Source organism: Notothenia rossii (assembly GCF_949606895.1).
Source record: "Notothenia rossii genome assembly, chromosome: 4".
Lineage (NCBI taxonomy): Eukaryota > Metazoa > Chordata > Actinopteri > Perciformes > Nototheniidae > Notothenia > Notothenia rossii.
Window position 1 is genome coordinate 53,025,857 of NC_136902.1, and position 274,166 is coordinate 53,300,022.

Below are 274,166 nucleotides of genomic sequence, written 5' to 3' on the forward strand. Positions count from 1 at the left end.
TCTGATTTAAGAGAAATCACCTTAACTTTAAAAAGTGGCTTTTCTTTGTGCTTCCAATTTAATAAAGATATTTGATTTGTTTCTTTGTGGATAAGAAAGGAACATTCAGCATTTCCGTTTCCTTCTCTGCATGTTTGACCCTGCACTACTGCAGCCTTCAAGTCAATCTGCCTGCTTTCAATTCTGACTGGTGTGGTGTTGAAAGTGATACAGAAATGTTTCCATTGTGACCTTTAACGTTAAAGGAGTCAGGGTGCTTACTAGGACACGATAGGATGGCAATCCAACATGTTGCTAAGCAACATGTTGGATTGCCACCAGAGGCCTGTACGACGAAGCCGGTTCAACCGAACCTGGATATGTTTGAGTTAGTCGGTTGGCCTAATCCAAAACATACGCGCTCTCGCTAAACTGTCCTACGACGCGGGTTATCAAGTGGATCGCTCAAGCCATCCGTGCCCTATCTAGTTAGGTGCGCGTTCACATGAAAGGGGTGGTATCTGGAGCATTCGACCAATCACAAACATGGATAAGCATACTGACAGCGCAGCGTCATACTTCCTGAATGAAAAGTGAACTATAATATTAGACATATGAAGAAGTTAAACTTTAAAAATCCATGACTTAAACACTTTACCCAGGATAAAAGCCACATAGTTTCACCTGCAAGGTGAATACAGCTGGTAAAAGAAAAAGTGTTTGAATGCGTACATTAACAGGTTTATGATATCACTGCCTGTCTAAGACACGAGTGGATCTGACTTTAATTACATTTGACTCAAGTGTTTCGTCAACTTAATGTGTTGCTTAAAATAATACTTCTGCATACAGTATGTGACACTGTGAGTGTTGCACGGACAGATACAGCTCAGCTCACTCAGATAAGGAGATATATGATACATTATGATGTGATATAATCCGCACACTGAGCTCTGATTGGTCAGCATGCGGTGCTTTCACCGAGATGATCTCTTAGCCTGCAACCTAACCTGCTCCGAACCAGGGGGGTATACTACGAAGCAGGATTTTCGTTTAGCAAGATAACTTCTGGGATTTCCGGTACTACGAAGCTGGTTCACTTTTTAGCGGGCTAGATCTCCATGGTGACTTACCCTGGAACCTAGTCTGTGCTCCGAAGCAGGATATGTTCCAGGATAAGAGATCAACTGTGCGGAGTTCTTCTTCTTCTTCTTTGCTTTAATGGCGAATCGCTTCCACTTGGAGCATATCGCCACTATACTGTTGATTTATTTAATGTATAAACTGCCCATATTGTTCATGTAGAACAGTGTTCACGTAAGCCTGCACATTGATTTTATTTTTCATTGAATGTAACCGTTTCAATTAGGATAAATCTATTACAGGTTGAGGTAGAAACCATGGTGGAACAGCTGATAACAACATTGTGCAGAGTTTAAAGCGATCAAGTCATATTAAAGGATAAAGGAAATACAGTTTAAACTGCCCCCTTGCAGTTCAAATCACCGACTGTGTGAACGGTAAAATGAATAGAATATCACCTCCCATCTTCAGAGCAATCTGACTATTATAACATTAGCATTAAGAAAGCTTACTTAAATATCTGCCACAACATAAGTAACCGGATCAAAGTAACATTACGTAGCCTACAGTCCGCGGCACTGTGAGTGCAGATGTCGATGTGTCCCATTATCATTCATATCACATCATATCACATCATAATAATAATAATAATAAATGATATTTATATAGCGCCTTTCAAGGGACCCAAGGTCGCTGTACATGGTGGACAAACAAAACAAACAGACAATCAACGGGCAAACCAAAGAAATAAATAAAGGAAGCCGGGGGACCAGAAAAGGGCTAGGGCCCGAAGGCCAGGGTGAACAGGTGTGTTTTCAGTATTGATTTGAAGATGTCCAGGGAGGCAGCATTACGGATCTCGGCAGGAAGTGCATTCCGGATGGTGGGGGCCGCAACACTGAACGCCCTGTCTCCAACAGTTCGGAGGCGAGAACGGGGGATGGAAAGCAGGCCCATGTCTGAGGACCGCAGACTCCGAGAAGGGGTGTAGGGATGGAGGAGGTCCGATAAGTACTGGGGGGCGAGGGAATGGAGGGACTTGTACGTGAGGATGAGTGTTTAATGTATCATATATCTCCTTATCTGAGTCAGCTGAGCCGTATCTGGCCGTGCAACACTCACAGTGTCACATACTGTATGCAGAAGTATTATTTTAAGCAACACATTAAGTTGATGAAACACTCGAGTCAAATGTAATTAAAGTCAGATCGTGTCGGGGCAGTGATATCATAAACCTGTTAATGTACGCATTCAAACACTTTTTCTTTTACCAGCTGTATTCACCTTGTAGGTGCAACTATGTGGCTTTTATCGTGGGTAAAGTGTTTAAGTCATGGATGTTTAAAGTTTAACTTCTTCATATTTGACTAATATTATAGTTGACTTTTCATTCAGGAAGTATGACGCTGCGCTGTCAGTACGCTTCTCCATGTTTGTGATTGGTCGAATGCTCCAGATACCACCCCTTTTATGTGAACGCGCACCTAACTGGCTTGAGCGAACGAGGTTGATAGCCAGCGTTGTAGGACAGTTTAGCGAGAGCGGCTTTGTTTTGGATTAAGTCAACCGGATAACTCAAAACATATCCAGGATAGGTTGAACTAGATTCGTAGTATACCCCCCAGGTTAGCCGTTCAGCATAAGTTACCATGGGGATCTAGCCAGCGTCGTAGGACCGGAAACCCAGAGTTTTCCTTGAAGTTAGCCCGCTAAGCGAAAGTCCGGCTTCGTCGTACAGGCCTCAGGTTAACATAAAGGATTGCATGTCTTGAAGGAACTTCCCGATAACAAGTGCACACACACACACGCGCGCGCGCGCACACACACACACACACACACACACACACACACACACACACACACACACACACACACACACACACACACACACACACACACACACACACACACACACACACACACACACACACACACACACACACACACACACACACACACACACACACACACACACACACACACACACACACACACACACACACACACACACACACACACACACACACACACACACACACACACACACACACACACACACACACACACACACACACAACTTACAGCCTGTGCTTGTTTTATGAAGTCTAGGATGTCCTCTTTAAGAGCTTGATGGATTTTAGCTGGTCCTTTATCATCCCATAGACACACCGCATGGACATCTCTGGGGAACAAGAAGGAAATGGCACATCAATAAAGTTTATTTGAAGTGGGTTAGTCAAACTCTGAACCTTAATCTCTGGGACACTTTTGTTAGCCTTTACTCAACATGTTACAAACACAATTCATATATATTTTCAGAAATATCTCCTGACATAATATATGTCATATTAAACTCTACTTGTTCCTGTGCCCTCTCCTCCAGAGAAATCATCCACTTCCTCTTTTTGAACCCTTAAACTCTCCACACTGCCCACTCTGTTGTTTTGATGAAACAGGAAGTCAGGTGATTCTTTGTCATAGCCCATAGCCTGTGCTTATACTATGCCCCTTCCCCCCAAACAAGGGGAACACTTAGCCCAAGTATACAGCTCTGTAGGTTGTTGTAAAGGTTGAATATTAACAACAATCATTTTATCTTCCTCTCACCTGCAACATAATGAAATCATTTGTTTTACATCAAGTAATAGCAGTTGAAGGGATTTGATGGAAATCTTGAAAAAAAAATGTGTACATCATATTGCTATTATCGACAGTATGGCATCTAGGTGTTTGCTACATTTAGATATGTTCTCTGCTTCCTCTTGAAAGTAATTTATATCTAGATATTCATATTTTTTTAAAGGTCCCATGTCATGCTTTTCCGGTTATTAACCGTCCCCTTGTGCGTTATGAAGGTTTTTATGCATGTAAACGGTCTGCAGAGTCAAAACCCTCAAAGTACACCCTGTAGCGAGTAAAACTCTAACACAGAAAATACCTCACCAAAACGCCTTGTTGAAGATACGTCACTGTCCATTGATTCTTCCGGGTAACTCATGATGTCATGCGTTACCCGGAACCAAATGGACCAATCCGTGGAGCCGTTACGTTACGTTTTAGGAGGCTAAATGCTCCTGTCTGCTTCTTCAAACTTGGGCATGCCAAAGCCTTTACATTATACAATCCCCCTACACAAACCCCAACTATCCCTTTCAGCTTTGTAAAGAAGACTCTATGCCATCCCAGGTTATAATTGGGAAACAATCCAACAAGGACAACTGGGTGTCATTGTGCGCGGATTACTTAAGAACAGCAACTAAACCTATCTATAGCACGTGTGTGTCTGCTTAATGCACTCAAATATTTGGCTGTCATTTGTGAGCGGTCTTCAGGATCTGAGATTCTGATCCTGCACTGGAACCCTTTGAGGTAAAACAGAGGAAAGTAAGGAACAGGTGAACAGAGTGCTTCACTTACGAGAACAGGTCGAACCACTGTTGCTTGGTGACGGCTTCCTGTCTGAGTAGCTTGAGAACGATGGGCCGCATCAGATCCCACTTGTCCTCAAACTGCAGGGACCCCTTGTTCTGGAGGTGAGATATGGGATGGGTGGAGAGGGAGGAAGAAGAGGAAGGATGAAAACCAGCAAACACAAAGGAGGTGTTGGGTGAGAGAAGGAAAGAGAAGACAGAGATGCACAAAGACATGCATAAAGACTGAAGACACATCAAGGGTTGGGATCAAGTATAGGCCGGTTAGATTTTCAAATGTTACTGCAATAGAATGGCTCAAATCCACTTCACATCCACTAAGCCAACTTTTTCTCTCAATATCTATTATTAAGCTGTAGACTCTAAGTCCATAGTAAGTCTTGGTCACTGGCCAAGTTGAAGACTGCCCAAGTGGGAGCATCACTGACTGGAGGGGTTTAACCAGGAAAACATATTCATGACAATTCAAAATAGTAGTTAGAAAAACCTATATTTCAAATTCTCATTTAAGCCATCCTGAAACGTATTTTCACATAAATATCAAGATCCGAGTTGTCCAACAAAAACATTCCAAAACTCGAAAAAAAGGAAATATTCCGTTTTTGAATGACATCACAGAGAAGCAGCAAATCCTCACAGAAGACAGGCCAACAACATTTTCATTTTCATAAAAACCTGCTTCATTTATTATTACTGCCAATGCCTATGTATCTTTGGTAATACTAATCGCTTATATTTATTTTATCTTTGGAAAATAGTGCTTTAAATGCCTATCATTTATCATAACAAAAAGCTCAACATGTTAAACATTTGTTAGCTTTATAGAATACCAAGATTAGCTTATATTTCTGTTGATTTAGGCTGCTGCTGATGCTCTAACTAGGTTACAAAAAACGTTTGGTTTGTCTCATAATGATGTTCAGGAAAATTGTCTCAAGTTAGGGACACAAAAAAAAATCTGAGAAAAGATAAGGCTGAGTGAGTGTGTGAGAGGAGCTCCCGGGTTGGTCCATTTGGACCTGGGTATTGTTACGTCACTATACTCAGGAAGAAAAAAATTGAAAAATAAAAATCTCCAACGAGGCGTTCTGGGGCAGCATAGACGGGTCTTTTCTGTGTTAGAGTTTTACTCGCTACAGGGTGTACTTTGAGGGTTTGTGACTTTGCAGTCCGTTTACATGCAGAAAAAGCTACATAACACACAAGGGGACGGGTAATAACCAGAAAAGCATGACATGGGACCTTTAAAAGAGCAACACATTTAAGAAATGCGTTCAGACATGGTTCAGACGTGTTGGTTTTTTCCACTGGAACTCATTTGTTGTTACAAAGAGGGCACCGATGGAAACCAGTACCGACCACCAGGTACCAGTTCAAAAGTGACGGAAGCCGCGGCTCCTGGAACGCTCCCTGGGGGTTCTTCAACAGGTCTATCTGTCGAAGGACACCCGGGAGGCCAGCTAGCGGCCCGGGGGCGGGCTGTGTCGGTCATGGTGTGAACACACAGCGCAGGGAACAGCAGAGAGGCTGCTGGGAGCTGCTGTATCTCTGGGCCTGGTGGACACTATGGATAATTATTCTGTCTTGAGACAAGCTTGATTCATTAGCTCGTCGAAATAAAAGCGCTAGCCTGTTAGCAACATTTCACGCAAGTGAAGCTGCTTGTTATCTTGTGTCCAAGTCTATGTCCCCTTCGAGCCCCCTGCTCCCCGGTGTTGGGTTCAGGTCTTCTTACGGTTCTTGTGAGGATACGGTTGTTTGTCGCCGGGATGCATTATTAGAGAACCCGTAGCCTACGGTTCGGTTTTGGTTAAAGACGGAGACATATTGGGTTTTTTTCGAAGCATGTGGGTGCAATTTGTGTCTCCGACACAACACAGGACTTTAAAAACGACAACGGTAACAAATGTGACTTCAGTCGCGCCTATTTGTGCGCTTATTTAATATATTTACACTATTGGTGCATACACGTTTATGCCACAATAGGTACTACACAATTATATACACTTATAGTTCAAACATACAAAAACGAATAGTTCAAATCTGTTCGCAAATATGGGGAATAACATATATTCAAGTGCTTCTTACCTTTAACAAATTAGACGACGCCATGTTTCTTCAACTTATCGCCTCGCGGAATCTCGCGAGACAGGTGCTACAGCTGGCTCAGGATGAGGTCATGGGAACCCTCACAGCGCATACTCATACTGACAGGGGGATATACACTGATCCTTTACTGCAGTAACAGTTCTGTTATCACACTGTGGAAATAGTATCTATACTGTGTATGGGAAATATTACACTTCTCTTTATCCAAGTCTCTAGTATTTGACTGGTTCACTATTGTTTTCCCTGGACGAATTGTATACCTGTAAAGTAACTAAAGCTGTCAGACAAATGTGGACACGTATATGCCATTGATATGTCATGGAGTAAAAGTAAATCTACACTTAAAATAAAAAGGAAATATGCAATAACATAAATGTACATAAAATAAAAACAGCCTTATGTACTCGTTTAAACATTGAAAATCATGCAGGTAACATTCCACAATAAATTAATCAACACTTTATTCGGCAAATATTACCTATATTGAGACACCATTTTACAAATTCTATGTTGTTCACAGATCTACTCTCTCTGACAATTCACTCCACTACCTCATGAAGGATGTGTACCACTGGACTTATTTTCACATTTATTTACACATTTCTTAAAATGTGTTCAGTTCTTTTATTCCATGGAGATAGTTTCCCATCTGATTCCCATCTTGTGTGAAGATCATTACTACTCTTTCTGAGGTACAGTTACATATCTTTGACAATGCTGCCTCCTCCTGGTTTCATTGTACACCACATGGCATCAAAGTAACCTCCCTGTACATTACATGATTTATATTATCAACAACTTGGTTGGCTTTCATTTGAGAAAAAGTCAAACTAAAAAGTGACAGCATTAAATACTCAAAGAACAGAGCAGAAAGGTACTCTGAATTGCCCTTTTCAGAAAACATGATATTTTCGGATTATAAATATTGATGCAGTCATGTGTTCATCACGTTGATGTCACAACCAGTAGGGCTTTTGGTTCATTTGAGATACTTTATAGCCCTATAATAATTTAATATATAATAATAAATCATAATTGTTTAGTTGGTTAATATTGTTGTATTCATAATGTAAAAGCAATCAAATACATATATTGGAGTCAAAGCACATTTGTGCCACTAAATCTAGTCTAGTTTAAAGCTTATAATGTAAATCCTACACCAGTCATAATCTCATCAGCAGAGAGTAGGTGAGAGTAAATTACCAGAGGAAGCTAAGTCATTTGTGTCTCTCATCTTCAATGCTTGTCTTCAAGTGCTGCAGGCTGCCTTTAACACATTAGAGATACATTAACGAGAGAAAGTAATCTTTGCCCTCTGCAGCCGTTAATCATTCAGTGACAGTCAAGGAGTTAAAAGCTAGTAACAGTTCAACTCAGAGACAATTCCTCCATCTCCGGTGTGGCAACATGGCTACTGATCAGTCTGAGGATGTCTACAAGGACCTGAGAAGCGGCAGCCAAAGCAGTGGCCTCATGGAGAGGATCAGGACGTTCAGCCCCAAGGGGGTCTTCACCTGGTGAGTGAGAGCAGGAGGAGCATGTTAGCAGCACATCGTGTTCACTTTGAGTAGTAAAGACAAGCTGTTTCCATGTTTTCAGTCAGACTGTCAAACTTTCCCATTGATTAAAATCACCAGTGGTCCAGTGGTCCAGGAAGTATTTAGATGTTTTACTTAAGTAAAAGTACTAATACCACAATGTATAATACTACACTACGAGCTGCTTTCAGAACCTTGGTAAAAGTATTTCATCAGCAAAATGAAATTAAAGTAGGGATTAAAAAAGTAAAAGTATTCATTGTACAGCAAAGGTTCCCTACGTTTTACTATTATAATGATGATTAACATTACCGCTGCATTAATTTATATGTTGCATATAACTGCTCTAATTGTTTAACGTTTTGCTTTTTGTAACTCCTTTGTTGGGTGGTTTAATCTACAGCAGGTTGTTGAACTTCTACTTGTGTTACAAAAGTCCTGCATCAAAATGTTACTTAAGTAAATGTAGTAAAGTATTAGCATCAAAATATAGTTTAATGTACCAAAGTAAAAGTAGTCATTGTGCAGATTGGTCCATTTCAGAATAATATATATGGTATGTTTTATAATGATTGATCATGAAAGTGTTCTCAAAGCTGGTAAAGGTGCAGCTAGTTTGAATGACTTTGTATACTACAGGGTAGCTTGTGGATTTAGTCCAGGTGGAACTAAAGTCTGATTTAACACTTGATTATATTTCACATCATTCATCCACATCTGTGAAGTAACTAAAGGTATTAAAAAGATGTAGTGGAGTAAAAGTACATGATTTAACTCTGATTAGCAGTGGAGAATAAGTACAAAGTATAGCAAACGAATAAAATACTCAAGTAAAGTACTAGTATCTAAAAATTGTACTTAAGTAGAGTACTTGAGTAAATCTACTTTACATCACTGGTAACTAAAGATGCCAAATTAATGAAGTGGAGTCAAATTAAAATATTAGCTTCCAGAATGTAATGGAGTAGAAGCAGTAAGTACCATATAATAAGTAAATGTATAAATGCTGACGTGGAGCCCTCTGTCTCTCAGGCAGTTGGCCAGGACGCTGGCCATGGGTCAGGGCCTGGCGGGGCTCATCTGTGGGACGGCCATCTCCTCCCAGTACCTGGCCTCCAGCTTCCATGTGAACACTCCCATGATGCAAAGCTTCCTGCACTACACCCTGCTGTGTCTCACCTACACCACCATGCTGCTCTGTAGAACAGGTAACACAATCACAGGGACTAAACACACAAGATAATGTGTGTAATTCAAATGACAGTATATGCTATCTCTGGCCCAAAACTGAAGTGACAGTGTAACAAAAACAGGTGTCAGGGGTGAAATGCAACAAAGTAAATTCACTCATTGTAAATGTGGGGGGAACTTCTGAAGCAATTGGAGTCAGGACTCAGAGAGACACGAGGAGAGCTGGAGATTTGATGGCAAACACTGATGGTTTATTTGGAGCTTCGGCCGGAGAATTCACAAGACATGTCACGGGCCACGGTTTGACCACACGGTTGAGATGCCACAATCAATTCTGAAGATCTCCACCCCAGACCCATGTATTTAGCTAGTTCTGAGAGAATAATCAACATTGTGCATAACAAGATAGAAGCATAACACCTCTATCAGCTGACGCCAACAGGCAGGAACAGGGACACAGAACACTGAGAGCACAGCAGCCAAGGTTACAGGTGCGTGTGCTCAGTCAGGACAGTATGAACTGCTACACTGGGTCAAAGTTATGGGCCTTGGAAAATATTTCCCCAACAATAAATGTATTTCATTCTACTCCACTGTAAGACAGCAGTGGTGAAAGAAGAGCTCTGATGCTTTACTCAATTAAAAAGGGGAAATACCAGTCCATAAATACTCTATCAGAAGTACAAGTTCTGAGTTCAAAATAGTACTTTAGTAAAAGTACAGACTTATTCAAAATGTAAAAGTTATTTTCATGCAGAATGGCTCCTTTCAGGGTGTCATATTCCTAAAGATATGATATTATACTGTTTATCACCGACAAATACATCCAAGACAATTATACAGTAAACGTAGAAAGTAGAATAAAAGAAATAAACTCAATGGTTCGATTTTTTAATGTACTTAAATACATCCCACAACTGCACTCAGAGGGGAAACGTTGTTCTACTTATTACTCCACTAACTTTTCTAAAAAGACTTTAAAAGAATATAATGGATTCTTATAAATAATAAATAAATACATTCCTAACAGTTATAGTTGCACCCTCACCAACTACAACAGCAACATACTAACACATCAATGCATCAGCAATAATATTCACATGTATCCATTTCATGTATGACATTACATTTCAGTTTGTTGGTTAAATGGGAAAATGATTGTGCAAATGTTGTAATAATGAAAGAAGTAAAGATGGCCTGCAACAGGGGAGCAGCAATGATTCAGTGTCTAACCGTTCTGAGGCTTGGTGATGAAACATAAATGTTGAAACTGAAGTTCAGTTTGCTCCCCTTTAAAATGTAGGGGATGGCAATATTTTACAGATCCTGAGGAAGCGCTGGTGGAAGTACCTCCTGCTGGGGCTGGTGGACGTGGAGGCCAACTATGCTGTGGTTAAAGCGTACCAGTACACCACCCTCACCAGTGTACAGGTGGGTGCAGGCTGTGTTTTGTGTGGCTGAAGCTTTTGTTGTGAAAAGGGATCATATTTATTTAAAAATGTTACCCTTGTGATTCCCTCAAAGTGATAAAACATCTCTTTTGAATCTAAATCTTCAGTTCTGATAAATTACCAAATATGAATTCATTTGAAAACGTTTCTTACTGTTTTCAGTAAATATGTCAATTATTAATATTATCATAGATTTCGATGCATTGCATCAAACACTATAGCAGCAAGGCCCCTTGTAGAAACCAGGGAAATAGCATCTGCCCCATATGGCAAACGTGAGAAAAGGGATCAATCTTTTCTAAATGAATGTATGTTCAATTCTGTGAACAGGGATCTAGATGGAAAGTCTAATTTAACAAAATGCGTGATTATATGGTGCAAAAGTTGTGGGATCAGACATCGTAGTAAGCTAATAAAACCAATATATTTACAATAACTCAATGCAAGAAGTTTTAATTACATTGCTTTGGGACGTTTTACATGCAGGCTCCGTATTTTAGTTTGTGTCAGTAAAGCACAGATGTTTATCAATCCATTTGAAATGCTTGAGATTCCTCTTTCCAAAGAGTTAGAACTGTTATTGGAACTTGTGTATGTAATTGATCTGTATTTATTGATATTTGTGTTTCTATTTAAATCTCCAGCTGCTGGACTGCTTCGTGATCCCTGTCCTGATGCTCCTGTCCTGGTGGGTTTTAAAGGCTCGCTACAGGCCGATCCACTACGTCGCCGTCTGCATCTGTCTCATGGGGGTGGGGGCCATGGTGGGGGCCGACCTGCTGGCGGGAAGAGACCAGGGCTCCAGTAAGAATTTCCCTCAAGGACTGGCTCACTCTCTCATAGAGTAAATCAACACCCGATGAACTTAGCCGATAACGCTTTGATCAGGGCCTGCTTTTATTCATCTGTGACCTTTAATATTTAAACTGAAACTGTCTAACACATGACAGAAACACTCTAAGATGTGTCCCTTGTGGTGTCCTCAGCCTCCAACATCCTGTTAGGGGACGGTCTGGTCCTGATCAGTGCCTCGCTGTACGCCGTGTCTAACGTGTGTCAGGAGTACACGGTGAAGAACCTCAGCAGGGTGGAGTTCCTGGGCATGGTCGGCCTGTTTGGCACCATCATCAGCACCATACAGATGTATGTGCAGCCTATGAGGGGACCACCCACTGGCCCTTGCCCCCAGAGGCTTATCGGCGTCAGACCCACAGCAGATGGGTTCTGAGATTGACATTCTGTTTAATCTGTTGTTATTTCTTCTCTTTACCCAGGGTGATCCTGGAACGTAAAGAAATTCCTGCAATCCAGTGGAGTTGGCAAATTGGTCAGTTCTCCTCTGAACAGAAACACTTTCAAAACAAAACATCAACAATAATGCCAATGACCAGCTATTTCCCTAGTGGTAAAAAACTGAGTTGAACATGAAGAGGCTAAATGTAATCTATGGCTCCATATTTACTATATGTTGATGACCTGCACAAGCAAAGCAAACATTGTTCAATGTGTGACCTTTATATCACAGCATCAGTTTAACCAAAGCATTCATTTTTTATAAAGTCAATGTCTTCGTCTCTTAACAGCTGTGCTCCCCCCTCAGGGCTCTTGTTCGCTGCCTATGCACTGTGTATGTACACTCTGTACAGCTGTATGCCCATAGTGGTGAAGCTGAGCAGCGCCACCGCCGTCAACCTCTCCCTGCTCACTGCAGACCTTTTCAGCCTCTTCTGTGGGGTCTTCCTCTTTCAGTACAGTGTGAGCACACACACACACACACACACACACACACACACACACACACACACACACACACACACACACACACACACACACACACACACACACACACACACACACACACACACACACATAATAGCAATACAGCAGCATCAATGAATAACAATAATTGTTAAAGTGCAATCTTGTGTCAAGTGTTTTTGCACAGCTGGATGCATATGTGCTTGAATTTGCCTGCAAAAAGAATATTTAATCTGAAAAAGTCACTAATGCAAATTTACCATTTTCTTCTGCTTCCCCGACTAGCACTGCTAACTGAAACAGCCATTAATTTCTACTCTAGTGAGGTAGCGTACTTGTAGAAACCTTCAATTATTTTTACTATAAGATTATCTGCTCTACTTTATTGGCAGATTTAAGATCCTCTCCTGACATATAAAATAATATACTTTGAATTATAATTTGTGCCTGTTGTGATGGTTTCTACATTAAGTTAATTTACCGGGTTAAACTTTTTATTTTTACATCTCCTCTTTATTCCTAATTGAAAAATCTATTCAAAGGTTTAACATCTCAGAAAAGATAAAATAAGATAAAGTAGGACTTTATTTATCCCGAAGGAAGTTGTTGTGCCAGAGTTACAATACACAAGATCTCTTCTATTTTACTCCCTTTTTAGTCAATTCTCATGTGCTACAGCTTTCAAGTTTCTACATCACATTTTTGTAAGTGGCATGCTGGACAATGATTGGCTCCAGACTAGTTGTGATGTCATAATCCCAAACAGATGAAAACGGAGATTGTATTGATGTACCCTTACTTTGCTCCTGTCATTACATCTCTATATAACCCCCCTCCTCTCCCCCTCAGTTCTCCGGGCTCTACCTGGTCTCGCTGGTGATCATCCTCATTGGCTTCATCACCTTCAACGCTGTGCCAACACCCACGGACCACACAAACCCCGCCACCGCTTCTTTCCCCGTCTGTGAGGACGGTTACTATCGTTACCCTGTGGCCTATCAGAATGACATTATCAAGCAGGAGGTGGCTGTGAGGATCAGCACTGAAGGGGAGGGGGAGACAGAGGAGTGGAGGAACGACAAGGAGAAGAGGAGATCAGGGAGATTTAAGGAGAATGTTGGACTCAGCACTAAAATGTGACATACATATGCCTTTTTTTTTTTTAAAACATTCATTTATTTATAAAATGTTGCTTAAAGGAATGCACAATACAGACAAAATGAGAAGATAAAAGAGCACATACAGTGGTACCTTACACTTAATTGTTCTTGCTTCTGATGTCTTTGTGGTCATCCAAGTTGAGTTGTAAATCTATTTGATATGTTCATTGTTAGCAATAAAAAGTCAGCTACCTGACTGTCCTTTCGCCCACCGACACACAACCTGTTTTGCTCAAAAGACGGGAACAAGATTTACACAAATACGACTACCCTCACTCTACGCGCTACAGACAAAGAGGATTTGCCTCATTGGGTGTTCCTGACACTATGTCTTTTTGATCACTAAGCAGTGGTGTAATATTACTATACACAGCTTTATTGACCTTAAGTACAATTTTGAAGTACTCGTACTTTAGTTGAACGTTTACCTTTTATGTATACATCGCAGAGCTATGTATTGTTTATATCTTTATCTGACAGCTTTATTTACTTTAGATTCAGATTATTAATACAAAAATATAAATCATCTAATACATTCTGATTTGAGTTGTTATTATAGCTACAAAAGTATATTCAGTTATTTAAAGTACCACCATCTTTAGTAGCTGCAGAAATAAAGTGATAAATACTTGAACGCTTTAATAATATATATAATATAATATAAAAGGATGATATCTTAATTTTTGAATTCTGCATAATAACTACTTACTTTTTTCCGTTTTGATAATAGGTTTTAAATGCATTACAAATATGTGTAACTAAATATTTTTTAAACTGTCAAATTGCTATTCTTACTGACGTAGAACATGTGAATAAAGTATTGCTATATCTGATTACTTCTGTAACTGAAGAAAAGATACAAAATCCTCTTGACAAGTAAAATACATCATTAACAGTGATGGAATAGTAGTACTAGTAGTATTAATAGTAGTATTAATAGCAGTAGTAGTAGTAGTAGTAGTAGTAGTAGTAGTAGTAGTGTAAGAAGATACACAGGGTTGGCACCAAGTCCTTGACCCCCGTCCCTCAACGACGCCCACCACAATCACCGAAGCAGAGACGCGCACCATCTCCCCCGTCTTCATCACCATGCCTACCACAATCATCCGAACCAAAACATCCACCACCTCCCCCCTCTTCAAGACAGCATCTGCTGTCTCCGAAGCCTGATAAGGATGTGTGTGTACAAAACGCAGCAAACTCTAACTGATATGTGCTGGGTCCAGGCTCAAGGGCGCATGGCACTCTCAACCCTTTCCAGGACATGCCGGGGGCCTGCCTGCCAGTAGTTTGACTGATATCTGTGTTGATAGGTAATAGATTAAGAGTGATGAATCAGCTTAGAAACAGGAAGCGCTCAAACGTGTGAGTTTATCAAATTTAGAAGTGATTCCATGTCAGCCACAGCTTGTCACAAAAAATCTGACTGATAGTGTATTTAACGAACTTAAACTAGCTTTATTAAATGTCAGGTCTTTGGCAGGAAAAACATTTTTAATCAATGATTTTATCACTGAGCACAATCTCGATTTTATGTTTTTAACGGAAACATGGATTGAACAAAATAACAGTGCAGCTGTTCTTATCAAATCAACACCTCCCAACTTCAGTTTTATGAGTCAGGAAAGAATGCATAAGAAAGGGGGTGGAGTTGCTATTTTGTTCAATGATTCCCTTCAATGCAGGAAGACATCTTAAGGGAACTTTGCTTCTTTTGAATATGTGGCCCTTCAGCTGAAATGCCGCTCTCAACTTCTGTTCCTAAATATCTATAGACCACCCAAATACTGTGCAAGCTTTTTTGATGACTTTACTGAACTGCTGTCTATAGTGTGTATTGACTTTGACCGTCTAGTCATTGTTGGTGATTTTAACATCCATGTTGACAACCCCCAAGACAGAGGGGCTAAAGAACTGTTTTGTGTTCTTGATAGCTATGGACTGACTCAGCATGTGATGGAGCCCACGCACAATAAGGGGCACACTCTGGACTTAATGATCTCAAAGGGTCTGAATATCTTTAAGGTTGTTGGTGACTGATGTTGCAATCTCTGATCATTCCTGTGTTTTCTTTGAGAGCTCTATTTCTTTTCACAAAGATGTTCAAAAAGAGGTAACCACAAAGCCATATTTAACTGACAATACTAGGGAAATGTTTTTCTTCCACACTTGGCCCTGCTAACATCTCAGTAAATGAGCTACTGGATCATTGTAATTCAAAAATAAAAAATGTTATAGATGCCATTGCTCCAACTAAGGTAAAGGAAGTGACTGGCAAAAAAATATCTCCATGGAGAAAGGCCATGAGCGCAAAAACAGAAAAAAGAGTGTTGAAAAGCTGAACGCAGGTGGCGAAGAACAAATCTCCAGGTTAATTTTGAAATCTATAAAGAGAGACTTGGCTTTTAGAATTTGGAATTGAAACATGCACGACAGTCTTTCTTCTTTGAAATCATTGCCAAAAACAAAAATAACGCACGTGCCTTATTTGCTACTGTCGACAGACTAAAGGCCCTGACACACCAGGCCGAAATCGGCCGTTTTCGTTAGCCGGACGACGAAGCATGCCCTGTCACCCAAACTCAATTTGGTGTGTCCCGCTCCGTCGGCCGTGACACGCCTTATTTGGCCTTTCATGGCCGTGCGTCGGCCACAGGCAGTCTGACAAATAAATCACTCTGATTGGTTGTTCAGCTAGCGAATCAGTGCATGAGAAGCGAAACGGTTGCTTCAGAATGTCTTCCACAAACAACACTCCAATGGCTGATAGCTCCAGTACCGCACGAAACATGTTTTCGATGGACGAGAGTGAAAATGGAACGCACACGCTATTTGTTGTTTGTTTAGATCAGTGGTTCTCAAAGTTTTTCATACCAAGGACCACTTAACCAATAAAAAAACACTCGCGGACCACCTAGCTCCACAAATATAAAAAAACACATCGTTTTTCTAGAACAGATTACAAATCTGAAAAAAGTGGCAACATGTGTGATGAAGGTGTTGCGCTGGGCTATATCATGCAATCGAAAGTGAAACTTTATGTGACTGTTGCGGAGATATTCCCGCGAGAGTGCGGAAAACTGAAATGTATTTATTTATTTCAAATGTTACCAATATGCTCACGGACCACTTGGGGGCGCTCACGGACCACCAGTGGTCCGCGGACCACACTTTGAGAAGCACTGGTTTAGATCACGCAGTCTGTTCTTCTTCTCTGTCTTCCGGTTGTTGCCTCTTTTGAATGACGAATACATACTACCGCCGCCTGCTGGTAAGGAGAGTTATTGCCACTCACGAATGCGCAGTTCGTACATGCTTGGCTGAAGTCTTTGCGGTGTGTTCCAGTCATGGTTCCAGTGCGACACATGGCCAAGACGCTGGAGAACACGGCGACGCAACAGTCGGCGTCGGCGAGTTCTCTGGTGACTGCCTGGTGTGTCAGGGCCTTAAAGAGCATCTTGCAGGTTTTTATTTTTTCGACATTTATGCTTAAACTTGCTTGGAAATTACAGTTAAAAAAGCGAATGCAGGATTTGATATGTTTGACGAGACATAAGGGCAGGAATTCAGAGGGAAAGGAGCAATTTTGAGCTCTGCTCTTAAAAACTGCTTTTTTTTAAGGTCATACGTCAAATGCGTCATATTACATCACACAGGGTACACATCTCCGCTCTCTGACCGCGGGTATAGTGGAGTTGCGTTGAGTAGAGCGGTTGTGTTTTAAGGAGCTGGTATTTTTCGGTAGTTTTACATTGTATTTCACCATTTGTAATCGTGGTGCAGGTTGCACAAATACCAGCCTGTCAGGACATCGAGTCCACAGTAAAAAGGACCGGAGCAAGCGTTCGTTCCTGGGTGCGTTGTGCATCCACCTCCCTGCAACACATACTCTCCACAGCTTTATCAGGAAACCTTATTACTTCTCTCTCCCCCCCCCCCTTCGCTGCTCTCTCTCTCTCCCCTCCGGTACACGGCTCAACCTCCACTCACCTGCTGCAATCAGCTGTGCACCCTCCCCGACTACACACCTGCTTTCCATCAAGCCATTTACAACGACATATCAACGGAGGCTCCACAACCTTTCTCCGCCAGATCGTCAAGTATCAGCCGTATCTCGCGTCTCTCCTCCGGTACACAGCACCGTAGTGTAGAGTTATATTAGGTAACGCGAGATACAGCTGATACTTGCGCATTAGTTTCTGTTATGGATCAGTATCAACAGTCCTGCCAGTAACGTTACTATATTATCAATGCTACTTTAGTTATAGCCTGATATATGATAGCTAACTTTACAATGTTGTGATGTGACGTTAGCTAACATTCTGTAGCGAACGCCGGTCACTCACCAAGATAGCTGCCCAGTTCTCCACTGGTTCTCCTCACACCACAGCTCAATTTCTCTCCGATGGCCGTTATTTCTTCTAATCCTGGCTGCTCCTGGTCTCTTGGACGCCTAGCAGGCTCATAATTATAAGGTTGTGGTCCGTCATATGCATTCGAATATTCATGTTCGTCACGTGGCTGAATGTTTACGTTTGGGATGGCGAGAAACTAAACTATATTAAGTATGTAAATACTTGTTAGCGGTCTTGCTGTTGAAAGAAGAATGACAAAACTGTAGATCAGCAACACTATGGTTTATTTTGTATTCACAGGCAAGTCAACGTTGTTGCAGTAAAAGTCCCAAGATAGCTCCTGGTGCAATAAAATGTATGTTGCATGTTACTGCTGTAGATGTGTTTACCTTTATATCCCGTTGGGTAGTTTAATCTGCAGCAATGCATCATATTCTATAATATCATCATATATGTGTAGCTTTGTCTCTGTCGTATCTTTCAAAAGTAAAGTGAAACAGCTGTTTTCAGCTTTGTGATGATGCATTTTCCAGCTGATCCAAGAGGCTTTTTAAACACCTTACTTGGCTTAAGAGGGAGGGGAATTTTCTCAACACATAAAGGAACACTTTATCCTTCAGTTTATCACAAACATTACATCAACACATTTGGAGATCCTAATTTGAATCCAGTCTGTAATTTGATATTAAGGTTTTAATAATGAAATGAGGTCATGAATCGAGTTCAAGGTTAAGATCATCTTTATTATCCTATGTACAAAAATTAACATACAACATTAATATAACAGTAACCAATAAAACAAAATAACATTATGCAACTCGGATCTTCTTGCTGCTGTTTGCTCTGCTTTCAACTTCTCTTTCAACTCTGCTCTTTACTCTGCTTTCCCTGTTTCCTCTGTTCTCCTCTCCTCATCTTCTCCTCAGACTATCCTCCTTTTGCTGTATCCTCTCCTCTCCTGTTCTCCTCTCCTCATACTCTCCTCCTTTTGCTGTCTCCTCTCCTCTGTTCTCCTCATCTCCTCTCCTCCTCAGACTCTCCTCCTTTTGCTGTTAGATATTTAGACTGTAATGACAGCTTATGATATACTTTTTATAACTACATCAATCACATGCAATGGATTAAAAACGTTGTTTTACTTACCACCTCTTTACAGCTCCATTCATCTCCAAGCTTCCAACATTCACCTGGCGGTGGTGCCTTGGATGAAAACAACTTTTGATATCATACAATACAACAACAATAGTTAACACCTATACACAATGAGAAGACTAATGGTCTCTTTTATACCAATTTCTATTGGAGTGAAATTAACTGTGCCATGTCACATAGGATTGGAATGGATGATTGGCTGTGTTTTGTGAATATAGAGGAGATGGCAAAAGTAAATATACTTTGTTCTTACCTAAAGCATCTATCCTCCTCTTCGTACCCCTGCCTGCTCCTCCCGCATTAGACTCTGGGGACTTAGCTTTTAAAATCTTGTTCAAGCTGTCCACTCTGTAGTTGGATCTCATGACCTCAGCTTTATGACCCACCCGGCCTGAAAAAGGGTGTTTACGATGGCTGGTACTGAGAGGTGTTATGGTCCTCTTCTGCCTTTTGTGTTTGGGGGGCGTGAAGGTGAGAGGAAGACTACTGTCATGTGGGGTGTGTTGCTTTACGTCCTCCAAAAGATCATTTAGTCTTGATATCACTGTACACATGAACGTTTCATCCTGTAGGTGGTATGTGTGCTCAGTAATTTCCCGCAATAAGGTCCCACACTGCTGTCGTTTCCTATCTCTTGAGGACTTTGAGTGGTTACCACTGCTCTGATTGCAACGAGAGTTAGAACGACGTCTCTTCTCGATCTTCCCGCGATCTTCCCGCGTCCCGCCCACCCCGACCCTTTCCGATTACAGCCGAGCCGCTCCGATTACAACGAGAGTTAGAACGAGAACGTGACGTCATATTTACATTAGATGGATCCTTTCTAGCCATAACCCTCTCCCCCTTGTGTCCCCCGTGTTACGTCACACGCGGGAGGTCACGTGCCGAGACTTTTTTATGCGAAAGTGAACATTTCTTACAAAAACGACGCCAGATGTCACTGTAGTGTATATTTCTGTATATCTTTTGGAAAATCTAATGTATTCATCATTTTCCTACACATTTATTCACAGGTGTCTTTAACCTGGAAGTTGCTCTTTAATAAAAACCCAGCAATGTGGAGCGGCATCTCACCACTTCATAAGGAGTTTAACCATGAAACTTTTCGAAATCCCGTTTGTGTCCCCCCACTTTAGAAATAGGCCTATGTTTATTATTATTTTTTAACGCAAGCCATCATCGCCACGGAGGAGCACACAGCCTCTGTGAGCGAGCGAGACAGAGAGAGCTAGAGAGAGCACACCTTTATCTATTTAATATAGTCTCGTTGTAAAAAATTAAGTAAGAAATCATTCCAATGTGTACTATAGGACAGTAAAAAAAAAAACAGTTTAAAAGGGGAGTGATTAGTAAACTATGCATAAATAAAAAGAAAGAATGCTAACTAGGTAACATAAGATAAGAATAAACAAGTTTAAATGATTTTTTATTGGTTGTGATCATATTCTAAAGATGTTTGGATTATTGAAAAGTATACAGCTCCCTTTCATCTGAGTGTTGAGAGCTGTATCCATAAATTCATTTTGTGCTCAAAGTGCACCGGATTGATGCATTTCACTTCAACATTTAAAAAAAAATCTTTCTGGGGGTGCAAGCCCCCGGACCCCCTAGAGGATGTGAGGTCCACCCCCAAATAAAGCAGGTTAAAATAATTAAATTGAATACATTTGATTTTAGTAAACACTGAAAAGGATTTAAAGGTTAAAGGTAAGCATATAATAATGTTAAAATGTGCTAAATATATACACTGCAAAAAACTAAAAAAGAGGAGTAAAAGTAGCTCACGACTTGTTTTATTTTGTGAAAGTAGAACTCATACTAAAAAAGGTTGGAGACCCTTGTTATAGAACGATACATTTGACCATTTTAAGCTTGGCCTTCCATTTAATTGGAGCGACGAGGAACAGTTGGGGCTTGAAAAGGCCAACCTGTTCAAAGTGGAGAATGAGAGAAAAAGTTTGAGAACCCCTGGATTAATGATAAAGACCTAGACGATATTATACAACATCTGAAATCCTCCTCCTGTTGCCTTGATATTATACCAACAGGATTCTTCAAAAATGTTTTTCATTGCATGGCCTCAGATTTATTTCATATAGTAAACAAGTTTCTTCACTCAGGTGTTTTTCCACAGGCCCTGAAAACTGCAGTCATTAAACCGCTCTTAAAAAATAATAATCTAGATGCTTCAGTAATGAACAATTACAGGCCCATATCAAACCTGCCATTTCTAGGTAAAATCATTGAAAAAGTAGTTTTTCAACAGTTGAGTAATTTCTTGCCTTTAAATAACTGTTTGGATGTGTTCCAGTCAGGATTTCGTCCAAACCACAGCACCGAGACTGCTCTTGTAAAGGTCTTCAATGACATCCACTTAAACACAGACAGTGGCAGAACTTCAGTGTTAGTATTATTAGATCTCAGTGCTGCGTTTGACACTGTTGACCACAACTTATTACTAGACCGACTGGAAAAGTGGGTGGGACTTTCCACAACAATTCTAAATTGGTTTGAATCCTACTTAAAGGACAGAAACAACTTTGTTTCTATAGGTAAATACACATCTGAGTTGACAAATATGACATGTAGGGTACCTCAAGGCTCCATCTCGGGGCCTCTTCTCTTTAACATCTACTAGCTAGCACTGGCTCAGATAGGGCCGGCCCTGACCAATTTGCCACCCTAGGCAAGATTTTAGCTGGCGCCCCCCCCCCCCTCCCAAAATGCAGACACTCACTATGATTTGCGTATGTATGCACGGTTGTGGCATCACCAAAACCGAAAGATATGGACACAAACTGTGTGCAAATGTATTTAGTATCCTATCCATTTGAGCATGATTTAAGTGGGGGGTGGACCTCACTTCCTCTAGGGGTGTCCGGGGGCATGCTCCCCCAGGAAGATTTTTTTTTTAAATATTGAAGTTAAAAGCATCAATCTGCTGCACTTTGAGAGCAACATTAAGAGATCTATGGATACATCTCTCAACACCCATATGAAACAGAACTGGAAGCAGATTTTCTTTTTCTTTATGGATATTTTACAAATCACTCCCCTTTTAAACTGTATTCTTGTTTATTAATAACAACTTTATTTTACTGTCATATAGTATTTTATACTATAAGAGAATAGATGAAAATCTATTCTCTTATTTTTTTATAGCTATAATGATCATATAAAGGTGTGCCTTTACCTCACTGAGCTGAGGTTATCAGAGCCTCTCAGTCTTTCAGGAGAGAGCTCTCTAAAGCTCTCCCCCCCGCGGCTGCTTACACAGTAAATTCCAATGTTAATAAAAGCTGTATACGTTTTTTGGGAGTTTGATTTATTTTAAATTACCACAAATACAACATTGTAAACCTATAATTGCACACTAAAACCATTATTTCAAAAAAGAAGTATTTCACATAAACCTCTGGTTTTTACTGGGGCCGGGGCAATTCAACTTGATTTGGGGGGGGGGGGGTGTGCGCCATAGTTTATAGGTGCTGTACGCAATATAGGCGTAGTTCTGTGAGTATAAGATAATAAGATGTACTTTGTTGATCCAAAATCGGGAAATTGTGTGGTTATGAAAAAAAAAAAAAATGTAAAAAAAATTCTAACTATTTTTTTATTTATTTTTATTTTTGGCGCCCCCCATTGATTGATGCGCCCTTAGCATTCGCCTATACTGCCTATGCCAAGGGCCGGCCCTGGGCTCAGATAATGAAAAACAACAAAATAAGTTACCATAGCTATGCAGATGACACACACATTTACATAACCATTTCACCAGGAGACTATGCTCCAACTCAAACACTGAGTATGTGCATTGAATAAATCAATGACTGGATCTGTCTTTCTCCAATTAAACAAAGATAAAACTGAGGTAATGGTTTTTGGAGCCAAGGCAGAATGTATAAAAGTTGTCCATGCTTGTATCTTCAGTAGACTTGACTACTGTAATGGTGTCTTTGCAGGTCTCACTAAAATATCTATTAGAAAGCTGCAGCTGATTCAGAACGCCGCTGCTCGAGTCCTCACTGACACTAAGAAAGTGAATTACATCACTCCAGTTCTGAAGTCTTTACACTGGCTTCCTGTGTGTCAAAGAATAGATTTCAAAAATACTGCTGCTAGTTTATAAAGCATTGAATGGTTTAGGCCCAAAATAAATTTCTGACCTATTGCTAAATTATGAACCATCCAGAACTCTCAGGTCTTCAGGGACTGGTCAGCTTTCTGTCGCCAGAGTCAGAACTAAACATGGAGAAGTTCAGTTATTATGATCCAAATATCTGGAACAAACTCCCAGAAACCTGCAGGTCCGCTGCAACTGTGACTACTTTTAAATCCAGGCTGAAGACTTTTCTTTTTGCCGCTGCTTTTAAATGTAACTATTCACATCTTAAACTGCACTGTAACTTGTATTCATGTATTTTTTCTTTTAATGTTTATTTTATTAGGGCCTGAGCACGAAGTGTGCGAAGACATATTGTAATGCTTAGAATTATTAGGGCCTAAGCACGAAGTGTGCGAAGAACTATTGTTATTCGCAGATTTCATGTTAGTATATTATGCGCTAATCTTCAAACCTGTTTTTGCGGCGTTTACCACGGCGTTTATGCAGCGAAATTTTGCAGGGACGTCAGGACCGTTGAAAAATTTGACATTCTGGAGTCGACGGGTTAAAAATGTCCCACATGCTCGCTAGCGTCACCTATATGTAAAGCGTTTTTGAAAAATGTACATAGCCGCAACGTAACTCAGATGGACCTGACATTTTGCACACTTATCCGGGTTGACCTGCTCTACATAAAGTCCTCTTGAACCCCTAAGCTCCGCCTGCTTTTTTTTAATTTGAATTAGCATAATGTTAAAAACAGTGCAATATTATCCCAAATTTCTATTGTTTGTTTATCAACACCAATCTTAGTATACCGCATCGGTGGAGGGTCACACACATTACAGTAGGAAATGAGCATGTTCAGTTCATAAATATTGCCGCCATTAATGAAAACATATTAGCAAAAAGGTGTGGTTTAGAGAGAAATGCTCATAACTCATCAACAATGTATCCATTCACCATGGATTGTTGTTGTGTTGGGGAATAGGCACACCAAGGCATTGTCATTTTGGTCTATAGGGGGCGCCAAAAACACCACCAATTTATAAGTCAAGAAGGGATGGACGAAATAAAACAATCTTTTTGTAGACATACTCTGGGGGGTGACTATGAACTGAGACGTAAAGTGTCGCAACGATACTTTTTTTTAAAAATTGCGGTAGCGTAAAATGAGCTACGGACGCGAAACTTGGGACACACGTCACAGCCCACGACTTTTTCGAGAATGTAAAAAACAAACGTAATTTAAAAAAAAGACTGCTCACTAGCGCCCCCTATTGTGCGGCAGTCACATATAGTTTCTCCGAACTACCCGAAACTTGGCACAGACATTCCTCATGGAATTACAGACATATTTCAAAATGGCTTCCGTTATCCCCGCTCCCCATAAAGTCGGCCGTTTTGAAAATGTTGCGTTTGAAGCGCGTTTTCGCACACTTCTCCTAGGGAAATTATCAGAAAAATTCCAAACCAGGATAAGATCAGCCCATATCTAATGTGATGCTAAATTGCGAATGAATAGTTGACTGCTCAAACGGGGAGCTCGTAAGCTAATGGAGAATGTAACATTTTTGAGGATTTAAATGTCACAAAATCGCTAAAATTTGCTTCGGACGCAAAACTTGGAACACACGTCACAGCCCACGACTTTTTCCAGACTGTACAAAAAAATCGTACGTTTATGTAAACCAGCTCAGTGGCGCCCCCTATTGTGCGATATTCACATATAGTTTCTCCAAACTACCCGAATCTTGCCACAGACATTCCTCATGGAATTGCGGACATATTTTATAATGGCTTCTATTAGCCCCGCCCCCCAGAAAGTTGGCCATTTTGAAAGATCGGCGTTATTCATGCATGTTAAGCGCATTTTCCCAAACACCTCCAAGGGAAAAGATCGGAACATTTCCAGTCCAGGACAAGTTCAGCCCATATCCAATATCATGCTAAATTGTCAATAAAATAGTTGCTAGCTCAATCGGGGCGGACGTAAGCTAACGATTTACCTTTCGCAAATGACTCTAAAGTACTCGCATATAGTTTTCCCGATATTCACGAAACGTTGTATACACATTGCTCTTATGATTGCGGACATCTTTCAAATTGCCTTCCATTTGGCCCGGCCCTCAGAAAGTCGGCCATTTTCAAACATATGCAGTTTCCATGCCTTTTCTGCACGTTTTTGCAAAGGCCTCCTAGGGAAATGGCCGGAAAATATCCATTCCAGGACAAGTTCAGCCCATATCCAATGCGATGCTACATTGCGAAGGAATAGTAAGTCGCTCGAACGGGGAGCTCACAGGCTAGAATGTACCATTTTCCAACATTTACATGTCGGATAAGCCTGCCTGCCTGCCTGCCTGCCTTCCTGCCTGCCTGCCTGCCTTCCTGCCTGCTTGAATGTTAGTCCAGCAGCTCCCTCTGCTGGCGGCACATGCAATTACAACAGACACATATACACTCCATAACACACGCGCCTTCTTTCCAGTTAGGCCGAGCTCGTGCATCAGATCCTCTGTACAAAACACTGCTGTACTTCCTGGGTCCAAGAAAGCATAGGTGGTGACAATCTTGCTGCCTTCCGTTGACTTGACTTGCACTGGAACTATGGGAAGTTTGCAATTGTCATCACCAGCCCCTTTAAGGCCACTTGAAACCAGTGCGCTGTGCTCTGATGTATTCTTGGCTTGAGCAGGATTGTGTCTTGCTTCATTGGGAGGGATGTGAAGTATGGTTTGATGTTTGAAGCCACATTTTGAACAGGAAATTAGTTTATTGCAATTTCTGCTAATGTGCCCCACACACAAGCAGCCGAAACAGACACCTTTCTCCATCAGGAAGCCTATCTTCTCTTTGTGTGTTCCTTTTTGAAACTGATGGCACGAGTCCAAGGTGTGACATCCTCCGCAGCACAGACATGTCCTCCATCTTGTCAGAATGTATTCCTTCCATTCAGTATCTGTCTGGGTTTCATTTTCTACAAGAGCTACAGTGGTGGCAAAGCTAGTTCCTACGAAATTTGAGCGAGGCTGTGATCTGTTTAAAGCAGTATTTGTTGTTATGAAGGGAGCATCTTGAACGTTTCCAAACACTGGGTCGGTTAAGATTTTAACTTGTCTCTCAATGAAGTGTGTGATGTCAAAGAATGTTGCTCTGCGGCTGTTCCTCTCCTGCAGCTCACAGGCTAAAGTTCTCCACTTGTCTCTGAATTGGTAAGGTAACCTTTCTTATTATGATCATCATATTTGCAGCCAAGTCAAGCTCATGCAAATACTGCACCTCTTCCATTGCGTTTGCACACGCTCTAAGGAAGAAACTGTAGTCTTGTAGAGCCTTAACATCTTCTGTTCTTATAGGAGGCCATGAAAGAGCCTTTTGCAAATATGCAGATGCACTGTAAAAACGCAAACTTAAAATTCTTAGCCTGAAAATAATTTCTTTGTAAAGTGAACAAAAAATATTCAATTGAGTTGCTTACTACATTAAAGTAGTTCTCTCGACTATCTTTATTATGTTGCTTGTTTAAAGTGGGCGTCATTTAATAAATTCAGTTGGTCAAAACTTAAAAATCCAAGGTTAGAGTTCAAACTAAGTTCTTTGTGTATGCTTCGAGCTATGCACGGGGTCTCCAACAGAAATCTGCAGGGGGTTTTCTACAGTATTTGCCTTAAAGAGTAACTTCCAGGTTAAAGACACCTGTGAATAAATGTGTAGGAAAATGATGAATACACTAGATTTTCAAAAAGATATATACAGAAATATACACTACAGTGACATCTGGCGTCGTTTTTGTAAGAAATGTTCAGTTCCGCATAAAAAAGCCTCGGCACGTGACCTCCCTTGTGTGACGTAACACGGGGGACACAAGGAAGAGAGCGGCCGGTGTAACGTATTAAAAAACATGGATCCCAATGCTAGTTTCGACACAGAAGACACAGAAGAAGTTGAACATGAATATTCAAATGCATATGACGGACCACAACCTTATAATTATGAGCCTGCTAGGCGTCCAAGAGACCAGGAGCAGCCAAGGATTAGAAGAAATAACGGCCATCGGAGAGAAATTGACCGGCGTTAGCTACAGAATGTTAGCAAACGTCACATCACAACATTGTAAAGTTAGCGATCATATATCAGGCTATAACTAAAGTAGCATTGATAATATAGTAACGTTACTGGCAGGACTGTTGATACTGATCCATAACAGAAACTAATGCGCAAGTATCAGCCGTATCTCGCGTTACCTAATGCAACTCCACACTACAGTGCTGTGTACCGGAGGAGAGACGCGAGATACGGCTGATACTTGACGATCTGGCGGAGAAAGGTTGTGGAGCTTCTGTTGATATGTCGTTGTAAATGGCTTGATGGAAAGCAGGTGTGTAGTCGGGGAGGGTGCACAGCTGATTGCAGCAGGTGAGTGGAGGTTGAGCCGGGAGCCAGGAGTGACAGCCACCACGCACACACAAACAACACAGACAGGGGGAAACAAACAAACACAAAGGAGAAGGCTGGAGCAGTACAGCCACCACAGCGTTACCTAATGCAACTCCACGCTATGTCTTACGGTGCCGTGTACCGGAGGGGAGAGAGAGAGAGCAGCGAAGGGGGGGGGGGAGAGAGAGAAGTAATAAGGTTTCCTGATAAAGCTGTGGAGAGTATGTGCTGCAGGGAGGTGGATGCACAACGCACCCAGGAACGAATGCTAGCTCCGGTCATTTTTACTGTGGACTCGATGTCCTGACAGGCTGGTATTTGTGCAACCTGCACAAACACAATACTGCACCATGATTACAAATGGTGAAATACAATGTAAAACTACCGAAAAATACCAGCTCCTTAAAACACAACCGCTCTACTCAACGCAACTCCACTATACCCGTGGTCAGAGAGCGGAGATGTGTCCCCTGTGTGATGTAATATGACGCATTTGACGTATGACCTTAAAAAAAAGCCGTTTTTAAGAGCAGAGCTCAAAATTGCTCCTTTCCCTCTTAATTCCTGCCCTTATGTCTCGTAAAACATATCAAATCCTGCATTCACTTTTTTAATTGTAATTTTCAAGCAAGTTTAAGCATAAATGTAGAAAAAATAAAAACCTGCAAGATGCTCTTTAAAGGCCCAGATACACCGGCCCGAAATCGGCAGTAAATGGGAGTCGGGCCGAACATGAGCGTGGGCACGCCCTATTCGGAGTGGTGTGCGCCGCAGCGTCGGGTCTTTTCTGCCGACTTGACGCCTTTTCTTGCCGATTCAACATCAGGAACACCACCGGAAGTCGGACAAAGGGATAACAATGATTGGCTGTTCAGCTAGCGAATGAGTGCATGAGAAGCGTTAACGGAAGTGAGGGAGGTAAACAAATGATTTAAAATGGAAGATGGAACACACACGGACGGCTATTTCACCTCATCTGTTTATAGAGCTCCTGTTCGTTCATGTTTTCAATGGACGAGAGTGAAAATGGAAAGAAAAACGCTATTTGTTGTTTGTTTATATCACGGAGTCTGTTCTTCTTCTCTGTCTTCCGGTTGTTCCGGTCTTTTGAATGATGAATACACACTCCCGCCGCCTGCTGGTAAGGAGAGTTATTGCCACTCACGCATGCACAGTTCATACGTGATCGGCTCGGATTTGCGGTGTGTTCCAGTGCGCGAAGTCGACAAATACGCAGGAGAGTCCGGCGACGCAACAGTCGGTGTCGGCGACTTCTCAGGTGACTGGCCGGTGTATCTGGGCCTTTACGTGTTCGGCAGTGGCACTCTGTTGTTCTCAATGGGACTGATCATCCTCAAGATGAGCACTTTGTTTGAATGTTGTGTTGAAATTATTAATATAGAAAATGTCTGATTTAAAGTGTAACATTAATTGATTGCAAATTATTTAGTTGATTGTCCGTGAATTATCAGTTAATGCGGCACTAGATTTTTGTTTGTGTTACATTAGCCGAGTTTAACATTAGCTAACTAACGCTTCTCTGAAAGAGGAAAAATGTTTTAGAAACTTTTATCATGTCTGGCCCTAGACTTCTAAGGTATGCTACGATGGACAAGTGTAGCCAGAAAGGTGGTCGGCTGTTAGCTTAGCACATAAGATTGATATCAGTGGCAGAAAAATATAACTATGAATGGGGGTTTTAGCAATATTCTGGCAACCCGTCTGTCGGCCAGCATTGAGGACATGCGGGTTCTTATTATACATCCATGCATGCGGGTCTGTCAGGTCGAGCCTGGCGTGAGGGAAGAAACACAACGTTAAACTGTTTTATGGCCAGAATATATGGTAAAAGACGGACTGCATAATTAAGGGAGGATTACCGTGAGTTAACGATCAACTAGAATGTAATGTGTGCGAGGGAATCAACCGTTTAAGAGCACGATGTGGACATCAGCAAACATGTTTTCACCGTAGCTCCAACGATATTATTTCCGGCAATTAAGTACGTTAAACAACATTTACGATTAAACGTGTTACAGCTCCATAGATCGACATGTCTGATAGGTGGTAACAGTCATTTCTCTGTCCCCGTCAGTGCAGCAGACCAACGGAGACGAGATGACGGAGTGTGTTGAAGCGGCCTATGAACAACTACAATCCACGGTTCAGGTGGCGACTGGCGCGCTAACGGACCTCCAGGAGGGAAAACCTTTGCGACGCTGAGGTTCTGCTGATTTGCAAAGGTATGCTAACATGGACATGTGTTGTCTGCCACATGGTCGGCTTTTAACTTGAAAAATATACGATGGTGCATATTAGCCGATCTCCATTTAGAAAACATACATTTTAAAAGGTTTTTCGCCTGCCGTCTTGTCTGCTTACTGATCAAAGCATTAATTCATGGTTTTTACTAACCGGTATCAGTATTTTGTTATTTCGTCATCATTTTGAAACGTGTATTACAATTAAATCACGGTCAAATATGTTCATTTTGTTGTAGTGGTAGCCCCCTTGCCAGCGATGCTCTCTAGTTTAGCATACTCAGCCCGACTCAGCCTGGTTGCTGGCCCGCTAATAACCTCAATGTTATGGGGCCAGAAAAACTGTTACCGCTAGCCGGTACTACGCCAAGTGGAAACGCAACCACAAACGGGCCGCGCACGGCACGCTTAAACCGCGCTGTAGTGGAAATGCGCCATTATTGTAAATCACCTCCGGACCCGCCTCTCCCCTGGGCATGTAGACATGCCTATTTTCTTAAAATAGCTGCTTCCTGTTACATATTGTGATCTCTGTACCTTTGTAATAATCTATCCTATACAACACATCCATTTTAGTTGCCTTTAAGAACGAGCCATTATAGCAGTAGGGCCTGGCTCATTTCGTGGCATCTGCAGGCAGTGGCAAGTACTTCCGGCATCTGCCACAGAGGCCGCTACTCCGTGGTATCTGTGGCAAGTATATGCCACAGATGCCACAACTTGCCGTGGCAAGTATATGCCACAACTTGCCGTGGCAAGTAAATGCCACAAGTTAAGAGAAGGTTTATGGTAGCTGCCACTCGCCTTCCGTGGCAAATGCTGATATTTAAACCCAAATTAAGTTAAAGAGATAAACAAGATAAAAACAACAAAATGAGTGCGGGACCGAGGAAAAAGCTAAAATCATACCACTTCCATCCAGAATGGGAGGAAGAATATTTTTTTGTGATGTCACATTCAAAGGTTATTTGCCTTATTTGTAAAGCAAGTGTCGCTCTGCCAAAGAAAGCTAACGTGGAGAGGCATTATCGGAGTGTTCACAAGGCATATGACAGCGACTTCCCTCCGAGTAGCGAGTTAAGAAAGAGAAAGGTGAGGGAACTTAAATCACAATTAGCTGGACAGCAGTCACTTTTCTTAAAGCCGACATCCACCGCAAAGGCAGCCACTGAAGCATCTCTACGAGTGAGTCACGCTATAATCAAACACAAAAAATCGTGACGTGAGCGATACAGCGCAATTGTGCGTTTTTATCCGGATGGTGTTCACAGACATGACGGCGAAAGAGGAATTGCTGACAATTCTGCCAATGAAGGAACACACTCGGGGCGAGGACATTTTTCGGACATTTAAAAACTTTGTTGACAACACTAAACTCCCCATGTCTAAGTTGAGTTCCATCACAACGGATGGTGCGCCTGCGATGGTGGGCCGTTGTAATGACTTCATCGCAAAATGCGGAGAGGATGACACATTCCTTGACTTTCTGTCATGTCCAAAAAACTTATTGTGAAAGTTTATTCTTTATGTTAGAGTTGTCATGTCCCTTTGTCTTGTGCTTTATGTCTATACCCTTAATTATTTCTTCCTCTCATTTCAGGCCTCCACGCTCCCCGCCCCTTTTCTGTCTCCTGCGTCCTTGATTATTTTCCCCGCCCTGATTGTTTCCAACTGTGTCCCCTTTACCTGTGTATATATTGTGTTAGCTCCCTCCTGTTAATTGTCAGTTCGTTGTCTCACGAAGACCACGTATCGGCTTACCTCACGGACCTTTTCACGGACCTTTCACGGACCTATGCTATAGATCGCATTACAGTTTTCCTCGAAAGAGTGGTTTTGTTTTCCTTGTTTTATTACTGTGCAAATTCCAGTAAAGTCTTTATTTTGAAACGCTATCTGAGTCTGAGTTTTGAGTCGTGCAATTGAGTTCATGCCTCAGTGTTCTCCCCTTGACACTTTCTGAATTATCACTGCATCATACACCAGCACGCACTTTGTGCAAAAATGCTGAACATGAAAGAGGTCATGGATGTGTCACTTAAAGTGGCCTGTTCTATTCGGGCAAGACCTCTTCAAAGACGGCTGTTTCGTGCATATCTGGAGGATGCCGACTGTGTTCACACTGACCTCTTACTACACACCGACGTAAGATGGCTGAGCAGGGGCAATTTTCTCCAGAGATTTCGAGTGCTTCTACCGGAGATAAAGGAATTTCTCCATGGCATCAAGCTCGCGGAGTACGCACGTCTAGATGACGAGGAGTGGCTGTTAGATCTGGCGTTTTTAACAGACATTACACACATGTTAAATGAGCTGAACTTGGAGCTACAAGGGAAAGAGAGAACTGTGGTTGACATGATCAGCTCAGTTAATGCCTTCAAACGAAGACTGCATCTGCTGTGTTCAAAGCTGCATCGCAAAGATTTGGCCAACTTCAAAAACATCGCCTCTGAGCTGGAGAAGCAAGGGAAGGACAGCGCGCTCCTTGACAGTGTGCGCTACACAGAGCAAGTCAATAACATTACATCTGACTTCGCGAAACGTTTCCGAGACTTCGCTTTGCTCGAGCCAATCGCCACATTCATGTGCTATCCATTTAGTGAAGACCATGATATTGATTCGCTGGCCCAAAACATCGGAGAAGTGTTTCATCTGAACCCGTCTGCGCTGGAGGATGAGATGTTGTCGCTGCAGGCCGACATTCAGTTAAAGGCGCGTGCCCATGCCGGACAGTTTTGGAACTTATTCAGGGTTGAAAAGTATCCAAACGTCAGAAAATGTGCCACCTCACTGACCTCACTCTTCGGCTCAACTTATTTATGCGAGTCAGCCTTCTCCCAAATGAAGATAGTGAAGTCGAAATACCGTTCCCAATTAACTGATAAACATTTAGAGGCCTGTCTGAGACTAGCCATCAGCAGTTACTGTCCTGATTATGCAACATTGACGGACTCCATTCAGTGCAAGTCATCAGAATATGGTAGGGACCCACCTAAATATATTGAATTGTGTTTTGCAGCATTATATCAGGACCATGGGGAGAGGTTTCTTACCCTGCTTGTTTTTATGTGTTTCTTAACAGGGAAATGAAGGGACAGTCAGCAAGAGAAGGAGAGAGAGAGAGAGAGAGAGAGAGAGGGAGAGAGAGAGAGACAATTGGAGAGATAGAGATAGAGAATTAGAGAGAGAAGAGAGAGAAATAGAGAGAGAGATAGAGAAATAGAGAGAGAGAAATAGAGAAATAGAGAGAGAGAGACAAATAGAGAGATAGAGAAATAGAGAGAGAGATAGAGAAATAGAGAGAGAGAGAGAGAGAGAGGTTAACATGCCTTTTTGTTTTATGTATTCATGTATTTGTTTCTGTTCAAGAACCCAAATAGAGTTGTTGTAGTTATCCCAAGTATAAATAAAACGTGTTATTCAGCCCCTTGCAATTTGGGATTTTATTTTTGGTTGGTAGACCTCCGTGAGCTGGTCATTTCCAAAGTAGCTCACCGGCCAAAAAAGTGTGGGCACCCCTGCCCTAGTGGATTAAGCTGGAAATTAAAATAGCGCACTCTGGTGGTAGTACAGAATTATTACACAAATAGAAGAAACACCATAACATTGTGAAGTATAATTTTAAGTGTTATAAATAAACACATGCTTGATCGCCAAGATAGAATTGCAAGTGGTTTCTAATTATAAGAGAAGAAACTTTACATAATACTTTTTCAAACACCAATTTATTGAACCTAACACAAGTAGTGACATTAGCATAATTTCATACATTTCGGTATGCACTGTACACAGGAGATTTGGATTTGAACCATATTCATATTTCAAAGTCAAAACCATACACGGTACAACTTTATTTTAACATTTCATATTTTAATTTTGCATATTTTTTATACATTAATTAACTTTATTAACATTTTACCTAAAACTTACAACAACAAAAAAATCTATAATAATAAAAAAAAATAAAAAAAATAAAACTTTGAGCAATTTAAAAAAAAAAAAAAAAAAAAAAGATTTAAAGTTCGGACGAACAGCAACGAAGGTGCTAGTCAGACGATTAGTGCTTCATCTTTGATAAGTTAATAAATAATTAAGAGAACATGTCACCAAAACAAACTAAGTTAAGACTAGACGCAGAGCCAGGCTCAACAGCAGATATCAAGGGAAGGATAAAATCAGATCAGATACTATAACAGTTCCAAATCTTAGACAAAAGACATGGAACCACATGGAGAAACTGTTGGAACAGTGGCAAACGAGAGGACTGTTTACAGCAGATGATCAGCCTAGACCAACGAAAGCCCATAGAAAAGCTGTAGTTGAACATGAGAATGCTGAATACCTACAACAGGAAAAAGCATGGATCAAAGCCGGACAACCCTCTTGGTATGGACCTGAAAACATTGCTATGAACAGAGCTGAAAAAAGAAAATCTAGAGTTACAAGTCTGGTACTCCATCTAAAATATGTCAGCCAAGAATCAACGAACAGCATGTATGTGGCTCAAGGAGCAGAGCTCACAGCAAAGGAACCATAAGAAAGAAAAGACAGAAGAAGCTCCAGTAATCCAACCTTCAAAGCTCCTTCCAAGCCTGACAGATGCGCCTCCTCCCTACATGACAGAAGAATACAGTTTCTTTCAACCCCCAATACAAGCTCCAACTCTAGGTGTTTTAGGAGGAGTATTGGAGTTGGACGGTCTCCCCACAGCTACACGTGTCAAAGACTTGGAGTATGAGGTAAGACTCCTATCTGGTGAGCTCAACAGAAGATTGGAAGAACTAGGCATAAGAATGGAAGAGGAGCTCAACAGAAAGATGGAAGAGGAGCTCAACAGAAAGATGGAAGACCTCAGCAAAAGTATGGAAGCACAACTCCAGAGAAGACGAAGGTTCTCCAGACACAACAACAGTAACTGAAGCTGGAAGACTCAACAACTGCTCAACACTCATGCTATCGCTGATAGCGACTGGAGAAGGAGGATTGAAATACCAATCATGGACTCACAGAGACATGGAAGCATTAGCGGCAAAACTACCTCCACTTACACAAGGAGGTCAGAAGTGGGTGAATGATCTGGAGAAATACACAGTCCAAGACCACCTGTGCTTGGGAGACATGAGGACACTGCTTGGACGGATAGAAGGAAGACTAGAGGCAAGAGCAGTGGATTCCAAGGCCAAATGCACCAACTCTCCAGATTACATTTTCTTCAACAAAGTCAGGTCGAGGTATTGGGCTGCCATTCGTCAAATCTACCCAACAACACGGAGTTTACATGCCCTCAACAGCATGAGAAAAGAACCGGGGGAAGACATGTATGCCTTCCTGAAGAGATGTGAAGGAGTGTGGGAGGACTGCACTGGAGAACGACATGACGTTTCACCGTCTGTCGTAATGCTGTGGAAGAACGCGGTCATTAACGCCCTTCCCCAATCAGTGCAGGCAAGCCTGGGAGATGTGGTGGCATTAGACGCTATACCCATTGAAGAATGGAGACAACATCTCATTTACCACGATATGAAATACCAAGCAACCCAGAGGGAAAAAGACGAAGAAATTAAAACATTACAACTAAGACTCTTGAAGATACAAATGGCTGAGAAAGATACCGAAGCTAATAACAACAAGAAAGCGGCAAGGCAAATGGCAGCTACATCAGAGAAGGCAGGGCAGATTCCTCCAACAATTCAAGCTCAGGAAGAACCAGAGAATGCAGGGCAGACATCTCAAACAGTTGAATCTCAGATAGTGCCAGAGAATCAGATGGAGAACCAAGAACCAGGAGGTTTCCTAGGAGGCAGAGGCAGAGGAAAAGTTCTCCGGTTCGAGGGATGCTACATATGCAATCAGCTGGGCCATTGGGCTAGAGATTGTCCACAACAACTAATGAAATACCCACCACATGCACCAAACAACGGCCCACCATGCAGTTTCCATGATGACGACGGAGGCAGGGGGTCCCAGAGATGTCAAAGATGTACAGGATTTCCAAACATGAACCAAATGCCACTGACAGCCTGGTATCAACCACAACAATGAGGAAGCTTAGAGGACCAGACCATCAGGTGATGCATCTTCAGCACTAGAGTATTTTGAAATCCAGCTACATAGAGCCACATATGTCACCACAGGAGGGAGAGGTTGAATGTTATTTAAAAGATAGTGAGTAGAATATTGCATTTACACAGAGCATCCACAGATTAGAAGTAGCAGAGTAGAACATTTAGCAGACTATTTTTGTAATTATGAGAAGGAAAATACATTACGAGTGATGTTGTTCCCCCACACAGAAAACTATTGTGTCCACACAACTAGTGAGGTCAAGAAGACGGGCTTCCACCCAAAATATGCAAGGGGCGGCGATATACCTGAAGTCTGGCTACAAAGGGAGGTGTTCCAATAGGGTCGCTTGTCTCAAACCAGTGAAGAAGTCAACAAGAACCCAGCAGAACTAGAGAGTGACTGTTAGCGGGAGAACAGTGACGGAGCGACAGAGACTGGCCCAACATTTTCCAGCCAGTACATATATAGACCCCGTCAGAAGACCGGGGCTGTGTTTAAAGGGGAACTTCATTTATTGTTAGCCAGAAGTGCAGTTTTTAATCAAACAATTATGTGATTTATGGAGTCAGATTACATTTTTCTCATAAACACAATTTTATAATCGGTCTGAAGTATCTGTTTTAAGGCATGAGCCGCAGATTAAATAACATAACACTGATTAAGAGCTTGGATGAAGAAGTTGTAGGGTTTTTACAACAGTTTCAAGAATCAGTCTTTATTTATTTATTCTTGAGTAACTTTACTGATTTATAGTGTAGTGCGTAAGGCAATATCTCATTTTGAGTGAGGGGCACCAGCCCTTCATGCAGGTCACTCTCTGTGAGAATAGTTCATATTTTCCCTCCAGTTTGGAGAAATATTATTTTATCATATGTTAGTTCAGCAGTGTTCAACCAATCCTCTAATCCTAGAATTATTGAGACGCATTAGCAACACCAGGGGTATTGTTTTTCGCAGCAACGATGATGCATAATACCATGACAAAAGCCATTATTGAAACAAGTAAACTATTAGAAGTGCTAATGGAAAATGTTTTGTGAATATGCATTTATGCCATCAGAAAGCCATACATCATATGATATTTTTGTACCCCTTGTGGGTACACGGAGAAGTTATATTTATTTAATGCAACGTTATGGGTTTTACATGTCCTGTTCATAATACGCTAATCATTGCAATATTAATTAAGCATTTTATGCTCAAAGGAGGGAGTGTCATGATTATACAGATGTTGATTTCAGTGACGTTGTAGTTAATAAATAATAAAATGTAGTCAACAATAGGTCTCATAACAACAAGAGGTATGCCGAAGCTTGGGCCTTCTCCAAGGAGGGAGTGGTCCAGTTTTAGATATTAGACAAATAAAAGTGGATGAATATGTCAGAACTCTGAGTAATATTATGCAAGTTTTGTCTACACAGCAGGCTAGGAAAACTACAGAGATACCAGACGAGACACCAGAAGAGACTCCTGTTCGGCCAGGTGATTGGGTGAGGGTGAAAGTTCACAAAAGACAGTGGGCTCATCCCCGGTGGACGGAAGTGTGAAAAGTTGTAACAAACTTCACACGCGCTCCGGTTTAAAGGTAAAGAAAAAGGAGCAAATTGACACCACCTCACACATTGTCACCCTTCACCGGCAACTTCCAGAACATTATTGGGAGTTAGGACTGATTTGGCAGAGCTGGAACAAAACAATAAATAGAAATAAGATAAAAATAGAAACAGCTCAAAAGACAATTTGTCTATAGATTTTTATAGATTGTACATTAATGTGGAAACCTATTTTTTGTTTTACATCTGAAAAAGAGTCCAATTTTTTTATGTTATTTTTGTACTCATTATTTAAATTCTGTAACGGACACAACCAGGGATAAAATAGAGATGATGACAAGAAAAAAGCCAAACCAATTGTGGGGTCCCCTAGGGATAAGAGTCAGAATAGCATTGTTGATTGTGCTCATTACACTTGGCACCTTTCTGGTTGGAAGGGGAGTACAATATCAAGTAAAACATGGAACCATTAGTTCACTCATAAAGAATGCCCACATCACTAACAAGACTCCAGCTGTGTTTCACAGACTTTCACTTATCCCCAGAGCCAAAAGATCAGCTGAGCAACAAGAGGAGGAGTTAGAAATACTCGGTCCCAAACAAGAGGCGGTTATAATCAAGATGATTCCCCCCCCTATATGCAGTTCTTGTATCAAATGATGAGATGGGTTTAAGTGATCGGGATATGTAAGTGATGGGGATTTACAGATTAGGGGAATCTCTAAATACACTGAATCCATGTTTTAGTCCGTACCAGAAACACCCCCTGTTAAGCTATGAACAACCGATCGGTGACCTGAGCACAATTATTGAAAATGATTGTTAGACACAGGCTACTAACCCACAAGTACAGCTTTGTATGTACAAACTCTATGAACAAGATTCCCCAGCAGATAGTGGTGACATTGCAGATATGTCCAGTCACAAAAGTTACTACGGTTCTAGATAACAGTGAGATTTAAAGTGATGGAGAAAATATGGAGACGTTCTTTTATAGTGTGTGAAATATGTGGTGCTTGAAACATGTAGGTATTTAAATTTATAGAAGAAAATGGTTTCCTGAAAGAGTTAATTGGAGTAAACATGTTACAGTGGGTGAAAGCAATGTTTAGGGATATGGTAAAATTATTAGTAGACATGAATTGTGTTTAGATGACATTTAACAACTAAGATAGATAGTATGATTAGGAAAATAGAGTGGAAAGGTTGGATTTATTTTACCTCAAGTGTGTTAGAATTAACTATAGATAATGCGTCCCGTGATCTCTCTCTCTCTCTATCTATCCCCAACTTCCAAGCAGACAAAAGACCTCACCACGGAAGACTCCTCCTTCTCCATCGAACAGACAGAGAAGTAGAGCTGAACCATCTCCACCTGAGGAATCCAGAACTACAGGTGACATAAAAAGGCACACTCTCATCGGTCCCCCACAGGACATGAAGTTCCAAGCTGAGCCACAAGATTTGGGCACAAGAGCAGAGTGTGGGACATGAGAGCGGAATACGCCCTCCATGCAACCAGTAGAGACTGTAAAGGAGGAGAAGAAATGCAAAGCAGTTGGGCCACTCAAAAGAGTTACAGCGGAAGGATCTAAGAGCGGATGGACTGAGGAGAAGGTGGACGGAGAAGAGGACAGGACGGAGGAGTTGGCATGGTACGGCAGAACCTGAGGTGGTCGTGGCTTGACAACCAGAGGGGGAGAGAAGGAAAACGGGAGTGAGTGAGTTTACACATAAACACACTTATTCACCAACGAGAAATACGTAAAGAAAAATATTTATTAGCCATGAATTAATCAATTGGTGAATTTATAAAGAAAGAAAGAGGAAACTATTAAATAACCCTAAAAACACACTGAGGGTAGAACATATTATTTAATCTTTTCATCATATGAACAAATTATTCTTTAAGAGTTTTTTTATTCATGTGTGAATTTGGGGAAGATTGAATTTGTTACAGTATAGACCTACATTTTAAAGGGATGGTTTTAGTAACCACTCTATAAAAGCAGACAAATCTTTATTTGTATGGAAAATGTTAAAGGTAGAGCTAGTACCAAGCCAAAGATAGTATTCCAATCTAGAGTATTGATTTCTCCATTGTAGCATGGTTATTACCTCAGGAGGGAAGATTAAGGTGGAAATAACATTTGTTTTTCGTCCAAGATGTAGAGTTTTAAAAAGACACTGGGCAAAGAGCGATAGCAAAGTTTAATTTAAAAACTAATGTAGTTGGGAGCAATACATGCAGGGCCTTAGAGCACTCATTGTGATGGTGCATATTTGTTACAACAAACATCGTTCAGGGAGAAGGGGTCGCTCAACCCACCCTGCAGATGTTTTAAATCTTACTTGCAGCTTCACAGGGAGCGCACGGCACCAGAGTATGAGTTTTAAAAGACAAGCGCCACGACCTCCTAATGGTCATCCATTCACCAGATGACCTGACATTTAGAGATGTTATTTAAAGGAGAAACATATCTGCCATAAGTGTAAATTCCGGAATTGAACTACAAACCATTAAATAAAATGACTTCTGCTTTAAAGTCCTTGTTAAAGGAGGGAGTAATTATCACATGCTCGGGCACCCAAGGTTCCACACACTGTAAAAGGGGTTACCATAGCTATTTAAGTAGACCATAATTGAAAATAAATTAGTATAATGCGTTATTGATATTCCACCGGTTCTCACACCATTTCAGGGACTTTATCACTGCATTAGAACAGACCACCCAAAGTTACTGAGTAGGAACTTTTAAGTGATGAAATTCTACAACTGTTGTAACTGACCAAAATCTTCTCCCAGAAATGACTGTCTAGAAAGCCGTACCCCAGAGTAGAACGCACAACGGCCCCTTCTAGAGAACATATTACTTTCATACCTTAAATGGTATGAAAGGAGGGAGGGTAAATTTCTCATGAGGAGACAGTTACAAATACTAGTAGAACAAGACGACCCACCCCCGTATACAGATGTTGATGACAATGATGAGTTAGTTTAAATGATATGGATGTTCGGAGATGAGATTGATCAATGAATGTCCAGCCGATGTGATTCTTTAAATGATATCATGTGAAGAAGTGAGCAAAATTAAAATGGAGTGAATCCATTTCTACACGGACCACTATTGCGGTAAGCATGTTGTAACTTCCGGTTGTTGTTGTTGTCATCTCCGGGTATCCCGTGTGCCTGTTCTGTTGCTGATAGCTTATTATCTTAACTTAATCGATCGTTTTAAAACTCTTGATCACGGCAACTGCCTGACGTTGTAATCACACGTTACTACAGCTTAAGCACTCACAAACTCTCCTTCTCTTAGCGACTGTAACTCCACAGTTGCCTACACTCTTTTCGGGTTTGCTAACGGTAGCTACTTTAGCTTGATAGCTAGCCATGGCTCTTTCCCCACCCTCGGGTGCTATTTCCTGCTCTAACTGTCTCATGTTTGGTTACTCCCCTACCTCCTTTACTGGTACCGATACATGTGTTAAATGTAGTATAGTTGTTAGGTTGGAGGCGGGAATCATAGCCATAGAAGCCCGGCTCCGCATCTTAGAAAATAACTCAGCTACAGTAACGCCCATGTTAGCCGGTGCGGACCGGCAAAAGGTAGCTCCTCTTAGCCGTCCCCCGGCAACTCCCGAGCAGCAGGGAGAATGGGTGACTGTTCAGAAGGGGCATAACGCGAAACCCGCAGGTCCCCACCAACCCGTTCACGTATCTAACAGATATTCCCCACTCAGCGAGACACCCGCTGAGAAGCCAACTCTGGTTATTGGTAGCTCTATTATGAGACACGTGAATTTAGAGACCGAAGCGTCCACAGTCACATGCATTCCGGGGGCCAGAGCGGGCGACGTTGAGGCGCATCTTAGACTGCTGGCTAAAAATAAACGTAAATACAGTAGGATTGTTATTCACGTCGGTGGTAATGATGTTCGTTTACGCCAATCAGAATGCACCAAACTTAATGTGGCGTCGGTGTGTAGTTATGCTAAAACAATGTCGGACACTGTAATCTTCTCTGGTCCCCTCCCCAATCTGATCAATGATGACATGTATAGCCGCATGTCATAATTTCAGCGCTGGTTGTCTTGGTGGTGCCCAGCAAACAATGTGGGCTTCGTGAATAATTGGACAGCCTTCTGGGGAAAACCTGGTCTGATTAAGAGAGACGGCATTCATCCTACTTTGGAAGGTGCAAATCTCATTTCGGCAAACATTTCAGGGCTCTGTGGACTTAATCCATGACAAACTGGAGTTGAGACCAGGAGGCAGAGTCGCAGTCTTACACGCTTCTCTGCGCTCTCTCCTAGGCAGTCATCCATAGGAATCCCGACCCCAATAAAATACCCAATATTAACGGTGTGTGTGTCTGCCCAAGGACAATTTAAGGTAAAACCTAATAGAGGTGTCATACATAATAACCTAATAAAAGTAAATGTAACAACTACTACAGTGCAACAAAACAGGAAGATTAAATGTGGTCTCTTAAACATAAGATCTCTAGCATCTAAAGCAATACTGGTAAATGATTTAATATCAGATTATAATATTGATATATGCTGTCTCACTGAAACTTGGTTGAGACATGAAGAATATGTCAGCATAAATGAGGCCACTCCACCCAGCCATATCAATACTCATATTGCCCGAGGCACGGGCCGAGGAGGTGGAGTTGCAGCAATCTTTGACTCAAGTTTACTTATCAATACTAAACAAAAATTTAATTATACCTCCTTTGAAAGCCTCATTTTCAGTCTTACGCATCCGACCTGGAAAACTTTGCAGCCAATTTTATTTGTTACAGTGTACCGTGCACCAGGTCCTTATTCAGAATTCTTATCAGAATTCTCTGAGTTTTTATCAGCTTTGGTTCTTAAAACAGATAAAGTAATTATCGTAGGTGACTTTAATATTCATGTTGACGATGATAAAAATAGCCTTACTGTTGCATTTAACTCTATATTAGATTCTGTTGGTTTCTTTCAGAGTGTAAATAAACCAACCCACTGCTATAATCACACTCTTGACCTTGTTCTGACTTATGGTATTGAAATTGAGCAACTATTAGTCGAACCGCATAATCCTGCTTTATCCGACCATTTCTTAGTAACTTTTGAAGTACTGTTACTAGACTACAAAGCATTAGCCAAAAGCTCCTGCAGCAGAAACTTATCTGTTAGTGCTATAGCCATTTTTAAGGAAGAGATTCCACCAATACTTAACTCGATAGCATGTCTGCATGTAGGGGAGGAAACTTATACAAAATGTACACCACCCCAAATTGATCATGTTGTTGATAGTGCTACAGATGCGCTGCGAATAAAATTAGACTCTGTTGCTCCTTTGAAAAAGAAGAAAATAAAACAACATAGATTAGCTCCATGGCATAATGCCGAAACCCGCAAAATAAAGCAAAAGTCGAGACAACTTGAAAGGATATGGCGTTCCACTAAACTTGAAGAATCTCGTTTAATTTGGCATATTACTCTCAATGAATATAAGAAAGCACTGCGTAAAGCGAGAGCAGCATACTACTCTTCATTAATAGATGAGAATAAGAATAATGCAAGATTTCTTTTCAGCACTGTAGCCAGGCTGACAGAGAGCCACAGCTCGACTGAGCCTTCTATTCCCATAGCACTCAGTAGTAATGATTTTATGTGCTTTTTTAACGATAAAATTGTTACTCTTAGAAACAAAATCAATGACCTCTTGCCTTTGACCAGTATAGTGTTATCAACAGCTCCCGGAAACGTAAGTTCTAATATTACACTAGATAGTAAACTAGAATGCTTTTCAGCCATAAACCTTGAACAATTAAATTCAATGATTCTCTCTTCTAAACCATCAACGTGTATCTTAGACCCGATTCCAACTAAGCTGTTAAAATAAGTTTTTCCATTAATTAGCACTTCTTTATTAAATATTATGAATATGTCTTTATTATCAGGCTATGTTCCACAATCATTCAAAGTAGCAGTGATAAAACCGCTTCTTAAAAAGCACAACCTCGATCCAGAGGTTTTAGCCAACTATAGACCTATTTCTAATCTTCCGTTCCTCTCAAAAATTCTTGAGAAAGCAGTTGCAAAACAGCTGTGTGATTACTTAAAAAACTATGATTTATTTGAAGATTTTCAGTCTGGCTTTAGAACACAACATAGCACAGAGACAGCTCTGGTTAAAGTCACAAATGACATTCTAATAGCCTCTGACAAGGGACTTGTCTCTATTCTTGTCTTGCTCGATCTTAGTGCTGCATTTGATACTATCGACCATGATATCCTATTGCAAAGACTAGAGCACTTAGTTGGCATACAGGGAACTGCTTTAGGCTGGTTTAGGTCCTATCTATCTGAACGCTCTCAGTTTGTACGTGTCAACGATGAATCTTCCATGCAAACCAAAGTTAGCCATGGAGTGCCACAGGGCTCAGTGCTTGGACCTATTTTGTTCACCCTATATATGCTTCCGTTAGCCAATATTATAAGGAATCATTCTGTAAACTTTCATTGTTATGCGGATGATACTCAACTATATTTATCAATCAAGCCTGATGAAATTAATCATCTAAATAAAATTCAAGACTGCCTCAAGGACTTAAAAACTTGGATGACCTTAAATTTTTTGATGTTAAACACGACCAAAACTGAAGTTATTGTACTTGGCCCGAAGAATCTACGAAACAAATTATCTAAAGATATATTAACTATGGATGGCATTAATTTGGCCTCCAGTGAGACTGTAAGGAATCTTGGTGTTATATTTGATCAGGATTTATCCTTTAACACCCACATAAAATCAATTTCAAGGACCGCCTACTTCCATCTACGTAACATTGCAAAAATCAGGCATATCTTGCCTCAAAACGATGCAGAGAAACTAGTCCATGCATTTGTTACTTCAAGGCTGGATTATTGTAACTCCTTATTATCAGGGTGTACCAAGAAGTCAATCAAGTCGCTTCAGCTGATTCAAAATGCTGCAGCTCGTGTACTAACCAGAGTTAGGAAAAGGGACCACATTACTCCTGTTCTGGCTGCCTTACACTGGCTCCCTATAGAACACAGGATAGAATTTAAAATTATTCTTGTCGCCTACAAAGCCCTTAATGGGCAGGCGCCATCTTACCTTAAAGAACTCATTATACCCTATTGTCCTACTAGGGCATTGCGTTCCAAGAATGCAGGGTTGTTGGTTGTTCCTAGAGTCTCTAAAAGTACAATGGGAGCCAGAGCCTTTTCTTATCAAGCTCCACTTTTGTGGAATCAGCTTCCAGTTTGTGTTCGGACGGCAGACACCCTATCCGTTTTTAAGAGTGCGCTTAAGACCTTCCTTTTTGATAAAGCTTATAGTTAGGGCTGATTAGATTCAGCCCCTAGTTTTGCTGATATAGGCTTAGTTTGTCGGGGGACATCTTACTTCTTCCTTCTCTCTGTCTATACCTGTGTACTCTCATGTTCCGATTAACCCAGCTTCCCCAAATTTCTTTCTTTTTGGTGTCTATATACGCCGGGATCCGGAGTCATGGATGATCCTGCGGTCCTGTGTCATGGATTGCGAGTCCTGGATCTTGAGTCGTGGCTGTGGTCCTGGATCATAAGTCCTGGATGGATATCCTCGTGGATTCATCTTCTTATTATACACACATGCATTTCCAAACATTTGGACTACCTATGTTGCAAATGTATTATCTTTTCAATTTATACACGGCATCTATTGCACGTCTGTCCGTCCTGGGAGAGGGATCCCTCCTCTGTTGCTCTCCCTGAGGTTTCTCCCATTTTTCCCTTTAAACTGTGGGGTTTTCTCTGGAAGTTTTTCCTTGTACGATGTGAGGGTCTAAGGACAGAGGGTGTCGTATTGTCATACTGATATTCTGTACAAACTGTGAAGTCCACTGAGACAAATGTAACATTTGTGATATTGGGCTATATAAATAAACATTGATTGATTGATTGATTGATTGATTTCAATTTACTTCATACTTTTCCAAGATAGTATATTTGTATTATTCCAATTAATTTTACACTATTCTAAGATAGTCCATTTTATTTGACTTTATTATTTTACACTATTCTAATATGGTAGATTTCATGTTGTATAAATCATTGCTATTCCAAAATGGTTTGTTTCTTTTCACTTTGTAAAAACAAGTGCCTTAACACTGAGCGTGGTATGAGAACGGTTTCTGTGAAAGGAGGGAGGAAGAAATGTTCTGATACCAAGCCATTGCTGCTATTTTGAAGAATGATATTGAATGCAAACACTAGAAGTTATACACAAGGGACAACTTTTAGGTTTGAACAAGGCAAATAATTTATTTTGTATTTTTGTAAAATTAAGCCTTTTGAACCATTCCATTTAGATTGTATGTTTGTAATATGAGATATGTACTATGCGAAGTTCAGATGAAGAACTCATTGATTTCAGTATTATACACACCTTTTAGGTGTGTAAGGAGGGACTGTTAGCAATTAAAATCAATGTTTTGATGGTATAATGTAGCTTAAACATACCGTCAGTTTAAACGCTCTTTTATACTGAAAAACCAGAATTCTTGTTCACAAGCAGTTAAGCTTTTATTCTGAAAATCCTTCATCTACGGTTAGCATTTAGCATGTGGCTAATATACGATTTCCTAAAGAGGTGAATTGAGTAGCGAAATGACATGGAGTGGTGCAAACCGAAACCTACTGATTTAACACTACAACTATAGATGTCGAGATACTACCATGCTGAATATTAAATGAAAGTAGAGTTTATTTGAATACATTATTGTTTACAGACGAGAGTAGCATGTGACAACATCCGGAAACCAAACCAGCCGTGAAGTATTTTCTGTATGTTTTAGAGCAGGGGTCGGCAACCTTTTTCATATGAAGTGCCATTTAAAAAAAAAAATGTTATCAGCGTGCCAACGATCGAGAATTATCAACAGGGGGGGGTGGGGTGAGGAGCTTGACGCTCGTCAACTATCAGCCTCGCTGCGGGGAAGCAGTGTGTGGACATGTCAGCGCAACTTACATGATGCCGAATTTAACAAACACATTTAAACAATTGGTTTAAACGGCATAATAATAAGGGCGATCGTCCGTTCTGTGATTGTCTAGAGCACACATGTTCTGATATTAGATTCATGCAGAGTGAGATGAGGTCGCTGTCCCTTTAAGAGAGAGAGAGAGGGGGGGGGGGGTGGCTTGTGCATGTGTGTTTGTGGATGGTAGAGCGACAGTGAGGGAACGTGTATGTTTCTGGAAGTGAAACGAGGCAGCAGAAAAACAGAGGTCTGTGATGTATTTTGTGAAACAGAAGAACAGCTAAATAAATGCAACGGCCTCCCAAGAAGAGCTCGCCTCTCTCCAGTCATTTCAGCTAAAGTTGGTTATTGAACCTGAAGCTTGTTGCTTCTGCCCTCCTCGACTACGGTCTGGGGGCCGAAAGGAAAGTTCAACACACAGTTGGCCAATCCGCCCCTTTGTAGCATATTATTTCGATGAGAAATGAGCAGATCGCTACTGGGCTTTCAACTAAATACACAGCCACGCAAAAACTGCGGCATTTGTAGAGCTCCTTATGGGTACTGCAATTAGTGAAGTGCTTTCCTCCGTGGTGAAACGATCAGCACTGCACCACAGAGGAAAGCGGCAGAAAGTCACCTGGAGTTAAAGAGAGCAGGGCTGCGTTACGTGCATGGCTTCCTTCTGCAGGTAACGGGGAGACGCGCTCTGGCGGCGGTCTCGTTCAGGATCTGAAAATACAATTTAAATATTTTTGCACACTTATTCCACTTATTCCTAGTGTGCCACTGGTTACGGTGCCGCGTGCCAATGCTGGCACGCGTGCCAGGGGTTGCCGACCCCTGTTTTAGAGTATTGATCACAGCGTTTAGAATGTGTTACATGAAAAGTGATGAAAGAGAATATGAGGAGAAAAGGCGTGTTAATCATATGTTGAAGGTGAAAAGTACCAATCCTCTGTTTAAATGCAACAACGGACATTAGAGGCGAGGCGAGCCAGCTGGCGGGGAGGAGCCAGCAGAGGATATATAACGGCACCGAACGGGGGATGGGGTTTCTCTTCTTGCTCAGGAGAGCCAGATCACAGCTGTTTTCTGCCGGAACAATATTCTGTCTGTAACACTACCGCGCCTTTTTTAATTAAAGTATCCCATTTGAATCTTTTCAGAGACTCCATTTAGTATCATTTTAAAGCTTCTCTCCTGGACGCGAGAATAAAGAACATATTTAACAGTAGCGGCCTCCGTGGCAGATGCCGGAAGTACTTGCCACTGCCCGCAGATGCCACGTAATGCGCTTGCTGTCTCTCCATTATAGGTCAGCGTTATGTCGGCTCATATAGGCCGTTTTTTTATTGATTTTAATTTTATAAAAGATACGTCAATTCGATTAATCTTCTTTTTTTTGGGATCGAATATAAATATCCCTTCAAATTCCCATCCATAGTGCATTTCACTGCCAGGAATATTCAACTATATGAATGTGTTCAACCCCTTTGGCAGCATCATTTTGGACCCATTTTATATCCCTCATGCCAGGTCGTGGAAAAACCAAATAAATCTTGATTTGATATCTGCCGTTGCTACAGCAAGGTTATTTCGGCTAAAAAGTGTGTTTTAAAAAACAAATAAGATATAATGTGTTACAGCTCCATAGACAGTGCTTGAATTGGGCCGGTACTCACCGGTACGCAGTACAGGCACTTCTGATTTTTACCCATGTGGTACCGGCACTTCTTACTGAGTAGGCCTACCGGCAAGGTGCCGGTACTCAGTAAAATGCCGGTACTCAGCCGCCGGCAATATACTTATATATTGTAAACGCAACGCAGCGCAAATGTGGGTCTGACTCTGCTTCACAGAGGGTGACTGGCTGTCTACATGACGTGGCCTGCCGACATTGCCACTTTCATACAGATCATACTAATAGAGAGGCGAAGTCCCGCCCATCTACTTCCGACCGATGGGACCCCGGAAGCGGAAAATTATACATTGACGTCAATGGAGAGAGAAAAGTCATCTTTCGATCCCGTTTGAATTGTGCCACGAATGACACATATGATGTTTGTCAAATTAAAAGAACATTTTGCAACTCAAAAAAATAAAAATGTGACGTAAAACTGTGAAGTTACAATTTTTTTTGTGTGATACCGCTCAGTGAACTACAGGTCTCTGGTCTCGCACAATACGCGTCACCATCACAAAGATGGCTGTCACGTTAGTAAATTTCACCTGTTTCTTTCAGAATGAGGCGAAAAAGTATAAAACGAGGTGAAAATCACTACAAGTCTGGGCATGTTGAGAGCTGTACATACACGAAAGGGAGCGGTTCTGTAAGAGCCAGCATGCGGGACCGGCTTTACAAGGTTTCAGTGAGTAATATGAGTGCAATTTTTAAGGTTAATGTCAGCTAGCTAACAAGGTACACTAACGTGTTTTGTTTTAGCAACTAGTTTTCTCCTTAAGAACTTTGTGGTGTCTGTGTATGCTGTGGATAACATTAGTGTTCACAAGAACAAGATACACTCCCGTGTTTTGTTTTAGTTGCTCTTCAGATTGAAGCGGCCAGTTCTATATCAACTATATGTGTGATCTCCTTTTTACATCAGCGTGCCAACGATCGAGAATTATCAACAAGGGGGGGTGGGGTGAGGAGCTTGACGCTCGTCAACTATCAGCCTCGCTGCGGGGAAGCAGTGTGTGGACATGTCAGCGCAACTTACATGATGCCGAATTTAACAAACACATTTAAACAATTGGTTTAAACGGCATAATAATAAGGGCGATCGTCCGTTCTGTGATTGTCTCTAGAGCACACATGTTCTGATATTAGATTCATGCAGAGTGAGATGAGGTCGCTGTCCCTTTAAGAGAGAGAGAGAGAGAGAGGGGGGGGGGGGTGGCTTGTGCATGTGTGTTTGTGGATGGTAGAGCGACAGTGAGGGAACGTGTTTCTGGAAGTGAAACGAGGCAGCAGAAAAACAGAGGTCTGTGATGTATTTTGTGAAACAGAAGAACAGCTAAATAAATGCAACGGCCTCCCAAGAAGAGCTCGCCTCTCTCCAGTCATTTCAGCTAAAGTTGGTTATTGAACCTGAAGCTTGTTGCTTCTGCCCTCCTCGACTACGGTCTGGGGGCCGAAAGGAAAGTTAACATTAGTGTTCACAAGAACAAGATACACTCCCGTGTTTTGTTTTAGTTGCTCTTCAGATTGAAGCGGCCAGTTCTATATCAACTATATGTGTGATCTCCTTTTTACATCTCGTTGTGTCATTTGAGTTTATTTGCTGTGTGTAGATTCAAGGATTTTGGTTATCTTGTCCAGGGATGCAAACTTGTCACCTTTCGGCGAAATTCTCCGTTTTGAATCCAAAATAGGTCGTTTTTGTGATTCCTGTAGATCTGCAATAAAAATATTTTTGGGGTATGGGAGGGGGTCTGGGACCCGGATTAATGTGCGGCCGCGAGCTTTTTTTAATATATTATAATGAAGCTCGAGTCTTCCTGCCTGTCGGCTCTGCTCATGATGTATAATAAGCCTCTGCTGCTCGGCGATGATGGTCTAGCTTCAGCAGCTACATTACCTACGGTGCGTTCGTTAATATTAACTGTGCGTCCGGAGTCACTGTGGCACAGACTGGACAGCTGTTAGAACGGGCCGTTCAGGTGTTCACAGTAGAGCTCCCTGTCGGAGCGGCAGAGCGTGATGTGCACTGAAAAGTTTTTTTTCCCCGTTGCAATATTATCGTTGAGCTAGCCAACTAGCATACATTGTCACTATCTGCTAACGTTAGCTTTAGCCTTCGTTTTCTAATCGTTTTTTTCATAGGCTATAAACAGAGGTGGTATAAGTATATATCTTGTAATTGATTAAAAGTAGAAGTACTCAGTTCTTGTACTTGAGTAAAAGTAGAAGTACCAGAGTGTAGGAATACTCTGTTACAGTAAAAGTCCTGCATTCCAAATGTTCCTCAAGTAAAAGTAGAAAAGTATTATTATCAAAATATAGTGAAAGTAGCGACAGTAAAAGTAGTCATTTTGCAGATTGGTCCATTTCAGAATAATATATGTTTTATAATGACTGATCATTAAAGTGTTATCAAAGCTGGTAAAGGTGCAGCTAGTTTGAATGACTTTGTATACTGCAGGCAGGGTAGCTTTTGGATTTACTCCAGGTGGAACTAAAGTCTGATTTAACACTTGATTATATTTCACATCATTCATCCACATCTGTAAAGTAACTAAAGGTATTACATACATGTAGTGGAGTAAAAGTACACCATTTACCTCTGAACTGTAGTGGAGTAGAAGTACAAAGTAGCAAAACATTGAAATACTTAAGTAAAGTACAAGTATCTCAAAATTGTGCCCAAGTATAGTACTTGTTGAGTTTATGAACTTAGTTACTTTACACCAGTGGCTATAAAGATAGAAAGACTAAGCCTTGCACAGAGGCATGAAAATACATTTTCAAAATGCTCAACAGTGCTGCCAAAATTATAAACTGACTGCTACACAATTAAAATAAATGCTTTTTATATATTTCTATTAGATGTGACTCTATGGCGTTTCTGTTAATATTAACACTGCTGCTTTAGTTGTTCTGACTGCTAAAATTCTCTGTTATTCCTCATTTTAAAGCCATATTCTGTGGGGTCAGGGGGCTCGGATCCTTGTCACCTTTTTCATACCTGATGAGTTTGCATCCCTGTTGTCAATTTGTTTGGTTATCTAGGCACAGCTGTGTGTGACTCCCTCTGGTACACTGGTATGTGTTTTCCTAATGTAGAGAGCATTGATTAATTAATAAACTACACACTGACTCTAGATCCTGACCAAATCCTTATTTTTTGATCAAATGTTTTTCAAAAAAATGTATTGTATATTATATAACAGCTGCACATCACAGACCGGAGTCTCTGCTACTGTGGACCACGAAGGAGGGGATCATCATCCCCATCCCCAAAGACCCTGCATGGCATGGAAATCTCCTCCTCCTGGAACAATTCTACACCCAGCATATGCTCCCTGTGTTGGCCAGTAGAGAGGAGGACATTTAAATAAACATACTCTTAACACCCTCGGACTCTGCGTTGTGTTTCGTATGTGTGATGGGGTGTTATGCAGAGCGGAGGAAAACAGGACACAGCAGATTGGGATTGTGGTGGAGATGCTGAGCAGTTATTTAATTGTTGCGTGTAATTATTATTATACTGCGTGCTTCTTAGTTATTCCATCTTTTGCTGTAACATGGATCTGTATGTAACTCTATATTTACTTGTTATCTACCACACTTCCTTCTACATCATACACCATCATTATACATGATGGTGTATATAGGATATATATTTATTTGTATACATATCTGTAAATTGTATAATTTTATTTTTCGTATTTGGGATTTCTCTTTTGTCCACTCAAATACACTTGGCCCTTTCTCTTTTCCATGTGGAAAATGGCAGCTGCATATTCTGCTTTTCTCATCTGCTCCCTGTCTGCTCATCTACGATGAGAAAATTATATAATTAATTACTAATAATCATTTAAACCTGTTATTACCAATATTTCACAAATTCTTCATGTAAACTTAAGAGTACAGCTGTATGTTGAGTATGTCAACTTTGCTTGGTTCATCTTACTGGGGGGCAGCTACATGGATGTCGGTGCAGTCCACAATAATTTTGCAGCTGAAGGCAGAATGAATGTATTATTGACTCAGAATGAAGCACAACTTCATGTCATACAATACATTGACTTTATTTGTAATTGTGTAAAAAAATATGAATATTGATTGGCAAGCAGGACCTGCAGGAACAGAGAATGGTGATGGATGGAGCTGGGAAGAAAGAAGAATAAAGAAAACAGATCAACTTTATTATCGGATATTAAAAATTCAATTTCAAAACAAGTTGCCGCTCCTACAGTTTTCTAGTATGTAAAGATGATTTCACATGACCAATGCAATATATCACACTCAATACATGTGTGTCTCTGGGGGGTGCATTGTGCCTTTGATGTATATAAATAATATACCATAACCAAATACTATTACGTACAGTGGAAATCAGGTTGCCAGAGCAGGTCAGACCAGTGTGCATGTTCCTCAGGGTCTCAGCAGTTACAGGTGAGGTAAAGAAAATAAAAGAGAAAAAGGTCAGTAACAACACTTTAAAGTAACAACACTGAATAATTATCTCTTTTAATAATTTTCTCTCAGTAATCACTCAACTACTGTCTTTCCAACAAACAGATTGACTCACCCTCACTGTCATCACAATGACACATGTCCAGAAGAATGTCATACAAAGCTCCCTGCATGCCTGCCTTCCTTCGACTCTCCCTGAACTGCCTGATCTTTTAATGGTCAATGTTAACCATTTGTGCAGATAGCATTAAGTAGAAAAGATCGCTGATACTAATGTGGCGTTAGCCTACCTCCCGCCCCCTTAGCACCTGGTGGAGGGGGCGATAGGCTACTCTTCAAATGTTTCACAAAATACTTACCATCATGACTACTCTTACTGTTTAACATTTTGGTTTACTTCATGTTAAGGCTAATACAAATGACAAGGCTAAGTAATGTAATATAATGCTAACTAACATGCTCGCTACTAGCTAGGTAGCTAACTTGACTATGTTCCATGCAAAACATGTATATTACCTGATATGTTTGGTCCGACGACTCCTGGTCCTTTCATCAGACGGGAAGCGATAGAACGAGCAAGTGGTATGATCTCTTTTGTGATTACAACCTCGTACAAAGCACACAGGCATCTTGTAAAAGTGAATTTATTGGAGCAATCTCTTATATTTATTGGAGGGAATAAATCAGTCTTCTTCTTCCTCTTTGCTTTGCGAGTCACAACCAGTCTTGGAGCATTATCGCCTATGACATCACTTACGCGACCCAGAATGCATTTGGGATTTGTAGTCTTTCTAGTTGCGTATTATTCATAGTCTTATATTTCATCATTTTTACGACAAACTGTGACTTTTTTTGCATGGAAATGATTGTTTAAGATTGACAAACATCATATGTGTCATTCGTGGCACAATTCAAACGGGATCAAAAGATAACTTTTCTCTCTCCATTGACTTCAATGTATAATTTTCCGCCTCCGGGGTCCCATGGAGGCTCCCGGAAGGGGAGGGACTTCGCCTCTCTATAGAGAGGCGAAGTCCCGCCCATCTACTTCCGACCCATGGGACCCCGGAAGCGGAAAATTATACATTCACGTCAATGGAGAGAGAAAAGTCATCTTTCGATCCCGTTTGAATTGTGCCACGAATGACACATATGATGTTTGTCAAATTAAAAGAACATTTTGCAAGTCAAAAAAATAAAAATGTGTTGTAAAACTGTGAAGTTACAATTTTTTTTGTGTGAAACCGCTCAGTGAACTACAGGTCTCTGGTCTCGCACAATACTCGTCACCATCACAAAGATGGCTGTCACGTTAGTAAATTTCACCTGTTTCTTTCAGAATGAGGCGAAAAAGTATAAAACGAGGTGAAAATCACTACAAGTCTGGGCATGTTGAGAGCTGTACATACACGAAAGGGAGCGGTTCTGTAAGAGCCAGCATGCGGGACCGGCTTTACAAGGTTTCAGTGAGTAATATGAGTGCAATGTTTAAGGTTAATGTCAGCTAGCTAACAAGGTACACTAACGTGTTTTGTTTTAGCAACTAGTTTTCTCCTTAAGAACTTTGTGGTGTCTGTGTATGCTGTGGATAACATTAGTGTTCACAAGAACAAGATACACTCCCGTGTTTTGTTTTAGTTGCTCTTCAGATTGAAGCGGCCAGTTCTATATCGACTATATGTGTGATCTCCTTTTTACATCTCGTTGTGTCATTTGAGTTTATTTGCTGTGTGTAGATTCAAGGATTTTGGTTATCTTGTCCAGGGATGCAAACTTGTCACCTTTCGGCGAAATTCTCCGTTTTGAATCCAAAATAGGTCGTTTTTGTGATTCCTGTAGATCTGCAATAAAAATATTTTTGGGGTATGGGAGGGGGTCTGGGACCCGGATTAATGTGCGGCCGCGAGCTTTTTTTTATATATTATAATGAAGCGCGAGCTGTGTGCTCGAGTCTTCCTGCCTGTCGGCTCTGCTCATGATGTATAATAAGCCTCTGCTGCTCGGCGATGATGGTCTAGCTTCAGCAGCTACATTACCTACGGTGCGTTCGTTAATATTAACTGTGCGTCCGGAGTCACTGTGGCACAGACTGGACCGCTGGTGAACAGCTGTTAGAACGGGCCGTTCAGGTGTTCACAGTAGAGCTCCCTGTCGGAGCGGCAGAGCGTGATGTGCACTGAAAAGTTTTTTTTTCCCGTCGCAATATTATCGTTGAGCTAGCCAACTAGCATACATTGTCACTATCTGCTAACGTTAGCTTTAGCCTTCGTTTTCTAATCGTTTTTTTCATAGGCTATAAACAGAGGTGGTATAAGTATATATCTTGTAATTGATTAAAAGTAGAAGTACTCAGTTCTTGTACTTGAGTAAAAGTAGAAGTACCAGAGTGTAGGAATACTCTGTTACAGTAAAAGTCCTGCATTCCAAATGTTCCTCAAGTAAAAGTAGAAAAGTATTATTATCAAAATATAGTGAAAGTAGCGACAGTAAAAGTAGTCATTTTGCAGATTGGTCCATTTCAGAATAATATGATATGTTTTATAATGACTGATCATTAAAGTGTTATCAAAGCTGGTAAAGGTGCAGCTAGTCTGAATGACTTTGTATACTGCAGGCAGGGTAGCTTTTGGATTTACTCCAGGTGGAACTAAAGTCTGATTTGACACTTGATTATATTTCACATCATTCATCCACATCTGTAAAGTAACTAAAGGTATTACATACATGTAGTGGAGTAAAAGTAGACCATTTACCTCTGAACTGTAGTGGAGTAGAAGTACAAAGTAGCAAAACATTGAAATACTTAAGTAAAGTACAAGTATCTCAAAATTGTGCCCAAGTATAGTACTTGTTGAGTTTATGAACTTAGTTACTTTACACCAGTGGCTATAAAGATAGAAAGACTAAGCCTTGCACAGAGGCATGAAAATACATTTTCAAAATGCTCAACAGTGCTGCCAAAATTATAAACTGACTGCTACACAATTAAAATAAATGTTTTTTATATATTTCTATTAGATGTGACTCTATGGCGTTTCTGTTAATATTAACACTGCTACTTTAGTTGTTCTGACTGCTAAAATCCTCTGTTATTCCTCATTTTAAAGCCGATATTCTGTGGGGTCAGGGGGCTCGGATCCTTGTCACCTTTTTCATACCTGATGAGTTTGCATCCCTGTTGTCAATTTGTTTGGTTATCTAGGCACAGCTGTGTGTGACTCCCTCTGGTACACTGGTATGTGTTTTCATAATGTAGAGAGCATTGATTAATTAATAAACTACACACTGACTCTAGATCCTGACCAAATCCTTATTTTTTGATCAAATGTTTTTCAAAAAAATGTATTGTATATTATATAACAGCTGCACATCACAGACCGGAGTCTCTGCTACTGTGGACCACGAAGGAGGGGATCATCATCCCCATCCCCAAAGACCCTGCATGGCATGGAAATCTCCTCCTCCTGGAACAATTCTACACCCAGCATATGCTCCCTGTGTTGGCCAGTAGAGAGGAGGACATTTAAATAAACATACTCTTAACACCCTCGGACTCTGCGTTGTGTTTCGTATGTGTGATGGGGTGTTATGCAGAGGGGAGGAAAACAGGACACAGCAGATTGGGACTGTGGTGGAGATGCTGAGCAGTTATTTAATTGTTGCGTGTAATTATTATTATACTGCGTGCTTCTTAGTTATTCCATCTTTTGCTGTAACATGGATCTGTATGTAACTATATTTACTTGTTATCTACCACACTTCCTTCTACATCATACACCATCATTATACATGATGGTGTATATAGGATATATATTTATTTGTATACATATCTTTAATTGTATAATTTAATTTTTCGTATTTGGGATTTCTCTTTTGTCCACTCAAATACACTTGGCCCTTTCTCTTTTCCATGTGGAAAATGGCAGCTGCATATTCTGCTTTTCTCATCTGCTCCCTGTCTGCTCATCTACGATGAGAAAATTATATAATGAATTACTAATAATCATTTAAACCTGCTATTACCAATATTTCACAAATTCTTCATGTAAACTTAAGAGTACAGCTGTATGTTGAGTATGTCAACTTTGCTTGGTTCATCTTACTGGGGGGCAGCTACATGGATGTCGGTGCAGTCCACAATAATTTTGCAGCTGAAGGCAGAATGAATTTATTATTGACTCAGAATGAAGCACAACTTCATGTCATACAATACATTGACTTTATTTGTAATTGTGTAAAAAAATATGAATATTGATTAGCAAGCAGGACCTGCAGGAACAGAGAATGGTGATGGATGGAGCTGGGAAGAGAGAAGAATAAAGAAAACAGATCAACTTTATCGGATATTAAAAATTCAATTTCAAAACAAGTTGCCGCTCCTACAGTTTTCTAGTATGTAAAGATGATTTCACATGACCTATGCAAAATATCACACTCAATACATGTGTGTCTCTGAGGGGTGCATTGTGCCTTTGAATGTATATAAATAATATACCATAACCAAATACTATTACGTACAGTGGAAATCAGGTTGCCAGAGCAGGTCAGACCAGTGTGCATGTTCCTCAGGGTCTCAGCAGTTACAGGTGAGGTAAAGAAAATAAAAGAGAAAAAGGTCAGTAACAACACTTTAAAGTAACAACACTGAATAATTATCTCTTTTAATAATTTTCTCTCAGTAATCACTCAACTACTGTCTTTCCAACAAACAGATTGACTCACCCTCACTATCATCACAATGAAACACGTCCAGAAGAATGTCATGCAAAGCTGCCTGCCTTCCTTCCTTCGACTCTCCCTGAACTGCCTGATCTTTTAATGGTCAATGTTAACCATTTGTGCAGATAGCATTAAGTAGAAAAGATCGCTGATACTAATGTGGCGTTAGCCTACCTCCCGCCCCCTTAGCACCTGGTGGAGGGGGCGATAGGCTACTCTTCGAATGTTTCACAAAATACTTACCATCATGACTACTCTTACTGTTTAACATTTTGGTTTACTTCATGTTAAGGCTAATACAAATGACAAGGCTAAGTAATGTAATATAATGCTAACTAACATGCTCGCTACTAGCTAGGTAGCTAACTTGACTATGTTCCATGCAAAACATGTATATTACCTGATATGTTTGGTCCGACGACTCCTGGTCCTTTCATCAGACGGGAAGCGATAGAACGAGCAAGTGGTATGATCTCTTTTGTGATTACAACCTCGTACAAAGCACACAGGCATCTTGTAAAAGTGAATTTATTGGAGCAATCTCTTATATTTATTGGAGGGAATAAATCAGTCTTCTTCTTCCTCTTTGCTTTGCGAGTCACAACCAGTCTTGGAGCATTATCGCCTATGACATCACTTACGCGACCCAGAATGCATTTGGGATTTGTAGTCTTTCTAGTTCCGTATTATTCATAGTCTTATATTTCAGCATTTTTACGACAAACTGTGACTTTTTTTGCATGGAAATGATTGTTTAAGACTGACAAACATCATATGTGTCATTCGTGGCACAATTCAAACGGGATCAAAAGATAACTTTTCTCTCTCCATTGACTTCAATGTATAATTTTCCGCTTCCGGGGTCCCATGGAGGCTCCCGGAAGGGGAGGGACTTCGCCTCTCTATGCCCTCCATTGGTCTCTGTGTGTCATTCAAGCTCGGGAGGGTGTGTGTTGGTGTATGTGTGGCGCGAGCGAGCGAGAAAGCGCGCGCACCGGTTACGTGTATTGTTGTTAGCATCTGGTGCTAGCTAGCTGCGCTAACGGATATAAGGAGCTGTTTCAACAACAAGGTGGAGGGAAAGTCCTTTGCTGTCAGACTGAGAGGCTGATAACTACAGCTCTGGTGAGGTAAATTACTCTCTGAGTCTTTAGATAGTTAACTTAGTTTAAGTTATCTCAGTGGGTCTCAAACGGTTCGGTCACCATTTATGTAAACACATATTTCCATTTGAGGGGGTAGTGATTCGTAAAATATGCATGAATAATACAAACAAAATGTTAACTAGGTGAAAAAAGGTAAGATAAACTTGTTGAGAGCTAAAACTAGTCTTTGCTGTTGCCTCAAAGAGGAGCAGGGGGGAGAGGAGGGAGACAGGAGAGGCCGATTCAGGAGCCCAGACACACTCACAACTATAAATGAACCAAAAACAAATAAATAAACAAGTTTCAATGTTTTTTCATATTGGATATTGTATGTTATTGGTTATGGCCATGTACTTATGATTATTTAAATATATACATTTTTGTTTCATATGGGTGTAGTTTCTTTATTTCCCCCTCAAAATGCACCAGATTGATGCATTTAAGTCCAACATTTAAAAAAAAATCTTACCGGGGGAGCATGCCCCCGGAGCCCCCTATAGGATTTGAGGCCCGGCCCCATTGTTCCCAAATAGATTTGCAATTTTTTTTAAATAGTAACCCATCTTCATATGTTTCTTTTTGGGTAGTAGATTTAAACTAGAGGGCTATCACTTTGTGCAGCAACGCTATTGACAAATAAATCCAGCAAAATGGCACAAAAAACTGGTAGTGGCCTCAGGGACGAGGAGTCATTTAACCAGCCAGTAGGAGTCAAGCTTTACTTTCTTTTATATCCATAAAGAAAAAGTAAATCTGTTTACAGTTGTTTCATTATGGATGTTGAGAGGTATCCATATATCTCTTCATTTTGCTCTCAAAGTGCACCAGATTGATGCATCTAACTTCAATATTTAAAAAAAAATAGCACTTTACCACTGCACCCCCTCTAATCTCAGATGCACCCTGAGTCATTTTGTTTAAGTACAGTGAGCCTTTCTAAAATATACAGTAAAGAGACAAACCCACCAGCATTATAGGATATACTATGACTTTGTGCCAAATACTTGTTGCTGATTTAGAGTACTGGCACCTTTTTTATTCCAATTCAAGCACTGTCCATAGAGTGACATGTCTGGTTATTCATAATATTAACAGTTGTCTCTCTCTGAAAAAAAAGAGATCATGATGGCGCAGGAAAACAATTTAAAGACTTAAATAAAGACAAACTGGCTTATTTCTTTTGTTATGCTTTTTACCATATTAGGCTGCAGGTATATGTCAGCTACTTTGTATTTTATTTACATTCCACAAAGAGGAGGCATGAGAATAGATGTTAGTACTGCCTACACATGCCAGGGTATTTTTTCTCCTCAGTTTAGTGTTTTATTTCGTTATAACAAAATAGCAATAAACAACGGTTTCCTTTAATGCCATTCTTAAATAAATGCAACAAGCTGTAGTTTTTGTAGACTGTAAATACACCAATTATATCTTTAGTTTATGATTTGTGTTATCAAATGTGTTCTGCGGCTTCAGATATAACTGTTGAATGGGTTAAGTTTTTTTTAAGATACAGTGATTAACAATATAAAGTAATTGTAGTGGCCATTTCCATTATTCACAGGTGAGTTGTGGGAGTGATCTTACGCAGAGATTACAGTTTAGTTTGACTTTTATTCTCTTGAGTTGTACAGTACCAGTTTTTCAAAATAGTACATTAATCCAAACAAAATCAACTTAAATGCCAACATCAATATAAATGGCTTCTAGTAATTCTGAAAGGACTAAAAACTGTCATTCATTGTATTAATGCTTTTGTCTTTATGCTGCTTTCGTGTACCACAGATTTGCTATGAATTCCTTCGAATCACCACCAACGACCTGTTTGGGACATTTACAGCAGCCTCGGATGAATACTGTCCTCGACTGATAAAACTGTATAGAGCCAGGAAAGGAGCCTTCGGACAAGGGATGGAAAACCGATTGGATTCTCTTGATGAACAGGTAGCTTTTGTCTTTAATGTCGTAATGATAATTTACAATATTCTTAAAGAGAACAAACAGGTGCATCTCAATAAATTAGAATATCGTGGAAAAGTTGAATAATTTCAGTAATTCTATTCGAAGAGTGAAACTTATATTTTATGTAGGTGCATTAGACACAAAATGAATTATTTAAAGCGTTTATTTGTTTTAATCTGGATGACTACAGTTTACACCTTTTTTATAACCCAAAATTCAGTATCACATAATTAGAACATTTCACTAGACACATTTCTAGACAAATTACTAGAAAAATCTTTGATTTTTAATGTCAAATGTGAAGTTTTCTGTTGCCTCAAGCATGCACTTCTCGTAACTCAAGAATAGATGGGAAAGCTATTAAAAAGGTTAAAATCCATTTATATCTAAAAGGGGTGTCCTATCTTGTAAAAGCATCATATTTTGGTACTTACTTCACTTTTACCTCATCTCATCAACAAAGTTTAGATAAGTCCTGTTTAATAATTAATTCTCTCTTCCATCAGGTTCAAACAACTATTGCAAAGTTATTTTGTTCAGAGAAGACTTGCTGTTTTAAATAAATCACAAATGGATCCTGACTTTTTTTTCACTCATTTTAACCATAAATCGTAATGCTCTTTTTTTTCGGATTTACACACATCTGACATTGCACAGCAACGAATGAGAATGTGTCTGGAAGGTCTGCCCTTATTTGTCCGTGACAGTGCCCAGAAGCTTTTCCTGAAATGCCTGGTGTGTACAGTATGGTTGTCCATTAATCATAAGTCTACATTTAATGTCATACAAGTGCAGTTATTAAGTTTTCCTATAATCATAGATAAAAAAGTTTTGAAGATGAAGCCCGATTCTCAGGATAAATACTAGACCTGCTACATAACTACCAGCAGTGCTTGAATTGGGCCGGTACTCACCGGTACGCAGTACCGGCACTTCTGATTTTTACCCATGTGGTACCGGCACTTCTTACTGAGTACCGGCAAGGTGCCGGTACTCAGTAAAATGCCGGTACTCAGCCGCCGGCAATATACGTATATATTGTAAACGCAACGCAGCGCAAATGAGGGTCTGACTCTGCCTCACAGAGGGTGACTGGCTGTCTACATGACGTGGCCTGCCGACATACACGGTTACGTGTATTGTTGTTAGCATCTGGTGCTAGCTAGCTGCGCTAACGGATATAGGGAGCTGTTTCAACAACAAGGTGGAGGGAGAGTCCTTTGCTGTCAGACTGAGAGGCTGAAAACTACAGCTCTGGTGAGGTAAATTACTCTCTGAGTCTTTAGATAGTTAACTTAGTTTAAGTTATCTCAGTAGGTCTCAAACGGTTCGGTCACCATTTATGTAAACACATATTTCCATTTGAGGGGGTAGTGATTAGTAAAATACGCATGAATAATACAAACAAATTGTTAACTAGGTGAAAAAAGGTAAGATAAACTTGTTGAGAGCTAAAACTAGTCTTTGCTGTTGCCTCGAAGAGGAGCAGGGGGGAGAGGAGGGAGACAGGAGAGGCCGATTCAGGAGCCCAGACACACTCACAACTATAAATGAACCAAAAACAAATAAATAAACAAGTTTCAATGTTTTTTCATATTGGATATTGTATGTTATTGGTTATGGCCATGTACTTATGAATTTATGATTATTTAAATGTATACATTTTTGTTTCATATGGGTGTAGTCTCTTTATTTCCCCCTCAAAATGCAACAGATTGATGCATTTAAGTCCAACATTTAAAAAAACATCTTACTGGGAGAGCATGCCCCCGGACCCCCCTATAGGATTTGAGGCCCGGCCCCATTGTTCCCAAATAGATTTGCATTTTTTTTTAAATAGTAACCCATCTCCATATGTTTCTTTTTGGGTAGTAGATTTAAACTAGAGGGCTATCACTTTGTGCAGCAACGCTATTGACAAATAAATCCAGCAAAATGGCACAAAAAACTGGTAGTGGCCTCAGGGACAAGGAGTCATTTAACCAGCCAGTAGGAGTCAAGCTTTACTTTCTTTTATATCCATAAAGAAAAAGTAAATCTGTTTACAGTTGTTTCATTATGGATGTTGAGAGGTATCCATACATCTCTTCATTTTGCTCTCAAAGTGCACCAGATTGATGCATCTAACTTCAATATTTAAAAAAATAAAATCCGGGAGGAGCATGCCCCCGGACCCCCCTAGACTAGAGGGTGTCAGGTCCACTCCCCACTTATAAAAATAGCACTTTACCACTGCACCCCCTCTAATCTCAGATGCACCCTGAGTCATTTTGTTTAAGTACAGTGAGCCTTTCTAAAATATACAGTAAAGAGACAAACCCACCAGCATTATAGGATATACTCTGACTTTGTGCCAAATACTTGTTGCTGATTTAGAGTACTGGCACCTTTTTTATTCCAATTCAAGCACTGACTACGAGTGAACTAGTTGTACAACAGAACAGTTAACATTTTAACAGTAATTATTGTGTCATTGCTGAGCAATCAAACCAGTGTTCTATTTGCAGTTATATATTATCCTTATTTGGTAAATAATAATTGCTTATCTGCTTTCTACATGCAGGACACTGATCCGGAAGAAAAGCAGACTGCTGGTGTCAAGATGGGAGTCCTCACTGTTGTCGTAGATGATGGTGGACCTACCCCGTCTCAAATGGTCCACAGTATTGCTGTTGTTTTGGAAGACACAATTGCACTCTCGGATCTACCAGACATCCCAACTGCATTTGTCTACCTTTTTGGTCTACTCTATGCCCTGAACATTGAGTTTCCAAAAGAACATAAGTACACTTTTCAGACTGTTCAGCACATCTTCATGGGACTTTCCACCAATTGCTCCCAGCGGGTCTGGAGTTTGAAAACAAAGCTCTTAATCTAAGTGAGCATTGGCAAATTGTCTAAACAGATTTACAAGATATCCCCATTTAATTTTCCTGCCTTCACCGCTGTTTGTGACTTGAACATTGAGTTCCCAAAACCTAACTAACTAACTAACCCAACTAACAAACCCAACCTACTAACTAACCCAAATAACCCACATTCTTTATCTTTACAGGTAAAATGTTATCTAGTGACATGAGCATCTTGCAACATTTTCAAAGACATGTTCTCACTCTTAGGGCACAAGCACATTTTTCTAACATTTTCCACATTTTTCTTAAGCTCGCTTGCCTACTCGTCGTTGTAAGATTTCAAGGACTAGTTACTGCCACAATGGTTGTCTTGCAGCTTTTTTAAGGATGGAGCTGTTTTTTTTTGTATAAAGAGCCATATGAGCTTTTACTAGTGGAAGAGTTGGAAGATGTCTTGCAAGATCTTTGGAAGCTTCTGTGATATGTACAAACTTTTAAAAAGATACGTTTTACAGATTGTTCCTTTTACAATATCGTTGTTGTTGTTTGGTAACTGTTAGTGAAGATGGTTTTTTAACTTGGATAACTTTGCCATTTGTTATTCCATAGCTGCTATTGTTTTGAAAGCAGGCTTATTCAAAGGGTGGTTTGCACATTTATGGATTTCATCCACATTTGATATGAACCCTAGCCTAATGGAAGAGTTTTAGTTATGGTGTATTTTCAATGTCTAGCTAATGTTGGACATTAGCATATTCAGTATCATTCAAGTAGTATCGTTTCAATCAGAACATAAAACTTTTGGCAGGAATTTCCAAATAATGTACTTGTACATCTATTTAGAAGTCTCGCAAAGATGACCTCTAAAATTACTTTATCTGAAATATATTTATTAAATATATTATATTTATACATAGTATATAATTATATATTAAATATATGGATTTTCTGTAGTTTCTACAGAATGCAAGCAAATTCAACACTTTCGAACTGGAAATAATTTCAACTTGAATGATGCACAACATAGTTTACAGTTTTAAGAATGTCTAAAATTTGAATAAGAATGTCAACAAACTTAGTATTTGTTTTTTTTTTACAGTATTTTTATAAACAATTTGTTGGCAATTCTAAGTTTGTAATAAAAATCTGAAGTTTGTATACATTTGATACATTTTCTAGACCAAAAATATTAACTTTGCACAACTTTCACTTAATGGAATTGTTAGTATATAGTACTCAAAATAAGAAGTTGTACAACATTTGAATGAGTTATCTCGAAAAAATATAATTAGTTGACTCAATTGAAAAGAGAAACTTACAAATTTGAGTTGGCCTCAAAACTTAAAAATCTTGTGCAGCCTGTTGCCTTGACATTTTTAGTTGTCCTAACTTTTTATTTTATTTTTTACAGTGTGCCACTTTCTGCTCATTTCCAAACTGCTCCTGGATTAGAGGTTTAGCCTTGACGTATCCCCTCTCTGGATCCATATGCTGGCAACTTCAAACAAGTCCTTTGGGATGACCCTGAGGTGTACTGCTCCAGAAAATAGAGTCGGTCACTGTAGCTGTTTGTGTTTTTTTCAACACCATTCTCAAAAGCCTTCATGTGATATTTTAACGGGTCATCATCAAAAACTGGAATCTCTCTCTTTGGCAAGGATGAAAGGCATTGCTGTTGTATTAACAGTGTGGTTATTTCATTTTGTTTTCTCATAATGCCCAGTATGTTGTGTTGATCTTCACTTGCGTTCAAGCTATCTCCATAATTCATTTGTGTTTTCAAAGTGGATTTTTTATAGGACACTGGCTCTGAGGAAAGGAACCAAGGTGAAATGTTCTTATTAGGCCATGTTGTTGGATCCAATAAGTCATTGCTAGTCTCCCTTTGGTTTAGCAACATTCGTGGAGCATTTATATTGTCCTTAGCAGTATAGAGGGCTTGTGGTTTAAGATTTTTGTTCAATGTAAGAGTTCATTCCATCCGAATGCCTTGTTTTTGAACTTTTCCCAGGATGCTCCCTGATTGCAACACATCTAATTTAGCCATGTGTGCTGCAATATTCTCCATCTGAAGTTGCTCCTTTCTCCTCCTTATTCGTTCCTCCTCCTCCTCCAGTTCATGTTTTTCCTTTAATAGTTTATTTCTTGCTATTAAAGCAGCCAAGTCAGCCTCTGTTTTAAGGCATGCAGACGAAGCAGTAGAAGTTGCAGACTTTTTCCCCAAAGCAGAATTTTGTGATCGGGTTGCTCTTATTCCGATTTCCACGTTTGACACACTGTCACTTGGTTGTACATCCTCTTGCATGTCATCTGTTGTTGGAATATCCAGCACAGCAGCAGTTATTGTGGTAAAATCCTCTTGTGGCTCATTTAACCACTGTTTAATGTCCCTCTGAAAGCTTTCACTGTATTCCAAGATACTGGCAAACCATTCCTTTTGTTTCTTCAGTTCATCCTCTGGGAGTAAAGGAATCAACATTTCATGTGAAATAATGGCTTTTTCACCCAGTTGAATTAATCTAAATGAGTTTGCACACGTGAGGCATTTCCCCTTTCTCTCACGTGTCCTTTTATTTCTGGTATGAGTGCTTTTATTTTGTTCACACTGGTTTTACGTTCCCGTTGAAGTTTTTCAAGGTTATTTACCAATGCCTTCGCAGTGAGTGTGCGTTCTCTTTTCCCATAGTCCAGGGGTTTTCAAAGTGTGGGTAGGTGAGCCTCCCCTCAGAGAACATAAGAACAGCCGCGCCCCCCCTCCCAATTATTATTGCTGTTTTTATTATTATTATTATTGTTGCTATAATGCAGGGGTATTCAATTGCATTTCAAAGAGGTCCAGTAAGAGAAAATGTAATTATATGCTCTGTTTTCGCTGTCTACCTTCCGCCATTTGAAATTACTCCGACTGTTTCTCTCCTCTTGTCGTGTCTCTGTGTGTGTTTGAATCTATTGTGCTGACTGCACCGATTGGATTGGCTGAGTAGCGTCACCTCCTTAAAACATTAAACAATAACTTTTTTAAACATTTTTATTTTTATGTTTTAAACATATTGTATAAAACTCCCCCACTACTTGGACTATTCCTTGCACCCCTCTAGAATAAGCCCGAATGGTCTCAACCATATCATCAGTAACGTGTACTTGTTATTATAACAAGATCGCAAGGACGCTGGTAGCGATCAGAAAATTGAGTGTTGTTCAGTTTGTGTGTTGTGGAACATGCGTGTCCGTGCATGAAAATATACCACACACCCAATTACAATTGCATGTTCAATTCACTACCCTGGAAGTTAATACAGTTGTTAAAGTTGGAACAGCCTGACAGCCGTTTTTCCTTGCATGTCAGTCGCCGACACCTTCTTACAGAGGACAGGCACATCTAGCTGCAGCACGACCCGTATATTTCCGCACGCCGTGTCCTCAAGACATATTTTTTTTTAACATTTTCAACATGGTGGATAAATCCTTATATGCTCCCGGTAACACACTGAACGTCAACTTTGCCTCCTTATTACACTCACCCCTACTTTAGTGGGAACAATGAGTCTGCGTCTTTGATGCACAGAGGAATAAACGCAGATCATCCTCTGGCTGCAGCCTTGACCGGTACTTGCTTCTGATCGAAGTCAATGCGGAAAACCTGCACTCACACAGGTAGGTGGAGGTGAAGGGAATGAGCACTTTTACAGCCTTTTTGGCGAGGTGGGGGAACTCGGTCTCCACAGACAGCCACAAGTGGGCAAGTGTCACTTTACTCGTCTTTTTCTCGTTCTTTTGTGTCTCACGCTGCGCCTCCCCTGAAGCTCTCTGGCGCCCCCCAGGGGAGGCGCACCTCACACTTTGAAAACCGCTGCCATAGTCCATTTCAACATCAACACTTATTTGACTCATTTTCTCCGTCAGATTATTCAAGCTTCCTCAGTGCATTCGTTTGATTGCAACACACTCAAAGATCGGAAGACAATTCCTTCAAAGCATCACATTTCCACATCAACAGAGCAGCGCAACTTCCATGCGACAGGGCGGAGTTATACGGAGATACACAGCGGTGAATATGTGCACATTCAGCGGTAAGGCTTACCTGGCTGTGATCCGCGTTGAATGCGGCTTCCAAACTGCAGTCTCTATTAACAGCCAGTGCTTACCTCCGTGAATTATTTCCATATCTCCATTCTCATCCAATAGATCCTTAATCCATGCGCTGTTTGATGATGATCGCCTTACGCCTTTTGTGCTTGTTTTTTTTGTTGACAAAATGTAGCGACAGCAGGAAACAAACTAAGGCGCTGAGAGGCTGAGGCCGGGCCTGTTTGCTGTTGTATGACACGCTAAAAAAGTACTCGCTGAGATCTGAAGCTCTGTTTCGTAGTATGGTAGTTTAATGAAAAAACTTGGTTCTCAGACATATACAGGACTGTCTCAGAAAATTAGAATATTGTGATAAAGTTCTTTATCTTCTGTAATGCAATTAAAAAAACAAAAATGTCATACATTCTGGATTCATTACAAATCAACTGAAATATTGCAAGCCTTTTATTATTTTAATATTGCTGATTATGGCATACAGCTTAAGAAAACTCAAATATCCTATCTCTAAATATTAGAATATCATGAAAAAGTATACTAGTAGGGTGTTCAACGAATCACTTGAATCGTCTAATTAACTCGAAACACCTGCAAGGGTTTCCTGAGCCTTGAAAAACACTCAGCTTGGTTCAGTAAACTAAATCACAAGTATGGGGAAGACTGCTGATCTGACTGCTGTCCAGAGGACCGTCATTGACACCCTCCATCAGGAGGGTAAGACACAAAAAGAAATTTCTCAAAGAGCAAGCTGTTCACAGAGTGCAGTTTCAAAGCACATCCACAAAAAGTCTGTTGGAAGGGGGAAATGTGGCAGGAAACGCTGCACAACCAAGAGAGATGACCGCAGCCTTAACAGCATTGTGAAGAAGAGTCGCTTCCAGAATTTGGGGGAGCTTCAAAGACAGTGGACTGAAGCTGGAGTCCAGGTATCAAAAGTCACTGTTCACAGACGTGTCCGGGAAATGGGCTACAATAGCCGTATTCCCATGGTCAAGCCACTTCTGAACTCAAGACAACGGAAGAGGCGTCTGACTTGGGCTAAGGAAAAGAAGCACTGGACAGTTGCACAGTGGTCCAAAGTCCTCTTTTCAGACGAAAGCAAGTTTTGTATTTCATTTGGAAGTCAAGGCGCCAGAGTCTGGAGAAAGGCTGGAGAGGAGCAAAATCCAAGTTGCTTGAAATCCAGTGTGAAGTTCCCACAGTCAGCGATGGTTTGGGGAGCCATGTCAGCTGCTGGTGTTGGTCCACTGTGTTTCATCAAGCCCAGAGTAAATGCAGCTGTGTACCAAGAGATTTTAGAGCACTACATGCTTCCGTCTGCTGAAAAGCTCTATGGAGATGAGGAATTCATTTTCCAGCATGATCTGGCACCTGCCCACAGTGCCAAAACCACCAGTAACTGGTGTACTGACCATGGCATTACTGTCCTCGATTGGCCTGCAAATTCCCCTGACCTGAACCCCATAGAGAATATGTGGGGTATTGTGAAGAAGAAGCTGAAAGACACCAGACCCAACAATGCTAATGAGCTAAAGGCCGCTATTGAAGCATCCTGGGCATCCATAACACCTCAGCAATGCCACAGGCTGATTGCCTCCATGCCACGCCGCATTGATGCAGTAATCCGTGCAAAAGGATTCCCAACCAAGTACTGAGTGCATTAATGGACATTTTCAAATGTTTGATTGTGTTTTGCTGTTATAAATCTTTTTTTTTTACTTGGTCTGAGGAACTATTCTAATTTTTTGAGATAGGATTTTTGAGTTTTCTTAAGCTGTATGCCATAATCAGCAATATTAAAATAATAAAAGGCTTGCAATATTTCAGTTGATTTGTAATGAATCCAGAATGTATGACATTTTTGTTTTTTTAATTGCATTACAGAAAATAAAGAACTTTATCACAATATTCTAATTTTCTGAGACAGTCCTGTACACTGTTGTAATCAAAGCAATTGTAATCTTGCGGTCAACAAAAAAGTAAAACGACCCCGTGTCACCCTCTCTTCCACACACCCCACACCTCACACAGGTGAACAGGATTATAATGAGTGCCACCCCTACCCATGTGACCCAAGCCAATCAATCAATAGTGATCATGGCTCCTACATTTGTTACGTAGCTTTTTCTGCATGTAAACGGTCTGCAAAATCACAACCCCTGAAAGTATACTCTGTAGCGAGTAAAACTCTAACACAGAAAAGACGTGCCTATACTGCCCCAGTACGCCTCGTTGTAGATTTTTCTTTTTCCACTTTCTTCTTCCGGGGCCTATTGAAGTCACTAATGGCACATTTCCACTACAGCGCGGTTTAAGCGTGCCGTGCCCGGCCCGTTTTGGTTGCGTTTCCACTAGGCGTAGTTCCGTCTAGCAGGTACTTTTTCACAGTTTTCTGGCTCTCCAAAATCGAGGTTCTTTCCGGGCCAACAACCGGGCTGAGTATGCTAAACTAGTGAGAGAATCGCTGTCAACTACAACAAAATGAACATATTTTACCGCAATTTCATTGTAATACGTTTCAAAACGTTTCAAAATGATGCCTACAGGTTAGTAAAAACCATGAATTAATGCTTTGACAAGTCTGCAGACAAGACAGCAGGCGAAAAACCTTTTAAAATGCGTGTTTTCTGAATGGAGATTGGCTAAGCTAACGAAGTATATGCTCTGACCGTCCACACTTACAGAGCCTACACACGGCGGCGTGCGTTGCCGCTTCAACGCTTCTGCCCATTCACTTTGAATGGGGTGACGTCACGATTCGCCGAACTGCATTTTGGGAGCAAAGCGTAGCTTCTCTCACGGTGCTCGCTGCAAAAGTAGAGCAATGTTCTACTTTTGCCGCCTCGACGGAGGCGTCAGCCAATCGAATCATATGCCAGTACAAGCTCTAGCCAATCAAACCGCGTGCTTGTTTGTCTGGGGCGGGAGATTTATTTGATTGGTTGTTGGTCGAGTTTCAGCCCCCCCCCCCCGCCGGCAAGGGACAACGCACGCCGTCGTGTGTAGGAGCCGTCAAAACAACGGCCTACAGACATAAATAAACCAGCCACTGTATTCGCCATGACACAGACAGTCTGTGGTTTGTACTTGTTTAACTTTTGTCCAGTTTCCGAACAGATATGACGAGCTGTGCGCTCTGAGGGCTTACGGTCCCTACACACGGCGGCGTGCGTTGCCGCTTCAACGCTTCTGCCCATTCACTTTGAATGGGGTGACGTCACGATTCGCCGAACTGCATTGTGGGATTAAAGCGTAGCTTCTGTCGCGGTGCTCGCTGCAAAAGTAGAGCAGTGTTCTACTTTTGACGCCTCGACGGAGGCGTCAGCCAATCGAATCATATGCCAGTGCAAGCTCAAGCCAATCAAACCGCGTGCTTGTGTGTCTGGGGCGGGAGACTCATGTGATTGGTTGTTGGTCGAGTTTCAGCACCCCCCCCCCCGCCGACAAGCGACAACTGGCGACAACACACTGCGGCGTGCGTTGTCGCTTGCCGGCGGGTGGGGGGGGGCTGAAAATGAATGAAGTTGACCATCTACTTCAGCTTTGGTAAGTTCATTTTAGCTCATATTTTTTGTTGACCTTCTGTGTTTTGCCTATAGGCTATTGCTCTGCTGGATCGATTGACATTGTGACCTCGGTGATGAGTGTCTGTGTTTTCCTTATCCCTCTCTCTCTATCGGAACCATGGGTAGCCTACAGCTATTTGTTTACACATCAAAGTTGTTCGTGCCCCTCCACTTTTGTACATATAAAAACTATATTTGTATCAAATCAACTTTAAAGTGTATTGACAGGCTCTCGTGCACGGCTCTCCTGTTGACAAACGTGACGTCACTGAGCGGCGTCGTTTAGTGGGGGCCGTGTTGTTGCTGTCATCGTACGGGACGCGAGGAAATATTTTCACACCGTTCAGCCTCGGATTAAAACAACTGTTCATTAAATTCATACCAACATCGCCCTAAAGGACCCGCTGTTTGCACGTTTTTTATTTTTCTCATTTCGAATCAACATGGGGAACTGCTTAACCGTGGGGCCGAACGAAGCTCTGGTGGTCTCTGGTAGGTTCTTCCTCACGGAGCTAAGCTAGCTGCCATTCACATATTAGACTAACGGGCTAGCTACATCGGCGGCTGAATGAAAACGTCAATTATAATCTTGTTTGTAGCCATATAGCTAATCTAAATGCTATTGCCAAATATAATAGGGTGCTTACTGTGTAAAGCAACTCAATTTGTGTTTGTACATTAACGTCAATCACGACAAATGTAAAACCCGTGATGCTAAACTCGTTAGCATCATGGCAGCGACGGTGTGTTATAGCTATTAGCAGGTGATATGCGTCAAATATCAGAAATGCTGTCTTTGAAAGCTCTTCATGCAGGCCCACACTGATGATATAGCTAGGGTGGGGGAGCTGATACCAAGTGCTGTAAATATACTCAAGTACTGTACTTCAGTAACATTTTGAGGTACTTGGTCTTTACAGTATTTCAATTTGTTGCTACTTTGTACTTCTACTCCAATACTATTCAGAGGTAAATTGTGTACTTGTACTCCACTACATTTATTGAATACCTTTAGGTACTTTACAGATCTGGATGAAAGATGTGAAATATAATCAAGTGTTGAATCAGACTTTAGTTCCACCTGGAGTAAATTCACAAGCTACCCTGCAGTATACAAAGTCATTCAAACTAGCTGCAGCTTTACCAGCTTTGAGAACACTTTAATGATCAATCGTTATAACACATATCATATCTATTATTCTGAAATGGACCAATCTGCACTTGACTACTTTTACTGTCGCTACTTTCACTATATTTTGATGATAATACTTTTCTACTTTTACTTGAGTAACAAGTGATTGCAGGACTTTCATTTCATTTCAAACCTTTATTTAACCAGGTGGTCCCATTAAGATCATCAATCTCTTTTTCATGGGAGACCTGCAGCAAGTATGCTACACATGAAGCATAAAACAACAGAAAACAATAAAGGACATCATACATCATATTTACAGGGCTACATTGACATACCTATCGGCATTGACAAGTACCAATAGTATCAAATAGCATTGCACCTATCCGGGCTTTAAAAACATGCAGTGGAACCAAATTGCTCAGTTTCAAATCTTTTTGGAGACTGTTCCAAGCAAGAGGGGCTGCGCACATAAAAGCTTTCGTACCTAAGGCAGTTCTTGCAGTCGGCACATGTAACAAAACCACATCATGTGATCTAAGGCAATAGCTACCTGCAACTCTCTGTGTGATCAGAGAGCAGATGTAAGGTGGGAGTTTACCTAACATGGCTTTATAGATTAACATGTACCAATGACTGAGCCTCCGTACAGTTAGTGAAGGCAGACCTGCCCTGGCATGCAGGGTACATTGATGTGTAAGTGCTTTACAGTTTGTAACAAATGTCAGTGCACTGTGATAGGCGGCATCTAACTTGATCAGGTGATGGGCAGGTGCATTCATATAGATCAAATCACCATAGTCCAGCACAGGTCAAAAGGTCACAGAGCCTTTTCCTGGCCTCAAAAGAGAAACAGGACTTGTTTCTGAAAAAGAAACGTATCCTAACCCTCAGCTTTTTAAGCAAATTATCGACCTGAGGTTTAAAAGTGAGACAATCATCAAGCCAGAGACCAAGGTAATTGCAACAGGCAACCACTTCAAGTACTTTTCCTTGCGCAGTAACAATATCCGAAGTGACTAGTACTACACTCTGGTACTTCTACTTTAACTAAAGTACAAGATCTCAGTACTTTTCTCACCTCTGCCGATACCAAGTAAAGTCAGATGTGTGTCTTTAGTGGAGGGCTCAGGGAATAAAGGAAAAAAAAAGCTCAAGATACAAAACCTAAGGAGTGTTTTTTTATTGTATTTTCAATATACTCATCTGAGGTGTTTTGGCTTAGTTTAACAAAGATACAATGATTTTAATGTGTCACTGTATCGTTTAAATATATCATTGGATAATGTTTTGAAAATGAAACATAACTAAATGCAAACAAACACTTACTGCAAGGATGTCCAACAAGGACAGCGCATTTAAGATTAATGCACATGGATATCGGCATCTCTGTAGAAGTGTGATTGATTGATTGATTGAAAAGTTTATTAACAGCTTGTATATTGGGTACAGTACAGTACAGCTCAAAACATACAATTGTTAAGGGGATGCAGACCAGAGAAAGACTTTTGTCTTGTTTACATCAGGGTCCCCCATTTCCAATTCATCATATGTGTGTCACACAAAATATTTCAGAGTTTCTGGAGGCTGTACTGCAGTGTTTCCAATATTTTTGCTGCTGTGATCCCTAAAACTCCGCACTTCTAGCTGTTGCTTATTTGATATGATGCAGTAATATACTAGTATCCTACCCAGAACTATAACACTTTGGATGGAACCCTACTGTATAATAAGGTTTTTGATTGTTTAATCACAATTCTCTTGACACATCCTTACTTTACTAACATTCTAAATTCAGGATTATATTTATAATTGAGTATTTTTAAACTATGATATATTTACTTTTACCTAAAGGAACTAATTACTTCAACCACCAGTTGCGTATTTGTTTAAAGACAAAGACACATTTTGTTTCCCTGTTTTAAGTGACATTTTACTCACTGCTCATTTAGTGTTTAATGCTTTTAGTAACCCAACCTGCCTTTGACAGACAGAGGGTTTGAAAAGCTTTCAATTTAAGAACATGTATTAATCAGAGAATTGCTCAGTTTATGTTCAATCTGCTCAACATTTCTGTGCTTTGTTTAATGTCACATGTTCCTAATGACTGAATTACTGAAGATTAAGTATTGTCCTAATGCAACTGCCCCCCCTCAGGTGATTGCTGCGGCTCTGACACTAAGACCTATGCTGTGGGGGGCTGGGCCTGGGCGTGGTGGCTCATCTCGGACACCCAAAGGTTGGAATATACAAGCATAAGGTCTATTTATCTCGCAATAGAGTTTGTTTTTTAGAAGCAAATTGAAATTATTTTGTAACAGTAAATGCTACTCATCACAGATACATGGATTTGACTAATTTGTCTGTTCAAACTCATCTTGATAAAACAAACAGACCCCAATTGAAATGAACTTTTGTCACCTGCTAGGTACAAATGTTTCCTGTCAGCTTACACATTGACACTTTTCTAAGAAGAGTACTTGTGTGTTTGAATGTTAAATGTGCCCCATACTTATACTGTATGTGCAGTGTCACAGGAGACAGTGGCATTTCTGGAGTTCATTTTTTACAGCAGTCACTGTCGGCTGGTTGGTCTCTGCTGAGAGATCAATATTTATTCGCAGAAGTTTATATTCCAAAGCGCTGAGCAAAAGTCCTGCAACATGTCACAGATCAAATTGTGAAATATTCCTCAATTCTTGAAAAATGCTCATGTCCAGTACTTGGATTCATGTGGTAGTGGTTAATTAAATTAAACATTAAATCAAAGTGTGTTTATTTACATATGCTATATTACATTTTTGGTTTACGCTTTTATCAACTGCCCCCTGAGTGACTTAGAGGGGATAAGACAAATGTCCTTGATCAGCAGTGTTTAACATCTACAGATTGTATTCCACACCTGGCTCCCCTCACTCCCTCTCTTCAGTGCCCAGTACATGTGCCTTGTTTTTCTGCAGGATCACCCTGGAGATCATGACTCTGAAGCCTCGCTGTGAGGACGTGGAGACAGCAGAGGGGGTGGCCATCACTGTCACAGGGGTGGCTCAGGTACACCAGGGTCCTCTCTCACACACAAAGCTTCACCTGACTTCAACTGTTATCTCTAGGCCTGTGTGAACCTCAATATGTGTACACTCACATCAATGTGTCTTTAAGGCAGAATATCAAATAAGTGCAGAAAGATTTAATCTGATGTCTAGTCAGATTGTTTACTTTTTTGTGTCACATAAAGATGGTTAAATGTTAAACTCCTTTATTTAAATTATGTGTGGATGCTTGTGTCACGACTCATTTACATTTTAGAACTTTTGATGAGCTCATCACAGAGAGTTTGTAACGTTCTTCAGGTGAAGGTGATGACGGAGCAGGACTTACTGGCTGTAGCCTGTGAGCAGTTCCTGGGTAAATCCGTGATTGAAATCAAAGGTGTGGTTCTGCAGACTTTGGAGGGACACCTGCGCTCCATTTTAGGTATGGACATTCATTTAATTTGAGAATTTGTGTTTGTCACCTTAATACCTGTGTAAATAACTTGTGTTGGTCCTCAACTAACGAGGGGTTACGTATGGTAACGTATATATAAGCACAGGCGGAGCCCTCTACTGGATTCTATGGGTACTACCTTATCATGCAAGCCTTCACCTACTGAGACTTCTATAGACGTAGCCGGCCCCGGGGCGGGCCTACCTGAATGCGTGCGCATCTCACCTTTATAAAAGGAGGCCTCGCCTCCTGACCGTCATCCTACACCTCTCTTCAGCCAGCGGCATAGGACAGACAGTGCCCCGAGTAGAGGGCTCCGCCTGTGCTTATATAACAAGGGTTACCATACGTAACCCCTCTACTGGACTCTATGGGTACAGTGGGCGGAGCCCCGATGTATACACGCGCTGTCGTCCAACAACACCGTTCCACCTCACTGCCCCTGACCGGCTTTCTGGTTAGCAGCCACTGCACCTCACTCACCTCTACCTCGGTTGTAACCGTGGAGAAGTCTGGGCTGCGGCTGACAGAGCACACTCTGACACGCTTACCTTGGGAAAAGTGTGCTCGGAAAACAGTGCTGAGGGCTCCCCCCCTCCGCCCATAGGCAGGCGGAGAGAGCCCCCAGCCCCCTATGGGCATGCCTCTCCCGAGTCCCTAAGGAGCCCAGGGAGAGCGCAAGTGCCCCATGTCCCCTACACTCAGACACTGACCCCGTGCAGAGTGTGCGTGGACTATAGTGTGGAGGGCTCTCCAGCCCCGTAAGGGCCCAGTGCGCACCACGTCCCCCGCGACCCTCCAGGGGGCCCGGAAAAAACGTAAGCGCATTACGTCCGGGGAGGGGGTCAGATGCCCACTGACCTGAACGCACTCCTTAGGCTCTTGGGCACAAAGGAGGGGTTCGGTCTGAGTGTCGCCCCGCTCTGGTCACCCCGTATCAACAAGCAACTCGGGTGTACCGACAGAGCGGTTAACTCGGACACTCTCTTGGCTGACGTTAAGGCAAGTAGCAATGCTGTCTTCCACGACAGCGCTTTCAGGGAGGAGAGCTCCAGAGGCTCAAATGGTTCTGAGACCAGAGCCTCGAACACCAGCGGCAGGTCCCACTGCGGGGCGGAGGCGTGCACTACTGGGCGCAGCCTCCTGACCCCCTGTAAAAACCGCGGCATCACTGGCTGAGAAAAGGCTGACCTGCCGTCAAATGTATTTATTTATTTATTTATTTAACAGGGACAGTGCACATTAATGAACATTTCTGTAAATATGCCAGAGTTAGCCAAGAGGCTATTTTTCATCTGTAGTCCCTGGACAGATATGAAAAGTCAACCTAAAACACATTTCATTTTAAACAAGTAAATACAATACATTTAAAACATGCAACAGACATTACTGGGATACTTAAATCAAACAATTTAAAATACAGAACATTAAAGCAAAACAAATAAAACAAAACAAAAGAACATGTTAAAACACAGGCAGTGGGTTGTAAGGAGCAGAAGATTGGGTCGGTGCCGGCAGAGCTGATTCCCCACTAACCATATTTTGAGCTTTGATTTAAATAAAGTGAATGTGGTCTGGTCTCTGATTGGAGGTGGGATTGAGTTCCATTGCTGAGCAGCTTTAACAGAAAATGAAGACTGACTGAAATAACTTTTTCTGAGTGGAAGAATGCAATCTCCTCTCGCTGCACCTCTTGTTACCCTAGTTGCAGTTGTACGTATGTTAATGAACTGTCTAAGAGGAGGTGAGGTAAGGCCGTTGACAAACTTGTAGAAAAGGCAAGCATTTGCATGTTTAATGAGGTTTTCCCAGCTCAACAAGTTGTATTTTTGGAGTATTGGGCAGTGATGCGAAAAAACTGATTTTTTTGTCCAGTATTTTGAGTGTTTGTTTGTACAATGACTCCAGTGGTTTTAATGTTGTTGTACTGGCATGTGACCAGGTAGTTAAACAGTAGGTGATGTGTGAGAGAACCATAGAGTGTGTGTACATCAGAGATGCCTCAATTGACATGTAATCTCTGGTGAACCTAAAATTCGACAGACTGAATTTGACCCTATTACATATTTTTTTAACCTGAGCCTTGAAATTGAGTGTTGAATCAATCATGACTCCAAGGTACTTGTATTGTGACCCCACCTGTAGCCTCTCCCCTGATACAAAAACATCTGGCGCAACACAAGAGGACTTTGTTTTGGTGAAGAAGATGCATACTGTTTTACAAATATTTAGTTAGAAACAGCATTGTTCCAACCAAGTTGTTACATGAACCATGGTGTTTGTGAGTTCATTAGCCACTTGTGTCATATTGCTTCCATGTACATATATTACTGTGTCATTCTGCATACATTTGGATGTTTATACCTTGTGGGACCCCTGTCGAAAGATGAAGGTCAGCAGATTCATGATTTTGAACCCTCACATACTGAGATCGGTTTAACAAATACAAAATTCTAACCGTCTAAGTGTTTATGAAGAAAAGTTGAAACTGGAAAGCTTAGATATGAGTATTTTATGATTAACAGTGTCAAAAGCCTTTTTTAGGTCAAGAAACACAGCTCCTACAACACCACCTTTATCCATTTTTTATTTGATTTGTTCTGTGAAAAAACAGTTGGCGGTCTCTGTTGAGTATGTTGCCCTAAAGCCAAATTGCATTGGATGCAGAGAAAATGTACTACTGTTTAAATGGTCAATGATTTGCTCAGACACAAGTTTCTCAGCAACCTTTGACACTGTAGGAAGGATACTAATTGGCCTGTAGTTACCGGAAGACATGGGGTCTCCACTTTTAAATATTGGGATAACTATAGCCGGCTTCCAAACACTTGGAAACATTCCCTGACTGAAGGAGAGGTTAATCATTTTGGCAATAGGATTAGAAAGTGTTGTGCTGAGATCTTTTAGCATAACCATGTCCATGCCATCCTTTGAGAGAGAGATCCAATCACTTTTATAACTTCAGATTCAGTGATATTTCTTATGCTGAAAGGGTCAATTGTATTAACATGACAAAAATGTGTGCAGTCAGGTGAGAAACACTGTGCAATGGTTGCAACAGAATCAATGAAGTAGTGGTTTAAAACTTCAGCTACGTCAGCTGGATTGTTTATAAACTTTTCATTGACTTTAACAGTGCATGACATTAAGGATTTTGGGAGATGTTCCTGTGGGCCATCTAATGGCGCGTTTCCACCGCAGCGGGTAGCTCGCTTTAATCGTGCCGAGCCGTGCGGGGCCCGTTTTTGGTTGCGCTTCCACTTGGCCTAGTTTTGGCCCGGAGCTACTTTTTCACCTTTTTCGCCCGACTAAATCGTGGTTCTATCGAGGCCAACAAACAGGGCTGAGTTTGCTAAACTAGAGAGAGAATCGCTGTCAAGGGGGCTACAACTACAACAAGATGAACATATTTGACCGTGATTTAATTGTAATACACGTTTCAAAATGATGCCAAAGTAACAACATACTGATACCGGTTAGTAAAAACCATGAATTAATGCTTTGACAAGTCTGCAGACAGACGGCAGGCGAAAAACCTTTTTAAAATGCGTGATCTTCTTATTATAGACACATGCATTTCCAAACATTTGGTCTACCTACGCTGTAAAATGTATTATCTCTTCGATTTACACACGGCATCTATTGCACGTCTGTCCATCCTGGGAGAGGGATCCCTCCTCTGTTGCTCTCCCAGAGGTTTTCTCCCATTTTCCCCTTTAAACTGTGGGTTTTTCTCCGGAGGTTTTTCATTGTACGATGTGAGGGTCTAAGGACAGAAGGTGTCGTTTTCTCATACTGATATTCTGCACAAACTGTGCTGTTCTATTTGCTGTAAAGTGTCTTTACTGTAGGGTATTTTTATTATATGTACAGCACTTTGGCTCGACCAAAAATCGTTTAAAAATGTGCTATATAAATAAAACTTGATTTGATTTGTTGTCTAAATGGAGATCGGCTAAGCTAACGCAATATAGGCTATATGCTCCGACCATCCACACTCACAACGGCCTGTACAGACATAAATAAACCAGCGACTGTATTCGCCATGACACAGACAGTCAGTGGTTTGTACTTGTTTAACTTTTGTCTAGTTTCTGAACAGATATGAGGAGCATGAGTGCAAACAGCCAACAGCTGATGTTATTTTTTCTGGGGTGCTCACGGGTGCTCATTGAAAATGATGTCACGGCTCCGCCTACACTGCGTTACTATAGTTACTGCCCCAACTCCTAAACTGTAATGGAAGCACAGCATTAAAGTGAGCTGGGCCTAATAAGGCCTAACCAAACCGAGCGAGGCCTGCAGTGGAAACACGCCATAAGCTAATATACAGATGGCCCTGATCCCAATAGAGATTGCCCTGAAAAATGCGCACGGACGAAATGGCACGAAGGGTTTGGGGGGCCTCCCCCTAGAAAATGTTGATTGTTGCAGGTCTTAGATGCTGTCTGGTGCATTCTCTCGACTGAATTATAAGATGAACCACCACAATATTATATTGTACAATTTCAATTTTATTCTTCATTTCACTTGTTTGTTTGTTCTTGTTTGTGTTTGCTCGCTTGCATGCTAGCATAGCTATAAGAAATACTTAAGTTGTTGGTCAAGAAACTTTCCATCTGATGAAGGAAAATGCCTTCCCAGATGTAAAAAAGTAGAAAACGTTACATTCAGTTGTAACTGCCAAAACAAACATTATTTACACTGCTAAAAATGTTTGTAATGTTATCTACTGTAAGTTGGTCGAACGAATGCCTCCTCATCCGGAAGCTGACCGAGCAGACCCGAGCAGCAGTCGAGAGGAGCCGAGCGCATCCGCGAAGCATACAAAATGGCGACGTCAGAGTTCCCGTTAGCCGGCAAATCGAAATCTCTTCGGTCAAAATAATTTCCCTTTGGCGCAATACCGCTTCAGTTGCGCCACTTATGTGACAGACAAGAAGAGTATATGACAGACAATAATAGTCAATTCTAATGTCTAACACTTAATGTGGAGAAAGAGATGTCCTGTCTGGGTTGATTGTGCGTTGATCTGTTGGTAATGCCTCTGGGTTCCGGTGGGCATGTAAATAAATGCATAATGCTGCGCTATACTTTCTGGCCTCACCCAGTTGCATAGCGACACTTATTGTTTAGGTGTCTTTTAATAAGCAGGTAGTCATATCATTAGCTAGAACTAGCTGGATCTGATCGATATGGACATAAACGCGAGTGAAGTCTAATCTGACGGGAGAGAGAGATCAGCTGCTGCTGACGAGTCGACACGCAGCTCTGCATGATCACATGCAGCGGTGAGCGGACAAAACACACACTTCAGGTTAGTATATCACAAGTAGCTATTTTAATTACCTCTCAAACTACCTAAACTACACTGAACACAAATATAAACGCAACACTTTTGTTTTGCTCCCATTTTTCATGAGATGAACTCAAAGATCTAAAACAATTTCTATATACACAAAATAACCATTTCTCTCAAATATTGTTCACAAATCTGAAAAAATCTGTGATAGTGAGCACTTCTCCTTTGCCGAGATAATCCATCCCACCTCACAGGTGTGGCATATCAAGATCAGGGTTCAACATTAAGGGCTGCCCGATGGCCCGGGGCCATCTAGTATTTAGCTCGGGCAATGAAGCCTCACCTGCTGGTTGCCCGATCGGGCAATCTATTATGCCAGTATCATGCAGCTTGCGGATCCAGTAATGAGTGACCCGACAGTAAAACTAAACATATCTATAACTAGTTATGGTAGTTTGAGAGGTAATTAAAATAGCTACGTGTAATATTCTAACCTGAGGTGTGTGTTTTGTCCGCTCACCGCTGCATGTGATCATGCAGAACTGCGTGTCGACTCATCAGCAGCAGCTGATCTCTCTCTCCCGTCAGATTAGACTTCACTCGCGTTTATGTCCATATTGATCAGATCTAGCTAGTTCTAGCTAATGATAGGACTACCTGCTTATTAAAAGACACCTAAACAATAAGTGTCGCTATGCAACTGGGTGAGGCCACAAAGTATAGCGCAGCATTATGCATTTGTTTACATGCCCACCGGAACCCCGAGGCATTACCAACAATCAACCCATACAGGACATCTCGTTCTCCACATTAAGTGTTAGACATTAGAATTGACTATTCTTGTCTGTCACATACTCTTCTTGTCTGTCACATAAGTGGCGCAACTGAAGCGGTATTGTGCTAAAGGGAAATTATTGTGAGCGAAGAGATTTAGATTTAGCCGGCCAACGGGAACTCGGTTATGGCTAGAAAGGATCCGTCTTGTGTAAAACTCTCGCGAGAGTTTGGCTGAATGTCACGTGGCTTAATGTTTACGTTTGGCAGGCAGCCTTTCAGTTACGATCGTTAACATCAGTTGGCCACAGCAAATGATGGTGAGAAGCTAAACTATCTATTAATTATGTCAATGACAGGGAGTGTGATTATTGAAATAGGGTGTTAGCAGTCTTGTTGGTGTTCAAAGAAGAATGACAACACTGTAGATCACCAACACTGGTTTATTTTTTATTCACAGGCAAGTCAACGTTGTCGCAGTAAAAGTCCCAAGATAGCTCCTGGTGCAATAAAATGTTCCCTTGCAGTGTTTTACTATTAAGTCTGATGTTTCTCTATTAATATTGCTGCTGCATTAATGTGTATGTTGCATCAACATCTTACTGCTGTAGATGTGTTTCGGAGCCGCTCCGATTACAACGAGAGTTACAACGAGAATGTGACGTCATATTTACACTAGACGGATCCTTTCTAGCCATAACCCGGGAACTCTGACGTTGCCATTTGGTATGCTTCGCGGATGCGCTCGGCTCCTCTCGACTGCTGCTCGGGTCTGCTCGGTCAGCTTCCGGATGAGGAGGCATTCGTTCGACCAACTTACAGTAGATAACATTACAAACATTTTTAACAGGGGCCATAATAGTGTAAATAATGTTTGTTTTGGCAGTTACAACTGAATGTAATGTTTTCTACTTTTTTACAACTGATGAAGGCATTTGCCTTCATCATATGGAAAGTGTCTTGACCAACAACTTAAGTATTTCTTATAGCTATGCAGGGCATGCAAGCGAGCAAACCCAAACAAGAACAAACAAATATGTGAAATGAAGAATAACGTTGAAATTGTACAATATAATATTGTGCTGGTTCATCTTATAATTCAGTCTAGAGAATGCACCAGACAGCATAGATCTAAGACCTGCACAAATCTAAATGCTCTGGGGCAGGGGTCGGCAACCCGCGGCCCTCGAGCCGCATGCGGCCCTTTAAGCCCTCTGCTCTGGCTCCCTTGAGCTTAGACAAAAATAAGAAGGAAATAAAATAAAAGTATTTGTAGGACTATTTATATTTTGTTGCATGGTTGAAAATGTTTCCTATCTTGTATTTTCAGGTGATACTGTGACACATAAATAAAAAACAAAACGGTTTTAATTAGGTCAACTAAAATATGCGTCACATCCTGCTACGGTCCCGCGCCAGTGCCTTTTCCTGCGGGTGAATAACCTGACCCGCGGCTCAATGAGCGAACTATGGATAAATCAAAGAAAAGTACCGGAGGAACACAGGATTTAATTCTGCCTGGACAGAGTTATATGCTTTCACAGCAAACTATGCTGGTTTACCGGTATGTTTGATATGTAGAGAGAAGTGGTCAAAGGTGCTGCAGCCTTTACATATCGAGGAACAACACGGGAGAGGAAGACAGCTGACGATCTTCAGTCATAATTCAATGGGGTATGTAATTTATTTCAGAAAACACTTTTTGTTATATTCCATGGAATGCTCTTAACATCCCGATAGCAATGAATATATTAAATGCTTTGACAATAAATACATACACAAATTAATCTCTGGAAGCCGTAGCGCTGTAAAAACCACGACCAATCATCTGAGCCCGCCCGGCTAAAATAACTGGATGGCCTACCTGCCTGTCAGCCTTCCATCTGTGCACAAACTTATCTCGTGCCCTCATTGGTCATGTGCGCGTTCGTGTGTGTTGGAGGAGGGGCTCTGTAAGGAAGTCTGAAGGAAGAGGCAGATTTTTCCTGGTTGTGTATTTTCAAATTCCAGCGCACTCGAGCTGGTTTCTCCATTCTTACCTACCCTACCTTTAACTATTTTTAGGGTGCAGCTATATGTTTTATTTATTTCAAAGTGGGCACATTTTAATTATATATTTGTTTCCTTCAAATGCGCAGAGGACTCCCCAACTGCTGTGTTTAATTTATTTTAAAGTAGGCCTGGGTATTATTTTTAATTCTCCTTATAGGAGTTCTTTGTTTCTTATTAGAGGTTAACAGTTTTATATAACATAATAAATAGCCTAATACATGCAAACAAACTGTAGTTTTTGTCTAATATAACAATAAATATCTGTATCAGTATCTGGTCTGAGGGTTAGGGTTAGGGTTAGGGTAAGGTTGTGAATCGAGTGGCCTGTGTTCGTCGTCCATAACATACCCCTGCCAATACCATAACCCCACCACCACCATGGGCCACTCGATTCACAACATTACCCTAACCCTAATCCTAACCCTCACACCAGATACTGACTGATTTTCGGACCCCCTCAGACCCCCCCAATAAAGCAAAATGCACGTTTCAGAGTGGCCTTTTATTGTGGCCAGCCTAAGGCACACCTGTCCAATAATCATGCTGTCTAATCAGCATCTTGATATGCCACACCTGTGAGGTGGGATGGATTATCTCAGCAAAGGAGAAGTGCTCACTATCACAGATCATTTCAGATTTGTGAACAATATTTGAGAGAAAGGGTTATTTTGTGTATATAGAAATTGTTTTAGATCTTTGAGTTCATCTCATGAAAAATGGGAGCAAAAACAAAAGTGTTGCGTTTATATTTTTGTTCAGTGTAGTTATAGATATGTTTAGTTTTACTGTCGGGTCACTCATTACTGGATCCGCGAGCTGCTTGATACTGGCATAATAGATTACCCGATCGAGCAACCAGCAGGTGAGGCTTCATTGCCCGAGCTAAATACTAGATGGCCCCGGGCAGTCCTTAATGTCGAGCCCTGGACTTTAAGTTCAAGCTGTTTTCTTTCCTTATATTTATTTCCAGTGAATAATTTTAACTGTTTCCAGATCATTTTAGAATTACCCCCTGCCTTGTCTATTATAGTCAAGAAGAAGTCTACCTTAGCCTTCCGTAACTTCTTAATGACTTTGTTCCTCAGCATAGCAAAGTGATGCCTGTCATGGCTTAATTTAGTTTTGATTGATTTTTTTAGGACTAGATCACGTTCTTTCATCAGTTTTAAAATATCGTCATTTATCCAAGGGACAGTGTTTTTCTTATTTTTCTGCTTGAATTTGCAATTGAAATCTCTGATAGTGCTCTCTAATGTTTTAGAGAACATTTTACTGTCGTCTTCGTGGTCTATTCCCAGCAAAAGATCATCCCATTTAATATGTTGAACAGCATTTATAAAGGTCTTATATTTGTTTTTGGGAATTCCAAAAGAATAATTTTTCCTGAATGAAGGGCTAAATCGCTTCTTGGTTAGGTTCCTGGCGATTAGAGTCATATTGTGGTCAGAGAGACCAGTTAACATATTAAAAGATTTTAAAACTCTCTCTGGTTTGTTTCTAAAAATTAGATCAATGTGTGTCCTGGTGGAATTAGTGGTTCTTGTAGGTCCATTGATCAGTTGCACAAGGTCAAAGTTATCGGTTATCTGTTTAAGATTCTTTCTAACAGATTTATCCTCCCAGTTGATGTTAAAATCGCCCATTATAATAACTTCTTTGTTAAAATTACATTCTCTTAATAATTTCCTAAAATTGATTGTTTGAAGAAGGAGGCCGATAGATAGCTATTACAACAAATGACATTTGTGGTGACAAAGTTATATTGGCACCAACACATTCTAGTTCATTGCAATTAGGCCACTGAATTTCACTACACTGGATGCTATCCTTCACATACACCATAACCCCGCCCCCTTTCGAGCCGCGTCTGTCTCTCCGGTAAATGTTAAAACCGGGCACCTCAAAGGCTGCTGTAGGAGCGGACTCAGTGTTTCCCCTACCATTGTCTTGGCGGGGCGCTGCGCCCTGCCAACGGAGCCCCGCCTGAAATTTGTTGGAGATTTGGAGGATGTTTAAAACCAACCTCGTCTCCGCGTGTCGTTTGGTAAACTGGGTAAATTCGTAAAAAGGAAGGGATTAAGAAACACCAGAATGCAAGTTAAACAATAATCTTGTTTTAATGATAAAAAGTAACAATACAAATACAAATACAAAGGAAGTACTTCCTGCTCTTCCTCCAATCTCACAGATCTGGTCAGTTTGAAGAAAAGAAGAGACTGGTCTAAAGAAAACATAGGCTTATATCCAAAACCCCAGGAGGAGCTATGCGGCTGCCCCCCCCCCCCCCCGAGGGGTCCTCCACTTAGAAAAGACAGCCAATCAGCGCGAGCCAGAGGCGACCCTTACATTCGAGATAACAAACCCCTCCTTGCAAGTTTCACATACTTTTGGCATTTTATAAAGATAGTTTTAAGATATAGTTTTTTATAGTTGGATTATACAAATAACACATGTGAGTTACCTTAACCTCAAACAATAATAACAAGAGGAAAACATCAGCTCTGATCTCAAGCAGTAAAAAAAGTACCGCACACTCATTTAGCCTGCAACTCTTCCAGACACTTGAGCTATTGTTCTTTAAAGTCCATGTAATGTCCAAAATAAACGTTATTCTGTGTTAATAAATCGCTTCATCAATTTCCACTGTTTCATTTGACATATCAACATCAATGATTCTTTCCATAAATACCCCCCAAATAACATGAAATGTGTGCCACTTTCCCGTGTTATTCCGCTCCGGTAGCGAAAAGCTTGCCAGCCATTAACCCAGCTGTGTGACGTCACACGTGGCAAACACCAGCCTCGTCTGGATTGTTTGTTTTGTATCCTTCCGCTATTTTCGCTCAACATATGTGTAACCGGACCTCGCTAAACTTTTTTTATCTAACAATTCATGATGGGGAAGCGATGTGTAGTTGTGAGCTGTGAATGTTTCCTGATTGCTATAAACATTGATCATGGGTGCTGGAAGATTGTGCACAAAACTCGGGTCAGAATTAAGTTACTACAGGTGTTATGCCAGCTTGAGCTAAATGTCACCAGAGTACAGTGAACTTGCCTAGTGACTGAAATATATAAAAGTTGAAGTGAAATAAGTAAGGCCAAAAATGAATTACGTCTGAATATCTTTATTATTTTTACCACTTTTAATTATTTGTGGGCTCGCACATATACCAAAATAGACTAATGTACACTGCAATAAAGATAAAATGTTACAAGTGAAAAATTAACAAAAGAACCCTTTTTTATTTATCAAACAGTAAATTAATACAATCTTACAAATTTGTGATTTGGAAAATGTTGTTATATTTACATGTTTCTTTGGAAAAATAATATTGTAAATGATGTACTTTGTAAATTATTTACATCATGCGAAACCATTTTAACCAGTTCAGCTGCATGATTTATGTCAAATTACAGATTTGGCCATTGAAATCCCTGATAGCGGCCTCCCGGTTCAGGGTAAGTCTTCCGTATCTCGGTTACAGCACATGCAGGCAGCGGGACTCTGATTTTTGGGCCGAGTACACCCCAGCACCAACGTACAAACTGTCGATAAGCTGTATATCGATACTTCCTAATGAAAAAAAAGTATACAGATTATAAATATATTTGGAGAAAAATAAAATGTTATGTAGTACTATTATGTAGCAATGGTTACAAATTGGCTTATAACATGATATTTGTATTTTACTTGTACAAAATAAATATGAGGTTATACATGACTGCTTGACAGAATCATAGACCTCTTATATATTTCCTCACATGTGTAGTTGTTTCTTTTCCCAAGCATACATTGAACTTGCATACACAGAAAAAATAAAAGCCAAGCTGTTTTTGACTGCTTGAAAGAGTTTAATGGTATCTTTAAAAGTGTACCATATCTGTAGCGACTAAAAGTATTATATGAAAGCAAAGCTGCAATAGGCAGTTTGGTCAATCAATATTTACTTACTGGTGTAGTGGGCCATCAACTGCTCTGTGTTGTTGTTTGTATTGAAGATACGCTATTTTCAGTGTCCAAACACTGAGACAGCCTTCTCTAAAGCCTGGGTGGCTAATAATGCACCTTGGTTTCTCGTCGGTGTCTTCTATCTGGCAGAGTCCTGCACGGGTCTGATTTTCAAGACCCGCTCCCGCCCCGCACCCGTGACGTGCAGTACCGAACCCGCCCCGCTACCCGCACATATTGCCAATTAGTTCCGCAACCCGACCCGACCCGCCGGCACATGATCCGCAACCCGACCCGAACCCGCATATATATAAGCAGTGACAACGTGCAATTATTAACACACGCAGTTGCATATTTGGCTCAAAAAGCCTGGGATGTTGTTTATTTTCTCCATCTAGGATGACACCAAAAGCCTCCCATGGATTTCGCTCTTGAGGAAGAGTTATTGAAAATGCTGTATTCTCCGCTATAGAGAGCTTCACCTCAGCCATTCAGAATGTGGTGCGCTCAGCAGCAGATAGATGCACTGCAGAGGTTATGCTCGGTACCGCGGAGGAGAGGTCTGAGGATTTAAACATTAAACTAAATTATTATTGTTTAAATATATTTATTATGCAACACCCGCAACCGGACCCGCATCATCTTTGTTTTACCCAGAAGCGAACCCGGAAAAAAGCGTTTGAAAAAATACCACCCGCAAATCACATTTTTTGCAGGTCACCCGTCGGGTACCCGCGGATACCCGACCCGATGCAGGACTCTGCTATCTGGTCAGTAGGTTGCAAACTGTCTATTTGTTCCATCACCTGCCAGATCTCTCTGCAGCATACACATTCATCTGCAGTGGGCATGCTTTCACAGCATTGACATGTACACCTGAATATTGTACATAACATTAAAAAACAAAACAATATCTGCCGGACGTGTGAGGAACAGATGACAAATTAAGATCGACATTTAGTGCAGGTCAAATTAAATAAAACAGAATTTACCATTCAGTATTGCCGACTCGAGTCTCGCCGGCTGCGGAATCCGCTTCTCTTTCACAAGTTTCTGCCTCGTTGTTCGATTGCTGGGCAGGAGGCTCGTACTGATAAGGCAAGATGCCTTGAAGTGAAAGGCTAGCTGGTTCACTCTACTTCTGTAACTGAATCCAGATAACCCACCGAATCTGAGCTTGAATGATCGCTGTCGCTGTCGCTGTCTGAAGTTATCGCGTTGCTTGCCATTTGGACTGATTTGATCAAATGGCAATGTTTGCCACGTGTGACGTCACCGCTCGTTCGGGAGTGATCGGGGGCGTACTCGGCAAACTTCGGAACCAACATCGGTTTTTAACGTATATGTCATTTAATTATGACGAAACTTTAAACATTTTTTTTTTTTTTTATTCTGGTGATATCTAAACTACATGTTAAAAAACACCTGTGTTAGATGCATTACATGGCCTTTAAGAATATTCCCTGCAGAATCTTTATTTCAAATAAAAGGTTTCAGATTGCATATTTCCAGCTTCCTTTACACATACTGTTATTATTAATACAAAGTAATCAACCACACACATCTATTTAAAACAAGTAGAATTCCCTAATCATTTGACATGCTGAAAATCTCAAGAAGAATGTCCCCTCCCCCAGCTCTCTCGTCCCTGTCATAAAAGCTGCTTCCATTTCATATAGAGTAATAAAACATGTTTAAGCTAATTTCTCCACAATGTTTGTAGCCCTCCAGTACCCACATATGAAAGAATAAAAGCAGAGGAATCAAATAAAATACCAATACAGGAATAGTTGATAAATGATTATACAGTAAGGAATACACACACATATTCTCTATGAAGTGACCCTTGTTAAAGGTCCGAATGTCCTGTCCCCTGAAAGTCATGAGCTTTGGTTGATTAACAGAAGTTTAATTGTTCTTGTGGCTTAATGGCTTCCCTGAACTTCCCTTCACCCCAAAGTCAGCTTACTAGGAATGAATACATTTGATTGATAAGCTCAAAAGGACGTTTATCTTGGTTACTGCTGGGTGACCCAAGTCTCAAGGCCTGCAGGATGTGTAGGAGATAAACATTAATTCTACAAGACTTTAACTACATTATCTGAAAATGTCTCTGGGAATTCCCCTGTTAATTGCAAGGACTATTGATAATTAACAGAGAGATCCTAGGGGCCTCTTCTTGGTATCTGCTAGGCAGAAGTCACTCAATGCAGAAATCACAAGTTTAACACACATTCTATATAAGGTGACATTAAAATGAATATACCAGATTGAACTTTCCTGCCATAACACGTTACTTTAATACTTCAAATAACTAAAATAATACTTCAATTCCCCATGTTGGTCTCGCCTCACGAGACCAACTCACATACGACATTTGAAACACAACTACTGTCATTCCTTGCCACTGTGTCTGCTCCCCAACAGTATACCTTTGTGAACAGAACACAACTTTCAATGTCAGTGAAGGAACTATCAGAGTGCGAACCTGAGTGCCAGAAAGCAGCATCCTTGCGTGTTGTTGAATCCTCAGGCCCCCCCCCCCCCCCCCCCCCTCAGCGGAAAACGCCAACAAGGGCAGCTGATAGGGAGGGGGAGATGCGGCCTTTCCTTCAAAGGTGGAACTGATGAATCTGATCAGAGAGAAGTAGACTCCTCTGCTGCCTCGAGAAGTCCCCCAGCCTGCTGACAGCCGCTTCCGAGTCGTCTGCTGTAGGGATGTCCGCGAGGTCTTTCTCCTCCAGTCCGCCGATGACAGCTTCCGAGTCGTCTGCTGTAGGGATATCCGCGAGGTCCTTCTCCTCCAGTCCGATGATGACAGCTTCTGAGTCGTCTGCTGTAGGGATGTCCTCGTTGACGATAGCCAGGTCCGTCCTGATGTCCTCCATGGTCCTAGCCGATGATTTCCTCGCCGCACACTGGCACCAGTAGTACCAGATGTCCCCCTTTGCTCCTCGGCGGACGGCATGAGATGTCCTCTCGGTCACTCTGTAGAGGCCGGAGAACCTGGGGTTGAGCCACCTTCAGCCAGACGAACTCCGCTGTGTCGGCCTCCTGCTCCTCGGGTCCCCCTTTTGGCGTCAGCAACCTGTGTGGAGAAATCTGATTCCCACCCCTCAAGTCTACGCTCAGGGCTTCTGGGCCCTCAGGTGTTTGACCCACCACTGGTAGGCCGCTTCAGAATTCTAATACTTGGCCTGTGTCAACAAAACAAACCCCAACATCTTCAGGTGAACTAAATAACATATCTCAATAGCTCTGAATTTCTGACAAGCATCTGTGTTATTATAAATGAAATCCTTGAGATCCTATTTAAAATCTAAATATAATATGAGCTGCTAATGTCTCTGGTAAAGAAACACACTAATGTTATGGATTAAAAACAACTAAAATCATGATACTGACAAAGTGAATAATTTCCTGGTGATACTGCTTCTACCTGTCAGTGCTTAAATATCATCAAGCTGAAAAAATGAATACAGAAATCCAACATACTGTCATCAAATGTCTTTCTATTATGAATTTAAATTAAATATACATCCCAATAATGATCTAAACAGTCTATGGCTTTTACTTCTTTACCAGGCTAGTTACAAGATGTTGTCTAAATTAAATTCTATCTCAATACATTACTATGTTTTAACTTAGCTGTAATAGTTTAATACTCAGTTACTTTAATACCTGTTGAAATATTACAAAACTGTTTTCATTATCACAGTTCACCTCCTCATTCTCATTCTGGAATTACCTCTCTCAGTTATAACTCAATCAATATTAGAAACATGTCAACATTAATCAAACAGTATGTTATCCCCGGATATGGAGCAGGTTAAATCTAAAACTGTCAATCAATGGTCAGATTGAACATCTGAGTTGGGGCGGCAGGTTTCTTCCAGTCCCTAAATGAAAAAATTCCACACTCCCCCTTTTTACACATGTACACATGTGTAACAAAATTCTGTATGGGAAGAAAACCTTCAGGTAACCAGTGGTTATAAGAAAATACCAAACATCATTCACAAAAGTACATCCATCATCTTTCACAGTAAACACTCCAGGGAAAATAAGTGTTTATTTCCAGCTGGCAGTCCTAAAAGAAACAGAATCTTTAGATTTTAGTTTGAGTTTTACATTTGCAAACCGCCAACTCCTGTGGGAATTAGAAACGGGTCACATGTGTATTTTTCCAAATGCGTGGAATTGTAGGAAACCTGTGTTTCCCATGGAGCTCCAAAATAATGTATTAGTCCAAAGACATGCTCGGTTAGTTATTGTTTTAGAATCATGCAGTTACACTGATCACATGCAGAAATTCATTCACACCCACACTGTCAGGTTTTAAAGTCAAGTTCGGTCAGCCCCAGAGTCAGTCCTTGATAGTGCTTTTCTCAAGTCACACTGTCAGTCAGGGTCAAAGGTCATTTGGTCTCAATCTTTTTGGCCATGTGTCGTGCTCTGCAGAGACTTTAATATTCTACTAGCTGGAGTTGTACTAGTGACATCATTGTGTTGATGTCAACCAATGCAACAAAGTTTTTCTCGTGTTCGCAGCATCATTTTCTTCAGATGTTTAACAAACAAATTATCAATACACTTTATTAATATACCGCCCCTAGGAAACACAATACCTGACAAATGTTCATGCACGGCATTCTTAAGTGAACCTGCAGAAAACGGCCTTTTGAATTAATATTCCAAATTAATCAATAATAATAATAATCCATTTTATCAATTTGTTTACCCTTAGAAGTGAACATACCTCATAATGTTACATCAGGATGTTAAACTAAGCTTTAGCCAAATCAATCATTATTACTGTTTCAGATCTAACTGGTGGTTGAACAAACACAGCCTTTTTTTGTTTACATCATGCAAACCACTAACATATTTTCCAATTTCAGCATCAGCCTTGTTACTCTCAAATTACATCCGAAATAGGAATATTAGGAATGAAACACATATTTAATCTTCAGAAATGTTCTCAACAAATGGAGAGTAATGCCATCCTTCTATCTAGTGAATAGCCAACATATTTAAAAAAATTCAGATATACAAAAATAAGCCTAAACACTGTTTTACTATCAAAGTCTAAAGCTAGACCTAAGCTGAACAGTTTTTTAATGGACAATTTAATCTAGAAACAAAACAAAACTGGACCTGTGTTCTTATGTGTTCTTCAAAATACATTAGTAAATACCTTGTGAAGTATTCACAATATAACTAATCCTCTCTAGGATATGAAATCCATTCATCTTTAACCAGATACTATTTCCCTATTTATTTTTAGTTCATGATAATAATGGTATAACGTCCACACGTTTACCCATAGCTAGTCACTATGTCAAGATTATCATGTGTGACATAATAATCAGATGTCTTGTTTGACAAACAAGGATATTAAACCTTAACCCTTTCAGCATTCCAGACCATCATTAAACAATCAGCCTCCCTTCCTAAACACTAAGCATATCGTTCTACACCACCTTCTGATAAACTCTTGCACAGTTATGCTGTAAAATCATTGCATGATTTCTTCAGAGTCTGAACAGACTGAGACCAGCCTGTCTCAAGATCTTGTCATATTGAGAACAGTCAATGATTCATTGTCCTCTTCAGCTGTAGTCAGTGGCAGGGACCCCAAAAAGCTAGAACCGGCCCTGGTCAGTGGGCTCCAAGGAAACTCTCTGGCATTGGGATGTCCTGAGGGGGAAGGGACCTCTGGATCAATGTGATACAATCAGCAGACGCACGTTGTCCTCTGTACCGCAGAAATCCCCAAAAACTGCAGTACCTCTTCACACCACGGTTGCCTTGACAACGAGGCACAAGCAAACTGTCAAAACCTCCTTTGAGATGTGTTCTTTGCACAGTTCTTCTGTTTGCAATGAGCAACTTTTCCCCAACACACTGATTCAGAGTACAACCCAAAGGTGGCGCACAACTATCCAATGCTGCTGTAATCACAGCAAATCAGCTACTGAGAAAAACTCAATGTAAATCTCTCCCCCAGTGGGTTACAAAATAAAACAGCTGAGTGTCTATATGGTCAGGAATGCTGAAACATGTGAATGTTAAACCCATTAATGGTAACAGTCTTCCTATTCTTCATTACTTCAGTTCTCAGTTAATAGGCAAAACAAAAAACTTTTCTTAACCACTATAGATTCATCTTTAATCTTCTTGCTTATTCTATTCTTTTCAAATTGTTTATCTAAGTTGTGTGTTACAAGCATGGTTAGATTTGTAACAGAATACAAAACTAACTGTATCCAGCGCTATATATTTAAAACAAGTAATCTGACTACAGTTAATGAATATATTTTTGGAACACTTAAAGGAATTATTACAAAATGTAATCTTCATTATTACTAAAGCTGAAACCTAAATAAATCATCACGGAACATTTTTCTGTCCTTATTACTTAATTGTTTCAATAAAAACTAAAAACATTGTGAAAACTCCCATTTTTTGAGAACATCTCTCAACACTTTTATTCCATCTAAGCACGAATGTTTATGACAAACTCGTCCTATTAATCCCAAACGGTCTTTAATGGTATCTATTGTGAACTTTTCTTAATATTAATTGTAAATGCAACGTATGTTCTCTTTAGAACAAAGACAGGATAGTTGCAGCTGAAACTGGTTAATAGCAATGTTCTGTTAACCTAGATAAGCCTGTTGTTCTTATATCTAGTAAATATATTCTTATTTCATGTTACTCACAAAACAATATGACCTTTTCCCGAATATTAGTAACTCTATATAACCTGTACTCTCTCTATACTTCTTCAAACCATCTGACTTTTTTCTCTCTCTTCCTCACTGCGCCCTGCAGCTGCCGGCCCAAGCTTCTCTCATCAAAACCTCTTTTGTTCTCCAACTGTGTGAGATGGCTTTTAGCCTCGTGCAGCACCTCTGTCTTGCTTAAACATTAACAGATTCCCTCTGACAAACTTACAAAAACCTTCTTTTTACTTTCTACTCCTTCTTCATAAACTAAAAAACACCATTGTGGTGGATCGTTTACGTTTTCAGTTTCCTATCTACTTTAAACAACCATCAACTGAGAGTAACTGTATATGATAACAACTCCTAAATAACCTTACAATATATATTTCTTCCAATGAGTTCGTTATTTCATGTCTAACAAATTCTCCTCTTTCCATGTCGTATTCTAGATGGAAAAAAACACCTATTATATCTAATTTGAATAAAACCTTAACTTTAATGTACTTCATATTCTCAGTAAATCTCTTTTTACTTTCCCCTAAGGTTACTGTATGTAATATAATTTTCCTTGAAGTATAATTAAGTACAATCCTTAGTTAATGACAAATACCATAAAATTCACAACGCAATGCAACGGTATCAATCAGTTCTCAAAGACTATGTTTAAATAGCAGCAAATCATTGTTTCTTATTTATTTCAATATATCTACCACTTCAAATCACACCTTGATCTGTTAATTTTCAATGTATTTCAGTCCAACTTCAGGCATTGGAGAAAAAAGCAAGCAGACACACTCCGGGCTGCTGCTGCTGCTCTCGAGAGGAAAAAAGGGGGGAACTCTCACAGACAAATACTGACACCCCCCTCTCTCTCTCCCGCTGTAGCTCTCAGCCTCTTTAGGAAAAGGGGGGCTTCTTTCAACAATTAACACTTCTGCTATTCTTTTATTCAATTTTTCTGCTTGAACCCACTGTTCTCGTAAGCTCTTAACTCACGCTCCTCTCGTTAAAATTCTCCCTACATTATGACTTCGTATCTATTCATCTGACTTAGGCTGTTTTTGTTACCACTAAATATTCACAGACTTCATATCTATTGATCTGACTTACTGTCCTTGTTACCAGTAAATATTCACAGACTTCATATCTATTGATCTGACTTACTGTCCTTGTTACCAGTAAATATTCACAGAAAAAATTCCCCGTACAGTCTATTCAGCTTTTATTGTCCGATGTTTATTCCAACAAGTTTAGCGAGCCTCTCAGCGCGCTTCAACACCGTCTTTCAACGATGTGACGCTGACATGGAGTCGTAACCCAGGCTTACAGAACTCTTTATCGTGACGTTTGGCTTTATAGATTCAACCCCACAGAACAAAGGATTAATGAGGTCCGGTCACTTCAAAATTGGTTTCTGAAGTTTGCGTTACTCTCCTTTGGATCACTTATAACATAAATAACTCATCTCCAGCCCCGTCGAGCTGTGGATTTGTTACTTTGAGTCAGTCTTCTATGGAGACTTAATACTACCATTTGACTACTCCAGACAGTCTAACTGTGGGGACTCTATACCTCCACTCTTTAAGCCCGGGACTTCAATACCCTTCTGGCTGTAGGAACTCAATATCCTACTTTAACTGTGGGGACTCTATACCTCCACTTTTTAAGCCCGGGACTTCAATACCCTTCTGGCTGTAGGAACTCAATATCCTACTCTACAACTAAAACACGCATTTGCATTGTTACTATAAAAACACTGTAAACTTCGTCTGACAACCCTAAAATTTGGAATATGGTCAAATCACAGATTTCGAATTAAATCGTGTCTGCTCACCTGGTAGCCTATTGTACAGAGCTCTGTTTTTAGTTGTCAGAAGAGGCCGAGATGTTTAGCCCTGGACTATTCCGTCCGCTTGCTGCTGGTGGTCTCTTCCCCGAAAACACCCCACTCAGATCACGTCGGGGTCACCATTTGTTGGAGATTTGGAGGATGTTTAAAACCAACCTCGTCTCCGCGTGTCGTTTGGTAAGCTGGGTAAATTCGTAAAAAGGAAGGGATTAAGAAACACCAGAATGCAAGTTAAACAATAATCTTGTTTTAATGATAAAAAGTAACAATACAAATACAAAGGAAGTACTTCCTGCTCTTCCTCCAATCTCACAGATCTGGTCAGTTTGAAGAAAAGAAGAGACTGGTCTAAAGAAAACATAGGCTTATATCCAAAACCCCAGGAGGAGCTATGCGGCTGCCCCCCCCCCCCCCCCCCCGAGGGGTCCTCCACTTGGAAAAGACAGCCAATCAGCGCGAGCCAGAGGCGACCCTTACATTCGAGATAACAAACCCCTCCTTGCAAGTTTCACATACTTTTGGCATTTTATAAAGATAGTTTTAAGATATAGTTTTTTATAGTTGGATTATACAAATAACACATGTGAGTTACCTTAACCTCAAACAATAATAACAAGAGGAAAACATCAGCTCTGATCTCAAGCAGTAAAAAAGTACCGCACACTCATTTAGCCTGCAACTTTCCAGACACTTGAGCTATTGTTCTTTAAGAATATTCCCTGCAGAATCTTTATTTCAAATAAAAGGTTTCACATTGCATATTTCCAGCTTCCTTTACACATACTGTTATTATTAATACAAAGTAATCAACCACACACATCTATTTAAAACAAGTAGATTTCCCTGATCATTTGACATGCTGAAAATCTCAAGAAGAATGTCCCCTCCCCCAGCTCTCTCGTCCCTGTCATAAAAGCTGCTTCCATTTCATATAGAGTAATAAAACATGTTTAAGCTAATTTCTCCACACTGTTTGTAGCCCTCCAGTACCCACATATGAAAGAATAAAAGCAGAGGAATCAAATAAAATACCAATACAGGAATAGTTGATAAATCATTATACAGGACATCTGATCACAGTAAGGAATACACACACATATTCTCTATGAAGTGACCCTTGTTATAGGTCCGAATGTCCTGTCCCCTGAAAGTCATGAGCTTTGGTTGATTAACAGAAGTTTAATTGTTCTTGTGGCTTAATGGCTTCCCTGAACTTCCCTTCACCCCAAAGTCAGCTTACTAGGAATGAATACATTTGATTGATAAGCTCAAAAGGACGTTTATCTTGGTTACTGCTGGGTGACCCAAGTCTCAAGGCCTGCAGGATGTGTAGGAGATAAACATTAATTCTACAAGACTTTAACTACATTATCTGAAAATGTATCTGGGAATTCCCCTGTTAATTGCAAGGACTATTGATAATTAACAGAGAGACCCTAGGGGCCTCTTCTTGGTATCTGCTAGGCAGAAGTCACTCAATGCAGAAATCACAAGTTTAACACACATTCTATATAAGGTGACATTAAAATGAATATACCAGATTGAACTTTCCTGCCATAACACGTTACTTTAATACTTCAAATAACTAAAATAATACTTCAAATTCAAGGTGTTTTTTTTATTTAAAAAATAAATTTATATAGCACCAAATTGCAACTGAAGTAATCTATCTACGGTCACTTTTCACATTGAACATGTGCTCTTTTATTAAATAAACTAAACGCCTATGTTATTTATCCAATGTATGTGCATGTTTCAGTGTCCACTGCTTTGCGTATTCACATTCTCCCTCCGCTCTGTTTCTGAAGGGCCCCCACACGCACGCACACGCACAAATGCACACACTCACAATCAGAGACAAGAGCGGAGGAAAGGAGGAGAACAACAAAGTGTAAAAAAGTCAAACAAATCTGCATTATTGCTCTGCTGTCTGCCCGTTTCGTTTCCGTTATCCCCCAGTTTCAAATTTGTTTATTATTATTTTTTAACCTCAAGCCGTTATCGTCACGGGAGAAGGACACACAGCCTGCCCAGGTGGACACGCGCGAACGCGACAATGAACGTAGCGTGCGCATTTTAAAAATAGCTCACAGATGGTGAGCAGGTACCACGGTTTTGAAGTACAGTATTGAATTTGACAGAAAACAACAATGAAACACAGCAGAAGAATAGTCTAATGAGTTGGGTGAAAAAATAGACAGGAGATGTGAGTTGGTTTATTCAGTAAATTAGCTCAGGATAATTGGATGTTCTGTCTACACCTGTTGATGTGAGGCTAATGCAGGATTTGCTAGCTTGATGCTACCGGCATTTATCGGCAGTGACTCAACAAATTGCCTCTTAAAATATATCGTCAGCAATGTATAACACGCAGACTGCTTGTTTAATGTTAGACTCACACCAATAGCTCAATATGATCATACACGATTGCTTTCATATCAGAGATCAGATGAGGTGGAGCTGCCTCCAGCAATAGAGGATGAGGCAGCAGCAGCAGCACAGGGTTGCAGCCGGTATGTTATATGCTGTAGTCAGGTGATTTAGCTCCGACACCCGGGGTAGGCCAAACAGCACTCTGTTGGAAATGTGTATTGCGTGTAGCATCCGCCATGATGTTGGCTTCATTCTCTGGTGTAGTTTGGTATGGACCAGGGCACGGATGAATATCTCCAGATAGCAGCAGACAGATGGTCATTACTTTGTTGAAGTAGAAGATGGCAGGACGAGATGGCTGCTGCAAACACTTTCAATGTGGAATGAGCAAGCGCTCTGTCCACCAATAACTGCAAGTAGGATAAAATAGAGCCCAACTCACAAGATAGGGGCTCTATTCTCCGCTCCTCACACCATCGCTGGAATCCCAGCCACTTCGGCCTGTAACAGGCTGTGGTGGATCCAGCCCTAGCTGCCTGGATAGACTGAATAACACTGTCAGACAATCCACCCTGTCTCAGCCTGTCCCTCTCAGGAGCCAAGCCTGGAGAGGTTGGCCCAGAGTGTGTAACGCCCCGATTGCACCTGCCTCTTGAGACATCGCCCCCCAGAACTGGGGAATTGCCCAGGGCTGGCCCACCTTCATCTGTGTCATCTCTGAGAACCACAGCGCCCCGAAGCGATCCGGAGCCACTAGGATGACTGACAGACGTTCTCGCCTCACTCTTCCCAGGAGAGGGACAATGAGACGCAGCGGTGGAAAGGCGTAGAGCAGCTTCCTTGGCCATGGCTCGTGTGCAAACGCACATGTCGGGCAGGTCCGGTGCTGAAGGAGTGGTGAGTCCATGCTTTCTTTCTCTTTCTCTTATTTGCATCTATGCTCAGTGTATCACTTCCGCTCGCTGAAGAGAAAGGGATGACAGTCAGGAGGCGAGGCCTCCTTTTACACGCGCATTCAGGTAGGCCCGGGGCGGGGCGGGGCCGGCTACGTCTATAGAAGTCTCAGTAGGTGAATGCTTGCATGATAAGGTAGTACCCATAGAATCCAGTAGAGGGTGGAGCCTGTGAGAGATATAACGGCCCGTCTACACAGCGGCGTGCGTTGACGCTTCACCATTCACTTTGAATGGGGTGACGTCACTTTTTGCCGAACTCCATTTTGGGAATCGTTGCTGGCGTTGCTGGCTTCAAAAGTTGAGCGATGTTCAACTTTTGGCGCCTCGGCAGATTGTCAGCCAATCAAATCCCGTTTATGCAAATCTGACAGTACAAGCGCTAGCCAATCAAAAAAGCGTGTATGCTGGAAGAGACTACGCAGGTCATTTTCCTCATATTCCAGAAACAAAATGGAGGACAAATTAATTATAGCGGTAGTGAATCACCCGGTGCTGTATGATCAGTCTCTGTTCATCTACCGGGATACAAACCGGAGGAGCCAGGCATGGAGGGAGGTGGCAGAGACAGTGGGTGGAACTGGTAGGTTTTCGCCTGTTTGGGGAGTTTATATTATACTGTATATGATATTCTGAACAAACTGTGCTGTTGTATTAGCTGTAAAGTGTCTCTACTGTAGGCTAGTTTTATTATATGTACAGCACTTTGGCTCGACCAAAAATCGTTTATAAATGTGCTATATAAATAAAACTTGATTTTATTTGATATATCCAGTGTACTTAATTTTAACATTGAATGGACAGCTTGCAGGCATAGACAGTATATTTAGCCAGCATGGAATGTAGCATAAAATAGCACCATAGACATTAATGTCATACATTTTCATAATATAAAGTGTGAATGTAAAACCTTTTATGCAAATGACAGTGATAAAGGGATTTGCTTTTCATTTCTGGATGAATAATTTAGTAAATTCTTCAACAAATTAACTTTATTATTTAATTTCATTAGAGGAAGTGTGCAGGACAAGGTGGAAGTCTCTGAGGGACAGGTTCCGGAAGGAGAAAGCTAGGGAGAAGGAGTCAAAAAGAAGCGGGGCAGGGTCGTCAGGGGGATATAAGCCCTGGCGTTTCACAGCAGTGATGGGTTTTGTTAACCCCATTTCTCATTGACCGTGAGACGTCCAGCAATATCCCCCGGCAAACCCTGCCTCCACCCCCCTGTACTACTCCTGACCCCAGCCAGGTGCCAGAGGATGAGAGCCAAAGCCAGCTAGACAAAAGCCTTGGTGAGACTCAGCCAGCCAGCAGCCAGCAAGCTGAGGCAGGGCAGACAGGACAGGAGGAGGATAATGTTGAGGGCCGGGGAAAAAGGAGAAGGGGAAGGGATCCGCCTTTGAGAAAGGGTTGGTCAGCCATCGCTCCTGTTCTCTCCATGCCACTACCTCAACCTCGTCCAGTGGTGGACGGGGACGAGTTGTATCTCCGGGGCCTCTTGCCTTCATTGCGAAGGATGTCCATTTCAAAGAAGACAAGGCTGAAATTTGCCATTCACAAGGCATTTTTTGAAGCAGAGCAGGAGGAAGACTGATTAATCCCTTTTTTTTGTTGTTATTTACAGCCATACTGATCCACACTACATGTTTTACACTCATCACTGCACTCATCACTGCACACACTTCACTCACAATATTACATATACATTATTATAAATAAAAGTTATTTAAAGTATGTTATGGCTATACTGTGTCTTCACTTGTTCATGTCGTTTGTCAGTTGCAACATACGGAAGATACAGAAGCTTCATTTATGTCGATATATAATGTGCTGTCTTCTGTATAATTGTTCATGTGAAAACCTGTTGAAATCATGAGTGGTTTATCAGTAAAACAGGGCTGAGGAAAAAGGTTGTTAGTCATATCAATTTAAGAAACATGTTAGGAATGTTTGATTTTAAAATGGCTCATTTGGAATATTTGCTTTTTAAAGAAAATATGGGTAGCTCTTAAAAGAGCTTTTGGTTTGGAGGCTCTTAAAAGAGCCATGGTGACCCTACACCACATTCTGCTGCCATGGCACTGCACCCTCCTCATTGAAATAGCTGCAGAAGGTGTCCCGCAGTTGGGTGGATCTGCGTGTGGCATTGTTGGAGCCCATCCTCGGTGCATCATGCAGGGTTGGAGTAGCTGTCGCTGCTCCTTCCAAAGCCTCCAACATCCACTACCCTAAAGAGGTACTGGGCATCCGCGACAGCCAGCAGTACCAAGGAGTGGGTGGACTTATAGTTGAGTACAGGGACCCAGAATTTGCCGGAGCCTGGATCACCACGTGCTTCACATCAATGGCACCAACGCAATTCCAAAAGTTCCAGCGCTCCTGGAACCCAGCAGGGATGGCTCTCCAGTCCTCGGTCTGTGGTACCGGCATGGTCTCCTCAACCAGGGCGATCCAGATGGCACCGGCAACCTCCCTGACTATGACAGCCACTGTTGCATGCCCGACCCGATAGCTGAATGCTATGGTCCTGTATGAGTCACCGGTTGACAGGTACCTGAGAAAAAAATAATATACATGATTTAAAAAAAGTATATGTCCCCACACACACACAGGGCCAGACTGGGACAATAACTCAGGCCGGGAATTATACACCCAGCCAGGCCACTACCAGTTTTCTTTTGTGCCATTTTCCTGGATTTATTTGTCAATATTTACAGCGTTGCTGCCCATAGTGATAGATGTCCATAAATATATGGACATGGGTTACTATTTTTAATCTATCAAATCTATTTAGGAACCTATCCATGTGAAAATATTTTAAGTGGAGGTGGACCTCAAATCCTATAGGGGGGTCCGGGGGCATGCTCCCCGGTAAGATTTTTTTTTTTTTAAATGTTGGACTTTAATGCATCAATCTGGTGCACTTCGAGGGGGAAATAAAGAGACTACACCCATATGAAACAGAACTGTATATATTTAAATAATCATAACATCATTAGAACATGGCCATAACCAATAACATACCATATCCAATGTGAAAAAACATTGAAACTTGTTTATTTATTTGTTTTCTGTTCATTTATAGTTGTGTGTGTGTCTGGGCACCTGAACCAGCCTCACCCGTCTCCCCCTGCTCCTCTTTGAGGCAGCAGCAAAGACTAGTTTTAGCTCTCAACAAGTTTTTAAATTTTATCTTGCCTTTTTTCACCTAGTTAAATTTTTTTAATTTATTATTCACGCATATTTTACTCATCACTCCCCCTTCAAATGGAAATATGTGTTTACATAAATGGTGACCAAACCGTTTTAGATCCACTGAGAACTTAGACTAAGTTAACTATCGAAACACTCAAGAGTCCTTTACCTCACCTGAGCTGTAGTTATCAGTCTCTTAGTCTGACAGGAGAGGACTCTCCTCCACCTTGTTGACAGCTCATTATATCCGTTAGCGCAGCTAGCTGGCACCAAATGTTAACAACACTACACTTAACCGGTGCGCGCGCTTTCTCTCTCGCTCGCTCGCGCCACACATACACACCCTCCCGAGCTTGAATGACACACAGAGACCAATCGAGGGCATTAGTGTATGATCTATGAAAGTGGCCATGTCGGCAGGCCACATCATGTAGACAGCCAGTCACCCTCTATGAGGCAGAGTCAGACCCACATTTGCGAAGCGTTGCGTTCAGATACATACATAAAAAAAAAGATTCCTCAGGCCAGCAGGCCACTTAACAGGCCAGGCCATCGGGAAACCTCCAGGTCCTCCCGATGGCCAATCCGGGCCTACACACACACACACACACACACACACACACACACACACACACACACACACACACACACACACACACACACACACAGACCCCCCACACACACACACAGACCACCCCCCAACACAGACCAGACTCAGACACACACACACAGACCACAGACACACACACACACACAGATCCCCCCCACACACACACACAAACACACACACACACACACAGACACAGACACACATACACAGACCACACACACACACACACACACACACACACACAGATCCCCCCCCCCACACACACACACACACACACACACACACAGAGAGACCCCCCCCACACACACACACACACACATACACAGACCACACACACACACACACACACACAGACCCCACACACACAGACCCCACACACCCCCCCCCCACACACACACACAGACCCCACACACACAGACCACCACCCCAACACACACACAGAGACCCCACACACACGCCATGTACACAGGGGAGCAATACTGTGTTTACCTAGCTATCTTAATTAATGTCACCCATCTGAACTAAATCACAGACTTCATTCATCATTCATCCATGGCATGCATTCTCTCTCTTTCTATACAGAGTCAGATTAAAGAAGTAGAAATACACAAAACGTACCGTAGGCAGATGGCGAGTCGTTCGGCGGGTCCGATTGACAGACGCATATGGGTGTCCGCCTTTGAAATCAGTGGACCCACTTTTCCGAGCAACTCGTCGAACACGTCTTTGCTCATCATGAAGTACTGCTGAAACAGGAGGTCATCCAGACGGAGCTCTTGGACCAGAACGTGGTATTCCCCCCCTTGCAGACGTTTTCTGAGTATCGGATGTACCCAACAGCGACGCACACTACATGGCCTCCTGCGAGACATCGCATAAAGCCACCCTTGCTACTACACTTGCTACCCTTGCTACAAAACCGGCATCCATTTTGGCAATAGTGGAGAAGAACCTGGCTTTTTTGCTTTGTATGCCGGGGGCGGGAGATTCATGTGATTGGTTGTTGGTCTCGTTGCTCGCATAAACTCCCCAAGCTTCAGACACGCCCACCGCCAAGCGTCAACGCACGCCGTTGTGTAGACGGTCCGTAACAGTTGTTTGGTTTTCCTTCAAGCTAAAGATTATTCTGCGTATTAATCGTTTGAATGTCAAAGGAGTCGTCTATACATTTCCCTTCTTTCGTTCAACCTAAAGTATAAAATACGACATACGAAATTCAACAATGTTGCAGATGATTAACATAGTTATCAAACAGCATATTTTCTTAACTCCTGTGCAGTATTTTCTATGCACATTGTTAAACCCTACTGACTGTTACATTCATATCTCAAAGGAAAATATGCTTCTCTGAAGAGTTAAGACTATCCTGATGCTTGCTTTTACATAAATCAAAGACATTTTGAGTAAAAAAATAATTTCAAAAGACTGCTGCTAGTTTTTGAAACTGGCATTTCGAATTGCAAGGCACACATGGACATGTGCTATAGAAATGTTGACAAGGACTGTCTTCTCAGGTACCCTGACTGTAGAGCAGATCTATCAGGACAGAGACCAGTTTGCTCAGCTGGTGAGGGAAGTAGCAGCTCCAGACGTGGGCAGGATGGGCATCGAGATCCTCAGCTTCACCATTAAGGTAAGTTACAGCGCTGTGAGAGGCTTCAGCAACTATACCAGCTGAAAGTACTAATGTAGCAAGCAAAGGATCACAGGTTAAAGTGGAAATTCTCTCCAATACAAAGGCAACAAAGCACGTGTTGACATAGACTAGACCAGTGGTTCCATCCCAAATGTCTTCTGCAGGGCCCCCCTTTTGTAGAGATTATTTTCTTTGCAAAAATTATACCTTCAATCACCACATCTTTTCAGTGACTGGTGTGGGCTTGCTTTGTGCTGCAGATCTTTTTAATTGGGGTTGCAGCTGTGAGACTGCCACTCTTACTTCATTTTCAAAGTCCAGCTTTAAACTGTATTTGTGTTTTTGAGGCCACAGCAGAAAAACATCTCACATAGGTAGGGTGGGGCAAAAGGAAGGAGTGTGGCCATGGCTCTCCTGCCTATAGTGGTTAATCCAAAACGCAACCAGTGTTTGTAATAGTAGGATCATGCAGAGTAAGATTGTTTGCCGTTTAAGAGAGATATGGGGAATACGTGTGTAGTATGTTTCTGGAGGTGAACGGGAGTAGCAGCAGTGATAAGTCTGTCCACAAAGTTAGCTGCATAACAAAGTTGCAAATAAATACACGGGCCTCCCAAGGAACAGCTTGCCTGTCCGTCTAATTGAAGAGTGGGTTATTGAATATTTGGTGAAGATTCATCCTCTGCTTTGCGTTTAGCTGGGAGCCCTGTCACAAACGTGTCCATGTTATGCTAGTAGCGCTCAAGCATGCCTAATAATTTGCCTTGGTGTGGGCCCCCCCCTGCAATAGCTCTGCGCTAAGGGGCTCGTCCCCCACTTTGGGAACCACTGGAATAGCCTGTTCAGCCAATCTTCGCTCTTTCTTAGTTTCTCCTCCTCTCCATAAAGACACATTTTATGATGGTAACTTCCTAGATTAAAGGTGAACTCAATCAATTTCTGAGTCATTGGCCTGAGGACAGAGGAGTGAGGAATCAGAAGTAGCAGAATGGAGAGCACCGTATGCTAGCTGGCTAGTTGTATTTGCTGACATTAAGCTAGTGGATAATTTTACATGACTGAGAGAGAGGAAAGCTTGTTTTTTTGTTGGTTCAGCTATGAAAAACTGAATGCATGAGGTCTAAAGACATAGACAACATGCTGCATACAAAGTTATTTCCATTCAACTCTCCTTAACCCAGCGTTTCTCAAAAGGGCGGGGCGCAGAGATGTGATGGGTGGGTCGCAAATGGACGCGATGAACGGGAGATTTTTTTTTTTTTTAAATAAATGTTTTGGACCTCTGGCCGTAATCAAACCTGGGTTCTCGTGGGCGGTAGTGGACTGTTACAGCCGGAGACTCGCGACGGCGGGTATTTGCGGCGGCGGGTGCGGTACCGGCGCAGCGGTGCTGTGAAAGTCCACGGCCCACCTATGCCAGAGCCAGCGGCCCACCGAAGGCAGCAACCCACCAACGGCAGCGGCCCACCGGGAAATCTCCCGATGGCCAATCCGAGCCTGTTCACACACATGCAACTGAAACCAAGATCATTTACAGACATATGTAAAAATCTTTCATACACACATGTGAAACGCTCTCACACCCACACATGGCCGTATCTACCATTGAGGTCACCGAGGTCCGGACCTCGGTAATATTTTTCGAGCTGTGGATACAAAACATGTGAAATAATTGCACTGAATGGGGTTCTTTGTAGTACTTCCATTTACTGCTGATGGGGGTGCTGCATAACTGCGTAGCCTCGATTAAAGCAAACAGAAGAAGACGACATGTATCAACAAACCACCGCAGCCGAGCAGCCCGGACTTGAACCGGAGCAGCGAAGGAGTGATGAAGTATCTAGAGATCTGAGTCCAGCGGGCTGCTTGTGTTTCTGTTCATCAGGACATCATATGACCAGCAGATCCTTTGTGAACGCTCTACGTTAGTCAGTGGACGTCCGACAACATGCACACTAACTTATATTGCAATTTGCAGCTATACTTTGGTTTAAATTGCGTGAATAAACTAGCTAGAGAGCTAAAGTGAATTACATTCATCCAATGTCAGAAGGATTACCTTCTAAAAAACGTTGTAATGTTTTTCTTTCATTTCAATTTGAGTAAAACAATGGAGATATAACATTGTATTGTTTTATTTTTACACTGACTCAGATATAATGAAAAGACTACGTCAGTCGAAGCTCAGCTTTGGTAAGGAAGAGACAGGACAGGCAGAGAGAAAGAGAGAGAGAGAGAGAGAGAGAGAGAGAAAGTGATGGAAGTCAGGGAGGAACTGCAGGTAGAATCACACAAAAATAATGTAGGCTTAATAACCCCATCTATCTATATATATATATATATAGATATATATATATCTATATATCTATAACAATAGTCTTAATTTACAATTGGCATAATTGTAAAACAACATACATCTATTGCAGTTATGATGTCATAATAACATGCAATTGTATAAAACACAATTTGCTTATATCTTTGTTCTCTTTTGAGAATCAAACAAAACAGATTTAAATGAAAAAAAGAATGCAAACAAACAAGTGAAATGAACTAAATTGCTGAATTGCTTTTGATTCACTGGCAGAAACGACAAGTGAGGAGGAGCAAAAAGTGAACAATGAGGGAGAGATTGAACAAAGAGAAGAGTAGAGGACAGAGAGAGTAATGAACAGGAAGAAGACAGAGAGACTCAAGAAGATGGAAGAGAGGCTGCAGGTTATGGAAAGGAGAGAGACGTGGAAAATGAATGTTGACAATGTGTTGTGATCATTTTAGCCTCTTCTGCATGTCCAGATCATTCATAGTAACAATCAGCTGATTTGTATGCATTACACTTTCAAAAATAATTGATGCTGCAGCCCACTGACATGGTTTGAAATCAATATATTATCCAATGTGTGACCCCCCACAGGACTTAAAAAGCACCTAACTAGATCATGAAAATCCCAAAAATCTCGGGGGGTGTCCCCCGAACCCCCCTAACATATTTGGACCTCGGTATTTAGGAAATCCTGGATACGGCCCTGCACACACGCACGCACGCACGCACGCACACACACACACACATATACACACACACACACACACACACACAACAGCGTTGCAGCCGGGAAGAACAGCAATATGGAGCGGCATCTCACCACTTCATAAGGAGTTTAACCGTGAAACTTTTCGAAATCCCGTTTGTGTCCCCCCACTTTACAAATAGGCCTATGTTTATTATTTTTTAACGCAAGCCGTCATCGCCACGGAGGAGCACACAGTCTCTGTGAGCGAGAGAGAGAGCGAGAGAGAGCACACCTTTTATCTATTTAATATAGCCTAGTTGTAAAAAATTAAGTAAGAAATCATTCCAATGTAGGTCCAACTATTCCAACTATAGGACAGTAAAACAAAAACAGTTTAAAAGGGGAGTGATTAGTAAAATATGCATAAAGAAAAAGAAAGAATGCTAACTATAGGTAACATAAGATAAGAATAAACAAGTTTAAATGGTTTGTCATTGGTTGTGATCATATTCTAAAGATGTTTGGATCATTGAAAAGTATACAGCTCTCTTTCATCTGAGTGTTGAGAGCTGTATCCATACATTCTTGTTGTGCTCAAAGTGCACCAGATTGATGCATTTCACTTCTTTCCAGGGGTGCAAGCCCACGGAACCCCCCTAGAGGATGTGAGGTCCACCCCCAAATAAAGCAGGTTCAAATAATTAAATTGAATACATTTGATTTTAGTAAACACTGAAAACGGGTCCCACAGACCCAAACAGCACACAAAGGTTAAAGGTAAGAATATAATAATGTTCAAATGTGCTAAATATATACACTGCAAAAAACTAAAAAAGAGGATTAAAAGTAGCTCACGACTTGTTTTATTTTTTTAAAGTAGCTCTCATCCTAAAAAAGGTTGGAGACCCCTTTTGTAGAACGATACATTTGACCATTTTAAGCCTGGCCTTCCATTCGATTGGAGCGATGAGGAACAGGTGGGGCTTGAAAAGGCTCACCTGTTCGAAGTGGAGAATGACAGAAAAAGTTTGAGAACCACTGGATTAACCTATATCAATCTGTTGCTCTTCCTTGTTGTTATGTTGTGTAACCAAGTAAATGTTCAGTTTCCTTAGGTCTTTTAAAATGGATGTTGACTGTTCCAGCTCTTATAGTAGATTTTCTGAGTGTTTAATGAATACATAATACTTTACGGTGATATTTGCTCCACTGAATATTAATAATCACGTATTACATTATTTTGAATGAATCTTTGACTGCTTCTGGAGGGATAAATGGTCTTACTGGAACTGATGAGAAGTTTAAAGCTCACTCACTTTCAGCTTAGAACTGCATCTTTAGGATGTATTACTCATGAATTTGCATTAGAGCCTAGCATATGGGATATACAGTGTGTGTGTGTACGGGCTAAGCAGCAAGTAAAAGTCCTACAAACGTGAATCAACACTCACCTCCTCTTGTTTTTAATCTTTCAAATGGGATTTATCTACCGTGGAGGCTGCTGCTCATTAGAGAAGTCATCTCTTATTTTCCATATCTCTAATGATTTACTGGCAGGACGCTCTCTCTTTCTGTACAGTGAGCTGTTGTTGTAAGAACTAATTGCAGTGTGGTGCAGACACAGCAGCTGACCAAAGTGCTTATCTTCAAACCCTAAGAGTTTATTTCTTTCACATCCATTAGTCCGGGCCGAGATGTTTCCTGCGATCATGATCAGATAACTCATTTAATTGAACATATACTGTACATTTTTTTCATCCCAATTCAAAACATGTAAGGCAGGCAAGGCCAGTTTATTAACTTTATTTATTTAGCGCCTTTCAACAAAAGGCTATTCAAAGTGCTTTATAAAAATGAAAAACATTACATTGGTTGATAAGTCTTCAGTCTGGATTTAAAAGTACTGAGAGTTGCAGCGGACCTGCAGATTTCTGGGAGTTTGTTCCAGATATTTGGAGCATAATAACTGAACGCTGCTTTACCATGTTTAGTTCTGACTCTGGGGACAAAAAGCTGACCACTCTCTGAAGACCTGAGAGATCTGGATGGTTCATAATTTAGCAGGAGGTCAGAAATGTATTTTGGTCCTAAACCATTCAGTGCTTTATAAACAGCAGCAGTATTTTGAAATCTATTCTTTGACACACAGGAAGCCAGTGTAAAGACTTCAGAACAGGAGTGATGTGATCCACTTTCTTAGTGTTTGAGAGGACTCTTCTTCTGAATCAGCTGCAGCTTTCTATTCGATCTTTTAGTGAGACCTGTAAAGACACCATTACAGTAGTCAAGTCTATTAGATATGATCCTAAGGTGATAGTATGCTGACTTAGTCATTGTTTTAATTAATGAGGCACTGGCGTGTCGGCAAGTGTTCAGAGCAGGTGTAGAAATCAATAATCTGCTGCTGCGCACAGATGGAGGTTCTATCCTAGTAGAGAACACCAGTCAGTGTTCAGAAAGGAGGATTATGTGTTAACAATGCTCACTACAAAACAAAGACACCTGGCTCCTCAGACCTTCTAAAATACCTCTTCACTTATCTTCAGTCCAGCCTTTTTATGGACATCAAAATATTGAAACATCGTGTTTTTTTCATCACATAATTTAACTGGGAATGAGTTTACTGCCAAATCTGTTACAGCTTCACTTTGTGTTGATGTATGAATCTTGTCATATTCCTGGGTTTCTGTGTGTGTGTGTGTGTGTGTGTGTGTGTGTGTGTGTGTGTGTGTGTGTGTGTGTGTGTGTGTGTGTGTGTGTGTGTGTGTGTGTGTGTGTGTGTGTGTGTGTGTGTGTGTGTGTGTGTGTGTGTGTGTGTGTGTGTGTGTGTGTGTGTGTGTGTGTGTGTGTGTGTGTGTGTGTGTGTGTGTGTGTGTGTGTGTGTGTGTGTGTGTGTGTGTGTGTGTGTGTGTGTGTGTGTGTGTGTGTGTGATGATTTCAAACATGGATCATCTAAATTCTACACAGTGTTTTTGGACTCTTTTTGGTACACTCTCCCATGAGGTAATGCTAAAAGCATTAGAGGAAAGGCCTCTTGTGAATATTGTATCCAATGTGTACCAAGGTTCATTTCTCCAGGTTATCTGTGGGCAGCAGCGCACACAGCCGATTGCACTGAAGGTGGGAATAAAAACTGTCTGTCCCTGGAATGCCGTGAACTTCATCCTAGCACTCAACCAATGGATGAAGTGGATTTACCAGTGCGCTCCTTTGCATGTCAAATCCCCAAATCCTGTTCAGGGATACGCTGACGATGTGCAGGTGTCATCACAACAAGAGGATGTCATTATTAACATGCTGGCACGCACTGATGAGTTCCTCCAATGGTCAGGGCTGGAGGTGAAGCAAGTGTGCCGTACTCCACGAGCGCCGCAGTGGAGGCAACCGCTGGTATAAGGCCAAGCCCCCCTCATTTCTTGTAATGGGCCAACCCATTAAGGTGTATTCCCGTAATGAGACCTACCCATACCTTGGCCACAGGTGTAACATCGCTGGCGAGTGGGGGGAGTAGGTCGAGGAGCTCACTACAGAGTTTCTCCATCGTCTCCACCTGATTGACTTGTCCCCCATCCCTGTCCTCATGAAGTTCCAGGCTGTGAGAGGGGTGGCTTTGGCTAAAATTCAACATCTCTTTGCCAATGTACACATCCCTCTCAAGGCACTGAGAGAAATGACAAACAAAACTGTCCAGCTGGACAGAAAGTGGGTGGGCCTCAACACACACTCCACACGGGGCATCATCTTTCTCCCAGGTGGAGAAGGGGGGCTGGGAGTCCCCAATGTCGAGTGGACCTACATAGCCACCAGGCTAGCCCACCTGCTCCACATGCTTAACAATGATGATGGCACCGTAAGAGAAATGGCCAGGGCCTCTCTCCTGCTGGATCTACAAAGAAGGAAGATCCCCCTGGCCAGCGCAGACCAGAACAACTTCCTCGGCTTCAGGAGGAAAGACTCTGGGAAACTGGACTCTCAGGCCAAGGGCTTCGGGGTCTGGTCTGACTGGCCAGATCTCAATGACCTCCGCAATCGGACTGGAGTCCAGCTGAAATGGACAAGACTCAACACACAGACTGAAGTCCCCGTCTCTGATGAACTGATCACAGACCCCAGTGTGGTTGTGAAGGCCGACATCACAACACCTCAGGAAGAGACTGTGGAACTGCACAGAGACTCTGCAAGGAGGGTTCTGCCCAGCATGAAGCAGTCTGAGATCAGGCAGCGCTGGTGTGGACTCAAATTACAGGGAAAGCTAGCCTGTTTGGGGTTTGCTGACCATTCAGTCTCACACTCAGTGTTTAAGAATGCCGCTGTTGGTGAGGATGTTCTGACATTTACCATCAAAGCAAGACTGCAGGTATTACCCACTAAGTAGAATCTGTCCACCTGGTACCCTCACATTCACACTCCATTCTGTTTAAACCATCAGGATTCACAACAACGCCTAGAATTCATTGCACACATAACAAATGGATGTAATGCATACAAACGCCTGTACATAGCCCGTCATGACAGTATTGTGGACATTGTGTCTGATGCGGTACAAAACATCTTACCATTTAGCGCAGCAATGTACAAACACGCTAGAGTGCTACCAGAATGGTTTGGTTTTTACCAATGATATCTTTGCTAACATCCCAAATACACCTGATGTTGTTTTTGTTGACACCAACCACAGGGAGGTGCTAATATTAGAGGTAGGCTGTGCCTTTGACCTGTACATGGACCAGGCTTTCCAGGACAAGTATATCAAATGCCAACCACTGCTCGATGTGATAACCAGGTACAAGTGTAGATAGAGCATACTTATATTAGGAAGTCTTGGCAGTGTATATAAATGCACCATGATTGGTCTGAGAATAACTGGAATGTCAAAGAGAAAAGCCAAACAAATTGCCAAATATTGCTCTGTTTCAGCTATTATTGGCAGCTTAGTCGTGTGGAGAAGGAGATGCTATGTGTTCCCTTAAAGCTGCAGCTTAGCCGTGTGGAGAGGGAGATGCTATGTGTTCCCCTAAGTGTTCTGTGCTGCTTAGCCCCGATATATTTGATTCCCTGTCTTATGTAGTATCATTTGTGGAACCAAATAAAGTATTTGTGTGTGTGGGGGTGGGTGTGTGTGTAGGATGTGTACGATAAACTGGACTACCTGAGCTCCCTGGGGAAGACGCAGACTGCAGCTGTGCAGAGGGATGCAGACATTGGCGTGGCTGAGGCAGAGAGGGATGCTGGGATACGGGTAAGGAGGCATTAGCAGGTGGGTGATTCAGATAAATTGATTATTTCGTACAGAACCATTAACTGACCACTGCTTTACTTATTTATTGTCACATAGGAAGCAGAATGTAAGAGGGAGATGATGGACGTCAAATTCCAGGCTGACACCAAGATGGCCGACTCCAAACGAGAACTGGAGCTGAATAAAGCATCCTTCAACCAGGAAGTCAACACCAAGGTGGGCACTGTTGAAAGTAGGTTTCAAACATAATGTGTGTTACCTCAGGTGTGTGTGGTGTTCTATTTGCTGGTGTTTTCAGAAAGCAGAGGCCCAGCTGGCGTACGAGCTGCAGGCAGCTAAGGAGCAGCAGAAGATCCGCCTGGAGGAGATTGAGATCCAGGTGGTGCAGAGGAAGAAGCAGATCACCATCGGGGAGAGGGAGATTGAGCGGACAGACAAGGAGCTCATCGCCACAGTGAAGAGGCCCGCTGAGGCCGAGGCCTACAGAATGCAGCAGATTGCTGAAGGGCACAAGTGAGTGGGAACCTTTCCGTAAAGGGGCATTAAATGAGCTGCAATAACCAGGATCAACAATCTGTAGAAAATGCAGGATGACTGAGAGAACTAACACCAGTGTAAAAAAAAACTCCCTCTTCTTGTGCAAAAACTACAGTAGCAATATTCCAGCTTTGGTGTCTTCTTTGAAATAACATCAGCATGTAACCTTCCCAGAGAGTAGCTCAGCACCGGCCCTGTAAAGAAGTTTGGTTTTTCTTAAGGACTTACCAGTGGGCTGTCACACATGCTTGAATGTATATAGCCAACAGCCTCAAAGACTCAATGTTTCACTTTTCAAAGTGTAACAGTCACTCGGCATACATTTTGCTTGTAGTAATTAGTTGCGCTTTGGGTCAAACTTTAGCCAGGCAAATGATCCCAAAATATATGGAAATATGATATGATCATAAGTCAGAAGAAAGCAGGCTATAGTGCGATGTGTTTTTGATAGTTTGAGTTAGTGGTGTTAACCTTTGTGTTTCCCCTTCATCAGGACAAAGGCGGTGCTGTTAGCACAGGCTCAGGCAGAGAGGATCAGAAGGATCGGTGAGGCAGAGGCATGCTCCATCGAAGCAGTGGGCAAGGCGGAGGCGGAGAGGATGAGACTGAAGGCCGAGGCCTACCAGCTGTACGGAGAGGCAGCTAAGACTGCGCTGGTGCTCGAGGCCCTGCCTATGGTAAGAGATTATTGAGTTTAATGATTTATTGCATGCTTATTACTTTTTATAACATGCATGATTCCCACACCAGGAAGAGTCTTTGCTGAAATGAGTACATGAATAGATGTAGTTCTTCTCCAATTGCTTCAGATCTAAAATACAGAGCTACTGCCACAAGACTAGAAATGGGAGAAAAGCTTGTCTGAATGAATCTGCCTATCAGCATCTATAATCTTTTTAATATTTTTTATGTTTTCTTTGTTTAATCCGCTGAGAAAGCAGTAGAATGCTTAAGTTTTAGGAAATTACAATGTATTTTACACTAGTAAATACTAATATATTCTGGACCCAGACCCCAATTCAAACCATAACAAGAAAAATGACAGCTCATGTTTATAATGGGATCACATGACCCCTGAGTCATGAGACTATAAGTACAAAATGTATCACATGATCTATGAGAACTCCATGTGGGAGACTTTGATTGTTTCCTACTTACATTAAACCCATAACCATATGTTTGCAGATTGCTGCTAAGGTGGCAGCGCCATTAGCCAGAACCAATGAGATCGTCATCCTGAGTGGGGAGAGCAGCCGCGTGACGGGCGAGGTCACCCGCCTTCTGGCTGAACTTCCTATGTCTGTCAATGCTCTCACTGGAGTGGACCTGTTAAAGGTGAGCTCGATAATAACACAATAATATAGCATTCATAACAGTTACAATTACAATGTCTGTGTAGTGTTACTAAGACATGAAATGCATGAGGGATCAGCATATTGAACAAGATGCGATGAAATGCTTTTGTGTGTGTGTAGGATTAGAACAAAGGGTATATTTACGTAGCTTTGTTGGATATGACTGAAAGATGTTAAAAAAAAACAGCCTGTTGTTGGTGGATTGTTGTATTTTCCAATCAAGCATTGGTTAACGAGGTACTCCAGTGACTGAATATTGCACCTTCATGAAGTTGGGGTATTAGTGAGAAACATCTGTTTAAATTCAGAATAGCACGTTTATAATCCTGGGAAGACCAGTTCTGACTTGTAAAGGACCTCATCTTTTAAAACTTCATAACGCAGATTATCTGTAAAAGAATAAATGTGGTGTCTCCAAGACCTGATCAGAGATAACTGTGATGACGTCATCGGGGTTTTTATTTTTTTACAACAGTTTCCACAGGCTTAGTTGGACTTCAATGAGTAGTACATGTAATGTGACACTAAGACAGTCAAATAGCACTTTAAGTTTTGCCTTATTATGTCATCATGAGGAAGAGAAAAGGGGAAGAAAAGAAAAGGGATGCCTCTGGTTGCAGTCATTACCATCGAGTCATGTTTAGGAAACATTCTTATATTACAAGATACTTCTATATTGCTGTAAGAAAACACAGAACACTATTCGATTGACATTGAAACTTGTAAAGGTTAAGTAGACTACATTTTAAAAAGTGCTTTTCCAGTCTTTATGACTTATATCAAAGTCAGCATTCAACCATTCACACATGATCTCAGCTTTTGTATCCAATCGGAGCCCGAAAGGAGTTCAAATCAGCCAGTGGAACCTTCAGGAAAAACCTTCAAATAAAACAGTGAATGGAAAAAATGTAGGTCATGAAGGCAATCCAGTTTAGTTCTGGAAGAATGAGTGTTTGTTTCAGAGATGAATGGCAGGTTTGTCCTTTTTCCTCAGATCCCGTTGCTGCAGAAGATGACCGGTGCTCTAGCCTGAGAGCCCCCCCTCCACGACTCCAGTATCTGTTGTATGCACTCTGATGGACTGCCTTTAATACACTTGAAGAATTTAGTTGTTTTATACGTATATACTATATACCAAGTGAATTTTGGAAACCCCTGGTGCCTTACTTTATACAAGGCCAGAATATCTGAATGCCCTGCTGCTCATTCAGAGATGTTTTAATTTATTTAGTTTGCACATGTTGTGATGTGTTTTTTATTTATTTGTTCTATTTCTAATATATATTGGCCTGTTTGCATGAGGTGGGATCAAAGAGGAGAGCTGATATTAGACTGCTGTGATGGTGCTTAGATTTCTATCACCATGTGACGGCTGGTGTTAACATCTTGATCTTTATTATCAGCAACAGAAGGCCTCTGCTCTCACTTTGACATTGTGTATGTTGCAGGCCTCTATGTTCATATAGACCTTTGTCTTTATCGTGAGAAACTTCTGCATTCCCTAGATCTTCTGAATCTTTTCTTGTAAATGGTAGAGCTTTCTTTATTGGTTGTTGAATGTGTCACAGATTGATTTGTACAACGTAACAGGTGCTCATAATCTTAAAGAAGCCCCTTCCATTGTGCAAATGTTGTCTGTTCCCCTGAATAAAGTTTAGATCACCACTGACTGTTCATATCAGGCATAATACAGAAGTGTTTCGTGCCTGATCATCATTTTGTATTTAGGAAAACGGAATCAGAATCTGATCTTGTGCTGACATGGTTAGCTTGTAACGTGTTATTTTAATATTTAGTGTTGGTTTTAATGTCAAGTGTTGCTAGTTTCAGCCATGATTAAGAAAACAAACAGTTGGTGTTTAAAAAATCAAGATGTGTTGAGAAAGTTCAATGTGAATAGATTCTGAGAGGCCAGACGGCAATGACAAATAGAATCGATTATTTTCAACGTTGTTGTATCAGCAGGATATTGTATAGTATATCTGATGTTTCATTTCATACTAAAAGTATCTTTAGATGCTAAGCCATGTTCAACAAACCAAACGTTGACACTTTTCAGAAAAACATGTTCTGTTCTGTGTACGCACAGGTCTACATTGATTAGTTTTTTATAACTGTGACATCCAATATAGAAGGATCTTTAGAAGGGTAGTTAAACATATCATACAATGTTTTATCAATGTCTAGCAGCAATGTTTATTTTTGTAAATAGTCACAATACTTAGTTGTTTTGCGGTCTAATGCATCAAAGTCTAAGCTTTAGTGAAGAAGGAAAAAAGAAGTGAAATGGAAAAGCTTTTGAAATACTGTATATGACTGGGACACCTACACAAACCTGAATTCTCCTGTTTGATGCTCATATCTGAAGCAGGTGAAAAGGACAGTTCTACGTGTGGCTGAAGAAGCAGCCTGCATGAGCATACTGACATCACACAGGACTGTTATTATATTTAGTATGATTGTTGTTGTTAATATTGTTTTTGTGCTCATATTCCGTGAATGTATTTGTGTATCATTTGCTGATATAGCGACTTGACAAATACTGTGACAGTAATAACTTTGTTTAGCTTCAAATGTTATTTACACACGTGCACTGTGTCTCCCACAGCCATGAGTTCCTGTATGCTCTCGCTGCATGCCATCCATCTGTACTGAGAATAATACGTTCACTCTTAGCTACTGTCATTCTAATAAATATACGTACCATACTTTCATTCTTTTTTGCCATTTACTTTTGAGTTAAATTAACTTGTACTTTTTTTTACTGACTCTTGAATCAGTTTCTTAATCTTAGTTCGATATTGGGTGATGAGAGACATAAATATACATTTATAAATATAGTTATAAGTGGTTTCGTAGAAAACAACAGATCTCAGTTAATACTAATTTCCATGCTTTATTACAGTTTGAATTGGTTTGTTTGATTTTATCTCTTTTTTAATGGTTTATAGCAATGATTCAGTCTATTATATAATGTATCATATATTATGGAAAGCCATCATATTGTTCATTTCAATGTATTATTTGTGGGGTTAAATAAAATAAAAGGTTCCCTTCAATTTTTATAAAAACTGCTTTTGTGTTTAGGGACCTCTCCCTTATATCGTTTCCTTCTTTTTCTGAAATCAAACTAAATCAAGGAATTGACTAAATATACTTTAATATTATGCATTACCAAAACGGGTTATATGCTACTTAAATATTTGAGTATTTAGTATTGTGCTGCTGCTCTGAATATTTCTTGCATCGTTGCCTGTTCCCATTGGTGGTGGGAAGGACTTTATGACATTCACTCAAAGACTGTACACAGCAGTATGTAAAGTCATTATATTATATCTTCAACTTTATCAGCTGCAACATTAAAGTGCAGAACACACAATTACAATCCAGTGATATAAAGTAGATTATTATGAGATGGGCCATTCTGCATACCGAGCACTTTTATTTTGAGGTTAGTTCTTTGAATTCAAGACCTTGTATTTCTTTTAACAGTATTTGTCACAGTGGTTCTGCTACCAGATCTGATTACTACCTCTGAGCTTCAGTCGATGGCATTATCGGACAGGAGTTTACCACTGATGCCTAAATGCAGATCCGGGGGTCCTCAGGCTAGCTCTGCGCATTCGCAACAATTGTTGCTGCGGTAGCCAGCTAGCCAGACAGCAGCAGCAGCAGCAGCAGCAGCACGGAGAGCCAAAGCCGGGGATGGTCTCTTCATTTTTTTTTTTTTACAAAACATCAACGTTGCATCTCCACAAAATGAAGTTTACTTACTCATAGATTCACGAGGAGTAAGTATACCGTTCTTTAATTCGGCTCGCTTTGGGGTTTTCCGTCAATGAGAAGCTAAAGTTTGCTAAGCAGCTGGCCTGCTCACAACAAGCACAAAGAAGCTCCTTATTTACTGATTCGAGGTAACCTTAACCTGTTCCACGACGTTATTCTCATCTTTCGAGGAGACGGTATGCTTTCAGTTCGGCCAGTTTGCTTGCTGAAATATTCCATGTACATGTATTAGCTCGGCACTAATGTTAGGTAACAGATTGAGGCTGGATGGCTAGACAGATGGCTAACGTTACCTAGCTACAGACCGGCTGTCTAGAAGTTAACCTGCCTCATTTATTACTCTGTTCTAACTCTGATCCATAACGATCGATACGCCGGTCAATGTAGGCGTTAGCCCCGGGCGATGCCATAGATCCACCCGCTGACCCGAGTCTGTGAAAAAGGTCACATTATCAGTGTGAGAAAAAGTTTTTAGAGAGTACTTGTCCATGGACAAGTGAGTTTGGCAATTTACTTGTCCGAATACATTTTTCACTTGTCCAGAATGGACAAAAATTGGGGCCACTGGAATCTTCTTCGCCATCGTATTTTACATTTTCACACATAGGGTTGGGTATCGTTTGGATTCGAACGATTCCGGTTCTGCTTTTCGATTCTGGTTATTTTCGGTTCTTTGAGAGGGTAAAAATAAGTCCCATGATAAAGTGGGAGAAAAATATATTTATGAAAACATTAAGTCAAATCTGTATTTCTATTTACAAATCACTTCATACTGTTTAATTTATTATGGTTATTGAATATAATTATATAAAAATAATCTCTGCATTGTTTAGTTAGTTCTAAGTGGTGCAGTTTGAGAATGTACAATTGGCCCAGTCTCCTCTGATGTTACACTGCAACCTGCCTGATACCTGCCTATGTAGAAAAGCGCTAGGCCTTAAATATAATGATAATAGGCTAATAATAATAGCTTATAATAATAAGTAATAATTAATTATTCGCTTTTCTACAACTCAAAGACGCTTGCACGCTTACACATGTCCTTATGCATGTGTATTACATGCTGCATCTGCCCAGCTGCTCACTGTTTGTAAAAGTAAATAAATAGTATTTTCATTTAAATAATGTAGTTGCTATACCCTGCTTCATAAACAACACTGACATCCCTGTGCTCCTCTGAGTCTGGGGGTCCGGGGATGTGAGGACAGCGCGAGGACACAGGGAGGCTGCTTCACTTCATAAAGGAAATGGCGGTCAATATTAACAACACATGAGCTAAAACGCTTAATAACCTTCATTACGTGTCAGATAAAGAACATAAGAAAGTTTGAAAAAGATGAGGCTGTTAAACGGGCAGCGGATCCGCTGTGTGTAGAAAGAGAGAGAGACGCTGAGCTGCACCATGCAGCGAACAGCTGATCCGGAGCATAGAGAGAGAGCTGTGGTCCGCGGGGCTCGGCCTCGCCTCCTATCCTCACAACTCTTATTAATCCCGGTACCGGACAATTGTTATTTGTTCCTACTCGGAACAGAGTTTTGCTTCCCAACCCTGCCACTGTGCTACACTTCCAGCGCTGCCCCGCCCAGCCCCCGTCTGTACAGAAAAAGGCGAGATGCATTTCCTTAGGAATCGACAAGCAGAACCGAAACTAACATTTCTAAACGAACAATGGCGGACACTGACAATTTGCGAATGAGTTCTGCCTTTTGTAAACTGAATTTATCAATAAATCAGGGCGAAAAACGTCACTTGTCCGCCGGACAAGTCAATTGAAATATCTACTTGTCCGATATTGTAAATAACACGTCCCGGACGGTGGGACGTGTACTTTTTCGCACACTGATTATGTAGTCTTTAATGCAGATTCTCCCTTCCTCCTGAGGCTCACACAGTTTAAAGGAGTGACGGAATGTAGCTGAGGACATTTAGAAAATACTGTAGGACTTTTAGATACATGGACCAAAGTATTTCCATTTCATCATACTATATACTCCTACTCAACAAAGTATTTTATACAACAGCCTAACCTATTGAGCAAATTAACATAAGTACAAAACAAATACATTATCATATATTATTATTTTAATGAGTTTCATCCTTAACCAGCTGCAACATTCAAGTTATGAAAACAATCATCACATAATTATAATTCAGTAACGTGTAGTCTAAATCCAATCTGCATAATACATCATTTTAGTTTTGGAAATATTGTACATATGTTTTTACTTCTGATTTTTTAATCATTACTTTTACTTGCAACAAAGTATTTTTACTCTGCATTATTGCTCATTTGACTTATCTCTAAGATCTGAGATGATCTAATGGTGAGAAGGTAAACACTGGCCTTTAGCCAGATTCATTTGCATTTAGATCACATCAAAGAGCCAGGGGTTACGCACACACTTCACAAATATCCAAGACGGCAATCCATCTCCCCAGATACATTTCTTCTAATAACCTTTAGAGATCATTAAGTTTGTACCACTATGACAAATCACTCAAGTCTCTGACCAGTGGAAGTGAACTAATGGTGAGTCATAAACTATCTGTGATGAATCTGCAAATAGATGTGTAACCAATCAGAAGAAAGCTCTTCCTCTTCCCTGCCTTCTCTTTTTAGAGTGGCAGGAAGGGGAAATAAAGTCTGCTGTAAGACTGCAACTAACAATTATTTAAGTTTCCAACAATTTGATGGATATTTTCTTGATTGACGGACTGCTCTGCTGTTGTATAAAATGATTTCACACCAGGGCCGTTACCCAATCCATCACTTAGGTCAGAATCAGTTCCGTTACAGCAGATGATTGATGACTGGCACTGGGTATTAGCTAATGGACGCAGTGTTTGATCAACTCTGCTGTATGTCCCATTGTTAACACGGCCTCTTTGTGTGTCATAGATCTGATGCTAACATGTCTCAGCTGGTGACTACAGCAACATGCCACTAAAGCTTAAACAATTCATCAGTTACATTATAGAAAAGATCATCAATCTATCATACATTTGAAACAAAAATACCATTGTATTACATACCATAACATTCCCTTGTTCCAGCTTCTTTAATGTTATGTTGTTATGTAGTAATGGATATTACATTGTTTTTGGCTCTGGGACTGTTGGTCCTACAAAACAAACAGTATGAAGATGTCGTTTTTGGTGCTTAGCTAAAACATGTGAATCATTCCGCCGCAATATTTTGGCATTAAAAAAAAAGATGCATGCCCCTGTTAGCCTACTTAAACTCACATAAATGGCTTCCTCCTTCATTATGTTGCTGAGTCATCATTCATGAGCAGATCATGCATCCACAGTTCAGTACCACTGAAGAATACCTGAAGTGTACTTGTTATAGTGGTACATCCTTAGTGATTACTAAAGTTTTCCAATTGTGTGAAGTCTATGCTATAGTGGCGTCTGGATGTGTTTGTGTACGTACTCCACTTTGCTACACTTAAATGCATTTCAATTCAGGATCCATGTTTCCATTTTGATCCAGTTCAAGCTTTTTATAAAATAGCCTAAAAACATTTCCAGCAAACTGAATGTGTGTGCTGAAGCTGCAACTAAAGATAATGTTTTATTATTGATTAATCTGCAGATCGTTAATGACTTGATTAATAGTTTACTCTATAAATGGGAAAATACCCCAGTTTCTCCAAGTCTAAGGCAAGGACTTGTATATCATTCCAAAACTCAAATATATTGAGTTTAATAGGGAATACATTAAGGAAAAGCAAGAAATCTCCATATGTGAGAGTTAAGGCTGATCATGTCTGCTTTTATGACTGATTACTTTAAAAAAACAATTATTTTTCTGTTGATCAACTAATTGTTGCAACTCAAGCGTTTTTTTAAGTAATACACAAATCTGGTTGTCTGCCATCATGCTATTCCAATGTGCTGTTGTGTTCAATGGAAGAACATGATGTCAGTTTATTGCAAGCTGCCTTGCAAAAGGTCAAAATGTACTGGATGTGAAAATAGGCGATAGCAATGGCGTATCACACCAGCGTCAGTGTCTGTCAGCGGCTCACTCTCCCCTCTGTTCCTCCCCAGTATGGTGAGAGAAGGTGTCCCACGCTGCAGTAGTGGAAGAGTGACATGCTGGCCTGTCTGACAGCATCAGGTGACCCAACCCTCAGAATTCTCTCCCGCACGCAGATGAACACTGGACTTCAGAAATGTAAGTGAGATGTTTCAATTTAAACGTTTGCAATATCATTCAATCATGGTCTTAAAGTAACACGACTTGAAAGTGTGATTACAATTACTGTTATTAATTCCCCATGGAGAAATTCAGTTTTTCACGGTGTTATGTTATCAATAATCACAATAGCCTAAAATTCATAACAAACATACACTTGCTCAAGGGCACCTTGGCAGTGCCCAGGAGTTGGTCTGGCACCTCTTCAGCTCCCAGTCCAAACGTATTTGGTCTGATTGGGACTTGTCCTGGCCACTATTCGGTTCCCAAGCCAAGTCCTTAGACTGAGCTACTGCCATCATTACTGTCATCATGAGAGATACCTAAAACCTTTAAGAGGGTATAATGTTTTTTATACAGTGTTAATAATAGAAATCTCACCGTGTAAACAGTATAAAATGTGATGAACAAACTGGTTTGTAGCTGGACGGTGTACAGGATCCAGTCTGCAAAAATAGGAGTTGGAAAACTTCAGTTGAATAAAGTTATTTTTATTGGATGCTAAAATAAGTTAGGCCTTTAATGATGATGCATGTTCCAAGACATGTTCTAGTTAAGATGTGTGTGTTAATGACTAAATCGCAAACATAGAGTACAAATTGTCACATACTATTTTCAAGCTGCCAACATGTTGTTATGTATTTCTGTATGGCTGACCTTTGACTGACGCATTGCAGGGGAAACTACACAGAAGATGAGATCTGCCAGCTATCCAACCCCAGCAGAGTTGGATGCCTATGCTAAGAAAGTTGCCAACAACCCACTATCCATCCAGATCTTCCCCAACAGTGTCAAAGTACCTCAAAGGAAGCACATTCGCCGTACAGTCAACGGGCTCGACACGTCGTCCAGCCAGCGCCACAGTCCCTACCCCTCTCAGGTCAGTTCCAGTCGGGGTCTGCTGGCTGTCCTGCGTGCGCCCGCCAAAGGCGTCATCAAAGAGTCAGACGGCAGCCGCGCCCGACGGCTTCACAAAGTCGTCATGGACCCTCACAGCGGGCCGTACGCCACCCAAAGCACTTTAAATCTTGCTCAGCCTACCCCTCACCTACAGGGTCAGTCTCAGCCTGCTCCTCACCTACAGGGTCAGTCTCAGCCTGCTCCTAACCTACAGGGTCAGTCTCAGCCTGCAGTCCAGAAGAAAGGCATGGTTCAGCCGCAGGCGCTTCAGCAAAACATGACTCATCCAATGACTTTACAGCAGCCTCAAACGATGCCTCACCCACAGGCTTCACAGCAGAGGAGCATGGCTCATTCACAAGCTATGCAGCGTCAGCAGAGTTTGTCCCAGGTTCAGCCTTCACAGCAAAGGTTGGCTCATCCCCCGGGCCTCCAGAGGCAGCAGAGTGCGCCTCACACACAGGCCCTGCAGCAGCAGCAGCAGCAGCAGCAGCAGCAGAGTGCGCCTCTCACCAAGGTCCTGCAGCAGCACCAGAACCAGTCTGCTCCACCTGCCGCTCAGCAGCATCTTTCTCATCTGCAGACACTGAAGCATCCGACGGCTCCTCCGCAAGCTTTACTTTCACAACACTCACTGACTCAGGACCTGCGCCACATGTCTGATGGGGCTCACCTTCCCAGCCTGCAGCACACGCAGGGGCTGGTTGGCCCACAGCCCCTTCCCCAGGCACAGGGTACAGGAACTCCTACCATGCCTAATAGCCTCCTGCAGCCCCCACCAGGGGCATACGGGCCCCGGAAGCTCCCTGACGCAGACGCCCCACCAAATGTAACTGTATCTACCTCCACCATCCCACTGTCGATGGCATCCAGCCTGCATCAGAACCGGCCCAGTGACCTGAGCAGCATTGTGCAACAAATCAACCAGTTGTGCCAGGCACGGGCGGGTATGGGCGCCACCTCAGTCTGTGAGGGCCAGATCGCAAACCCTAGCCCCATCAGCCGCAACCTGCTGATCAACGCTAGCTCCAGGGTGTCCTGTCACCACCCGGGGCTGGGCTCTGGGCCTAGCTGCCACATGATGGGACCCCTGGACAAAGCTACAGCTCACACTCCCAATGCTGCGCTGCATTCACAGCCCAATACATCTGCCTTTCATGCAGACCCAGAGAAGCTCCAGCTGCAGCAGCAGCACCATCATCTCCATCAGCAGAAACAGCAGCAGCAGCAGTTACAGCAGCACCAACACCTACAAAAGCAGCAGCAGCAGCAGCAGCAGCAGCAGCAGCAGCAGCAGCAGCAGCAGCAGCAGCAGCAGCGCTCCTGGGCGCAGCATCAGATGGCTCACATGCAGCAGCCTCCTGAGGGGGCCCATCCCTGCAAGAACCCAAGGATGGAGCCTCCCACTGAGTGTGCCTTCCCGTCTCGAAACCTAAATTATTCCCACAAGCTCCCCAACACTGCACAGTCCTTTCCTTTAAAACACCCTGCAGAAAAACTCCCACCCTCCTCCCCCGTTAATTTCCCTGTGGGGTCTATGCCTTACATTAATCGCCACTACATGCAGCCACAGTGGGGCAGCATGCCAGCCACAGCATGTAACAATGGATCAGGCCCTCAGGACCTCCCAGTGTCTTTCCAGGGAGGGCAGGCTGCTGCCTCCACAGACCGCATCCCAGGGGCCAAGTACAGGCCAGGGAAGGAGGGGCCCCCTGCTCAGTCCAAGTTGATGCAGAATGTGGATTTCTTAGGAGGAGAGTTCCAGATGCCCAGCTTTCAGGAGCAGAACATGGAGCATGTGCTGGAGAAGATGCACAGGTCAGCGATGAGCCAGGTTCAGGAGCCCAACAATGGTGGGGGTGTTCACGCTCATCACCCAGGCTATCGCTAGGGCGTGCTCCGACCCCCCCTTGGTGTGTTTGGGTTTTTCTCAACAGCTATTTTCAGCTTCTGTGGTTTATTCTTTAAGATCTTGCAAGTGATCAATTAAATGTGAAGCTTTAGAGCTTGATTAGACTCACCAGGTTGTGATCTCTCACAACATCCTCAGGTCTTAAGCCATGTCGTACCTTTGTTGCAGATGATGGGTTTTTGAGATTGTCGTCCACTGTTGAGTAGATTTCCTCTTTTCATCACTGGCATGGATGTGCTGCTCTTTGTTCCTGTATATATATATGGTGTTTTTAAAATATTGATTTGCAGCTGAGAATATGCTTGCCATGATTGTCACAGTGCTTTAGGTTGAATTTTCTTTTAAGCATTTGTGGCCTTAAAACTGCCCAAAGGGAAGATTTAGGATTTCCTTGTGTAATGTTTTTATTTGCAATTATTTGTCCTCGTAACTGGTTTGTGATCCATTTTTTAAAAAAAAGTTAAAAAAAAAGAAAGGTACATGTACATGCAATTAACGAGACTGTTGATAGGATTTTTCTCCCAGGGTTGAGGTGTACACCTGCTTCTATCAGGAATACAACAAGGCTTCTAAACTGCACTGATTGGTTCAGGTAGTTGTTCTTCCATCGCTGATCAGTGTGCGGGAATGACTAACTATCACTAAATATAGATTTTTTTTCTCCTTACCTGTAGTGGTATTTATCATGTAGAATGTTAAGGGACAGCCAATGGGTGTGAGCTCATGCTTCCCTATGCGCTGTGATACTGTTGGTTGATGGACCAAGTTCCAACTAGTTCCATTAGCCACAAACACCAAAACAATCCAGATTAATTCATACTAAAGTGATGAGGAAAATATATTTTTGATTCTTTGGTCAACTTTACCCCATTTCAAACTGAATTAAATTTAAAATAAAACAGTCAGCACTAGCAAAAACGGTAACGTTCTCTAATGAGTTTCTCAAGCTGCTAGTGGTTTCTCTTGCATTTGGAAAGTCTAAAGTACCCTCTTGTGTGTAATAATTTGAGAACTGATTATGAAGTAGTTATTTTATTAGTTTGTTGTTTCTTTAGATGGTCCTACTTGAACTGTAGAAATTACTTTTTAAATGTTATGCCTAACATTTGGCAAAAGGAGCAGAACCTCCATTAGCCCTATTTGTCTTTAGCTAATGTGAAACCCAACGGCATCCCATTTAATGTTAAAATGGTGTGTGTATGTCAGTGTGTGAACGTTAATTGATCACTTGCAAGCATGCAAGTACTTCAAATTCTGCAACACATTTCCTCACCACTTTGCTACTGTAACACAAGTGAACTGATGTGGGGGGGACATTATCTGTGTGGCTTGTGGGGGGCTGTTCATCTACTAATCACTGGCCCCACCCTGTGTTGTATCTGTTACCTATAAAGGAAAAAAAGTGTAACATTTAATGCAGGTTATGTGTTGCTAGATGTGTCTAGCATGAACCAATGGACCCATGTCCTCCAGTCCCCGGCTGGTCTGATGTTGTCAGGGCTAACGTCACTCTGCTAGCCTCAAGCCTTCTGGAAAAGCCTTAAATGTCACAGTAGTTCTTCTCTTCTTTATACAAACGTTAACTGACTTCCTTTGCCATGATCAAAACTTAGTTATGGCTTTATTATGGAATCCTATTTCCGCCAGTAAAAGGAAAATCTAAAATTAGCCTTGTCATGAGAATATTTTGACTATATTTTCCATCACAGACTTATGTCTACTACCTATCTTTTTGTTTGGTTATTTTGAGAACGTTTCTTAGGATATTTTTCCTTTATCACATTGGCAGAAATTGGCTTCCATATATCATTGTAAGAATGAGTAAATATTAGTTTTTGAGCGTTGGTTCATTTGAGATCAGTACTGTTGGATCATCGGGCAGTGTTCATATGATTAGGCTATGGCCTTGATTTGAATTATTAAGGTAATAATGCTACTCATATGTGTTGGTAGATTACCCATCCTACTGTCTGAAATGTTGCCTATCAAGGATTTAAGATGATATAATAGCATTTAGCAGAGTTAATGGTTTGTAGAACAGGGCTGTAGCAGTTACTTTAAAGTATTTGGACTGTGTTTTAGTTGTTAATAAATATCCTGATATAGTTTAATTTATTGTTTTTGGACCACTGCATCCTGAAGCCATAGGTGTTTCCACATTAGGTGCCACATGTTGATGCAGACAGTGAACTGATGTGTCTGCGCTCTGTGGCAAGCAAGGGGTTTGCATCCACGCTTAAATCTGTAGTCTTTCACACTGCAGAGTCTTTTATCCTCTGCACCGTTTGCAGGATACAGTACAGGTCAGAAGGGAGAAGAGATGGCGCGATGATCCGTGATCTCCAGGGCTGAGATGCAGACTGTAGCTTTTCTGGATTTTGGTCTACATACTTGATGGCAGTTTTTTTGTTTTTGTTTCCCAGCTTTCATTTTTGATGTGCCTGCCCCTTAAAGCTGCTATTGACTTTAATCTTAACACACACTAGTATGATTTGTGTGTGCTTGGGAATGAATAGTAATTGATGTATGGGCTGTATTAGTGACAATAAGTTCCTATTTATGGGAAGGGTCAACTCAAATGCTGGTACTTTTTGCTAGTGTTTATCCTTTATTTTAAATGTATAATAACTGACCAGAGTAGCTTTCATCAGTTTGACCCTTCCTTTCTAATGGGACGGTTTGGATGGTTTTAAGAAGAGTTGTATATGGTATTTATGTGTATTACTACCTACAGTAGATGTTGTTCAGCACCCCTCAGTTTGGGGGAAAATACAGGAGTACCAGCTCAGAAGCAGAGCCGTGTACTGCTGTAGAGGGGGGCAGCAAAATGTATTTAAGCCCCTAAAGAAAGGACATTCTAAAAAAAGAATGCATTGGAATACTTTATTAAGAATATTTCCTGCTGTACCTTGCCTTCAAACGCCCTCAGACAGGGAACTGAAGCCCTTATGAAATCCCTCTTCAATGCCACCAGACTCCTGTGATACAAGATATTTCACCCTGAACACAGGAGCTGCTGGTGTACCGCTCGATCGATTAGTTTGTTATATTGTTGTTTTACAGTTTAGTTTGGAATAACCAAAGCCACACAATAACACACAAACTAACTGATCGATGCAGCGGGAGACCAGCATTAGGGAACTACAGACTATGAAAAAGTACCTGACATGACCCCACCTGAAACATCCAAACTATCCTTGTAAATTTAAATCAACACTAAACATTAGACAGTGCTGCCCTGTTTATTTCTGACCCGCCTGGTCACAGCCCGACACCGTCAGGTTCTACAGTTTCTTATGAAGTGCCTCCACTGGGCGTAGTATGGAGAAGTGTGTGAATGGGTGTCTGTATGTTAAGCTTGGGTACTTGCACACTGACTAACGTGCACAAAGTTCATCTGATGGGGGACCAAGCTACTTGGGGTAACTACTGATACTGTGTGGTGGACTGAAGTCCTGAAGTGTGCCACAAGTCCCAGAGGCTTTCGGGACTGTGAACTTGCTGCTGAATCACTGACCAAAGTGACAAGAGTTCCTCTCTGGACCACCGGCCTCCAGCTGGGTTGGGAACTTGTGTTCTGACAGTAATAAGCAAAACCCTGGTGACAAAGGAGAGCTGCACGCCTCCTTTGAACGGTTAAAGAAAACCTTGTGAAGTAAAGTGTGAAGATGTGAATGGAATAAACATTTTTTAGAGTGAGTTGTTTCTGCCTGCACCTTACAGCCCACAAAGCAAGATTCAGATGTTTCCCCTGAACCTTTGATCTTTGGATCTATTTCACAATGAAATTCTCCAGCAGAGACGTGCTCACAGTGCATGTCAGTACTGGAGGAGTCAGCTCATCCTGACTTATGGCAATATTTATCGGGCTGCGGGTATCAAACAACTCTCCAGATTTGTTTCACTCCCATTAGTATGGTTGTCTTTCATCTCAAAGATGTGTCATGTTGTGAACGGTGGTGGAGGGGGGCTTTCTCTACTTTGTGAAAATGTGATTTTCCAGTTTTGCCTAACCTTCAGGTATAAAATGTCTTGCAAAAACATTCCCCCTAACCAAAATAAAGTTTGCAAACACAAAGCTTTTATGAGTGACTGTCTTTATGCACATATACATATGGTTTAGATAATTCAAGTCAATATTGAAGTATACATTTAGTTAACTCTTTCATCAAATACATTAAAAAATAAATCCACAGCCAGGACCTACCTACAAACTACCATTGAAAACAGCCCCTGTGTTTATAGAGGTGTAGTTATAGATGGGATCATCTGTGGTTTATGTTTCTCAACCGTACAAACTATTATTCTTTCTCTGGCTACAAATAAATGCTCAGAAGTACATGATATATGAGTGTTCAGAATGGTAGCCCTGGTTGAAAGGATCTGGAGGTGATGCTCGGCTGCGGCTGGCGCCGTCTGCCACGCAGCCTCTCTAGGAGCGGACTGAGGTTCCACCGGTTCCCTGAAACAACATGGTTCCTCAGAACTGGTGACATTTTAGCAGTACAAACAACGAATACAAGTTGTGTGTAGGGTTTACCAGGGGTCTGCTCGGGGGGCTTTGGCTTCATCATCCTGTCCCCAGGTTCTTCCTCCTGGATATGACCAACATCTGTCCTCCACTGTCTCCAATTAATTTCTTCCACCCTAAAGTCAAAGAAGACTCCATCATCACAAATGACTATCTTCATAAACTGATGATACGTTTCACCCAAGTTCCATAATGAAACTGGAACATTTCCCATTGATTGTAGTCTCTGTTCAAACTTGAACTGATATTTTCCAAGTAAATCCTCCCTATCTACAGGAATATGCATTCACATGAAATCTTTTAATTGGATTAATTTAGCTGCACAGTTTTTCTGTGAACTTTGAAACTATTTTTCTTTGTCAGAGAGTGCCTTTACTGGAGCTATAGTGTTGGAAGGGGAGATTGAAGCGATGGCCTCGGACGTCCAGGTTCCTGGCAGCGACACTATGGGATGCCAGCTCTAACAACTGAGACAACTGACGTGTGTGCACACTGCACAGCACAGAAACATGGAATCATCCACATCCAAACACCACAAGGTAAATGAGCAGTGGAGTAAAGTAACTAGGCACATGTACTCAAGTACTTTACTTCAGTACACATTTGAGATACCTGTACTTTACTTGAGTATTTAAATGTTTTACTTTGTACTTCTACTCCATTACAGTTCAGAGGTAAATCAGGTACTTTTACTCCACTACATGCATGTATTTAATGCCTTTAGTTAGTGCGAATGCTGTGCAACATCATGGGAAACTTTTAACTTTTTCAAAATATTTCATACTTTTTGAAATATTCAGCTTTTTAAACGCTTTTTTTTAACATGGAAGTCAATGGGAGGAACCTTCAAATCCTCTTTTACGTACAACTTGCGCCAAATGTGGAAGGAGTTCCATACTTTACGCTAGAGACTTCATTCCAACTTTAAAGGTCCCATTTCATGGCCATTTCCACTGATCATAATTCCATTGTTGAGGTCTACTAGAATAGATTTATATTGTGCAATTTTCCAAAATCACTTTGGTTTCTCATACAGCATCTCTGTAAACTACTTGTATTCACTGAATTTCACTCTCTGCCTTTAACGGCTCGTTGTAGCTCCAATAGCTCCAGCCCCCACCCTCCCTTTGAGCACAGTGTGCTCTGATTGGTCGGGACGTTGTGAATCACGCTGAGCTCCGTGGAGGTGTGGTTTCCTTGTTTAGCGACAGCGAAACACAGCCAAACTCACCCTCAGCACACACAAAGTCACAGCCGTAGTAAAAGCAATAAGTGTGGCTTGATATTGAGTAAGAAAAAGGTTGATAAACGCTGTGAGAATGGGTCTGCAGAGAGAATTTCGCCGCGATCCCAACTGTCTGTTATCAGCCTGCAGCCGGGGAGGAGAGATCAGCAGAGCTGCCTGCACTGAGTGTGTGTGTGAGGAAGTCCGTGGATTGGTCAATTTGGAACAATCAGCGGGGGCTTAACGTAACGGCTCCACGGATTGGTCCATTTGGTTCCGGGAAACGCATGACATCATGCGGTACCCGGAAGAATCAATGGACAGTGACGTATCTCCAACGAGGCGTTTTGGGGAGGTATTTTCTGTGTTAGAGTTTTACTCGCTACAGGGTGTACTTTGAGGGTTTTGACTCTGCAGACCGTTTACATGCATAAAAACCTTCATAACACAAAAGGGGACGGGTAATAACCGGAAATGCATGACATGGGACCCTTTAAAATGATCACAAGACCTTCAGCTATAACACCTTTTCTTCAGATTTTTCATATCTTTTGCACTTTTTGAGATATTTAACTTAGTTTGGAGCTTTGTAAAGAGGCTTTCTTCAGATTTTAACATGAGTGTGTATTGCGCAGCTCGTTAAGGCTTAGAGTGGGTAATGTCACAGCTAGAGTGGGGGACAGCTTAAAAATCGCTTTACAATTTCTTTTTAAAACGATAGTTACGGCCAGGGGTGAAAGTGGTTTGAATTTCTTGCAGGTACTATAATGCTACCCCGACCTTCATTGGTTCATATTGTTCTCCTCCCGCCCCCAGCTTCATGCATCCCTGAACACAAACTTCAAATTTGTAATGCCTTTATGGGGTAGAAATTAGAAACACTTGACAATATGTATAGTCAATTATTTATTTTCAATTGTGCATACAACTTGTGTCAAAACTTAACAGACCATTAGCAAGGCAGCTTGAGGGAGGTAAACTACACACTTTTCCACATTTTCCACAGAGGGCTGAAGTAGCTCTCCTCTTCTGTGTACCGGCGAGCCATGCAGCTTGTTGAGTGGGCTGCTCTTCTTCCTTTGCCCAGCCAGGTCTTCACATAAGGCAGTGGATCCCACTGTCTGCATGGTGGTCCCACAGAGCTGATGAAGAGGAGATTTGCTGCATTTTTTGCTGTAAGTTTGCTCCTATACTCAGTTATGATGTTGTTCATTGTGCTGAACCCCCGTTCACAGTCAGCATTGCTTGGAGACAGTGTGTCCAAGCAATGCTGACTTGCCATGAGCAACTTCTTCATTTTGTTGGGAATGTTTCTTCCTCCACTGGCCTTGTATTCTGTGAATCCAAGATGGGCCTCTTGTTGGTTCACATGTAGGACATCACACAAAGCCCTCACCTCATTATCTCCAAATCGAGGATTGTCATGGTCCCAGTTGTCAGGGTTGAGGACTGCCATTTGAATGATAAGGCTGTTATAAGCCTCTTTTCGGTTGGCTGCAACACTGGCCTGTGCTCTGTTTGCTGTGGTTGTGAAGAGTCTTTCTTTCATATTGTCTGCCACTGCTCGGATGAACTGAGCAGAGTCAATGATGGGAGACCTGCCAACTCTTAACTCCTCTCCCTTGAATTCCATCACTTCCTCTTCCTGACTGGCATCAACTGCATGTTGTCCTGGGTAGCGATTGAAACTTTCTATGCGTTTGACATACGTCGTCATGATGTCATGGGCCTTTGGGAGTGTGGTCTTCCTGTTCTGAAGAATTTCTGACAAGTTCTTAAGTTCAGTCAGAACATCTGCCATCAGTGCAAGACTTTTCAGGAAGTTGATGGAGCATAACTTAGAAAGCAGACCTTTGAATTTGGCCCTCTCTCTGCTGTCCCTTGTATCATCCTCTGATGCCTCACGGAAATGTTGTGCCAAGGCTGGATAAGACTGCCAAACTGCAGAGACTGCCCTCCATGAAGAAGCTACCCAGCGAACACTGAACACTTTTCTAATCCTCCTGAGGGCGATGTCCAGGTTGTGAGCACATTCACTCAGCTGCCGCATGTTTTTTGGTGACTGGCTATATAATGAATATAGGCTGTCCATGAATGCCTGGAAGTCCTTTGTTCCCCCTGTCACATCCAGTGCCTGGTCAACAGCAAACTCCAGTCTGTGATTAAGGCAGTGCCATAGTATGATCCCTGGGAAGTCATCCTGGAGCAACTTCCCAACACCTGACTTCACTCCCAGCATGACACTGGCCCCATCACTGCAAAATCCAATGAGGATTTCTCTCAACAACTCAACAGTGAAGCCATTTTTAAGCAAGCAACCCATAATCTGTTCCTTGATATGAGCAGCAGACATACTATCCAGCTCAACCAGGTACAACGGAAAGGCAATGGGCTCCATGTCTCCATCAACACTAGCCTTCAGGAACACAATTAGTGTTGATTTGTGCCCAACGCTGGTTGACTCATCAGCCAATACTGTGATTTTGCTCTTGGTCTCTATTATCTTTTTTAGAAGTTCCTTTTTCATCTGTAATGACACATGCTCAATTATGTCAACACAGACAGTTTTGCTATGCAAAACATGCCCTAAATCAGCAGAATTTGCATGCTGCAGGTCAATCAGACTCTCAAAGTCTGTGAAAGGCTTGTTGTTCTTGGCCACATAATAGGCTGTCATGAATACCTTGGCAGTAGACTCAAACACAGACTCCTGACTACTCGCGTTCATTCTCAGAAGAATATCTTTATTTGCTGTCTGAAGAATCTTGACTGCTTCATTATGTGCTGCAGAGTTCTTGTGCTCACTGATTTTTTTGCGCAGTGATGAAAGCTGGACATCCCTTGATTGACCAGCTGGGATTATCTTTCCATCAGCCCACTGAATAGCAATATTAACACCACGGGATGCCATGACACCCAGATCCTTCACATCATGGCATGGGGTACAGCCTAGCCTTCCATTGTGAGCATACATCCATTGATTTTTCTGTTTGAACTGTTCATATTGTTCTTCTTTCCATATAGAAGGGTATGCAGTAGGGCTAGCATCACCTGTGGTGGCTTCTGAGGGACCTGCTGCCACTTCTTCTGGCTGAGTCTCCTCTTCCTCCCTCTCGGCCTCAACTGTTATAAATTAGAATAAAAATGTATAACTAAATTCAGCAGACAGTCAAAAGTGTACAAGTCTCTGTCTTTCTTTGAATTTTCAGAATATTGGTTACATAAATTAAAATACTAATAAAATAAAATATCTCAAAATGTATGCCACAATGTGCAGATTAAAATAGAAGATATCAAAGCAAAAATATTTAATGTTAAAATAGTATGCTGTGTACATGTTGTGTTCTGAGTAAGATAGCCATTGACTATATAGAGCAGGGGTGCCCAACCTTTTTGAACCAAGACGGCGGCGATCGTTGACGGAGGGGGGGGTTATTAACTATAGTTATTTGACCACAATATTTGACCACAATTACAGTTTATTTTATTTTCAACTATATTCTTCTTCTTCTTCATATTACTACTACTATTATTATTATTGTTATTGTATATGTAATATTTTTCACTCCCTTCTCTTTTTCAAATGAGTGTGCATAACATTCAACTGGGACCCTTATGCACCCCCGTAGAACCGGGCCCGGAGGTGGCCAAACTACGGCCCACGGGCCACATGCGGTCCGTTGATCTGTTTAATGCGGCCCGTCCAATATTGGTATAAATGAGCCAGGGTTCCCGCGCTGATCTTAAAAAGCCTTAAAGTCTAAAATCCAACGATCTAATTTTTATTTATGTTATCCCCCACTGTCCACACGCCGCGCGCGCCGCGCAAAGTCCCTTCCTCCCTGGTTGTCACAGCTGCGCGTGGACGTCGCGCCGCGCGCGGGAGAATGAGATTAAAACAACCCTCAGCCCGACATGAATCAAGACGGAACCAAACAATGCCCCCCGGCCCGGCTGTCACATTGATACATCATTGTGGCCCCTGAGCCAAAAAGTTTGGCCACCCCTGTTGTAGGACATTAATGATAAAACAGAATATTGTTGTTCTACTTTTAGACATCTCGCGATCGACTTGGGATCGACTGGTTGGGCACCCCATATAGAGATATACAGTTTGCTAGTTAGCTAACTTATTATATTCATCATGGCCAGGTTCATGTCCATTCTCTGGGCTAAATAAGCATCATCACCTGTGTCATCTGTGGGCGTTGTTTTTCTAATTTTAATCACATTCTGAGTTTCTTCATCTCTCTCCTTTCTCTTAAACATCTGAAGAATCATCGTTTTTGCATCTTTGCTTTAATTACCACGTAGCCTAATTTTCTAGCTGTCATTCAGTCACTCCATTCTTTTCTCCTCCCGCTGTTCTGATAAAGTGGGAAAAAGCAAATATGTGACCCGCTCTATCGAAATCAATCATAAATTCCACGGGTGGAGCTGTCAATTCTTCCTGGTCCTCCGGATCGCCTGGAAATCTCTTACCGGTACTAAGGACCGGGTAGGACCGGCACACTTTCAACACTGGTTACGGCTGTAACTACGGTTCTATGAGTCCCGGATGACCGCCAGAGCCGGTGCTTTAGCACTGGATATGTCCATCGCACGCATGCGCAGCTCGAGTAGCTAATAACAACAAAGTCACCTGTGACCCACGTGACGACGGCTACATAGGCCGGTGTCATTAGCGGATCGGTTCCCAGAATCTTCTCACGAGCACACAAGAATTCTGAGTGACAGGAAACTCTGGCGGTAATCCAGGACTCATAGAACCGTAGTTACAGCCGTAACTATCGTTCTATTTCATCCCTACTGACCGCCAGAGGCGGTGCTTTAACACTGGATGACCTATACCAACCATGTCATGAAGAATCCAAACACTTGCTCACTACTGGAAGCAGCGGAGATCGGCAAAAGGACCATGCCCAAAAAATGGGGAGTGGCGATATTAACCTGATACCAACTGGAGAATGTGCCAGAAGACGCCCACGACGCCGTGGCGCAGATGATCTTCAGGGGCACCACTCTCAGGGCAGCCCAAGATGGCAGGGGGCGGCCACTGGCCCCATAGGCATGTGAGATGGTATCGACAACCCAGTGGGGCAGCCACTGGTTAGAGGGCACAACCTCCTTTAGTGCCGCCATGGCAAAATCAAGAGTTGCTCCTACTGCCGTATACAGGCAGTAGCCTCGATATGCGCCCTTTGGGCAACCACAGGGCACAGTAACTTCGACGTGCCGCTCTTCTGAATGTCAAAGCGTGCAAGCTGGGCAGGCTGATTGAAGTGAGTTTGTGGAAGCACCCTGGGCAGGGAAGCCACATTTGCCCAAAGACTACTGAAATGTCAGTAGGCCTACCTATAAGGAGCCGTACACATGCTGCAGTTTGTGCGTGGCTGTGTCTTTAGTTGAAAGCCCAGTGGCGATCTGTTCATCTGAGAGACATGCACCTATGGTGATGGTCTGCTGGCGGGATGGGATGGCGCCCATGGGCACGCCCATCAGGAGATAGGCCCTGCCCCTCCAGCGTGACAGACAGTGGAGGCAACGTTGCGACACCCTGACTTTCCTGTGCCTGTGCCACTTGGTGTCCAAGTGAAGGCTGTTCAGCCACATCTGCATGGGGCGCCACGACAGCGGGCCTAAGGGCCCAACGGCCGAGGCAGCCGTCAGTCTGCCCAAGGGCCGGAGGAACTGAATATAAGGCACCATCTTGCCCGGCCCACGTGGAAGTAGGCATCCCTCAAGTCCACGGCCGGCCCCGGGACTTCAGGGCCGAGCCCCCTGGCCCCTGGAGCTCCTTGGGGGGCGCCGGTAAGGCTCTGAGGCACAAGGCCGCCTGGAAGGCGGGCAACCTGGGGCACGAAAGTAATTGGGAGGCGGTTGAGTGGACCGCTGGGACCTCTGCAGACCACCCCTGTAATCCGGTGGCTGAGTGCGGCTGCTAGAGCGGCCCTTGGGCCTGCTGGGAGTGGGCACAGGTCTGCGAAGACCCAAGAGCCGCTGCCTGGTCTGCCTAGCTTGGGCAGCACGCTCCAGTGCCTCCAGGGCAGCTGACCCAAACAGCTCCCCTGGCTCGACTGGCACGCTACGGAGGACTCTCCTACATGCCTCCGTTAGTGGTGACTGGGCCAGCCAAACCTGGTGACGAGTCTGTACCAGAAAGGACATAACTCGTCCCAATTCCCTAGCCATTAGGGCAAAGGCCTGCAGTGATGCATCACTGAGGCCCAGCAAAGAAGGCTCGGTCGGAGCCTGCTGCAGAGAGGTGGAGACAGCCAGCATTAGATGGGAGAGGGAGTTTCCGATACGACCCATGCGTGCCGCTGCGTCATAGGCCCTACAGAGAAGCCCGTCTGCACTGAGGCCAAGGGCACCTGACCTCAGGCCTTAGAGCAGGGGTGGGGAACATCCGGCCCCCGGGCTGTATATGGCCCGCGAGACCATTTGGTACGGCCCTCGAGGTAATTTATAAACACACGCAAAAAAGAAAAAAATTAAAGAAATCTAGACAGCAAAATAATTAAACAAGCGAGTGCCTGTTTTTCCTGGCCAAGGTCAGGGTCCTTGAACACAACCAAAACCTAACGTGTCATCACGTGGTATATGTCTCGTCTGACAGGGGTGCAGTTCTGACGGAGAGCACCAGAACGCGTACACATGCTGCAGTTTGTGCGTGGCAGTATTTTTTGTTGAAAGCCCAGTGGCGATCTGTTCATCTGTCATACTGATCATACAGTCAATAACTTTGTTGTTATTAGCATCTGGTTAGCTAGCTATGCTAACGAATATAAGAAGCTTTTTCTCCAACCAGTGAGGTAAAGGCACATCTTTATATGATCATTATAGTTATAAACAAATAAGAGAATAAAGTAAACAGGTATAAAATACTATATGACAGTAAAAGAAAGTTGTTATGAATACACGAGAATACAGTTTGAAAAGGGGAGTGATTTGTAAAATATCCATTAAGAAAAAGAAAATCTGCTTACAGTTCCATTTCATATGGATGTTGAGAGAGGTATCCATAGATCTCTTAATGTTGCTCTCAAAGTGCAGCAGATTGATGCTTTTAACCCCCCTAGAGGAGGTTAAGTCGCCCCGCTCCCCACCCCCCACTTAAATCATGTCCACATGGATAGGAAACTAAATACATTTGCACACATCTTGTGTCCATATCTTTCTGTTTTGGTGGTCATGCCACAACAGTGCTCGTGAATGCATACGCGAATCATGGTAAGATATCTGGATTAAGAGGTTGCTTTTTCTTTGCACAGCATGAAAGAAAGGCGAAATGAATGGGCTGTGATTTTAGTTTTTTTAAGCAGAGGTCAATCATTTGTACGGCCCTCGGAGGATGTTAAAAAAATTGAAATGGCCCTTGAGAGGAAACAGTTCCCCACCCCTGCCTTAGAGCCTCTTCAGGAGCCAGAATCAGGGAGGCGATGGCAGGCTTAATGGGTGGCCACCCAGCCCCACCCTCGCCGGATCCTGCATAGCAGCCAAGGCCCGGGCTTCAGAGCCAGCGTGGCAGAGGGCCCTGGTGTCCCTCCAGCATGCATGGAGCTCCCTCAGGTACTCCTCTGAAGGAGGAACGGTGAGGGGGACAGGGGCAGGACTACACCTGAAGAAGGCGCTAGCCTGAGCCAAGTCGGCCTGCGGAACCGGAATCTGCAAGTGCGCGAGAACGCTGCCGTCACTGGTTGAGTTAGAGAAAAATGCCAGATGCAGCGTAACCGGGAGCGGGTGCGGGAACACAGCCTTCACCAGCTACCTGCTTAACGGAAAAACAAGGGAGTTCAGCGTCTACCAGGAGCGGGGGCGAGAACAATACCTTCACTGGTTGAGTCAGAGATGAATGCTAGATGCAGCGTAACCGGGAGCGGGTGCGGGAACACAGACTTCACCAGCTACCTGCTTAACGGAAAAACGAGGCAGTTCAGCGTCTACCAGGAGCGGGGGCGAGAACACTGCCTTCACTGGTTGAGTTAGAGACGAATGCCAGATGCAGCGTAACCGGGAGTGGGTGCGGGAACAAAGCCTTCACCAGCTACCTGCTGAACGGGAAGAGTAGAGCGGTGCTGCTACTCGCCGAACAGAAAAAGGGATGTAGCTACACCCGCATTGCCGGCAGAGGGAGCGGGAGCGAGAGCACTGCCTTCACCTAGCTGGGTAAAATAAAGAAGCTTAACAGTACACGCAAGACGTTAGCCAAGCGGCTGCTGCTAACAATCAAGCGAGATCAAGTCAAACAACACACATGTTTAAGACCAGATAACTAGCTTCTAAAGAAGAGAACAGCACAGAGCCGTAGTTATAGCAGTAACCATGGCCAGTGCTCACACGGCATAGAACCGTAGTTACAGTAGTAACTATGGCCAGTACTTACACGGCTTAGAACCGTAGTTACAGTCGTAGCTATGGCCAGTACTTACACATCATAGAGCCGTAGTTACAGTAGTAACTCTGGCCAGTACTTACACGGCTTGGAACCGTAGTTACAGTAGTAACTATGGCCAGTACGTACACGGCTTAGAAGTGCCTAAAAGTGTCAGCCAAACGGCTGCACACTAGATAATATAATATTGGGAGGATGAAATCCTCTTTAATGGCCACACATGCAGAGCACACAGCACACACAGTGATGCTAACAATCAGTTAGTAGGAGTCTAGCACAAGGAGCGGTAAATACAACGATATAGCGCTACTGCAATCAAAAACCATGCGTTACCGGGAGTGGGAGCGAGAGCACTGCCCTCACCGGCTGAGTTAAATAATGAAGCTTAACAGTACATGCAAGGTGTTAGCCAAGCAGTTGCTGCTAACAATCAAGCAACCAAGTCAAAACACAAATGTTAAGACCAGATAATTAGCTTCTAAGAAAGAGAACAGCCCGCATAGAACCGTAGGCCATGGTTACAGTAGTAACCGCACATGCAGAGCACACAGCACACACAGTGAAGATTGTTCTCTACATATCATCCAGTGCGAGGAGTCTAGTACTAGGAGCAGTAAATACAACGACGTAGCGCTACTGCAATCAAAACCCTATGTTACCGGGAGCGGGAGTGAGAGCACTGCCCTCACCGGCTGAGTTAAAGTGGACCTATCATGCTATATTCGAATAATATAGTGTAGGACCATACATATATAAGTCATATTTATACTTTTTATTTTTCAAAATACCAAACAGATCATACATTTTAGCCATTCCTCATTTCGCTCAATTTAACACTGTCTTTGCATGGACTGATTCTGTGAGAACAGCACCATCTACAGGCCTGGCATATGTACTACAGCGTCTCCAGCGCTTTCGAACGGCAATGTCCGTGGCTGTCTCCTCCTGATTGGTGGAGTTGGCCCAATAGCCGTAGCGCCAATTCTGTGACGTCACAGAAGTGTTCAAATCTGGATCAGTCTATATCAGATCCGTTGCAGCCCCTTTTTAAAGAGATTTGGGTATGGAGGAAAATAGAGAGGGTTGTATTTTCTGACACTTGGTGAGTTCCCTGGAACACCGGGGACACATATTCATGTATAAAAGACGTACAAAAGTGCATTTTAGATAGATAGATAGATCACCTTTAAATAATTAAGCTTAAAGAGCAACTTGCAGGGTTTTACTACATTTATGTTTAACCTTGCCTGAAAATTACAATTGAAAAAGTGAATGCAGGATTTGGTATGCTTTTGGAGCCGTTTTGAGCTCTGCTACTAAAAACTGCTTTTTTTTAACGTCATAGTCAAACGCGTCATATTACGTCACATGGGGGAGCAACTTTCTCGGACTCCCTCTCTGCCCAATCCGTGGTAGTAGTTTGTAGTTGGTTTGAGCGGTTGTGATTTAGTGCGCTGGTATTATTTCGGTAATTTTACATTGTATTTCACCATTTTTAATCATGGTGAGCTGGAGTTTGTGCAACCTGTCAGGACATCGAGTCCACAGTTTCCCTAACAGGAAAAGGACCGGAGCTAGCTTTCGTAACTGGGTGCGTTGTGCAAGGTGCATCCACCTCCCTGCAGCACATACTCTCCACAGCTGAAGCCTATCAAGCAAAACATTGATCAGGAAACCGTATTACATCTCTCTCCCCCACTTCGCTGCTCTCTCTCTCTCCCCCCTTCGCTGCTTTCTCTCTCCCCTCCGGTACACAGCACTTTAAGACGTAGTGTGGAGTTGCATCAGGTAACGCTGTGGTGGCTGTACTGCTCCAGCTGTCTCCTTTGTGTTTGTTTGTTTCCCCCTGTCTGTGTTGTTTGTGCGGGCGTGGTGGCTGTCACTCCTGGCTCCCGGCTCAACCTCCACTCACCTGCTGCAATCAGCTTTGCACCCTCCCCGACTACACACCTGCTTTCCATCAAGCCATTTACAACGGCATATCAACGGAGGCTCCACAACCTTTCTCCGCCAGATCGTCAAGTATCAGTCGTATCTCGCGTCTCCCCTCCGGTACACAGCACCGTAAGACGTAGTGTGGAGTTGCATTAGGTAACGTGAGATACGTCTGATACTTACGCATTAGTTTCTGTTATGGATCAGTATCAGCAGTCTTGCCAGTAACGTTACTATATTATCAATACTACTTTAGTTATAGCCTGATATATGAAAGCTAACTTCACAATGTTGTGATGTGACTGACGTTAGCTAACATTAACTGTGGCTAACGCCGGTCACTCACCAAGACAGCTGCCCTGTTCTCCACTGGTTCTCCTCACACCACAGCTCCATTTCTCGCCAATGGCCGTTATTTCTTCAAATCCTTGGCTGCTCCTGGTCTCTTGAACGCAAAGCAGGCTCATAATTGTAATCATATGCATTCGAATATATATTTTCAACCTCTTCTGTGTCAAAACTAGCGTTGTGATCCATGTTTATTCATACGTTAGACCGGCCGCTCTCCCCCATGTTACGTCACACGCGGGAGGTCACGTGCAGAGGCTTTTTTATGCGAAAGTAAAAATGTCTTACTAAAACGACGCCAGATGTCACTGTAGTGTATATCTCTGTATATTTGTTTGAAAATCTAGCGTATTCATAATTTTCCTACACATTTATTCACTGGTGTCTCTAACCTGCAAGTTGCTTTTTAACAGTATATAAGGTGTTAGCCAAGCGGCTGCTGCTAACAATCAAGCGACCAAGTCAAAACACAAATGTTAAGACCAGATAATTAGCTTCTATGGAATAGAACAGCCCGCATAGAACCGCTTACTTTACTCTCTGCATCTAAACAAAAAACGGGCAAAATATGGCACCCTGGGCTTTCCATACTAAATTGAATGAGAGACGCAGCTAAAGCTGGGACTCAAATGCTAAGGATAGCTCGGGCACAACGCCACAAGCAGAACTTTCAAAAGAGCATAATAAGGGCAACTTTATGGGAGAGGAAGCGGGAACACTGTCGTCACCAGAAAGTCTAAGCCAAACAATAAATAAGACTGCAATCAGGACAACTTAGCTGGGAGAGTGTGTTGGGGAGAGGGTGCGGGGACACAGCCATCACCAGCAACATGTTGACACAAACCTCTCCGTCGAGGCTCTGCACAGCGCACATCCTCCTCCTGGAGGACGCGTTATGGGCATAGATATGTCTCATAATTATTTGTGTGAACATACAAATAATTTGTATGTAAATATGTGATTTGTAAATGTAAAACACCATCCACAAATGCATTTAAAAGATTTGCAAACTCACAAATACATTTGCAAGTGTAAAACGGATCTGCAAATACGCTAAATATTTTCACAAATAAAAAAAAGATCTGTGAATATCTCTTTAACATTTACAACTTTCGATCAGGCATTTGTGAATCCATTTTGTATTTGTCGACCAAAAATGCGCTTGCGGATCTCAAATCTCTGCTCGTGGATCTCACATTTCTGCTTGTGGATCGTCTTTTTACACACACGGAATTTTGAGACATATTTTCCACCGGTCTCGGCTAAAATATACTCGTCTCACTCGGTTATTTTCGGAAACCACGTGATGGCCTGCTGATGACGACATTTCCGCATGATTTCAAAGTAACAGCATGATGGTTTGTTTAATGCTCAGTCTTTGTATTATAATGAACAGAGGAACGTTAGATGCCTTCTTTATCACCATCATCATGTTATAGTGATACAGTTAGTTTGTGTTAGTTTATTGGTTCAATATAGCATATATCGAGCACTTTCGTTGATGTTGAAATAGGCTACAGGCTATACGCCACTTTCGGGTCCGGGGGGAGCAGCTGGCAGCGAAGCAACCCAGATAAAACTCTTTCTCTGCAGGTGCCGGTAAAGAGCAATACATTTGCTTGCTTGCTTGCTTGCTTGCTTGCTTGCAGGCAGGCAGGCAGGCAGGCAGGCAGGCAGGCAGGCAGGCAGGCAGGCAGGCAGGCCGATTAATAAGATGTGAAGTGCTTTGTAACTTTGACCCGCTTGACTGAATAGACAACAAACAATGAAGAAAGAGTTTTATCTGGGCTGCTTCGCTGCCAGCTGCTCCCCCCGGACCCGAAAGTGGCGTATAGCCTGTAGCCTACTTCAACATCAAAAAAGTGCTCGATATGCTATATTGAACCAATAAACTAACACAAACTAACTGTATCACTATAAGATGATGATGATGATGGTGATAAAGAATGCATCTAACGTTCTGCTGTTCATTATAATAAAAAAACAGAGCATTAAACAAACCATCATGCTCTTACTTTGAAATCATGCCGAAATGTCATCATCAGCAGGCCATCACGTGGTTTCCGAAAATAACCGAGTGAGACGAGTATATTTTTGCCGAGACCGGCGGAAAATATGTCTCAAAATTCCGTGTGTGTAAAAAGATGATCCACAAGCAGAAATGTGAGATCCACGAGCAGAGATTTGAGATCCGCAAGCGCATTTTTGGTCGACAAATACAAAATGGATTCACAAATGCCTGATCGAAAGTTGTAAATGTTAAAGAGATATTCACAGATCTTTTTTTTATTTGTGAAAATATTTAGCGTATTTGCAGATCCGTTTTACACTTGCAAATGTATTTGTGAGTTTGCAAATCTTTTAAAAGCATTTGTGGATGGTGTTTTACATTTAAAAATCACATATTTACACACAAATTATTTGTATGTTCACACAAATAATTATGAGACATATCTATGCCCATAACGCGTTAGCAACCCGTAGCTCCGACTGTCAGTCGCGAAGCTGCACACAGCCAGCTGCTTGCAGAGAAATCCCCCTCATCAAACGTTCAAACCTGAACGTTGTAGGCTACAAGAATGTAGCCGCGGTACTCTCGCAAAGCGAGAAGATGAAAAGGAGCCGATCCGCTAATGACACCGGCCTATGTAGCCGTCGTCACGTGGGTCACAGGTGACTTTGTTGTTATTAGGTACTCGAACTGCGCATGCGTGCGATGGACATATCCAGTGCTAAAGCACCGCCTCTGGCGGTCAGTAGGGACGAAATAGAACTGCCATAATTCCCAAACCCTACATTCCTGGGACATAATTTTATGCTTGAATAGTAGGAAAACCTCTCTTACGTTGAAAAATTAAGCAAAACAATTAAACAAAATACCTCTTGATGTCATGAAGTGAAAAAAACGTTCAACATGTCTCCATTAAGGCCCATTGTAAATTCAGCCTGATCTATCCTCAGAGCAGCAGCTGCACACCTTTAGTAAATCTGCCAAAAATGCCACATTATTGAGCCGAAAGTACACAAAAAGCACACTTCAGACGCTCAGGATCCTTGACATGCTTTACGTGTTGACATTTTACCGAAAGCACTTAGAAATGCAAGAGGTTTCTTTCTCATTCAGAACAATGGAAAGGCTCTCCTTTCACAGCACATCTCCATGGAAACCTTTGATCTCTGGGCTCCCACACAGGTGTTTGATAACGTCGTCACCATGGTAACCTTTGATCTCTGGGATTACACACAGGTTTTTGATAACGTCGTCACCTCAAACACACTGGACTTTAACAGACTGTCTCAGGCTATTATTTTCTGTCTGATGGAGACTTCATACTGACTTCAACACGTTCCACATATTTTATACATTATTGGTGGTGACGTTTGGTTTTAGTTCAAAAGTTTGCAGTTAAAATGTTCTGCTGCTTTTCAAAGCGTTTTTACTTTCTTTTCTCTTCTTAATACACATTCATTCACTACTATTTACATTTAATATCTAACTCCTTCAGCCTACTTTCAGCTATAAACCATTCAACTATTAAATTATTCAGCTATTTCAGGACATTGAGGCTATACATCAGGGATCACCAACTACATTTGTCCAAGGGCCAAAATGTATCCAATAGACACTTCCGCGGGCCAGCAATTTTTGAAAGTAATCAGAATACAGTTACTTTTAGAATATTCAGATTACTTTTAGAATCATTTTGGAATGCTTTATTTTTCCATAACAGATGAGTATGTTTTGGTGAACAGGAGACACTTATTTTACTGTTTTAATGGCATATCAAGAACTCAAACACAACATCTTGGTGTCATTCTGGACAGCTCTCTCATCTGCACCCCACATAAAAAACATCACCCGGACTGCATTCTTTGTACTGTCTTAAAACCTTTCCTTGGAATATGTTATGAATTGTAAGGTGTCCTTGGGTGCTTTGAAAGGCACCCCTAAATAGAATGAATTATCATGATTTATGATCTGAAACGATGTAATAACTTTTAAAACTGTTTCCAGTCACTTGCCCCATGCATTCAGCAGCAGCAGGCCATTCACTTTGATTTTATCCCGTTATGAAATGTCATAATTTCGACAATAAATAAATGCTCAGGGTTCCTGCAGGTTTCGCCAACTCAAATTTAAGACTTTTTAAGACCACTTTGAATAGAATTTAAGACCTATTTCACGGCAAGAAAGTATGAAGGAAAATTGCTATGAAAGAAGAAATAAGTCCCATAATTACTTAGGAAGTAAATGTATTGTGTTCAGAACAATGACTGAACATAACAGCATAACAGTACAGAACTGTGTTAGCCAAAAAGTGTGTATGTGTCTCTGTGTGCTTGTGTTCGGGCTGTGCAATTAATCGTATTTTAATCGCAACTACGATTTTGGCCTGCCACAATTACAAAAACATAATAAAAAAAAAAAATTATTTAGCTTTGCTAGGTTGTGACAGTGACAACATATTTAATCTAATTAATTTGCGTCTAATTTATATTTATTTATCATATTTATATATGTTTAGTAGCTTGTGGAAATGCACTCCAAAATATTTGTTGATCTTGTTTATTTGTATTTATTATTTTGATATTATTTATTTAAATATATCATTTATTTAATTAATTGTTGTATTGCTTTTTCAGTTGAATTATACGTTCAGGGTAATCAACAGTTAAAAAGATAATGTTCAAATTATTATTTGTTTTAAAGTTCAATAAATTGATGTTTTCAAAGTCAATGAATAATCGTATTTAATAATCGTGATATCAATTATTGATCTTTCATCATTGCTGTTGTATGATTGGTGTTTAGCTACGGTATTTAGCGTCTACAGCACCTCCGCTTTTAGGGTTTACGTAGACCCAAACGTCGCCCGGAGGTCCCCCGGTGTTGTTGCGGGAGCTGCTGCACTAGCTAACGCTAAACTAGCTAACGCTACATTAGCAAAACAAACGCTGACTTCTTTTGCAAAAGTTGCAGCGGGCTTCAAACACGTTCCCCTCCACTGGTTTCAACCAAGCACTAAATTCGGTGTTTTCCAAACAAATACGGTTGAACTTACACTTCCCCATATTTATTTGTAAGTAGATTCGAAGAGACATGAGTTTCTGACTGCCGCTATCTGGGTTATGGCTAGAAAGGATCCGTCTAGTGTAAAACTCTCGCGATAGTTTGCAAGTCACGTGGCTGTATGTTTACGTTTGGCAGGCAGTCTTTCAGTTACGATCGTTAACATCAGTGGGCCACAGCAAATGATGGTGAGAAGCTAAACCATCTATTAATTATGTCAATGACAGGGAGTGTGATTGTTGAAATAGGGTGTTAGCGGTCTTGCTGTTCAAAGAAGAATGACAACACTCTAGATCACCAACACTATGGTTTATTTTTTATTCACAGGCAAGTCAACGTTGTCGCAGTAAAAGTCCCAAGATAGCTGATGCAATACAATGTTCCCTTTCAGTGTTTTACTATTATGTCTGATGTTTCTCTATTAATATTACTTCTGCATTAATGTGTATGTTGCTTGTTACTGCTGTAGGTGTGTTTCCGAGCCGCTCCAACGAGAGTTACAACGAGAACGTGACGTCATATTTACACAAGACGGATCCTTTTCTTCCCGGCCCGGGAAGCATTTCAGCTTGGCCCACGGAGCTGAAGGACTTTGCTAAGTAGGCTGTGAGGAGGGAAAAAAAACTGCTATTTTGAATCCTTCCACTAGTGGGCGCACTACCGCACCGGTACCAGTGAGAGCGCAGCCAGACTGTAAAACAAGTGATGAGTAAGAGTAGTGATTGCAGTCAATAACCTCTGACACCCTCATCCCCAAATGTCTCTGTCAAAAAAGAGAAAAGTGGACACGGAGTGCCGAGTTTTCCAAGAAAAATGGACTGCATCCTATTTTTTTACAGAGGTAAATGGAAAACCTGTATGCTTGGTGTGTTCGCAGCAAGTTGCTGTGCTCAAAGAATATAATATTCACCGCCATTATGAGACTCACCATGGAGAGAAATATGACTGCTTGCAAGGACAATGGAGAAAAGAAAAGATAAATGGCCTGCTATCAGGTCTAAAGAAACAACAGGCCATTTTTACCCGGAGCCGAGATATAAGTGACGCAGCAGTGAAAGCCAGCTATCTCATCGCTAACGAAATAGCATCAGCCTCAAAGCCATACTCTGAGGGTGAGTTTGTGAAAACATGCATGCTGAAGGCTGCAGAAATTGTGTGCCCTGAGAAGCGACAACATTAGTCTAACGAGGAATACAGTGAAGGATAGGATTGCCGATCTTTCAGCAGATTTGGATAGCCAGAAAAAAACAAAAGTCAAGTCATTCGTAGCATTTTCAGTTGCAATCGATGAGAGCACTGACATTACAGATGTTGCTCAACTGGCCATATTAATTTGTGGTGTTGATGAGACTTTGACGGTCACCGAAGAGTTCCTTGAGTTGGTTCCTATGACAGACACCAATAAAGCGGATGACATTTTTAGCGCTCTCGTTGAAGCACTGGACAGGGTTGGAGTGGACTGGACCCGTGCTGTCAGTCTGGCTACAGACGGCACGCCATCAATGATTGGGAAAAAAGCAGGTGTTGCAACGAAATTCAGGGAGAAAGTACAAGCAGCAGATGGAGGAGATCGTTTTTGGACATTCCACTGTATTTTGCTCCAGGAGGCATTGTGTTGCAAGTCGTTAAAAATGGATCACGTCATGAAAGTGGTTCTTCAAACGGTTAATTTCATCCGAGCCAGAGGGCTGAATCACCGTCAGTTCGACAGCCTCCTCAGTGATAAAGACATCACCTGTAGCCTACCATATCACACTGAAGTAAGGTGGTTGAGCCGAGGTGCCGTGCTGAAGCGTTTTTCTGATCTACGCAAGGAAATTGGACAGTTCATGGAGAAAAAGGGTAAGCCAGTGCATGAATTAAAAAAAAAACAGAATGGCTGCAGGACCTTGCATTTATGGTGGATATTTCAGAGCACTTGAATAATCTGAACATAACGATGCAAGGTCGCGAAAAACTTGTCACAGAATATTATGACAGCATACGCGCATTTAAGTTGAAGCTGGCTTTGTGGGAGACACAGCTGTCAAGTGGTGACCCTGCTCATTTCCCTCATCTAAGAAATGTGCATATGACCGGAGTTACTGCTGACATGAGACGGTACAAAGACAAAATTACGGAATTGCTGCGGGAGTTTGAGCGGCGGTTTCAGGTCTTTGGTGAGCTTGAGACAGAGTTTGCAGTTTTTCACTCGCCATTTGCAGTTAAGGCTGCGGATCTGCCCGTCGACATACAACTTGAGATAATCGACTTACAATGTGATCAGGATTCAAAGGACAAATTTGCCTCGTCGGACTTGGGCACATTTTATCGGTATCTTTTTCCAGGATACCCCAAATTGACAGCCCTGGCAGCAACGGTTTTGAGCATGTTTGGGAACACCTACCTTTGTGAACAGGTTTTCTCTGTAATGAACATTACTAAAAAAAAGCTGCGCTCAAGACTCACACACAAGTGCCTGAATGAAATAATTAAATTGGCTGCTAGTCAGGATTTTAAGCCTGATAATGATGCCCTTGTGAGGGCTAAAAGATGTCAAGTTTCATGAGCAAATTAATCAGTTCTGTGACCTCAGTTCTGTGAAAATAAGAACCTACTGAAATATTTGAAAATGTTATATTATTCTGTCACTGAAAATTGTGTATTATAATGTCAATCAGCGGCTTCAATAGGCAAAAAATAGTTTGATTTGATGTGACACTGTGGCTGCACTGCCAATATAAAAATTCTATATTTTCAAGGCACACTCTAAAAACTAAAACGATGATGTACTCAATTTTATTGGTGAAACAAATTACACTTAAAAATATTGAGTAAATCTTAAAGCTGTGAAATCATTTAAATGTACCTTATGAATTGAGTAAATGTAAGTAAAAAAGATCAAGTAGGTCTAAATAACTACATTTAGTACCATAACATAAAAAAATTGAGTAAATATAATTAAAATCCTAAGTCAATGGAATAGTAACCCTAAGTCAAAACCACTGAAAAAAATGTGTAGATATCACTTAAATGCTAGGTAGATGTAACTTTAAAAGGAGACTATTATTTAACAAAACAAATGTGTGAAATGTACTCAATTTTCTTAACTACATTTAGTTAAAACTGGTCTATTAATTATATAAATATAGTTACATTTACTTATTTTTTTTAATGTATTTACCCTTTACTCCAGGAGTGCTTTACCTGAGGTCAATACTTCTAATAAAACATAAAGCAATTGTACACATTGACATTTTAATTACACATTTATTGTTCAAATTTGACCAGTATAAAACATGACATTAAGTCTCAACCTGGTTTACTTTGCACATTACATTTGTAACAATTAGGGGCTGTTCTTGACACAATAAAATCTTATTCAACTAACACTCATAGAAATGTGATGACTAATCGATTAAATCAACAGATTATTCACAAAGAATCACACAAAAACACCACTTTAAATTTAAATTCTTACAAATAAGTCATTTACCATGAAAAAAATACATTAAAAGATTACTAATTGACTTAAGAAATCTTTGTCGAGCAAAACCACCAATAAAGTCGACTAAGAAGGGGCAGCCCTGGTAACAATGTCCAAGCTATAAAAACGATTAGCTGAATTGAGCTCTGCATATAACTAAGCAGTCCTTTCAACACGGGTAAAATGCAACAAGACCAATTGCAGCACAGAAATCTTAGCATTAATGGAAATCTCAACTTGGAATATTTAACACTTTTAGGCATTTTATCTAGCTTAACTTTCAACCAGGTATATTTTTGCCAATGAGCATGTGAACATTTCCATTGAGCTATGGGAGCAACGGGCAGAACGGAACTCTGCATACGACTGAAATGCACCAAGAACAGTGACACTTTAAAACAATACCAGTCCAAAATGCATTCTATCAATGGAACTCTCAACTCGTACCTTTTAGCATCTTGCTGAACAGTAGTGGGCAACTACATATGCAGGCAATTTTTCAGTGTCTGAACCTTGGTTGAAAGGTTGCCAGGATCCAGCTCCAACAGTAGTTTTTGGAATACCTCAAAACTATATTTGAGATTCTTGGGGTATCTCAGATCCAAGGCATAAGTTAGTCCCAACAGATAGCAGCAGGACAGGAATGCCCTCAATCACAATCCCTACATCAGTAGGTTCATCGACTGACCCATCTTGGTTCTGCAGCAGGTAAATCTTCATCACCTCCTCTGCCAACTCTTCCTGTACACTGACAGGTGCATCAGCAGCATCCTGCAGACATTGAAAAGATAACTGGTTAGTGCTTACTTTCAGCCTGCATGTTACAAGACAAACAAAGAGCAATTCCTCACTGCTCACTCACTATGTTATTGATCGTCTCACAGTCATCCATGATTACATTATTTAAAACTTCAAAACTAACACTGTTAAAAATCCTGAAAAATATTGTACTAACGAAGGCTGCAGCGATATAGTATTCTAACAATTCATTAATTAAATCGGATAATACATTATTTTGCTTGATTAAATGAGTAATAGTAAATATAGAAAATAGAAAATAAGACCGGCCTCTTAAAATGAACAACAAGAAAAATCAATATTGTTATTTTTTTTAAATTGAATACAATAATATTATCTGTCAAAACTAGACATTAAGTTTTAAAGAACCGTTTTTTTTTTAATGCAAAAACTAATAATTATTATTGTTTTTTTATTTCAAATAACAAAACAAAAAAAAAGGTATACGTCTTCTGGGCTACTCATAGAAGGGTACTATAATTGTAACTGATCACTGCACATCTGTATCGGCCTCGGTCTCACCTCTATGCCACGCTGTCTGTCTGTTTGTCTGCTTGACTGAGTGGTGTATTTCTGTCCCACTGCCCGATCATTTTTAGTTTTTTGAGTTACTCGAATAATCATTTCAGCCTTATTACTAACCTCAAAGTCCTTGATCAAGGCACTCGCATCTTCTCCAAGATGGTCCATGAGACATCGGATGACAACCTCTCGTTTTCGCTGAATGGGGATTCCACTCTGCAGAACAGAGCAGTCTTTCAACAACTAATACAATGTATTACTCTGCACATTACTCAAGCTGAATTGTGCTTTACTGTAACAACTTTAATGTCAAACTGTTTCAATTGAATTAACATTAAAGAAATGAAACATTGTCAGCATAGTATGTTGTGGAGGGATGCAAAGTAGGTGCAAGAATAAAACAAAACATGGAACATTTGGCATATGAACAGAAGAACGAGAAGAAGCCAACGCTGATTGATATATATATATATATATTTACATGGTGGTGGGGTGTCTAGAAGATGTGAGATATTGAAGGGCAGAAAACTAAGGAAGAAAAGCAATAACTGTTAAGGAAGACATGAGGATGAATAATATGAGAAGTTTGCAAGTAAGCAAGATTTGAACAGGAAAGAGAGTCAGAGGGTTTAAAGAGGAGTGTTCGGATTAGGATAAATGAATATCTAAAGTAATTATTGATTGTAATTAACTTGCACAAAGGAAATAAATGCAATTGAGACAGGTGGAATTATTAAGGCAGTTAAGAAAGTAACTGTATAAGTGGGGGATAACATGTTAATACCTGAAGTAGAATACTCATTTTTGCCCGATGTCGCTCTCCGACAGCACCCTTTTTCCCTTGGAACATGGACAACAGTTTTGGGGAATAGAAGTCCAACATTGACATGAACTTTGGCTCAAGGTTCAGTGTGGTGATCCTCTGAAACTCTGCGCTGACCTGAAAGAGAGAGATGAAAAAAGAGAAAAAAATACTTATGATTAAATTCATTGACATTTCAATCCATCAAAAACTAAAGTCCATATAGCTTTCAATAGGATGTAAAACTGTGACAAATGCAGGTTATCAGTCTGTAATGTCTGTGTTGACCACTGCTTAAAGAAAATTCCCTTTACTCACTTGCAAGACATCAAACAAGACAGGCCATCTGCCCTTGATGTCTTCGATGCTCATCTGTCGACTGATGACATCTTGTCTTCTATGTGCAAAAGTTCTGCACATCAAGTCCTTGATGGCTGTGCTGCCTTTCTTCTTTGATTCGGCGATTAGTTGGTCTCGATCCAGCTCTAGTTGTTCCTTCGTGTATCCTGCGGGATAATGTGGGAGAAACACCACTTCTCCTTTCCGTGCTTTCTTTATATTCTTTGCAGGTGCCCTGTCATCAGGGCGCTTATTCAAACGTGAATTGCAGGTAACCTCAGGAAATCCAAGACTTCGGAGCTTCGACCTGTAATTTCCCATCTTGTATTTCAGACTATACATCCATCCAATCCAGCCATTACGACTGCCTGGTTCCGTCAGACATGGGTGCTTTTTGACTAAAGCCTCTGCCACCTCACCAATCTGAAGGCCTGAGGGGTATGCTGTGTAACTGTACATGTAGTCTGCCAATTTTTCCATGATTTCAGACTTCACCAGAGTTTTGTTCAGCACAGTACAATCTTTGACAAATTCTTCATTGGCATTCCTCAGTACTGCCTCTGTTGCCACAGAGAAAACTGGAATGACAATTGTATCTGGCCATAATGTCCTATGAGGGCTTTCACTGGGAGATAGCATAACAGTGTCTTGTGATGAACCTGACATGCCATCTGTCTGGTCCATTGAATCAGTTGCAGAGCTTGAACTGTCATTCAAATTGGTTATATTTGTCTGGTTTTCAGCCAATGTCAACACAATTGACGGAATGATCACAACTTTGATTGTCCCCTTGTGTTTAATCTGGTTGGTAGAATGGAGTGTGAAGTAATCGCCAAAATCCTCATCCAAGTAATGCAGGGTAAAATCCTCAATGAGTCCAAATGTCCCCATTACAGTCTCATGCAACTGCTCCACAGTGCTGGGTATTCCTGAGGACAGTAGAAGCTTCTCACTCCGGTGTTCTATAATAACTTTCAAGGCAACCAAATCCATCTGGACAGAAAGAAAAAAAACCTGAATGAAGGACATTTAAAACGTCTGAGTCTAACACTGGCAAACAATGTGACGTTTCAATGTCACCATGCGTTTGCCTTCCACAAAATATGCTGCCAAGGGATATGTGTCACCAAGTTCACTATGCTGTAGCAGGGTCATTTTCCCAGAGTAGTCCAACATAAATGCTCTAAAATGTTCATCATACCAGCTGTTAAGGAATTTCACAATGAAACTCAGATTGTTATTTACAATAACAATCTGTGAAATCTCCACAAAATCAGGTAGACCACCAGTGGACCCATACGGCAAAACCATCCCAGCAGCATATTTTGTTCCATGGTGTATCACTACATTGGCCAAGTTCACAGAGGTTTGTGTTGGATACACTTCCTTGAAAGACTTCTGTATTTCCATATCAAGTAGTTCTAATGGAAGAGATGATACTTTAGTGACACATAGTGTAGGTTTTGAAGCATTTGCTTGTGAATTGTATGCCATCATCATTTGGTGCTTTGAGGCAAGTGACATCAATATGTTTCTGAAGCAGTTTGTGTATCTAGCAACTCGCTTAAAGAAGCTATGTTTTACCTCAAAGCGCATAGTCCAGAGGCTAACCAAAGGACCAAACCCTCTTATCATATCAGGATAATGCTCCAAAAAATGGTGCTTTGGGGTTAGTTTTTGCTCTGGGAAAACTTCCAACAGCCTGTGGCGATGTTCTGATATCAGTGTATCTAAGTAGCAAATACTTTCCTCAGTATGAATAGGGGATACTACAAGCTCAGTAATATCTTTTAAATTCATGAGAACTTGCCATGCTGGGTCATTTGGTGGTATCTTCGCACCAATAATGAATGATAATAATCTTAATAATGTCCAGTTCTCACTAGCATTCCCACCAATAGTTTTGCGAGACACCAAATTTGTTGGGATAGGTTGGGGATGATCAGTTTTATCAGTCCATCTGTATGGAAATTGATTTATGGAATTGTTAAGTTTTATCAAGGTGAAATAGCGCTTGCGGATGAACAATTTAAAGCATAGGGCCAATTCCAACGGAATTATGCCTTCAAAAAGATTGTGTAAAACATCTGGTGGGTACCCTGTTACAAAATGAAAATAACTTAATTTCCCAGTTATAGGACAACCTTTCTTCACACCACAACAGTGTACCTGAGCAGGATTTCCTTTTACAGACTGAACATGTAAATCATAGTTATCTTTTGTTCTTGGTGGAAAAGCTCCTGAACGCACTTCCTTTTGCTGATAGTCAGAATGGTCCCCAATGCAAAACCTACAGATATAATGTCCAGAAAAGTTTTCTACAAGTCCGCCCAAAGAATGAGCACCAAGATTGTCTGCTGAAATACAAAAAACAGTACCTCTGATATTTGTACCAAGCTGAGGCAAAAAAATTCCCTCCTTCTCTAATATTGCGAGATCTTTCAAAAGAGGCTCCAGAACAGTTTCATATCCCCATTTTTTTTACATCATTCGCTTTACAAAGGACAGCCAAATAAATGGATGTTAGCTGTGATCTCAGTTCAGATGGTACATCAGCAAGTACCCAGTAAACTGCTGTAACTTTGTGTTTTTTTCGCGAAGTCCCAAGAGGATTGCAGATTTCAAAATCGTCTACGTAAAGTATAAGTGAAATTCTGAACTCTTCATTAGCATGAAATTCATTTAGCTTGAAATATTGACCATCATGGAAGGATGCCAACTGTGAAATGTTTGAATGTTTAGTCAATACATTGTTCACAATGTCTTCATTTTTCAACAATTGCTTTAAGGTTTGAAGAACAGGCACATACTGAAAGCTCCAATTCTCCTCTGGATCCAAAATATACTCAACTGACTCAATTACACTGAAGTTTTCCTTAAAATATTTTCCCCTCCTAAATTTGGAAGAAAATGGTCCCTCAGGACCAAAGGCTGCACTAAGAGGATTAGAGTGACACAGTTTGTCTACCAATTCACTGACAATTGCTTCATCAACAGCACAGTTATTCTTTGTAAAAATATCATTAACTAACTTTGGAATATACTGAGTTGAGGATGTGTAGATAAACTGAAGCTGTTCCACCAAGTCATCAACACATTTGCCAGACACATTATAGACGCTTTCCAATTTTAACAAGAGAGAAGCAACATGTTTCACTATTTCACTTGAAGTATCCCTTTCACAACCTAACTCTAAGGTGGTATCTATGTCCACATGACCATGCGAGTCTAACACTGGAAAGTGGATTTCATTCTCAGCAGCAACTGGATGTTTTGCAATCACATCAGTCTTAAAATCTTTCAATGAATAGGATCTGTGTTTTCTACTTCTGTGTGTCGCATAAGTCCCATGTATGTTTGTCTTGAAATCACATCCATCAAAAGCACATTCTATGGTTTCATGTCTTTTCAAGTGGGAATTGATATGTTGGAAATAGTCTTTTGTATTGGCATAAAATGAGTCACAAATTTGACATGTTAAATACTGCACAACTTCACACTTGTCAGTTTCCTGCGAATTGTGGGATCTATACAAATGTGTTCGCAGGCCACCCCATGTCTTAAATGAGCAAGGGCAGTTTAAATGAAGACAGGGTACTGAATGTCCATGACCAAAGGCACCGTGCTTCAATCTATAGTGCTTGAGAAGTGACCCTTTAGCTGAAGCCACAAAAGTGCAGAGCTTACATTGCCATCCCATAAGCTGCAACCTAAAAAAAAGTGAGGATAAATAATGTTATCACATGGAGCGAACAGACTGGTTTAATGCTACTTTCATTTACCTACATACTTTTTGGACTAATATGTTCATACAGTGCTTTAAAAATGACACCCAATTGTATTTACTCATTGATGCCAATAGTTACATCGACTCCAAACTATAGTTAATGGAACATCTACCGTAATTGCACAAACATTTGGAAAACAGTAAAAATGATTGGAGTTTTTAGAGCCAGGATCTTCAATTGCAGTAGACAATGCAAAAGTAAATGCTTAATATCCTTGACCCAATGTTTCAGGGATATAATTAGTAACAGTTTGTATTATCAAGTCCTAGATATTTGTATATAATCACTGCTAGGGATGCACCGAATATTCGGCCGCCGAAAATTATCGGCCGAAAATGGTTAAAAAGGCCGTTTCGGCTTTCGGCCGAAAGGGTTTTAGCACCGAAAAAATATCACCGAATGTCAGGGAACAGGGTTACGTTGGTAAGCTAACGTGTTGTTGTGATGACGTAATCAAAAGCGGCGACAAGCATGGCGCGCCACCATGCTCGCGGCTGGCTCACAGCCAACATGTCTGGCGCTTGGAGATATTTAAAAAAATCAGAGAAAGAGGCGCAGATTGCGATTTGTAAAACGTGTTCAGCTGACATTTCTCGAGGGGATGTAACTGCAAAGACTTTCACCACTTCGGGATTACTCCACCACTTGAAATCAAAACACCCGGACAAATATGCGGAGTAAGATCAAATCACAAGCACTGACAGCGAGAGACTGTTCAGCGCTGCCTCTCATGTGCTTGATGAGAAGAGGAACAGACTTATGGCTGATAAAGCAGAGAAGCTTTATCAGCCACTTTTCCTTAATAAGTAGACAAGGCTGGCTTATCATAAGCTTATCTAGTTCTACATGTCTACTCTATACCCACTTTCCTGAACAATTTTCATTGTGAGTTATAATTCACCATCTCAGGTTATCATTAGGGGGAAATGACAGCAGCACAGTGTTCAATATATTCTACTTTCGGTATCTAAATGATACAATGTTGTTTACATTGCTCATGAGGACAGACCACCTTATTTGCAGATTCTTGAAATTGTAATTTAATTTGTAATTGATTGTGGATTTTGTATCCAGTTTTCACTTTATGTATCTTTATACAATGTTTACTACTTTGCTTATGAAATTGAATTGTAATTTCATTTGTAAATAGTTACATTCATGTGGATTTATCCAGTTTGCACATTTGTATGCATGCACTTATAGATGCATTTGTTGTTGTTGAAGGCCTGGCTGTTAGTCTTTATTTACACTATTTTGTTGTAGGCCTACTGGCCTAGATGTTTATGCAGTTTTAAAGCACCTTGGCTTTGTTCTGAATGCACTTTGTTGTAGTTATCCTACAGAGAAAAGAAAATGCACTTGACTTGGAATTAATGTACTGTATGCATTCAAAAGTGCTGAATAAATGTTTTATGGACCCATAATAGTGATTATTATTTAAGTTAAGTTTTGCCATAATCATGTCTTTTTCCATAATCAGGTAGCTGAACAACATTGGTAAAAAATGTATACATTATATATATATATATATATTTCTATTAATCATTTTCGGCCTTTCGGCTTTCGGTTTTTGGCCAACTGTTTCCTATTTTCGGTATCGGTTTCGGCCAAGAATTTTCCATTCGGTGCACCCCTAATCACTGCTTATGTTTCTAAGAAATGCTTCCTGGTCTTTGCAATCAAACATGGTCAAAATCAAGGTGCAACTAATTTAGCTTATTCACCGATTGTTTCAGTGTTTAATAAAAGAATGACATTCACCTCCTCCGTTTTGTTTTCTCGGTTCAACTTCTCTCCGTTAGCGCAGTCGGTGCTGTGGAACAGATATTGAAAATATTTATCATGCTTCACAAAAACATATTCAACTTTACTTGCTCTCATCAAGTGCTCCCCCATAAATATGACAAAACATAAGTTGGGCAAGGAGGCCACTCCTCTTAAGAAAATGCAATACCTTATTAGAATAATGATGAAACAGTTTCATAAGCATATAGGCAAGACTGTGTGTGTGTGTGTGTGTGTGTGTGTGTGTGTGTGTGTGTGTGTGTGTGTGTGTGTGTGTGTGTGTGTGTGTGTAAATAAACTAACAGCCACCTTACACAAACAAGGTGCATTTATCTTTATACTTTTGCCGCGAGACTGTTGAGCCGTTATTCCCGCATGGCGGGACATGCAGACACACATATTCGCAGTCGCCGTTGTGTTACACTTCAGGCCGGCATGCCATCTAATATCTTCACACACTGGGGCAGCATTATGCTGGCATTGTCTGGTTAAGTATTACAAAGTAGACATAATGGCGGATCTTCTTTACTACAGCATTTCTGAATAACAGTGTAAAAGGGGCTTAAAATAAACAGCTAACTATGCTACACAGACAGCTGGTTGGTTAGGTACTTGAAACAACATCTGCGGACACAGCAGGTGCTAATGTTTCTACTTTTTACTCGAGTAAAACGTTAGCTTCACTTCACCTGGTTGACTGTGTCCACCATGCGTGTGTAGAAGCGGACAGAGAAACTAGCTAGACTTACGACAGCATGGCTGCAAGTGTGACAGTATTTAGATAATTACACGCTATAAAGTTGTATTTGCACAAAGACAGGGTCAATATTTCATTAACTTTTGCTAGCTGGCTACTTACCAGGATTTTCAGGGACTTTTCCTGGTGCTTCTCGTCGTGCTGTTTTCCTTGCTTGGTTTCCACATGTGGCGCAGATAGAAAATAAAAAATGTTTCCCATGAGCACACTGTATTTGCGCGCGATTGTTAATGGGGTCCACTCATGACGTTTAGCGTAATTTACTCAATGTCTTAAATTGTTGTTAAAGATGAAGAATATTGATTTGGAATGAGTAATAATTGCTGTTCCTGAAACTGATCAGTATAATTAGCCAATTCTCAAATATTTTGACTGAAATTTACCAAATATATTAAGGATATCTTAAAAATATAATTTGTTAGTCAAATACTCATTTATTTTCGTGTAATCAACTTAAATAATAGTAATAATCTTACACAAATTTAACTGTTGGATTTTGAAGCATTTATTTTGGTATGTCCAACTCAAACAATTACTTTGGTGATATTTAGAGATTTTATTAAGGTAATATAGCTTTTTATTATTGTGATATCTACAAAGCCACTGATTTAGTTTTTAGAGTGCAAGGGAGGTAACTCAAACTCCTCACTTAATAGCTCCCACATTTTTATTTGCATTTTGTGGTGAGTCAGTTCAGGTGGAAACTGTGATCTGTTGTAAAGAACATGTGTGTAGCACTTGAAATTGCACTTGTTTGTCTTAATACAGTACATTTCAGTTTGTTCATAACGTTTTGCGTCTCATTACATGTGGACATTTTCCGAATGTACTTGTAGCTACTTATTTGCACTTAAACAGAAATATTGTCGTTATGTAGGGCCTGTGGGTTATTATGCTATGATGTTACTGGTCCGGCCCACTTTAGATCAAAGTGGGCAGTATGTGGCCCCTTAACTGAAATGAGTTTGCCACCCCTGCTCCAGAGCAATTCGGACAAAATGACTAACCATCATGCAACGCACTAACTAGCAAGACGTTGATCGAAATTGCGCAGGTCTCGCTTGTCTCAAACAAGCCTCATCTCTCTCGCTCACAGACATGCTGCAGCGCTGTGCAGTGTGCACACAGTTCTGCCGGTAATGAATATTACATTTTGTGATTAAACTTTTCCACCTATAATTCCAATAAGTATTCCAAAATGTATTCACTTCAGGTTTACGAAAGTAACTGTAATCAGATTACTCGTTTTTCAAATGTAACGCCAGCTGAATACAGTTAGCCTACTTGATTTTTGTATTCTGATTACGTAACGCCGTTACATATATTCCGTTACAACCCAACCCTGCTTCTAGGCTACTGTCCCGCAGCTCCAGCCTCTCTGTTGGACTCTGTCGCAGCGGGGCTGCTGCTGTGGTGCCGAGTGCATTAACCAGACTCTTCACAACAAAGGATCACTTCTTCTTCAAGGCAGGGAAGGTTTCGCAGTACGCAGTCTACTGACTCGCAGCTGCTGCCTCTCGGTTGGACTCCGGTACTGCACCTTACTCACGAGACGTTGTATAAAAAAAAGGGTTGGGGGCGAACGCAGTAACCACTCCGCCAACGCCACAGTCACCCCCGTCGTGCGGTCCGGATGAGAATGTCTGGCGGGCCGGATGTGGCCCGCGGGCCGCCAGTTGGTGGTCACTATTGTTATGCGGAGTGCGTTGCGGTGGAGATTTAATAGAAATCAGTAGTAGACAGCTTCCTTTAGCCTTCATTAGGCATATTTATTTATCGTGGTAGGAGAGATGCGGTTGTGCTGCACCTCAGCTCTCGATCCAAACAACATCTAAACGGATAAGGTAGAGGCCACATGTAGTGCAAGGTATAGTCAGTTACGCACGTCCTGGACGCACTGCAGACAACATTGCCCTCTGCAGGACACATTGAGCAAGGGCGCACATAATTGTACAACATTTAACAACTATGTTGTTGTTAATACCTTTTTTAAACCTTTTATTTTAAATATTAAGCTTCTTCACTATTTGTCCTACTCTTCCAGTTTAACATTTCACTTTCAAGTTTTCAACAAAGTCATTGCAATGCATTTGAGCTGCAACACACTTACTTGGTTTTTGTAGCTAAAAGCAGCCACAGAGACCATTCAACTAATAACATATTCAGCTTTTTCAGCTAAATTCAGCAACAAATGTACACAGTTTACAGCATTTGCACGCATTTTCAGCAGGAAATGTTCACGCATCTTCTAGTTACTTTACAGATGTGGATGAATGATGTGAAATATAATCAAGTGTTGAATCAGACTTTAGTTCCACCTGGAGTAAATCCACAAGCTACCCTGCAGTATACAAAGTCATTCAAACTAGCTGCACCTTTACCAGCTTTGAGAACACTTTCATGATCAATCATTATAAAACATATCATATATATTATTATGAAATGCACCAATCTGCACAACGACTACTTTTATTTTTGGTACTTTAAGTAGATTTGTGATGCTAATACTTTTCTACTTTTACTTGAGTAAAATGTTGAATGCAGGACTTGTAACAGAGTACACTCTGTTAGTCATACTTTTACTTAAGTACAAGATGTGAGTACTTCTCCCTCCTCAATGTATCAGGGTGAGCCTTTAAAGACATGTTCAGTAAAATGTGCTGTTGTAGGACACAAATACATAGGACATTTCTAATACAGTAATTCTTACGCGACATGTTTGTATCAAGCTAAAGGATTCTTCATGTTTCTACATCTAGCTGTGCAGAATCACAACAGGACCTGATGTCAGACACATCCAGTGACAGTGTACCTGAAGAATCTGCGACTCTCGTCCCGCGAGCCTTTCAAGCACACCACCTTGGACACCCCGCAGAGCAGCTTCTCCCTCAGGCACCTCGGCAGAGTCCTCTCCATGTCCAAAATTGTGAAAGCTCTCTGTGCGTCGAAATGTCAGCGGTTTACATGAAATGTATCAAATAATTTGTGTTTTTCATGCTTCATTTGTTTGATTTCTAGAAAAGTCTTATTCTAAGAGATATTCTCTCTAAATACTATGATATTCACACCTTTTGATTAACTTTCAGCATTCACAAACCTCCTTAAGCATTACTCTGAATTTGTAACATAAACTTAATCTTGAGAACATACGGTTTTGCATAATCTATAACCAGTTTCCAGAACAGCTTCCCACCTGCAGGTTCCAGATGTTTTCACTTTCTTCTGAGATTCTTTCCACTGTGTTGCCCATCAGAGCAATGAGCATGTTGAGCAGCAGGATGTAGGTGAGGATGATGTACAGGATGAGCAACATGTAGAACACCTCCTTGTACTGAACGTGGTCGGTGAACTCCAGGTCTCCCATCCCAATCTTGAACTTGAACAGTTCCAGAGTAGTGAAACTGATGTCATTGTAACTCGGCTTCTCACACTCGAACGGCTCCACACCAAAGCCCCTCCCGCGAGCCGCCGTGTTGGGGTCGTTTTTATGAGCTGGAGGGGAGTCGTCCATGAGAGCAACAATAGCTAAGGACAAAGGGAAAATTAAGTCAGAAGTTTAGAAAACATTTTAAATCAGGGGTGTCGAAGCTCGGCCCGTGGGCCAACTGCGGCCTGTGATCCATTTTTAATTGGCATGCAGCAAATTCTGAAAGCATAATGGAATATGCCCACACCTGAAACTTGTGCTTGTCTTATATTGTACTTCTTAGTTAAACATATGTTACACAAATAAATTCAGTCAATTCAAGTTGAAAACATTTTCTAACAACTTTTGTAGATAACAACCCCAACCATCAACATCCCCATCCCCGCCCAAAAGCAAAAACGCACAATAACCTACAGAAACCTAAAATCCATCTCACCTTCAGCAATCACTGCCTCCATTACCTGCAAGATGTTTGTCTCCCCCCCCCCACTTTCTGAAAACCCATCTGAACTTGTGGACTATTATAACAGCACCCTCTCCTTCTGTCTCAATGAACTGGCCCCCACAAAAACAAAAAATGTCTCTTTCATACACTCCGCCCCCTGGTATCATCAACTGTCTCTCAGAAATAAAAGCATGGATTTAAACAAACTATCTCCAACTGAACAGTGCCAAATCAGACATCATCATCGGCCCCCCATCCCGTATCAAAGACATCCAGAATTTCAACTTCACCATTGACAGCCACACTCTATCTCCCCCCCCCTCACATCCGCAACCTCGGAGTCATTTTCGACAGTCAACTCAAATTCAACCACCACATAAATCACATCACCAGGACCGCCTTTTTCCACCTCAAAAACATTGCCCGTCTCCGCCCATCACTCTCCTCCTCTGCTGCTGAAACCCTGATTCATGCATTCATCACTTCACGACTACTGCAATAGCATCCTCTATGGCAGTGGTTCCCAAAGTGTGGGGCGCGCCCCAACTGGGAGGCGCAGAGGCATGTCAGGGGGCGCGCGAGAGACCAGGAGGAAAAATGGTTATTAAAAAAAAAAAAGATTAAAAAAAAAAAAAAAAAATCATAATTTGTACAATTATTGATTCGAAAATAATATGATACAGTACTATTACGTCTGGGTCTCTGTGTTTCATTAAAGCTCTGCTCTGTGTGTGTGTGGAATGAGCCATTTTGTGTGCGTGCACGAGCGAGAGAGAGAGAGAGTGCACTGGTACCGGAGATCGTAGTTGTTAGCTTCTGGTGCTAGCGAGCTACGCTAACGGATATAAAGAGTTTTTTCAACAACAAAGTGGAGGAGAGTCCTCTCCTGTCAGACTGAGAGGCTCAGTGAACTAAAGGATTCTCTGAGTGTTTAGATAGTTAACTTTAGTCTAAGTTATCTCAGTGGATCTCAAACGTTTTGGTCACCATTAATGTAAAAAATTACTTCCGAGGCACACGTTTATATGATCATTATAGTTATAAAAAAATAAGAGAATACATTAAAAACAGGTATGAAATACTATTAAAAGGGTGATTTGTAAAATATTCATAGAAAAAAGTAAATCTGTTTACACTTCTGTTTCATATGGGTGTTGAGAGATGTATCCATAGATCTCTTTTTTTTGCTCTCAAAGTGCACCAGATTGATGCTTTTAACTTCAATATTTAAAAATAAATCTTCCCGGGGGAGCTTGCCCCCAGAACCCCCTATGTGAAGTCCACACACCACCTATAAAAATAGCACTTTACCCCTGCTTACACCTATATGCCTCGAGCCTTCATTCTAACTGTCACAATGTGTATTTGCGTGGGGATTGTTGCAGTAGAAATTTCCACTGTAGTGCCTGGTTCATTAATGGGAAACCCTAAATGTTTGAGCACCCTTTATGAAATGTCAAGCTACCCCGCACCACCCCAAAATAAATATCTGGCGCCGCCACTGAGCCTGACTATTTGTGTTGGGGGGGCCCGACTTATTTTTTTCTCCAAAGGGGGGGCCCTGACAGAAAAGGTTTGGGAACCCCTACTCTATGGCATACCATCCAACCTCCTCAATAAACTCCAACATGTCCAGAACTCTGCTGCCCGCCTCCTCACCCACACCCGCTCCCGAGACCACATCACTCCCATCCTCCAGAACCTCCACTGGCTCCCCGTCCGTCAAAGAATCCACTTCAAAGTCCTCCTCATTACTCACAAAGCCCTCAACAACCAGGCCCCCCCTACCTCACAGACCTGCTGCACCACCACACCCCTTCCCGCTGCCTCCGCTCATCAGAAGCCAACCTCCTATCCATCCCCACCGCACCAATCACCGGACCTGGGGGGACAGAGCCTTCTCCGTCGCTGCCCCCTCCCTCTGGAACTCACTCCCACAACCCATCCAGACTGCACCGACCTCACCACCTTCAAAAAACTCACAAAAACTCACCTCTTCAATCTGGCTTTTAATGTGTGATTTTTTTTGTATTATTTGACTTTAACTTTAACTATATGTTTATTTGTTGTTCCTTTCTTCTCTTTTCTTTTCTCTTCACTATTATCTGTAAGGCGTCTTTGAGCACCTGTAAAAGTGCTAACAAATTAAATCTATTATTATTATAAAAAAAGCCCAATAACTTATTTGCATAACAAGTTTGAAACATACCCTTCCTATTTTCCCTTATTGTAAACACTGAGGCTTCTGTTTTAAGGAATTAGCTGCCAACACTTTTTTTAACAAAATAAATGAAACCCTCTGGAGAGTTTTGATGGCGGCTGTTTTTACATTTAGTCAATTATCAAGAATAATGTACCTACATTTGATTGATTTTTGCTAACTTATAACTTCACTTATGAGGCAATATACCTCACCTCTCGTGGGGGACCATTTGTATGTTTTCTGTTTGTGGCCCTCAGTTAAATAAGTTTGGACACCCCTGTCTTAAGTACTCATTCTGAATGTGCTTAACTTATTCCATTTAGATTCATGAAAGTCTTACCAGCAGAAAATCCAAAAATTATGACACTATAGACACATAGAAAGTGCAGCAGGTCACCCAGGATCATCTAAAGAGAGAAACAGACTTATATCAGTCAACCAATCCTCACAAGCCAACCCACTCTGAGTGCGGACTCAAACTGAATCCTCACTCTTTGTATCATGACACTGTACATCCCCATCTGTTTGGAGCCTCTTGAGTAGTACAGGACGTTGATCCAGGCCAGAGCCAGAGAGAGCACCAGCAGGCCAACGTACTCCCTCCGCCCACTGAGGTAGAGAGCGGGGCAGAGCAGGAGGAGGGCCGCCTGCAGGAAGCTGCACCACAGGGAGGGAGGAGGTACTTAAGTAAAGTAGAAATACTTCATTACAAGTCCAATTCCTCGATTCAAAAGTATGGAAGTATAGCCAGCTTAATGTACTTAAAGTGTCCATTATGCACCATGGCTGTTATAAAAGTATTATATTATTAGCCAATATTAAATGGTTCCTTCTTTGAATTGCTTACAAATACATATAAGAACATTTCAATGTTGTAGTTTGTTAATAAGACAATTTTAGTTTAGTAATATATTAGTACTCCATTATATCATGTGAAAATGTCATGTGTTTTATATGTTAACAATGGCTGGTAACTATTAGTGTTAACAAATGTAGTGTAGGAAAAAGTACAATAGATGTTCCAAAATGTAAGGGAGTAAAAGTATAAAATAGCATTAAATGGAAATACTCAAGTAAAGTACAAGTATGACAAAATAGTACTTATGTACAGTACTAAGATGTAAATGTAGGCTACTTACTTCCCACCTGAGCAGCATGGATTGAAAGCAGTGTTATGTGGTAACTTACAACAGGATGTCACAGAACCCATCTGTGTAGAGAGCCTTGAAGGTGGGGGGGTTCCTCTTGAAAATAGTTATCTTTGGATTGAGGAGTTAGTCATTTGAAATAGATTGAATTAAATGTTGACTATTTTTTGGGTAATCAGGCTCCACCACGTCACCGACTTATAGAAGAACCAGCCTGCTCCGAGGACACTGAGGATCTCTCCGACGCTGCACAGGATGTCCAGCAGGTCGGCTCCAACGGGAAACGGGGGCTGCAGGACAGAACGTCAGGTTCTTTGCTTATAGGGCTGATGAAGGTTTTCCAACATGGATTGAGTTGAGGCTTTTATTCAGTGTGTTTTTGGCCTTACCTGTCCTTCCTTTCTGTAGACAGCCACAGTGGTGAAGATGGTGAGGTATATCAGGTACACCAAGAAATTAATCAAGAACAGTTTGGAAGCAAACCTGTCCCACTTATCCTCGAGAAGACTGCGCAGAGGCTCGATCTGCAACATCTCCGGACGATTCTGAGGGAATGTTCACAGCATAATTTCACATTAAAAGTCCTTTAGTTATCCTGGCAGAACAACAGTGCAAAAGCTCGTCATCAGAGCCACAGGAGGATGATTATAGCTACAGCAGGAAACAAAAAGTCGCTGAGAGGCTGAGGCCGGGCCTGTTTGATGTTGTATGACTGTAAGGTTTTAGCGCTAGTATCCTGTTAGTTGTTGTGTTTTTAGTGTTTGTCTATCTGTCTTATTATGTTAATGACTCTACCCTCTCTTGCCAGGTGTCTGGCGATCAGACATACTGTACATTGTTATAATCAAAGCAATCATAAATCGTGCGGTCAACAAAAAGTACAATGGCCCTGTGTCACCCTCTCTTCCACACACACACACCTCACGCAGGTGAACAGGATTATAATGAGTGCTGCCCATATCCATGTGACCCAAACCAACCAATCAATAGTGATCAAACAAATATATTATACTAAAACAAAACGCAATACTATACACGTTTCATGGCTCCTATAATGATGTTGGCTGGTTTGCAGAAACACATCATTCCAAGAAATGAAAAATAAACTGTCAGCAGTTTACTCAGCATGTTGTTGGGGCTGATTATCTGATTCACCATGACAAATGTACAACTGTCATGTTTCTGAAATAAATCTTCAATGATCATACATCCTTAGGATCATTTCCATACATATACATAAAACATAAAGAATCTCCCAAATAAGAGAAATCCAATAATATTATTTTTTTAACCACATTAAAACAAAATCCCAAACTGGGATCAATAAAGTTAGTATTATTATTATTGATATTTTATCATTGATGAACTTTGCATCATGTATTCAATTTATTGTGACCTAATCCTGTAAATGATGATCTGAAGAAGAGGAATGTTGTGAAGTTAATCAGAATACCTTTATTAGTCCCACAGGGGGGAAATGTGTCTCAAATGCCATACAATTGTTTTTCATTTTTTGGAGCTTTTGGTTTTATTGTACCCTATGTTGCCCGTGCAAGCTGCACTAGATACAATATCATTCTGGTAAGTGATAATGATTTAAATCAGGTAAATTCATATTTCCCACCGGTATTTCACTCCCAAAGACGATCAGCTCCAGCACAGAGTTGGGTTCGTTGGTGTCGATGGAGCTCATGTCGTACAGAGAGGAGTGCACTGGACCATAGACCCATTCAGTGAACTTCCTGGAGAGCGGCCTCATCTCCTCTCCCTCAAACTCCCGCTGTAACAGGTGCCTGAACAACTGGCCAATGAGATACCAGAAAGATATTGTCATTTTGTCTGCCTTGTACGCATGTGGTAGGTTTTCCATGATCAGGTATGCGTTATAAAGCAGAGAAACATATTTCACTGAGGGCCACATACAGAAAATTAAACAAAGAGCTGGGCCCCTCACTAGAGGTGAGGTATATTGCCTACAAGTTAGCAAAATTAATCAAATCTAGGTACATTATTCTTGATAATTGAATATGCTTCAAGAAAGAAAACAGCCTTCATCACAGCTCTCCATTAATAGGGTTACATAGGGGAAATAAAAAGGGTATATTTCGCGTATATTTTTTATATAACGCGTTATGCAAATAAGTTATTGGGCTTTTTTTATCAACTAAAATGTGTTAGAAAAGGTTTTCAACTTGAATTGACTGAATTTATTTTGATGAATTTATATTGTTTACTGAAGAACCAGCACCTTACCGTGGTAGAGAGGTTTGCGTGCCCTGATGAACCTGGGGGCTGTGTTGTCTGGAACCTTGTGTTCCTGGTCTCCCATGGCAAATTGGTCTCAGGCAAGGGGCCAGACTAAGATTGGTTCACAAGACCTAATGAAAGACGACACACGAAGTGAGGATACCCGGCCCGGAGGAAGCCCGGGTTCCCCTTCTGGAGCCAGGCCCAGAAGGAGGACTCGTCGGCGAGCGTCTGGTGGCCGGGCTTGCCACGGAGCCCGGCCGGTCACAGCCCGAAAAGGCAACGTGGGCAACACCTCCGCTTCTCCGTCCCGCGGGCCCACCACCTACGGGAAACAGCGATGGGGTTGGGTGCGCTGCCAGAAGGGTGGCAGTGAAGGCAGAGGGTCTCGACGGACCAGACCCGGGCGGCAGAAACTGGCTTTGGGGACGTGGAATGTCACCTCTCTGGGGGGGAAGGAGTCGGAGCTTGTGCGTGAGGTGGAGCGTTACCAGTTGGATCTGGTTGGGCTCACCTCTACGCACAGCGTCGGCTCTGGAACGTTACTTCTGGATAGGGGTTGGACTCTATTCTCCTCCGGAGTTGCTCAAGGTGTGAGGCGCCGGGCGGGTGTGGGGATACTCACAAGTTCCCGGTTGGGTGCTTCGTTGTTGGAGTTTACCCCAGTGGACGAGAGGGTCGCCTCCCTACGCCTGCGGGTTATGGGGGGGAAAACTCTGACTGTTGTGTGTGCTTATGCACCCAACAGCAGTTCAGAGTATACGGCCTTCTTGGAGACCCTGGAAAGAGTCCTGTATGGGGCTCCTGAAGGGGACTCTTTAATCTTGCTGGGAGACTTCAACGCACATGTGGGCAATGATGGAGACACTTGGAGGGGAGTGATTGGGAGGAACGGCCCCCCTGATCTGAACCGGAGTGGTGGTTTGTTACTTGACTTCTGTACTAGTCATGGATTGGCCATAACAAACACCATGTTCGAACATAAGGATGCTCATAAGTGTACGTCGTACCAGAGCACCCTAGGTAGAAGGTCCATGATCGATTTCGTTATCGTATCATCGGACCTGAGGCCGTATGTTTTGGACACTCGGGTAAAGAGAGGGGCGGAGTTGTCAACTGATCACCATCTGGTGGTGAGTTGGGTCGAGTGGCGGGGGAAGCCTCTGGATAGACCTGGTAAGCCCAAACGTGTAGTTCGGGTGAACTGGGAACGTCTGGAGGAGGCCCAAGTTCAGGAGGCCTTCAACTCACACCTCCGGCGGAGCTTTTCGGGCATTCTTGTGGAGGTTGGGGACATTGAACCAGAGTGGTCAGTGTTCAAAGCCTCTATTGCCGAAGCCGCGGCGGGGAGCTGTGGTCTCAAGGTCCTAGGTGCCTCAAGGGGCGGTAACCCTCGAACCTCCTGGTGGACACCGATGGTCAGGGAAGCCGTCCGACTGAAGAAGGAGGCCTTCAGGGATTTGTTATCCCGGGGGACTCCCGAGGCAGTTGCAAGGTACCGACAGGCCCGATGGGCAGCAGCCTCGGCCATGGCCGAGGCAAAGCAGCGGGTGTGGGAGAAGTTCGGAGAAGACATGGAAAAGGACTTTCGGGCGGCACCAAAGTTGTTCTGGAAAACTGTCCGACACCTCAGGAGGGGGAAGCAGGGAACCATCCAAGCTGTGTACAGTAAGGATGGGGCGTTGTTGACCTCAACTGATGGAGTGTTAGGGCGTTGGAAGGAGCACTTTGAGGAACTCCTGAACCCGACAACTCCACCCTCTATGTTAGAGGCAGAGCTGGAGTATGACGGGGGATCGACACCAATCTCCAGGGGGGAGGTCACTGAGGTCGTCAAACAACTTCACAGTGGCAAAGCCCCGGGGGTGGATGAGATCCGCCCAGAAATGCTGAAGGCTCTGGGTGTTGAGGGACTGTCATGGTTGACACGTCTCATCAACGTTGCGTGGAGGTCGGAAACAGTACCGAAGGAGTGGCAGAACGGGGTGGTGGTTCCCCTTTTTAAAAAGGGGGATCAGAGGGTGTGTGCCAATTACAGAGGCATCACACTTCTCAGCCTCCCCGGGAAAGTTTACTCTAAGGTACTCGAAAGGAGGGTCAGGCCGATTGTCGAACCTCAGATTGAGGAGGAACAATTCGGATTCCGTCCTGGTCGTGGAACGACGGATCAGCTTTTTACTCTCGCAAGGGTCCTGGAGGGGGCCTGGGAGTACGCTTATCCAGTCTACATGTGTTTTGTAGACTTGGAGAAGGCGTATGACCGGGTTCCCAGGGAGTCACTGTGGGAGGTGCTGCGGGAGTATGGGGTGAGGGGGTCTCTACTCAGGGCCATCCAATCGCTGTACTCCCAAAGCGAGAGCTGTGTCCGGTGTCTGGTTCTCAGCAGGAAACCGATGGACTGTCCACTCCAAGTAGGGAATGAGTCCTTACCCCAAGTGAAGGAGTTCAAGTATCTCGGGGTTTTGTTCTCGAGTGAGGGAACAATGGAGCGTGAGATGGGTCGGAGAATCGGAGCAGCGGGAGCGTTACTGCAGTCGCTTTACCGCACCGTTGTGACGAAAAGGGAGCTGAGCCAGAAGGTAAAGCTCTCTGTCTACCGGGCCATTTTCGTTCCTACCCTCACCTATGGTCATGAAGGATGGGTCATGACCGAAAGAACGAGATCGCGGGTACAAGCGGCCGAGATGGGTTTTCTCCGCAGGGTGGCTGGTGTCTCCCTTAGGGATAAGGTGAGAAGTTCGGTAATCCGGGAGGGACTCGGAGTTGAACCGCTCCTCCTTCGCGTCGAAAGGAGCCAGTTGAGGTGGTTCGGGCACCTAGTTAGGATGCCACCTGGGCGCCTCCCTAGGGAGGTGTTCCAGGCACGTCCAGCTGGGAAGAGACCAAGGGGTAGACCTAGGACCAGGTGGAGGGATTATATCTCTTCGCTGGCCTGGGAGCGCCTTGGGATCCCACAGTCAGAGCTGGTTGATGTGGCCAGGGAAAAGAAAGTTTGGGGCTCTCTGCTGGAACTGCTACCTCCGCGACCCGACCACAGATAAGCGGGAGAAGATGGATGGATGGATTTGATATTGTTTAAACTGACATGACAACAACAATTAATACGGTGTAATATACAGTATTTTTAGATATATATTTAAGAAGTACGATATAAGGCAAGCGCTAGTATGTGTGCGCCAAATTCCATTATACTTTTAGAATTAGATGTGGGCCATTTCAAAATGGATCACAGGCCGCAGTTGGCCCACAGGCCGTAGTTTGGACACCCCTGTTATAAGGAAGATTACCATTGAGGTGTATATGGTAACACACAGGGACACCTTCAGGAGGGACCTACCTCGATTTTTCCAAGTTTAGCTGCTAACTTCAGGGGGGTCAGTCCCTGATTGTTTTCTATCGTTTCCAACTGGACTTTCTTCTGAAGCTTGTTTTGCTGAGTAAGGATCTGGTCATACATCTTGGCAATAATTTCAGTATTTTCTATCGTGTTGTCTGCTATGACTGCCAAGGCGTGTAAGACGGTGTTTCCTTGCAAGTCTCTGACGGTGGAGTCGGCTCTTCTGCAGGAGTTCTCCATGAGGAAGGACACGGTGCTGGGCTGGTTGGTGCAGGCGGCCAGGGAGAGGGGGAGCTCTCCTGTTGGAAGACAGCTCAGATAAATGAGAACCCCCCACAAACAGCTGGAGAGAGGAAATAAAGTATCTGGATGTTTTTGGGATGCATTTACCCACCAAAATAAAAGCCCAGTCCTGCATGACGCTGGAAGAACTTCCCGTTGGCTTTGGCTTGCACATCTGCTCCTTTCTGCACCAGCAGAGTCACATGGTCAAAGCTCCTTCTCTCTATGGCGATGTGTAAGGCTGTCTGACCTGTCGTTTATCAAAGTGCTTTATTGTTACAGGAAACAAGTTTCAAGCAGGATGACAGTCTTTTATCAACTAAACCATTTGTGCCTGAAAGTGAAATCTTGAGTTTCAGGAAAGAAAAGTACTAACACTATTTGCCCCAAGATTGGATATAGTGCAGGGAAATGGCTCTCTGAAACTACCAGAAGCTAAGTATGGTGTTTGGTATCTATAAACTCAACAAGTGAATAAGAAAATATGCGATCCTATGCAGTTTAAAAGTAATTTTCTTATGGCAGATCATTTATGAACACAATGTTAGCAAATATAAAAAAATCCTGACACTGTAAAGAAATGTGTGGATTTTTTTATTTGGGACATTTCTTATGCTTTTTTATATTTATGGTAGGATATGATGCTAAGGATTTATAATAATGGAAGATTTGTAACTTTGTCATGTTGAATCAAATAATCTTTTTAGTCCCAAACGTACTCTAGGGTTGCATCTCCACAAAATGCAACATAATATGTCAGAAATCTGGCAGTTTACTATTCTTTTTCCAGAAGTTCGATTTTTCAAGTTGTTGTTAGACTTGCCCACCACACATCGGGACCAGGTTTCAAGACTTGAGAGCAATCTGAATAAAAGTTGTGGCATTAGTCTTTAACATACTGAATACAGCCTTTTGACACACATGGATTAAGGATTATGAAATTGAGGCCCTAAACTGTCTCTGGAAAATGAGATCTGAAGGACACCTGTAAAGTGCACATCCATTAGTGCCTACATTTGAACAGTTCAGTATGTACAAGTCAACCCAGTCTCATGGCATTTCGTGTTCACCAACACGATTTTTAATCTATTGATTCGTGTTCACCAACACGATTTTCCACTTTTTTTCGTGTTGCACAGCACGATTTTAAAAGCAATGTATTTCTATTGGTAGTCTCACGGCATTACGTGTTATAGGAAGACCGGAAGCTGTGTGGTTCATGAAAACATTTTCTTACTCAATAGCAAGCCACAATTATTGCTTTTATTTGATCTCACCAGAATGCGTGACTCCACCACGGCTCATTAACACCGCATTGCATGGTGGAGTCACGACATTTGTTAAATGTACGTGTCGGAACCACGCAAACAACGCCAATGTAAAGTGAATGAGGCTCCTTTGTCGTGGTGCACACGACTTTATAGCTTGTAGTAACTCACGGGAGGCTTGTTTTATTTTATTTGTATTCATAATAATTTTTATTTTTCGTCAGAATGTATTATGGTGCATTATTTACCAAATTTGTGTTCTCAAAAAACAGTGCATTGTGTGTAATACAACTGTGATTTTTATTAAATTAGTTATTTTTTAAGGAAGGCCAGAGCTTCAGCTGTGTCAAATAGATTGTTCCCTTTAGTTTACGTTATTTAAAAGACAATTATATTCCTATTTGATCAATAAAGGGGTATTGTAGGCCATTATTAGTCATTTAAAAAATATATAATGATGATAATGATGGTGAAAACCACTCCCCCCACATCGGAATGACGATGGCTACTGACTGTATTTTAAATGCTTTTTGTTTAATAGCAGTGGCGGCCAGTCCATAGGGGCGCTAGGGGCGCCGCCCCCCCTCTTCCCAAATGTTTGATTGTCATTAAAAATTAAAAATTCATAAAAATATATATTTCCAAAAAATATATTTTTTTATTTTTATTTTTATTTTTAAAGAACAAGGTAAATATTATATAGTTGGTATCAGTAAAATGTATAATCTACAATAAAATCTTGTTTAAAATTGTTTTACGATGTCTAAAGTTACTGATAAGTCACATGTTTCCTGCCTGGCCGCAGCGTGTATCATTACCCTCTCTCGTCCGGGCGGTAGAAAAGAGCCCTCAGCCAGAGCAGCTGCAACCAACAAGCTGACCGTTGCTGTCTGTAAACTATGCCGCCGAAACATAATTTCAGCCAATCAGCGTCGTCAGATCTGATGCTCAAAGGGCGCCCTTTCAGCGCCCTGGCCTATGTGTCTGTTTAGACTCGTATCCAAGGTGACGCTACAGTAGGGGATGGCTGCGTCTGCAGTTGTAGACTCCGGTGCTAGTGGATCGCCGGAGCTGTAGATTAACATTTGCATGCTTATTGTAGTTGTAAGGGCAAGGCCTGTGGCACCATGGAGCATATGTGTGGGCTGGACCTGTTTCACAGGAAAGGAGTGATCAGAGGGTCGAGTTGTCGATTCTTGTTCAGTTTTCATCTTCCTCACCCTCTCAGACTTTGAGTTGCGCGCGCTGCTAAAGAGACGCGCTACCATGGAAACCAAACAATGGTGTACCTGTATTAAAGTCCGAGTGGAAACAGTCGTGAGTAAATCTGATTTTGTCCGAAATCGGGAGAAATGCGGGTGTCTCCCGCGAAAATCGGGAGGGTTGGCAAGTAGGCCTATGACACACACACACACACACACACACACACACACACACACACACACACACACACACACACACACACACGCACACACGCGCGCGCGCGCACACACACACACACACACACACACAAACACACACACACACACACACACACACACACACACACACACACACACACACACAATGTTCCTATTTAGTCTCCTGATTTTAAATGCCCTAGTATGGTTTTGTCACCATTTCCATAGCCCCACCAAAAATATTTTCCACCAGCCGCCACTGTTTAATAGTAATAATAATCATTTTTATTATAACAACAATAAACCAGAAGAAGATTCCGTCGTTACCACGACAACGTTACGTCGCGCTTGACGGCAACGTGACGTAGCCACGTTACGTTACCCAAAATCACCTCACTTTCGTTAATTTCATCTGACAACGGACTACAGTAAGTTTCTAAAATCAAGGGGAGTTTATTTCTTTAAAACACGAAATAATATTGCTTTTATTTATTCCACTGTAGCACAGTCTCTATAGCGTTTAATTCCTGGATATTAGGTTGAGTTTTGTAGTGTGTTTAGCTTTTACAATAGGCTACGCGCAACCTACTGTAACGGCCACGTCCAGCTACCAGCTACTCGCGGCCTCCGGTCAAAGTTTTTAGCTGGATAGCATTTATAGTTTATGCAGCTACATGACATTTGCTGTCCCCGGCACAGTTCGATAATGGAGGTGCGTGCTAGAAAAATATGTTTAAATGCATGTATTTGCACATGTCAGGGGTAGACATTAAGGGTAAAATGCCACTGGCACTCCGGGCCGGTGGAATTGTATTATTACTGGCCCCACCATTGTAACCACGGAGCATTCGTCCAAAAGAAATCGACTAATAATGAAGAAAATTAACACATTTGTTGCAATAGTAATTAATGCAGTAACTACATTACTACTTGTACTACAACATTTGAATAATCAGTTCTTCCTCATTTTCCTCAATTGTTCATATTTGGTTTATTAAAAATAATGATATTGTGGTCATTGTTAAAAAATGTCTGCTATTATTATGAGTATTATTATTTGTATAATGCGCTTTCTGCCTTCCTGTCATTAAGAGTTAGAAATGTAATGGCTATGTAGTAGGTCAGATTAGAACCTTCATTATCCTAAACTGCTGGGACATTTCCCTATAGCCAATACCTTTATATTTTCTACTCTTCACTTACTTGTCAGCATACCCTTACGAAAATTAACTATAGTATTACTATAGTATACTATAAGAGTTGTATAGTATCCTATAGTAAGTTTGTAGAGTTTATAGTATTTTTCACCAGCTATCATATTACTATAGTCTTTTCTGTAGTGCCATTTTACTAGCTATAGTAGCCCTATAATATTTCAATAGTAATACTATATCTAGATCTTTGTAGTATTCCTATATTATTTTAAATAGTATAACTATAGTATATAGTGTTTCTGTAGTTGTTTTTTGAACACACTGTAGACCACTCCTATAGTAATAGCATGATATTGTCATAGTGAATGCATATTATTATATAGTCTTTGTAAAAGTATTACCATAGTGTTTTTTTGGTGTTTCTGTATTAAGACTATATTATTTTAAATAGTACTACTGTAGTATAATATTTAGTTTTTCTGTAGTTGTTTTTTGAACACACTAGAGAACACTCCTATAATAGTATGATATTGTCATAATGAATGCATATTATTACCATAGTGTTTGTAAAAGTATTACACTCCTAGAATTAATGTCATTTTTTTTAAACAAACTGCTGTGTCAAAGGTAATTCAACACATTCAGTGTCATTTCTGAACTATTTTACACACACATGTGTGTACATAGAAAAAATAAAAATGCACATAGTCAACACATTAGTGTTGACTAACACTGGGCTAACATAGACCCTTTTTGTGTTTGTATACAATGATGACGTAGAACGTATGCGCGCGCATGGTGGCAACAGAAGGATGGCAGAGATAAACAGCTTGTCAAGCTGCGCAAGGGGATTATCAACTAAAGATCGTGAATGTTACCTTAACAAGTTGACTTTGACAAATGGTGTCCGACTTCCAGATCCGTGTTCTATTGATGAGTGGGTTGAAGACGTTAGCAAGTGGCCGAATATACAGTGGCCAGATATATTTAATTGAGAAACCGAGCGTGTACACCAGAGAGAAATTACGAGCCTATAAGTCAGTGGATGCTTACGAATACGTTGTCTGTGGTCATGTACAGAACTTCAAATACCATGACATAGACTCAGAGTTTTGTATTTTGAGATCAGAAATTCTCGCTAGTCAAAGACAAGGACACAAGACAACGATGTATGAGGCTTGGGTCATAATCAACCAACGAGAAAACTACGTCCTCACAGCGAATTGCACCTGTATGGCGGGGTAAGTAGCCTATTATTTGGTGTTGTGGGCTTGTAGGTAACAGTTCAGGGGTGTGTTACTGTCCTTTCAGCTGGCTATTACTCTCCTTTCCATATCAAAAATCGTATGCCTTGCCCTGTAACTTTCTCATCATAACCAGGGTTTGAAACTAACATTTTCATGAACAACAACAGTGACAACAGGGTTCAAAATGTCAGCAGCCAATATCATTCAGTTACATTCAAAACCTGATTAAGCTTAGGATACTCACATGTCTAGTAAGTTAGATGTTTACCTACTTCATAGCCAGAGCCGAGATTTGTCTGAGAGCAAATGTTACTTTCAAGCCCAGTATGTTTATTATGATTTTGTGAAATTTCAGGCTTGGGTCATGCTGCAGCCATGCAGCTGCAATATTATTCAAAGTTAAGCTCTATGTTAGGATGGGAAGGACAGAGAAAGCAGCGGTTACTTCTGGAGTGTGCATGTGGAAAGACATCAGCAGGAAAGAAGTCAGACCAGCTCCATTGAGGGAAATCAGCTTCCACAAACAAAAGAGGCTTGGCAGGCAACTTCCAGCAGCTTCAACATCTGCTAGGAAGAATAGTATCACACCCAGAGGCATGTAATAGTTGACAGAGCCGAGATAAGTTTCCTTTTGCCATAGTGCATTTAATTAATTCTCAGGATTGCTCCTCAGTGTTTTGACACCATAATGTAGCCTGAGAAAGGTGTTACACTGATGCAGAGATGAAAAGGCCTACAGACCAACGTGGCATCATGACTTTTTGTAAACATACACGCTCAGTTTGAATAGTTTCAGTATCATTTGTTATGTTAGTTTGAATATGTCTGTCCTTTTGTCTTCAGATTACTGATTCTAGAAATTCGATTGTTTGTTATCTACAGCTTAACTGGTCTGGTTTTAGAATAATTCAGTCATTATTCTTAAAATGTGAACATTATGCAGCACACTAATTGTGTCTTTTTGTTGCTCTATTATCAGTGTTGACAGATGATGACATCCGGGAACTGCGGGATGTGAACCCAGGTGCTGCAGTGCTGACGAGCCTGGAAAACAGTGACACGGATATGGCCAGATATGGTGTTAGATGTCGGTTATGGATTGTCTTTCCCTGGTTGTTAAAGTTGCATTACAGTTGAAACAATGAATTCATCATCAGCCTTTTCTTTACATTTGATGTTGTTATTGACAGCCGTGTCTAGATGCACTTCAGTGCAACAAGATAGTTTAAGTTTTATTCTGTAATGCTATATATGTATCCATAGAGATAATTTGCGACCTAAAATTATTATTTACTGTTTAAAACATACAGAACCCGTTTGATTCTAATATATTGTACATACTCCTACTTTTTATATTGTTAATGCTTAGTGGTACTTTAATGGCACCTGAATGGAATGAAACTCTGTTAGTAACAACATTACAAATAAATGTGATACTGCACTCTGAATTGTTGAGATCATCTGGGGGGGAAAGGACCATTAGACACACCAGTGGCAGCCAATGTGGGGAAGTTTATTCAAATGCATTCAGTTTTAAGTACAGTAGGCCTATATACATGTTTTACAAATGTAAAATCACTTTATAAGTCATACATGGTTATGTGTAACTCATTTGGGAACAACACTCTTACAGAGGTTTGTGAGGGCACCACATACAATAACAACATCATCTAGTACAGGCATCCTCAAAGTCCGGACTCCGGTCCGGATCCGGACCGAACGACAACTGTCTCTGGACTCTGAGCGAAATTATACTTTTCATATGTATTATCTGTATTATCTGTGTTATTTTTGAGACAACGCAACGAGTCAAAATTCTCCGTTGTGTACAAACAGCGCTCTATCTGTCTGTCTGTCTGTGTGTGTCTGTCAACGTATTGGTCCAATCACATTCAGCATCCCATCAGCGTTTTTTCTCCCCCACCAACAGTCTGCGAATCAGAGGCACAGTAGGGCGGGTCTTCACGGAATGCGGGTGGGAAAAATGTGTGTTTAAAAAAAAATAAGTCAGAGCGAGAGTTAACAGCTCATCTAGTTGCATCTGTACTGTAGCTAGCAGCCTAGTTTCACCTACCTGGGACCCCGGGGCGGCATGGCGTGGCAACTGCCACCCTAAAAATAGGCCTTGCCACCCCAGCTGCTACCCCAGTTGGCAGCTTTGTTTTGAAAGAAAAGTTGTGGCTCATCAGACATTTATGAGAGAACGTCTCTAATGTCCGAGTGCAAGTGAATGCAGCACAAGACACACGTCTTGTAACGCACGTCAACCCATGGCGCGAGCGTTGAAATATGATTGGCGGCGATTTCATTTGAACGGTACGGCGCAAAACGAGAAGCATTCGGACCATAGACTGATTCGGACCCAAGTACTGAAGGAATGAGTTATTTGCGGTCTACAATGACAGAGAAGAGACTGTCAAGTTTGGCTGTACTCAGCATTGAATCAAAACGCACTAAAGCTTTGGATCTTACTAATTTTGTGAGGCGTTTTGCTGAACAAAATGGTAATCGCCGCATTCAGCTGTAATAGACATGATGCTCTGTTCACGGGATGAGCATACAAAACTGTTAAGATGATGACCTTACGTGTTTTTTCTTTGTGGGGGTCTGCCCCCAAAAAACTGTTCTAAGTCCTGAGAAAGTCAAATAAGACGGTGTGTAAAACTACACTGCCCAGTCAAAAAAAAGTGACCACTAGGCCAGTAGGTAAGGACTTTCCACTGGATAATAACTGAAGTATAAAATAATGCATGACTGAAGTGATGGAGACCATGTTTGAAGGCAAACAAAAAGAGGAAATAACAGGTCAAATAAAGCAAATCCCCCTCTCAGATTCCACAGCAACCAGAAGAACATACATACTGGCTGGTGATTTGATTAATCAGCTTTGTGATGGAATACAAAATGCACAGTGCATTTCCTTAGCTGTGGATGAGTCCACTGGCACCACTGACAATGCTCAGTTGCTGGTGTTTGTGAGTTTTTATGATGAGGCAAAGGGGGAGTTTGTTGAAGATGTGTCGGGCCTGACGAACCTCAGTGGACACACAAGGGGGCAAGACACTTATAAAGCAATGATGGGAATGCTGGATGAAAGAGGGTGCGGCTGCCTTTATTCATAACTGTGCAGCTCTGCGACTCTGAGGGATCAAGCACAGACGCAATAACAATGAAAACTGCTGCATACAGATTATTTTTGTTTTTGCAACCTCGTGTTAAGAATCTTGTTGCAATTTTTTTAAATGTTGAATGACCGTAATAATCGGACCTTTGTCTTATTAAAAACTTTTTTTTGGACCTTTAACATTTGTATTTGAGTACCCCTGATCTAGTATGTCAACCTGCGACAAAGGAATAACTGTTTGTAAAATCTTAAAGTTTTTCCACCGACCAATAACTCGCTCTACATGGATCCTCACACGAGAAAGTTGTCTAGATGTGTCCACTTCCTGTGCAGAAAGCTGCTTCTTTCCTTTTGTGAAATGAGGGATACGAAGGGTTGCACCATAGGCCGCAAGCTCATCTCTGATGAGAAATCCTCTGTCTGCTAAAACCTCATCCCTAGGCTCCAAAAGTTTGAGGAAACCTGACTCCTTAGTGATCTGCTTGTCTGAAACCCGTCCACTCCACCCAGGAGACAGAAATGAAATTGCACCAGCTGGAGTGATGCCGATCAAATATTTAATGGTGTTGTTGTGTTTATAGTTTGACCATGTCTGGGCCCTGGAAGTCAGATTACTGGGTCTAGCTATGAACATTTCTGTGCAATCTATTATGCACCGGCATCTTCTAAAGTTGCGCTTGAATATTTTTGGCATATTTTTAAGTACTGCATCCCTTACTTGGCCATTTGATGAGTGGCTTGAGGACCAAGGCCATAGCAGGGACCCAGCTCCGCAAAATATTTGATAAGGTGGTTTTTGATACCTGAAATCTATAAGCCAAGTCAGTATTACATAGGCCCAACCTTAATTTCATCAATATAATCAATAGATGGTCCTCTACTGTAAGTTTGTTGTGAATTCTTTCTACACTGCCCATCATTTTTGTAATCAGCCACTCAAAGACCACAGAGGTCAGTCCTGTGAGAAAAATCAATTGTCCAATGTTGCACTTAACAGTGGTGTAGGAGAATGTAGATTTGTGCAGCTCCTCTTTAAGCTTTACATTTTCTGCTCGTAGTGTGTCAAACTCCTGTTGCAGGTTGACATATTCCTCCTGAAGTTGACTGTATCTCAGGTTCAGATCATCGTACTCTCTCTTTGGAACTGGGATATCCTCTTCAGCTTTAATATAGAAAAGTGAAAAATTAGCATGTGCTGCAACCAATGCAAACAAATTCACAATTCAGGGGTTCTCACACATTTTTACCAATGAATTTTCAAAACTTTTCCATGACAGAAGAGAAGATACATTATCGATCCCAGGGGGAGACTTTTCCTCTGCATTTGACCCATCCAGGGGCCAGTGTACACGTCACACACAGACATACATAGCAATTGGAGCAGTGGGCCTGGCAGGAGCACACACACACTAGGAGCACACTGATTCTTTCAGTGAGGGTGGGAACCCTGACAATCAATCAGTTAATTGTAAGATGATATATTCATAAATATATTCATACCAGGACAATGATCCATGCTGCATTCTTGTTCTGGATCCATGCTGCATTCTTGTTCTGGAGTTTCAGAAGTAACACGTTGATTTGCTGCAGTGTCAGCTCTCCTCCTTTTCCAATGGTACCTACAGTAACAGCAGAAATTCATAGTTAGACTAATCCATATCTCAAAACAACAGCTGTAGGCACCAAAGCTTATGCAAGAGAGGTAAACAAAACAAAAAACGACTGAGAGGATGTCAACTCTAATCTTACCTGTCCATCTTTGAATTTGGGTTCTGGCTTTGTTTTGTGTACATGAACACAGATGGCACAAAATCAGGACTACTAGAGTCCAATGATGCCTCGCCTGCAAAAATAAAACACAAACACGTTTGTTTAGCCTAGCAAGCTACTAGGCAAATCTAACGCCAGCTTATCAAACTTTAGCTGCATTTGATTATTATTCTACATCGTACAGACAATCACTAATGTAAACAAGGCTCTCCCGTAAAATCAAAGAGTAGGCTCATTACCTGATATAAAGCGGGCGCTGCAGTAACGAGCATTTTTGATTATGTCCTCATTCCAAGTTTAATCGCCTGCAGCCACAGACGCCGCCGGTTGCTCTGAAATGGTCGTGGTCCTCTCGGAATCCTATAAAACTTTAGTCCGCCGGTGGAATAGCGATTCGTACAACCGTATACGCAACAACCAGACATGTTGATGCTGGGTACAGTTTGTAAATGCTTGCTAACCAGTTGCTACCTTGTCTTTGTCATTCAGAACTGCTTGAAAACAACACCACTTCCGTTGCCCACATGCGCGCGCAACTTTTTGATGACGTTGGCTGTAAAAGGGTCTATAGAGAGGCGAAGTCCCTCCCCTTCCGGGAGCCTCCATGGGACCCCGGAAGCGGAAAATTATACATAGAAGTCAATGGAGAGAGAAAAGTTATCTTTTGATCCCGTTTGAATTGTGCCACGAATGACACATATGATGTTTGTCAATCTTAAACAATCATTTCCATGCAAAAAAAGTCACAGTTTGTCGTAAAACTGCTGAAATATAAGACTATGAATAATACGCAACTAGAAAGACTACAAATCCCAAATGCATTCTGGGTCGCGTAAGTGATGTCATAGGCGATAATGCTCCAAGACTGGTTGTGACTCGCAAAGCAAAGAGGAAGAAGAAGACTGATTTATTCCCTCCAATAAATATAAGAGATTGCTCCAATAAATTCACTTTTACAAGATGCCTGTGTGCTTTGTACGAGGTTGTAATCACAAAAGAGATCATACCACTTGCTCGTTCTATCGCTTCCCGTCTGATGAAAGGACCAGGAGTCGTTGGACCAAACATATCAGGTAATATACATGTTTTGCATGGAACATAGTCAAGTTAGCTACCTAGCTAGTAGCGAGCATGTTAGTTAGCATTATATTACATTACTTAGCCTTGTCATTTGTATTAGCCTTAACACGAAGTAAACCGAAATGTTAAACAGTAAGAGTATTCATGATGGTAAGTATTTTGTGAAACATTTGAAGAGTAGCCTATCGCCCCCTCCACCAGGTGCTAAGGGGGCGGGAGGTAGGCTAACCCCACATTAGTATCAGCGATCTTTTCTACTTAATGCTATCTGCACAAATGGTTAACATTGACCATTAAAAGATCAGGCAGTTCAGGGAGAGTCGAAGGAAGGAAGGAAGGCAGGCAGCTTTGCATGACATTCTTCTGGACGTGTTTCATTGTGATGATAGTGAGAGTGAGTCAATCTGTTTGTTGGAAAGACAGTAGTTGAGTGATTACTGAGAGAAAATTATTAAAAGAGATAATTATTCAGTGTTGTTACTTTAAAGTGTTGTTACTGACCTTTTTCTCTTTTATTTTCTTTACCTCACCTGTAACTGCTGAGACCCTGAGGAACAAGCACACTGGACTGACCTGCTCTGGCAACCTGATTTCCACTGTACGTAATAGTATTTGGTTATGGTATATTATTTATATACATCAAAGGCACAATGCACCCCCCAGAGACACACATGTATTGAGTGTGATATTTTGCATTGGTCATGTGAAATCATCTTTACATACTAGAAAACTGTAGGAGCGGCAACTTGTTTTGAAATTGAATTTTTAATATCCGATAATAAAGTTGATCTGTTTTCTTTATTCTTCTCTCTTCCCAGCTCCATCCATCACCATTCTCTGTTCCTGCAGGTCCTGCTTGCTAATCAATATTCATATTTTTTTACACAATTACAAATAAAGTCAATGTATTGTATGACATGAAGTTGTGCTTCATTCTGAGTCAATAATAAATTCATTCTGCCTTCAGCTGCAAAATTATTGTGGACTGCACTGACACCCATGTAGCTGCCCCCCAGTAAGATGAACCAAGCAAAGTTGACATACTCAACATACAGCTGTACTCTTAAGTTTACATGAAGAATTTGTGAAATATTGGTAATAACAGGTTTAAATGATTATTAGTAATTAATTATATAATTTTCTCATCGTAGATGAGCAGACAGGGAGCAGATGAGAAAAGCAGAATATGCAGCTGCCATTTTCCACATGGAAAAGAGAAAGGGCCAAGTGTATTTGAGTGGACAAAAGAGAAATCCCAAATACGAAAAATGAAATTATACAATTTACAGATATGTATACAAATAAATATATATCCTATATACACTATCATGTATAATGATGGTGTATGATGTAGAAGGAAGTGTGGTAGATAACAAGTAAATATAGTTACATACAGATCCATGTTACAGCAAAAGATGGAATAACTAAGAAGCACGCAGTATAATAATAATTACACGCAACAATTAAATAACTGCTCAGCATCTCCACCACAATCCCAATCTGCTGTGTCCTGTTTTCCTCCCCTCTGCATAACACCCCATCACACATACGAAACACAACGCAGAGTCCGAGGGTGTTAAGAGTATGTTTATTTAAATGTCCTCCTCTCTACTGGCCAACACAGGGAGCATATGCTGGGTGTAGAATTGTTCCAGGAGGAGGAGATTTCCACGCCATGCAGGGTCTTTGGGGATGGGGATGATAATCCCCTCCTTCGTGGTCCACAGTAGCAGAGACTCCGGTCTGTGATGTGCAGCTGTTATATAATATACAATACATTTTTTTGAAAAACATTTGATCAAAAAATAAAGATTTGGTCAGGATCTAGAGTCAGTGTGTAGTTTATTAATTAATCAATGCTCTCTACATTATGAAAACACATACCAGTGTACCAGAGGGAGTCACACACAGCTGTGCCTAGATAACCAAACAAATTGACAACAGGGATGCAAACTCATCAGGTATGAAAAAGGTGACAAGGATCCGAGCCCCCTGACCCCACAGAATATCGGCTTTAAAATTAGGAATAACAGGATTTTAGCAGTCAGAACAACTAAAGCAGCAGTGTTAATATTAACAGAAACGCCATAGAGTCACATCTAATAGAAATATATAAAAAGCATTTATTTTAATTGTGTAGCAGTCAGTTTATAATTTTGGCAGCACTGTTGAGCATTTTGAAAATGTATTTTCATGCCTCTGTGCAAGGCTTAGTCTTTCTATCTTTATAGCCACTGGTGTAAAGTAACCAAGTTCATAAACTCAACAAGTACTATACTTGGGCACAATTTTGAGATACTTGTACTTTACTTAAGTATTTCAATGTTTTGCTACTTTGTACTTCTACTCCACTACAGTTCAGAGGTAAATGGTGTACTTTTACTCCACTACATGTATGTAATACCTTTAGTTACTTCACAGATCTGGATTAATTAAGTGAAATATAATCAAGTGTTAAATCAGACTTTAGTTCCACCTGGATTAAATCCACAAGCTACCCTGCAGTATACAAAGTCATTCAAACTAGCTGCACCTTTAACAGCTTTGAGAACACTTTCATGATCAATCATTATAAAACATATCATATTATTCTGAAATGGACCAATCTGCAAAATGACTACTTTTACTGTCGCTACTTTCACTATATTTTGATAATAATAATTTTCTACTTTTACTTGAGGAACATTTGGAATGCAGGACTTTTACTGTAACAGAGTATTCCTACACTCTGGTACTTCTACTTTTACTCAAGTACAAGAACTGAGTACTTCTACTTTTAATCAATTTCAAGATATATACTTATACCACCTCTGTTTATAGCCTATGAAAAAAACGATTAGAAAACGAAGGCTAAAGCTAACGTTAGCAGATAGTGACAATGTATGCTAGTTAGCTAGCTCAACGATAATATTGCGACGGGGAAAAAAAACTTTTCAGTGCATATCACGCTCTGCCGCTCCGACAGGGAGCTCTACTCTGAACACCTGAACGGCCCGTTCTAACAGCTGTTCACCAGCGGTCCAGTCTGTGCCACAGTGACTCCGGACGCACAGTTAATATTAACGAACGCACCGTAGGTAATGTAGCTGCTGAAGCTAGACCATCATCGCCGAGCAGCAGAGGCTTATTATACATCATGAGCAGAGCCGACAGGCAGGAAGACTCGAGCACACAGCTCGCGCTTCATTATAATATATAAAAAAAAGCTCGCGGCCGCACATTAATCCGGGTCCCAGACCCCCTCCCATACCCCAAAAATATTTTTATTGCAGATCTACATAAAAACGACCTATTTTGGATTCAAAACGGAGAATTTCGCCGAAAGATGACAAGTTTGCATCCCTGGACAAGATAACCAAAATCCTTGAATCTACACACAGCAAATAAACTCAAATGACACAACGAGATGTAAAAAGGAGATCACACATATAGTCGATATAGAACTGGCCGCTTCAATCTGAAGAGCAACTAAAACAAAACACGGGAGTGTATCTTGTTCTTGTGAACACTAATGTTATCCACAGCATACACAGACACCACAAAGTTCTTAAGGAGAAAACTAGTTGCTAAAACAAAACACGTTAGTGTACCTTGTTAGCTAGCTGACATTAACCTTAGACATTGCACTCATATTACTCACTGAAACCTTGTAAAGCCGGTCCCGCATGCTGGCTCTTACAGAACCGCTCCCTTTCGTGTATGTACAGCTCTCAACATGCCCAGACTTGTAGTGATTTTCACCTCTTTTTATACTTTTTCGCCTCATTCTGAAAGAAACAGGTGAAATTTACTAACGTGACAGCCATCTTTGTGATGGTGACGCGTATTGTGCGAGACCAGAGACCTGTAGTTCACTGAGCGGTTTCACACAAAAAAAATTGTAACTTCACAGTTTTACGACACATTTTTATTTTTTTGACTTGCAAAATGTTCTTTTAATTTGACAAACATCATATGTGTCATTCGTGGCACAATTCAAACGGGATCGAAAGATGACTTTTCTCTCTCCATTGACGTCAATGTATAATTTTCCGCTTCCGGGGTCCCATGGGTCGGAAGTAGATGGGCGGGACTTCGCCTCTCTATAGGGCACTAACATTGGGCACTGTCCTGCCCAATCACGGTTGAGTTATTTCAAATGTATCATTTTTCAACTGTCCAACTGTCAATCAAATGTCCCAATTGCCATTTCACCTCTGGCTGCTGTGGACCATGGATGTCAGCGGAGGAGTCAACCAATCACATGAATCTCCCGCCCCCGACATACAAAGCAATAGCAATGTTAAAACGAAGTAAACTGGATATAAACTCTCCAAACAGGCGAAAAAAACTATCAGTTTCACCCACTGTCTCTGCCACCTCCCTCCATGTCTGGTTCCTCCGGTTTGTATCCCGGTAAATAGTTCCGGTCGTAAAGAACCGGGTGATTTGCTACCGTAATATCTCGTTTGGAATATGAGGAAATGAACTGCGGTCTGGCTCTCCCTGCTTGCACGCGGTTTGATTGGCTGCGCTTGCACTGGCGGGATTTGCATAAACGGGATTTGATTGGCTGATGCCAAGCATCGAGCCTCAAAAGTTAAACATTGTTCAACTTTTGATGCCGATAGATGCTCGTGATGCTTGCAAAGCCATGCCATGCTCCCCACAATGCAGTTCGGCGAAGATTAAAAATCTTCTACGTCACCCCATTCAAGTGAATGGGCGAAGCGTTGAAAGCATTTTTTGATGCCTGTAGTGTAGACGTACCGTAACTCTAGGTAAGTTATACAGAAACAAAACGTTTTTAACAAAGTGAGCAGATATATTGTCATAATGTGAGCAAGCTAGGGGTCTAAATACATATTTTTAAACTTAAATAAATATGTTTTGCCAATGTTGAACAGCTAACTATTGTTTGAGTTTAGCTGCCTGGATGACAATTATTTTCCTTTAGGCCGTTCTTCTTTTTTATTATATTTATTTTATCTTAACTTAATGTCTTTTCTGTGATCATTCTTCAATCGGCATTATATTGATAGCATTAGCAGCTATATGTTTAATGCTATCTAGCTACTTTGGCTAGGTTTCATTGTTCGGCCAGATGTGGCGAGAAAGTGCGAGTGAGGCTGCGTTGCTATACCGTCTCTTACAGTGCAAATACGTAACTTACTCGCACTAAAATTATTTATTGGTAGTACGTGTACACTACAGTTTACCTGTTTCTGACTAAAACATCAGCCACTACTCTATACTTGCAAATATTATATTGTGTAGAAGGGAGATTTAATATCTGTCTCTTGTCGCTAAGGCAACTGTATGTGAGACGCAGCGTCACGCACGGCAGTTAGGCCTTCCCGATTTGATTGGTCGGAAGGGAAGGGCCGGCGGGCTTTCCTTCCGACCAATCAAATCGTTGGAAGGGAAGGCCGGCGGGCTTTCCTTGACATGTCCCTGAAACAGCGGACTGCGGGTGTAGTATAGAGCTCCTGCGGTCACGTGACTTTTGGTTATCAGCCACCATTTTGGCAGTAAACATGACGACCGGCGCCAGCGTTTTCCTACCGTGCGAGTATACATCTCATTTTAATTCAAGTGAAATTCGGCTTTATAGTACAAAATTAGAAAGATTAAATATAAGCGACCCATATAATGCACCCGGTGTGCTTTTCAAGAGCATAACCTCCTGCTCTGAAGACGATGTACCCGACTTGCGCTACGCGGACATCCACAGCTATCTTGTAAGCTTTCCATCAGTGTACTCAGGAGACTCCCTAAGAGCTTACAAAAGCTTGGAGGCTTACAAATGGTGTCAGTCCGGCTTCGTAAACAACATTCAACTGTGGAGTCTTACATCCAAAAACTTCGGCATCATCACTGCAAGGGTAAGTATTAAATTATTCCAGTTTGATAGGCAGTGTCACGTTAGCATTGTTTGTTTATTAGCTTGTCTAGCTACGGCAGTGTCACGTTAGCATGTTTGTTTATTAGCTTGGATAGCTACTGCAGTGCGTCTGAAACTAGTTTGTATTTTTGCTTTTTGAAAACTTTTTGTAGCATTGTACTGTATTCCTTCACCCACCTGATATGAAGTGATCACTGCATAAGCGAAAGCAAACGGCCGGGGGGTCCCATCTTTCAGTCTTGTTCAGACGGCTCCTGGCTCTTTTAATCGCTGCGATCCACTTTTCCCTCCTCTCCGCGTCTTTTGGAATGCGATAATAAGATACACCTTTCTTCTTCCCACGCCTATTTGTGCAACCTGGTGCACAGCAGTTATCCACCATCCTCGACAGTCTGCCAGTGCCTGCCAATGAATTTACTGACGCGATTACTGCCAAAATGGCTGCCCCCTTCGTTTCTCGTCACGTGACCAGCATATGTGACATCATCCGCAGGAGCTCTATAGAGTGAGTGTAGCGTGCAATACTGTGTTTCACCACACATTAATTTAGAGGGGCGCTGTTTCAGTCTTTGTAAAATACTCACTGACAACAGCGAAGAGATGTTTTTAAATATAAAGAAAAAATATAAAGAAATACCCAGCCTCCTGGAGAAAGCGCCACTGGAGGCTGAGCAGAATCTCCCCTGTGCTTCTCTAGAAGTTGTCTTTATGGGTGAAGTTAATTAACTTAAAATTACCATACTGCTTATAATTTATATAAGGTGTGTATTAATGGGTTTAACTAGAAGATGATAGATGATGGCATTTAATTTAATCTGGCATAATATGATTAGTCAACATCAGGATGAATTTGTCTTTTTCTTATAATTACAGGAAGCGGGAATGAGCTGCAGGAATCTGTTAAAGTCCTAGCAAAAAGTAAATTAAAAGAAAAATCTACAGTGTCCAAAGCACAAACCATCTCCTGGAAGTAACAGGTGAATTTGGATTTGTCCTTGATAGGATTTTAAAATACAACACAGACTTCAAAGAGTGTATAGATGTTGATAGAAGTGAGAATCAGTAACTTTGACAGATTCCAAGTTCACTTTTCTGAAGCACCGGATCTTCAGCCTGTCCTAAGAGAAGTCTGTCAAACTCAGGTATACATGTACCATGCTTGTTAAATTGTGTTTCAAAAAATCACACAGGCCAGAACTTTACTTTGTGCTGTGCTTGCTCTTATTGTTTTGTTCAGCCAATAACCAGTTCTTCTGAATGGCCTAACTGATCTACTTAAGAAGAAAATTCCAGAAGTATTTGATGAACTGCAAAATGGCATTCTTACCGAGAAGACCAGCCTCAAACTTGTCAGAGTTTGCTTCTCTGACTTGGTAGAGAGGCATGGGTTGTAAGTATATGAATGTGAAATGTGTTTATACTGTATATAGGGGTTGGGACACTTTTTCCCTTACTTTCATTGCCCAACCATTTCTGTTTCAGGCCTGAAATTGTTCTTGTAATTTTTTTACATTTAACTTATTCGTATTCATATTCTGTGAACAATGTATTTTATTTTGTTAATAAAGTCCTTATCTTTCAAATTGAAACTGCTCTGCCTGCTAACCTTTATTTATTGATACCATACTTACTATAGGGATGAATACATCATTATTAAAGCTAATTAACTATAGATTCACTATAAGATCATCATAGCCAACTCTATAGTATTACTATAGTAATTTTCTGTAGTGTTTTCCAAAAAACCATAGAAATAATATAGAAAGCACTATAGTGATACTACATAAAACTCAACAGTATAGCTATAGTAATTTCCTAGAGTGGCCGAAAAACCATAGAAACACTACAGGAAACACTATAGTATAACTGTAACTTCACTATAAGATCACCATAGCCAACTATAGTATTACTAAAGTAATTCTCTATAGTGTGTCCCAAAACACCATAGAAATACTACAGGAAACACTATAGTATAACTGTAACTTCACTATAAGATCACCATAGCCAACTATAGTATTACTAAAGTAATTCTCTATAGTGTGTCCCAAAACACCATAGAAATACTATAGCAGTTTTTTGTGGTATTTCTATAGTAATTCTTAATAGTAATACTATAGTGTTTTTTCGTAAGGGTAGGCCGGCATTGATGTACAGAGCCGACAGAAGACCTTGTTTATATTGGCATCATATTGAGAGGTGCAGTGACGCATCCTAAAACCAGGAAGTAAGCTGCTGGTTCCCTCGACAAAAAAGCAATGGGATTTCTCCACAGGGTTTCGGAAAATAGCTAGAAATAAGGTCTGTGGAAAACAAACCTGTTTGATAAATGAACGTTTTGTTCAGCCGGATAATCTCCACATGTCTACCCTACTTTCATAATTTTCGAATAATAAATCTAATCGATATATTATAAAAGGGTTTTAGGACGCGTCACTGCACTACTTCTTCTCATATTCCCTGTCACTCTCCTTTAACTCCTCCGTTGACTTTCTTTTATTTGAAGATTGTTTTTTTGCCCGGCGCTTGGCCGGTTACCGCTGGTATTAAAAACATTTTGGCGAATGGTTAGGTGGCGCGATAGTCTGTAGTGAAGGAGCGCGCTGCGCTCCCGCTCACGGGAGCCTGCTCGCGCTGCGCACCGCAGCAAACAGCTTTTTGCTTTTCACCCAACAACAACAACCGACTCACGAAGCGCTATGGTGTAGCGTTAATAAACGAAACAATTTAACAAAATTGCTTGTAAAAATACCAATACCACAGGACCATTTTTTTTTTTTTTAAACCAATATTTTTAGTGGCCCGAGCGGGCAAGTGGAAAGTACGTTATGCTGGCCCGGGGTGTCTAAATAGTGCTTCCGGGCCAGCGGGCCATTTATAATGTCGAGCCCTGCATGTGTTGTAAAGACAGTGTTCAACACAGAGTTTTAATAGTGGCTAAAGGGCATCGGCGATGGAGTGGAACAAAAATGTGGAACTGGAGTTTTTCCAGAGGATTTGACTGGCCAGTGGGGACCACCCAATGTCCCACTCTGAATCAGAAATACTTAATTGATCTCCGGGGGAAATTGGGATTGTTAAATTGTAGAATTTAAATATATAGTAGAAGATTATTATTATATGTTATTATTATTGCTCAGATTAATTATTATTGCATATAGAGTATTGCACAGATGTTACTGTTATTCTAAATAATCCTAATCATGTTTTTATTTTTCCTGTTTTACAGCTTCATTACAACACTTAATATCTCCAACACAAACATATCCACACACACACACACACACACACTCATATAAAACCAACAGCCCTTTTAAGAGCCACTCTCTCTCACTGTCTCTCTTTCTATCACTCTCTCTTTTAATCGCTCTCCTGTCTTTCTCTCACTCTTCATTTTGTGTATTGTTTGTATTATTTGTATGCTATTTCCCTCAACCGTGAAGTGAGGGTCTTTGAGGATCCCAATGAGGCCAGGATGCACATGGCAGCATTGATTAGCGAGGCTCTTGTCCATGAGGCCAGAGTGAGGCTTTTCATGATAAGCAAATACCCAAGTCTGTAATATAATCATTGCTATTGCTTTTTATTGATGTAATGTAAAGGGTCCGTTAGACCTTTTTATGCAACCGTTAAATAATTGCTCAAATATAAGTGCTGCTGTCTTATGTTGTATTACAACTTTGTTGTTGATCTCAACCTCTGAAAAAATATAGGCTGCCATGGCCACTGAAACCCCTGCCATCCCTCCAAAAAAGAAAAGAAAAAGCAGGAAGAGACCCCTTTCTAATCAAGTCACAAGCAGACGTGAGAGACAACGGGAAACACAACGCTCCGCATCAGGTTTGTTCTTTACTACATCATGATTTCTAAGTCTAAGAATAAAGATAATTCATAACAGTTATTTTGGTGTACACAGTATGAAATTATTAATTTGAAGATACTTCTTGACAAATCTGTTGCAATGTTTAAAACATTTTCAAATTAAATCAAGATATTGTAAGAGCCTGTGACTGATAATCCTTGCTTGTGTTGTATTTTTGAACATGTGTACCTCGATTTGGATAAAAGTATGGAAAATGTAAATTTTCATCTTGATGCTGTGGTAATATGTTCTTAGTTTCATTACCTGCAGTCCTTACAGAGCATTTTCATATTACAATTAATTGGTTTAATTTTAGATTGATTGAAGGGTTAAGCAAAAATGACTGTCTCTGCAGCTTCAAAAGCCAGAAGAGACGATCCTGTGCATGAGGAAGGCCTTCAGCTAGAACATCAAGAGTTTGGTAGTCTTGGTGAGTATATTGATTATAACAGCAGTTGACTGGCACTACAGTTTTTCCCAATGTTTCCATTTTTATACTCATCTAGTTAATCATAATAAAGTATTGAGTATTGACTGTTTCATGACAAGTGAATGCATATTTGGTATAAGTATCACTTGCTAATATTGCTTTGGATGCATATAATGATTCATAGCATGCTGCTATTATTAGTCGGCATATATTTTTCCAACTCAAAAGTGGTTCAGTATACTACCTTAATATCCATCATACCAGTTTTAGGGTGGCGGCTTAACAGCTGTTTTATTTTTTAGAAACACATCTCCAAGAGTTAAGGGACACCCTAACTAGGGCAGGGCGATATATCGAGTTTACACGATACATCGTGGATTGCACTACATGCGATGTCGTAAATGACCACATCGTGAACATCGAGTATTATGTTGTCAAATCAATTTCCCGCCGCGGCCAAAATGAGCTTTCCTTTCTCCCTCATAGACACAGTCACACACGCAGGCACACACTCAGGCCCCGTCTAACTTGCACACAAACATTACACACATGCACAGTGACAGAGAACAGGGCTCGACATTATAAATGGCCCGCTGGCTCGGAAGCACTATTTAGACACCCCGGGCCAGCATAACGTACTTTCCACTTGCCCGCTCGGGCCACTAAAAATATTGCTTAAAAAAAATAAAATTGTCCTGTGGTATAGGTATTGTGACAAGCAATGTTGTTAAATTGTTTCGTTTATTAACGCTCCAACATAGCGCTTCGTGAGGCGGTTGTCGTTGTTGGGTGAAAAGCAAACAGCTGTTTGCTGCGTAGCCAGCGCGAGCAGGCTCCCGTTTGCCTATGAGCGCCGAGCAAAAAACTATCTTCAAATAAAAGAAAGTCACCGGAGGAGTTAAAGGAGAGTGACAGGTAGCATGAGAAGAAGAGGGAGAGACAGTTTCAGCCAGCTTGATCGATGGAGTTGTTTTCTAGTGGTGCAGTGACGCGTCCTAAAACCCTTTTATAATCTATCGATTAGATTTATGATTCAAAAATTATAAAAGTAGGGTAGACATGTGGATATTATCCGGCTGAACAAAACGTGCATTTATCAAACAGGTTTGTTTTCCACAGACCTTATTTCCAGCTATTTTCCAAAACCCTATGGAGAAATCCCATTGCTTTTTTGTCGAGGGAACCAGCAGCTTACTTCCTGGTTTTAGGACGCGTCACTGCACCTCTCAATATGATGCCAATATAAACAAGGTCTTCTGTCGGCTCTGTACATCAATGCCGACCTATGCTGACAAGTAAGTGAAGAGTAAAAAAAATATAAAAGGTATTGGCTATAGGGAAATGTCCCAGCAGTTTAGGAGAATGAAGGTTCTAATCTAATCTAATACATAGCCATTACATGTCTAACTCCTGATAATGACAGGAAGACAGAAAGCGCATTATACTAATAATAATAATACTAGTCATAATAATAGCAGACATTTTTGAACAATGACCACATTATCATTATTTTAATAAACCAAATATGAACAATTGAGGAAAATGAGGAAGAACTGATGATTAAAATGTTGTAGTACAAGTAGTAATGTAGTTAGTTCATAAATTACTATTGCAACAAATGTGTTAATTTTCTTCATTATTAGTCGATTTTTTTAATGCAGACATGTTGCAGGGACTAATAGAATCATCTTACTGGCGTGACTGTAAACATCAAGGGGTTAAATAAAAACAATGTATTTGTTTTAGAGGACATTTCAGAATATCGCGAGATATATCGTATATCGCGATATCATTTAGAGACCATATCGCCCAGCCCTAACCCTAACTGCAGTCCAGGTTCTGGGGGCAACAGACGGAACGGTTTCTGCCTGGGCACAAAGGCAGCTTCTCACAGATGTGAGCAGTGTGAGAAAAAGTTTTTAGAGAGTACTTGTCCATGGACAAGTGAGTTTGGCAATTTACTTGTCCGAATACACAAATTGGGGCCACTGGAATCTTCTTCTTCGCCATCGTATTTCACATTTTCCCACGGTTTTTACGACACCGCTCACGTGAGTGAGCGGTAAGATTTTACTGCATCACACATAGGGCTGGGTATCGTTTAGATTTTAACGATTCCGGTTCTGCTTTTCGATTCCAGTTATTTTCGGTTCTCGATTCCGGTTCTTTGAGAGGGTAAAAATAAGTCCCATGACAAACTGGGAGAAAAATATATTTATGAAAACATTAAGTCAAATCTGTATTCCTATTTACAAATCAGTTCATACTGTTTAATTTATTACGGTTATTGAATCAGGGTGTCCGCGGGGTCTTAAAAAGTATTAAAAGTTGATAAATCAATTTAGCGAAAATTAAGGCTTTTAAAAAGTATTAAAAAGTATTAAATGGCATTTTCCAAGGTATTAAGAAGTCCCACAGCAACGACAACATGAAACACCCTTTAATTTACTGAAACGACATGTCGGGAAACCCCACAAGGCGGCCCCATGCATAGCGCGCCGTAAAATGCTGCTTATTATTTTAAGTTTCGTTGCCTTGCTCCGCTCTGTGTGTGTGTGGGGGGGAGGGGGGGGGGGGGGAATAAACGACTACGGTAACGGGTCCCAAGGTGGGAAGACCGGCATACGCAACGCTCTGGGGGTCCAACGGCTCCGTGTGTGCCCTATATCTATATGATCATTTTCTGATAACGATGAAAGAGCCCGCCTCCCTCTCCCCACGTCTCCTGCTGCTGCTGGGCTGTCAGAAGAGGGGGAGGAAAAGAGAGGCAGTCACCGTTTATTAAATATTATTATATTATTATACAGAGAACAGAGTCGTTATCAATTTGTTTTAAAGCTCAATAAATAACAAAGAAGACCTCTGACCGGCACTTTCCTAATTTTGTACGGAAGATTTAAACTTTAAGGGACATGTTGACCGGCGGAACATTTTTTTTACGGAAACTGCCGCACGGTCCCCTCGTTCCTTGGAAAAGGCGGAGAGGTGGGTGTTTTTCATCTGCTGGTGGACTACCTGAGAGATACAGCAGGAGAACACGCCGTCCACCGAGGAGAATAAACAGAAGGGCAACCATGGCAACCATGCTCCGGGTTCTTCTTCGCTGCTTTTGGTGTATTTCGGGCGGCAGCAGCGCCACTTACAGGCATGACATAGTACTACATCGTTTCCAGCATTTGCAGCGGTCTAGTGTGAACGGACACGTTAATGAATCGAATGCGTTTGAAAGGAAGCCTTTTTTGCGCTTGCGTATGCGTTTTACCGTGTGGGGCCGGGGTCTAAGCCAAACTATATCCGGTCACAGAGATCTGCTATTTTAAAGTAAAGTCAACACATATAGACCCTAAATATAGTCTATATTCAGAACGAGAAAAGTCTTAACATATATATCCTTTTTTGTAAACATATGACAAATGTGTGAGGGTGATGACGTCAGAGCATCGTCCTATGTGCAAGGGCTTAGCCCCGGACAGCCCCAGCCCAATTTAACCCCTGGTATTTGTGAGGGAGCTCCTATATGGCATTACCCCGCTGAAGCTCACCAAAGTTTAACATATTTCATAGTTCAAAGTTTTGTCAATTGTTTTGTTTATTGGTCAAATACTGGTTTCTAATGTTTTCTGAGGAGTTTTACTGGAATGAAAGAGCACAGAGTACAGAAGCAACAAAGCAGCATACTGCATTAAACCTGACCTTCACAGAGAGGTTGAAGTTCATGTGGAGAGAAGGCTTCAGTAGTCTGTCTGCACTCTGTTTAGTTTTGCTATCTTACAATCAATATAGTCAATGTGAGGTAAAGTGTGTTGCCAATGTAACCGGTTAGAACTCAAAGTTGCGATGAGGTCTTAAAATGTATGGAAAGGGTCTTAAAAAAGGTCTTAAAAGGTATTAAATTTGACTTCAGGATTCCTGCATATACCCTGTGAATACAATTATATAAACATAATCTCTGCATTGTTTTGTTAGTTCTAAGTGGTGCAGTTTAAGAATGTACAATTGGCCCAGTCTCCTCTGATGTTACACTGCAACCTGCCTGTGAGACAGAGTCCAACCACACAATCTGTGTGTCCAACACATGTCCTGCAACACACATGCTGCAACCTGCCTGTGAGACAGAGTCCAACCACACATGTCCAACACATAGGCCTAATAATAATAATAATAATAATACATTATATTTATAGCCTATAGGCCTAGCGCTTTTCTAAAACTCAAAGACGCTTACACATGTCCTGCAATACACATGCTGCAGCTGCCCAGCTGCTCACTGTTTGTAAAAGTAAATAGATAGTATTTTAATTTCAATAATTTCTATACCCTGCTTCATAAACAATACTGACATCCCTGTGCTCCTCCGAGTATGGGGGTCCGGGGATATGATTACAGCGCGAGGACACAGGGAGGCTGCTTCACTTCATAAAGGAAATGGCGGTCAATATTAACAACAAAGGAGCTAAAAGTCCTAATAACCTTCATTACGTGTTAGAGAAAGAACATAAGAAAGTTTGACAAAGATGAGGCTGTTAAACGGGCAGTGAATCCGCTGTGTGTAGAAAGAGAGAGAGAGAGAGAGAGAGAGAGAGAGAGAGAGAGAGAGAGAGAGACGCTGAGCTGCACCATGCAGCGATCAGCTGATCCGGAGCAGAGAGAGGGAGCTGCGGTCCGCGGGGCTCGGCTTCGCCTCCTGTCCTCACAACTCTTATCAATCCCGGGAACGGACAATTGTTATTTGTTCCTTCTCGGAACCGAGTTTTGCTTCCCAACCCTGCCACTGTGCTACACTTCCCGCCCCGCCCCCGTCTAACTGTACAGAAAGCGGCGAGATGCATTTCATTAGGAATCGACAAACAGAACCGAAACTAACATTTCTAAACGAACAATGGCGGACACGTCCAATTTGCGAATGAGTTCTGCCTTTTGTAAACTGAATCTATCAATAATATAACAATAAATCAGGGCGAAAAACGTCACTTGTCCGCCGGACAAGTCAATTGAAAGATCTACTTGTCCGATATTGTAAATAACACGTCCCGGACGGTGGGACGTGTACTTTTTCGCACACTGGTGAGAATGAAAACTGCTAGGCCAATGCTTTTTAATGCAAAACTCTCAGCTGAGAGAATAGCCATTCAGAAGTGCCACAGATGCTGTGCAGAAGAAGCGGCTATTAGGTGCCTGGACTGTGTTCCACTGGACATGGAGTTCCTCTGTGCAACCTGTGACATGGAGGCCCACAAGAGGAATATCTTCCATGACAGAGAGGCTGTGTTCAATGGATTTCTGGAGCCCATTCCCCCTACAACTGCTGTGGTGGTGGATGAAAATGGCCAGCCTCAGTTTTGTGAACAAAGTATGTAAAGATTAACATTACATTACAATGTCCCATTATAGTGTAGTTCCCAAAATTAAGTGTGAATGGGAAGTGTACATAGCTGATTGAAAAAAGTATGATTGGTTTTGACTAGGGCTGCAAGATATGTGGAAATTATGCAAAATGTTATTGAATATCTTGATAATCTGGAGAATTAAGGAAAAACTGTAAATACACCCTTCCTAACATATTTTCTATATTGCAGTATGTCAACTGCCTGTTCCTACTCCAAGGTCAATCTGTGAATGCTCTGATGACATCACAGTTACTCCTTGGAAGCATATTTCTGTGGTCACCATCAACGGTAAGTTGTTCTGAAAGCCCTTCTTTTTGTACAAGTAGTATTGTACGGCAGAGTTTTACCACTTTGTGCAATGCAAAGATTTTTATCACCTGGTCCTTTTCACACAACACCCAAATGCCATGTCAAATAGCTAATATATGATATATGCACATCTATGTATAAAATCCAATATTTTAAGGCAAAACTCACAGTTTTATTACCGAAATACCTTTACTTTGTCCATTTGTTCACAGGACGATACAATGTCTGCTTGCCTCGGAAATCCTGTCCATCCTGCTCTGCAGAATGGACTCCTGAGGTTAAAGAACTGCTTTTGTATCGGTACTGGCCAGCTAGCACCAGCTGCCAGACGCTTTACAAATATGATGTGTTCACCTCATTCGAGCACATGAAGGTGACAGCAACAGCCATGTCCAGGCAGGCATTTCTGAAAATGTTGGAGCACAGATCTGTTCAAGCTGGACGGGTAAATCTGCCTGAATCACACGGAAACATACAAAAAACAATATCATATTACTGCATACCATATCATTAATTGTTGGCATTGCTTTCAAAACAATTACTAATCCACTTTTTTTAAATCAATATACAGACAGGTAGTATCTGTGCTGATACATTTCAGTTAAGCTTCTTCGAGTTTTGCTTCTGTCAGTACAAACAAGAGGTTATGTGCCAGGCCCATCACTTTGTTTGTCCAGCATGTTCTCCAGACATGTTGGCTGTTTGCTGTGATGGAAACCGCAAGCATTATCGCTTTTCCAAGTCAAAAGGGTAGGTATAGGTATTAATGAAAATGATAAAGAACACACCGCTAATACAAATAGTAGCCCTTGGGGTTGTCTTTGAGTAGCCATAACAGACATTAAAACAAATCATAGTAATGTAGTGCTTTGTGATTTCTATTATTGACTTGTATGTTAACTTATCATGGACAGGACTGAGGAGTCACCAATCTATGAGGGCTTGTTCCTGGCCAAGGACGAGGAAGTCGCAACATTTGTTGACCTTGTCAGAGGCAACATGAAAAGTGTACGTTTTTTTTCTTATTATGGTAGTTGCAGTTACACCTGTGGTGTTCTTTTATATATATGTCAAAACTTGGTTGTAATAAACTGACTTTATAGGGAAATGACAGTGCCGTCTTTGGTACTGCCAAATTGTCAAAAAAGTCTGGTGCCCAGATAGACGAGGAGGGCATTCAAGTGGCAGTTTGCAGGTATGTATTTGTATGTGTGTCTGTGTGTGTATATGTGTTTGGTTCTTGAGTCTGGTCTCATTATTTCAGTTTTAATAGCAATCCAAGTCTAAGTCTTTGTAAGAATTGGAAGCATTAAACACTTTTGATTGTGGAGCGGAATTGATCCATCATTCGTAGCATCCAAGTGATATTTGTTGTTATAGCCACCTAGATGACAGAGATGAGTGCTTAAGCCAGGCCTTGCTGTGTCAGTTTATTATTAACAACTAGATTTTCTTCTGATTAATCAGACATGGGTTTCTCTTACGAGGACTGAACCACTTCCGTGGAGAAATATACGTTTACCCAATGTTTCTCCAAAAAGAGATGTCGAAGAAGGTAAATGTTGACTTCTTCTGTATGGATGTAACATGCAGGTAATCCTCACTGTCATATTGCACATCCACAACAATGTTTAGAATGGCCCATGCCTCAGCAGTCATTTTAGATGATATTGATATTGTCACAAAATGCTGCTCCTGCTTCTTAGGTACTGGCCATACCTTAACAAAATAACCGAGGGATTACCAGAGCTTCTGTCGTTGACCGAAATGAGGCCATTTCTTAGCGTGATGCATGCTAAAGCCCATACAGCAAAATGCGAGGTACATAACATCTTTAATGCAAAGGACTTTTAAATGTTGTGCATGGCATGCCTTATTGGATATCAAACACTTCTAAAGAAATGCTACATAACACTACTTGCACTGTGTTGCAGGTGAGATGCGGTGGCAGAAGTCAGGACGGAGCAGGAAACACAGTGGGAGAGGAAGTAGAGCAGGTATGTTATTAATGGCATTATTGTAACTGTATGGATACAAGAAGTCTTAATAGAAAGCAGTACAAATATGTATGTGTTATCTCAGTGACAAGCCTGTTGATTAGTTGAAAGCATATCCTTTATGTCTGAGTTCAAATGAAAGATAGACAGCTCATATGTTCAGCAACACTAAATGCATGCATATTGTAGGAAGTCAGTACACACGTTTTCTCTTAAACCATCCAGTTCAAGATCTATGATGTGTAGGTGATATTGTTATGTAATGGTGACCAAACATTAATTGTAACATTCATTATAGGTGAACAGCTTTCTCTCCAGGGCAGCTCTGGTCACAAAATACATGACAAAAGCAGGTTGGTATTAACACTACACATGTGATAATAAGGCAGCCCTGATAAGTATTTTACAGAGAGTTCCCTCCTTAAAAACATTATTGGTGTATTACTTTACTGTAATTACCAGTTCAACAACCTTTCAATGATTGGGTTTAGTCATGTCTATCAGGTTTCTCACTCAGTATTGCCTTTTTGATGTGAATACTTCCTTTTTTGTTTGTGGATATATTTTTTGTCTTTTTTAGGAAGAGTGAACATGCTCACTCAACAGATGGGCTGGAACAGAAGGAAGAGGGACAACCTTCATCAAGTTTTTGTCACGATTCTCATGTTATGTCACGTTTATAGTTTTGTAGGTTTGGGTGTTTTTGCTGTTTTCCATGTCATGTTTTCCTTTGGGTTATTGTCTGGTCCTTTCCCCTGTGTTTTTCCTCTTGTCATTAGTTTCCCTGGTGTGTCTAATTGTCTGATTATGTTCACCTGTGGCCCCTGTGTTTTCTCCTCCCTCCTCACCTGTGTCTTGTTGTGTGATTAGTCTTGTGTGTATTTAAGTTCTGGGTTTTCTGTCTGTCTGGGTCGGTTCGTCTTGTGCCAGGACTAGTTCTGCGGTGAGTGTTCTGTTTTGTCATTGTTTATATCATAGCCTTGAAATAAAGGAGTTTTTTCAGTTTATATCTGCATTTGGGTCCTGCTTCCTTCCCAAACCGTGACAGTTTTAGCCCACAGATATTTCAAAGTAAGGGCAAATTAGAATTGTCTTCTCATCTGACATTACATATTTATGAAGGATGTCTGCAATGTAACCTCATGGCTATACAGTATACATTATGTTTTCCCTTATCCACACTTCCTCTTGCAAGTCAGATGGTGTCATGTAATGTTTCAACTGTTCTTCTGAAGGTCTTGTACTGAAAACTGGTGTTCTTTGCATTATGGTGTTGCATGGTGCTTTTCGCTGACATTTTCTTTTTTTTGTAAAGATCACAGAGAGGACAAAGGTGGAAGCTGCCAACTTCAGCGACTTCAAAGAGGAGCACAACCTTGATCAGGAGACCATACAGCAGTGGGTGTATGATGTCAGGCAATGGGCAGTCACAGGTAAGACATACCACAGGTTTTCCATATATACATCTGTTAATTACTGTAAGTTTAGACACACAATATAAGTTGGCCATATGTTGAAACTGAGACTATGTATCACTTCTCCAATTGTTTTTTTGCAATTATTTAGAGAGAGTCTACGCCCCAGGGTGTACTGAAGGACTGAGGGGGGATATTGAGACCGTCACTCTTTTGCGCAGGAAGCAAGATCTGTATCGTCAGCATGGTTTGTTGTCAAACGTAGTTATTGAAATTACACTTCAAAAACATTCTGGCACCATGACACAGTTTTGTTTCCGTTTCACTTTGCAGACAGCAACCAGGCAAGGCAAAGGAAGAGGAAGAGAATGAGAGAACTGAAGAAGAAGCTTCACGAAAAAGTTGGGCAATACAACACAGGAGTGCAGGAAGAACAGATCGACGAGGAGTTGGCTTGCAGTCTGACAGAGGGCTACATCTTACCATGGGAGAGGCATGCAAATGGTAGGATAATTGCTAGTTTGGCTTGTTGTTTTTTTAGTCTATACCAAAATATGACAGTTTATCGTGGGGCAGAAAAAGCAATGGTGATGCCTGCAAATATATAATATTAGTTTACATTATAGAGAACCAATGCTATCGCTACAAAGATTTGTGTCTCAGAAATGAAAATCATTCTGTAATAATATAATATATGAATAAATATTCCTTGTCCACTATTCCATTCCTTTCGTCAACCTAAAGGCAACACCTTCAGGTTGACGAGGTCTTTCTTTGACCAGGTAATGCTGGTCAGACGTTTGGAGGAGGAGCAGAGCATCCTGGTGAAAGAGATGTCGCAGCACATCATGTTCCTTCTGAAGGAAGTGCAAGAAGTGGAAGCACTCAGAGGACAGACTTTGGAGGGCATCAAAACCAGCAGTATGTCTGAGATCTTAACATTTGAATATTTTCATCACCTCTTCAACAAATTACATGTCTTACATAAGTAGAACACATCTGTCACTGTGTCAGGCCGAAGTGAAATAGTAAATTACTGAAACTATTCATTATCAAGATCATAATCGATTATTTTCTGTCTATTGACTATTTGCACTATATAAACATTAATCAACATATCCCATTTGGCACCCGATATATAGTAACATCCTTCAGTTTAAGATGGATTTACCTATTTTGTAGTGTTTTTACATATGCAGCATTGTACAATGCAAAGAGATTTGCAATTGTCATGGTTTGTTTACATTGAGCCCTTTTGCTGTGTGATTATTCCTCTACAGATTTCGGTGACCTGACAGAGGATGCTGCTCATGGGCTCAAGAGTGTCCTCAGTCGGAGGTGGCACTTTCTCAAAAGCCAACACAAACAGGCTCTACATGTGTACAGCGGTGTAGCCGCTAATGCCATGATCTTCAATTACAGCAGGACATTGAGGAGTCGGATGACAATGACTACACTAGCCCTGAGTCTGAGGAAGAAGACCTGTAAAGGTTTCTGCCAAGCAACACAGAGGCACTGGAGAGCTCTTTCACAAGCGACGTGTCACGTCCACATGCTGGTGCACGCCATAATAATGACAAAAAACACATTTAAAACACACTTAAAGCCATACAAAATAAAGACATTATAAAACACCATATATGAAACTATGTACTTGTTTCGCCCGACTGAGTTGATAGTAATGTGAAAATGTGTTTATATTTTGTACTTCCGTTTATTTAAAGCGCTTTGACTTGCTGATGTGTATGAAAATAAATTGCCTTGCCTTTATATTTAACTGCCTCTTATTACTCAAACAAATGCTATACAATGGTTGTTTTCTTGTCACTGCATTTTGTCATTCGTTGATTATGAACTATTAATGTGAATACATCGTAAATAGAGTTCATACAATAACATAATCCTTTATTAGTAACATGTGCATAATGCAGGGTAAATACCAACACATTCTCACTCCCAACTCGTACTTCTAATGTTGTATTATTTTCTAAACCACACAGTGTTATTTACTCAACAATAAGACACAATTATTCTTGTGTTTATTTGTTTGATTGTATAATGTTGGACTTTTGGAGTCCGTCAGGACCGAGGGTCGAAACAGCTCATAGAAGTTGCTTTAGAGAATTTTACACCCGGAAGTAAGTATTCTCTCTTCTTTGCTTGACAAACCCAGCGCCATATAGATAGAGTTACGACAGCGGAAGTCCAAAAACGGTTATCGTCACGTGGTTCATGTAGACGAGGATCGTTCCCCGGATGTTCATGGCAGGCAATGTGAATGCATTGATAACAGGAGATAGAACTACGATTTTTGGTAATTATTAGTGAATAAAGGTTTTGATTTGCAATATTTATACAACAAATCGATGTATGTATTTACATCAATATGTTTTAAAAAATAAAATAGAATTTGCTAATATTAAGTGATAATATTAGGATTAGTGTGAACAACTAGTTTACATGTTAGGCTAACAGTGCCTTATTGGTTAAAGAGCCTGTTGCTGTTTATTTATAGCTTTGAATTCTTTAAAACCAATATTATCTTCTTAAACTTGTATGGTAGCCAGGAGCATCACTTTCTAATGTTTATTGATATATTTAGAGGGAGGGGATCTAAAGGAATGCTTCAAAATTCAGATTAGATTCATTTCTACCATTTTCTTAAATTCATGGTAGTTTCAGTAATCCCATGGTAATTGAGGACACAAGTTATCTAAATGACTAATGTCATCTTTATGGCTTTCAGAAAGGACAGGAGACCGACAGGTGACTATCAAAGGACTAGCAGCAGCAGCAGCAGCATGATGATGATGATGATGTTAAATGTGTTGTTTTAGGAACATCTATTGCAAATACATGGAATTCAATAAACATTGAATAGCATATCATGCAGTTTGTCTGTGCCTTTTCCTCCGTGTTGTCCTGGTTTGCTGTGCTGCCTCCTAGTCGCCACCATGGTTTGCTGTGCTGCCTGGGGATGCTCAAATCACTCCCAGAAAGGAGTACGAATGTACGGCTTCCCCACTGACACAGCGGAGGAAAAAATGGCTGGCTCAAGTCAGCAGGAGCAATTTCACGACCAACAGCAAAAAAATATGTGAGGTTATTATATACAAACACTGCATGCACTTTTTCACAAAACGAAAACCACACCATTGGGAAAGCTTAATGTTTTGTTTAATACAAAAAAACAGGGAAAGGCTCGAAAAACACTGAGAGTTGAGACTCAGGGTGCAGGGTGAGGGTCTCAGTGCAGGTATTCAGGCTCCATTGAATCCCCCTCTGGTTCTTGTGCTGAAAGAGGGAGTAACAGACAGGAGAAAGGGTTATACACACCTATATAGCACACCTATTGGATGGGAAATTGCCTTGGGGAGATAAGGTGTGGTCTTTGTTCCCAACTGAAGTTATGGAACTTTATTATTTGTGAGTTTAACAAAGTATGACAAATGGCATCAGTAACAGATGTGATATGAATTTCTATAAAGTTGTCTCACATTCTTGTTCATATTTTATATACAGTATGTAATGAGTATAACATGTCCATGTCCAGTAAGTATAAAGTGTTTCCTAATACTGTGTATTCAACCACTATGGAATATGTATGTGGGCAGACAAAACTGAGTTGTTCTGTGTGTGAAGTAACCTCAAGTCACTCCGCAGGCACATTTTGATACAGACCAGTTTGTCAAGACAAAAAAGGGCAAGACCAGGCTTAGAGCAGAGGCTATAACCACCATCTTCGTGCATCACCCTGTGGTCAAAAAGAGAAGTGCCCCTGCACCACGATTCACCCCGGGACCTGTATCTACAAAGCCCATAGCTCATGATCACAGCTATAGTGTGAAAGGTGACACAGGTATAATAAGTATGAACTCTTAGTAACAAAAGTCATATTTCTTATTTTTAAGTGGTATAATATTTTAAATGTTCGAAAATCTACAGTGCCATGTCTTCTACTTACATTAGTCTCAAAGATTGAGGGAAGAAGGGATGAGGAAACTGAGAGAAAGGAAAGTGACGGTGAAGAAAGAGAGGACATGGCTAGTGAGGAGAGACAGGGAGGGTGGACACCACCCACTCAGCCAGCATTCAGTCAGCATACGAGGGAACCAGCAGCCAGTCAGCATACGAGGGAACCAGCAGCCAGTCAGCATACGAGAGAACCAGCAGCCAGTCAGCATACGAGGGAACCAGCAGCCAGTCAGCATACGAGGGAACCAGCAGCCAGTCAGCATACGAGGGAACCAGCAGCCAGTCAGCATACGAGGGAACCAGCAGCCAGTCAGCATACGAGGGAACCAGCAGCCAGTCAGCATACGAGGGAACCAGCAGCCATTCAGCATACGAGGGAACCAGCAGCCAGTCAGCATACAGATGGAGCGATTCATTTCGGACAGTTTGAAACGCGAGGGCCGTGATTGGTACGTGATCTGCCCTCGCTCAAGGGAAAACCTCCAGCTTGACTTGAGACCGCCCCCGTGATAGATAAATGTATTTATAATGAAGCCAGCTGCAATGGATCATTGATCCACCAGGAGGTGCAGTGGGGTTCCACACTGGAGCTCATGTGAAATAAAGTCAGATACAGTACGCTGGATGTACAGCGGAACTTTGTTAAGATCCATATGTCACGGATATCATACTCTGTGCTAAATAAGAGACATGTAATCATTTACAAAACATCACCATGTTGTTATTTAACAAAATAATGTTGTTATTCGAAAAAAACGAACGGGAGGAAATGCAGCCCGGCTCTCGATTTTTAATCCTAATTTAATCATCATCTTCACCACGATCATTTATGTTTATGTTCGTCGAATTGACATGAAATCACTGACACATATGAATATACTGTATTCAACTTCATTAAAACGTTATTAACGTGCCTAAACTCAGTAATTCACCCAAAATATGTATATTTTAATGGAGTTTCGTCGGTCGATCAGGATCCCAAAGTGTAGCGGAGGGATCCTCATCTGGATGAAGGGTGTTATTTTCCCCATAAAGAACAAGTCGCTGCAAATTATCCCGCTTATTACATGGCCACATTCTCAACAAAGTAACGACATGACTCCCAATATTAATTGAAATGCTTTTATGGATTTAGAAAATGTTTTTATTGATTTAAAAAATAGTTGTATGTATTGATTTAAATTGACATGCATCCGCTAAGAAAAATAGTCCGTTGTTACCGTTTTTTAAACAGTCTGAATGAAACGGCAGCTCTCAGCTGTGTATTTACACAACTAATGGCCCATCAACCACAGCTCTCTCCCCCCCTCCCCCCCTGATCTTTCTTCTCCAGCAGCTACATTAACAGTAGGTTACTCTGAGTGACCATAGACTGTATGTGACAAGCTTACAGTTAGTGACGTAACAAAACCATAAAAGCTGGTGGGTTGAAAGCAATACGGGAGGTAAAAATAACTACAATAATTGTGACTTATTTATTGTGGCTTTTATGTTTTTAGGTATAACATTTTATGTCATTCAGGCTTATAGTTCACCCTTCTCTAAAAGCCTTCAACAATGACAATATTCATTGTAATTTAATAAATCACACATTGTAAAAAATAGCCTACTGTAAGTTAAGAAATCATTTCAATATGTACATCTTCTGATGTAACAACAATAACATTATAAATAGTAACATAGCTGAATATGGTATTGCACATTTAGCTTTGAGTGTTACTGACCTGAGATGTTTTTATTACATGAATTAAGGTGACTGAGGCTTTTTAACATACAGGGATCCAAACTCATCAGGTATGAAAAAGGTGACAAGGATCCGAGCCCCCGGCTCCCCCACCCCACGGAATGACAGAGGATTTTAGCAGTCAGAACAACTAAAGCAGCAGTGTTAATAATAACAGAAACGCCAAAGAGTCACATAATAGAAATATATAAAAGCATTTATTTCAAATTGTGGAGCAGTCAGTTTATAATTTTGGCAGCACTGTTGAGCATTTTGAAAATGTATTTTCATGCCTCTGTGCAAGGCTTAAGTCTTTTTATCTTTATAGCCACATGGTGTAAAGTAACTAAGTTCATAAACTCAACAAGTACTATACTTGGGCACAATTTTGAGATACTTGTACTTTATTTAAGTATTTCAATGTTTTGCTACTTTGTTCTTCTACTCCACTACAGTTCAGAGGTACATGGTGTACTTTGACTCCACTACATGTATTTAATACCTTTAGTTACTTCACAGATCTGGATTAATTAAGTGAAATATAATCAAGTGTTAAATCAGACTTTAGTTCCACCTGGATTAAATCCACAAGCTACCCTGCAGTATACAAAGTCATTCAAACTAGCTGCACCTTTAACAGCTTTGAGAACACTTTCATGATCAATCATTATAAAACATATCATATCTATTGTTCTGAAATGGACCAATCAGCACAATGACTACTTTTACTGTCGCTACTTTCACTATATTTTGATGATAATACTTTTCTACTTTTACTTGAGGAACATTTTTGAATGCAGGACTTTTACTGTAACAGAGTATTCCTACACTCTGGGACTATTACTTTTACTCAAGTACAAGATCTGAGTACTTCTACTTTTACTCAAGTACAATATATATACTTATACCACCTCTGTTTATAGCCTCTGAAAAAAACTATTAGAAATAGAAGGCTAAAGCTAACGTTAGCAGATAGTAACAATGTATGCTAGCTAGCTAGCTCAACGATTCCTTAAATAATATTGCCACAGAAAAACTTTTCAGTTCACATCACGCTCTGCCGCTCCGACAGGGAGCTCTGCTCTGAACACCTGAACGGCCCGTTCTAACAGCTGTTCACCAGCGGTCCAGTCTGTGCCACAGTGACTCCGGACGCACAGTTAATATTAACGAACGCACCCGTAGGTAATGTAGCTGCTGAAGCTAGACCATCATCTCGGAGCAGCAGAGCCTTATTATACATCCATGAGCAGAGCCGACAGGCAGGAAGACTCGTGCACACAGCTCGTACTTCATTATAATATATAAAAAAAGAACACCATGCGTGTCATGATGGCACATACAGCTCACGGCCGCAGATTACTCCGGATCCCAGCCCCCCCCATACCCCAAAAATATTTGTATTGCAGATCTACATGAATTACACAAACGACTTATTTTGGATTCAAAACGGCGAATTTCGCCGAAAGGTGACAAGTTTGCATCACTGAACATAGACAGAGCACAACTGAAACATAACATCTGAAACGATGTAACAACATAATACACTTGTGGGGATGCTTCGGATGTGAGGAGTGAGGGACACGGCTTAGAACGGGCGTGTCGCCTGGCAGGACAGGAGAGTGTGTGCACCAGTCTGCCTTGATCTATGAATTCATGTCCGTGACACTCACTGCTGACCACAGCTGTTTTATAGAAGGAAATTCCTTCACTTCATGAAAGTGTTTTAACCACACACACCTCTACTACACACACATGACGGGTGTTATTTTCCCCATAAGGAACAAGTCGCTGCAAATCATCCCGCTTATTACACGGCCAAATTCTCAACAAAGTAACGACATGACTCCCAATATTAATTGAAATGCTTTTATGGATTTAGATTTTTTTTTATTGATTTAAAAAATAGTTGTATGTATTGATTTAAAAAATAGTTGTATGTATTGATTTAAATTGACATGCATCCGCTAAGAAAAATAGTCCGTTGTTACAGTTTTTTAAACAGTCTGAATGAAACGGCAGCTCTCCCATGGGCGAAGTTTGAACTTTAAGGTTTGGGGTGCCAAAAAATAACTACAAATGTAATGTATAGCTATAGGCTGCAACACAAGGATTCATACATGAAAATTGATCAGGATAGCCTACAGGCTACTGCAGGTATGTTTTCATAACTAATATGCCCAATAGATGAAATTACTATGGCAGCGGAACTCGCCGCAAAATAAAACGGCTGCTGCGGCACATACTGCTGCTATAATTAGGCTATAACACAGAGGTCTGTAGGATCAATGTTCCCCAATGCTCACACACTTTTTAATGAACTCCTGTATAGGCATACTAACTAATAACTGTAGGATATAAGCACAGCAGTTTTATCACATTTTGACCTAATTTCAGCGATGAAAACAAAGCCAACCAACAAAGTAATGACTTTTGTTCACCGTCATCTAGTGATTATGATCTCCATGCATTCAGCGTCTCTGCCCCACAACTGTCAGCAGCGGCCGCTAGCAGGACCGAAGCATGTGAGCACAACGCAAACGGGAGGATTTGGAGGATTTTGGTTTGAGCGTGGAGCGTCTGCTGCTTACTGCAGCTGGCTATCCCCGGATGCAGATGCTGCGCAATTACGCATTTAAGCTCAACAAAACGAAATAATTTGAATGAATGGCTTACCTAGTGCAGTATCAGGCGCCTCTTTTTCCGGCTGGCATAGATGTCCACTATCTTCTCAACTGACAGTTTTGCAGTCAAATCTCCCTCAATGTGCAGCAGGGCCAGATCAGAAAATCTCTCCTGGATCATTGTAGTTCTCAGCCAGTTTCTGATCCTCCTCATTGCTGAGAAACTTCTCTCTGATGTCGCTGATCCAATGGGCAGTGTCAGTGCAAGCTGGAGTAATGGGAAGAAGTTTGGATAGCTCTCCTTGCTCACTTCGTTTTGCAGGTCCTTCAGGTTAATGGGAGATTGGACAGCACATTTTATCAGGTCCATTTCTGCTGTCACCAGCTGTGGATGGACGATCTTTCAGTTTCCTTGTAGCCCTCCCACAGTCTCATGCAGGCCTTGTGTTTTTCACAAGAGCTATGCTTTATCAGCCTCTCAGTTAGCTTACTCCAATATCGCCCGCCTTGTTTAGCTAGTGTGTCTTCCTCCTCTCCAATCTCCTTGGAAAAGTGGCGGCAACAAAAACAAAACACTGCGTCCCTTGAAACCGAGTACTCCAGCCACGGATGCTTGTTATAAAAGAATGCAGAAAAGCAACGATTTCTATCTCCAATTTTGTGTCTTGGGAAAACGGGAAGCACTGGCTGTTTGGGGCCCACACTTTTATCTCCTAGGTCACTGGGAAGTTGACCGCCATCAGAGGCTGTCTCACAGGGATTGCAAGCGGCGGGAGCTGCGGTGCCGACCGGCGCCAAGATGTGGTGGCTGGTCGACGGGCGAGGCGGGACTGGCGGGTCCGGAGCAGGTGCAGCTTGGGTGGCAGCAACGGTGGCGCTGGAACTTGAATCCGAAACTGGAGTTGTTTTGGTTGCGAAGAACCTGCGTATATCCATTTTTTTAGTCTTCTCCTGTCAGGTTTTGGCGGCTGGCAGACTCGACTTGTCTGAATTTGAGTGCTCAAAGTGCGCATGTGCGTGCAGCGTGTGAGGGCGCAGCAGCTGCACAGATCGTCTGTGTAGACTCATTTTTGAGTAATGTTCTGTCTCTGACAGCAGTACACACTGAGACAATATGTTTGTGGATTTAAATGAGTTATGTTTATTGAGTTTGCATTTATTGATATAGCGTTCCAGAGTTATATTTATCTAGGCCACCTACTATCTGTACATCATAACTAAAAAAAAAAAAAAAAAGACTCCGGCCACCAGGGGGTGCCGGGCACCCCGGGAACCCCCCCAAACTTCGCCTATGCTCTCAGCTGTATATTTACACAACTAATGGCCCATCAACCACAGCTCTCTCCCCCCCTCCCCCCTTGATCTTTCTTCTCCAGCAGCTAAATTAACGGTAGGTTACTCTGAGTGACAAGCTTACAGTTAGACACAACACTGTCATTGCAAGTGACCCTCAGTTAGTTGAATTTTATGTTCAACTGCTAAATTCGTTACTGATAAAAAAAGGGCTTCTACTGTACCTAATTACCTTAACACTAGAACCGCCAGAGGTTTTTGTATAGGCCTACCTAAACCCGTCAAATCCCGCTATTAGAATGCAATTTTTAACAACATAGGGTGCTACATAACACACTTTCAGGAAAAGTCACGGACTGGGAGACTTTAATATTTTATTGAAAAAAAGTTACATTGCACACACACAACAACACATCACACAAATTGACCCGATTGGCGGTTCTAGTATTAAATAAACTCACTAATTAATGAAACCAGTTCAATATGCATTATTCTTATTCTTATCATTCTTTATGAGCGCAGAAATAGTCTTAAAATCAGATCTGTTTTTTAAATGAAATCTGACGGCAGGCAGTTAGCTCTGATCACCTATGACAAATGCGCCGCACCTAATCGCTGGCCATTCAGCCACAGACACTGTTTGAAATGGGGGGGAGCTAGGAGGAGCTTGGCTCCCCCGAAGAGGGAGGGAGCTCCCCTGAAGGCTGACTTTGAGATAAATAGGGGGAGCCCAAAACAGTCGTGCATATTTGTGTCACACAGATTAGAAATGTTGAGTTTCTGTAAATAACAGTTCTTGAAATAAATAATAGTTATTGTTCATTACAGTTTCTGAATATTTGTTTTATATTTGTGAATATGTCTGGGTGTTGCCATCTGTATGTGGCGGCGCTGCATTCTTACTTACGTTGCTATGATTATGGCGGTGATGCCGGCGCGGTATTTGAAATGTTCATATTGATATTTTTTTAACTCTGGCTGTGTAATAAAAAAATATGGCAAAACGAAAACAGCCAAGCGTCACAGCTTTTGGATTCACAAGCAAAGAAGCGAAGGAGTCTAAAAATGACAACGTGAACGGAAAACAACTTTTAGTTGACCGGCTGTAAGCGGCGTTAGGGTCGAGTTTGACAGCTCCACACCGAGGGAGAGGCCTGCCGATGTGGAGCCTGAAGAGGCTTCAACAACGGCCACATCCACCGGCATAGTGACACCGTCTGTATTAGTAGAAGAGTGTTTTTATAGCAATTGATCGCATCCGCGCTGCTGCGCCAGTCAACAGAGCGTGCGTGTGACATATTTAGAAGCAGGATGTGCTCTGAAAAATAGGGCTCCCCGAAAGCAAATGGGTAATTCGAAAACTGACAGAGCTCCATCTATACAAATCAAACTGTAGAAGGTGTGAAAGCACCTATTGTTTTAAATAATGGTCGGAAAGTGACCTGTGAGCCTTCTGAATTACCGTGGGACAGCACATTCTAAACTAAAATGTTCAATCAATAAAGTAACATCTTATCTTATCTTAATAATATCTTCATATTAATAATAATTATAAATCATACAGTATGTGTCCGAAAGGGAGCAGGAGGAAGCAAACACAAAAATATACTGCATATTAAAGCAAACGATTGTAAAGGTTAAAGTATGAGCATAACAAATAAAGAAGTGTAATGTAAACATTATAATTATGATTATTTAATATATAAAGACTATATATTATTGAATTACAAGATTAGATATACTTTAGTTGATCTAAAATATTGATGTGTTAAAATGCTCTTCAAAACACAACTGAAAGTCCATGAAACTTGTCTTTCTGTATTTGTGAATGAAGCGCCATCTCCTGGTTAAAACCTGAAATTGAAAATCTGGCAACGCCCTCTTGGAAAATAGTGGGAGGGCTTAACATTCCTCTATACTGGTCTTTGGCTGGTGGTAGGCAGGAAGCTGTAAACTGGAGTGCGAAATTCAGTGCTCCATCTGTACGAGGGAACCAGCAGCCAGTCAAACAGATCTATTAAAAAAATTAAAGAGAAAATTAAAGAGCCAAGAAGGAATCACCAAAAAAGCAAAGTCTGCACTAAGAAAAACCAGGAAGGAAAATGCAGCTCTCAAGAAAACAATGAAAATTAGGGACAACAAATATAAGAAAACGTTTTCAAAAGACCAACTTAAGGCATTAGGCAGACTCACCACAAAGGGGATGAAATGGAGCAATGAGACAATTAAGAAGGCTTAAAAATTCGCTTTGTGTGCGGACCAACGGGTTACAAAACTCTGCAGGAATTGTAGATTCCCCTTCCAGGAATAAGGACACTGCAAAGAAGGATGCAATGTGTTAAGTTTGAGCCTGGTGTGTAACAGCTAACATCACTGCCCCTCCACCTGCCAACATCACTGCCCTCCACCTGCTAGCACCCAGCCAGAGGAGCGCAAACAACAAAAACCTTGGTGGCTCTCTACTCATGTTGTTACAGTTGTCTTGGTTACAGCTCTCAAGTTTTTTTTTTGCCATTTCCACATCTTTAGAAAATATGAAATAAATGAAGTGAAATCAACCTCTTCTCTGGAGAACAAACTTTGATTTCTCTGTCTTGTGAGTTTGCAGTCTTGCAGTTTTGCTCCTCCACCTGTAACATCACTGCCCCTCCACCTGCCATACAGTAGGTTACTAACAAGATTACTTATATAATACAGTGATAGAATACATGTTTAGTATGCTTACTTATATAAAACAGTAGTATTAAACTTACCTTGTGTTTTCACTCTCACTTAAGTCCCTCTCCCTTTGCCATCAATCCAAAATCAGCTGAGCTGCAACATAATACAGACAGGTAATAATCAACATAATCACAAGGACACAATATGGCTCTGCTAAAAACACTCACTCTTACACGCACCAAAGTTATATTTATCTAATATTTAACTCCCTCCACCCCCGCATACAATCCCGTTTAGAAGCCCCTCTTCTCTAATTCAACAACGTTGGACGAAATGACATTAAGAGAACGGAATTTACAATTAAAAGGCTGTTCAACGTGTGTTGCTAACTTGATCCGTTATCCTAGCTTTATCTGTTATCTGTAAACGTTCCCTAAATCTACTAATTTAGGGATAATCCACTGACATCCTTTAATACACATGTTAATTTGAATCAGATGTACTGATAATATCCGCAATATAAATCTTTAAACTTCTTCTTACCTTTAAAAGTCTGTCACGAACGGTCTATTATGCTGCAACTCTACAGCTCTGCTAGCCTTGGCGCTAACTTCCGGGGAACGATTGAGAGGCTCCACGATCCGCCATTGCTGTAAAAAAGTGGTCCATTCGAGTGAACGGAGATGACGTAACTCTCAGTCTATACGGCGCTGGACAAACCCATCCATGGACAAACCCCGTGATATTCCTCAAGCTCTGTGATTGGAGGTTGGAGTGGCAGTGCGGCGAGCGTCCAACATCACTTTGAAATGGAATGGAACCACGTGGTCCAAAACTGGAGTCGGACGGGTCCACCCCCTCCCCGTCACCAGAACTACACATGCTGGCTATTGTGTGTTTGGGTTCCATGTTCTATGGCACGTCTCTACTGGGAATTGTAGTTTTAAAAGACGTTTTCGTATTTCCCATAATAAGAAGTTGCCAGTATTAAACTGTGTACACCCCTAGAGGTTTAGGGGATACGAAACACAGTGGTGTTATCACATTTAAAACATATAATTAATAAATGGGTGAAAATTGCTTATGCCCATAATCGGCAGCATTAGTATACCCACATGACAGCTAAGGTCAGAAGAGCTTTATTTAACAGCTGGTTTTATGTTTGTGACCCCTCCTGTTGTCCATTTATAAGCCTTGAAACATGCACTTGTCAAGGTTCAGAGTCAAATTTTGCAAATATGGCAGTAGCCATCGATCATCTTAAGATAAGATATACTTTATTGATCCCAAGCGGTGCAATTTTTTCGTTACAGCAGCATGTGTAACAGTTGGAAATATGCAGTGGTGTTTATTTGGAAATCATTTAGTATAATCACACAAATTCTATGTTTTATATTTAATAATTCTCTCTTCCTCATTTATTGGATGTTCAATACCTGACAAGGTCAGAGATGAAAAAGGTCAGAGATTAAAAACTTGGGTCGCAGGTTCCTCAACAGTGCATTACAAGACATCTATCGACATTTATGTACCTCCACCATTAAACTGTCATATTCTGCACATTTCTTATACTATCTAGATACATCTTGTAAGAGTATAATACATATGTATAATATCAGTTAAAATAAGTGCTTCAACTTAGTTAACATTGCAGGAAAGTTGATTGTCAAGTTCCAAAACAAACTATGCAATATATTAGACGTTAAGTACTTTGCCAGACTCAATATTTGTCTGTAGATAGATACCCCCAAAGCTTTTTCTTATTTAAAAGAAGACCTTAACTTAAAGTATTCTTTAATGTTTAAATGAAGCCTATTTAGTTTGTCTGTTTTGCACATCCTCCTATTAATATCTTTGGACGTCCTGCACTAAACTGTTTTATTGTGGAGATGACAACAGTATCTCCTTAATATTTTCATCTATATTTCTATGATTGACCTTCTACTTTCCCCCTATGTATACTCTTAATATTTGTATGTTTCATCAAATATAACATAATTCAACAAAAAAATTCAATAACGTGCTTTAACCACTAGGGTTAAAAAAAACTCAACTTTAAAGTGTTAACAAGACAAATTATACTGCTGTTTCCAGTTTAGTTTATGATGGATGTATTTTGTTATCGACACATATATTGTTTTGATATTTGTGACACCAATCTTCGGAAAAAGTGTGTTTGGTATCTGAAATAAATTAGGGTTATGCAGGTAGCTGAGAGTGGACCGGCTCCGTTTCCACGGCAACGGTGGCTGAGGATCATGGGTAATCTAGCCTTCCGCTGTCCAAAAAGACCACAAAAAAACGAGTAAAAAACCTTTGAAGCCCCTGTACTGGTATTTAGAAGTTACCTACTGGCACTTCAGCATAGCTTAGTTAACTGGGGAAAGAATAATAACACTAAATTCCTCCCATCAAGAGCTCCCCATCAAACACCGCATTGACTTTAAAATATTACTTTTCACTTTCAAAGCCCTCAACAACCTTGCCCCCACCCGTCGCCTCAGATGTTAGCTGAAGCTAACCTACTGCAGCCCATCAGGACAAAGCTCCGGACCTGGCGTGACAGGGCCTTCGCAGCAGCCCCCACTCCCTCTCCAGCCACGTCAGATCCGCCAACACTCTCAAATCATTCAAACAATCTCTCAAAACTCACCTTTTCACTCTTGCCTTCAACTCCTAATCAACTAACCCCTTTCCCTTATTCCACCTAGCTTAGCACTTTCTACTTTTTTTTTCTTTTTTTTACTTGCTTGTAAGCGCTTTGAGGACCAGGAGAAGCGCTTTATAAATGTAATGTATTATTACATTAAAATAGCCTACAAACAGTGTATTCTCAAAGGATTGAAGCATTGGCTACTTATTTCTTGATGTTTTGTGCATTAAGCATTCTGTTATTAATGTTTTCAATAATGTACTATCATCTCAAGGACCCCTTGTGGGCTGCTTCTGTGTATTTCAATCAGGAGAGACTTCATTTTGTTTAAAGAACATTTATTGACACATGCCATACGATAAATGTTAAGTCTTTGGCAATTAGATCCCGATCCTGAAAAGGTATATATAAAGGGGGAAATGGAGCCGTGAGCATACTGTATAGGGAACCCCCCCTGGGGTCTAGACACTGGTGATGATGCTGAAGATCTGGATTTGATGAGGAGATGGGATGAAGAGGGGATGTGATGAGGTCTTAGATTAGCTCTCCTGGCAGTGGATGTGATGAGAGGAGGTGGATGGGGGGGAGGTGGGCGGCAGCATGACAACCTGAAATAACAGCTGACGGGGTGAAGTTTGGCTGCAGCACGGTGGTTGGCTGCTGGAGAATGAGGTGAAATGTAATATGTTAAAGACAACGCCTGTGATGAGCTGATTATATGCAGCTGCGGAGTGAATGTATATACCCAGTCTTCCTGAAAGAACTTAGGCTGAGCTTCATTTTACATCAATATGCAATTCACCTGTGAAATTAATTGCCAGTGGCCATAAAACAATGCAACAATCCTTCAAGTCAAAAAAATGTTAAGTCTGTTGCAGTTGTTAATAGGGATGTAACGATACCAAAAACTCACGGTACGGTAATACCGCGATAACAAGTCCACGGTACGATATTTATCGCAATATATTGAAGGAAAAAAAAAATCTAAAAAAAAATACACTTTTTTTTTTTTACTCCAAAATGTTTTCTTTATTAAATAATAAATCTGATTTGTACAGCATTTTAGTATAGTAGTACATTTAAAATTTCAAAACAGTAACAGACTGGAACAAGAACAAGTACTACCAAACAAAAGTATGCATTTTCTTTGTGCAAATAAACAAGAACATTCAATAATCAGACCCTGCAATAAAATAGATTTCAAGTAATTCAACTCAAACTCTCTCTCACTCACTCATCAGACAGGTTTTCTTTCAGGAAGATGAGCATGTCAACATTTCCAGGTAGAAGCTGGGATCTTTGGGCGTTTACAATATCCCCTGCTGTGGAAAAAACTCTCTGACTCGGCACTGATGTGGCTGGGACAGAGAGATATGCTTTGGGGGGACAGCAGTGGGTAACACTTTGCATTGTCTCTCCACCACTTGAGAGGACAGTCAGAGAGTAAAATAGAGGTCGCTTTGCGGTACAAGTCAATTTCAGCCTCGATACCAGTGTTGTGCTGTGCGACGTGCACTTCTTTACTGAAAGACTCCCCAAGGAGATCTTCGAGTGCTGTCTTTTTGGAAGGAGGAGATTGTTCCTCAGCGTCATGTGCTCTTTCCCCTTCTGTTTCACTAGGGTTCTATGCAAGCAAGCAGAGGTAGAAAAAAAACGTCTTATCTTTCTTTTCACAAAAACAACAGAGGCAAACACACCTTACGTTATCTGAAAAAGTTACACAGAAACAAAAAGAATATTTAAATATGTACTTGGTTCTGCATCTGTGTGGCTTTCAACTTCAGCCTGTCGAAAACGTCCTCCCTCTGACTGTCATTTAGCTGGTGCAAGCTCCGGAACCGGGGGTCCAACGCAGTGCTCTCTTGCAGAAACTTGTTTTGCTCCCCTTGGTATCCGTCTGTAAAGTCCTTCAGTATGGCTCTCCTCATTTGGGCGATGGTGGAGGAGTCCTCATCGCACTGTGCCATGCTTTGCTCTATCATGTGCTTGAGGGGCACAATGAGAGAAACTGTAGGTTGAGACTCATCGCACAGCACGGTGGTTGCTTTTTTCAGCGGTGAGAGAAGCCGAACCATTTCCTCGGCGTCCGTGATGTCAGCTGGTTCAAGAGTGTCTATCTCGCGTGCGTTGCGCCTGACTTCAGCACTGAGTAGCGTTGCAGCGATAGCTTGTTGTTGCTCCAGGTAGCGCTCGAGCATGTCAAGCGAGCTGTTCCATCTTGTGACCACATCCATGATGAGTTTATGCGCAGGCAGGTTTAACATTCCCTGTTTGGTGGCCAGCACAGCTGTGGCAGTCGAACTGCGGTGAAAAAACGCAGCTACACGCCTCACTCTACCAAGCAGACGGCTTTCCCGGTTTACATTCAAACCCGCTTTTGAAGCGAGGTTTAAAGTGTGGGCAAAACACTTTATGTGTGGGGAAAGACCGGCCTCTCTCACCGCTGCATCCATATTCCTTGCGTTGTCTGTTACGACAGCAATGCCTTGATTATTGTCGAGTCCCCACTCCAAAACAGCAGATTTTAACACCTCAGCAATGTTTAGTCCAGTGTGTGATGTGAAAAGAGGCCGCGTCTGTAAAACAAAACTTTTAATTTCCCATTCGCTGGTCATAACATGAGCCGTGACTGTAATATAGCTCTGCGTAGCTCGTGAAGTCCACCCATCTGTTGTTATTGAGATGCACTCTGCTTCTTTGAGGCTCTGTGTCACTTTAGCTTTTGTCTCTTGGTACAGAGCGGGTAGCACTGTTCGACTAAAGTATGGCCGTGATGGAATGGCATACTTGGGCTCCAGCGTGTTTACTAACCTCCGAAATCCACTGTTGTCGACCACAGAAAACGGCCCTAAGTCTTTGGCCATGTACTCGCCGATGCACCTTGTTATTTCCTGAGCTCTTGGACTGTTAGGAGGAAGTGGCGCTCCAAATACTTCTGTCAGAGTCAGTTGGCCTGGCTTAGGCATTTTCCTCACAGTAGGTTGTTGTGTTCGGAGCTTTTCTGGGTGGTGATGTGACAAATGACTTCTCATGTTCGATGTGTTTCGCGAATTGTAGGCGACCGTTGCCCGTCAGGATTTGCAAATAGTTTGGCGTTTGTCAGTTTGCTTTTCACCTTTGTCATTTCTTGAAACGGGAAAACCAAAATGCTGCCACACAACAGCTTTAAAAGTCGATGGAGCATCCTCAATTTCACAATTTCTATTTAGTTGGTCAGCACGTTCGTCTACTCCGTTCGCCATTTTCTCGTTGGGTCTGAGTGTGAGGGCGGGCTTGCACGCAAAGGATGATGGGAGTATTCTTGACTAGTATTATGGCGTCCTCAGCTGTTCAAACAAAAACATTACAGTTTTTATTTACAGGGCGAGATATAAATGAATGAACGGTAATATCGCGGTAGATTTTTTCAGTCTCACGACGGTATTGAGCCTTTTCATTACCGCGATACCGCGGTATTCGGTATATCGTTACATCCCTAGTTGTTAAACTGTTGCACTTTATTAATTCCATACAAACACCAAAACATTTATTGTTTTGTTTGGCAATGGGATTTGCATGGGGTGGGAATCAGGCTGCTTGCCAGGATGGAGGCCAGACATACCACTGAGAAAAAAATAAAATAAAGGGAGGGTGATGAAGAATTAGTGAGCAGTAATACACATTCAATTGATTTTCATTAGGCTACTTTAAAATGTTTATACTGTTTTAGAAACGTTTGAAGACAAGTGAAGTATTTGGTATTCCACTGTATGGATGCAGCGATTAACCAATGTCACTTTTAACAGTTCAGCTACACTGAGTGTTTTTGTTCTCACTCTCTAAACAACTACATTATGGTACGTTAAGGTTCCTTACAGCAACTGTTGCTCATTGACAAATATGGAAAACGGGTTAATCGTGTTAACAAAGGTATATAGGCACAGCAGCTGAAAATGCCAAAATGTTGTGGAAAAATCCTATAAAACCTCTAATTATAAGAACACATTCATCCATCCCTAGTGTAATAATTGTAAAACCCTGACAAAGGTGATGTTTCCTCAGACTATTATCATAGCATCAAAATGTAAAATCATTGCATCCCAAGTGAATAATAACTCCTCCAACAGGCACATTGTATTCCAAGATAAGGGATAAAATAGCATTTGATAGATAAGAAGCAGTCTATAGATTCCCTTGGGGAAATGATATCATGATGCGTTTGTTACGTTACAATTTGATCTGCCCAATAATAGGGTACTGATATATTACCCTTTGTTGTAGTTTACGGTTTCACCACTTGATAGTCACCGTTGTTGATTTGCACTATCTGTAGATGAATGTCTAATCATAATTCTTTGTCCTAGTTTCTTTACATTTCTGTTGTTTGGTGATTATTTACTAATACTTTAGTAAGTGTGGACTTAACGTCAGAGTAGCTAACGTGAACCTGGTGTCTCTGTGGTGTAATCAAATATTGACACAGCTTTAATTAAATAAACTACCTAGTTTCAATTTATCGTTTAGTGTGGACTTTGCACATTTAAAATAACTTGTGTATAGCTGGTGCTACAGACAGCAGAACTTTTTGCATTTTTCTTTAACAAATGCCACCTAAGATAATGGCGTGCCAACAATTACCACAAATGTTAACAGCACACATAGATGTAATTGTAAAAAAGACAATTAACATACCAAATGGTCCAGGGCTCCCAGTCATAAAGGTGCTCCGTCCCCCCCTGTGGCAGGCAGACAAAGACATTGCACATCTGTATGCTCTTTGAACTTTGTACTTTCACAAGTACTTATGATATATGTATTGTTCAAATAGTTTGCATATATTTAAAAATATAGTCGTGAAAAAAGAAGTCTGACTGACTAGAGGGATTTACAGGATGTTTACACAAATAGCTTAATGTGGTGAATTGGACAACAGTATTCCTTCAAGGTAAGATAAAGTAATTGCTATACAAATTCAGAAAAGTTATCCAACAGCAAACACTGTCATCCAGGTAATCATTATCCTACCTTTCGGTTCCTTGTCTTTATTATTTTGCGGACAGGGAACACCTCGAGATGGTTGTGAGAGCAATCTGTAATTGTATGGAATACATTATTAACAGGTAAAGTACGTTTTGTATAGGGCTCAACTCAGAATGCACAAACATTTCCACTGTGTGACATAAGCACATTTAGTGTTTCCTACTGAGAAATCACAGAAGTTTCAGAGTCTACACATGGTTTTATTCAAAATCTTAGCTTCTCTGCCATTCCTTCGGGATGTTGCTGTGTGTGCTAATGGACTTATTACATCTTACATTGCTTGCTACTGAGTGGATATGTTTTAGTCTTATATTCATTACACTGGGACTTGGGCTCTGTAGCACTATATTACATTAAGCAATGATGTGCACGCTTTCTATTCAATTATAAAGTATAGAAAGGTTTTAATGAATGTGACTTCAGCTTATCAGACAACATACATACAGGTTACTATGTTTTGTCTTTGTTTTAACTCCAAAATGTGCATGTGTGCAAATCATAAATATAGCATCAAAGCATAACATTTGAAGGCAAATATGAGTCCGGCCTTTAATAAATCAATGTTTGGAACGTCAACAAAAATCGTAACATTAACTTACTGATGCTTATGTGGCATCTAAATGTGAGTAGAATATAAGCTAAACATACCTTTCATTGTTTTGGTTATTTTACGTGGCTGCCGCATTGGTGGGATTTGGTGTGATGGTTCCAGCATAATTTGAACCTGGTTTGGTGGTGGGTGGGTGCTGGGAGCCTGGTTTGGTGGTGGGTGGGTGCTGGGAGCCTGGTGTGGTGGTGGGTGGGTGCTGGGAGCCTGGTTTGGTGGTTGGTGTTTGCTTGGAGCCTGGTGTGGTGGTGGGTGAGTGCTTGGAGCCTGGTGTGGTGGTGGATCTGCTGTTTCCTGTGGTTGCTGTCTATGGGTGATGGGTGATGGATCACATGGCACCAAATTTAAGATGTAGCTTCCATCGGGCAGTTGGTTGGGTGGGTCTTGGGGTGGTGTTGGTGTGTCAGGGTTCTCCTCTTGGTCTGGGTTGACTCTTGTCCAACCTACAAAGGGTTTGTAGTACAAATATGTTTAAAAGCCCACATATTTATTTATTTATTTATTATGTATAATACCATAATGTTGCATTGGTTAGTTATCTGTTCATATATAATATATTTAAGCAATAGCTCACGACAGGCCGTGGTATATGCTCATTATATCACAGCTAAGGGGCGTGGTTCGGCCCGACGCGAAGCGGTTACCAAGTGTGGCAATATGAAAGAAAAATACACACTCTAATTTAAATAGTTTTTATTAGTAAATAATGATGTTTAAAATAAAATAGTCCCTCCGTTGCCTTCTGCACAAAACATAGTGCAAGGTGGTTGCTATGCAACAACACTAACAGCAAGCGAACATATTAGACAGAGAGCGTTGATCCATTATTTGGCTGTTTATTTACATTAATGTGTATGTTGCTGTTTATTGTGCAGCCACTGAAATACTGTCCAGCATCAGTAGAATGGCTTACGTGGTCACTTGTATAGGTTGAGGTTGTTCTAGGCTGTTGCTTGGCGTGGCGAGAATATTGCTCCACTTTCTCCGGTCCCCGAGATTGGGCTTCCAGTAGCTCTGGAGAGAGCTTTCGCACCTGTGGCCACTAACGGTCATAATTTCTCTGCTTTGTTTCAAGACCCGCATCAGAAAGCTTTTGAATGGTGCTACTTTTCCAGTTGGTCTACCTGCTCTTCACGTAGCTCTGCATGTCGTAGTTTAGGTGCTTTTTTTTCTGGAGATAGGCACTGCTCAATCCACTCCTCAATACTATAGTAAGACCCCCCCCGGAGGTCGAAGTTAATCTTAAATGTTTCTATTTTATGCTTTGTAAGTTTGTTTCGTAACGGAAGAAATTTAAATATATTTATAAAACTGACAAGTCAAATCAAGCAATCTGATTGGTCGATAGCGTTTTTGCGGACCTCTTTGATTACAGATTTGAAAACATCGTTGCTTGCTTTAAAAGTAGCACAATTCATTATGTTAAACGTTCAAAAGTATCTAGATATCCCTGCCCTAATGCCAAAGGAACTGCACACTGAATATGTTTTGCCGTTTGATGTCTATGTCTGGACCGCTGCGTCAAAAAGGAGGGCTTCTGCCCAGCTTCTGCCCCGTTACTTCTCCGCTGCTTTCTTGTTCCAGTATACCGTTGGGCTGAAAAGCAAACTGCCTGCAGTTTGCTTTTCAGCCCAACGGTATACTGTTTTTCTCAGACGCGGAGGGATACTGACTTGTTGTGAAAAGTAACTTACAATTCTACCCGTGGTATACGCTCAGTATATCACGGCTAAGAACCAATCAGATTGCTTGATTTTACTTGTCCGTTTTATAATTATACATATCCACATCTGTTTATACAACCTTTTCATTCATGCCTCCCCCTATTAGTATTTCATTTGACTTTCTGTCTTATCTTATTCTATTTTATAAGTATATATTTGACTTATTCCTGCATGTTAGTTTTGCAACTACGTTGTTGGACTAGTTTCTTCTTGCACTATTTTATTTCTTCTTGTACTATTTGTATGCTGTATTGTTGGAGGAGCCTGGGAGTTAAGATTGTCATTTCCAATAACTACGCTTTAGCGGTGCATATGACAATAACACCTTTGAACATTGAATGTTTGAAAACAGGAACATGGAATACACACACATACATTATAAAATATGAAATTAGGCCAAACTGCAAAACATGCAAACAAAGGCAACCCTATAGTCAAGCTAAACTGTAAAAAAAAGATTGATTGAGTATGATGTCACCCACAGGTATCTGCTTGGCATTAGGGCAGAGGAGCCAGAGAAGCTGAGGGTTGTCCACAGAGCCACTGCTCAGCGCAATTTATTTGAAGAAGAAACACATTTTTTTTCTGACTGTGTGACTGTGACTCTGATTGTGGTGGAGGATGTCCCAGAACACTTGTCCCCTCTTAATTCTTACATGCAGGGGGTCCTAGCAGTGCCAGTGGTCCACCATGCAGCATTATGAGTATCATACAGTAATTAAATGTTTACAGCAATCAAACTGATCGCTTCAATATTTGCAAAAGTCAATGGTATCCCCCACACTGGGTTATCATTGGAAAATGGAAGTTTGATAAGTTAACAAAATGTGTTTATTTAGGTTTTGGCCTGCAATATAATTAGGACTCATAGGCTTTATTATATGTATAATGATGCTTATAACATGTATTTCTACAATCTGGCTTCAATTCACCACCTCACCATCTGCATAGACAATTTCCCCTGTCATCATAATCTTCCAGTGTTTCCCCTAGTCATAGCAGCGGTGCTAAGGCATGTGGGCCCAGCATAATGTGAGCGCGGAGCGCGTGGAATTTTTTAGTGCGTGCGAAGTGCGCCCCGCCAATTTGTTTCTATGTGTCTGCTCAAGAAAGGCTCTTGAGGCCTAGTACCAGGGCCGGTTCTAGACAATTTGCTGCCCTAGGTGAGATTTTTGGCGACATTTTATATGTAAAGAATAAATGAAAAATCTCTACAAAATACAAATACACTGCAGAAACTTATTGACATAGGTAATAGACGTCAAAATGGCTTCAAATGTATCCAGTATTGTATGAACATGTTTGAATTGGGGGGTGGACGTCACATCCTCTAGGCGGGTCCGGGGCAATGTCTCAAGATTTAGCAAAAATACACCTTTATTGAACATACAGTAACACAAATACTACAAATCCACATAACAAACAATCAAAAATGAAAAAGGGTCGCCACTTATAATTATTTTAAGAAGAAAAGAAAAAAGTTTAAAAAATCTTTAATGTTTTTTGGTTTTGTTACCTGGCTGGCACCCCCTAGGAGCGGCGCTCATATTTCAGCAGCGGCGCTGCGCCGCCACTATTTGTATATAGGGGAAACACTGTCTTCTGTCAATTAAAAAAAACTTTTGCATGGAAAGTGGCATACACCTCTTTCAAGCCCTGTTTTGTGCTAACAGTTATAAATGAGTCCCCAGCTCTTTAAAATTACTCTCTTTGTTGCTTTGAAATAAACAGGACAAATCAACACCACACATTGTATAACAGATAGTCAATATATGCATGAGTGACTCGTGCAGATGGTTATTAAATAAATGCAATCTCACCTGCAACCATCAGCTTGAAAATGGCCTCCACATTGTCGAGGCATGTCTTGGCTGATGGGCTAAACTGGGCATGCATGGGCATCAAAACCTTCATTTTAGATGTCTGGGGCACCCTCTTGGTAGGGGGATACGCCAGCAGCAGCAGGGGCTTCAAGCCAAGGGCATGCAACTTCTCCAGTTGGGAAAATAATTGTTGAGAGGTAGAGAGATCAATTAGATAAATACACAAAACTGTTGTTTACATTTGAATTTATCCTAATATCCTGGCATCATAATAAAAACAATGATTTGTTCATAATGTTTTGTTGGATACATTTGGGATTTTTAACTTATGAGACACTTTCTAAACTTCCTACACATAATAGTTAATTCTGTTTGAAAATCATTAATCATTAATCATGAATTATATTCTCATTAATGATACAATTAATACTGTGGATGTGAAGCAATACCAGTTCATTTATAATTCTCTGTCAAAGTAATAAAACTACTTTTCACACTTTTGGTGAATGAGATAATTCTGTAAACTACATACCAGAAGGGCGGCGTCATCAAGAACGTGGGACTTGATTCTGTTTTTACTCATGGATTACAACCACTGCTTCTGCTGGCTTTGGAATTTGTCCATTTTCTTTTTGAGTCTCACATTGTTTGCCTGTGGATGTTCACATAGTGGGCAGAATTTATTTCCACAGTAAATATTTTCTCTACAGTTTGGGCAGGTCTTTTTTTGTGACCCTCCAGCCATTTGTAGGAGTGAAAGAGTGATTAAAAGAGAAAGTGAGAGAGTGATTGAAAGAGAAAGTGAGAGAGAGTGATAGAAAGAGAGACAGTGAGAGAAAGAGTGGCTCTTAAAAGTGCCGTTGGTTTTATATGTGTGTGTGTGTGTGTGTGGATATGTGTGTGTTGGTGATAGTAAGCGTTGTAATGAAGCTGTAAAACAGGAAAAATAAATAGGATTATTTAGAATAACAGTAACATCTGTGCAATACTCTATGTAATAATAATTAATCTGTGCATTACTCTATATGCAATAATAATTAATCTGAGCATTACTCTGGCACACATTATGCATTTATACTGTGCATATCAGTGTTAACCCTACCATTGTCTTGGAGGGGCGCTGCGCCCCGACAACGGAGCCCCGCGCTCCCCCTGAAATTCAAGGTGTTGAAAAACACTTTTTTATAAAAATGTTTTAATTTATATATATATAGCACCAAATTGCAACTAAGCTATATCTACTGTCACTTTTCAGATTGAACATGTGTTCTTTTATTAAATAAATTAAATGCTTTCATTTTAAGTTGGGAGTTTAGTGTTTTTGAACCTAAGAAACACTGATGCATTAATCAACAACAATAATCCACAGCTCCTCTCTCCCCTCTGCCAGCACCCCCCCCCCCCCCCCCCCCCCCCCAAAGCAGTAAACCTAGGGGAAACACTGCATATTGTTATATTATGCACATATTTTTACATACTTGTTTTTCTTATATCTTCTACTATATATTTTAATTCTACAATGTACCAATCCCAATTTTCCCCGGAGATCAATTAAGTATTTCTGATTCAGATTGGGACATTGGGTGGCCAGTCAAATCCTCTGGAAAAACTCCAGTCCCACATTTTTGTTCCACTCCATCGCCGATGCCCTTCAGCCACCAATAAAACTCTGTGTTGAACACTGTCTTAACAACACATGTGCAAATACATGCATTTAAACATATTTTTCTAGCACGCTCCTCCATTATCGAACTGTGCCGGGGACAGCTAATGTCAAGTAGCTGTATAAACTATAAATGCTATCCAGCTAAAAACTTTGACCGGAAGGCCGGAGGCCGCTAGTAGCTGGTAGCTGGACGTGGCCGCTACAGTAGTTTGCGCGTAGCCTATTGTAAAAGCTAAACACACTACAAAACTCAACCTTATATCCAGGAATGAAACGCTATAGAGACTGTGCTACAGTGGAATAAATAAAAGCAATATTATTTTGTGTTTTAAAGAAATAAACTCCCCTTGATTTGAGATACTCACAGTCCGTTGTCAGATGAAATTAATGAAAGTGAGGTGATTGTGGGTAACGTAACGTGGCTACGTCAAGTTGCCGTCAAGCGCGACGTAACGTTGTCGTGGTAATGACGGAATCTTCTTCTGGTTTATTTTTGTTATAATAAAAATGATTATTATTACTATTAAACAAAAAGCATTTAAAATACAGTCAGTAGCCATCGTCATTCCGATGTGGGGGGAGTGGTTTTCACCATCATTATCATCATTATTTTTTAAATGACTAATATTGACCTACAATACCCCTTTATTGATCAAATAGGAATATAATTGTCTTTTAAATAACGTAAACTAAAGGGAACAATCTATTTGACACAGTTGAAGCTCTGGCCTTCCTTGAAAAATAACTAATTTAATAAAAAATCACAGTTGTATTACACACAATGCACTGTTTTTTGAGAACACAAATTTGGTAAATAATGCACCATAATGCATTCTGACGAAAAATAAAAATTATTATGAATACAAATAAATAAAACAAGCCTCCCGTGAGTTACTACAAGCTATAAAGTAGATTTTAAAAACGTTTTATAGAATAAAAAGCTCACTGCAGGACGTTGTAGAAATGCGTGTGTGCACCATGACAAAGGAGCCTCATTCACTTTACATTGGCGTTGTTTGCGTGGTGCCGACTCGTAAATGTAACAAATGTCGTGACTCCACCACGCAATGCGGTGTTAAGGAGTCGTGGAGTCACAAATTCTGGTGAGATCAAATAAAAGCAATAATTGTGGCTTGCTATTGAGTAAGAACATGTTTTCATGAACCACACAGCTTCCGGTCTTCCTATAACACGTAATGCCGTGAGACTACCAATAGAAATACATTGCTTTTAAAATCGTGCTGTGCAACACGAAAAAAAGGGGAAAATCGTGTTGGTGAACACGAATCAATAGATTAAAAATCGTTTGTGAACACGAAATGCCATGAGACTGGGTTGGTAACCCAGTAATCCCAACCCGTCACACGTTGGCGGACGGTCAGGGCCCCTCCCTGTCACTCTATTAGGGACAGGGTACCCCTTGAGAGTCAGTTTTCAACGGGCAGGGCATCCCATAGACCTTCATAGACCTCCCATAGCGTTGATAATAGACGCCATGAGAACGCTCCCGACGGTCGGTTGTTATTGGGTCCTTCTCACTTCGGTTAAATGGATTCCTTGCGTTTCTCACTTGCGTCGCATGGAGAGACGCAAGGAAACCACGAGAAGCAGGGAAATTAGTTTTAAGAGCTATAGAGAACCGCAGTGATGCGTCCAAGAACCCGGAAGTAAGTTATTTTAGCACTTCCGGTTCCTTCGTCAAAAAGCAATGCATTTTTCCATAGGGTTTTGGAAAATAGCTCGAAATAAGGTCTGTGGTTGACACAAATTTAAGAGATAAATCACGTTTTGTTCTACGACATTAAATACATCAGCAGTGACCCCACTGGTGATTTTTGAAGAGTTTACTTGTCTGAAAAACGATGGTTGTTACCGAGTGGCTGAATAGGACTACAGAAATTGTCGAGGCCGTTGTACGTCATTAAGCCTAACACATAAAAACTCCCGCTAAGTTTGTTTTCCCCTGTGTTCTGCTTGAAAGCAAGTACATGCCTATCTTTAGTATCTGTATATCTATATCTGACCATTATAATCTGTATTTTTGAAATTGTCTTTTTTAACACCGTAGTTTTACAAATTATAGAATAATTAATTACCAGTGTTTTCCAATTTTACTCGGCAGTTCGTTTCGTTAGCTAACGTTAGCTAAAGCTAGCGCTACTAGTTAGCTACGCAATGGTTTGTTGCTTCGCTCCGGGTTGCAGCCACAGGTCTTCGCATGAAACGTGCTTGTTCTATCGTTTCCCGGCCAATGTTTTCCAAAGGAGAGTCTGGATTTGTGCCATGAGGTAAGCTGACGTTACATTTTTGTCCATGTCACGGTGAAATGTAAATGATGGGTAGTGACTGTATCGCCGTTTTAGAGATGGTGCTGCTGAAAAGACCGCAACATAAGTAAAGATAATGAATAAATCCTATTAAAACCTGTGTGGCTTATATGATAAGTCTAATTAGTAGAAGCAACATAACGTTTCACCATGTAACTAAAGATTGTAGTCAGGGAAATCAGTTTGACATATTAAACTAATAACAAATCACCTCTGGCTGGCAGAGAACTCTCTGCTCCATAGCTTCTCTTGGACGTAAAATCACATGTACATTTTACATTTATATTCAATTTAATATCCCATCCCTCACATACTTTGTATATATAATAACTTATATTTTGTTTTTCTTGTTATGCTGCTGCAACACAAACATTTCCCGAATTGGGATCAATACAGTAATATCTTATCTTAATTAATTAAGAAATATAACTACACTGAACAAAGATATAAACGCAAAACTTTTGTTTTTGCTCCCATTTTTCATGAGATGAACTCAAAGATCTAAAACTATTTCTATATACACAAATTAACCATTTCTCTCAAATATTGTTCACAAATCTGAAAAAATCTGTGATAGTGAGCACTTCTCCTTTGACGAGATAATCCATCCCACCTCACAGGTGTGGCATATCAAGATGCTGATTAGACAGCATGATTATTGCACAGGTGTGCCTTAGGCTGGCCACAATAAAAGGCCATTCTGAAACGTGCATTTTTGCTTTATTGGGGGTGTCTGGGGGGGGTCCGAAAACCAGTCAGGTTTAACCCTAACCCTAACCGTAACATGTCACCCACTGACACATTAAAAAATGTTTTATGGTTTAACCAGTCAGGTTTAACCCTAACCCTAACCCTAACCCTAACCCTAACATGTCACACACTGACACATTAAACATTTTTTTATGGTTTAACCAGTCAGGTTTAACCCTAACCCTAACCCTAACACTAACATGTCACCCACTGACACATTAAAAAATGTTTTAGGTTTTAACCCTAACCCTAACATGTCAGTGGGTGACATGTTAGGGTTAGTGTTAGGGTTAAACCTGACTGGTTTTCGGACCCCCCCAGACTCCCCCAATAAAGCAAAACTGCACGTTTCAGAGTGGCCTTTTATTGTGGCCAGCCTAAGGCACACCTGTGCAATAATCATGCTGTCTAATCAGCATCTTGATATGCCACACCTGTGAGGTGGGATGGATTATCTCGGCAAAGGAGAAGTGCTCACTATCACAGATTTTTTCAGATTTGTGAACAATATTTGAGAGAAATGGCTATTTTGTATATATAGAAACGTTTTAGATCTTTGAGTTCATCTCATGAAAAATGGGAGCAAAAACAAAAGTGTTGCGTTTATATTTTTGTTCAGTGTATTATAATTAGTGTAGCAGCTGACACCTATTTTCAATATGGATTAATCTACCATTTATTTCTTTAGTTCAATTTTGATCTATAAAAATGTCAAAATAGTGAAAATGTTCACGAGACTTATCAAAGTGCAAGGTTATATCTTTAGATGTTTTGTTTTAGCCTCTGTACTGAGGCAGGCAGAAAGTTTGATACAGCGTATTTCTGGTATATTCATTTTATTGTCACCTTATATATTCATGTGCATTAAATTTGAAGGGACAAAGTACATTTTTTCTCTTAAATATAGAGAGTTTTTTGATATATTCCTGAAACGATGTCCCATTTTTAGTAAAAATAGATTAGCACAATAGTCTTTTTCTTCCACTTTTATGTGTAATCAAAAGGGTGTTTTTTTTGGCTATTTAGGTATAATACAAGTGACCTGTGACTTCTGCCTTGGAGTTCCCAGACATCTGGAGAGGCCTTGAGTCTCTGGCTTCCCCTGTTAATTGCAAAAACCATTATTGATTAACCCAAAGGGAGATTTGCCTCAGATAAAATGCAGTTAAAGTCTTGTTAAACTAATGATTCATTTCCTGTAGACCCATAAAAGAGGCCTTGGGAATTAGGCCACACAGTTTGCTTTTGTTCCTATGGCCATGTGTGTGCGTGAAAGATGTTTTCGGGCTGTTTCAGCAGCTAGAGGGGATTGCTGCTCAAACTATAACTGTGTGTGTTTTATTTGATTTCTTTTTTTTTATTATTTCATGTGTGGGTACTAAATGGCTACAAACATTGTGGAGAAATTAGCTTAAACATGTGTTACTACTCTGTATGAAAAAGGAGCAGTTGTGGATGACAGGAGACATTTTCCCTTAGATACAGCATGTCAAATATCAGGGAAATCTACATATCTTAAAATATATGTGTGTGTTTAATTACTTTGTATCAATAATAAGCAGTCTGTGTAACAAGAAGCTGGAAATATGCAAAATGAAACCTTTAATTTGAAGTAAAGATGTGAGCGAGGGAATATTCTTGAACACAGCCTAAATCTCTGGAATGCGGCAGGACAAAATGAGTGTGTGTTCTCTATAATGGGCCTGTGTAAAGTTTTACTATTTGAACAGCACTAGTAGGACTGCTTGAGAGCAAAGGTAATGTTTTCCTCGTTATTATTTGATATTGAGGTAACTCACATGTGATATTTGTATTATCCAACTATAAACAAATATATCGTAAAAGATGCCAAGAGTATGTGAAACGAAATGTACTTTAACGACTGAGGGGGGAGGATAGGAGAAAACTCTATGCAAGGAATGCGAGACAACGGAACCAGATGTGTTTATTTTGCCTCAAATCTAAGAGACTCTTGTTCCGGGTTGCTTCGGCTGGCTCGCGCTGATTGGGTACGAGAGGCCATCGTGTTTGCATCTCCCAATGAGATGACCTGTAGGGAGGGGCTTCCACACAATTCCTCCTTTCTGTTTTTGTATGTAAGCCTGTGTTTTTCTTCGGCCCAGTCTCTCTCTTCCTCCTGCTCCCAAGATGGTAAGTCTTTCCAGCTGGAGGAACCAGAGCCGGAGTACTCTCCATTTTGAAGCTGCTGTTGCGGAGTGCTTCGTGATTGATGTTGATATTGTTGTATTGTATATTTGAAAATTAAAACCGCATATTTGTTATAACCTTACCCTGGTTGCTTTGAATTCTTCCTCTGTTAATTTGACCTTCTCACAAAAGGACGCGCTGGAGCAGAAGGGGGGCCGTCAGAGCCCCCGCCAGAGTGTGACTTCTGTTCCAACAGTATTGTATGTCTTAATGCTCTTATATGTGACGGGGTGACTTCCATGAAACTAATATTTTATATCTTCCCAACAGACGAGCTGACAGGAAACCTAACACTCTAACAACCACAACATTGCAAAGGCGAGTAAATGTAAATTAAAAACAATTCACAATTTTTTTATTTCTTCTTCTTTCTTGCAGTGAGGTGAAGCTGACCTTGCACTTTGTGCCAGTAAGGATGTTCCTCACGCAGGTTGAATGTTTCTCCTTCCTTACTGACACAGAAGCCCTTGATTTGCAATGCTTCACTAATTGTCATTTCCCTGGCTCCGTAGGGACACTTTACCTCCAGCACAGCGGAAGACCCTACCAGACCATCTGGAGATGCCCCCAACAATCCTGACTCATGGACCTGCATCTGGGTTGCAGTGGTGAATGCCCTGACGCCCTCACATTCATTCATTGTACAGACAAAACACCATCAAGGGCCTGTTGTTGCCCTAGCACCCTGGCAATATGGGAAGCAGTCACACGCTTTGACCTCAGGACAGCTCCAAAGTTGCTGGCAGTCAACCTTCCTTTCCTGAACAAATGCCAATTTGGGCTGGTTCGCTGACCAGTGGTAGCCACCTGAATTGCCCTCTGTTGCTCCTCAGACAATGCCATGCTTGCCACAATTGCCTCAGGTCACTGATGCCCAACAGATTTGATCATTTCAGTAACAGTAAGTGTTTCCAAGCTGTAGTGTTCCTCTTCTGGCTCGGGGGAGAGAAGCCAAGAAATTCCTGAGAACCTGCCCCCGAGTCTGTCCCTCAGCCAGTCACGATCTTCGGAGGTGGGCTCTCTTGTCAGCGGGTTAAATTAGTTATTGGTTGGAGGAAATAGCTCGTCCACTGAATGCATACGTTTAGCTGCCTTTGGCTTCTTCCACTGACAGGGGGTGTCAGTGCAGCTGAAATTGTGGATGGCAAAGATGGCTCATGCAGCCGCATGACTGCATTTCCATTCTCCACATGGGCATTCACATTTAGAGGAGAGAATTCCCTCTTCTCCTGTAGATACATCTGGTGGGGGGATTGTTTCATTATTTAAAATATATTTACATTTGTAATGCCTTCCCAATTATCCCTTTAATTGTTTATAGCCTACTGTATGTTTATTTCATGGATATTTCCGTGTTTTTTGGTGTGTAATATTTGTAATCTTGGGGCCTCTTCTCTTTAACATCTACTCTACATGCTACCACTGGCTCAGATAATGAAGAACAACAAAATAAGTTACCATAGCTATGCGGATGACACACAAATTTACGTAACCATTTCACCAGGAGACTATGCTCCAATTCAAACACTGAGTAAGTGCATTGAACAAATCAATGACTGGATGTGACATAACTTTCTCCAATTAAACAAAGATAAAACTGAGGTAATGGTTTTTGGAGCCAAGGCAGGACGTTTAAAAGTTAGCGCTGAGCTTCAGTCTGCAATGTTCAAAACAACAGATAAAGCCAGAAATCTAGGTGTAGTCATGGACTCTGACCTGAGTTTCCACAGGCACATTAAAACAGTTACTAAATCAGCTTACTATCACCTAAAGAACATATCTAGGATTAAAAGACTAATGTCACAGCAGGATTTGGAAAAACTTGTCCATGCTTTTATCTTCAGTAAACTGGACTAATGAAGCTCAGCGCAAGTTCAGGCAGGAAGACCTATCACTTCGTATTGCGCGTCATGGCAATACTCGCTCCCTTCACTAAATGATAGGGAGCGCCACTCCTCAGCTAACCTATCACTTCCCTCCATTCACAAGCCTAATCATCGCACCTGTTAATCCCTCTATATATGCTCTCCCCTTTTCCATCAGCTTTCTTCCAGGTGTCAACGCGCTAAGTTGGTAGCTTACACTCCTCTTACGCCTAAAAAAAAACAAAAAACAAAAACACTGGATACGAAAAAACAAAAAACAAAAAAACAAACATGTCTAATTCAGACTCTTCAGAGATCCTACCTTTTTCGAAGGATCTTGATCCCAATTCCAATGCACTTCCAGAGGAAGCGTCAAACTCCTCAAGTCACCGTCGCCTCAGTTCTCGTCTGAGCGCCCGCAGCGGCTCTCGCACGGCAGAGGCAGAATTCCTCGTCGCCCATCTCCGCAAGCAGGTCATCACCCCAGCCCCAGATCTCCTGCTTTCCCAGCTCCGTGAGCTGTCGGACCAAGCCTCCGGCGTGGTCTCCCAGCCCAGGCCAGCAGCTCCAGCCAGCCCCCCCGGAAGAGGGAGAGGGCGCTCTCGCGGCCGCGGGGGCAAAAGGACTAAAAGAGCGAGTCCTCCAGGAGCTGGCTCGGCCAAAAAAATCCTCCACTCCTCAGGCTCGCTCCAGCGGCGCTTAGCAGCCCAGCGCCGCCCAGCCCAGCGCTGGGCTTTGGAAAAACCCGGAAGCTCCGGCACTCAGCCCCTCTTCGATGGCAGCCTTGTCAACACACTGCAATCTCTGGCAAGTTCTATGCTCCTAATCGACGCTCGCCTCCAGTCCATGGAGAGAGGCCAGGCCGGAGCTTCAACCTCTGCGGCGGCCTGCCGGGTCAGGATTTTGCATTAGGCACGGTAGTTCCTTCTCACTCTCTGGCTTCCGCCCTCCCGGCTCCTCCCTCAGGTAGGCCCTACATTCCCCAAGCCGCTAACATCTCCTCACGGCTCAGAGCTAAGATCCTCGACGGGAAAGACATTAATTTAGTCAGCCTTATTCTGCCGTCCCCGGAGTGCGACAAAGCCATCGCCTCGGGAGGAAGCATTACTGCGGTATTTAAATCTGCAGACCCCCGGCTCCTCAAAGACCTTTCTATAGGGCAATTTCTGGTAGTTTTTAGCATCTTCCGCGATGCCCTCTGCGCAGTTTACCCTGAAAGGAGAGTGGAGTTAGATGCTTATCTGGCCATGATCGGCGATCTTCACATCAAATACGGGAAATCCGTGTTTTACCAATACCATAAAAGCTTCTCTAGCAAAGCAGCGCTGCACTTAGCTCATTCTAACATCCGCCTGGACTGGTCCGTGCTGGATACCGAGCTGCTCGTTATGGCTACCGGCGGGCAACAAGTCGTCTCTTGCATCAGTTGCGGAGCGCAGGGCCACACCTCTCCGCTCTGCCCTTCAATGCCTCTCTCCGGGTCTAACGTTTTCCCCACGCAGTATTCTGGGAACAATAAACCAAACCGTCAGGTGATCAAACAAAGGGATAATAAGATTTGCGTTTCTTTTAATGAGAACGTGTGTTCCTACCCTCATTGTACTTTTCTTCATATTTGCAGTACCTGCAGGGATGCTCACCCGAGGTCAGTTTGCCCAAGGCGCCGGCCCCCCTTCCCGCGCCAGAATCAACGTGGTGGAAAAACCTCTTAAAACATCACCCCTCAACTTCCATTAACACCACACATTTAGCAGCTGCGCTTTCGATTCACCCAAATCCCGTGTTCGTTGATTATCTTTTGTCAGGGCTCTCTCAAGGGTTCAGGGTAGGGGTCCTTTCCCCCCCCTCAGTGACTTTAGTGGCAAAAAACCTGCAGTCAGCCACCAAAGAACCCACCGTAGTCTCTCAGCTCATTCAAAAAGAGCTCAACAAAGGATATTTAATCGGTCCTTTGCATTGCTCTCCGTTCCCAGTGTTCCGGACAAGCCCAATAGGGGTCGCTACACGCAAATACTCTGAGAAGAAAAGGCTCATCTTCGATCTGTCCGCTCCTCATAGATCCCCCTCGGGACAACTCAGGCGCCTCTCTAACAAAACTCAAACTATGCTTTCAGGAGTTAGGTGTTCCCCTCTCAGGAGAGAAAACGCTAGGTCCCACCACACGCCTGGAGTTTTTGGGCATTACACTCGACTCCGTAGACATGGAAGCGTCTCTCCCCACGGACAAACTGCAGCGCATTCGCGACATTACAAAGTCCTTCTGTGAGCAACAAGTTATCACCAAGCAACAGCTGCTCTCCCTGCTCGGGCAACTCAACTTCGCCATGCGTATTATCCCTCAGGGGCGCTCTTTTATTTCCCGGCTCCTGGATACAGCGTCGGCTGTAGAAAACCTCCATGACCACGTCTTCTTAGATGAAGGCTGCCGCTCTGACCTGCGGTTCTGGTCCCTCCTGCTCGCACACTGGAATGGCGTCACCTTTTTCTAGGACGACCTCGTGTACTCCTCCGACTCCATGAGATTCTTCACGGACGCCGCCCCATCCGTGGGTTTTGGAGGTTTCTTTCAGGGAGAGTGGTTCGCAGGCTCATGGCCTCCGGCATTCCCCAGCCATGCCTCTTCCTCCGCTCTGCATGAGATCTTTCCGATCGCTGTTGCCTGCCACGTGTGGGGTCACCTCTGGCCCCGGCAGCGGATCTCAGTACTCTGTGACAACCAATCAGTGGTCGGAATTATTAATAAAGCACGCTCCCCATGCCGTGACATCATGCCGTTCATGAGAAGCATCACGTGGTCTTCCATCACCCACAACTTTCTCATCTCCGCTCGTCACGTTCCCGGCCACCTCAACTCAGTGGCTGATTCCCTCTCTCGTTTCCACTTCCAGAAATTCCGGAACCTCTGCCCAGAAGCCAGCGCTCAACCCGTCAGGATTCCTCCCCTGCATCTTCTCTCTCTCTTCCAAATAGAAGCCCCCTAGCAAGGCACCTCGGATCCGCCAGGTTTTTCATGAGGAAGGGCTTAGCCGCTTCCACCCTTAAAACATATGATTTCGCTTGGAGAACGTTCGCTTTATTTTGCTTTTCCGTAGGCATTACACTTAAACCTGTTCTCATCTCCACCGTATGCGCCTTCATGTGCTACTGCGCCACTGATCGCCACCTTAAACCCCAATACATCCGGGGCCTCTTAGCAGGAGTTCAGTTTAACATTCGCTGTTCCGATCCCGGCTTTCCCAGCCTGTTCACAAACCAGTCAGTCAAACTCATTCTCAAAGGTCTTATTAAAACATTTCCCCCTGCCTTAGACCGGAGACGTCCTATTACACTCTCCACGTTACGCCTTATGCTCTCCAAACTTAGAAGTGGGTTATTCTCCCCTTATATCGATGCACTACTTGATGCTTTATTTCTCCTAGCTTTTTATGCTTTTCTCAGAACAGGTGAATTTACCACAGCTTCTCTAACGTTCGATTCCAATCGAGACGTCTGCTTGTCTGACATATCCTTTCACGCCAGCCATTTTAGCTTACATCTTAAGCACTCCAAATGCGGCGGCGCCTGCTTCGTCATCGCCGCCCGCAACGACTCCCAGTTCTGCCCTCATAACACCATGATCAAATTTCTACAGCTTAGACCTACCTCTAATCCCCTCTCTCCATTATTTCTTATCTCAGGGAATTTTCCCTTAACTCAACGACAGTTCAACCACTATTTAAAGCAAGTTCTCATGAAATCCGGGTTATCCCCCCTCCTATACACGGGGCATTCATTTAGAATAGGTGCAGCTACTTCTGCTGCTAATCAAGGCGTCTTATCCTCATCCCTGCAACAACTCGGACGGTGGTCCTCCTCCGCTTTCTCATCCTACATTCGTCCGGACCTCAGTGCCGTGCTGGCTATCCAAAGGTCTCTCCAACCTTAAATTGGTACGTATGTATATAACTGGTGGTGGTTCTTTAGCATGTCAGCACGTATATTCGCCCCGCGGCTCATGCTTATCTTGACATGTCTAACCCTGTACGTCCAGGTTGTAATCTTCGGGTCCGTATTAAATGTGTCCCTGCTAAGTCAGGTTGCCCCGTATGTCCGGGAAGCCCTGTATGTCCAGGACGCCCTGTACGTCCAGGATGCCCTGTATGTCCAGGACGCCCTGTACGTCCAGGATGCCCTGTATGTCCAGGATGCCCTGTATGTCCAGGATGCCCTGTACGTCCAGGACGCCCCGTATGTCCGGGATGCCCCGTATGTCCAGGACGCCCTGTATGTCCGGGAAGCCCTGTACGTCCAGGAAGGATGCCTAGGAGGCATTAGTATGTCTAAAATCCCCACATGCACTAACCTCTCATTTCATCCATAGATCTCCACTGCATACCACAAGGTAAGATTTCATCACGTTCAGTACTCTATACTTTCACTTCTTTTGGGGGTTCATCGGAAACGGTTCTTTCCCTTCCCGAATGATATCCTACAAAACCTGGGCCTAATCGCCAAACACCATTTCATTCACTTGTTATAAACTGTCATCATTATGTTTCATTTATATAATGTGACCCGATAATAAACATGTATTCCATACATCACGTCTCTCCTGATTGAACTGCAATGGTGTCTTCACAGGTCTCACTAAAACATCTATTAGAAAGCTGCAGCTGTTTCAGAACGCCGCTGCTCGAGTCCTCACTAACACCAAGAAAGTGGATCAAATCACTCCTGTTCTGAAGTCTTTACACTGGCTTCCTGTGTGTCAAAGAATAGATTTCAAAATACTGCTGCTGGTTTATAAAGCACTGAATGGTTTAGGCCTAAAATACATTTCTGACCTCCTGCTAAATGATGAACCATCCAGATCTCTCAGGTCTTCAGGGACTGGTCAGCTTTCTGTCCCCAGAGTCAGAACTAAACATGGTAAAGCAGCGTTTAGTTATTATGCTCCAAATATCTGGAACAAACTCCCAGAAACCTGAAGGTCCGCTGCAACTCTTACTTTTAAATCCAGGCTGAAGACTTTTCTTTTTCTCGCTGCTTTTAATTGAACTATTCATATCTTAGACTGCCGTGTAACTTTTATCCATGTATTTTTTCTTTTTATGTTTATTTTATTAGCTTTTCTTTTTATTGACTGATTTTAAATGCCATTTTCTTAATGCCTTTAATTTTTTGCAAAGCACTTTGAATTGCCTTGTGTTGAAAAGTGCTATATAAATAAACTTGCCTTGCCTAATAAAGATTTCATGTGACACATAAAATGGATTTGTTGATGGGAATTAATGTGAATAAATGAACTCTAGGTTAACGGTACTCATGCTATCACTACTCACCGACACTATAAACCTTGTCCCTCATGCTAGCCCAGACAACACCGGTAAGCACACCTTCATCTAGGCTGCACTGTTTTACGTGTCCTGACTTGTAGTGGTTCTCTCCTATCTACACTCTTCTTGTCATCTTTGTAAAACGATATCAGACTGGTAATTGACACAGCCATGACTTCTAGTTAAATTCAGTGTGGCTAAAATGAAAAGCTTTGTTAAAATATGCAAGCGCGCGAAAGTCAAAGTCAGCTTTATTGTAAAAAATTCTACATGCGTCATACATCCAGAAATATCGAAATATCGTTTCCCACAGTGTGACATGTATACATAAAACAAAACAAAAAGGGCCTAGATAAACGTGGTATACATTAAACAAAACAAAAAGGGCCTAGATAACCGGGGTATACAGTTTAAAATGTTAATATATTTAAAGTTTTCAAAGTGCAGTTTCAGTGCAAGTCAGTTGAAACGATCTTAAGTTGGCGTGACGTTGAAGTCGTGCGACCCTGCTGCTGTACTGGCTTGTAATTCGTCTATAGCATAACGTTAGCATTTTGCTTCTGGCGACTAGATTTATGATTAAAAAATTATAAAAGTAGGGTTGACATGTGGAGATTATCCGGCTGAACAAAACGTGATCCCTCTCTTAAATGTGTGTCAACCACAGACCTTATTTCGAGCTATTTTCCAAAATTCTATGGAGAAATTGCATTGGTTTTTGACAATGGACCCGGAATTGCTAAAAATGCTAAATTACTTCCGGGTTTTTGGACGCGTCACTGCGGTTTTCTAACTGGATACAGCGTGGGAGGTGGGGCCTCATTCATTTCTATGAGAGTTGCTCATTAGCGCATGATGATAAAATGGCCCAACTTTCGCGAGAGCGAAACGTCACAGATTACCCGGCATGCCTGAGAAGTACCCGTATGTGCGCTCATAGCGCATGCGCAACTTTAACCATGCCCCCAAAATGCTCGTTCACATCAAGCACGTCAATTTGCGTACACGTAACAGCACCGCGCGTTCATGACAGCATGGCACTGGATTGTTATATGATGGAGTTTGATATTAACGAAGCAGTTAGCAGCTAGCGGCTAGCTAGTAATTAGCTCTTAGTAGCTCTGTACGTGTTTTCTTTTCCTTATGACTGTTGTAAGTAAACATATTTGTTCTCTTCTTCTATATGTGTATGAGCTCTGTACGTGTTTCTTTTCCTTATGACTGTTGTAAGTAAACATATTTATTCTATATTTCCTTCTATATGTGGATTTGAATGTATGTCACAGTCCTCTTTTTATTTATTGTTAAGAAACGCAACACATGGTTTTCAACAGTGGAGCGATTTATGTGAATGTCAACAGCAACATCCCAAGCTTCTTTCTAGCCAATATTCATTATGTTTTATCTGTACCTTCAACTGTAACTGACCAATTTGGTGTATTTTGTTTGCAAGTCTTTGTTCAACATACTACTTGGAGTTAGGGGTTTCACCAACTAATCGACTAGTCGACTAGTCGACTACCTTTACCACTAGTCGGCGCTGTAGGCCCTAGTCAACTAGTCGTGAAAAAAATGGAGGTAAACGAGGTGCTGCAAAATGCTCCAAAACACGTCCGACATTCTTATGTATGGCAGAACTTCAACGAAGATGTAACCAACTCCACAGTGAAGTGTCAGTTGTGTACAGCTGTACTGAAGTACAATACAAATACATCTGCTATGCGCAGGGGCGGACCTAGCACATTTGGTGCCCTAGGCGAGCTTCACCACTGCGCCCCCCCAAAAAAAATATCAAAACATCTTAACAGTTATACAGTAAAGTACTGCAGCTTTATTTATTACAAGCAAGAACAAGAGCTAAGAATAAATGTAAAGTGCACACTAAAGAATTAAAACAAATAAACAACTTAGCTAACAAACAATAATAATATCAATAACAAACAATAAAAGAATGTGCAAATTTGCTTTCAAAGAAAATTAAGAAGAAATGTAAAGTGCACACTAAAGAATTAAAACAAACAACTTAGCTAACAAACAATAATAATAATAACAATAACAAACAATAAAATAACGTGCACATTTGCTTTAAAAGAAAATTATGTATTGTAAAATATGTTACACATGTCAAATAATCAAAATATAATATGCTAAATAAACAAACAAATACAAAAAAATTACAAATTCACTTTGTCTCAAGAACTATTTACATTCCACTCCCTATCATCACACAAGGTTGGCCTACATATTAGCTCCTACTGGTTTCCATTTACAGTGCAATCCTTCTGGCCTTCCTCGCTGCAAAGTCATCAATCACATCATCATATGAAATCTGACCACCAACCTCATGGTTAATACTGATTACAGCCAGACCACTGAGGCGTTCTTGAGCCATGGTGGACCTCAGGTATGTTTTCAAGAGTATTAATTTGGAAAAACTCCTCTCGGCTGAAGCTACTGTTACTGGTAGCGTTGCACTGATCCGCAGAGCAATACACAAGTTGGGATATATTTCGGTGAGCTGCTTTGTGTGTATGAATTTCAACAACTCAAGAGTTGTCATGCTCTTTGATGGCAAGTCAGGTACATTTTCCAACTCCTGAGCCAGCTCCTTCCCATCCAAATCAGATTGCCCTCCATGGCTTAAGGTGTGTGCAAGTGCCTCTGCTTGCTTCATCAGCTCTTGGTGTGGCAGGTCTGGGAAGTTGTACAGAATGCCAAACTTGTCTTGCACATGTTCAAGAGTGGTAAACCTCTCCTTTTGTGCTGACACTGCAGCATCTACCACCACGTTAAAGAACGTTACCTCCAGATTTTGCAAGGCATTCCTCAATGGCTCATCAGGAGACTCATATGAGAAGTGCCTCTTTGTTGACTTCAGCCGCTTTTGCACAAGGACTGCATCCACATTCATGTCTTCACACATGTCCTTGGCTGATGTTTGTGCAGCCACAAAGCCTGTGGCTCTGTAGGATTTGAGAGCTTTTTCAGTCTTTTTCAGTAGACTTACTGCTACATCCACTTGCATTGTTTGGGACTGCAGGACTTTGCTCACCTGCTGAATTTGACTTAACATGTCATACCAGACCACTGTGCACAGTGAAAAGCGTAATGACCCCACTTCTTCTGCCAGAGACTGGGCTTCAATCCTGATGATTGGGTCTTTGGCCTGGTTTCTCACCTCAAGCAGTGCCTCTCTCACAGCTGCGGCTTCATATCGCAGAGGCTCCACAGCTTTCACTCTGCTCTCCCATCTGGTTTCTGACCACATTTTGAGTGAAAGGTTGACGTGTTTCTTGAGGATGGCCCATCTCTGTGTAGAGGCAGAAAACAGGCAGTATAGCTTCTGCACAATGCCAAAAAATGATATGGCATCTTTGGAGCTTTTGGCAGCATCAGCAATGACCAAATTGAGTGTATGTGCCCCACAAGGCACAAACAAAGCTCTTGGGTTCAACTGCAGTAGCCTGGCCTGTACTCCCTTGTTCTTCCCTCTCATATTTGCGCCGTTGTCATATGACTGTCCTCTGCAGTCATCAAAGGCAATCTGCAACTCCTCCAGCCTCTTCAAAATCAGGGCGGACAAACTTTCACCAGTGGACTCCTCTGCTACTAGGAATCCCATGAAGTGCTCTTTAATCTGGGGGTCTTCTTCCAGTGTCACAATTCTGATGACTACTGACAGCTGTTCAGTGTGGCTAACATCCGGGGTGCAATCTAAAATGAGGGAAAAGTACTTGCATTTCTTTATTTCTTGCACTATTGTTGATAGAATCTTTCCACTGATGCATTCAATCAACTCATTCTGAATGGTTTTGCCCAAGTAGCTGTGGTGGGATGTTTGACTTTTAATCTTGTGGATGTGGTCTTTCATCACTGGGTCAAACTGCGCCAAAAGCTCAACCTCTTTCAAAAAGTTTCCATTTGAAGGAGAGTGGAGTATTTCTGTCTTTCCTCTCAATGCCATATTTCGCCCTGCCAGAGACTGTACAATAGCAACCAGTCGTGTCAGCACTGCTCTCCACCGACTCTTCTCTGCCTCAAGGAGGGCCTGCTCTTGTTTGTCTATTGTTGTACCTTGTTTTAATCGAACTGCCAATTCTTTCCATGACGCCAAATTGTTCAGGTGTTCCGGACTATTTTCATGGCTGGTCAAAGCAGCACTTGCATTTTTCCAATCCGACAGTCCTGCATTTGTTAAATGAATTTGTTTTGGAGATAAAAGTTGACAACAAAAACAAAAAAGACTGTTCTTCTTTTTTGAATATGTCACCCAACTTCTTTTGATCCTTTCTCCATTTACTAAGGTCCTGCTGAAGTACTGGTGGTGGCAACTTCTCCCATCATCTCTCCTTGGGAAAATGAAATCAGGTGTTATCTGATATGGTCCTCTCCGAACAAACTCTGTCCTCATTGTGTCTGTGAGATGTGAAGGGCAGTCAGCAGGATCGGTTGGTAGTGGATCGTCTGTCTTTGCTGCATCTGGAGGGCATGTGAAGCACATTTTCTCACCTCATATTCACAATATCTTCATACACACACACACACACACACACACACACACACACACACACACACACACACACACACACACACACACACACACACACACACACACACACACACACACACACACACACACACACACACACACACACAACCCCAATTCCAAAAAGGTTGGGACAGTGTGTAAAATGTAAATAAAAACAGAAAGCAATTATTTGAAAGCATGAGGACAATTAGGTTTATAGCTAAACATCCTGAGAAGAGTGTATGGGTGGAATCTGTGGTGCAATCAGGATGAGATGCAGCAGGCTGTTCTGACGTTCCTTGCAGTGGTTCTGGGCCTATACATATATAGAGAACACACAAGAGCAAATATATTGGCTGGATTAGAAATGGCACGACAGTCATTTTTACATTCAATTATTTATCATCACATCAGGAACATCTATTGACATATTGTACTCACCAGAACAAACAGACACAGTGGTCAGTGGCAGGGTGGAATCAGTGGTCATCTCATCAGGATGAGCAGCTTGCTGTTCTGACGTTCCTTCATGTGGTTCTAGGTCTATAAATATAGAAAGAACACACAAGAGCAAATATATTGACTGGATTTCACATTCAATTATTTATCATCAGGAACATCTATTGACACATTGCACTCACCTGAGGAAGCCGGCACAGCTGAGGTGCATGGCGGTTCCTTGTCAACTGATGCAGCAGATGGTCCCAGATATTTTAAAAGTGAATCTAAAATGATATAACAAAATGTGTATTATCAACATTGAATAATTTCCATTTGTTAAATGTAGCTATTATTTAGTTAGTAAGCATTAGGACAGCCTGACAGGTCTGATTCAACTAATCAAGAGCTATGCCTATCTTATTAGAACAGTTGAATCAGGTGTGTTAGTTCTGGGTTGGAACGAAAACATTCAACAGGACTGGAGTTGAGAACCACTGAGCTAGTTAGCTAACGTTAGCGCACATTATGACAGGGTTGAATTTGGCAAATGTTTGACTCGGATAGTCAATGTGCTTTCTGAGGTAAGCTTAACGTTAGCTAACGTTACCAACTAACTAACATTCCACCACACTGGCTAGCTCGCTACACCAAAACTAACATTGTTATTATTACTAATATTTCTATTTCATGACACAAAGAAAATAGCCTTATGACAGTTTCGACTGAATGGCAATAACAAACGCTGGCTAGCTAACGTTGGCTTGGCTAACTAGCAAGATTACATGATCCATTCGCTAATGTTGACAATACAATCAAAATTGCATACCTTTCACCTTGGCACGTTTCTCTTCTTCTTCTTTTCTTCTGTTTTTATACTGCGCCCCAGATGGCTTTTGCCTCTTCATAGTTCTCTAACGTTAGTCTTTCTTTCCTCAACGCTCAATTTTATAAACACTTGACCGATGCCCATCAATGCACAGCGCTCTAGCATGTTCTGACTGTGAACACCTAAAGCCGAGGCTCTTAGACCGACCGACCGTTTTAGATTTTTGGCTCATTTTCCCTTATGTTAGAATTTTTTTTTTTATGTAAGAATAATGGTTGCAGATATAGAGGGGGGGAGCCAAAACTGCGCCAAGCAAAAAAAAAAAAAAAAAAAAAAAAAGCCTCCTTCCCTCACATGTCGATGCGTTGGTGTTCAAAGCAAAAATATGGAAAGGTGGACGTTATCGTGGAGGACAGCGAATAAAGTGTTGCGCAATGCGTTGTTGCGCACTGGATTTACGTGGCATGTATGTAAACAAGAGTTTTTTGCTGTCGATTTTGGTGAGTCCAGTTACTGTTTGTTATTTACTCAGCCATGTAACACAAATTAAAATGCAGTGTTTAATGTTACTGTATGAGTTCCAATATAAAATACAGTTGTAAACCTCTCTTTGTGTGTCTTTATTATGACGTAACGACTAGTCGACTAGTCGACTGCTATTTTGAAAAACGTGTCGACTAGTAAATATTGGTAGTTGTGAAACCCCTACATGGAGTACGCTTAACAAGTCTGTACTGAACATGGACACGCAAAACTCTCAACAGGTCAGTATTTTTTTCATATCTGATACCAAATCTGGCTGAAATATTGCCACACTGGAGATGTATAGTGTATGTAGTTAAGGGTTTAGTTATTGTACATTTCAATTGTGTCATTTACAGTCTTGGGACTAACTTGCGGTAACTAATAGCGTTACTAGTTACCTATTCACATTAAGTAACGCCGTTATAGTTACTGTGATTTAAATGGGTGCGTTACTGCGTTACATTATGTGATGGGACTGAACCGAATCTCCCTGCGGATGTAACTTACAGGCGAATACAGCGATGTCCTCTCACAGCACCATGGGAAAGTGAAAGTAACCAGAGAGGAGTGATGATTGGTTAACGCGGGGTAATATTTCAAGGTAAGCCAATCAGAGACAGAGTTGGGCGTGTCTTGCCTTATGGGGAAAATACACACACACAAACACTTTCTAACACACACACACATACACACACACACACACACACACACACACACACACACACACACACACACACACACGGCAATGCTCACCACCAGCACACACACACACAATGGCAGATGCAAGTATCAGCGAGAGCAGCAGCGCATTTGCAACTTGGAAATATAACGACTATTTTCAATTTGTGGGGATAAAGGACGCAAAAAATATTACGGTTACATTTAAACTGTGTGCAGGACAGAAAGCATTGTCCACATCGAATAACAGCCTGAAACACCTAACTAATGTAGCCTACATGTGGGGAGTTGTATTTTCTCTTACTGTGCCACAGAACAACACAAAAACTTGTATTTGTATTATTATTATTTCTAAAGTAAAGTAAAGTAACTTGTTACTAGTTACTTTTATAATCTAGTAACTAATAAAGTAACTAGTTACTTTTTGAGAGCAGTAACTATAACTATTACTTGTTACTTTTTAAAAGTAACTTGCCCAACACTGGTTATTTATGTTAAATGTATGATGTATTCAATGTATTCAAAGTGTTCAATGTGTTAAATGTATTCAATGTATTAAAATAACTACCCAAACATTGTATTTGTTAAATGTTTATTGTTCATTGTATATGTAAGTTATTTATATGTATGTAAGTGTTGTCTCGTGTGTATGTACTGTTTGCGATCGTTGTTGTGCCCTCACTCATGGCCTGCACCTTGACGTGGTGAGTGGGCTTTAAACTAAGACAGGCCATTTATGTTTGAAATATCATGCTAACAAACCTGCAATTACAGAATTGAATGATAGTGGTTAAATATGTTCATGTCTTGCTGACATTATTTGTTATCCTTTTCCACATAGCCTCTCAGATGGATTCCTGTTTCATCTGTTGGTTTGCCACTGTCCAGTGTCTGCCAGCTTGCTCCCTCTCAGAAAAGTGCCATCTTCTGTCAACAGGAAGAACTGTTGAACACTTGTCACTATATGAAGCTCAGCGCAAGTTATTTCAGGAAGACTGGGTATGTATACATTCAGTCCGCAGCTGCTTATAATCAGCTCATCACGGGCGCTGTCTTTAACCTATTACATTCACCTCATTCTCCAGCAGCCAATCACCGTGCTGCAGCCAAACTTTAAAATGGTTCTCCTCTCTCCTGCAGTCAGCTGTGATTGCAGGTGTTCATGCTTCTCTCCACCCACCTCCGTTCATCATATCCAGAGCCAGGAGAGCTAATCCAAAGACCTCATCACACCTCCTCTTCATCCCATCTCCTCATCAAATCCAGATCTTCAGCATCATCATCACCAGTGTCTAGACCCCGGGGGGTTCTCTATATGCTCACGGTTTTTCCCCCTTTAGATATAAGATTTCAGGATCAGGGTCTAATGGCCAAAGACTTAACATTTATCATATGAAATGTATCAATAAATGTTCTTTAAACAAATTGATGTCTCTCCTGATTGAACTGTCTGGACCCCATCCTCAACTTCTTTTCAAACCATGAAATGCCTTCAGAGGGTTTTCCTGTTGATCATGTTTGGTGGATTTTTTAATATAATAATTGCAATCAATATTATATATATTACCTTTTAATCTATATAAATTATATTTAGATTTGTTGTCACTATTTGTTCCACCTATGCCAGCCATCAGAGGTATATATGTGTTAACTGTGTTAATCTCTTTTAGGTTTCATTTCTTATTTTTGTGAATTTCTATATAAAATATTGATTTCTACCTGAAATGCTTATGTATTTTTAATTAAATGTTTGTAGAGCTTTGACTTTTTCAGCTGAATAAATATTATAACTCTACATGGTTTTGTTCAGCATTGCCAGCTTCACTGTTGAGCTTTATGTTGTGCCCAGCATTCTCCTGTGCTCTGAAATCAAAATGTGGATAAGCATAAAACAACACTAAAATAAACACTACAATACAACTTGTTATTTGACACACAAGGTTGCTCATTTGTGTGTATATACAACACAGGCTATATATATATATATATATACAAGTATAATTAATACAACTTCTAATTTGATTAGAGATTTGACACATATATTTATATATCTATAAGTATGACGACTTCCTCGGGCGATATCATATGGTATAGCTAATTAATCTGGGTCAAAACGGTCAAAACGTGTTGTGCCTACATGCAAAGGTTGTAAACTCTGGCTTATCCCTGCGTGGTATTATAGTAATAGCAAACAGCAACGTTCAACTCCTTTAATGGTATATTGCAAGTGCAATAAGAAGCTACAGGGACGTTAATCTACGTCGGTAATATTAACTTTATTTAATAAAAGATTTACATCATACAGCCCATGTAGTATAATATTAAAAAAATTATGAATTACAGCAAACATGTGCAATATATCCATTATTACAGCTCCGTGGGCTGGCAGTAAGGCGATATGAGTCCGTTCTTATTTTGCATCCATGAGTAAAGGTAAAACTAATTTAGTACTGAACACGTCACATCACATGAACGTGCCGGGCGGCGCGGTCCCGTGGGTTAGATACGCGTTCATAATACAGAGGGAAATAACTCTCAGAATAACGTTATTAGCACATTTTTACAACTTGAGGAACGAATTTTTTTAATAAGGGCTATACAAGTGTTCATACTGGGTAGTTTATTTAGTTTAAAAAAAATTATCCAACGATTTACAGAACATTCTTTCCCCATGTAAGTCAATGGGAAAAAGTGTTTCCGGGCCTGGCAACCAAACGGAAGTGTAGTACCGCCGTTTGGCCAGCACGAATATTTTCATCATAGTCCGGCGCACTTCCTGGGCGCTTGTGGGGCGTCACTTGAAGCGACGTCCGTTGGTGATGACGCTGCACAGCTGATCGTCTGACAACAGCCAGCTCTGTCCCCGTTATTTCCACACACACCCCCGCCTCTGTTAGTACACATTTACTGACACAAACATTTGTATCATCTGTTGTAGACCCAAATAAATAAAATAAAATAAGAACTAATTCTCAAAAAATTCTCTTAAAGAGCGACTTCCAGGTTAAAGACACCTGTGAATAAATGTGTTGGGAAATGATGAATACACTAGATTTTTCAAAAGATATACAGAAATATACACTTCAGTGACATCTGGCGTCGTTTTTGTAAGAAATGTTCACTTCCGCATAAAAAAGCCTCGGCACGTGACCTCCCGCGTGTGACGTAACACGGGGGACACAAGGGGGAGAGTGGCGGTGTAACGTATTAATAAACATGGATCCCAATGCTAGTTTCGACACAGAAGAAGTTGAACATGAATATTCGAATTCATATGACGGACCACAACCTTATAATTATGAGCCTGCTAGGCGTCCAAGAGACCAGGAGCAGCCAAGGATTAGAAGAGATAACGGCCATCGGAGAGAAATCGGAGAAGTAATACGGTTTCCTGATAAAGCTGTGGAGAGTATGTGCTGCAGGGAGGTGGATGCACAACGCACCCAGGAACGAACGCTAGCTCCGGTCCTTTTTACTGTGGACTCGATGTCCTGACAGGCTGGTATTTGTGCAACCTGCACAAACACAATACTGCACCATGATTACAAATGGTGAAATACAATGTAAAACTACCGAAAAATACCAGCTCCTTAAAACACAACCGCTCTACTCAACGCAACTCTACTATACCCGCGGTCAGAGAGCGGAGATGTGTCCCCTGCTTGATTTAATATGACGCGTTTGACGTATGACCTTAAAAAAAAGCTGTTTTTAAGAGCAGAGCTCAAAATTGCTCCTTTCCCTCTGAATTCCTGCCCTTATGTCTCATAAAACATCAAATCCTGCATTCACTTTTTTAATTTAAATTTTCAAGCAAGTTTAAGCGTAAATGTAGAATAAATAAAAACTTGCAAGATGCTCTTTAAGTCATTCTTAAAATGTATAAACGAACAATAGTTTGATTAATATTGATTAGAGTGCATAATAAATACAATAATTCAGAGAACAAAAAGAGATATGTTATCTATCAAAACCCAGTTAGATTTAGTCCTTAATTTAGCTCTCAAAGTGCACCAGATTGATGCATTTAACTTCAACATTTAAAAAAAAATCTTCCCGGTGGAGCTTGCCCCGGAACCTCCTAGAGGAAGTGAGGTCCACCACCTGCCCACATCCCCTGTTAAATTGTCTCACCCACATTGAGGATGCTTTCTACGCCCATGTTTTATTCCATGTGTCAAGTCAGGCAAATTGGGTCAAAATGTTATTGCATCAATGATCTGTTAACATTAAAATCACTAAATATATACTATTTTGCTCTAGGCAACTCAAGGGCTCAGGTAATGTGATTACTATATGAATAATTGTCCAAAATAACATAAAATGCATAGGGTTTTTTGTTAAGTAACATACTTTCGTCGCCGGCCGTCCGCTAAATGCCGCGCTTTAAGTGGGCCTGTCTGTCAATTAATCCCCGGGCCACTTTTTCCCCCCAGTCCGCCCCTGTATTTACACCATAACGGTGCACAGCTGATAGAAAGGGACACCTGGTGGTTAAAGCACCTTATCAAAATGTATTATTTTTATTATTAGATATTCATAGGAGACACAGACAGACACATTAATAAGGCCTTATTTAAACATTAAAGAATACTTTAGGTTAAGGTCTTATTTTGAATAAGAAAAAAGCTTTGGGAGTATAAATATTAAGCCTGACAAAGTACTAATATATTGCTTTCCTGCAATGCTAACTACTGTATGTTTAAGCACTTATTTTTAACTGATATTATATGTATTATACTCTTATAAGATGTATGTAGATAGTATAAGAAATGTGCAGAATACGACAGTTTAATGGTGAAGGTATACACACATATTGATAGATGTCTTGTAATGCACTGTTGAGGAACCTGCAACCCAAGTTTTTAATCTCCGACCTTGTCAGGTATTGAATATTCAATAAATAAAGAACACAGAATAATTAAATATAAAACACAGAATTTGTGTGATTATACTAAATGATTTACAAATAAACACCACTGCATATTTACAACTGATGTAACGCAAATGTTTCCAACTTAGGATCAATAAAGTATATCTTATCTTAAGATGATCGATGGCTATTGCCATATTTGCCTCTGAATCTTGACAAGTGCATGTTTCAGGCTTATCAATGAACAACAGGAGGGGTCACAGACATAAGACCAGCTGTTAAATAAAGCTCTTCTGACCTTAGCTGTCATGTGGGAGTAGTTATATTCATCCCGCTTCCATCACATTAGTATGCATTAAAAAGTGACAGGTCACACCTCCCCCCATTATGCAAATGAGCTAAGTCCCGCCTCCCCTTTGATCGAGGTGTGAGATCTCAAGTAGGTGTGATATCCCAAGCAGGTGTGGGATCCGTCGATAGGAGGGGGGTGATTTGTATTCACAGGTGTGAAAAGCCCCCACTGTTGCGCCTTATGGTGTATAATAAAAAATGTTTCAATCACATTATTATGCATAAAAAGTGACAGGTGGGCCCGCCCCCAAGTGTGTGTGTGTGTGTGTGTGTGTGTGTGTGTGTGTGTGTGTGTGTGTGTGTGTGTGTGTGTGTGTGTGTGTGTGTGTGTGTGTGTTCAGAAAGCTCTGAAAACTCTAACAAAAGTAACTCTCCAGGTATTTCAGACAGAGTATGCGGATTCGGTCTGATCAGAACAAAGAAAGCACCTTTTGCCTTCCTAGTCAAGAGTGTTGATTAAGTTAGTCGGCACACACTCCCTTACTGTCACACTTTCCTCGTACTATGGCCAGTGTCTGTAAAGGTGGGGGAGACTGTCTCCCCCCTTCCTGCCATCTCTCTCTGTTTCTGCTGATGTGTAGAATATACAAAATAACGTTTTATATACTTACTCTCTTGTTAAAAGGCGATGAAGTTTGCAGCGTAAGCCAGCCATCAGTGTTCTAGTTTTAAGGATTTGCATACCTCAAAGTGTGTCGAAAAGTATCTTGGCAAGAGAAAAAAAAAGGCAAAATTCGCATAGGCCATTAAAAAGAAACCGAATTGCTGCTAAGAAATAAGTTCAGAAAGCTATGACTAAAGTGGAACACTGTTAGAGTCAAAAGTAACTCTCAATGTATTCAGACAGAGTATGCAGATTGGGGCTGATCAGAACAAAGAAAGCACCTTTTGCCTTCCTAGTCAAAAGTGTTGATTAAGTTAGTCTGCACACACTCCCTTACTGTCACCCTTACCTCTTCCTATGGCTGTCAGGCCTTTTGGTGTGTGTGTGTGTGTGTGTGTGTGTGTGTGTGTGTGTGTGTGTGTGTGTGTGTGTGTGTGTGTGTGTGTGTGTGTGTGTGTGTGTGTGTGTGTGTGTGTGTGTGTGAGCCTGGCCCTGCCCCCTCCTCCCCCCTTGCTGCCATCTTACCACTAGACAGAGGAGGGAGGGGTTCTCTCTAAAACACAGTGTCTGTAAAGGTGGGGGAGACTGTCTCCCCCCTTCCTGCCATCTCTCTCTGTTTCTGCTGATGTGTAAAATATACAAAATAACGTTTTATATTCTTACTCTCTTGTTAAAAGGTGATGAAGTTTGCAGCGTAAGCCAGCCCTCAGTGTTCTAGTTTTAAGGTTTTGCATACCTCAAAGTGTGTCTAAAAGTATCTTGGCAAGAGAAAAAACTCAAAATCCGCCTAGGCCATTAAAAAGAAACCGAATTCCACGTTTTACTAATGAACAGACACAAATGCAGACTTGACTACTTGGCAGTTGATTAAAGCAGATTTGTCCTTTTTCATCTCTCAAAGGTTTGGGTCCTGTTCAACACTTGGTACAGAAATATATTCAATATACAGTCATTTGTACGTAAAGATTTTTTAAGTTGTAAGCACTTAGAAATATACATTTGATTGCATTTAAAGTGGCTGTAGACAACTTATCATAATGAAGTAATTGATTGCACAAATGTATAATGGAGGTAAAATAAAGACGACATTAGCATTTAAATTGAATCCCTATAAGACTCGCTTTCTCTATGAAATTATGTCTGGCTCTGAGTAGTGTTCTCCCTTTCACAATAAAAAGCCCAAACACAATACTTTCTGAATCACTGCAGGAAGTAATGTGCTAAAATGCAAATACAAATAGCTTACAGTAGCTACCAATTAGTTGAACAATTGGAAAACTGCAAGGACTGTGGAAACACCTACTGGCAAAGGATTGTGGATGCAAATTATGCAAAGAGGAAGAAAAAACATTCTATCTAAAGCTATATAAAACAATCTGCATATTGACAGTATGAGTACAACAAAAACAGTATGCATGTTGATGCAAACGACGATGTTCAGTAAACGATCAATCTAAATCGAAGGATCCAATGTATTTTTAAATGGAGCAGAGTAGAACTAGTCTCCCAGTGAAAGTATCTTGAACAGGGAGTGTCATATTGGACTCGCACTTGACTTTTTAAGAAACATATCCAGAAAGTATCCAATACCATTAAATTCAACTTGCAACATTTTAAACAAATTAGACCTTTTCTTAACTGTCAATGCTGCAAAGTCATACCTCCACTGTATGATTCTATCCCACATTGAATACTGTTTTACAAACTGGTCGTTTGCTTGTGCCACACACCTGAAACCCATAGAACAGCTGTTCAAGAGAGCTATCCAGGTGTTTGACAGAAAGCCACAATCATACCACCACTGTACCATCCTTGAAAATCACAACTTCTTGATTTTTTGACCATTTTATGTTTTTTAAAAGTATGTGTTTTTTAAATAATATTTACATGGGCTGGCCCCCCTCCCCTTGGGGGAATTCATCCACAGAAAACACACTGGACGCAGCATTAGGTCAGATACCAGAGGAGACTGTGAAATCCACCACAGACGGAACACCTTTGGACAAAATGTCCTCTCCATTAAAGGCAGCTGATTGTGGAATAGCCCCCCAACTGAGATACGGGATTGTACCACTCTCAATAGTTTTAAAGGTCAACTTAAAGAATGGTTGAGTAATAAACAGACGTGTAATCACCGCTAAATAAATGCACTTTAACACAGGGGTATCTCCTATTGCACTTTATGTAGTGCTTTTATCTTATCTTGCACTTTATATATCATAGCTATTACATTGTACTGTCATGTGGTAAATGCTTGTATGCTGCTCATGCTCTTTCTGCATATCATGTATTTTATTTTTGCTGTATATATATATATAAATGTCATGTTCTTATATGCTGTATGTGACGGGACTATAGATGGAAATTAGCTCAAAGCTAAAATCCGGCTCATTTACACTTGTAAGCATTATTTTTGTTTTAAAGTGTTCATCAATGTGCACTACGGTAGCCCTGAAGAAAATTAAACATTAAAATATGTTATCGATGTCCCCATTCCCAGTTTGTTTTGGGAATAATTGCGATGTTTACTATGTTTTGGTAGCTCTTAACAAAACAGAATTTTTGTAAAAGACTGCGACTCTAAAAGGCAAGTTTGTGATTTTAACACTGTTTCGATGAAACAATACATTATACAATATTACGACTTTTTGCCATATTTTTAACACAATATACTTGTACCTTTTTTTTTTTGTGGTTGTAGGGTTTCAAGATATTTTGCATGTCATGCATAAACACGGTGTCATCTTTTCCTTGAAACTGACGTGTTGTCCGTTTTACAAAACAAGTTATTTTTCTGCTTCTTCATCCTCTGAATTTTCCTCCCCCGTCCCTCTTCCTTCAGCCAGCACAACAAGAATCAAGGTGGATCTGTGAAATGAAACACCTCTTCCCAAAGCGTGACTTCCCTATTGAGAGCATGCGTCTAGGGCAGTAGGGTCTAAACCAGGCATCCTCAAAGTCCGGACTCCGGTCCGGATCCGGACCGAACGACAACTGTCTCTGGACTCTGAGCGAAATTATACTTTTCATATGTATTATCTGTATTATCTGTGTTATTTTTGAGACAACGCAACGAGTCAAAATTCTCCGTTGTGTACAAACAGCGCTCTATCTGTCTGTCTGTCTGTGTGTGTCTGTGTGTGTCTGTCAACGTATTGGTCCAATCACATTCAGCATCCCATCAGCGTTTTTTCCCCCCCACCAACAGTCTGCGAATCAGAGGCACAGTAGGGCGGGTCTTCACGGAATGCGGGTGGGAAAAATGTGTGTTTAAAAAAAAATAAGTCAGAGCGAGAGTTAACAGCTCATCTAGTTGCATCTGTACTGTAGCTAGCAGCCTAGTTTCACCTACCTGGGACCCCGGGGCGGCATGGCGTGGCAACTGCCACCCTAAAAATAGGCCTTGCCACCCCAGCTGCTACCCCAGTTGGCAGCTTTGTTTTGAAAGAAAAGTTGTGGCTCATCAGACATTTATGAGAGAACGTCTCTAATGTCCGAGTGCAAGTGAATGCAGCACAAGACACACGTCTTGTAACGCACGTCAACCCATGGCGCGAGCGTTGAAATATGATTGGCGGCGATTTCATTTGAACGGTACGGCGCAAAACGAGAAGCATTCGGACCATAGACTGATTCGGACCCAAGTACTGAAGGAATGAGTTATTTGCGGTCTACAATGACAGAGAAGAGACTGTCAAGTTTGGCTGTACTCAGCATTGAATCAAAACGCACTAAAGCTTTGGATCTTACTAATTTTGTGAGGCGTTTTGCTGAACAAAATGGTAATCGCCGCATTCAGCTGTAATAGACATGATGCTCTGTTCACGGGATGAGCATACAAAACTGTTAAGATGATGACCTTACGTGTTTTTTCTTTGTGGGGGTCTGCCCCCAAAAAACTGTTCTAAGTCCTGAGAAAGTCAAATAAGACGGTGTGTAAAACTACACTGCCCAGTCAAAAAAAAGTGACCACTAGGCCAGTAGGTAAGGACTTTCCACTGGATAATAACTGAAGTATAAAATAATGCATGACTGAAGTGATGGAGACCATGTTTGAAGGCAAACAAAAAGAGGAAATAACAGGTCAAATAAAGCAAATCCCCCTCTCAGATTCCACAGCAACCAGAAGAACATACATACTGGCTGGTGATTTGATTAATCAGCTTTGTGATGGAATACAAAATGCACAGTGCATTTCCTTAGCTGTGGATGAGTCCACTGGCACCACTGACAATGCTCAGTTGCTGGTGTTTGTGAGTTTTTATGATGAGGCAAAGGGGGAGTTTGTTGAAGATGTGTCGGGCCTGACGAACCTCAGTGGACACACAAGGGGGCAAGACACTTATAAAGCAATGATGGGAATGCTGGATGAAAGAGGGTGCGGCTGCCTTTATTCATAACTGTGCAGCTCTGCGACTCTGAGGGATCAAGCACAGACGCAATAACAATGAAAACTGCTGCATACAGATTATTTTTGTTTTTGCAACCTCGTGTTAAGAATCTTGTTGCAATTTTTTTAAATGTTGAATGACCGTAATAATCGGACCTTTGTCTTATTAAAAACTTTTTTTTGGACCTTTAACATTTGTATTTGAGTACCCCTGGTCTAAACCAATTGGCCAGATATACTAACATGCAGAACGTACGGTATGTTTGAAGACTAACCATTTATCCAGTTCAAGCTGTCTTTAAGATGTGAAATTGCGCTCTGACTATTCCCTGTAAAATGGTAACAAACTATTACTTATTCTTAAATTTGACCTCTTGCTGCTTGGTTGAAAATGATAGTTGAAAAATAACTTTTAAAAAAAAGACTCAAACAGCGAGGGACATTATACTGGTGAAAAAAACTCTCAATTCTACAGATGACTCCCCCCACTCAACGCAATAAGTCCCTCCCTCCACTCAGCAAAGCATCTCAAACTAAGGACCCCACTAAGACGACAGTTTGAAAACTAGCTATGGATCTGAAAAAAAACAAGTCTCCCCCCGTGAGTTGCAGCCAGGAACAAACTCCTGGACTACCATCATCACCACCATTCTGGACACCCGAATCTTGCAGTACTACTGCTGCTTATTTTGCTCCTTGGGCCAAGACGTCTCTGTTTATGGACACAGTGAAATCAGTGTTGGTTGATATTGTGGAGGGGGTGATACATCGGTACAGAGAAGAAATATGCAACGGATGCCGAGTCAGTCACCCCAGCCAGAGGCAACACGATTGTCTCAATGACAGTACTATTCCTGGTCATTGGGAAACGATTGTAAACAAAACATTTAAAGTGGTCCTGGAATCTTCATTTTCCGAAACATTCTGTAACATTACAGGAGAAATGAAACAAACATCAAAAGTGTATCATGTGCTCTCATTGTATGCTCTGTTTGTAGATGTAATGCATCTTTGTGTCAAAAACAGCATACACATGAATATTTTGACTGAAGTGAAAAAACTCCATCATGATATTTCCAGTAATCTGGGGAATTCTAAGCTGGAGACGGTCCTGGGGATGTTACAATCAGTATAACTATTGATTTTGTGTGTGAAAATGTTTAAATGTAAATAGGACATTTTTTTTTTTTAAATAAAAAAAAGTGTTTTTTACATTTTTAAAACTGTTGTCTTCATTATAGCAAGGGGAGCGTGTCTGATACATGTGTATTACAGTCTCTGTGGTTCTGTGTTTCTGTGTTTCTGTAGTTCTGTGTCTCTGTGTTTCGGTGTTTCTGTGTGTCTGTGTTTCAGTGTTTCTGTGTTTTTTCAGTGTTTCAGTGGTTTCAGTGTTTTCTGTGTTTCTGTGTTTCCATGTTTGTGTGTTTCTGTGGGGGTATAATACGCACGTTTCAATACACATGTATCATACATCTTCACTGTTACCCTCCCCTTGTTATAATGAAGACAACAGTGCATGTGAAGGACTGTAATACACATGTATCAGACACGCTCCCCTTGCTATAATGAAGACAACAGTTTTAAAAATGTAAAAAACACTTTTTTTTATTTAAAAAAAAAAAATGTCCTATTTACATTTAAACATTTTCACACACAAAATCAATAGTTATACTGATTGTAACATCCCCAGGACCGTCTCCAGCTTAGAATTCCCCAGATTACTGGAAATATCATGATGGAGTTTTTTCACTTCAGTCAAAATATTCATGTGTATGCTGTTTTTGACACAAAGATGCATTACATCTACAAACAGAGCATACAATGAGAGCACAGGATACACTTTTGATGTTTTTTTCATTTCTTCGGTAATGTTACAGAATGTTTCGGAAAATGAAGATTCCAGGACCACTTCAAATGTTTCGTTTACAATCGTTTCCCAATGACCAGGTATAGTACTGCCAGAACGAACGATATCCAAAATGTCTTCTAGTTTACAAACTTCAGCCATTCTGTTTACACGGGGATCACTATTCACTCTGTTTTCAATCGTCCTCATCACCACACTTATTAAAAGGGTATTGACTACATTCTGATCAATATATACAGAGCGTTTTGCATAGTAGTTCCCCATTTTTATTTTACTTTAAAGAAAAAGTCAATGTATCGAAAAAGAAAAATCCCTGGCTTCAACCAACCGCAGGTTATTAGTCTTCTTCTTCTCCATCCAACTCGGCATGGATCTTTTCAAGTCTCTACTTGAGGCGTCTACAATTTTTAGAGATTGTGCAGAAAAGCCTCCGAAGCGCCTTGGATCCTCCAATCATCCGTGAAAATTTCTTTATCAATAAGAGTCTGGTCGATCTCAGTAATGAAGTCGGTGAGCCAGAGTCTTTTCATTAACGTGTTGTAATTGTTTCTGAAGAAAAAATCGGGCATGTCATTCAGACAATCGTGTTGCCTCTGGCCGGGGTGACTGACTCGGCATCCGTTGCATATTTCTTCTCTGTACCGATGTATCATCCCCTCCACAATATCAACCAACACTGATTTCACTGTGTCCATAAACAGAGACGTCTTGGCCCAAGGAGCAAAATAAGCAGCAGTAGTACTGCAAGATTAGGGTGTCCAGAATGGTGGTGATGATGGTAGTCCAGGAGTTTGTTCCTGGCTGCAACTCGCGGGGGGGGAGACTTGGTTTTTCTCAGATCCATAGCTAGTTTTCAAACTGTCGTCTTAGTGGGGTCCTTAGTTTTAGATGCTTTGCTGAGTGGAGGGAGGGACTTCTTGCATTGAGTGGAGGGGGAGTCATCTGTAGAATTGAGAGTTTTTTCACCAGTATAATGTCCCTCGCTGTTTGAGTCTTTTTTTTCAACTATCATTTTCAACCAAGCAGCAAGAGGTCAAATTTAAGAATAAGTAATAGTTTGTCACCATTTTACGGGAAATAGTCAGAGCGCAATGTCACATCTTAAAGACAGCTTGAACTGGATAAATGGTTAGTCTTCAAACATATCATACGTTCTGCATGTTAGTATATCTGGCCAATTGGTTTAGACCCTACTGCCGTAGACGCATGCTCTCAAAAGGGAAGTCACGCTTTGGGAAGAGGTGTTTCATTTCACAGATCCACCTTGATTCTTGTTGTGCTGGCTGAAGGAAGAGGGACGGGGGAGGAAAATTCAGAGGATGAAGAAGCAGAAAAATAACTTGTTTTGTAAAACGGGCAGCACGTCAGTTTCAAGGAAAAGATGACACCGTGTTTATGCATGACATGCAAAATATCTTGAAGCCCTACAACCACAAAAAAAAGATTGTGTTAAAAATATGGCAAAAAAGTCGTAATATTGTATAATGCATTGTTTCTTCGAAACAGTGTTAAAATCACAAACTTGCCTTTTAGAGTCGCAGTCTTTTACAAAAATTCTGTTTTGGTAAGAGCTACCAAAAAAATAGTAAACATCGCAATTATTCCCAAAACAAACTGGGAATGGGGACATCGATAACATATTTTAATGTTTAATTTTCTTCAGGGCTACCGTAGTGCACATTGATGAACACTTTAAAACAAATATAATGCTTACAAGTGTAAATGAGCCGGATTTTAGCTTTGAGCTAATTTCCATCTGTAGTCCCGTCACATACAGCATATAAGAACATGACATTTATATATATACATACAGCAAAAATAAATACATGATATGCAGAAAGAGCATGAGCAGCATATTCAAGGATGGTACAGTGGTGGTATGACTGTGGCTTTCTGTCAAACACCTGGATAGCTCTCTTGAACAGCTGTTCTATGGGTTTCAGGTGTGTGGCGCAAGCAAACGACCAGTTTGTAAAACAGTATTCAACGTGGGATAGAATCATACAGTGGAGGTATGACTTTGCAGCATTGACAGTTAAGAAAAAGGTCTAATTTGTTTAAAATGTTGCAAGTTGAATTTAATGGTATTGGATACTTTCTGGATATGTTTCTTAAAAAGTCAAGTGCGAGTCCAATATGACACTCTCTGTTCAAGATACTTGCACTGGGAGACTAGTTCTATTTCTGCTCCATTTAAAAATACATTGGATCCTTCGATCCTTAAAACTAGAATACTGATGGCTGGCTTACGCTACAAACTTCATCACCTTTTAACAAGAGAGTAAGTATATAAAACGTTATTTTGTATATTTTACACATCAGCAGAAACAGAGAGAGATGGCAGGACACTGTGTTTTAGAGAGAACCCCTCCCCCCTGCCTCAGCAAACGGCTTGCGCGGTAATACCATCACCCAGATGGTCCGCTTTTAGTTTCCCAGACGGTGCTTGTCAGGACTCTTTTCACTTCTGGCGGCGGGGGGATATTTCCTTCTTCTTCCTCCACATTGGGGGGTAACGGTGAAAACTCTTCTCTGATCTCGCTTTTTGTTTGCGTTTCTTTGCTTTTTGTTGCAAATATCTTGTACACCGCTGGTTTCACAGTATTTTCTTGATGCACTACTTCTTCCGATACAATGGTTGCGTGGAGATCTCTGGAAGACACCAGAGTTAACAAAGCCCAATCTGTTGAGGTCAACGTCGCTTTAACACTGTGGGGTCCATACGTTTCTCCATTCTTCAGATTGTAGAAATGCAGTTCCTTCGCCATATGGTTGAATACGTATCCTCAAACATGTTCATTTTCCAGAAGCCATTTCTCTTCAAGATCTTCGACCGGAGGTGTTTGAACCCGGCACAGATACTGCATCCGTTTCTTGATTGGCGCTCCGGACGGATGGCGGTAAGTTGTCACAGGCGTCTCGCTGATTAAACCCATATCGAGGCGTCTCTTGGCCATTTTTTCTTTTTGGAAAGATGACTTGATGATTGGAAATGACTGGCTTTTTATCTGCACGGGGTTCTTTTTTTTTTATCTCACTCCACCCCCTCGGTCTTCTGACATCACATAATTGGGGCGGGCCCTTCTGTCACTTTTATGCATACTAATGTGATGGAAGCGACATTTTGTTTTAATAGACTTGGGGGCGGGCCCACCTGTCACTTTTTATGCATACTAATGTGATTGAAACATTTTTTATGATACACCATAAGGCGCAACAGTGGGGGCTTTTCACACCTGTGAATACACATCACCCCCCTCCTATCGACGGATCTCACACCTACTTGGGATATCACACCTACTTGAGATCTCACTCCTCGATCAAAGGGGAGGCGGGACTTAGCTCATTTGCATAATGGCGGGAGGTGTGACCTGTCACTTTTTTATGCATACTAATGAGACGAAAGCGGGATGAATATTACTACTCATTGACTTTTGCAAATATTGAAGCTATCAGTTTGATTGCTGTAAACATTTATAAATATTTATAAACATACTCAATCAATTTGACTTTTTTTTACAGTTTAGGTAGATTAGGGTTGCCTTTTTTTGCATGTTTTGCACATTGGCCTAATTTCATATTTTATAATGTGTGTGTATTCCATGTTCCTGTTTTCAAACATTCAATATTCAAAGGTGTTATTGTCATATGCACAGCTACAGCGTAGTTGTTGCCAATGACAATCTTAACTCCCAGGCTCCTCCAACAATGCAGCATACAAACAGTACAAGAAGAAATAAAATAGTGCAAGAAGAAACTAGTCCAACAACGTAGGTACAAAACTAACATGCAGGAATAAGTCAAATATATACTTATAAAATAGAATAAGATGAAACAGAAAGTAAAATGAAATACTAATATGGGGAGTAGGGATGTGCATCTCCATCACTGAGGCCGATGCGATGCGCATCTCGATACGTTGCCAACGATACGATACATTAACGATACATTTTAAACACCAAGCGATGCGATACGATACGATTCACCCCTGTTGCGATACAGTTCGATACGATTTGATTCAACTTTATGCGATACGGGGCGATACGATGCGATTCAACACGATGCAAAAATAATGATACTTCATTATGGTACGACAGAGGATTTTTGTTTTATTCCTTATATTAAGCAAATCATACATTAACAAAAAAGTGCTTTACATATTTGGTTCTCTCTACTAGCACTGCACATCCCATCATGCTGTTTATTTTTTACCTTTTTGACCTTAAAAAACTCTCCAGAGTACAATTCTATAACACCTCACAGTTAAACAATTTAAGGATGCATTGCCCATGATTAACAATGTGCAGATAACAACTACCATGCCCATACAGCTGCCAGCCTGATGTGCTTAACACCAGTAGTCGAGTTGAGGGGGGATGGGGGGGGATGGCATCCCCCTTAGGTATTAAAATGGTCAAAACCATCCCCCTTATGAAACGGCCATCCCCCCTTCCCATCCCCTGTTATTTGATCAATTAATGTGGAAATATTGCCAATGTTTAATTTTCAACATTCTACATTTTATATGTGCACGTCACGTGCCCCTCGTCCACATTATTTTAGCCGCTAAAATACTGTGGACGAGGGGCTCGTGCACATATCACGATCACGAAATTGATGTCAAGTCAGTCAGCGTCAACGATAGCAGCGCAGCCTGTGCAAGCATCATGGCCAGTAAGCGACAAGGACAGCTTGACCTGAGGGACTACTTCGGCCTTAAGAGAACAAAAAGTACCACTGAAGGTAAGTCAAGAATACTTTTGATATGTCACCAAATGTGTAATCTCTGGACAGAGGCGATAACAACAGAGTTATAGTTTGGGAGCTTATGTTTTTTTTCTTGTTAACTAGCCTAACGCCAGGCAGCTAGTACTAGCTGCTATAGTAACCAACGTCAGGTTAGACCTTTCTTATATTCACAAAGTTAATGTCAGATTTGATTTCTTTTTCACATGGAATATCTCGCAGGGTTTCCCACAGCTCTTTACTGCTTAGGCGACCGCATAAGCAACACACTTAACTAGCCTAGACATGTTCAGTCGGGGAAAAAAATTAAATGTAATTTAGGATGAGGCAGAGCAAGCTAGTGTACAAGCAGAGACGACAGGGGCAGAAGAACACAGAGAAGAACAGGTGTCGTTGACGGTTCCTGAAACAGCCGGTGAAGTTCAGTTAAGGATGGTAGATAGTCCAAGTTTGGGATTCTTCAGTATGAAAACTGGTTCCGAAAGAACCCATTTGAATTAAGGTTCCTGGAGGATCTTTAGGCGGATTTTGTGTATCAATTCGATGATCATGTATCCACTAGTGATTTAAGCACTTTGTTTGATTAGCTTTCCATTCATTTTAGTGAGATCATATAATATAAATTAAGTGTGAAAATTGCACCTTTAGTCACTGTGAGCGAACAAAATGTATTACTTAAAAAGCTTTAAATGTGATGCATGCCTCCGAATCGTGTGATAGCGGCTTCTGGTGGTTGAATGTCATCGCTCTTATTTTATATGAAAAAAAAACACAACTTGACAGTAGGCCTACTTCACTGTCTGCTCATTCTAACAAAACCATAATGCCGTTGTTTTCTTCATATAGAGGATAATCATGGCGAGGAAGCAGGAAGGAGAGCAGAGGAGACTAGAGCTGGAGAAGGAACAGGTTTGATATTTCTAAATAGACACTTTTCTTTTTCGAAGAGGGGGAAATGTAGCTAATCCTACCAAGGGGGGGTTTTAACAGATTTTATGTTTTTGTGGTAGAAAAAAGAAGAGAGGAGGAGGCAGAAGCAGAGGAGCCTAGAGCTGCAGAAGGAACAGGTTTGATAATTCTAAATAGACACTTTTCTTTTTCGAAGAGGGGAAATGTATCTTACCAAGTGGGGTTTTAACATAGATTTTAGGTTTTTGTGGTAGAAAAAAGAAGAGAGGAGGAGGCAGAAGCAGAGGAGCCTAGAGCTGCAGAAGGAACAGGTTTGATCATTCTAAATAGACACTTTTCTTTTTCGAAGAGGGGAAATGTATCTTACCAAGTGGGGTTTTAACATAGATTTTATGTTTTTGTGGTAGAAAAAAGAAGAGAGGAGGAGGCAGAAGCAGGGCGAGATAGTGTCGATGATTCTGACCAAAATAACCAGGGAGATAATGAGCAAGATATCCCTGAATGCTGGACATCTACTAAGTTCAGGGAGAAAAAAAAGTATTATCCATGGCTAATATGTCAAAGCAAAAAACTTGGCTGCCTAACCTGCCAGAAAATGAAAGTGGTTGGGCCAAGTACAGGTGGGAGCAACCAGTTGCATATTGCTGAGGAGTGGTCCAACGTTAAGGTTACAGCCTATGGTACAAACCGAGCAGCACAGCTGCAGTCTCTTCGTAAGAAAATACACAAGCATAAAATGTCAGACTATCACCAAGCAGCTGAGAAAACCATGGAAAAAGCAAAAGAAAAGACATTGGAAACATTGACTTCTGAAATGCAAAGGGATCACTTCTTAACTACTGATAGGGTATTTCGTACAGTTTACAAGATTGTGAAATCTGGAAGGCCTTTCACAGATCTACCGTCCGATATTGATCTGCAAGTCTTGAATGGACTAGACATGGGAAGAACTTTACATTCAGACTATTCCTGTGCAACAATCAGCCAACACATAGCAAATGAAATGCGAAAGAGAGTAGTTGGAAAGGTCCTTCAAAGTGGAACAAAACTTTCTGCTATGATAGATGAAGCTACAACTGACAGTAAAAAATCAGTATTGATCATTTATATTAGAGCGAGCTTAGGGATGAGTGAAGAGCCCCTAACATTCTTCTTGGATCTAGTTGAGCTTTCTGCTACCAATGCAGGTGAAATCTATCAAGCTCTAATGAAAAATCTGTCACATCATGGCTTCTCTGAAGCTATTCTGAGTGAACGCTTTGTTTGCTTTGCATCAGATGGAGCTTCTGTAATGCTTGGAAGTAAAGCAGGTGTTGCAACCAAAATCGTAGAAAAGTTTCCAAACGTAATGGTGTGGCACTGCATGAACCACCGTCTTGAGCTGAGTGTTGGAGATGCTGTTGAAGAAACTGTAGGGATGAATGACTTCCAGTTTTTCTTTGACAAAGTGTACAGTCTCTATCATGCATCGGCCAAAAACCGCCGTGAGCTCACTGAATGTTGTGAGGAACTTGCTTTACAGTGTCTGAACATAGGGAGAATTCTCAGCACTAGATGGGTGGCATCCAGTTACAGGACCATTAAAGCTGTATGGCAGCAGTACCCTGCAATCCACAAGCACTTTTCCAATGCCTCAGTTGATCCTAAAAGAAGTTCAACAGAGAAATGCATGTTCAGTGGTTTAATAGATCGCCTTTCTAATGTCACCTTTGTGCACAATCTTGGAATCATGTATGATGCTTTAGAAGAGTTGTCTGAATTCTCTCTCTCTCTTCAAGACAGAAACATGACGCTCCCCAAGGCTGTAGCAATACTCAGTCGGCAGGTCCGTGTGTTGAAGTCCATGGCAGAGCAGCCTGGACCAGCGGCAGAAGTGGCTCAGACTGCAATCGGTTTGAAGCTATTCAAAGGGGTGCCACTAACAAATAATTTAAGACACAGCAGAGAAATAAACCACCAACATTTTTTTCATGCTTTGGCTGCTAAAATTGAGACAAGAATGGGATCACTGCCTGGAAAACAGAGAAGCAAAGAAGAGTACCAGAGCTTTCTTGACAATGTCAAAGTGCTGCAGCCATCAAACTGGCCAGATGTGTGTGGTGTTCGTTATGCCGAAAAGGAAATACAGGAACTCTGCTCCTTTTTCAAGCTTGATGATGGCAGACAAATTCAGAGAGGAATGAGGGAATATGTTGATATGGTGAAACTCAAAACTGTTGATGAAATGACACCACAAGCACCAGAAGAGCTAAAACCCCTCCTTCAAGCAGTGAACACACTGGTCATCTCCACAGCTGAGTGTGAGCGTGGGTTCAGTCAGATGAACATTTTAACCACAACTAGAAGCACGCTAGAGGTAAAAAGTATGTCAGCCTTGCTTTTCATCAAGTGTGTTGGCCCTCCACTACAAATGTTCAAACCAGAAGTTTATGTCAAGTCTTGGCTTCAAAGTCATAGCTTGGCTAATGATCTGAGAGCAAGAGCCCGGAAAGTTGTCATTAAAAAACATGATTATGAAACTCTTTGGAAGATCCTATGAGATACTACAGTATAGGGGAGAATTGGGTTGGTAGCCATTGAATGAAACTGTTTATTTGTATTTGTATATCATATTATATGTATTATTTTCAGATTTTGTAAATAGTATATTTGTTTAATCCATGTTCTTGCACTTGAATTAAAATGGACTTGACTAGAGAGGATTCATGTTCAATGTTTTGTGAGGTTTTGTTTCAACATTTAATGGATGAATTCCCAGTAGATTTATAGGTATTGTGAGTGTGAAGTTGAAGTTGAAGTTGCACTTGCACCCAGTGGGAAAATGTGTCCTCTGCATTTACCCTAACTATGTAGGAGCAGTGGTAGCCATGGGACCAACTCTAATTCTGAGGTGCCTTGGTCAAGATCAATGACAGGAGTATCTGACACGTAATATATCCATAGCATGCAAGTTGTTTTACAGTAATAGAATATAATAATTATCTTTGTGCTTAAACACTAATCAAAAGGGTACAACGTTGGTCTCCCACCAAATGCGCTGTCATCAGATCAAATTAAGGGCCCTTAAGGCAGTCAGCACCAAACATATATCCAGTCTACTCAACTACCCTGAATTGCAGGTTAGTTTTTGTTTTTAATCTCCGGGGGGGGGGGCATGCAGATCCACCATCCCCCCTGGCTTTTTTTTACAACTTGACCACTGCTTAACACTCATAGGCCAACTCACCAGTGAGCAGAAAGCAGTGGTTTCTATAGGAACAATAAAGAATACAAATAACCTTTCACAAACAGCTCTATCATAACTGCTTATAGTAAGGAAGACATTTAAACTATTATTGGCCGTCACAGGCTGCTGTAAACTAAACACCACTCTCTCTGCCAGAACACCTCACTGAGTGATTTCACTCATATGTCTAACCTCAGGTTTCTCTTTTCAGCCACAGCCATGTCGCCTCTTTATGTGCGTCGCTAGATTCCTCGTACTACTAAAGCGGCACGGCATCGTTTACAATTTGCGAGCGATTTTTCAAGTTGACCGTCTTTCTTGAAAAATCCGAAGTGTTGTCAAACGTTTGATTGTAGGTATTTTTCGGTACGCTGTGTTTCTCTTTCTCTTCGACTTCCATTTGTGTTGATAACTGAGACTCTCGGCCTCCATAGTGCGAAGCAATGATCAGAGATCGTCTCTGCTGAGTGCTGACAGGATGAGGGGATATTATATGGATGAATCGTTTTTTTACCAATGCAAAGACGCTACAATCGATGCATCGCGAGTTCAACCCAAACTGTAGCCGATGTACAGTTTTTCAACTGGTGCACTCGCATCTTGAACGTGTATGCCGGTGCACCGATGCGAATCGGTGAATCTTAACATCACTAATGGGGAGGCATGAATGAAATGGTTGTATAAACAGATGTGGATATGTATAAATATATATGAACAGATAACTAACCAATGCAACATTTTGGTATTATGCATAATAAATAAATAAATATGTTGGCTTTTAAACAGATTTGTACTGCAAAATCAGGGACAACACTCAACCCAGATCAAGAAGAGACCCCTGACACACCAACACCACCCCAAGACCCACCCAACCCAACCGATAGCTATATCTTACATTTGGTGCCATTTGGTGCCATGTGATCAGCAACCAGGGGAAACAGCAGACCCACCACCACACCAGGCTCCCATCACCCACCCACCACCACACCAGGCTCCCATCACCCACCCACCATCACACCAGGCTCCCATCACCCACCCACCACCACACCAGGCTCCCATCACCCACCCACCATCACACCAGGCGCCCATTACCCACCCACCATCACACCAGGCTCCCATCACCCACCCACCACCACACCAGGCTCCCATCACCCACCCACCCACCACCACACCAGGCTCCCATCACCCACCCACCATCACACCAGGCTCCCATCACCCACCCACCACCACACCAGGCTCCCATCACCCACCCACCATCACACCAGGCAAGGAACCGAAAGGTAGGATAATGATTACCTGGATGAATTGTTTGCTGTTGGATAACTTTCTGGATGTGTATAGCAATTACTTTATCTTACCTTGAAGGAATGCTGTTGTCCAGCTCACAATATTAAGCTATTTGTGTAAACATCCTGTAAATCCCTCTAGTCGGTCAGATGTCTTTTTTCATGACTATTTTTTTAAATATATGCAAACTATTTGAACAATACATATATCATAAGTACTTGTGAAAGTTCAACGTTCAAATAACATACAGATGTACAATGTCTTTGTCTGCCTGCCACAGGGGGGACGGAGCACCTTTACCAGTGGGAGCCCTGCACCAGTTGGTATGTTAATTTGCTTTTGTACAATTAAATCTATGTGTGCTGTTAACATTTGTGGTAATTGTTGGCACGCCATTATCTTAGGTGGCATTTGTTAAAGAAAAATGCAAAAAGTTCTGCTGTCTGTAGCACCAGCTATACACAAGTTCATTAATCTACAGATGTGCAAATTAACAACAGTGCCAATCAAGTGGTGAAACCGTAAACTACAACAAAGGGTAATATATCAGTACCCTATTATTGGGCAGATCAAATTGTAACATAACAAACGCATCTATCAAATGCTATTTGATCCCTTATCTTGGAATACAATGTGCTTGTTAGTAGTAAGATTCATCCCGCTTTCGTCTCATTAGTATGCATAGAAAGTGACAGGTGCTGTGACAGGTCACAGCTCTACCTACTTATGCTAATGAGCTAATTCCCGCCTCCCCTTTGTTCGAGGTGTGAGATCTCAAGTAGGTGTGATATCCCAAGTAGGTGTGAGATCCGTCGATAGGAGGGGGTTGATGTGTATTCACAGGTGTGAAAAGCCCCCACTGTTGCGCCTTGTGGTGTATCATAAAAAATGTTTCAATCACATTAGTATGCATAAAAAGTGACAGGTGGGCCCGTCCCCCAAGTGTGTGTGTGTGTGTGTGTGTGTGTGTGTGTGTGTGTGTGTGTGTGTGTGTGTGTGTGTGTGTGAGCCTGGCCCTGCCCCCTCCTCCCCCCTTCCTGCCATCTTATCGCTAGACAGAGGGGGGATGGGTTCTCTCTAAAACAAAGTGTCTGTAAAGGTGCCTGCCATCTCTCTCTCTGTTTCTGCTGATACTTACTCTCTTGTTAAAAGGTGATGAAGTTTGCAGCGTAAGCCAGCCATCAGTGTTCTAGTTTTAAGGTTTTGCATACCTCAAAGTGTGTCTAAAAGTATCTTGGCAAGAGAAAAAAAGCCAAAATCCGCCTAGGTCATTAAAAAGAAACCGAATTCCACGTTTTACAAATGAACAGACACAAATGCAGACTTGACTACTTGGCAGTTGATTAAAGCAGATGTGTCCTTTTTCATCTCTCAAAGGTTTGGGTCCTGTTCAACACTGGGTACAGAAATATATTCAATATACAGTCATTTGTACGTAAAGATTTTTTAAGTTGTAAGCACTTAGAAATATACATTGATTGCATTTAAAGTGGCTGTAGACAACTTATCATAATGAAGTAATTGATTGCACAAATTTGTAATGGATGTAAAATAAAGACGACATTAGCATTTAAATTGGCTCCCTATAAGACTCGCTTTCTCTATGAAATTATGTCTGGCTCTGAGTAGTGGTCTCCCTTTCACAATAAAAAGCCCAAACACAATACTTTCTGAATCACTGCAGGAAGTAATGTGCTAAAAATGCAAATACAAATAGCTTACAGTAGCTCCCAATTAGTTGAACAATCGGAAAACCGCAAGGACTGTGGAAACACCTACTGGCAAAGGATTGTGGATGCAAATTATGCAAAGAGGAAGAACAAACATTCTATCCAAAGCTAGATAACACAATCTGCGTATTGACAGTATGAGTACAACAAAAACAGTATGCATGTTGATGCAAACGACGATGTTCAGTAAACGATCAATCAAAATCGAAGGATCAAATGTATTTTTAAATGGAGCAGAAATAGAACTAGTCTCCCAGTGCAAGTATCTTGAACAGGGAGTGTCATATTGGACTCGCACTTGACTTTTTAAGAAACATATCCAGAAAGTATCCAATACCATTAAATTCAACTTGCAACATTTTAAACAAATTAGACCTTTTTCTTAACTGTCAATGCTGCAAAGTCATACCTCCACTGTATGATTCTATCCTACATTGAATACTGTTTTACAAACTGGTCGTTTGCTTGTGCCACACACCTGAAACCCATAGAACAGCTGTTCAAGAGAGCTATCCAGGTGTTTGACAGAAAGCCACAGTCATACCACCACTGTACAATCCTTGAAAATCACAATTTCTTGAGTTTTTGAAATTTTTATGTCTTTTAAAAGTATGTGTTTTTAAAAAAATAATATTTACATGGGCTGGCCCCCCTCCCATTGGGGGAATTCATCCACAGAAAACACACTGGACGCAGCACTAGGTCAGAAACCAGAGGAGACGGTGAAGTCCACCACAGACGGACCACCTTTGGACAAAATGTCCTCTCCATTAAAGGCAGCTCATTGTGGAATAGCCCCCCAACTGAGATACGGGATTGTCCCACTCTCAATAGTTTTAAAGGTCAACTTAAAGAATGGTTGAGCAACAAACAGACGTGTAATCACCGCTAAATAAATGCACTTTAACACAGGGGTATCTCCTCTTGCACTTTATGTAGCGCTTTTATCTTATCTTGCACTTTATATATCATAGCTGCTACATTGTACTACCATGTGGTAAATGCTTGTATGCTGCTCATGCTCTTTCTGCATATCATGTATTTTATTTTTGCTGTATATATATAAATGTCATGTTCTTATATGCTGTATGTGACGGGGCTACAGATGGAAATTAGCTCAGAGCTAAAATCCGGCTCATTTACACTTGTAGGCATTATTTTTGTTTTAAAGTGTTCATCATCAATGTGCACTACGGTAGTCCTGAATAAAATTAAACATTAAAATATGTTATCGATCGTCCCCATTCCAGTTTGTTTTGGGAATAATTGCGATGTTTACTATGTTTTGGTAGCTCTTAACAAAACAGAAGTGTTTGTAAAAGACTGCGACTCTAAAAGGCAAGTTTGTGATTTTAACACTGTTTCGGTGAAACAATACATTATACAATATTACGACTTTTTGCCATATTTTTAACACAATATACTTGTACCTTTTTTTTTTTTTTTTTGTGGTTGTGAGGGCTTCAAGATATTTTGCATGTCATGCATAAACACGGTTGTCATCTTTTCCTTCAAACTGACGTGCTGCCCATTTTACAAAACAAGTTATTTTTCTGCTTCTTCATCCTCAGAATTTTCCTCCACAACAAGAATCAAGGTGGATCTGTGAAATGAAACACCTCTTCCCAAAGCGTGACTTCCCTCTTGAGAGCATGCGTCG

The 274,166-nt window shown here is 41.3% G+C and overlaps 11 protein-coding genes and 6 long non-coding RNA genes across 30 annotated transcripts in view; 7 read left to right on the plus strand and 10 right to left on the minus strand.

Moving 5' to 3' along the window:
- Nucleotides 1-2,019, minus strand: part of LOC307034849 (cullin-5-like) — a gene marked incomplete at its 5' end in the record, with an annotated part of 11,597 nt that extends 9,578 nt beyond the window's left edge. The window contains one exon of the mRNA XM_079673775.1: nt 1,850-2,019. Within this exon, the coding sequence (XP_079529901.1) occupies nt 1,850-2,019 (170 nt within the window). The remainder of the gene's footprint in view (nt 1-1,849) is intronic.
- Nucleotides 2,020-3,205: 1,186 nt separating this feature from the next.
- LOC307037024 lies at nt 3,206-6,677 on the minus strand. The gene is made up of 3 exons (XR_013807563.1): nt 6,582-6,677; nt 4,480-4,718; nt 3,206-3,244 (listed from the first exon to the last, which is right to left on the minus strand). It is a non-coding gene; the product is annotated as an uncharacterized lncRNA (long non-coding RNA).
- Nucleotides 6,678-7,775: 1,098 nt separating this feature from the next.
- Nucleotides 7,776-13,893, plus strand: LOC307037023 (solute carrier family 35 member F2-like). Its single transcript, XM_079677735.1, has 8 exons — nt 7,776-8,119; nt 9,173-9,348; nt 10,635-10,762; nt 11,427-11,586; nt 11,769-11,925; nt 12,057-12,109; nt 12,383-12,537; nt 13,390-13,893. Exons 1-8 carry the CDS (start codon nt 8,010-8,012, stop codon nt 13,678-13,680), a joined length of 1,230 nt encoding a protein of 409 aa, XP_079533861.1. The 5' UTR covers nt 7,776-8,009; the 3' UTR covers nt 13,681-13,893.
- Nucleotides 13,894-57,003: 43,110 nt separating this feature from the next.
- On the minus strand, nt 57,004-58,424 carry LOC307036089. The gene is made up of 2 exons (XR_013807269.1): nt 57,322-58,424; nt 57,004-57,103 (listed from the first exon to the last, which is right to left on the minus strand). It is a non-coding gene; the product is annotated as an uncharacterized lncRNA (long non-coding RNA).
- Nucleotides 58,425-58,434: 10 nt separating this feature from the next.
- Nucleotides 58,435-64,067, plus strand: LOC307036087. The gene is made up of 3 exons (XR_013807267.1): nt 58,435-58,647; nt 60,453-60,611; nt 63,193-64,067. It is a non-coding gene; the product is annotated as an uncharacterized lncRNA (long non-coding RNA).
- A 6,915-nt stretch (nt 64,068-70,982) lies between these two features.
- flot2b (flotillin 2b) lies at nt 70,983-118,022 on the plus strand. 2 transcript variants are annotated; one of them, XM_079676093.1, is made up of 11 exons: nt 70,983-71,113; nt 74,423-74,504; nt 75,226-75,316; nt 75,616-75,739; nt 105,054-105,172; nt 113,309-113,422; nt 113,519-113,638; nt 113,721-113,935; nt 114,453-114,636; nt 115,145-115,294; nt 116,309-118,022. In XM_079676093.1, the coding sequence occupies exons 1-11, from the start codon at nt 71,086-71,088 to the stop codon at nt 116,345-116,347; spliced, it is 1,266 nt and encodes a 421-aa protein (XP_079532219.1). In that variant the 5' UTR covers nt 70,983-71,085; the 3' UTR covers nt 116,348-118,022. The 2 variants fall into 2 exon arrangements, with proteins under 2 accessions (XP_079532219.1, XP_079532218.1); XM_079676092.1 differs by lacking the exon at nt 70,983-71,113 and adding an exon at nt 71,401-71,625.
- Nucleotides 118,023-118,941: 919 nt separating this feature from the next.
- LOC307037083 (protein FAM222B-like) lies at nt 118,942-130,195 on the plus strand. The gene is made up of 3 exons (XM_079677818.1): nt 118,942-119,105; nt 123,158-123,284; nt 123,983-130,195. Exons 2-3 carry the CDS (start codon nt 123,203-123,205, stop codon nt 126,094-126,096), a joined length of 2,196 nt encoding a protein of 731 aa, XP_079533944.1. The 5' UTR covers nt 118,942-119,105; nt 123,158-123,202; the 3' UTR covers nt 126,097-130,195.
- Nucleotides 130,196-130,411: 216 nt separating this feature from the next.
- LOC307034850 (transient receptor potential cation channel subfamily V member 1-like) lies at nt 130,412-173,802 on the minus strand (the record flags this gene model as incomplete). The annotated part of the gene is made up of 13 exons (XM_079673776.1): nt 130,412-130,579; nt 130,658-130,764; nt 162,692-162,816; nt 163,073-163,404; nt 166,295-166,361; nt 166,446-166,611; nt 167,143-167,213; nt 167,297-167,392; nt 167,492-167,647; nt 168,727-168,903; nt 172,687-172,985; nt 173,081-173,218; nt 173,796-173,802. The coding sequence occupies 13 exons, from the start codon at nt 173,800-173,802 to the stop codon at nt 130,473-130,475; spliced, it is 1,848 nt and encodes a 615-aa protein (XP_079529902.1). The 3' UTR covers nt 130,412-130,472.
- LOC307036306 (uncharacterized protein) lies at nt 150,852-157,259 on the minus strand. Its single transcript, XM_079676504.1, has 5 exons — nt 157,237-157,259; nt 153,529-154,542; nt 153,193-153,348; nt 152,529-152,624; nt 150,852-151,859 (listed from the first exon to the last, which is right to left on the minus strand). Exons 2-5 carry the CDS (start codon nt 154,540-154,542, stop codon nt 151,659-151,661), a joined length of 1,467 nt encoding a protein of 488 aa, XP_079532630.1. The 5' UTR covers nt 157,237-157,259; the 3' UTR covers nt 150,852-151,658.
- Nucleotides 173,803-184,470: 10,668 nt separating the features above from the next.
- Nucleotides 184,471-184,929, plus strand: LOC307037116. The gene is made up of 2 exons (XR_013807606.1): nt 184,471-184,609; nt 184,830-184,929. It is a non-coding gene; the product is annotated as an uncharacterized lncRNA (long non-coding RNA).
- A 3,772-nt stretch (nt 184,930-188,701) lies between these two features.
- Nucleotides 188,702-205,062, plus strand: LOC307037114 (uncharacterized protein). Of its 10 annotated transcripts, none has more exons than XR_013807601.1 (13): nt 196,791-199,538; nt 199,761-199,859; nt 200,093-200,325; nt 200,452-200,630; nt 200,795-200,888; nt 200,984-201,075; nt 201,348-201,473; nt 201,587-201,701; nt 201,815-201,877; nt 202,176-202,230; nt 202,458-202,820; nt 203,193-203,310; nt 203,444-203,481. XR_013807601.1 is itself a non-coding variant. In XM_079677882.1 (11 exons), the coding sequence occupies exons 3-11, from the start codon at nt 191,279-191,281 to the stop codon at nt 204,920-204,922; spliced, it is 1,194 nt and encodes a 397-aa protein (XP_079534008.1). In that variant the 5' UTR covers nt 188,702-188,771; nt 190,769-191,037; nt 191,133-191,278; the 3' UTR covers nt 204,923-205,062. The 10 variants fall into 10 exon arrangements, 5 of the variants coding, with proteins under 5 accessions (XP_079534008.1, XP_079534006.1, XP_079534007.1 ...); XR_013807602.1 differs by having other exon boundaries at nt 196,791-199,534; XR_013807603.1 differs by having other exon boundaries at nt 196,791-199,534; nt 203,200-203,310; nt 203,444-203,471.
- Nucleotides 205,063-212,075: 7,013 nt separating this feature from the next.
- Nucleotides 212,076-274,166, minus strand: part of LOC307036092 — a 105,104-nt gene continuing 43,013 nt past the window's right edge. Inside the window, exon 2 of the long non-coding RNA XR_013807272.1 lies at nt 212,076-212,908. This is a non-coding gene — a long non-coding RNA (uncharacterized lncRNA). The remainder of the gene's footprint in view (nt 212,909-274,166) is intronic.
- On the minus strand, nt 213,014-216,337 carry LOC307036086. The gene is made up of 3 exons (XR_013807266.1): nt 216,112-216,337; nt 215,101-215,721; nt 213,014-214,921 (listed from the first exon to the last, which is right to left on the minus strand). It is a non-coding gene; the product is annotated as an uncharacterized lncRNA (long non-coding RNA).
- On the minus strand, nt 218,654-236,767 carry LOC307034655 (uncharacterized protein). 4 transcript variants are annotated; one of them, XM_079673492.1, is made up of 7 exons: nt 236,533-236,767; nt 227,927-228,046; nt 227,392-227,560; nt 223,889-224,290; nt 223,226-223,290; nt 222,893-222,936; nt 218,654-218,881 (listed from the first exon to the last, which is right to left on the minus strand). In XM_079673492.1, exons 2-7 carry the CDS (start codon nt 227,975-227,977, stop codon nt 218,761-218,763), a joined length of 852 nt encoding a protein of 283 aa, XP_079529618.1. In that variant the 5' UTR covers nt 227,978-228,046; nt 236,533-236,767; the 3' UTR covers nt 218,654-218,760. The 4 variants fall into 4 exon arrangements, with proteins under 4 accessions (XP_079529618.1, XP_079529615.1, XP_079529616.1 ...); XM_079673489.1 differs by having other exon boundaries at nt 227,392-227,563; XM_079673490.1 differs by lacking the exon at nt 236,533-236,767 and adding an exon at nt 233,180-233,204 and having other exon boundaries at nt 227,392-227,563.
- LOC307037222 (E3 SUMO-protein ligase ZBED1-like) lies at nt 219,398-220,674 on the minus strand (the record flags this gene model as incomplete). Its single annotated transcript, XM_079678001.1, has 3 exons — nt 219,398-219,404; nt 219,565-219,845; nt 219,973-220,674. 3 exons carry the CDS (start codon nt 220,672-220,674, stop codon nt 219,398-219,400), a joined length of 990 nt encoding a protein of 329 aa, XP_079534127.1.
- Nucleotides 239,401-247,588, minus strand: LOC307037223 (zinc finger MYM-type protein 1-like; the record flags this gene model as incomplete). The annotated part of the gene is made up of 4 exons (XM_079678002.1): nt 246,695-247,588; nt 246,495-246,596; nt 244,533-246,369; nt 239,401-239,451 (listed from the first exon to the last, which is right to left on the minus strand). The coding sequence occupies exons 3-4, from the start codon at nt 246,024-246,026 to the stop codon at nt 239,401-239,403; spliced, it is 1,545 nt and encodes a 514-aa protein (XP_079534128.1). The 5' UTR covers nt 246,027-246,369; nt 246,495-246,596; nt 246,695-247,588.
- Nucleotides 264,975-269,387, plus strand: LOC307038045 (E3 SUMO-protein ligase KIAA1586-like). Its single transcript, XM_079679347.1, has 5 exons — nt 264,975-265,351; nt 266,201-266,263; nt 266,365-266,421; nt 266,518-266,574; nt 268,042-269,387. The coding sequence occupies exons 1-5, from the start codon at nt 265,087-265,089 to the stop codon at nt 268,800-268,802; spliced, it is 1,203 nt and encodes a 400-aa protein (XP_079535473.1). The 5' UTR covers nt 264,975-265,086; the 3' UTR covers nt 268,803-269,387.

What these genes read in the sequence shown, in the direction of transcription:
- LOC307037114 (XM_079677882.1), top strand. An exon ending in TCAAGAGTTTGGTAGTCTTG is followed by an intron (nt 194,185 to 203,199) that starts GTGAGTATATTG and finishes TAAAGATCACAG; the next exon opens with AGAGGACAAAGGTGGAAGCT. An exon ending in CAGGCAATGGGCAGTCACAG is followed by an intron (nt 203,311 to 203,443) that starts GTAAGACATACC and finishes GCAATTATTTAG; the next exon opens with AGAGAGTCTACGCCCCAGGG.
- LOC307034655 (XM_079673489.1), bottom strand. Translation starts at nt 227,977, where the DNA reads ATGAGTAAAAACAGAATCAAGTCCCACGTTCTTGATGACGCCGCCCTT. An exon ending in TTTCAAGCTGATGGTTGCAG is followed by an intron (nt 224,291 to 227,391) that starts GTGAGATTGCAT and finishes AACCCTTTGTAG; the next exon opens with GTTGGACAAGAGTCAACCCA. An exon ending in TGGGAGCCCTGGACCATTTG is followed by an intron (nt 218,882 to 222,892) that starts GTATGTTAATTG and finishes CTCATTCTCCAG; the next exon opens with CAGCCAACCACCGTGCTGCA.
- flot2b (XM_079676092.1), top strand. Translation starts at nt 71,577, where the DNA reads ATGGGGAACTGCTTAACCGTGGGGCCGAACGAAGCTCTGGTGGTCTCT. An exon ending in CGAAGCTCTGGTGGTCTCTG is followed by an intron (nt 71,626 to 74,422) that starts GTAGGTTCTTCC and finishes GCCCCCCCTCAG; the next exon opens with GTGATTGCTGCGGCTCTGAC. An exon ending in TCCTCAGCTTCACCATTAAG is followed by an intron (nt 105,173 to 113,308) that starts GTAAGTTACAGC and finishes GTGTGTGTGTAG; the next exon opens with GATGTGTACGATAAACTGGA.
- LOC307037023 (XM_079677735.1), top strand. Translation starts at nt 8,010, where the DNA reads ATGGCTACTGATCAGTCTGAGGATGTCTACAAGGACCTGAGAAGCGGC. An exon ending in CATGCTGCTCTGTAGAACAG is followed by an intron (nt 9,349 to 10,634) that starts GTAACACAATCA and finishes TTTAAAATGTAG; the next exon opens with GGGATGGCAATATTTTACAG. An exon ending in CCACCCTCACCAGTGTACAG is followed by an intron (nt 10,763 to 11,426) that starts GTGGGTGCAGGC and finishes TTAAATCTCCAG; the next exon opens with CTGCTGGACTGCTTCGTGAT.
- LOC307038045 (XM_079679347.1), top strand. Translation starts at nt 265,087, where the DNA reads ATGTGGAAATATTGCCAATGTTTAATTTTCAACATTCTACATTTTATA. An exon ending in AACAAAAAGTACCACTGAAG is followed by an intron (nt 265,352 to 266,200) that starts GTAAGTCAAGAA and finishes TTCTTCATATAG; the next exon opens with AGGATAATCATGGCGAGGAA. An exon ending in TAGAGCTGCAGAAGGAACAG is followed by an intron (nt 266,575 to 268,041) that starts GTTTGATCATTC and finishes TCTCTCTTCAAG; the next exon opens with ACAGAAACATGACGCTCCCC.
- LOC307036306 (XM_079676504.1), bottom strand. Translation starts at nt 154,542, where the DNA reads ATGGATTTGGTTGCCTTGAAAGTTATTATAGAACACCGGAGTGAGAAG. An exon ending in AAATGAGTATTCTACTTCAG is followed by an intron (nt 152,625 to 153,192) that starts GTATTAACATGT and finishes TCTGTTCTGCAG; the next exon opens with AGTGGAATCCCCATTCAGCG. An exon ending in CCTTGATCAAGGACTTTGAG is followed by an intron (nt 151,860 to 152,528) that starts GTTAGTAATAAG and finishes CAATGTCTGCAG; the next exon opens with GATGCTGCTGATGCACCTGT.
- LOC307037083 (XM_079677818.1), top strand. Translation starts at nt 123,203, where the DNA reads ATGCTGGCCTGTCTGACAGCATCAGGTGACCCAACCCTCAGAATTCTC. An exon ending in GAACACTGGACTTCAGAAAT is followed by an intron (nt 123,285 to 123,982) that starts GTAAGTGAGATG and finishes GACGCATTGCAG; the next exon opens with GGGAAACTACACAGAAGATG.